The sequence below is a fragment of the Engystomops pustulosus genome, chromosome 10, assembly GCF_040894005.1.
Source record: "Engystomops pustulosus chromosome 10, aEngPut4.maternal, whole genome shotgun sequence".
Taxonomy (NCBI): Eukaryota; Metazoa; Chordata; class Amphibia; order Anura; family Leptodactylidae; genus Engystomops; species Engystomops pustulosus.
In genome coordinates, this window is record NC_092420.1 from 7,091,404 (window position 1) to 7,379,761 (window position 288,358).

A 288,358-nucleotide genomic window follows, 5' to 3' on the forward strand; every position below is an offset into this window, starting at 1 on the left:
GAGAGAAGCTGCTCGTCTTTTATTCATTCTACTCCTGGTTTGGAAATTCGAAAACTGCATCTGAAAAACTGCCCGTGTGAACGCGCCCTTATACGTGTGACAGCGCGTCCCCCCCCCCCCCCCCCCCGCACTTGTGGATCTGTCCGCTGTCTAATTTATTTATTAATTAATTGCAAGTGAATTATCCCCCGCGCTCCGGCTGCCATTGTTCTCATCCGGGGAGGCGATTAATTGATTCATTATCTTTTTCCTCGCGTCTATAATTGGCGCTCGCACTCGTCTCTCTGTAACTTGTCCTGATACATTCAGTGGCGCAGAGGATTTAAGCTCCGTAACAACTCCCCATAATCTGACAACATTATAAACCGCGCTACACCCCCCATTATTCACCGCGAGGTGTCAGGACAGCGACAGAATCCAAGTAACGCAACGTGAAGGCGACACAAGGAAAAGCCGCTAATTTATTGGGAAAGATTCTGAAGATTCACTGAATTGTTAAAGACGCTGAATGCACGAAACTTGTGAAGAGGAAGGAGACATTAACCCCCTTCATTGCTGACAAATCAAGTTGTCCAACTCCAAGAGGGTGAAATTGTTCTGTATTATACCCCAGAGCTACACTCACTATTCTGCTGCTGGTGCAGTCACTGTGTACATACATGACATTACTTATCCTGTACTGATCCTGAGTTACATCCTGTATTATACTCCAGAGCTGCACTCACTATTCTGCTGCTGGTGCAGTCACGGTGTACATACATGACATTACTTATCCTGTACTGATCCTGAGTTACATCCTGTATTATACCCCAGAGCTGCACTCACTATTCTGCTGCTGGTGCAGTCACTGTGTACATACATGACATTACTTATCCTGTACTGATCCTGAGTTACATCCTGTATTATACTCCAGAGCTGCACTCACTATTCTGCTGCTGGTGCAGTCACTGTGTACATACATGACATTACTTATCCTGTACTGATCCTGAGTTACATCCTGTATTATACCCCAGAGCTGCACTCACTATTCTGCTGCTGGTGCAGTCACTGTGTACATACATGACATTACTTATCCTGTACTGATCCTGAGTTACATCCTGTATTATACTCCAGAGCTGCACTCACTATTCTGCTGCTGGTGCAGTCACTGTGTACATACATGACATTACTTATCCTGTACTGATCCTGAGTTACATCCTGTATTATACTCCAGGGCTGCACTCAGTATTCTGCTGCTGGTGCAGTCACTGTGTACATACATGACATTACTTATCCTGTACTGATCCTGAGTTACATCCTGTATTATACTCCAGAGCTGCACTCACTATTCTGCTGCTGCTGGTGCAGTCACTGTGTACATACATGACATTACTTATCCTGTACTGATCCTGAGTTACATCCTGTATTATACTCCAGAGCTGCACTCACTATTCTGCTGCTGGTGCAGTCACTGTGTACATACATGACATTACTTATCCTGTACTGATCCTGAGTTACATCCTGTATTATACCCCAGAGCTGCACTCACTATTCTGCTGCTGGTGCAGTCACTGTGTGCATACATGACATTACTTATCCTGTACTGATCCTGAGTTACATCCTGTATTATACCCCAGAGCTGCACTCACTATTCTGCTGCTGGTGCAGTCACTGTGTACATGCATGACATTACTTATCCTGTACTGATCCTGAGTTACATCCTGTATTATACCCCAGATCTGCACTCACTATTCTGCTGCTGGTGCAGTCACTGTGTACATACATGACATTACTTATCCTGTACTGATCCTGAGTTACATCCTGTATTATACCCCAGAGCTGCACTCACTATTCTGCTGCTGGTGCAGTCACTGTGCACATACATGACATTACTTATCCTGTACTGATCCTGAGTTACATCCTGTATTATACTCCAGAGCTGCACTCACTATTCTGCTGCTGGTGCAGTCACTGTGTACATACATGACATTCCTTATCCTGTACTGATCCTGAGTTACATCCTGTATTATACCCCAGAGCTGCACTCACTATTCTGCTGCTGGGGCAGTCACTGTGTACATACATGACATTACTTATCCTGTACTGATCCTGAGGTACATCCTGTATTATACTCCAGAGCTGCACTCACTATTCTGCTGCTGGTGCAGTCACTGTGTACATACATGACATTACTTATCCTGTACTGATCCTGAGTTACATCCTGTATTATACTCCAGAGCTGCACTCACTATTCTGCTGCTGGTGCAGTCACTGTGTACATACATGACATTACTTATCCTGTACTGATCCTGAGTTACATCCTGTATTATACTCCAGAGCTGCACTCACTATTCTGCTGGTGCAGTCATTGTGTACACACATGACATTACTTATCCTGTACTGATCCTGAGTTACATCCTGTATTATACCCCAGAGCTGCACTCACTATTCTGCTGCTGGTGCAGTCACTGTGTACATACATGACATTACTTATCCTGTACTGATCCTGAGTTACATCCTGTATTATACCCCAGAGCTGCACTCACTATTCTGCTGCTGGTGCAGTCACTGTGTACATACATGACATTACTTATCCTGTACTGATCCTGAGTTACATCCTGTATTATACCCCAGAGCTGCACTCACTATTCTGCTGCTGGTGCAGTCACTGTGTACATACATGACATTACTTATCCTGTACTGATCCTGAGTTACATCCTGTATTATACTCCAGAGCTGCACTCACTATCTGCTGCTGGTGCAGTCACTGTGTACATACATGACATTACTTATCCTGTACTGATCCTGAGTTACATCCTGTATTATACCCCAGAGCTGCACTCACTATTCTGCTGCTGGTGCAGTCACTGTGTACATACATGACATTACTTATCCTGTACTGATCCTGAGTTACATCCTGTATTATACCCCAGAGCTGCACTCACTATGCTGCTGCTGGTGCAGTCACTGTGTACATACATGACATTCCTTATCCTGTACTGATCCTGAGTTACATCCTGTATTATACCCCAGAGCTGCACTCACTATTCTGCTGCTGGGGCAGTCACTGTGTACATACATGACATTACTTATCCTGTACTGATCCTGAGTTACATCCTGTATTATACTCCAGAGCTGCACTCAGTATTCTGCTGCTGGTGCAGTCACTGTGTACATACATGACATTCCTTATCCTGTACTGATCCTGAGTTACATCCTGTATTATACCCCAGAGCTGCACTCACTATTCTGCTGCTGGGGCAGTCACTGTGTACATACATGACCTTACTTATCCTGTACTGATCCTGAGGTACATCCTGTATTATACTCCAGAGCTGCACTCACTATTCTGCTGCTGGTGCAGTCACTGTGTACATACATGACATTACTTATCCTGTACTGATCCTGAGTTACATCCTGTATTATACTCCAGAGCTGCACTCACTATTCTGCTGCTGGTGCAGTCACTGTGTACATACATGACATTACTTATCCTGTACTGATCCTGAGTTACATCCTGTATTATACTCCAGAGCTGCACTCACTATTCTGCTGGTGCAGTCATTGTGTACACACATGACATTACTTATCCTGTACTGATCCTGAGTTACATCCTGTATTATACCCCAGAGCGGCACTCACTATTCTGCTGCTGGTGCAGTCACTGTGTACATACATGACATTACTTATCCTGTACTGATCCTGAGTTACATCCTGTATTATACCCCAGAGCTGCACTCACTATTCTGCTGCTGGTGCAGTCACTGTGTACATACATGACATTACTTATCCTGTACTGATCCTGAGTTACATCCTGTATTATACTCCAGAGCTGCACTCACTATTCTGCTGCTGGTGCAGTCACTGTGTACATACATGACATTACTTATCCTGTACTGATCCTGAGTTACATCCTGTATTATACTCCAGAGCTGCACTCACTATTCTGCTGCTGGTGCAGTCACTGTGTACATACATGACATTACTTATCCTGTACTGATCCTGAGTTACATCCTGTATTATACTCCAGAGCTGCACTCACTATTCTGCTGGTGCAGTCATTGTGTACACACATGACATTACTTATCCTGTACTGATCCTGAGTTACATCCTGTATTATACCCCAGAGCGGCACTCACTATTCTGCTGCTGGTGCAGTCACTGTGTACATACATGACATTACTTATCCTGTACTGATCCTGAGTTACATCCTGTATTATACCCCAGAGCTGCACTCACTATTCTGCTGCTGGTGCAGTCACTGTGTACATACATGACATTACTTATCCTGTACTGATCCTGAGTTACATCCTGTATTATACTCCAGAGCTGCACTCACTATTCTGCTGCTGGTGCAGTCACTGTGTACATACATGACATTACTTATCCTGTACTGATCCTGAGTTACATCCTGTATTATACTCCAGAGCTGCACTCACTATTCTGCTGCTGGTGCAGTCACTGTGTACATACATGACATTACTTATCCTGTACTGATCCTGAGTTACATCCTGTATTATACTCCAGAGCTGCACTCACTATGCTGCTGCTGGTGCAGTCACTGTGTACATACATGACATTACTTATCCTGTACTGATCCTGAGTTACATCCTGTATCATACCCCAGAGCTGCACTCACTATTCTGCTGCTGGTGCAGTCACTGTGTACATACATGACATTACTTATCCTGTACTGATCCTGAGTTACATCCTGTATTATACCCCAGAGCTGCACTCACTATGCTGCTGCTGGTGCAGTCACTGTGTACAGTGGCAGTGACTTATCCCCTTGCACTGTCGTTATTGATACTCCTGTTATTTCTCCTCTGTTCTCTCATTGTCAGGTACAATCAATTCTTCTCTTAAGAAATGTGAAATAAACCCGTGACACGGTGACGGTATAATTAGTGGGTATTAATTAGCGTTCTGAACAGAATCCACTTTGAAGATTAGATGCCGGTGATTAACGATCCTGCGGAGAATGTCATACAGATTAATATTCATTAAGTGTCTCCAGCACCGGAGTGCAGATTATTATTAACCCTTCAGCTGTCAGAGTAAATAGTGTAAGATAATAATCAGCGAGTCCTGAGATTCTGACCAATCAGCCTTTAGCCTGCAGAACCACAAACACTTAGTAACTAAACATTCGCAAAGCTGAGTGTTTGTTACAATTGTATCTAGGCTAAACACATTGGATTCTAGGCTGATACAATGTATCTTTGCAGGTAAGGTTTAAAAGGAACCTGTCAGCAGGTGTGACCATACGGCAGCCAATGTGATATATAGATATAGATACACATAGGTCTGATTTTATATGTCGTTAGTAGCAGCAGGACTGTGATATATGGATTTGGATTGTACTTGGGTTGTGTCCTTACACTGCTGTGCTCTGTGCAGCCAGTGTTATGTTCTGGCCCTGGAGAGATGTGTAATCATACTAATGTTTATGTTTTTAGTAGCAGCAGGACTGTGATATAAAGATTTATACTCAAGGATTGTAGCTTCTTCCAAGAGCCCTCACAATGCTGTGGGCATTCCCTTCACTTTAAATGACCGATATAGATTACACGATTGATGTGGAGCAATTCTGTACAGAGCACAGCAGTGTGAGGACACGCCCCCAGTGCACTTGGAGAAAACACAATCCTGGAATATAAATCCATTTTTCACAGTCCTGCTGCTACTAACAACATACATAGAGGTCTGATTACACATCTCCCCAGAAACAATACAGAACACTGGCTGCAGAGAGCACAGAGCACAGCAGTGTGAGGACACGCCCCCAGTGCACTTGGAGAAAACATAATCCTGGAATATAAGTCCATATATCACAGTCCTGCTGCTACTAACACCGTACATAAAAGATCAGGTTACACATCTCTCCATGGACAATACATAACACTGGCTGCAAAAGGAAAAGTGCACAGCAGTGTGAGGATACTTAGGAAAAGCTACAATCCTGGAATATAAATGCATATATCACAGTCCTGCTGCTACTAATAACAACTAAGGTCAGGTTACACATCCCTCCGGTTTCAATACATAACACTGGCTGCAGTTTGTGTGGTCTCCTACATACAGATCTCGTCAAGAGACAACGGTAACAAACCCTCAGCTGTGACAATGATTATGTCCCATTTGCTTGTGGTAAGAGATTGATGAGATAAAGTAAATCAGAAAGTCGGGAACTTTATGTTATTGTGACCTGTAACCACACGTTGGTTGTGATATGAGATGTGTAGGGGAAGCTATAGGTACCTCTAGGGTCTCCTCCTGGTCTTTGATCCCGACTGTTGTTTTGGAAAATCCGGAAGCTGGGAAAGGATCATGTCATGGATTTATCCTGTTGTTTGCAGCTATTGTTCTCGTGCATTGTTCCCGGCCGCGCTCTCAGCTCTGCTACATCACAGACCCAGATGGTGGACGTTTCACCCCAAAAGATTTCCTTCCTTTATCTCTGGAGAGTCGGATCATAAATAACTATAGGAGGCGCAGAAAAACAGGAAAATAAGGGAGAGAGGGTGCGGGGCAGGAGGATACAGCGGATTCAGCATCACATGGGGGGGGGGCACCATATTTTGGGGGTTACATGGGGTAACAGAGTTCAGCGCCCCCAATCTACTATGAGGACATTGTATCAGTGATTCGGATGGAGCTCTGCCTCCCCCTAGTGGTGATGAGAGGATACACAGTGTAAGTATCACAGTACCGGGGGCTGCTGGAGTTCTGGGGGGCGAAGGAGGCAGATGCTATTATGGGCACGGTCCTTGGCATTGGTACCATTGGATGGGCACCTTGCGGATTCCTTTTATATGATGGCACAGATGTAGATGCCATTAACAGGAATGGGCAACACAGTGACTCAGTGGTTAGCATTACAGCCTTGCAGCGCTGGGGACCTGGGGTCAACATCTGCAAAGAGTTTGTATGTTCTCTCTGTGTTTGCGTGGGTTTCCTTCACGTCCTCCGGTTTCCTCCCACACTCCAAAACATACTGGTAGGTGTTTAGATTGTGAGCCCCATTGGGGACAGGGACTGATTGGGCAAATAAATAAAGAATTATTATTACTTGTGGCCTGGCTGGGGTCACCCTCCCCCAAAATATCACGTTACCAATAGCATGACTCCTATTACACTGTGACAGCCCCTCAGCACTGTGCAGCGGCAGCTTTTGCGCTGTGGAACCAGTTAGTCTGAAACATCGGAGAATCCTGATCTGAAAAAGTGAGACAGGAATGAAGAATGGGCCAATTACCCCCCTGCACCACCGCACATGGCGGCCCCATGAAAGGTCTTCCGGGTAATAACATATTCTAATTGATAGGATTCAGCTCAGGCAAAACTGCACGGATCGGATAAATATTTGGATGGAAGCTCCGCACGTTCATAACCGGGAAAAGGGTAATGGAGCCTCTGGGATGACTGGGAAAGGTCTCGGTGGAGGGACCAGGCTGGGGGGGGGGGGGGGGGCAGGGCGAGCGCGAGCTCCGGGGAGCTATAGAGGCGCAAACATCACAATTACTGCAGATTTTACGCCAATTAATGTTTAATGTTTCCTATAAAAGAGCAAAGGCTGCAAATAATGAGGAATATTCCTGAGTTGATCGCACTGTGTCATGGTGTTTCCGATTGTTGTATTGTCATTGTATTTTATTCCTGAACCAGGAGGATCAGGATGAGTAGAGCTTTATATCTTTACCAGAAGTGGGTGTAGATCAGAGATGAAAACCCATTGGAACCACCTCAATGTTTAACATCAAACCTGTCTGCATTGAGTATCTGTAGCTCCCTCTAGTGGCAGGTGCGGACAATCAGAATTTTCCTTTACCTATATGACCGGAGGGAGGGGCTCATACAGATAATTCAGTATAACACTAGAGATTCATAAAACAAGGTTTTAGATGCAAATCAGATAAGAACAGCAACTTTTATGTAAATACAGTAATTGAAGGTATTCTCCAGTCCCTCAGTACATGGATGATGGTCCGGCCTCCACCATACAATCAGGTCACCTTTTTATAGTAGGCCAACATCTCATCTAAGCTCTTCTCATCCAGGGGCCCTGACTGGTGGGGGCCCGGCTCCTCTGGGGGCTGATGGACATATGTAGCACCAGTCTCTGCAAATGAGGGGCCCGGCGGTTCTGGTGGCCGATAGTTGTACGTGTCTGCATATGAGGGGCCCAGGTGAGCTGCGGACTGATAGTTGTACATCTCTGGATATGAGGGGCTTGGATTCTCTGGGGACTTATAATTGTATGTCTCTGCATATGAAGGTCCCGGGCCCCCCGGTGGCTGATAGTTGTATGTGGCACCAGTATTTGTCTGTGGATATGAAGGTCCCGGGCCCCCCGGTGGCTGATAGTTGTATGTGGCACCAGTATTTGTCTGTGGATATGAGGGTCCCGGGCCCCCCGGTGGCTGATAGTTGTATGTGGCACCAGTATTTGTCTGTGGATATGAGGGTCCCGGGCCCCCTGGTGGCTGATAGTTGTATGTGGCACCAGTATTTGTCTCTGGACATGAGGGTCCCGGGCCCCCTGGTGGCTCATAGTTGTATGTGGCACCAGTATTTGTCTCTGGACATGAGGGTCCCGGGCCCCCTGGTGGCTCATAGTTGTATGTAGCACCAGTATTTGTCTCTGGATAGGAGGTGCCTGGGTCCACGGGTGGCTGATGGTTGTATTTCTCAGTATAAGAGGGCCCCGCTTGCTTCCACTTTGGCTTTTGCCACTTCTCTGATTTCCTTTGATCTGAAGCATAGAAGGACGGAGGGGCAAATTCGGGGTCTCGCTCGTTTCTTAGATTATCACAGACTTTTGACCATCGTCCAAATGTAAATTCTGCAACAAAGAACCAAACGTTATTATAGTAAAAGGAGAGAGCAGAAAGGTCCATATTCAGGCAGGAGGAGCACCTTTCTATAGGGTGTCATGGCGAATGACCGAAGCAGCACCACAGTAGAATCACGGCTCCCAATTGAAGCACTTAGTTAAGGGGGTGTTCTAGCACTTCAGTGATCGATATCAAGTAGCTGCGTTACTTCCATCACTCAATTAGCCTGTTTGCAGATCAGTCCTATTTTATTAAAGCTGCAATACCAAGCACAGCCACTAAGAGCACTGAGCTTGGAAAGAAGCAAAGAGACCAGAGTCATGGAGGGAAAAGCCCTTTAAGTTTGCTCCGATATTCTACTACTGCTCCATAGCCATTTCCTACCTTTGCCTCTGTCCCATTCTCGGACGTGCGGAGCTCCGGGTTTGGTGTCTCTTCGCTCCTGGACCACTACCTCCACTTTCTTGTCATGTTGCACAGGAACCGCCGGTTCTGGTCCAATCACTTCATTTTCCTCTTCTTCATCTAACAACATATCATAGACGGTCAGTGCTTGGGATACAGGAGTGAAGCAATACAGGGAGGTATAAGGACTTGGCACCTGCTCTGGTGCAGCGCATGGACAGGCTGTGTTACACTTATTACCTTGGTGACAGATCACCGAGGGTCTGAAAAATGGGACCCCAGGGATCAAGACAGGAGGGAACCCAAAGTCTCCCAGAATGAATCCATTTACTTCTATGGGGTTGCACGCAATCAACATCACAAAAGCCCCAAGGACAGTGGACCCAAGCCCAAGGGACCCAAGCCCAAGGGACCCAAGCACAAGGGACCCAAGCACAAGGGACCCAAGCCCAAGGGACCCAAGCACAAGGGACCCAAGCACAAGGGAGCATCAGTCATAAACCAGAACTTCATTTACAGGGGAGATCCGGAAGACACAGTGTCAGAACCATTCTATGGATCCCCTTCCAACCCATATCCTTCCATACTTGATGACAGACGTGGCCTGTGTTCTTCTATACTCACCCTGAGCCGCCTCCAGTTCTGCTCCTTCCCCTTTCACATGCTTGTTCTTCTTCTGCCGCAGTTTGGCGAGCCGGGCATCCAGAGCCGCCTTACGTTTAGCTTTTAATTTCTCGCGCTTCACTCTCTGATCCTCAGTCTGAAAATCATTAAAATGTTACATGAGAACAAAGTACAAGCAACGTCACCACCGACACACAGGGGGCAGCACTGTGCACAAACCTGATCTCGCAGCATATTCAGCGTGTCCATCTGCTTCCGACGAGCCTGCTCATCCCGCGCAAAAGAGAAGTAGCCCACACCAAGTTCTCTGGCCTCTGCAATACATATATAAGATAAGTATATAGAGAATTATACATTGTATACATATAGAATATCATAAGTGACTGAACAGCCGCTGCAGATATTACATCATATGTGACTGATCTCTTCCTCTTATAACACTCCAGTACTGATATAACCTGCAGATATTACATCATATGTGACTAATAACCTCTTATAATGCTCCAGCACTGATATGATGTAATATCTGGGGGTTATATCAGTGCTGGAGCGTTATAATAGGTAGATATCAGTCACATATGATGTAATATCTGGAGGTTATATGCTATCAGCCGCTCCTCTTATAACGCTCCAGTACTGATATAAACCCCAGATATTACATCATATGTGACTGATATCCTCCTCTTATAATGCTCCAGCACTGATATAACCTGCAGATATTACATCATATGTGACTAATAACCTCTTATAATGCTCCAGCACTGATATGATGTAATATCTGGGGGTTATATCAGTGCTGGAGGGTTATAATAGGAAGATATCAGTCACATATGATGTAATATCTGGAGGTTATATGCTATCAGCCGCTCCTGGATCTACAGGCCTCATACCATTGTTCCTTATGTCTTCATAATGCATGGGTCCTATGGGTCTCTTCATGGCTTCCTCCTCCTCCTGCTCCCACTGCTGTCTCTGCATCTCCCTCCTCATGTCTTCTGACAGTAACGTCTTCTCCTGCGTCACTGGTCTGGAGAAAACAATTACAAAATTATATTTAAAAAACAAAAACTGATCATCTGTTCTGAACGGACTCCGGCTCCAGAACCTTATATACAGCGGATGCCCCATAAGCAGAGGGCTTAATCCCCTATATAATGGTAGTGATGGGGGCTGCAGCGCTCCCACTATACAGAGGACGGGGCCTCCATCCACTGCAGAGGTCAGAGGTCAGCTCCTCCGATACTAATATGTCACTTATGTGAACAACAGGCAACATTCCCCGTTAACTTATTCTAAAATTCATCTTAATAATAAAACTCACTTTTTCCCTTGAAGATTTTTATCCATTTTCAGGAGATCGGGTAAATCTTTTTTCATGCATCTTCTGGAGCGGCCGAGAGAGTCCACGTAATCCACCCTGCAAGGAGAATAGGGAACAATAAGAGCGAGAGCCCTGATCACAAGAGCTTACAGTCTATGAGGATGATTGGGAGACACAAGAGCTTACAGTCTATGAGGATGAGGGAGTGACACAAGAGCTTACAGTCTATGAGGATGAGGGGGTGACACAAGAGCTTACAGTCTATGAGGATGATTGGGAGACACAAGAGCTTACAGTCTATGAGGATGAGGGGGTGACACAGGAGCTTACAGTCTATGAGGATGAGGGGGTGACACAAGAGCTTACAGTCTATGAGGATGAGGGGGTGACACAAGAGCTTACAGTCCATGAGGATGAGGGGGGGACACAAGAGCTTACAGTCTATGAGGATGAGGGGGTGACACAAGAGCTTACAGTCTATGAGGATGAGGGGAAGACACAAGAGCTTACAGTCTATGAGGATGAGGGGGTGGCACAAGAGCTTACAGTCTGAGGATGAGGGGGTGATACAAGAGCTTACAGTCTATGAGGAGGTGACACAAGAGCTTACAGTCTATGAGGATGAGGGGGAGACACAAGAGCTTACAGTCTATAAGGATGTGGGGGTGACACAAGAGCTTACAGTCTATAAGGATGTGGGGGGGACACAAGAGCTTACAGTCTATGAGGATGAGGGGGGGGACACAAGAGCTTACAGTCTGAGGATGAGGGGGTGATACAAGAGCTTACAGTCTATGAGGATGAGGGGGGACACAAGAGCTTACAGTCTATGAGGATGAGGGGGTGACACAAGAGCTTACAGTCTATGAGGATGAGGGGGTGACACAAGAGCTTACAGTCTATGAGGATGAGGGGGTGACACAAGAGCTTACAGTCTATGAGGATGAGGGGGCGACACAAGAGCTTACAGTCTATGAGGATGAGGGGGTGACACAAGAGCTTACAGTCTATGAGGATGAGGGGTGACACAAGAGCTTACAGTCTATGAGGATGAGGGGGTGATACAAGAGCTTACAGTCTATGAGGATGAGGGGGTGATACAAGAGCTTACAGTCTATGACAGTGATGGCGAACCTTTTAGAGACAGAGTGCCCTAACCGCAACGAAAATCCACTTATTTACTGTGAAGTGCCAACGTGGCAGTAACTTATTGCTACCTGTCCTTCGACATCTTTCAATTGTATCGGCTGCCAATACAATTGAAAGAAAGAGGGCAAATTCAAACTCTCATTGTAGGTTCTCTCCAGGGTCTCTCTGTACAGGAAGAACGGTGAGTCCAGCAGGAGGACCCCCAAAGATAATGCACTTCTTTCAAAACCTTCTCACTTTTCCTGCAGTTCCAAACAGTCAATGAAGTATCACTGTAAAATAGCGCTCAGAGCAGCATCTAAGTTGCCTGGGACTGCAGAAAGAATTGATGGATTTGTTCCTGTTTGGTGAACTCTGTCCTGGGGCGATGGCCTGAGTGCCCACAGAAAAGGCTCTGAGTGCCACCTCTGGCACCCGTGCGATAGGTTCGCCACCACTGGTCTATGAGGATGAGGGGGGGGGGGGGACACAAGAGCTTACAGTCTATGAGGATGAGGGGGTGACACAAGAGCTTACAGTCTATGAGGATGAGGGGGTGACACAAGAGCTTACAGTCTATGAGGATGAGGGGGTGACACAAGAGCTTACAGTCTATGAGGATGAGGGGGTGACACAAGAGCTTACAGTCTATGAGGATGAGGGGGTGACACAAGAGCTTACAGTCTATGAGGATGAGGGGGTGACACAAGAGCTTACAGTCTATGAGGATGAGGGGGGACACAAGAGCTTACAGTCTATGAGGATGAGGGGGCGACACAAGAGCTTACAGTCTATGAGGATGAGGGGGCGACACAAGAGCTTACAGTCTATGAGGATGAGGGGGTGACACAAGAGCTTACAGTCTATGAGGATGAGGGGGTGACACAAGAGCTTACAGTCTATGAGGATGAAGAGGAGGACACAAGAGCTTACAGTCTATGAGGATGAGGGGGTGACACAAGAGCTTACAGTCTATAAGGATGATTGGGAGACACAATAGCTTACAGTCTATGAGGATGAGGGGGTGACACAAGAGCTTACAGTCTATGAGGATGAGGGGGTGACACAAGAGCTTACAGTCTATGAGGATGATTGGGAGACACAAGAGCTTACAGTCTATGAGGATGAGGGGGTGACACAAGAGCTTACAGTCTATGAGGATGAGGAGGTGACACAAGAGCTTACAGTCTATGAGGATGAGGGAGGACACAAGAGCTTACAGTCTATAAGGATGATTGGGTGACACAAGAGCTTACAGTCTATGAGGATGAGGGGGTGACACAAGAGCTTACAGTCTATGAGGATGAGGGGGTGACACAAGAGCTTACAGTCTATGAGGATGAGCGGGTGACACAAGAGCTTACAGTCTATGAGGATGAGGGGGTGACACAAGAGCTTACAGTCTATGAGGATGAGGGGTGACACAAGAGCTTACAGTCTATGAGGATGAGGTGGTGACACAAGAGCTTACAGTCTATGAGGATGAGGGGGTGACACAAGAGCTTACAGTCTATGAGGATGAGGGAGGACACAAGAGCTTACAGTCTATAAGGATGAGGGGGTGACACAAGAGCTTACAGTCTATGAGGATGAGGGGGTGACACAAGAGCTTACAGTCTATGAGGATGAGGGGGTGACACAAGAGCTTACAGTCTATGAGGATGAGGGGGTGACACAAGAGCTTACAGTCTATGAGGATGAAGAGGAGGACACAAGAGCTTACAGTCTATGAGGATGAGGGGGTGACACAAGAGCTTACAGTCTATAAGGATGATTGGGAGACACAAGAGCTTACAGTCTATGAGGATGAGGGGGTGACACAAGAGCTTACAGTCTATGAGGATGAGGGGGTGACACAAGAGCTTACAGTCTATGAGGATGAGGGGGTGACACAAGAGCTTACAGTCTATGAGGATGAGGGGGTGACACAAGAGCTTACAGTCTATGAGGATGAGGGGGTGACACAAGAGCTTACAGTCTATGGGGATGAGGAGGTGTCACAAGAGCTTACAGTCTATGAGGATGAGGGGGCGACACAAGAGCTTACAGTCTATGAGGATGAGGGGGTGACACAAGAGCTTACAGTCTATGAGGATGAGGGGGTGACACAAGAGCTTACAGTCTATGAGGATGAGGGGGTGACACAAGAGCTTACAGTCTATGAGGATGAGGGGGCGACACAAGAGCTTACAGTCTATGAGGATGAGGGGGTGACACAAGAGCTTACAGTCTATGAGGATGAGGGGGTGACACAAGAGCTTACAGTCTATGAGGATGAAGAGGAGGACACAAGAGCTTACAGTCTATGAGGATGAGGGGGTGACACAAGAGCTTACAGTCTATAAGGATGATTGGGAGACACAATAGCTTACAGTCTATGAGGATGAGGGGGTGACACAAGAGCTTACAGTCTATGAGGATGAGGGGGTGACACAAGAGCTTACAGTCTATGAGGATGATTGGGAGACACAAGAGCTTACAGTCTATGAGGATGAGGGGGTGACACAAGAGCTTACAGTCTATGAGGATGAGGGGGTGACACAAGAGCTTACAGTCTATGAGGATGAGGGAGGACACAAGAGCTTACAGTCTATAAGGATGAGGGGGTGACACAAGAGCTTACAGTCTATGAGGATGAGGGGGTGACACAAGAGCTTACAGTCTATGAGGATGAGGGGGTGACACAAGAGCTTACAGTCTATGAGGATGAGGGGGTGACACAAGAGCTTACAGTCTATGAGGATGAAGAGGAGGACACAAGAGCTTACAGTCTATGAGGATGAGGGGGTGACACAAGAGCTTACAGTCTATAAGGATGATTGGGAGACACAAGAGCTTACAGTCTATGAGGATGAGGGGGTGACACAAGAGCTTACAGTCTATGAGGATGAGGGGGTGACACAAGAGCTTACAGTCTATGAGGATGAGGGGGTGACACAAGAGCTTACAGTCTATGAGGATGAGGGGGTGACACAAGAGCTTACAGTCTATGAGGATGAGGGGGTGACACAAGAGCTTACAGTCTATGGGGATGAGGAGGTGTCACAAGAGCTTACAGTCTATGAGGATGAGGGGGCGACACAAGAGCTTACAGTCTATGAGGATGAGGGGGTGACACAAGAGCTTACAGTCTATGAGGATGAGGGGGTGACACAAGAGCTTACAGTCTATGAGGATGAGGGGGTGACACAAGAGCTTACAGTCTATGAGGATGAGGGGGTGACACAAGAGCTTACAGTCTATGAGGATGAGGGGGCGACACAAGAGCTTACAGTCTATGAGGATGAGGGGGTGACACAAGAGCTTACAGTCTATGAGGATGAGGGGGTGACACAAGAGCTTACAGTCTATGAGGATGAGGGGGTGACACAAGAGCTTACAGTCTATGAGGATGAGGGGGTGACACAAGAGCTTACAGTCTATGGGGATGAGGAGGTGTCACAAGAGCTTACAGTCTATGAGGATGAGGGGGTGACACAAGAGCTTACAGTCTATGAGGATGAGGGGGTGACACAAGAGCTTACAGTCTATGAGGATGAGGGGGCGACACAAGAGCTTACAGTCTATGAGGATGAGGGGGTGACACAAGAGCTTACAGTCTATGAGGATGAGGGGGTGACACAAGAGCTTACAGTCTATGAGGATGAGGGGGTGACACAAGAGCTTACAGTCTATGATACTTTGTGTGACCGTGTGTGGACAACTGGACTTCACTGCCGACCACAAAATATCATCCACATCACCTCCTGAACTAATGTCACATGGGGTCATTTGGTTTGGGTATGAGGCAGAGGACCACCACAGTTTTCCATTTTTCCCTCTTTTCAAAGTTTCTTGTTGCTGTCAGTGAATAGGAACATCTGTTAAACTAAGGAGCAAATATTCCCTACAGACCCACAGCCTGGACAAAGGCTTCACCGATTAATGAAATCCATCAAACGTCACGTCTGTCCATCCACATAAAGAAAATCTTACACATAATGTGGACAAATACTAAAATGTCTCACAGTTGAGGGTTTGTGACACTCGCATCAAATACAGACAATCCTCAACAAACATCGGCAACACAAATCCGTCTGCTATTTTAATCATTTGCTACAGTGTAACAGCGCAGGTCGGATGCAGCACCTTGGGGTCCAACTTATAAAGAATTTATATAATTGTAGCAAACCCTCAGCTGTGAGAATCATATCAGCCTCTGGATTAAATTCACTGACAGCAAGGAGAAACAATAAGGAGAAGAGTCATAATAAGGGACATTATAAAGTTACGATACAGAGAAAAATCGGAGGACCCCTTTCTGTAAAAAGCAAACCAGACACGGAGGCTCCTGTACTGACCATTCCTCGCCGGGGTCCTGCGGAGCTGGGATGGGTACATGAGGCGTCTTCTCCTCCTCCTCCTCAGGCTCCACTTTCCTTCTTTCCCTCTGACACAAGTTCTGGATTTCTTTCTTCTTATCTATGATCTTCTGCGCAAAGTCCACCAGGTAGAGCTCCTCCGTCTCCTCGTCTGTCAGGAGAGATAACAATGTATCAGCGGAGGGAACGGTAACAGAAATGTTTCTATTAACGGCCTCAGAAGTCGCGGCTTTGATGCTGCTCTTCACGACGGCACAAGAGGAACTTAATGATGGAGTGTGAAGAGCGGCACATGAGAGGCTCCCGCTCAGACATGAAAGGACTCGGCAATCACTCACTGACAGGACACAAGAGGCACCAAGGAGGCGGCGCAGTCATCCGGGCGCCTCCAGGACACTCACCTGTACCGCTACTAGGCTGCCGGCTTATGATTCTGCAACATTACAGACCCCCAATATATCAATATCTATGTATTCTGTGACATCCACTGGATCCGCTTTACCACCCATTGCATCATGAATTACTAGATGCCCCTACAAGAGCTCCCTGGCAGGGGTATTGTCATCAGATATAGCGCCATCATATTACACAGCACATTAGACACTCACGGGATACTAATAAAATACATTATTCAGCCGAATCGTCTAAAACATCTGCGCTCCTTAACCGGTTAAGGACCGGGCCCTATCCCGTTTTTTCATTTCCATTTTTCACTCCCCACCTTCAAAAATCTATAACTTTTTTATTTTTACACGTAAAAAGCTATGCGACGGCTCGTTTTTTGCGTAACAAATTGCACTTCATAGTGATCGCATTGAATATTCCATGCCATGTACTGGGAAGTGGGAAAAAAATTCCAAATGCAGTGAAAAAGGTGAAAAAACGCATGTGTCATATTCTTGTGGGCTTGGATATTACGGCTTTCACTTCACGCCACAAATGATGAATCTAATTTATTCTTTGGGTCAGTACGATTACAGGGATACCAAATTTGTATAGGTTTTATAATGTTTTCATACATTTACAAAAATTAAAACCTCATGAACAAAATTTTTTTTTTTATTTTGCCGTCTTCTTGTGCTTATAACTTTTCCATACTTCGTTGTATGGAGTTGAGGGTGGTGTCATCTTTTGCGGCTTTTGATGATGTTTTCAATGATATTATTTTTATGACTGTATGACCTTTTGATCACTTTTTATAGAATTTTTAATTTTTTTTTAAATGGCAAAAAAGTGCCAGTTTTGACTTTGGACGCGATTTTCCGTTACGGGGTTAAACGCAGTGAAAAACCATTTTTATATTTTGATAGATCAGGCATTTTCGGACGCGGCGATACCTAATGTGTTTATGATTTTTACTGTTTATTTATATTTATATCAGTTCTAGGGAAAGGGGGGTGATTTGAATTTTTAGGTTTTTTTATTATAATTTTTTTTTTATTTTTATTTTTACTATTTTTCAGACTCCCTAGGGTACTTTAACCCTAGGTTGTCTGATCGATCCTACCATATACTGCCATACTACAGTATGGCAGTATATGGGGATTTTACTCCTCATACATTACAATGTGCTGATAGCACATTGTAATGCATGGGTTAACCCGAAGTAGCTTCGGGTCTTCGTGAGACCCGAAGCTACCATGGCGACGGATCGCCGCTCCCCGATGACGTCACGGGGAGCAGCGATCCTCGGAAAGATGGCGGCGCCCATCGCGGGTGTCACCGGTAAGCCTTTGCTGCAATATGCAGCAGAGACTTACCGGCTATGGAGAGGGCTCGGCCCGCGAGCCCTCTCCATGCATCGGAACGCGACCGCCGCCGTGAATACACGGCAGGCGGTCGCGAACCGGTTGAAGGGAACCTGTCAGCAAGCAAAGCCAGGGAGGCTACAGTGTTAGGGCTAAACCGGACGACTGTGGTCAATCTAAGAATCAGAGACCAACCAAAGTGCAGAGACCTGCGATCCGAAAATCCTAGTGATATACAGCTGGAACCAGAAGTTTGCATATACTATATAAATAGACACTTACAGTGGGTACGGACAGTTTTCAGACCCCTTTATTTTTCCAAATCTTTGCTTCATTGCAGCCAATTGGTAAGATCAAAAAAGTGCTTTTTTTGCTCATTATTCTACACTCTGCCTCCATTGTCTTCAAACACACCCTAAGCACACAGAGCAGAGATTTCAGAACATCTCTGTGCCCATTCCTGACCGGCCCAGCCAGAGCCCAAGACCTAAGCCCAATGGAGCATCTCTGGAGAGACCGGAAAATGTCTCCACCAGCGTTCACCATCCAACCTGAGGGACCTGGAGAGGATCTGCCAGGAGGAGGCAGAGGATCCCCAAATCCAGGGGGAGGAACTTGTAGCATCTTCCCAAGAAGACTCCGGGCTGCACCCGCTCCAAAGCTTCTACTAAACACTGAGCAAAGGGGTCAGACACTCATTTTATCAGAATTAGCAAAAATATCTACATTTCTGTAAAGATGGGGACAGAGGGCACAATGAGCAAAAAAACTTTTATGATCTTTCCAATTGACTGCAGTGAAATAAAGAGTGAAAAATTTCAAGGGGTCTGGATACTTTCCATACTCAATGGGGCAGATTTACTTACCCGGTCCATTCGCGATTCAGCGGCGCGTTCTCTGCGCTGGATTCGGGTCCAGCCGGGATTTATTAAGGTAGTTCCTCCGTCGTCCACCAGGTGGCGCTGAAGAGCATTGGAACGCTCTGGAATACACCGAGCCGGGCTGAGTGAAGGTAAGTGCAATTTTCGCGACAAATCCGTCGGGTTTTTGTTCGGCCACGCCTCCCTATTTCCGTCACGTGCATGCCAGCCACAATCCGATCGCGTGTGCCAAAATCCAGGGGCAATTCAGGGGAAGTCGGAAATATTCGGGTAACACATCGGGAAACCGCGAATCGGGCCCTTAGTAAATGACCCCCAATATGTCATGTTTTTCATGTGATATAAAATCAGAAAAAAGCTTTCCCTTTTTAGGTCAATTAGGAACCAAAATTATTTGCCAAAAGGAATTTTTATAACTTTCTGCAAAGTGAAAAGATTGCAAACATTTCATTTGGTACCATTGCCCCCACACTGTATGACTTTAGATCTGCGATTGGGCTGATGCACCTGAATGTGTGCAGCCCATGGAAACGGGGCGTATGTTGGCCTGATCCCATGGACCATACCCTGTGCAGAGGACGGGAGTCCCTGCATTATATAGAAATACAAAACACGGACGTCCTTTCTGCCCCCGGAACACCCGCGTGTTCTGCATTGTAATAGATAGTACATTGCACATGCGGCTGACAAGACTGCCTTGAATTATTTCTATCTACATAATGCAGGGACTACAGCCTATGGCATCAGGACTCCCACACGGCCGTTTCAACAGGCTACACGCATTCATGTGCATGAGCGCTTAGGATGACAATCAGGTCAGACGAGTCCTGGCCAAGGTGACGAATGGGACCAATACATGAACTCTGATTCCTGGCCCAGGTACAACTATTAATATTGAATGGAGCAGCAGGGAGAATTCAAGACCACTGTAATAGGGCATCTACCACCAGCATGAAGGACTGTATACAAATGGGCCTGAGGGTCTCCAAGTTCCATTAACACCTATGGAGCCTGGAGCCCCTCAGGTTCATTTGCATACAGTCCTTCATCCTGGTGGTAGATGCCTTTTAATATGGTGTCATTTCCCCTTTGCAGGTAAGTCACACACAAGCACTTACCAGGGAAATCTCCTTTAGTCATCTTCTCATACAACTGCGCCTTCTCCTCCAACCTCTTCCTGGAATACAGAACAGGTTCATGTCAGTGCTTTATCATCCATCCAATAGGGTTACAGAATGCAACAATTTAAGAAAACCACACATCAGAATCCACCCTGATAAACCAGTGACATGACTCATAGATCCAGGTATTGTGACTGTGGTATCTTCCTACATTTCTTATCCATGGCCTCCTTCCTGATAAAAAAAACCCCAACTTTTACATTTATACAAATTATTGCAAAATTTTTAAAATCATGCTAATGAGCCACAAGGTTCTATTGCTTCACAGGCTGTTACACTGTGCAGTAGCACTTCCCCCTACCACCGTGTGAGATTACATCAGGCAGAGGGAGCAGGTGGATGTAACCGCCTGTGAAGCTGCAGCATGCAGGGGCTTGTGGCTTATTAACATGATTTAAACATTTTAGAAGGCAGGAGGCCGTGGGTAACAAATATAAGAAGATCCCACAGTCCCGGGGCCTGGATCTATGAGTAATGTCCCTGGTTTATCAGGATGGATTCTGATGGTAAATTTCCTGTAGTACTTATAACAACAAAAGTTCAAACCAGACTTTGGATTCTGCGTAGGAGACCCTGTGCTGCGGTAGAGAATTCCTGGCATAGATCAGAGCAGATTTCGGGTTGCTGGGGATTCCCTAAGCAGAGCAGAATCCAGCCGCAAGCACGTGACATCAAGGGAGGGATCCCCCCTCACACTAATTTGTTCAGATTTTATTTTGCATTTTACAATAAGAAATTGCAGGTGTACTTCTGGGGTAGATGAGCGGACCTGATGAGCGAGTTTTGCTACCTGACCCAGACATATTGCCAGATTGGCAGCCAATACAGCAAAAGGATGCCCCTAGCAACTACCCTTGGTTATGATTGGCCAGGGGGTGCCCATCTGGTTCGGTGTCCCTCTGACCAATCATAGCCATAACTAGTTGCTAGGGGGCATCCATTTGACGGATTGGCTGTTCGGGCCGGAAATACGTCCGGGTCAGGGAGCAGAACCCGACCATCGGGTCCGGGCCAATCATAAGACCTTAACTAGCGGCCCCATAGAAGGGAACCGAGCTCAGGTACAGGACGCCCCCTACACTCCAGCCTGTATGGGGCGATTCATAGGAATCACAGTTCTCCAATCACTATAAACCAGGAGAACTGGAAACTTAAAGTTTCAAGTCGTCCCCCATAAGGAACAGAGCGCAGGCGTGATCCGGGTACATGTAGGGTTCGGCACTGCATCACCTGGACTTCTCCAGCGAGTCGTCCTCTTCATCCTTCTCCTGCACGTCTCTCTGGGCCCGGGCGCTGACCCCCGCGTTCTGCTTCACAAAGATGTTGGGTTTCTAGAGAAGAGACACGGGGACAATCCTCATCTCACCTCATTAGAAGACTCATTAGGCTGCGCCGTGTGTAGGGACTTACCTTAGGGGCAGCTCTAGGTTTCGGGGCTCCGCCGGACGCTTTGTTGAGCTTCTCGTGCTTAAATTCTTCTTGTTTTCGGAAAAGTTCGGCTTTCAAGTCGACCAGCTGCAAAAAAAACACAAAATATATAAAAATATGAAGGATCCTGTGACATACAGAAAACTTCCCTCAGATGTTCCTGCACGTGTCTGAGGGCACCCGGAGGAGTGGCGAGGGGGGCGGCGAGGGCACCCGCAGGAGTGGCGAGGGCCCGGCGAGGGCACCCGCAGGAGTGGCGAGGGCCCGGCGAGGGCACCCGCAGGAGTGGCGAGGGCCCGGCGAGGGCACCCGCAGGAGTGGCGAGGGCCCGGCGAGGGCACCCGCAGGAGTGGCGAGGGCCCGGCGAGGGCACCCGCAGGAGTGGCGAGGGCCCGGCGAGGGCACCCGCAGGAGTGGCGAGGGGCCGGCGAGGGCACCCGCAGGAGTGGCGAGGGCCCGGCGAGGGCACCCGCAGGAGTGGCGAGGGCCCGGCGAGGGCACCCGCAGGAGTGGCGAGGGGCCGGCGAGGGCACCCGGAGGAGTGGCGAGGGGCCGGCGAGGGCACCCGGAGGAGTGGCGAGGGGCCGGCGAGGGCACCCGGAGGAGTGGCGAGGGCACCCGGAGGAGTGGCGAGGGGCCGGCGAGGGCACCCGGAGGAGTGGCGAGGGGCCGGCGAGGGCACCCGGAGGAGTGGCGAGGGGCCGGCGAGGGCACCCGGAGAAGTGGCGAGGGGCCGGTGAGACTCTACTGTCACATGTGTCACTTTTTAGGCACAAATAATGCAATAAATCTGCTCCTAATAGGCCAACATTACTGAGACGCCGAGTACAGCGATGGAAGAGACTACTTTTAGCAAAAATAATGCAGTGTGCACGGTAAAGCGTTCCCCATAACATAAAGGGCGTCCATAGTCGTATGACCTCTGACCCACGTCCAGCGCCTGGGACCCCTCACATACAGGAAATATCATCACACAATACTTATATCACACTACACTGTGCAGGACTACAAGTCCCAGCAAGTTTCTCAACAGAGGCTAAAACAAGTCTCATAACATAGTGTTAGTACATAGCGAGCAATGCATGCTGGGACACTCACCGAGGCCGCGGTCACATCCAGCAGCTTCTTCTTCTTATCCATTTCTCTCCGCTTCTTCCTCAGTCCGCCATCTACGACACTATCACATGCCGTAAAGCGGCACCACCATGCTCGCGAGATTCCCGGGCGCCATGTTGTGGAGGGCAGATGAAGGCGCCATGTTGCGAAGGTCAACTATGAGAGAAGTGATTATACGGGCGCCATGTTGTGGAGGTCACCTGAGAGAGAATTGATTCCTCGGACGCCATGTTGTGGAGGTCACCTGAGAGAGAATTGATTCCTCGGGCGCCATGTTGTGGAGGGCAGCATCCGGACGTGCAGCGCCGTGTTGTGGAGGTCACCTGAGAGAGAATTGATTCCTCGGGCGCCATGTTGTGGAGGGCAGCATCCGGGCGTGCTGCGCCATGATGTGGAGGTCAGCTTGTAAGGCGGAGGAATAAAGCGCCATGTTGGGAAGGTCAAAGTGAGAAGGTGACTGATTCTGATGATTTTTATTGTTCTCTGAGGAAAAATGGTGACAATTTATGTGAGGAAACTCTAGGTGTAAAGTGAATGTGTAGCTCATAGCAGCCTGCTGGGTCACAGCTTCCATTGTCCTGTGATACATGAGCGCGGGGGCTTTCTATAGTTACTATGGGCAACGCTCCACTTTTTGGGCAAGTTTATCAGTGTATTTCATGTATTTCCTCTCAGAGCCAGGAAACATTTTGAAACTGAATTCAAGCGCCAAATATAACCAGAAAAATCTGTGGAGCCGGACCAAACACCCCAAAACCCTGCCGGGCGCTGCCGGGTTTCTGGAGCTTTTGACATTTTATATGTATTAGCCCCTTTGTGCTGCAGAGCGAGGCTGTTGGAGGGGGAAGTGCTCCTGCACAGTGTAACAGCCTGGGAATCTACAGTACAGAGGTGCTCAAGTAACCCCCCCCCCCCCTTTCCAGAAGCCCGTCCGCCTTATTAGCATAATTTCAAAACTTGATTTTAGAAGGAAGGACGCCAAGGATAACAAATATAAGAAGATACCACAGTCCCGGTGCCTGGATCTATGAGTAATGTCCCTGGTTTATCAGGATGGATTCTGATGGGAGATTTTCTTTAAAGGGATGGTTCACAGTGAGTATTTTTTTATGTAGGTTTTGGAGTATTTTCCATTCACGATGAAAGCCTTTGACCCTCAGTTCTCATAATTGCATATACATCACTGGAAATCACCTCATATTCCTGTAAATTATGATGTTATGTGCAGATTATCCCATTGTTTCCCCGAGGTGGATCTACAGTTGGCACGGAAAATATTCAGACCTTTAAATTTTTGACTCTTTCTTTTATTTCAGACAATTGGTAAGATCAATTAATTAATTCATTGTAGTTAATAGTTTAGTTAATTCATTAAACTAGAAAAACTGAAATATCACCTGGTGATAAGTATTCATCCCCTTTGCTGTGACTTTTATATGTCACTCACGTGCTGTCCGTTTCCTTCTGATCCTTGAGATGGTTCTACTCCCTCATTGGAGTCCAGATGTGTATAATTAAACTGATTAGAGTTGATTAGGAAAGGCACATACCTGTCTATATAAGACCTTACAGATCACTGCACATCAGAATCATGAGGTCTAAGGAACTGCCCAAGGAGCTCAGAGACAGTATTGTGACAGGGCACAGATCTGGCCAAGGTTACAAAACAATTTCTCCAGCACTCAAGGTTCCTAAGAGCACAGTGGCCTCCGTAATCCTTACATGGAAGAAGTTTGGGATGACTACAACTCTTCCTGTACTTGGCCATCCAGCCATGGGATGAAGAGCCTTGGTGAGAGGTAAACAAGATCGCTGCCTCCGAAAATGCCCGATCTATCAAAATATAATAATGGTTTTTCTCTGCGTTTAACCCCGTAACGGAAAATAGCGCCCCAAAGTAAAAAATGGCGCTTTTTTGCCATTTTGAAAAATAGAAAAAATTCTACAAAAAGCAATAAAAAGGTCGTACAGTCCTTAAAATGGTAGCATTTAAAAGGTCATCAAAAGTCGCACAAAATGACACCACCCACAGCTCCGTACACCCTAGTATGAAAAAGTTATTGGCGCCAGAAGATGGCAAAAATTTAAAAAACCGAAACAAATTTGGTCTCCCTGTAATTGTATAGACCCAAAGAATAAAGAAGACCTGTAAAGCTGTAAAAGCTGTAAAATCCAGTCCCACAAAAGAACGGCACAAATACAGTTTTTCACCATTTTCACTGCATTTGGCATTTTTTTCCCGCTTCTCAGTACACGGCATGGAATAATTAATACCGTCACTATGACGTGCAATTTGTTACGCAGAAAAAAAGCCGTCACACAGCTCTTTACATGTAAAAATAAAAAAAGTTAAAGATTTTTGAAGGTGGGGAGTGAAAAATGGAAATGAAAAAAACAAAAAAGGGCCAGGGCGTTAAGGGGTTAAATTGGCAAAAATATCTACATTTCAGTTCAAGATGATGTTACCAATTGGCTGCAATGAATCAAAGAGTGAAACATGTAATGGGGTATGAATACTTATGGGGTGTGTACAGTGACAGCTCTGACCACCCTGTGCACCTCTCACACCGGCACCCGCCCCCCGGTAGTCCCCGCCATGGCCACCCTGTGCACCTCTCACATCGGCACCCGCCCCCCGGTAGTCCCCGCCATGGCCACCCTGTGCACCTCTCACACCGGCACCCGCCCCCCGGTAGTCCCCGCCATGGCCACCCTGTGCACCTCTCACATCGGCACCCGCCCCCCGGTAGTCCCCGCCATGGCCACCCTGTGCACCTCTCACACCGGCACCCGCCCCCCGGTAGTCCCCGCCATGGCCACCCTGTGCACCTCTCACACCGGCACCCGCCCCCCGGTAGTCTCCACCATGGCCACCCTGTGCACCTCTCACACTGGCACCCGCCCCCCGGTAGTCCCCGCCATGGCCACCCTGTGCACCTCTCACACTGGCACCCACCCCCCGGTAGTCCCCACCATGGCCACCCTGTGCACCTCTCAAACCAGCACCCGCCCCCGGTAGTCCCCGCCATGGGGTTATTGATTGCTCCCCCTGAAGGCGGTGCCGGGGATATGATTATTCTGGTGATTTCTCATCTCTCCTGCTCATCTCATGTCACTGACTCCTAATACCTGGGAAATTATAGAGAAGGGACCGAGGAGAAGTCATTATTACAGACGCACATTGGGGCAGATTTATCAAGCAGTCTGAAAGTCAGAATATTTCCAGTTGCCCATGGCAACCAATCACAGCTCAGCTTTCATTTTACCAGTGCTCATGAATATTTTAAAGGGGAGCTGTGATTGGTTGCCATGGGCAACTAGAAATATTCTGACTTTCAGACAGCTTGATAAATCTGCCCCATTATGTTTTATTTCATCAGTGCTAAAAATGGGAATATTACTCCCTGTTACTGGCCCAGTCAGATTCGATAAGATGATAAACTTCTCAACCTTCCATAATCATCACTATATATCATTTATCTCTAGAGACATGACATTATATGTGACTGATCTCCTCTTATAACGCTCCAGCACTGATATAACCCCCAGATATTACATCATATGTGACTGATCTCCTCCTCTTATAACGCTCCAGCACTGATATAACCCCCAGATATTACATCATATGTGACTGATCTCCTCTTATAACACTCCAGCACTGATATAAACCCCAGATATTACATCATATGTGACTGATCTCCTCCTCTTATAACGCTCCAGCACTGATATAACCCCCAGATATTACATCATATGTGACTGATATCCTCTTATAACGCTCCAGCACTGATATAACACCCAGATATTACATCATATGTGACTGATCTCCTCTTATAATGCTCCAGTACTGATATAAACCCCAGATATTACATCATATGTGACTGATCTCCTCTTATAACGCTCCAGTACTGATATAAACCCCAGATATTACATCATATGTGACTGATCTCCTCTTATAACGCTCCAGTACTGATATAAACCCCAGATATTACATCATATGTGACTGATCTCCTCTTATAACGCTCCAGTACTGATATAAACCCCAGATATTACATCATATGTGACTGATCTCCTCTTATAACGCTCCAGTACTGATATAAACCCCAGATATTACATCATATGTGACTGATCTCCTCCTCTTATAACGCTCCAGCACTGATATAAACCCCAGATATTACATCATATGTGACTGATCTCCTCTTATAACGCTCCAGTAATGATATAACCTCCAGATATTACATCATATGTGACTGATCTCCTCTTATAACGCTCCAGTACTGATATAACCCCCAGATATTACATCATATGTGACTGATCTCCTCTTATAACGCTCCAGCACTGATATAAACCCCAGATATTACATCATATATGACTGATCTCCTCCTCTTATAACGCTCCAGCACTGATATAACCCCCAGATATTACATCATATGTGACTGATCTCCTCTTATAACGCTCCAGTACTGATATAAACCCCAGATATTACATCATATGTGACTGATCTCCTCCTCTTATAACGCTCCAGCACTGATATAAACCCCAGATATTACATCATATGTGACTGATCTCCTCCTCTTATAACGCTCCAGTAATGATATAACCTCCAGATATTACATCATATGTGACTGATCTCCTCTTATAACGCTCCAGCACTGATATAACCCCCAGATATTACATCATATGTGACTGATCTCCTCTTATAACGCTCCAGTACTGATATAAACCCCAGATATTACATCATATGTGACTGATCTCCTCCTCTTATAACGCTCCAGCACTGATATAAACCCCAGATATTACATCATATGTGACTGATCTCCTCCTCTTATAACGCTCCAGTAATGATATAACCTCCAGATATTACATCATATGTGACTGATCTCCTCTTATAACGCTCCAGCACTGATATAAACCCCAGATATTACATCATATATGACTGATATCTTCCTCTTATAACGCTCCAGCACTGATATAACCCCCAGATATTACATCATATGTGACTGATCTCCTCCTCTTATAACGCTCCAGTAATGATATAACCTCCAGATATTACATCATATGTGACTGATCTCCTCTTATAACGCTCCAGTACTGATATAAACCCCAGATATTACATCATATATGACTGATATCTTCCTCTTATAACGCTCCAGCACTGATATAACCCCCAGATGTTACATCATATGTGACTGATCTCCTCTTATAACGCTCCAGTACTGATATAAACCCCAGATATTACATCATATGTGACTGATCTCCTCTTATAATGCTCCAGCACTGATATAACCCCCAGATATTACATCATATGTGACTGATCTCCTCCTCTTATAACGCTCCAGTACTGATATAAACCCCAGATATTACATCATATGTGACTGATCTCCTCTTATAACGCTCCAGCACTGATATAACCCCCAGATATTACATCATATGTGACTGATATCAGCCAATCCAGGATTGGTCGACTTATCCGTGATAACCTCACATATGGGGATGATTTCCCCGCTTATCCCACATACTTGTTTTCCTTACCCCCCCCATTATAATTGAGCAGTGATGTTATTAAGAGACTATTACACGCCGCCCGCTGCCCACACTTCTGGGGGTTAATAGTCGCTGCACTTTGCTGTTTCAGCCGCAGTTATAATTGCATCTGAGAAGCCGAACTCATCTCTGCAGCCATTTCCTCTGCAAATAATATTCCCAACACAACCTCCGAGTGCAGGACTCTTTCCAATACCCAATGTCATTAAGTGAATCATGTTATCAGATGTCTGCAGGCGGAGCGCAGCTCTGGATATTGTTATGCAGCACTCACCGCTATTGGGTCATTCTGCAGCTACATACACAGACCGGAGACACAACCATCATCTGCAGCTACTGCTCATAATACAGAGACGGGAATAGATATAATTGTGGTCAGAGATAAAATAACTTACCGTACTGAAAGATGCGTGCATCTGTAGTACTGCCCCTATGTACAAGTCTATACCTACTATAATACTGCCCCCTATGTACAGGAATATAACTACTATAATACTGCCCCCTATGTACAAGAATATAACTACTATAATACTGCCCCCTATGTACAGGAATATAACTACTATAATACTGCCCCCTATGTACAAGAATATAACTACTATAATACTGCCCCCTATGTACAAGAATATAACTACTATAATACCACCCCCTATGTACAGGAATATAACTACTATAATACTGCCCCCTATGTACAGGAATATAACTAATATAATACTGCCCCCTATGTACAAGGATATAACTACTGTAATACTGCCCCCTATGTACAGGAATATAACTACTATAATACTGCCCCCCATGTACAGGAATATAACTACTATAATACTGCCCCCTATGTACAAGAATATAACTACTATAATACTGCCCCCTATGTACAGGAATATAACTACTATAATACTGCCCCTTATGTACAAGAATATAACTACTATAATACTGCCCCCTATGTACAAGAATATAACTACTATAATACTGCCCCCTATGTACAGGAATATAACTACTATAATACTGCCCCCTATGTACAGGAATATAACTACTATAATACTGCCCCCTATGTACAAGAATATAACTACTATAATACTGCCCACTATGTACAGGAATATAACTACTATAATACTGCCCCCTATGTACAAGAATATAACTACTATAATACTGCCCCCTATGTACAAGAATATAACTACTATAATACTGCCCCCTATGTACAGGAATATAACTACTATAATACTGCCCCCTATGTACAAGAATATAACTACTATAATACTGCCCCCTATGTACAGGAATATAACTACTATAATACTGCCCCCTATGTACAGGAATATAACTACTATAATACTGCCCCCTATGTACAAGAATATAACTACTATAATACTGCCCCCTATGTACAGGAATATAACTACTATAATACTGCCCCCTATGTACAAGAATATAACTACTATAATACTGCCCCCTATGTACAAGAATATAACTACTATAATACTGCCTCCTATGTACAGGAATATAACTACTATAATACTGCCCCCTATGTACAGGAATATAACTAATATAATACTGCCCCCTATGTACAAGGATATAACTACTGTAATACTGCCCCCTATGTACAGGAATATAACTACTATAATACTGCCCCCTATGTACAAGAATATAACTACTATAATACTGCCCCTGTGTACAGGAATATAACTACTATAATACTGCCCCTATGTACAAGAATATAACTACTATAATACTGCCCTCTATGTACAGGAATATAACTACTATAATACTGCCCCCTATGTACAGGAATATAACTACTATAATACTGCTCCCTATGTACAGGAATATAACTACTATAATACTGCCCTCTATGTACAAGAATATAACTACTATAATACTGCCTCCTATGTACAAGAATATAACTACTATAATACTGCCCTCTATGTACAAGAATATAACTACTATAATACTGCCCCCTATGTACAAGAATGTAACTACTATAATACTGCCCCCTATGTACAAGAATATAATTACTATAATACTGCCCCCTATGTACAAGAATATAACTACTATAATACTGCCCCTATGTACAGGAATATAACTACTTTAATACTGCCCCCTTTGTACAAGAATATAACTACTATAACACTGCCCCCTATATACAAGAATATAACTACTATAATACTGCCCCCTATGTACAGGAATATAACTTCTATAATACTGTTCCCTATGTACAAGAATATAACTACTATAATACTGCCCCCTATGTACAAGAATATAACTACTATAATACTGCCCCCTATGTACAAGAATATAACTACTATAATACTGCCCCCTATGTACAGGAATATAACTTCTATAATACTGTCCCCTATGTACAAGAATATAACTACTATAATACTGCCCCCTATGTACAAGAATATAACTACTTTAATACTGCCCCCTATGTACAGGAATATAACTACTATAATACTGCCTTCTATGTACAGGAATATAACTACTATAATACTGCCCCCTATGTACAGGAATATAGCTACTATAATACTGCCCCCTATGTACAAGAATATAACTACTATAATACTGCCCCTATGTACAGGAATATAATTACTATAATACTGCCCTCTATGTACAAGAATATAACTACTATAATACTGCCCCCTATGTACAAGAATATAACTAGTATAATACTGCCCCCTATGTACAGGAATATAACTACTTTAATACTGCCCCCTATGTACAGGAATATAACTACTATAATACTGCCCTCTATGTACAAGAATATAACTACTATAATACTGCCCCCTATGTACAGGTATATAACTACTATAATACTGCCCCCTATGTACAAGAATATAACTACTATAATACTGCCCCCTATGTACAGGAATATAATTACTATAACACTGCCCCCTATGTACAAGAATATAACTACTATAATACTGCCCCCTATGTACAAGAATATAACTACTATAATACTGCCCCCTATGTACAGGAATATAACTTCTATAATACTGTCCCCTATGTACAAGAATATAACTACTATAATACTGCCCCCTATGTACAAGAATATAACTACTTTAATACTGCCCCCTATGTACAGGAATATAACTACTATAATACTGCCTTCTATGTACAGGAATATAACTACTATAATACTGCCCCCTATGTACAGGAATATAGCTACTATAATACTGCCCCCTATGTACAAGAATATAACTACTATAATACTGCCCCTATGTACAGGAATATAATTACTATAATACTGCCCTCTATGTACAAGAATATAACTACTATAATACTGCCCCCTATGTACAAGAATATAACTAGTATAATACTGCCCCCTATGTACAAGAATATAATAACTACTATAATACTGCCCCCTATGTACAGGAATATAACTACTATAATACTGCCCGCTTTGTACAGGAATATAACTACTATAATACTGCCCCTATGTACAAGAATATAACTACTATAATACTGCCCCGTATGTACAGGAATATAACTACTATAATACTGCTCCCTATGTACAAGAATATAACTACTATAATACTGCCCCGTATGTACAGGAATATAACTACTATAATACTGCTCCCTATGTACAAGAATATAACTACTATAATACTGCCTCCTATGTGCAGGAATATAAGTACTATAATACTGCCCCCTATGTACAAGAATATAACTACTATAATACTGCCCCCTATGTACAAGAATATAACTACTATAATACTGCCCCCTATGTACAGGAATATAACTACTATAATACTGCCCCCTATGTACAGGAATATAACTACTATAATACTGCCCCCTATGTACAAGAATATAACTACTATAATACTGCCCCCTATGTACAGGAATATAACTACTATAATACTGCCCCCTATGTACAGGAATATAACTACTATAATACTGCCCCCTATGTACAAGAATAGAACTACTATAATACTGCCCCCTATGTACAGGAATATAACTACTATAATACTGCCCCCTATGTACAAGAATATAACTACTATAATACTGCCCCCTATGTACAGGAATATAACTACTATAATACTGCCCCCTATGTACAGGAATATAACTACTATAATACTGCCTTCTATGTACAGGAATATAACTACTATAATACTGCCCCCTATGTACAGGAATATAACTACTATAATACTGCCCCCTATGTACAGGAATATAACTACTATAATACTGCCCCCTATGTGCAAGAATATAACTACTATAATACTGCCCCCTATGTACAAGAATATAACTACTATAATACTGCCCCCTATGTACAGGAATATAGCTACTATAATACTGCCCCCTATGTACAAGAATATAACTACTATAATACTGCCCCTATGTACAGGAATATAATTACTATAATACTGCCCTCTATGTACAAGAATATAACTACTATAATACTGCCCCCTATGTACAAGAATATAACTAGTATAATACTGCCCCCTATGTACAGGAATATAACTACTTTAATACTGCCCCCTATGTACAGGAATATAACTACTATAATACTGCCCTCTATGTACAAGAATATAACTACTATAATACTGCCCCCTATGTACAAGAATATAACTACTATAATACTGCCCCCTATGCACAGGTATATAACTACTATAATACTGCCCCCTATGTACAAGAATATAACTACTATAATACTGCCCCCTATGTACAGGAATATAATTACTATAACACTGCCCCCTATGTACAAGAATATAACTACTATAATACTGCCCCCTATGTACAAGAATATAACTACTATAATACTGCCCCCTATGTACAAGAATATAACTACTATAATACTGCCCCCTATGTACAGGAATATAACTACTATAATACTGCCCCCTATGTACAAGAATATAACTACTATAATACTGCCCCCTATGTACAAGAATATAACTACTGTAATACTGCCCCCTATGTACAAGAATATAATAACTACTATAATACTGCCCCCTATGTACAGGAATATAACTACTATAATACTGCCCCCTATGTACAGGAATATAACTACTATAATACTGCCCCCTATGTACAAGAATATAACTACTATAATACTGCCCCCTATGTACAGGAATATAACTACTATAATACTGCCCCCTATGTACAGGAATATAACTACTATAATACTGCACCCTATGTACAGGAATATAACTACTATAATACTGCACCCTATGTACAGGAATATAACTACTATAATACTGCCCCCTATGTACAGGAATATAACTACTATAATACTGCCCCCTATGTACAAGAATATAACTACTATAATACTGCCCTCTATGTACAGGAATATAACTACTATAATACTGCCTCCTATGTACAGGAATATAACTACTATAATACTGCCCCCTATGTACAGGAATATAACTACTATAATACTGCCCCCTATGTACAGGAATATAACTACTATAATACTGCCCCCTATGTACAAGAATATAACTACTATAATACTGCCCCCTATGTACAGGAATATAACTACTATAATACTGCCCCCTATGTACAAGAATATAACTACTATAATACTGCCCCCTATGTACAGGAATATAACTACTATAATACTGCCCCCTATGTACAGGAATATAACTACTATAATACTGCCCCCTATGTACAAGAATATAACTACTATAATACTGCCCCCTATGTACAAGAATATAACTACTATAATACTGCCCCCTATGTACAGGAATATAAGTACTATAATACCGCCCCCTATGTACAGGAATATAACTACTATAATACTGCCCCCTATGTACAGGAATATAACTACTATAATACTGCCCCCTATGTACAAGAATATAACTACTATAATACTGCCCCCTATGTACAAGAATATAACTACTATAATACTGCCCCCTATGTACAAGAATATAACTACTATAATACTGCCCCCTATGTACAAGAATATAACTACTATAATACTGCCCCCTATGTACAAGAATATAACTACTGTAATACTGCCCCCTATGTACAAGAATATAATAACTACTATAATACTGCCCCCTATGTACAGGAATATAACTACTATAATACTGCCCCCTATGTACAGGAATATAACTACTATAATACTGCCCCCTATGTACAAGAATATAACTACTATAATACTGCCCCCTATGTACAGGAATATAACTACTATAATACTGCCCCCTATGTACAGGAATATAACTACTATAATACTGCACCCTATGTACAGGAATATAACTACTATAATACTGCACCCTATGTACAGGAATATAACTACTATAATACTGCCCCCTATGTACAGGAATATAACTACTATAATACTGCCCCCTATGTACAAGAATATAACTACTATAATACTGCCCTCTATGTACAGGAATATAACTACTATAATACTGCCTCCTATGTACAGGAATATAACTACTATAATACTGCCCCCTATGTACAGGAATATAACTACTATAATACTGCCCCCTATGTACAGGAATATAACTACTATAATACTGCCCCCTATGTACAAGAATATAACTACTATAATACTGCCCCCTATGTACAGGAATATAACTACTATAATACTGCCCCCTATGTACAAGAATATAACTACTATAATACTGCCCCCTATGTACAGGAATATAACTACTATAATACTGCCCCCTATGTACAGGAATATAACTACTATAATACTGCCCCCTATGTACAAGAATATAACTACTATAATACTGCCCCCTATGTACAAGAATATAACTACTATAATACTGCCCCCTATGTACAGGAATATAAGTACTATAATACCGCCCCCTATGTACAGGAATATAACTACTATAATACTGCCCCCTATGTACAGGAATATAACTACTATAATACTGCCCCCTATGTACAAGAATATAACTACTATAATACTGCCCCCTATGTACAAGAATATAACTACTATAATACTGCCCCCTATGTACAGGAATATAACTACTATAATACTGCCCTCTATGTACAAGAATATAACTACTATAATACTGCACCCTATGTACAGGAATATAACTACTATAATACTGCCCCCTATGTACAGGAATATAACTACTATAATACTGCCCCCTATGTACAAGAATATAACTACTATAATACTGCCCTCTATGTACAGGAATATAACTACTATAATACTGCCTCCTATGTACAGGAATATAACTACTATAATACTGCCCCCTATGTACAGGAATATAACTACTATAATACTGCCCCCTATGTACAGGAATATAACTACTATAATACTGCCCCCTATGTACAAGAATATAACTACTATAATACTGCCCCCTATGTACAGGAATATAACTACTATAATACTGCCCCCTATGTACAAGAATATAACTACTATAATACTGCCCCCTATGTACAGGAATATAACTACTATAATACTGCCCCCTATGTACAGGAATATAACTACTATAATACTGCCCCCTATGTACAAGAATATAACTACTATAATACTGCCCCCTATGTACAAGAATATAACTACTATAATACTGCCCCCTATGTACAGGAATATAAGTACTATAATACCGCCCCCTATGTACAGGAATATAACTACTATAATACTGCCCCCTATGTACAGGAATATAACTACTATAATACTGCCCCCTATGTACAAGAATATAACTACTATAATACTGCCCCCTATGTACAAGAATATAACTACTATAATACTGCCCCCTATGTACAAGAATATAACTACTATAATACTGCCCCCTATGTACAAGAATATAACTACTATAATACTGCCCCCTATGTACAGGAATATAACTACTATAATACTGCCCCCTATGTACAGGAATATAACTACTATAATACTGCCCCCTATGTACAAGAATATAACTACTATAATACTGCCCCCTATGTACAAGAATATAACTACTATAATACTGCCCCCTATGTACAGGAATATAAGTACTATAATACCGCCCCCTATGTACAGGAATATAACTACTATAATACTGCCCCCTATGTACAGGAATATAACTACTATAATACTGCCCCCTATGTACAAGAATATAACTACTATAATACTGCCCCCTATGTACAAGAATATAACTACTATAATACTGCCCCCTATGTACAAGAATATAACTACTATAATACTGCCCCCTATGTACAAGAATATAACTACTATAATACTGCCCCCTATGTACAAGAATATAACTACTATAATACTGCCCCCTATGTGTCTCCTGGTGGTCTCTGTGTTACAGCTTCTGTGAGCTGAGAATGTAATGTGACTACAAAGCTCTGAGCAGACGCTAATATCAGCCATTTGTTCCCGCGTTCTCTGTGGTGTAAGGAGAAGATTCATTGTTATTCTGTTCATTACAGCGGAAAAGATCAAATCACATTTGATTCCAGTGAGTCGGAGAAGCACAAGTAGCGGCTCCGTCATTTGCCTTTTGTAGCTTTGCTGTTTTTAAGGAGTTGATATTAATGAAAAAGAGAGGAAAAAACCCAAAACACACAGGAGCTGCCTCTGCTCCGAGCGATATGTAATATAAAGAGACTGTGAATTAATAAAGGAAGGTCAGTGACTGCGATCCGGCAAACAACACGCGGCGAGGCGGCGCATACACAAGTGCCTTGTTATATCCTTATATATATGACTCACTGTGTACTGAGAGCGGGGGTCATCCACTACTTCACATGTCCACACCTAAAGGATTGCAGAGCACACAATTGGAAGACATTGCTGGTTTATAGCTTCAATTATACTCACTATTCTGCTGCTGGTGCAGTCACTGTGTACATACATGACATTACTTATCCTGTACTGATCCTGAGTTACATCCTGTATTATACTCCAGAGCTGCACTCACTATTCTGCTGCTGGTGCAGTCACTGTGTACATACATGACATTACTTATCCTGTACTGATCCTGAGTTACATCCTGTATTATACTCCAGAGCTGCACTCACTATTCTGCTGCTGGTGCAGTCACTGTGTACATACATGACATTACTTATCCTGTACTGATCCTGAGTTACATCCTGTATTATACTCCAGAGCTGCACTCAATATTCTGCTGCTGGCGCAGTCACTGTGTACATACATGACATTACTTATCCTGTACTGATCCTGAGTTACATCCTGTATTATACCCCAGAGCTGTACTCACTATTCTGCTGCTGGTGCAGTCACTGTGTACATACATGACATTACTTATCCTGTACTGATCCTGAGTTACATCCTGTATTATACTCCAGAGCTGTACTCACTATTCTGCTGCTGGTGCAGTCACTGTGTACATACATGACATTACTTATCCTGTACTGATCCTGAGTTACATCCTGTATTATACTCCAGAGCTGCACTCACTATTCTGCTGCTGGTGCAGTCACTGTGTACATACATGACATTACTTATCCTGTACTGATACATCCTGTATTATACTCCAGAGCTGCACTCACTATTCTGCTGCTGGTGCAGTCACTGTGTACATACATGACATTACTTATCCTGTACTGATCCTGAGTTACATCCTGTAGATCTTTTATTTTATATAAAAGTAAAAAAACATAACAATACAAACCAAACATAATATACAATATATACAATCTTACCTGCTGGTCCAGCCACATTCACTCCTAGCAAAACATTAACTTACAATACACCGAAATGAATGAACACCAAATACTACAACCCCCACCCAACCGATTGTCACATCCTCAACCAAACCAATAAACAATAAGACAAGCCACACCCACAAATAAACAAAAATGACCATAAATATACATAAACCCACCCCACACCCGTTTTTTTTTTTTTTTTTTTTAAATAATATATAATACACACATCACTACACTAAACTAAATCCCTCGCCCGCACCCTCCCCTTCCCCCCAGACACTGGTCTAACGTCCAAAGTTTGCGTTAAGTAGTCCAGACCAGTGCCCAGGGTCGTTCATAAGTCCCACCACCATCACCCCCCTCCCAACCTAACACTATGTCCCAAACCCCACTATATACAATATATACAATATATACAGTATTTACAACACAACATAAAGAAAACAGAATACAAATAAAATCTCAACAACTTCAATCAAAATCACATAAAGCCCAGGTTCGGCGCCTGCAAGTCCTACATCACTACATGCCCAGAACACAAAACAAAAATCTACAGTGCAGCATCAGCCCCACACCAGGAGAGGAGACGACAGACTAAGGGACACTAAAGGAGAACCCCCTCCAAAGGAGAGAGGCCCTCCCCGTGCCCAGCCTCTCATACTCCAGAGAGCGCACCTTCACCAGGTCACCCAGAATGTGCCTAAGCACCTCATCCACCGGGAGGATTTTACGCTGCGTCGATACTAAACACCGTGCGTTCCACGTGTGGTACCTGACCACTAGACTAACTAGGAATAACGTGCAGCGGTCCCGGCCACCCAGGCCTCTGAATGCTCCATAGGCCCCCTCCGCATAGGAGAGACCGGCCAACCCGGGCCAATGGATGGAAGCGCCCACCCGGTTGTACACCTCTGTGTTATAGGGGCACTGAAGCAGGAAGTGGTCCATGCTCTCCAGCAGGCCACCGCACTCCTCCCGGGGACAACCCCTTTCCTCAGAGCTCCTACACTTCAGATTGTCCCTCACACACAGCTTTCCATGGAAGCAGCGCCAAGCCAAGTCCCAAAACTTCAAGGGGATCCGGATAGAATTCAATAAACTCAAACCCACCCCCAGATCCCGACTTGGGCAATCCCTGAGGGCCAGAGGCTTCTGGAAATGGGTCAACAGAACCCTCTTGTCAAGGACTTTCCTCGACATGGTCCTGATCTCCCACATTCCCAGACCCCACCGGCGAATCACCTTCAGAACCGGGGTAGCGTAAGCCGGAAGATGCCCATGCGGTGTACGGAGATCCTTCACTTGCCCTCCTGTCTCCCATTCCTGGAAGAAAGGCCTAAACCATCCCCTACAGGAGTATACCCACGGAGGAGCCCTCTCTTTCCAGAGGTTTGCTACATTGATCTTAAGAAAGGTATTCACTAGGAACACCACAGGGTTGACCATACACAACCCTCCTTGTCTCCTCGTGCGGTAAGTAACCTCCCTCTTGATAAGGTTCAGCCTATTCCCCCATAACAGCTGGAAGAACAGACTGTAGACCCGAGTCCAGAGGGGTTCTGGCAACATGCACACACTGCCCAGATATATCAGCAATGGGAGCAGGTAAGTTTTGATCAGGTGAACCCTTTCTCTGAGGGTCAAAGACCAACCCTTCCACTGGTCCACCTTCTGGGCGGCGATCTTAAGCCTGCCGTCCCAGTTTTGCATGGGGTAATCCCCCTGGCCGAATTCGATGCCGAGAACTTTGGCGGAGTCCTGGGGCCCTGGAAGAGTGTCCGGGAGATCAAAGCCTGGATCCCCCTCTCCCAGCCAGAGACTCTCACACTTATCCCGGTTGATCTTGGACCCAGAAACCTCTGAGTAGCGGTCAACCTCTGACATCACCCATTGCGCCTCCCCTCCCGAGGACACGAAAACAGTGACATCATCAGCATACGCTACCACCCTTAGAGTGGCTTCCGGTGCTGCCCGATCCATCCCGACTCCCACCAACGGCCCACGATCAACCCTCCTAAGGAATGGGTCAATCGCGAACACGTATAAAAGTGGGCTCAGAGGACAACCCTGGCGAACACCAGACCCGACCTCAAAAGAGCGGCCAATCCAACCGTTCACAAGCGGGAAACTCTCTGCCCCTGCGTACAAAACCTTAAGCCAATTGACAAACTCCCCCGGCAGGCCATACCTCAGAAGGACAGACCAGAGGTACTCGTGGTTAACCCGATCAAACGCTTTTGCCTGATCCAAGGACAGCAAGTACCCCTTCCAGTTACCAGCCCTGCCCTGCTCCACTGCCTCCCGAACACAAAGCACAGCACTAAATGTACTGCGGCCTGGAACAGAGCAGTGCTGGGTCCCCGAAAGGAGCCGGGGCGCAAACTGCACCAGCCGATTAAACAGCACCTTTGCCAAAACCTTTCTGTCCGTATTGAGAAGCGCTATGGGACGCCAGTTCTCAACACGAGATCGGTCCTTACCCTTTGACAGGATGATCAGGGCAGACCTCCTCATTGACTTCGGCAGAGCGCCCGAGGAAAGACACTCATTGAATACCTCAGTCAAGAGGGGAACCAAGGCGTCCTTAAAGGTCTTATAAAACTCAGATGTTAAGCCATCCGGGCCTGGCGATTTCTTGAGGGCGAGCCCTTCAATCGCCCGGCTGACTTCCTCTTCCCTGATCATCTCTGTCAAAACATCAAGAGAGGGGTCTACTCCTGGCTCAGGGACAGTTTCAGCCAGGAAACCCGACATCACATCCCGATCTAGATCCTTCCTGCCCAAGAGGTGCGAGTAGAAGGATCTGACGACCTCCAGGATCCCTGATCTGGACCTTTTCAGGGATCCCGTACTGTCAACCAGTCCCGTGACAACTTTACCATTCACTGACATCTTGCAGTTTCTGTAAGGGTCGGGCGAGCGGTATTTCCCGTAATCCCTCTCAAAAACCAAAGATGCGTGTCTATCGTACTGACACCTCTTCAGCAAGGATTTCACTCTGGAGATGTCCTCACGACTACCCCCAGTCGAGACGAGATGCTCGAGTTTCCTCCTCAGGCCCTGATACAGGCGGTACCTGTCCAGGCTCCTGAGGCTCGAGAGCTGGCGGAAGAATCTCGCCACCCTTTTCTTGAGCATCTCCCACCACTCTGACTTACTGCTACAAAGGCCCAGCAATGGTACCTGGCTCTGAAGAAAGTCCTCAAAGGATTGTCTGATCTCCGCTTCCTCCAGGAGAGACGAATTGAGCTTCCAGTAGCCTCTTCCCATCCGGGGGGTCTCTGTAACATTCAGAGAAAACAAAATTAAACAGTGGTCGGAGAACTCCACCTCAACAACGGACACTGCTGAAGAGATGGCTTCCTCCTTTAAATAAAACCTGTCTATTCTAGACCTGCAGCTACCCCTATAATAGGTGAACCCCGCGTGGCCTGGGGTGTGCCGGATGTGGACATCCACCAGGCGAGCCTCACTAGCTATGCTATTAAGAGCGACGCTATCATAAGTCAGCTTGTCTCTGGAACCTCCCCTATCCTGGGACCTCGTGACAGCATTGAAGTCCCCTCCAAAGACCACCTGCCGACTTGTAAAAAGGTAGGGCTTGATCCTCATAAAGAGACACTTCCTGTCCCACTTGGACTGGGGACCATAGATGTTAATTAGGCGAAGTTCTTGTCCCTTCATGAGGACATCCAGGATCAGGCACCTCCCCATTTCTAACTCAATAACTCGTCGGCATTCTACCGGTGCGGTAAAAAGTACCGCCACTCCGCTATACGGCTCGGCCGCAAGAGACCAATAGGAAGGCCCGTGTCTCCATTCCCTCTTAGCTTTAAACACGGCCGCCAAATCTGGCAGCCTGGTCTCCTGCAAAAATAAAATGTCGGCTTCAACACGGCCAAGAAAATCAAAGGCCGCAAATCTAGCCGCATCAGACTTAATGCTGGCGACATTAATGGACGCCAGCGTCAACGGAGTGGGTGCCGCCATCATGAGTGATTGAGTTAGACGGCTTTCTTTTTACCCATCTTACCACCACCCTCGGGAAATGAACACCCCCTTTTTAGACATATTGTGGTGTCCATCTCCCTCACCTCTGATGCTTCAGGGGCAGATCCAGGACCTGCCCCCTCATCCTCGTCTCCAGACTCTGGGCCAGTCTCCCCTCCTGAGGACCCTGACTCCCCAGGGGGAGACTCGGCACCCCCTGCAGGCTCCGCCACCTCTGGCCCTTCACCCTCAGCCCCTCCATCGGCAGGAGAGGCTCCATCCAGGGCCAGGAATCGATTTGAAAGTTCGACCAGCGGGGGGTCGGTTGCACCTTCCTTGGGTACCTTAGTCAGGGAGGGAGAAGATCTTACACCTCCCTTCTTTTTACCCTTTTTCTTCTTTTTGGCGCCACGCTTACGCTTTTCCTCTAGCCACGCCCTATTATCCTCGTCCATACTCTCATAATGGGAGGAGTCTGAGGACGTGGCACCTTCCTCTCTCTCGATCCTCCTGACCTCCTCATCCAGTACATCATCCCCTGGGGCCTCAGCGACAGGTGTGGTCTCCAGGATAGCGCCAGAGGTTGTCCCAGCAGCCCGAGACTCCCCCCGCTCTCTCTCCTGTTGACGCTTCTCTAGACGCCTTAGCTGGGCAGGCGTCTTTTTCCTGTCTTTCTTCCCTGGCCCCTCCATTCCTCCGCCTCTGCTAGTCCCCTCCCCAGCAGATTCAGCCTCATGGCTTTCATCCGCTGAGGTTGAGCCCGCATTAGCGAAGGAAAGAGGACAACGACTGTACGGGTGACCGAGATCACCACACAGGTTACACCTAATCTGCCCTGTACAGGATGCAGCGAGATGGCCGACACCCCCACACAACGCACACTTCTGCACGGTGCAGTTTGCGCTGAAATGTGTGGGGTCACCGCACCTGTGACACAGCTTAGGCTGCCCCCGGTAGAAGATCAGGATACGATCCCTCCCCAGGAAGGCTGATGAAGGGATGTGGGCGACTGAGTTACCTGAACGCCTCAACTTTACCATGAAGGTCCAGGCCCCTGACCAGATACCAAACTCGTCTCGATTTTTCTCGGGTACTCCCAGTACCTCTCCATAACGATTCATCCAGGTCATGATGTCAAAGCAAGATAGTGATTCGTTACGGGTAAGAACGGTCACTTTCTTGACCTCGCTCTGGCGGGACACTGCTTGCACAGCAAAGTCCCGCCACTCGGGCTCGTTGTATCTCAGCTCATAGTTGGACCAGAAGAGCTCAAGCCCCTCCGGCCGAACAAAGCTGATATCAAACTCAGATGTACCATAGGGATGGATCAAGGCAAAGATGTCAGCCGCCTTGAAGTCCATCTTCAGCAGCAGCTCAACTACCCGTGCCCGAGGGGGACACACATCACTGCCACGCCACCGAAGACGGACCACATTCCTACGGTTAGCACCCGGCCCGGTTGTCGGGAGCGACCATGATGTCTCCCTGCCTCTTTGCTCTCGGAAGGCAGACAGGCCGTGCCTCTCTATCCAAAACGACAAATCAACCTCCTGCCCCGCTACATTGATCGTCCTTTCACCCTTCTGTAAGGCCTGCAGGAGGCGCCGTTGCAAAAAGCCGTCCCCAGAGCCCAGAGACGAGGATGATGGAACCCTACTTCCCCCAGCAGCGACACTGGCATAGCTCTTAATAGGGGCCGCCACTGGGGGAGCAACCGGACCAACCCCTGCACCCACCACATTAACACTACCCACCTGCATGTTACACTCAGCCGCGCCACTCACACCACCAGTCACTCCATCACCCACCCCCAAAGCTGGCAAAGATTCAGCACCACTCACACCATTCACATTATCCACCACAACATTACTGACACCATTCACACTGGCTGGACCAGCAACAACATTAGGGGACATGACCACCTCCGCATCTTCAGGCACAAGGGACGGGGGTCCCCTCGCAGAGCATCGCCCAGAGGGGACCCCGACTTGTGTCACACTTGTGCCCTCCGCATCATCGGTAGCAGATGTTATTTTACTTTTCTTAGGGGAAGGTAAGAGTCGCCGCTGATCTTTGGCCGGTGTGAGGCGCCGCTGATCCCCACCTTCCTCAGCACTCGTCTGCAGACTATCTCCAACACCGACACAAAACAGGACTTTAGGTTTAGGTTTGGGAGGTTCGGAGCCCTCAGCCTCAGCGACCCCTCCACGCTGCCGCCGCCCCATAACCAAGTGATCAGCGGCAACAGAATGAAGAGGCGCCAAGGCACCGGAAGCTGCCACCAGTGCCGGGCTATCCCCCCCTCCCACCGGGGGACGCACCACAGCACTGGATTTGGATGGTATCGCCACTGCCGAGCCGCCCTTACTGTCCGGCCTTGCGGCCGATGCCTCCCCTGCTCCCCCACTGTTACCACAAACAGAGACGGAGCCCATCGCCACATCAGATGTCACACCTGTAATCTCCCCGCTCCCTGGCACTGAGTCCACTGCAGGACCCGTGCTGGGCTGGGTAACGGGGCTCGCACAATGAGCTGACCCTGCGGCCGACTCGGGTTTTACGGGGAGGGGGCTGTAGACTAGACTCACCACTTCCACGGATTTGGTCTTCTTCTTTCGTGGTTTGCTGCCCCCCGGTGCATCCTCCGGCAGATCGTATCCAAAAGTAAAGTCCTGGAGGTGCACAGGGGACTCGAGCCGTCTGATCTCCTCCATCAGCGCCCCTCCCTGGTGGCTGTCACTATCCTCACCCGGGCCGGCAGAACCGCAGCCAGATGACATAGCCGCTTGTCCTGCAGGGGGCCCACTGTACGGCACCGGGCTTTCCTCCTCCGTCTGACTCTCAGGCTGAAGCCCCATCAGCCGCCTCTGCTTCTCCTCCTCCATCTCCCGGAATCGCTCATCATTAAGAATTTTTTCTTTAAACGGACCGCTCCTCTCCAGCAGGTAAGCCTTCCTCTCCTCCAAGGCCTGGATGTTAGTCTGGAGCCTGGAAATCTCTGCCAGAATCTGCTCCTTCTTCCTCTTTGGGGCAGAGCTTGCCCTGGCATGGGCGCACCTGAGCTCCTCCCGCAGCCTCCTCACCGTCTTGCTGGCTTCTTCGTACTCAGAGAGGTGGCCCAGAGCCCGGGAGGCATAGCTGGAAATAGACTCCCGGGTCCTCAGCATTCCCCAGCCCTCTTCACTGAGGTCAGCCTCACCTCCCTGAGCACTCAGCTTTCCCGCAGTATCCAGCTTTTCCTTGGTACCCAGCTTTCCCGAGGTATCCCGCTTTCCTGGGGTTTTGGTGCTTTTTGATGCCTTAGCTGGCCTGGGGGTACTTGGAGCAGCATTGCTGCTGTTCCTTGCAGATCTTCTTACCCCCAAGGCTTCCGCAGCGCTGGCCGGTTCCTGGCTACCCCTGCCCCCCGCCGGCCTAGACCGGGAAGCAGGAGCCTGGGACTTGCTGCCCTGGCTCATGCCTGAAAACCCACTCCCTCCCTGGGAGAGGAGAGAGCAGGCCCCAGGTGGAGGTGGTTTTCCCTGGAGCTCAGGAGCAGCAGCAGCAGCACACAGCCTCTCACAGCAACAGACAGAGATAACGAGCTGATGAGCAACACCAGAGCTGCTCTCGCTATTCTGCTGATGGTGCAGTCACTGTCTACATACATGACATTACTTATCCTGTACTGATCCTGAGTTACATCCTGTATTATACCCCAGAGCTGCACTCACTATTCTGCTGCTGGTGCAGTCACTGTGTACATACATGACATTACTTATCCTGTACTGATCCTGAGTTACATCCTGTATTATACTCCAGAGCTGCACTCACTATCCTGCTGCTGGTGCAGTCACTGTGTACATACATGACATTACTTATCCTGTACTGATCCTGAGTTACATCCTGTATTATACTCCAGAGCTGTACTCACTATTCTGCTGCTGGTGTAGTCACTGTGTACATACATGACATTACTTATCCTGTACTGATCCTGAGTTACATCCTGTATTATACTCCAGAGCTGCACTCACTATTCTGCTGCTGGTGCAGTCACTGTGTACATACATGACATTTCTTATCCGGTACTGATCCTGAGTTCCATCCTGTATTATACCCCAGAGCTGCACTCACTATTCTGCTGCTGGTGCAGTCACTGTGTACATACATGACATTACTTATCCTGTACTGATCCTGAGTTCCATCCTGTATTATACCCCAGAGCTGCACTCACTATTCTGCTGCTGGTGCAGTCACTGTGTACATACATGACATTACTTATCCTGTACTGATCCTGAGTTACATCCTGTATTATACCCCAGAGCTGCACTCACTATTCTGCTGGTGGATCTGAGTGTATTTTTTTCCAGACTTTTACATATATGATGGGCTGTGAAGCGGTTCAGTATGTAGAGCTGCACTATAGATTGTGACACCTAGGCAGGGCAGGTAGCGGAGAGGAGGTGTATTTGCACAAGGTTCCTCTCCTATGTGAGGGTGCGTTCACATGTTGCAGTTAAAACTGCATCACAATCAGCTTTGAGGTTGTTTTAGCTGCAGTTTTGTCAATTGAACAGGTGAAAGACATGAACTGAACGAGTGAAACCTGCTCCACAAATGTCATTCACTTGTTCAGTTCATGTCTTTCACCTGTTCACTTGACAAAACTGCACCTAAAACCACCTCAAAGCTGAATGCAATGCAGTTTTAACTGCAACATGTGAACGCACCCAGAGGTGCTGCCTGATTAATTAAGTGATCAGAAGGAAGCTACTTAATTAATTGTCTCTCTACCTGGAGACAGCCACATACAAGTGAGGTGCTACAAGCTGTTTGTTAGCGGCAGGGAGAAGCCTCCGGCTGTACTCTGTATAGTCCGTGTGGGAGTGGCCAGGATTTATCTTTTGTTAATGTTTTTTGTCTATTTTGTTGCAACATTCTACAATAAACTTGACCGTGAGTCGGCTTATACCTACCTGCTGCTGTTATCCTGGTATTGATGGAAAAGATGCATGACCTTTGACTCTAGCAAAGGCTAACCAATCTCCTGCAAAATCCATTTATCACAGTCCTGCTGCTACTAACAACATACACAAAAGTCTGATTACACTTCTCTCCAGGGACAATACCTAACACTGTGGGGGTCATTTACTAAGAGCCCGATTCGCGTTTTCCCGACGTGTTACCCGAATATTTCCGATTTGCGCCGCTTGTACATGAATTGCCCCGGGTTTTTGGCGCACACGATCGGATTGTGGCGCATCGGGGCCGGCATGCGCGCGACAGAAATCGGGGGGGGGCGTGGCCGAACGAAAACCCGACGTATTCGGAAAAACCGCCGCATTTAAAAACCGAAATGTGTCGCTTGGGGAGCGCTCACCTTCACCTTCTATGGGATGGTGCATTCCGGGGCGTTAAGATTATTTTCGGCGCTGCAGCGCCACCTGGTGGACGGCGGAGGAACTACCATCTTAAATCCCAGCCGGACCCGAATCCTGTGCAGAGAACGCGCCGCTGGATCGCGAATGGGCCGGGTAAGTAAATGTGCCCCTGTGTGTAGGGAGCTCAGAGCACAGCAGTGTAAGGACATGCCTCCAGTGCACTGGGAGAGGCTACTATCCTGGAATATAAATTCATATTTCACAGTCCTGCTGCTACTAACAACATCTGCTTTTGGTCTGTCTGAGATTAGAGATGAGCAAACCTGCCGTTCGACTATGGGTTCGGCTGCGCGAACCCGGACAGTGATGCTGGCACCCATAGCAACTAGCCATGGCTATGATTAGCCAGGCGAATGTCGGATCCGCTCATCTCTGTCTAAGGCTGGATTCAGACGCCCGTTGCCCACCGTACCATAACACGGCAGGCACACGGAGGCGCGTGGGGAGAGGAGGAGGAGGTGAGCGCTGCTCACCCCCGAAACCCTTCTATATATGGATATATGGTGCACGACGTACAGAGCGGTACTGTGCCGCTCGTGTGGGTGTCGTGCGCCCATTACCGTCTATGGGGGGTGTATATTGGCCATATATACGTCTGCCGTATATACGTCCCCCATACTGCTGTCTGAATGTAGATTTACGAAAAAAAACTAAATCATTGCTTAATTTTTTTACATAAACATCCCACCCCCCCAGTCCTTATTACATCTTGGATCCATTCATTTCGGTAGAGCTGCAATACCAGAGACAACCCCTGGCTAGGAGTGGCGCTGGTTATGGATGAAAGCTGCCCCTTTAAACAGTCAGCAGTGTATGGGGCCGAGCCTCTGCACTATGACAGGTAATGGGATAGAGATGAGTCACAAACCGCCATTAGTGCACATTATCTAGAGTATCGCATCTCAAAATATGTACGCAGGAGGAGTAATACACCCATCATCTCCCTCATCACTATGAGGCTGGAGGCAGCTGAGAGGTTAATTCTTTCTTTTCTTGCAAAAAAATGAGTGTAAATGGCGCTCCCGTCATCCAGCATTAAGTCAGCGGGCGGCGAGGCCTGAGCATAGCCATCTGTGTGCTGCCCCCTCTGTGCACTGGCACTGCAGGGGAACATGTGGAGGGGCTGCGTGCTTCAGATGTCAGTGCGGAGCGATGCTCTGCACACTCAACGCTTAGCTCCGTCTCTTCTGTATTCCAGCTGCAGATCGTCTTCACGCCTGTGCTCCTGGACGCTGCCATGCCCAGCTGGTGGAGGAGTCTGATGCTTTGTCTGCGCAGAATAGAGGATGCAGGTATGGGCGCTGTTCACATTGCGTTATGTGCTGGGTTACTACACATGACTGCTGGAGCATGGGAATCCCCAGCCTGCAGATCTAATGTGTGGAAGGCAAGACAAACCGGGGGTCTCCAGGGGGGCCGCACCTAGACCCGGGCTCCCAGCAGTCACAATCACTAGGGGCCACGTACTGGTACTCAATGTATCCAGCAGCCGGGGGCTGCACCTTATTTATGAATGGAAGACGCCATATTTTCATCTAACTTTTCTTTCTATGGGAGGGGCCGAGCTGTTACATTGTATCGTGTTTGTCAGATCCTGATTGTTATTTGTAACAGATCTTGTAATGAATGATGGAGGGGCTTATAGGTGTTTTACAGTTTTACAAAAGATTCAATTAGTCCCCAGTGAATGACTTTATTAATTACTGATCCCCAGTTTTATAGCGTCATACACAAAATACTGCCTGGTTTTATTGAGGATTAGAAGAAATCAATAGTGTTTTTGAATTTGGCGATTATTATTTTACAAGAATTCAGAGTTAGATGTTATATAGTAGTGATCACAGCTGTGGGGTATAATACTGGATGTAACTCAGGATCAGTACAGGATAAGTAATGTCATGTATGTACACAGTGACTGCACCAGCAGCAGAATAGTGAGTGCAGCTCTGGGGTATAATACAGGATGTAACTCAGGATCAGTACAGGATAAGTAATGTCATGTATGTACACAGTGACTGCACCAGCAGCAGAATAGTGAGTGCAGCTGTGGGGTATAATACTGGATGTAACTCAGGATCAGTACAGGATAAGTAATGTCATGTATGTACACAGTGACTGCACCAGCAGCAGAATAGTGAGTGCAGCTCTGGGGTATAATACAGGATGTAACTCAGGATCAGTACAGGATAAGTAATGTCATGTATGTACAGTGACTGCACCAGCAGCAGAATAGTGAGTGCAGCTCTGGAGTATAATACAGGATGTAACTCGGGGTCAGTACAGGATAAGTAATGTCATGTATGTACAGTGACTGCACCAGCAGCAGAATAGTGAGTGCAGCTCTGGGGTATAATACAGGATGTAACTCAGGATCAGTACAGGATAAGTAATGTCATGTATGTACACAGTGACTGCACCAGCAGCAGAATAGTGAGTGCAGCTGTGGGGTATAATACTGGATGTAACTCAGGATCAGTACAGGATAAGTAATGTCATGTATGTACACAGTGACTGCACCAGCAGCAGAATAGTGAGTGCAGCTCTGGGGTATAATACAGGATGTAACTCAGGATCAGTACAGGATAAGTAATGTCATGTATGTACAGTGACTGCACCAGCAGCAGAATAGTGAGTGCAGCTCTGGAGTATAATACAGGATGTAACTCGGGGTCAGTACAGGATAAGTAATGTCATGTATGTACAGTGACTGCACCAGCAGCAGAATAGTGAGTGCAGCTCTGGGGTATAATACTGGATGTAACTCAGGATCAGTACAGGATAAGTAATGTCATGTATGTACACAGTGACTGCACCAGCAGCAGAATAGTGAGTGCAGCTCTGGAGTATAATACAGGATGTAACTCAGGATCAGTACAGGATAAGTAATGTCATGTATGTACACAGTGACTGCACCAGCAGCCGAATAGTGAGTGCAGCTCTGGGGTATAATACAGGATGTAACTCAGGATCAGTACAGGATAAGTAATGGCATGTATGTACACAGTGACTGCACCAGCAGCAGAATAGTGAGTGCAGCTCTTAAGTATAATACAGGATGTAACTCAGGATCAGTACAGGATAAGTAATGTCATGTATGTACACAGTGACTGCACCAGCAGCAGAATAGTGAGTGCAGCTCTGGGGTATAATGCAGGATATAACTCAGGATAAGTAATGTCATGTATGTACACAGTGACTGCACCAGCAGCAGAATAGTGAGTGCAGCTCTGGGGTATAATACAGGATGTAACTCAGGATCAGTACAGGATAAGTAATGTCATGTATGTACACAGTGACTGCACCAGCAGCAGAATAGTGAGTGCAGCTCTGGGGTATAATGCAGGATATAACTCAGGATAAGTAATGTCATGTATGTACACAGTGACTGCACCAGCAGCAGAATAGTGAGTGCAGCTCTGGGGTATAATACAGGATGTAACTCAGGATCAGTACAGGATAAGTAATGTCATGTATGTACACAGTGACTGCACCAGCAGCAGAATAGTGAGTGCAGCTCTGGGGTATAATACAGGATGTAACTCAGGATCAGTACAGGATAAGTAATGTCATGTATGTACACAGTGACTGCACCAGCAGCAGAATAGTGAGTGCAGCTCTGGAGTATAATACAGGATGTAACTCAGGATCAGTACAGGATAAGTAATGTCATGTATGTACACAGTGACTGCACCAGCAGCAGAATAGTGAGTGCAGCTCTGGGGTATAATACAGGATGTAACTCAGGATCAGTACAGGATAAGTAATGTCATGTATGTACACAGTGACTGCACCAGCAGCAGAATAGTGAGTGCAGCTCTGGGGTATAATACAGGATGTAACTCAGGATCAGTACAGGATAAGTAATGTCATGTATGTACACAGTGACTGCACCAGCAGCAGAATAGTGAGTGCAGCTCTGGAGTATAATACAGGATGTAACTCAGGATCAGTACAGGATAAGTAATGTCATGTATATACACAGTGACTGCACCAGCAGCAGAATAGTGAGTGCAGCTCTGGGGTATAATACAGGATGTAACTCAGGAGCAGTACAGGATAAGTAATGTCATGTATGTACACAGTGACTGCACCAGCAGCAGAATAGTTAGTGCAGCTCTGGAGTATAATACAGGGTGTAACTGTATTGTCCCTGGAGAGATGTGTAACCAGACCTTTGTGTATATTGTTATTAGCAGCAGGACTGTGATATATGGATAAGTGATTTAAGCTTCTCCAGATGCACACGAGGCATATACTCACACTGCTTTGCTATGTGCAGAGCCCCTCAGTGCTGCAGATTCACAGGCTGTTACAATGAGCAGAAAATATCTTCCCCTGCTCTCTCTCTTTCTCTCTTCCCTCTGCCTGTGTAATCTAGTAGCAGCGGCAAGTGCAGGGGGGGGGGGGGGGGAGAGGAGACCTGCTCTGCTAATTTTAACAGCCTGTGAAGTTCAAACATAGAAGTGCTCTGGGAAAAGCCGACCTGAGCCCTCAGGCTCATTAGCATAATTGTAAAAGTAGATTTTAGAAGGGCGGAGGCCATGGATAACAGATATAAGAAGATACCACAGTCCCGGTGCCTGGATCTATGAGTAATGTCCCTGGTTTATCAGGATGGATTTTGATAGTAGATTTAATTTAAAGTCTTGCAGGGGGCGGGCGGAGGCTGATTGCATATGCGTCTCCAGTGAGGCTGGCACCCGGTGTTTTGTAATTTTTGAAATATACGAGACACCAGGCGCTGGTTACCTATCATGTGCATCATCTGGAAACGTTTTTGCGATCAGGCCGTGTCCTGTCCCTCGTGCTCCTCGTGCCCCTCGTGCCCCTCGTGCTCCTCGTGCCCCTCGTGCCCCTCGTGCCCCTCGTGCTCCTCGTGCTCCTCGTGCCCCTCGTGCTCCTCGTGCCCCTCGTGCTCCTCGTGCCCCTCGTGCTCCTCGTGCCCCTCGTGCCCCTCGTGCCCCTCGTGCCCCTCGTGCTGAACATGTCACTGTCGCCATAAGGATTTAATTCAAGCACAATATAAAAATTAAAGGTTACCTCTTGTCACATCAGTCATGTGTCCCTATCCCTTTAAGACATCTTGGGCTCTGAGTCACAGGCAGTGAGAGTGAACATTAATAGGATTATACTTTCAGACAAAATAATCGCCCAATCCCCCGACGCCTCTCGTACAAAATCCTGAAACCTGTTAGCCAAAAGCAATCACCAATCCACCCGGCATCTAATCAATGCCGCTCCTCTTCGGGGTCCTGTGATGTATAATAAGTGGGGGGGGCCCTACACTGCCGGGGGGAGCCCTCTGATAACTCCGTGGCTAAGTGGCTCCGAGGAAGTGACTTTTAAGATGAAATAGGGAAAAGAGACGTAGAGATGACTGAAATGGAGCAGCCATCATCATCAGGGGCGTAAATTGAGGTTGCAACTGGGCCCAAGAGGCTTAGGGGGCCCATAAGTTGTCACTTTCATATATATAAGAAGTCTAGTACTGTAAACCAGACATTATCGTCTAGGGCCCGGCACAGACTTAGCACTGGGGCCATCATTATACATGGAGGTAACATCCCGCATGTCATCCAATGTCCACATATGGAAGGTTTTCATTGGAATTGAAAAACCCGGCACTTTCCCTTTAATGAATATTCATAGGGCATGGCAGCCTGGACCCTATCACTATAAAAGCAGATGGAGAGTTTGTGATGAGCTCTTCATAGATTGTTCATTTCTTTGCTATAATTGTCTTTTACTGGTTATATCTGACATCGTTTATCTACTCTAGTCACATCCAAAGCTGATTCACACTCATGTTGTGGGACATGCTGCAAAATGTGACGTTGCTTCTTATAAGTTCAGTTTATTGGATATTGGGTGATGGGGTCGGAGGTGCACTGTAAAGCTCCTGCAGAATCTGTACCAGGACCCCTCCATTGGTCAGGAAAATGTGACTCATCTCATCCTGTTTAGTGGTTGCAGGGACAGTGTCCCTTCAGAAGTCCCTGTGTTCTGTTCTATAGCATCTATACACATACTGCTCATGTCATATTAAAGATAAGGAACTCATCTTTCAGATCACTTCAAAATTTAACAGGAATCTGATCATTATTTGCAGCTCACTATGTCTTTAGCTGCCTGCATCTGTGGTTTTGTAGTCAACAAAGCCATAAGACTGGTGCGGTCTGAAAGATGAGATCCTTATCTTTAATATGACACCAGCACCATGTTTCTAGGTGCTATAGAACAGAAGATAGCGGCTTGTGAAATGCCACTACCCCTGCAACCACTAAAATTGACTCATCTCATATGAAAATGGTGAGAAGAGTCATATTTGTCCTGGAAAATATGTTTTTATAGGTAAACGGGTGAGATTTCTTATAAAAGAGGGAAATCTAGAAAGGACACTTCATTTCTGACCTGAGGGCGCTGGTAGTTTAGTTCATTCCTATTATACCACATGACTGTCTGTAATGTAGTATGTTATTTGTATCTTTCAGCCCCCAAGGAAGAGGGGTGAAAAAACCAACATAAACAGCAGAACAACGTAATCAGTAGTACAAGATGTACTGGGTCAAATAACATTGCTTGTGTCCCCTCTCATAGTGGGTTCACTTTTAAACCACTTTTGTTGTTATTTGACCCAATAAAATTTACATCTTGTACTACTGATTACGTTGTTCTGCTGTTTATGTTGGTTTTTTCACCCCTCTTCCTTGGGGGCTGAGGGCGCGTTCACATGTTGCGTTTTGACCTGCGTTTTCAATGCGTTTGAAACGCATATACAACAGCTGAGGAGGGGTGATTTGCCTAATTACATCACTGTTAACGTTTCCGCTTACAAAACGCATCGTAAACGCGATGTTAACGCATGCGTTAACAAAGCGTTAACACATGCGTTTTGTTAACGCATGCGTTAACATTGCGTTTGCAAACGTAAACGGTAATGTAATTAGGCAAATCACCTCTCCTCAGCTGTTGTATATGCGTTTCAAACGCAATGAAAACGCAACCAAAACGCAACGTGTGAACGCGCCCTGAAAGATAGGTTCTGATTTATGTTTTCCAACAAGCCCCATGAGTATAAACACAGGGAAGGCTAATTATATTATCACAGATATTCTGCACTTGTAATCATTATTATTTTCTTCCCCTTCCCTATAGTGTGTGTTCAATTTTAGTTAATATTTGTATCTGTCCCCTATGATTTGTAAAGCTGCGGAATATGATGGTGCTATATATACATAAATTATCATTATTAGTTATGTAAAACCTGCTGACAGGTTCCCTTTAAGGCAGACCCCCTGGATGTAGCGTTTACATTGTATCCAGTAGCAGTATCAAGAATAAGACATTTCATCTCCTGTTTTCAATTGCTGTAATTTTGTTTCTTGAAGCTTTTGGGAATTTTAAATGCAGCTTTGGCTGTGACTTGTGCATAGCACATTCTAGTTGTTATGATGTAAGTAAGACATAGCAGCTGCAAAGTGAATGTGGATCCATAACCTTCATGTCCTACACCCCGGATCTGAGATATTAGTGAGGGTGGGTGCTCCCAGCCGTGGTCCGTGTTTGTACTGCGCGGATTAAATTGGATCTGTCATTCTTATCTCGCATTCTCAAGAGGCCGACACAAAGCGGAGAAATGAGGGGGGGGGGGGGCGCAATTTTTTATTAATTTACAGAAATCTTGACAATGGCATTTGGTCCTTTAATGAACTGAACAAGCAAACAAAGTGTCTCCAATCTGGACTAATTGCCTTAACCCTCTCATCACCAGCTCCTCAGGAACCTGTCAGCAGGTGTGAGCCTACTAACTGCAGCCAGTGCTATGTATTGTCCCTGAAGAGATGTGTAATCAGACCTTTGTGTATGTTGTTAGTAGCAGCAGGACTGTGAAATATGGGTTTATATTCTAGGGTTGTAGCTTAAGAGCACTGGGGCATTGGACTCACTGCTGTGTCTGCTGCAGTTAGCTGCACCACAACCCCTCACCCTCTGATTTTATCAACTGGTCTACCTTTAAAAAAAATTTTTTTAATGCGTGGTTCAAGTTAGGAGTTGTGCAGCGGCTCAATGCAGAGAGCACAGAAGTGTGAGGATACACCTCTATTGCACTTGGAGAAGTTACAGTTATCAAATTAATAACCATATATCACAGTCCTGCTTCTACTAACATAATGAATGGAGCACTCACCCACAGGGGCGCAACACTCCGCTATCTCCAGCGGTGCCAATGAGAAGCAATGTAGTGTCGGGGCGCCAGATTCTGCTCCCCTGATTGGTGGGGGTCCCATTGTATAACACACACTACACTACACTACATCAGAAGTAAAATGATCAGTCACCAGGACTCGCTCAGCAAGTGCCACTACCTTAAACCTCCACTAGGGGGCAGCATGACTCCACTGCAGATGTTACAGAACCTCATCCTGCTGCCTGATGGATACATGAATGATCCAGAGTCCGTGCACTTCACTAACTGCTGGACAGATTCCTAAAATAAGACAGAATACAGAACTCTGCGTCCCTGAATGGAAAATCACTATTATTAGTGGAAAGAAACTTTAACCATTGACTGTTGTGTTATACAACATCCCTGCTACTCATAGATTCCTTATATGTTTATCCTTTTTAATGATATCTACTTGCTGTCAGTGAATAGAACCATCACTTTCCACACAGAGACTCCTTCCAGATATAATAATTGTGTAGTTTTGCTACAATTGTATCCAGCAGCAGCACAAGCCCCTGGAGGTTACATTTTACCTGCATTGATACAATGGGGCTCATTTACTAAGGGCTCCGCGGCCGCACTTTCATCGGGTTTCCCGAATTTTTCAGTTTTGCGCCGGAAATTTTGGCGCACGCGATCGGATTTCGTCGCAATCGTACCAGCTTTCACGTGACAGAAATGGGGGGCGTGGCCGTCGGAAAACCCGACAGATTAGGAAAAACCGCAGAATTTAAAAAACAAAGTGTGTCGCAAAATCAAGCACTTACATGCACCGAGGAGAAGATGGTGGAATCTGGCGGACTTCGCTGGAAGACCCAAATCCGGAGAACGCGCATCTGGATCGTGACTGGACCAGGTAAGTAAATGAGCCCCAATGGGTCCGCCGGAGTTCACCTTCTTCTTCCCGGTGCTTGTAAGTGCGTGTCTTGCGACACAATTTTATATGTTAATTCTTGTGCGTTGTCCGAATCCATAGGGTTTTCCGTCAGCTTGCCCCCCCCCCACGATTTTTGTCGTGTGCAAACCGGCAGCGATGCCCCAAAATCCGATCACACAATCCCCGGCGCGATGCGGTGCAAAACGGAAATCATCGGGAAACCCGCCGAAAATGTGCTCCGCGGACTCCATTGTATGAGTCTGGAGTCTCAGAGAATTGTCTTTACTGACTATAATTGTAACAAACCCTCTGCTGTGAAAAGTATCAGGTCAGGATGTTATAATAGTGTTTAGAGTCACAAGCTCATCCTCTCTTCATCCCTTTGTAGTGCACTAGTTGCAAAGAATTTGGGGATGACTGGCATCTGTGTCGTGCCCCTTCTCTTGGAGGTGGGAAATCCATTTCACAGTGGGGGGTAGGGGTACTCTAGATGAGCAATAAGGGGGACCCCCTTATTAACATACACCCACCCAAGTCTGATGCCTGGGGTGAATGTGCCCAGCTTTGCACTGATTCCCATCTGTGATTGCGCCCCACACAGGCGATAATCCGGCACAACAGGCGTCAGATAAAGGAGTCAATATTTCTTTAACCTCTCGCTCTCCAGGACGACTTCATTGATATCCCTGCTGCTAAACCATCTGTCGAATGAGAAATCTCTTGTCTTCTGCAGACACGTCTTACGCTCAGATCAATGGCGCTTTGTCCGTTTTTTCCTCTTTGCTGTAATCAGAAAGCGCAATGGCGAGTGATGGGGCGAGAGGCATCGATTATTGATTGCGGCGACTCTGACTGCGCCTCTTCTGTGCAGCCGCTGCCGATCCCATTTATCTGCTCCTGTAATTGGCTTTTCCTTCTGCTCTTCAAGACGTTTTATCGGATTGTCATTTTCTTTTTTGTGGTTTTATGGCGGCTTTATGGGTGTAAATAACAGTCAGAGAGTCTCAAGTGCCGAACCTTCACTTCTGTGGAGTTTTTCCCCTGAAAGAGGAAGCTTAGATGCAGCAGTACTTAAAGGGATCCTGTCATAAGGATACAGACTGCAGCCAGTGTTATGCATTGTCCCTGGAGAGATGTGTAATCAGACCTCACACTGCTGTGCTCTGTGCTCTCTGCAGCCAGTGTTATGTACTGTCCCTGGAGAGATGTGTAATCAGACCTCACACTGTTGTGCTCTGTGCTCCCTGCAGCCAGTGTTATATACTGTCCCTGGAGAGATGTGTAATCAGACCTCACACTGCTGTGCTCTGTGCTCTCTGCAGTCAGTGTTATGTATTATCCCTGGAGAGATGTGTAATCAGACCTCACACTGCTGTGCTCTGTGATCTCTGCAGCCAGTGTTATGTATTGTCCCTGGAGAGATGTGTAATCAGACCTCACACTGCTGTGCTCTGTGCTCTCTGCAGCCAGTGTTATGTATTGTCCCTGGAGATATGTGTAACCAGACCTCACACTGCTGTGCTCTGTGCTCTCTGCAGCCAGTGTTATGTATTGTCCCTGGAGATATGTGTAACCAGACCTCACACTGCTGTGCTCTGTGCTCTCTGCAGCCAGTGTTATGTATTGTCCCTGGAGATATGTGTAACCAGACCTCACACTGCTGTGCTCTGTGCTCTCTGCAGCCAGTGTTATGTATTGTCCCTGGAGAGATGTGTAATCAGACCTCACACTGCTGTGCTCTGTGCTCTGTGCAGTCAGTGTTATGTATTGTCCCTGGAGAGATGTGTAATCAGACCTTTGAGTATGTATATAGCAGCAGGACTTTGAAATATGGATTTATATTCCAGGATTGTAGCTTCTCCAAGTTTACTGGGGATGTTTCCTCACACTGCTGTGCTCTGTATTCACTGCAGCAAGTGTTAGATACTGTGAGATATGAAATCATACCTTTGTGTATGTTGTTAGTAGCAGCAGGACTGTCATATAGGATTCCAGGATTGTGGCTTCTCCAAGAGCACTGAGGCTGTGTCCTCACCCTGCTGTGCTCTGTGCAGCCAGTGCTATGTATTGTCCCTGGAGAGATGTGTAATCATATCTTTCTGTATGTTGTTAGTAGCAGCAGGACTGTGAAATATGGGTTGTTCTGAGTAAAAAGCTTTGTAAGGCTTCTGGTAACATACTAAAGATTTTACTTTGTGCAGAGGGAAGGAACTGGTGGGCAGCTTAAGGCTGCGTTCAATTGAACCTTTTTTTCAGATGCAGTTTTCAAAGACAAAAGCAGATGTGGATCATATTGAGTGAGGACTTATCATTGATAGATGGTTTGGACACTGAAAACTGCATCTGAGAAACTGAATGTGTGAACGCATCCCAAAAGCACAGCAGTGTGAGGAGGAGAAGAAATGAACTAGTATAGGAAATTGTACTACCAGCTACCTTGCAAGGATAGAGAGGAATACATCTAGTTCCGAAACCAGTGAACAGGATAGAGCTGACTCTATTATAGTCATTAGGATCTGTAGGGGCGTCATAGGTCCCCACTGTGCAGTCACACGGCAGATGTGTTATCCTGCAAAATAGATCAAATCCACAATTACATCCCCTTACAATGACTCCAAATCATGTGTGAAATCAAGAGAAGCCCATTGTGCCGCCCGGTCAGTGCTCATCATCTACTATATACCTCGAGGAGCAGCTCCAGTATCTGTCGCCCACAAAGTTAATGTCCTTGAAAATCTGGGACGTTGGTCTCAATGCAACACTAATACAATAAGACTCCTAGGAGGACTCTTACCTCTTAAAGGAGCCCCCTGCCTGCCCACGCACCCGCAGAGGCTCCATGGTGTATGACATCAGCTTATCATTGCCGTGTAGGAGGCTCAGGGAAGCAGTTGCTGCAGATATAAGGTCCTGCTGCACAATAGGGATACAATGAGGTATATAATCCAAGATGTCTCCATTTCTACTGCTAAAGGCTAAAGGCCAGAACTTGTCTCCCTGCAATGACATCTGGGCACAGTCCCATAGAATCTGAACTGCTGGCGACAACTACCGCCAAGAAAAAGGTCACCTAAAATCCCAATGAGGGGGAAATCCCACCCTCCAGACTCCTTAGAAACAGGAGTCCATCCTAAAGGAGTGTGGAAAGATTGCCACATGATTACATGACTTCATCATACCAGCCGGGTCTAGAGGGGGCCCAGAGTTGCAGCACTGGAATGGAAAATCCTACCACTCACAATGGTCTCCTTGTATTCACTCTATATGGGAATCCGGACTTTGCTGTAGGAAACATGGATGGGTCCAGAAATCCTAGATTTTGGCACAAGAAGGACAGGCAGAGATGAGGTCAGTGCACCTCATCAGGAGTTAGGGAAGCCGGAAGATGTGCATTGTAGTAATCAGTACAGAGGTCAGATTCAGAGTAGGGAAGGTCAAACATGGAAATTACAGACAATCTATGGAGAACTCCTTTGCAAGAATTGGATACCTTGTTACTAAGGCACCGTCCTATGGAGGACGATGTGTAGCTATTGGTGCAATGGTACCCAAGGCATGAAGTGGGGTTCCCGGCTTCTTAAAGAGCTGATGTGGGACTAGTACTGGCATTGGAACTGGCATTGTGCCACAGCTGCACCACGCCCCTCACCGCTGCCCGGGGACCCCCGCCATCTTCCTTACCTTGCTGCATTCCAGCGCCTCCCCACATTCTAGGTGGGCGCGTGCCGGCTTCTGTTAAGTGTCCGGCCCCTTGCTGTGTTCCCTGCCGGATATATGTGTTTCTATGCCTAAGAGAAAACTGTGTTCCATGTCCTTTGCCATTATCCTGATTTCCTGTTGTGACTTCGATTCCATTCCTGACTCCGATCCCGTGCTGCCTGTCCTGACCTACCACCATGCCCCCAACTCTGATCCTGTGGTGCATGTCTTGACCTCCTGTCTGTCCCTGACCATGCTTTTGCCTTACGACTCTGCACCTCGCCTTGGCCGCCACCGCGGACAGAGTTGCGCCTGCGGAGCGACCTGGTGGTACCAAGCTGCAGCAAGTCCAACTCGCTGTGCGGCGGGCTCTGGTGAAAACCGGGTGCCACTTTAACGCCGGTCCCAGGTGTCAGCTTACGTCATTGTCCCGCGGTCCAGTGGGTTCACTACCCCTGGTGCATGATACATTGGCTCCTATGGTAGGGAGAAGCGTCTGAGACTACAAATAATGAAGGATTTTTCAAAATGTAAAAAAAGCATATTCTGTGTGGACAGTGCAGTAGGAGATGATGTGGTGACACTAATCCATATTGCAGATTTAGTTTGTATGTTAATGGGCATTTATTGTCCTTGGTGATTTTTGGTGAATCCCTGTTAGTGGAGACAAGATAACGGTGCTGAGGAGCAGACGATGCCCCTAGGACTCTGCCGCCTGCGGTCACGTCTTCTCTTCCCTCTGCTACATTTGTTCCTAGAGCCGGGCATCTGTCATGTAGAGAAGCCTCCTTAGAAAATTGTATTGAATTATTACTTTTTTTCCTTTGGAGTCAATGTAAAGCCTCTCTATTGTCCTCTCGCCTTTTCCCTTCCCTTTGAGGTGACAATATTACATTCAATTGGGTTTAAACATCGGCTATTGAGAAGAGTCCCTTCCGATGGTATCAGCCTGTCCTTGAACAATAATAGCGCCATTTACTCCTGACCTTTGCTGAACATGACAATGTATCCAGCAGAACAATGCAGGCGGCGATACATTGTATACCGGGGCTGCACACGGACCAGGAGCCAGGTAGCCAGGGACAAGCCTCTACAGCCTGACGCTCTCCATGGGGAGAATAAAGAGTTACAAAGCCATAGACAGGAGAATTTTCCCAAATGTCACCCCAAAAGGGAAAGTCTTAAGAAACAAAAGCCCTATTACTTATTCTCCTTGTCATTCCAGTGCTGCGGCTCCAGTCCCCCCCGCAAGGTGAGGTAATGACATCATTGGACCAGCGGAAAGGAACTGCAGCACTGGAATGGAAAGGGAGTTTGTAATTTTTTTTTATGTTGAAGCTTCACCCAGAAAGCAGAATATTGACCCTACACTTAGTCAATGCCTTCCATTTAGCGTCATGTTCCTCTGTTACTTTATTTATATCCTCACAATTGCCCATTGACTCCTTCAGGATCGTTCCCCGTATGTCACAGACCAGTGCAGATCTATCTGATGGGCTGGTAGCATGATGATATCTAGCTGTGACTTGTAGTTCCACTCCGCTGGAGAGGCCCCAGTTACTGTCAGACATAATATAATTAGGATATCAGCAGCTATCAGTCAGCTGGTGACAGGCAGTGGTGACAGGCAGATGGCAGCCTTAGCCTTGGGACATCCCCAATATAGAAGCAGAGGTCCAAAGGTCTCATGGTCACAACCTGCTGTGAGAAATATGAGCGACGATCCAGCCTGATAACTGCTTACACATCAGCCTCCATTTTTAGGATATTTGTTGGCTGCTACATAGTCTTCATGTCTAACCTATACATTGTAACAAATGTATCAGAGCTGCAGACATGATTCTATACAATGGATACTACAACCTGTGAGAAGTGTTAGATTTTAGATTCTAGATGCAAACAAGTAGGTGACAGTAAGGAGAGATTTTGAGAATTTGGGGGTTGAAACATAAATGAGTTAAGGCCGGTGTAATTCCTTTTCATTCAAACTAAAGATCCCATTGAAGTGACTAGGGTCAGCTGCAGATGTATACACCAATGCTGCGACCCCATACCCAGGACCATTGGTGTTAAGGGTTAATGATCAGATGTATACACCAATGCTGCGGCCCCATACCCAGGACCATAGGTGTTAAGGGTTAATGATCAGATGTATACACCAATGCTGCGGCCCCATACCCAGGACCATAGGTGTTAAGGGTTAATGATCAGATGTATACAACAATGCTGCGGCCCCATACCCAGGATCATAGGTGTTAAGGGTTAATGATCAGATGTATACAACAATGCTGCGGCCCCATACCCAGGATCATAGGTGTTAAGGGTTAATGATCAGATGTATACACAGATGCTGCGGCCCCATACCCAGGACCACAAGGGTTAAGGATGAGATGTATACACCAATGCTGCGGCCCCATACCCAGGACCACAAGGGTTAAGGATGAGATGTATACACCAATGCTGTGGCCCCATACCCAGGACCATAAGGGTTAATGATGAGATGTATACACAATGCTGCGGCCCCATACCCAGGACCATAGGTGTTAAGGGTTAATGATGAGATGTATACACCAATGCTGCGGCCCCATACCCAGGACCATAAGGGTTAATGATGAGCTGTATACACCAATGCTGCGGCCCCATACCCAGGACCATAAGGGTTAATGATGAGATGTATGCACCAATGCTGCGGCCCCATAGTCAGGACCCTAAGGGTTAATGATGAGCTGTATACACCAATGCTGCGGCCCCATACCCAGGACTATAAGGGTTAATGATGAGCTGTATACACCAATGCTGCGGCCCCATAGCCAGGACCATAAGGGTTAATAATGAGCTGTATACACCAATGCTGCGACCCCATACCCAGGGCCATAAGGGTTAATGATGAGCTGTATACACCAATGCTGCGGCTCCATAGCCAGGACCATAAGGGTTAATGCTGAGCTGTATACACCAATGCTGCGGCCCCATAGCCAGGACCATAAGGGTTAATGCTGAGCTGTATACACCAGTGCTGCGGCCCCATACCCAGGACCATAAGGGTTAATGATGAGCTGTATACACCAATGCTGCGGCCCCATAGCCAGGACCATAAGGGTTAATGATGAGATGTATACACCAATGCTGCGGCCCCATACCCAGGACCATAAGGGTTAATGATGAGCTGTATACACCAATGCTGCGGCCCCATACCCAGGACCATAAGGGTTAATGATGAGATGTATACACCAATGCTGCGGCCCCATACCCAGGACCATTAGGGTTAATGATGAGCTGTATACACTGATGCTGCGGCCCCATACCCAGGACCATATGGGTTAATGATGAGCTGTATACACCAATGCTGCGGCCCCATGCCCAGAACTATAAGGGTTAATGATGAGCTGTATACACCAATGCTGCGGCCCCATGCCCAGAACTATAAGGGTTAATGATGAGCTGTATACACCAATGCTGCGGCCCCATAGCCAGGACCATAAGGGTTAATGATGAGCTGTATACACCAATGCTGCGGCCCCATAGCCAGGACCATAAGGGTTAATGATGAGATGTATACACCAATGCTGCGGCCCCATACCCAGGACCATAAGGGTTAATGATGAGCTGTATACACCAATGCTGCGGCCCCATACCCAGGACCATTAGGGTTAATGATGAGCTGTATACACCGATGCTGCGGCCCCATACCCAGGACCATAAGGGTTAATGATGAGCTGTATACACCAATGCTGCGGCCCCATGCCCAGGACTATAAGGGTTAATGATGAGCTGTATACACCAATGCTGCGGCCCCATAGCCAGGACCATAGGGGTTAATGCTGAGCTGTATACACCAATGCTGCGGCCCCATAGCCAGGACCATAAGGGTTAATGCTGAGCTGTATACACCAATGCTGCGGCCCCATACCCAGGACCATAAGGGTTAATGATGAGATGTATACACCAATGCTGCGGCCCCATAGTCAGGACCCTAAGGGTTAATGATGAGATGTATACACCAATGCTGCGGCCCCATACCCAGGACCATAAGGGTTAATGATGAGATGTATACACCAATGCTGTGGCCCCATAGCCAGGACCATAAGGGTTAATGCTGAGCTGTATACACCAATGCTGTGGCCCCATAGCCAGGACCATAAGGGTTAATGATGAGCTGTATACACCAATGCTGCGGCCCCATAGCCAGGACCATAAGGGTTAATGATGAGCTGTATACACCAATGCTGCGGCCCCATAGCCAGGACCATAAGGGTTAATAATGAGATGTATACACCAATGCTGCGGCCCCATACCCAGGACCATAAGGGTTAATACTGAGCTGTATACACCAATGCTGCGGCCCCATAGCCAGGACCATAAGGGTTAATGCTGAGCTGTATACACCAATGCTGCGGCCCCATACCCAGGACCATAAGGGTTAATGCTGAGCTGTATACACCAATGCTGCGGCCCCATAGCCTGGACCATAGGGGTTAATGCTGAGCTGTATACACCGATGCTGCGGCCCCATACCCAGGACCATAAGGGTTAATGCTGAGCTGTATACACTGATGCTGCGGCCCCATACCCAGGACCATAAGGGTTAATGCTGAGCTGTATACACTGATGCTGCGGCCCCATACCCAGGACCATAAGGGTTAATGCTGAGCTGTATACACCGATGCTGCGGCCCCATAGCCAGGACCATAAGGGTTAATGATGAGATGTATGCACCAATGCTGCGGCCCCATGCCCAGGACTATAAGGGTTAATGATGAGATGTATACACCAATGCTGCGGCCCCATACCCAGGACCATAAGGGTTAATGATGAGCTGTATACACCAATGCTGCGGCCCCATACCCAGGACCATAAGGGTTAATGATGAGATGTATGCACCAATGCTGCGGCCCCATAGTCAGGACCCTAAGGGTTAATGATGAGCTGTATACACCAATGCTGCGGCCCCATAGCCAGGACCATAAGGGTTAATAATGAGCTGTATACACCAATGCTGCGACCCCATACCCAGGGCCATAAGGGTTAATGCTGAGCTGTATACACCGATGCTGCGGCCCCATACCCAGGACCATAAGGGTTAATGATGAGATGTATACACCAATGCTGCGGCCCCATACCCAGGACCATAAGGGTTAATGATGAGCTGTATACACCAATGCTGCGGCCCCATACCCAGGACCATAAGGGTTAATGATGAGATGTATGCACCAATGCTGCGGCCCCATAGTCAGGACCCTAAGGGTTAATGATGAGCTGTATACACCAATGCTGCGGCCCCATAGCCAGGACCATAAGGGTTAATGCTGAGCTGTATACACTGATGCTGCGGCCCCATACCCAGGACCATAAGGGTTAATGCTGAGCTGTATACACTGATGCTGCGGCCCCATACCCAGGACCATAAGGGTTAATGCTGAGCTGTATACACCAATGCTGCGGCCCCATAGCCAGGACCATAAGGGTTAATGCTGAGCTGTATACACCAATGCTGCGGCCCCATACCCAGGACCATAAGGGTTAATGCTGAGCTGTATACACCAATGCTGCGGCCCCATAGCCAGGACCATAGGGGTTAATGCTGAGCTGTATACACCAGTGCTGCGGCCCCATACCCAGGACCATAAGGGTTAATGCTGAGCTGTATACACTGATGCTGCGGCCCCATACCCAGGACCATAAGGGTTAATGCTGAGCTGTATACACCAATGCTGCGGCCCCCATACCCAGGACCATAAGGGTTAATGATGAGCTGTATACACCAATGCTGCGGCCCCATACCCAGGACCATAAGGGTTAATGCTGAGCTGTATACACCGATGCTGTGGCCCCATACCCAGGACCATAAGGGTTAATGATGAGATGTATGCACCAATGCTGCGGCCCCATGCCCAGGACTATAAGGGTTAATGATGAGATGTATGCACCAATGCTGCGGCCCCATACCCAGGACCATAAGGGTTAATGCTGAGCTGTATACACCAATGCTGCGGCCCCATAGCCAGGACCATAAGGGTTAATGCTGAGCTGTATACACCAATGCTGCGGCCCCATACCCAGGACCATAAGGGTTAATGCTGAGCTGTATACACCAATGCTGCGGCCCCATAGCCAGGACCATAGGGGTTAATGCTGAGCTGTATACACCAATGCTGCGGCCCCCATACTCAGGACCATAAGGGTTAATGCTGAGCTGTATACACCAATGCTGCGGCCCCATACCCAGGACCATAAGGGTTAATGCTGAGCTGTATACACCAATGCTGCGGCCCCATAGCCAGGACCATAAGGGTTAATGCTGAGCTGTATACACCAATGCTGCGGCCCCATAGCCAGGACCATAGGGGTTAATGCTGAGCTGTATACACCAATGCTGCGGCCCCCATACCCAGGACCATAAGGGTTAATGATGAGCTGTATACACCAATGCTGCGGCCCCATACCCAGGACCATAAGGGTTAATGCTGAGCTGTATACACTGATGCTGCGGCCCCATACCCAGGACCATAAGGGTTAATGCTGAGCTGTATACACCAATGCTGCGGCCCCATAGCCAGGACCATAAGGGTTAATGCTGAGCTGTATACACCAATGCTGCGGCCCCATAGCCAGGACCATAAGGGTTAATGCTGAGCTGTATACACCAATGCTGCGGCCCCATAGCCAGGACCATAGGGGTTAATGCTGAGCTGTATACACCAGTGCTGCGGCCCCATAGCCAGGACCATAAGGGTTAATGATGAGCTGTATACACCAATGCTGCGGCCCCATAGCCAGGACCATAGGGGTTAATGCTGAGCTGTATACACCGATGCTGCGGCCCCATACCCAGGACCATAAGGGTTAATGCTGAGCTGTATACACTGATGCTGCGGCCCCATACCCAGGACCATAGGGGTTAATGCTGAGCTGTATGCACCAATGCTGCGGCCCCATAGCCAGGACCATAGGGGTTAATGCTGAGCTGTATACACCAATGCTGCGGCCCCATAGCCAGGACCATAAGGGTTAATGCTGAGCTGTATACACCAATGCTGCGGCCCCATACCCAGGACCATAAGGGTTAATGCTGAGCTGTATACACCAATGCTGCGGCCCCATAGCCAGGACCATAGGGGTTAATGCTGAGCTGTATACACCAGTGCTGCGGCCCCATACCCAGGACCATAAGGGTTAATGCTGAGCTGTATACACTGATGCTGCGGCCCCATACCCAGGACCATAAGGGTTAATGCTGAGCTGTATACACTGATGCTGCGGCCCCATACCCAGGACCATAAGGGTTAATGCTGAGCTGTATACACCGATGCTGTGGCCCCATACCCAGGACCATAAGGGTTAATGATGAGCTGTATGCACCAATGCTGCGGCCCCATGCCCAGGACTATAAGGGTTAATGATGAGATGTATGCACCAATGCTGCGGCCCCATACCCAGGACCATAAGGGTTAATGCTGAGCTGTATACACCAATGCTGCGGCCCCATAGCCAGGACCATAAGGGTTAATGCTGAGCTGTATACACCAATGCTGCGGCCCCATACCCAGGACCATAAGGGTTAATGCTGAGCTGTATACACCAATGCTGCGGCCCCATAGCCAGGACCATAGGGGTTAATGCTGAGCTGTATACACCAATGCTGCGGCCCCCATACTCAGGACCATAAGGGTTAATGCTGAGCTGTATACACCAATGCTGCGGCCCCATACCCAGGACCATAAGGGTTAATGCTGAGCTGTATACACCAATGCTGCGGCCCCATAGCCAGGACCATAAGGGTTAATGCTGAGCTGTATACACCAATGCTGCGGCCCCATAGCCAGGACCATAGGGGTTAATGCTGAGCTGTATACACCAATGCTGCGGCCCCCATACCCAGGACCATAAGGGTTAATGATGAGCTGTATACACCAATGCTGCGGCCCCATACCCAGGACCATAAGGGTTAATGCTGAGCTGTATACACTGATGCTGCGGCCCCATACCCAGGACCATAAGGGTTAATGCTGAGCTGTATACACCAATGCTGCGGCCCCATAGCCAGGACCATAAGGGTTAATGCTGAGCTGTATACACCAATGCTGCGGCCCCATAGCCAGGACCATAAGGGTTAATGCTGAGCTGTATACACCAATGCTGCGGCCCCATAGCCAGGACCATAGGGGTTAATGCTGAGCTGTATACACCAGTGCTGCGGCCCCATAGCCAGGACCATAAGGGTTAATGATGAGCTGTATACACCAATGCTGCGGCCCCATAGCCAGGACCATAGGGGTTAATGCTGAGCTGTATACACCGATGCTGCGGCCCCATACCCAGGACCATAAGGGTTAATGCTGAGCTGTATACACTGATGCTGCGGCCCCATACCCAGGACCATAGGGGTTAATGCTGAGCTGTATACACCAATGCTGCGGCCCCATAGCCAGGACCATAGGGGTTAATGCTGAGCTGTATACACCAATGCTGCGGCCCCATACCCAGGACCCTAAGGGTTAATGCTGAGCTGTATACACCAATGCTGCGGCCCCATACCCAGGACCATAAGGGTTAATGCTGAGCTGTATACACCAATGCTGCGGCCCCATACCCAGGACCATAAGGGTTAATGCTGAGCTGTATACACCAATGCTGCGGCCCCATACCCAGGACCATAAGGGTTAATGCTGAGCTGTATACTGTACAGTGGGGCTCATGGTAGCACAGCAGAAGGATGAGCAGAGGCGTTGCATCCCACTGGGGTTGATGTAGTGTCACTGCCCTCAGCCACAATGTCACAGCCGGGCCCCGGGCCCTCGGGGGAGCTCTTAACGAGTCGAGGACATGTCTTTTCTGTGCAACAATCGTAACGAGACAGCTCCAGTCATTAGACTCTGTATCAGCGCACACTGATACCATGCGCAGCAACGCCACAAGCCTCTGTATAAAGAGCACCCCCCGGTATACAGAACCCCCCCCCCCTGCACATGCAGATTCATCACCATCAGCCATTTCTTAGATATGTCACATCCTGGAAAAGCTGGGTAGCGGGTCTCATGACTATTATTTACCATCCTATTTACCAAGCCCCCAGTTCATAAGTTTTTAATGCCATTTTTACAATCAAAACCAGGAATGGATGAAGCCATGGCCATCGTCATGTAGATCTCTTGATACACCTCACAAAATCGATATTTAGTGGTTGGGTTGGGGCTGGTCATGTAGATATCACTATGAGATTATTCAATTATTAGGATAGGTTTGGAGATGCTCATTAGGATTCATTAACATATTCAGGACAGCACCCCTTGTGGTGACATGGTGGATGTACATGTGAGGCTACCAGTGCACCCAGTACTGGAGTACAGGGAAGGCGAGTGACTATGATTCACATGGGGCCCCTTAGTGCAAACTCCAGTCACTAGGAAGGAAAATCTGCTGAATGTGCAAGGAAAGTGACCCCAAGGGGCGAGGGATCGGCTGCAACCACATGAAGACACCTAGAAGGCGACAAAGACCAAATGAGCTCCGATATATTCACATCAGTACACATTTACTGGAAGAATGCACTTGTTCCAAATTTTTTGATTAATTATTTTTATATGAAATTTCACCCATTTACCTATAGAAAATGCCCCAAAGGCTTAGAGAAAGAGCAGAGAAGAGTCAGATTTGCCTGAGATGAGTCAATTTTACAGGTTGCAGGTGGGAGGGTCTGTTCAGACTCCGCTATTTTTGGTTCTTTAGTATATAGAATTTGCTGCTGGTGTTACATTAATGATAGGAATTTCATCTTTCAGATCATCAGGCTTGTGGTTCTGCGATCTACAGAACTGGAGATACAAAATGCAAATACTAACTATGGTCAAACTATGTCAATAACTGTGTTAACAAGTCTGATGGGATCTGAAAGAGGAGACTCTTATCTTTAATATGGCACCAGCAGGAGGTTTCTAGGTACTATAGAACAAAAGATAAAAGTTGCGCTCCCCCAGCCTCTAAACTTGACTCATCTCAGGTAAATATGACATTTTGGACTTTGGGGGAGATTTTTTAAAGTTAAACATGTGAGATTTCATATAAAAGAAGAAATTCTAGAAAGAACATTTCATCCCCGACCCAAGGTTGAATGGGGTAAAATCTGGAGACAGGTTCCCTTTTAAAGGCCCATCTTGCAGTTGCCACAATCCAGATCCCCAATTTTTCCTATATTACACACATTTTTTGACCCACTTTAAAAAAGGACGGTTGGGAAAAAAATTTCCTACAGTTTTCAGACTACAAGTGGGCCCAGTGTAGTCAGACCCTGCAGTCATGTGACTCTGCTCCCTCACTGTACTAGAAGGCATTGCTTTATCTGGATGGTTACTGGTGAAGGATGTGATGGTCTGGAGAAGCATCGGGCCTTCCCAGTGTCTGACATCCTAATTACTGGCTAATTAAAGACAAGCGGCTAATGAGCACTGGGCAGGACTGGCCATTACCTACTGAGGGGGCCTCTGGATAAGGGGGAGCAGCCAGGGATTGTGACTATAGGAACTAGGGAGGGTGTCATGAGCACTGACCGCTCAATCACATTGTGCCAGAATTTCACATCTAATCCTGGGGACCACTGATGTATAAATGGCTGCAGCATTTAAAGGGTTAAAGCGGTTGTCCAGTGCTAGAGGAGTCTGCTGGTGATCTGGAAACAGCGCCCCTCCTGGCCATAGGCTGTGTCTGGTATTACAGTTCAGCTCTACTTTCTCCCTGGGACCATTGATGTATAAATGGCTGCAGCATTTAAAGGGTTAAAGCGGTTGTCCAGTGCTAGAGGAGTCTGCTGGTGATCTGGAAACAGCGCCCCTCCTGGCCATAGGCTGTGTCTGGTATTACAGTTCAGCTCTACTTTCTCCCTGGGACCATTGATGTATAAATGGCTGCAGCATTTAAAGGGTTAAAGCGGTTGTCCAGTGCTAGAGGAGTCTGCTGGTGATCTGGAAACAGCGCCCCTCCTGGCCATAGGCTGTGTCTGGTATTACAGTCCAGCTCTACTCTCTCCTATAGCAAATATATGAAATTATAATGTTTTATTTTATTAATAAATATTTTTAAAACGACATTTAAAAATAAAAAATATTTGCAATCCCAGACCCAACCCATGAGCAGTGGTGACACTCATCTGATTCTAGAGCTGTTTTCTAGCCTCTTTTACACCTGAGGTGCCGCCTCTGTGAAGGCTCCAGACGCTGTGATATTTCTGATGCTTGGTGTGTACACACCCCTACTCCCCCGCCACTTGGACCGGCCCCCACATCTAGTAATAGCAGCACAGGGCTGAATCAGGAGCTGAGTGTAAGCCTCGCTCTCAGCTCTGCCATACTGACACCTCGCACGACCATCAGGACGTCTTGTGCCATGGCTGCTCCACTTGTTGTGGTTTCGTTCACATTTTGCAGCAATTTACCAATTTATTGTGTGTATTTGTGACCAGAGCACTCAGAATGCCCCTCACCTCGTGATCCACCTATGGCTCCTATACTAACCTATCTAACTGTATTAATAATAATAATTCCTTTATTTATATAGCGCACACATATTCCGCAGCGCTGCACAGATCTTGCCAAATCAATCCCTGTCCCCATCGGGCTCACAATCTAATCAGCCTACCAGTATTTGGAGTGTGGGAGGAAACCGGGGGACCCGGAGGAAACCCACGCAAACACATAGAGAACATACAAACTCTTTGCAGATGTTGACCCTGTTACTTGAACCTAGAACCCCAGCGCTGCAAGGCTGTAATGCTAACCACTGAGCCACCGTGCTGCCCCTGCCCTTTTATGCATCACACCTTTCATCTCATGGTGTCATATGGTGGTATTTTTCCCTAGAAGCATAGGGCGGCACATTAAGTGTATGTAGGCAGGGGCGTACCTTGAGGGGGTTCAGAGGATGCGGCTGCAAACGGGTCCTAAAGGTTTAAGGGGCCCTTCTGCTGTTACTTTCCCATATGAGAAGACTAGTACTATGAACCATACATTATAGTCGGGGGGGGGCTGGCACAGACTTTGCACTGGTAACCAACAGTGTCAAGTTATGCCACTATATATAGGTCACTAATATAGTACTATAGGTATTCCAGGTTCTAATGCATGATGTCGATTGTCAGCTCTGCAGCTCAGTACAGATGCAGTTTGATGGGTTTCAGAAACCAGAAAAGATTAAAAAGAAAGACGCATAAGGAAGCAGATTGAGAGTCTATGGGGGTCATTTACTAAGGGCCCGATTCACGTTTTCCCGACGTGTTACTCGAACATTTCCGATTTGCGACGATTTCCCCTGAATTGCCCCGGGATTTTGGCGCATGCGATCGGATTTTGGCGCATCGGCACTGGCATGCACGCGACGGAAATGGGGGGGCGTGGCCGAACGAAAACCCGACGGATTCGGAAAAACCGCCGCATTTGAAACAAAAAATGTTTCGTGGAGCTTGCACTTACCTTCACTAGGAATAGGCCGGTGAACTTGAGTGCGTTCTGATGCTCTTCAGCGCAGCAGCACCACCTGGTGGACGTCGGAGGAACTGCCTTAATGAATCCCGGTCAGACCCGAATCCAGCGCAGAGAACGCGCCGCTGGATCGCGAACGGACCGGGTAAGTAAATCTGCCCCAATGTATCTGTAATATGTCCCCTATAGGGACTCCTTTTTCCGTGTGCATAAGATTGTCAGCTCTGTTGCCCAGTATCTTGTCACTTACACATTATAGTAAAAAAATAAATAAATAAATTGCATGAAATAAATTCAATTTTTCATGTGATTTTTGATTTCACATTGTAAGTAAATTTGTATCAAAACCTGTGCAGTTACTTCTCAGGGTGTTATTACTGCACCATGTGAATGCAGTCTTATCGGATAAGAAGGAATTCCCTGTGTCCTCTATTTGCTACATGTTATCGTCTTACCCTTTCTATATTAGTCTTTGCACTAATTACACCATGTCATAAGTTCTGCCTGAATGTGCCATTATACCCATCTTTCATAATATTTATATTGCTAGTAGTATATACAGCACACATACAATATATTAGCAACATTTTAACTTGTGCAATATGTATCAATTATATTACACTGTGTTATCTTTCTTATGATTGCAGTGGGAATAGCGCTGTAGAGTGTCAGCTCTGCAGCCAATAACCCTTATGTGTAATAGGACACAGATGACATTCCTGCATCAGGTATCACAATGCTACGTAATACTATGATTACTCGCATTAGCCGCCCCCTGGAAGTGACTATCCACATAATAGACAGCAAACCTATCTGTTCCTGGGAATCGGGTCGTACTATTGTATTACAGGGGGCACGGAGCCCCCTCCCTCTATTATATTTAGACTTGTCTCTTCCCCCGGCTCAGTTGTTGCCATAGATTTACATGGAGAGGGAATGCCTGCCCTCCCTGGCATGTATCAGTATGTAGCCCTTGGGAAATGCCAGAGGGCACTCATCAGCTGCTCCTGTCAGACTCCCCTCAGATCCCAGCCCGTTTAGTATGCTCCTTACTGTCTGGGATGCGTTGTTCAGGTGGCTATTGAAGGAGGCAGGGGGAGGATGCTAGCCGAGCCCGGGTCCAGTGGGAAGCAGTGGCTGTCCGCTGTATATAGATGCACTGGTCATCTCTGATGTGGGCAATGCCAGTATTTCTGCAGCAAGCCTAAGCTCTGAGCCCTCACTACACCCAGTGCCACCCAGCACAAAGGAGAACGGGTGATGAGAGCGAGTGCCCCTACTTCATAGAAAGCGGAAGACACCAGGAATCACCAGACCGCACCACCGTGCATTGCTCATGCCAACCTGTGCATTAATGGGGCACACCACAGCCCAATGTTAAGCCATACAATAAGACACCTCTTCTGCAAATACACACCCTTGAGTCTCGGAGACCGTGGACAGGCTGCCCGTACCCCTCACATGTGCCAGCATGCCAGGCTGGAGGAGGAACCTCACTCTCTGTTTGCAGAGGATGCAAGATGATGGTAAGACAATGGTCGGGGTGATCCGTGCTCGTCCTCTCAGGTGTGCAGGGGGTTAACTGTGTCATTGCTGGTGAAAAAGCACAGGAAGGCCTGTAAGCATTAACCCTTCTATGGCTGGGCCTGCTTTCCGCTATGCTGGGAGGTGTCGCTAGCGATTATGTATTGGATTGGAGCTGGTTAATTATGAATGGGCAGAAGGAGAATCTGCAGCTTATATGGATGTATGCGTGGGGGAGGCAATTAGATTTCTTGTAGGCGCTGAACGCAGCGATAGACGACCCGGGCTGACCTCATAAGCGTTGCTGTTTGGGTTAAATTGTCAGTCAATTGACCTGTGTTAGTAATAAGCGCAGAATAGTGGCCTGGCGTCTGCGGGGGAATCACTCATTACTCTGCGGAGTACGTCCTGGAATGGCTCCTCATACATGTGATACATTGTAAGGATTCATGCACATTGGGCCACATTTATTAAAGCTTTTGCGACAGTTTTGTGTCTGACTTTGCACAGAAGGAAGGCACTGGCTGCTCCGTGTCTGACAAGACAGAAAAAATATGCTCCAAAAGTGGCTGTTGCTGCTTAATCCGACCGCGCACCACAATTCTGTCTTCACCTTAATTTTGCACCATGAACAAAGTGCACAAAAAAATATTGCAGGGGGCGGCGGATTAATGCAAGTTTTGATGAATCTGGCTCCCCCTGTACACTCCACAGGCGACTGCACATAGTACAGTCCGCACTAGTTTTGATAAATGTGGCGAATGTATGCGACGCACTGATACATTGTAAGAATGCATATACACGTTGAGACACATTTATCAAAACCAGTGCAGTCTGTACTATGTGCAGTTGCCTGTGTAGCGTACAGGGGGCGCCAGATTAATGAATTGTGGCACCAAGTCTTCATGAATCCGTCGCCTCCTGTGCTTCTCGGGAACCATTTTATTTTAGTGCAATTCGTTCATGCTGCAGAATTGTGGCGCAGTCAGTAATAAATGTGGCTAAACTCGGGCTAAGCAGTAACAGCCCCTTTAGATGTACATTTTTTCTGGCTTTTCAGACACACAGCAGCCGCGTCACAAAACTGGTGCAGACACTTTATAAATACAGAAAACTGGCGCAAACACATTGACGTGTTTAGTTGTCAGTCTGATTTGCACTATAAAGAACGTGCAAACTGCTTGCAATGTATTTTTTAAAGTTTCTGCGCCAGTTTTGTGTCACGGCTGCTCTGCACCAAAAGGGGTGTTCTCGTGCAGAGCCAGACCGTGTGCCACATTTATTACTGCGGTATGACATAATTGTGTCATGCTCTGGCCCACATTTACTAAGCGCCGTGCGCCAATTTTCTGTCGGACTTTGCTCGTTCTTTTCAGTGCAAACACAGGTGCATGCACAGGTATTTAAGAAGTGTCTGAGACACATTTTTGGCGCACGTGACTCTTTGTGCCGCACACTGCACTTACACCCGACACCCGATGCAACACAAAATTCTACACTGAATTAGGCGTTCCAGTGCACAGTTGGACCACGCACCACATTTATCATACAGAGTCCGACAGAAGTGTGTCACATGCTCCATGTTAAGGATGCACCAAAAAAGCGGGAGACACCAGTATTCAATCTGTCGCACCCTCCACATTAGTGACTGCACATAGTACAGATAGCACTACTACTGATACATGTGGCCCATCCTATTCTACACATTGTAAGAATTCATTCACACATTGTATGCTATACACTGTAACGAGTAATAAATTGTAATACCGTACATTGTAATAATATAGATATGGTGAAATACAGGTATTAACATGGAACATTGGAGCATATTATATGTATGATGTATTGTACCTTTTTATACATGCAAATCTATAATTTGTATACTGTTACGTTGTATGATCCATATTAACCTCCACAGCTCAGTATACGCTAAAACTACAACTCCCAGCATGCACAGCTGGTTCTCATAGACCTGAATGGAGCAGGCTGGGTGTGCCGAAGGTTAACGACGCCACCTGTAACATTTCTTACACATGATACATTGTAAAAGTTCCTACATGTATTACTTTGTAACCTCTTCTACTAGTATCACCTATGGAGCCTGGAGCCACTTAGGCTCATTTGCATAACTCTTAAAGCCTTTGTTTGTAAAAACACAGACATAAGAAGCTAAAAGAAGAGCAGATCCTGCCAGAGGGGGCGCGTATCAGTATGTCAGTACTTGGTTTACAATCCTTCATCCTGGTGGTAGATGTCCTTTAAAGGAAACCTACCACTTAGAATGGCAGGGGTAAGCTGTAAGTACCGAGCACCAGCTCAGGGTGAGCTGGTGCCGGTATTTACTTTCGTTAGTGTTATAAACCGCGGTATCGCTGGTGCCGGTACTTACTTTCGTTAGTGTTATAAACCGCGGTATCGCGGTTTTAACACTTTTTAAACTTTAGAGCAGAAGACGCTTCGGCGCTGCGGTTTATAACACTAACGAAAGTAAGTACCGGCACCAGCTCACCCTGAGCTGGTGCTCGGTACTTACAGCTTACCCCTGCCATTCTAAATGGTAGGTTTCCTTTAAAGAAATTTCTCTGACTTTCCCATTCAAATGAATGGTCCATGCGCTCGCTCCATTCAGCTGCATGTGAGCATATCCTAAATGTCACATAAGACGTGGAGAAATCAGTAACCCCTTAAAGCCATGTCTCCTTTAACATGCTGTTCACATGTGTGGAGGGAGGTTTTTCCATAGGGTGTGAAGTGGGAAACAGTAACGATAATGGATGTAAGTCCCTTCCTGTCTGTATTCCTGGCACGTTGGGGCGCGTTTACTATGGACCTTGCGCCAGTTTTCTGTCTTACATTGCACGTTCTTTTCAGTGCAAACTGTTTAAGAAGTTTCCCCAACACATTTGGGTCGCGGCTGCACTTTTCTAAAAAGTTGCGTTCAGGTGCACAGTCGGACCGCGCGCCACATTTATCAAGCAGAGTCCGACCGAATTGTGTTGCACGCTCCATGTTAAAGATGCACAAAAAAAGTTGTTGAATTCTGTCTGAGCACTGCAGGGGGCGCCAGATTCCTGAAGAAGGTGCCGTTTGCACCATTTTTGATAAATGTGGGCGATTATAAGGCTGTGTACTCTCCTCCTCTGCTCCAGGATAAAAGGTGGGAGGCGGCTGTGACTTTCTTGTGTGATTCCTTGTAAATGTGTGTTCACATTGCTGAATCATCCGCAACCAGTCACCTTCTAGGAATCTTATTTTACTACATGTTTTGAGAATCCACAGCAACTAAACTATAGGGTAATTATAGGAGCTATAAATAATCTGGAACCTGCAACTGTCTAGAGAGCAGGGGTCTCCTAACTGCTGAGCTGCATGGTACAAGACCCAGCAAGGCTTGAAGTACACCCACATATGTGAGCCCCAAATTCATCTTCCAACCGTATGTGTCTGGCAAGAGAGTTGGCGTTACTATAATGCCTAGTGATGCCATGTCTGTACACAGTGGCCACATTTACCAAACGTGTAGATTGCCTCACTATCGTGCAGGGTACACCCGATTTATGAATACCAGAGTTCGGTCCTCATTAATCTGGCGCACCCTGCAGGCACCCAAAGTGCATGAACCTAGTGCACCAGTATTGTGTGCAGCCGCGACCCAATACTAGAGCAAACAATTCATAAATACTTGTGCAACCAGTTTACACCTGTATTTATGTGCGATCTACACCTGAAAACAGGCGCATGTTGCTTTATCAATGTGGCCCAGTGACTGCACCAGCAGCAGAATAGTGAGTGCCGCTCTGGGGTATAATACAGGATGTAACTCAGGATCAGTACAGGATAAGTAATGTCATGTATGTGCACAGTGACTGCACCAGCAGCAGAATAGTGAGTGCAGCTCTGGGGGTATAATACAGGATGTAACTCAGGATCAGTACAGGATAAGTAATGTCATGTATGTACACAGTGGCTGCACCAGCAGAATAGTGAGTGCAGCTCTGGTGTATAATACAGGATGTAACTCAGGATCAGTACAGGATAAGTAATGTCATGTATGTACACAGTGACTGCACCAGCAGCAGAATAGTGAGTGCAGCTCTGGGGTATAATACAGGATGTAACTCAAGATCAGTACAGGATAAGTAATGTCATGTATGTACACAGTGACTGCACCAGCAGCAGAATAGTGAGTGCAGCTCTGGGGTATAATACAGGATGTAACTCAGGATCAGTACAGGATAAGTAATGTCATGTATGTACACAGTGACTGCACCAGCAGCAGAATAGTGAGTGCAGCTCTGGAGTATAATACAGGATGTAACTCAGGATCAGTACAGGATAAGTAATGTCATGTATGTACACAGTGACTGCACCAGCAGCAGAATAGTGAGTGCAGCTCTGGGGTATAATACAGGATGTAACTCAGGATCAGTACAGGATAAGTAATGTCATGTATGTACACAGTGACTGCACCAGCAGCAGAATAGTGAGTGCAGCTCTGGAGTATAATACAGGATGTAACTCAGGATCAGTACAGGATAAGTAATGTCATGTATGTACACAGTGACTGCACCAGCAGCAGAATAGTGAGTGCAGCTCTGGGGTATAATACAGGATGTAACTCAGGATCAGTACAGGATAAGTAATGTCATGTATGTACACAGTGACTGCACCAGCAGCAGAATAGTGAGTGCAGCTCTGGAGTATAATACAGGATGTAACTCGGGATCAGTACAGGATAAGTAATGTCATGTATGTACACAGTGACTGCACCAGCAGCAGAATAGTGAGTGCAGCTCTGGGGTATAATACAGGATGTAACTGAGGATCAGTACAGGATAAGTAATGTCATGTATGTACACAGTGGCTGCACCAGCAGAATAGTGAGTGCAGCTCTGGGGTATAATACAGGATGTAACTCAGGATCAGTACAGGATAAGTAATGTCATGTATGTACACAGTGACTGCACCAGCAGCAGAATAGTGAGTGCAGCTCTGGGGTTTTAGTGTACCCTAAAATACATACTTATTCCCATGATGCCCCTTTTCTCTGATTTATTTGCAGATTTAGCCACAATTGTCGTATCTACATTTTCAGGTTTGCATTATGACACATTAAAAAACCTGAAGTATACATAACTGACAGGGTTTATCACGGAGCAGGAATATGAGTGACATCCAGAGCATCCTCTTCACATATCAGTGATTGCTATGATTTACAATTGTGGAGAAAAGGAGCAACCAAGACACTAACATTTTTATATGTGACATACAGTCTATTGCCTTTACTGAAGAACATGGATGGCAAATTACATTGTCTTATCAAGTGTCACCAAGAATGTAGAGATTCAGAACAGAGGGGTCTACACAATACAGCTGTGATGGCCAGACACCGAGCAGCAATGCATGTACATACAATATGTAACTGCATAGGAAATATTTATGCTCATGTATACAAGAATATAACTACTATAATACTGCTCCCTATGTACAGGAATATAACTACTATAATACTGCCCCCTATGTACAAGAATATAACTACTATAATACTGCCCCCTATGTACAAGAATATAACTACTATAATACTGCCCCCTATGTACAGGAATATAACTACTATAATACTGCCCCCTATGTACAAGAATATAACTACTATAATACTGCCCCCTATGTACAGGAATATAACTACTATAATACTGCCCCCTATGTACAGGAATATAACTACTATAATACTGCCCGCTATGTACAGGAATATAACTACTATAATACTGCTCCCTATGTACAGGAATATAACTACTATAATACTGCCCCCTATGTACAGGAATATAACTACTATAATACTGCCCCCTATGTACAGGAATATAACTACTATAATACTGCCCCCTATGTACAAGAATATAACTACTATAATACTGCCCCCTATGTACAGGAATATAACTACTATAATACTGCCCCCTATGTACAGGAATATAACTACTATAATACTGCCCCCTATGTACAAGAATATAACTACTATAATACTGCCCCCTATGTACAGGAATATAACTACTATAATACTGCCCCTATGTACAAGAATATAACTACTATAATACTGCCCCCTATGTACAAGAATATAACTACTATAATACTGCCCCCTATGTACAGGAATATAACTACTATAATACTGCCCCCTATGTACAGGAATATAACTACTATAATACTGCCCCCTATGTACAAGAATATAACTACTATAATACTGCCCCCTATGTACAAGAATATAACTACTATAATACTGCCCCCTATGTACAGGAATATAACTACTATAATACTGCCCCCTATGTACAGGAATATAACTACTATAATACTGCCCCCTATGTACAAGAATATAACTACTATAATACTGCCCCCTATGTACAGGAATATAACTACTATAATACTGCCCCTATGTACAAGAATATAACTACTATAATACTGCCCCCTATGTACAAGAATATAACTACTATAATACTGCCCCCTATGTACAGGAATATAACTACTATAATACTGCCCCCTATGTACAGGAATATAACTACTATAATACTGCCCCCTATGTACAAGAATATAACTACTATAATACTGCCCCCTATGTACAAGAATATAACTACTATAATACTGCCCCCTATGTACAGGAATATAACTACTATAATACTGCCCCCTATGTACAGGAATATAACTACTATAATACTGCCCCCTATGTACAGGAATATAACTACTATAATACTGCCCCCTATGTACAGGAATATAACTACTATAATACTGCCCCCTATGTACAGGAATATAACTACTATAATACTGCCCCCTATGTACAGGAATATAACTACTATAATACTGCCCCTATGTACAAGAATAAAACTAGATAGAGATATAATAGAGATAGATATGAGACTATTACATGGATAGAATTTTTACCCGCAGTCGCTCCTGCGCCCCTCCAATATTCGGGGGTCTCCTTGTCCCTCTTCCTATCATCTCTTTCAATTCTTCATTCGTGTCCTGTCAGAAATGTCTGGATCTCTACAGGGAGATGTTTTGGGATCAGGGAAGGTCTTACATCTGCCTGAACTTTAGCACTTGGGTTTGTTGCCCGCTATGTGCCCGCTCCTGTGTCACCCTCTATGTGTTTGGAAGTGATGGGGTTAATATTTTGTGATGCCCTGAAACCCTGCGCCCTTTTAAGATTCACTCGTTTATCTGAGAAATCCCAAACTGGCCCTGGGGGATTGTATGATGGATGTTGCTGCGGGGGCAGTGAAGCGCTTGTCCCAGTTTTGCAGGTAGGTGTCGGATAAAGGAGTCTCCCGCTGTGGTATCAGCTCCTGGCGGACAGCGGCCTCGGGGTGTCCCCACATGCCCGGCCTCAGATCACCCTGAAACATCATGTGACCTGGATATCATATGGAGTCCAGCACTGCCAGGAGATCCCACAGCTGCTCCGGTCACATGTCACAGGGGGATAAATGTCATCAGGGGCCACAGCCATGTGCGGACCCCCTGGAGAGTCACACACCAGCATGGCCCCCGCTAATGGGCTGTCCCAGATATTCAGGATTGTATCATGAAGCAAATATCACCCACACATTATCCAAATTGTAACAAATCCCTAACATTAGTCAATATAGTTACAGTGCCCCCACACAGTAGCTCATAGTCATTCTGCCCCCCACACAGTAGCTCATAGTCATTCTGCCCCCCACACAGTAGCTTATAGTCATATTGCCCCCCACACAGTAGCTCATAGTCATTCTGCCCCCCACACAGTAGCTTATAGTCATATTGCCCCCCACACAGTAGCTTATAGTCATATTGCCCCCCACACAGTAGCTTATAGTCATTCTGCCCCCCACACAGTAGCTCATAGTCATTCTGCCCCCCACACAGTAGCTCATAGTCATTCTGCCCGCCACACAGTAGCTCATAGTCATTCTGCCCGCCACACAGTAGCTTATAGTCATTCTGCCCCCCACACAGTAGCTCATAGTCATTCTGCCCCCCACACAGTAGCTTATAGTCATATTGCCCCCCACACAGTAGCTCATAGTCATTCTGCCCCCCACACAGTAGCTTATAGTCATATTGCCCCCCACACAGTAGCTTATAGTCATATTGCCCCCCACACAGTAGCTTATAGTCATTCTGCCCCCCACACAGTAGCTCATAGTCATTCTGCCCCCCACACAGTAGCTTATAGTCATATTGCCCCCCACACAGTAGCTTATAGTCATTCTGCCCGCCACACAGTAGCTCATAGTCATATTGCCCCCACACAGTAGCTTATAGTCATTCTGCCCCCCACACAGTAGCTCATAGTCATTCTGCCCGCCACACAGTAGCTCATAGTCATATTGCCCCCCACACAGTAGCTTATAGTCATTCTGCCCCCCACACAGTAGCTTATAGTCATTCTGCCCCCCACACAGTAGCTTATAGTCATATTGCCCCCCACACAGTAGCTTATAGTCATTCTGCCCCCCACACAGTAGCTTATAGTCATATTGCCCCCACACAGTAGCTTATAGTCATATTGCCCCCCACACAGTAGCTTATAGTCATATTGCCCCCCACACAGTAGCTTATAGTCATATTGCCCCCCACACGGTAGCTTATAGTCATATTGCCCCCCACACGGTAGCTTATAGTCATATTGCCCCCCACACGGTAGCTTATAGTCATATTGCCCCCCACACAGTAGCTTATAGTCATATTGCCCCCCACACAGTAGCTTATAGTCATATTGCCCCCACACAGTAGCTTATAGTCATATTGCCCCCCACACAGTAGCTTATAGTCATATTGCCCCCCACACAGTAGCTTATAGTCATATTGCCCCCACACAGTAGCTTATAGTCATATTGCCCCCACACAGTAGCTTATAGTCATATTGCCCCCCACACAGTAGCTTATAGTCATTTTGCCCCCCACACAGTAGCTTATTGTCATATTGCCCCCCACACAGTAGCTTTTAGTCATATTGCCCCCCACACAGTAGCTTATAGTCATATTGCCCCCACACAGTAGCTCATAGTCATATTGCCCCCCACACAGTAGCTTATAGTCATATTGCCCCCACACAGTAGCTTATAGTCATATTGCCCCCCACACAGTAGCTTATAGTCATATTGCCCCCACACAGTAGCTTATAGTCATATTGCCCCCACACAGTAGCTTATAGTCATATTGCCCCCACACAGTAGCTTATAGTCATATTGCCCCCCACACAGTAGCTTATAGTTATATTGCCCCCACACAGTAGCTTATAGTCATATTGCCCCCCACACAGTAGCTTATAGTCATATTGCCCCCACACAGTAGCTTATAGTCATATTGCCCCCACACAGTAGCTTATAGTCATATTGCCCCCCACACAGTAGCTTATAGTCATATTGCCCCCACACAGTAGCTTATAGTCATATTGCCCCCACACAGTAGCTTATAGTCATATTGCCCCCCACACAGTAGCTTATAGTCATATTGCCCCCACACAGTAGCTTATAGTCATATTGCCCCCACACAGTAGCTTATAGTCATATTGCCCCCCACACAGTAGCTTATAGTCATATTGCCCCCACACAGTAGCTTATAGTCATATTGCCCCCACACAGTAGCTTATAGTCATATTGCCCCCACACAGTAGCTTATAGTCATATTGCCCCCACACAGTAGCTTATAGTCATATTGCCCCCCATACAGTAGCTTATAGTCATATTGCCCCCACACAGTAGCTCATAGTCATTCTGCCCGCCACACAGTAGCTTATAGTCATATTGCCCCCCACACAGTAGCTTATAGTCATATTGCCCCCCACACAGTGGCTTATAGTCATATTGCCCCCCACACAGTAGCTTATAGTCATATTGCCCCCCACACAGTAGCTTATAGTCATATTGCCCCCACACAGTATTCAATAATCACAGTGCCAGCCTCAGTAGCTTATAGCATACCTCCCAACATTTGTGAAAGGGAAAGACGGACAAAATGGCGGCACGCGTAGCCTCTGTGATCATCTAGGTGTAGAATTTTGGTAACTAAGAACTATGACTATTGTTACACTGTGACACAGATTTACTGCCTTGGTATATAGGGAGGGATCTTCTCAGAAATTATTGTAATTATTGAGACTATTATTATTATTATTGAGATGATTATTATTATTTATGCTATTATTAATAATCGTCTCCATAATAATAAAAATAATAACATTTATAATAATAATAGTTTCAATAATTAACATAAATAACCTCTGAGAAGGTCCCTCTCTATATATCAGTGCATTAGTCTGTGTCACAGTGTAACACTGTGGAGGAAGAGCATCTGAGCATGTAAGAGTGTCTCGCCGTCCTGCTTCTCATCCCACCCCTGTGTATATGGATTTATGATTCTGCACTCAACTTCAATTCCTGTTAGAAGCCCCGGAGAATTAAACATAGCTCCAGTGCTCTAGGAGAAGCTACAATCCTGGAATATAAATCCACATTTCACAGTCCTGCTTCTACTAACAACATTCACAAAGGTCTGATTACACATCTCTGCAGAGACAGTACATAGCACTGGCTGCAGAGAGCACAGAGCACAGCAGTGTGAGGACTGATTACACATCTCTCCAGGGACAATACATAACACTGGCTGCAGAGAGCACAGAGCACAGCAGTGTGAGGTCTGATTACACATCTCTCCAGAGACAGTACATAGCACTGGCTGCAGAGAGCACAGAGCACAACAGTGTGAGGTCTGATTACACATCTCTGCAGAGACAATACATAACACTGGCTGCAGGGAGCACAGATCACAGCAGTGTGAGGTCTGATTACACATCTCTCCAGGGACAGTACATAACACTGGCTGCAGGGAGCACAGAGCACAACAGTGTGAGGTCTGATTACACATCTCTCCAGGGACAATACATAGCACTGGCTGCAGAGAGCACAGCAGTGTGAGGTCTGATTACACATATCTCCAGGGACAATACATAGCACTGGCTGCAGAGAGCACAGAGCACAGCAGTGTGAGGTCTGATTACACATCTCTCCAGAGACAGTTCATAACACTGTCTGCAGAAAGCACAGAGCAGAGCAGTGTGAGGTCTGATTACACATCTCTCCAGGGACAATACATAACACTGGCTGCAAAGAGCACAGAGCACAGCAGTGTGAGGTCTGATTACACATCTCTCCAGGGACAATACATAACACTGGCTGCAGGGAGCACAGATCACAGCAGTGTGAGGTCTGATTACACATGTCTCCAGGGACAGTACATAACACTGGTTGCAGAGAGCACAGAGCACAGCAGTGTGAGGTCTGATTACACATCTCTCCTTGGACAATACATAACAGTGGCTGCAGAGAGCACAGAGCACAGCAGTGTGAGGTCTGATTACACATCTCTCCAGGGACAATACATAACACTGGCTGCAGAGAGCACAGATCACAGCAGTGTGAGGTCTGATTACACATGTCTCCAGGGACAGTACATAACACTGGCTGCAGAGAGCACAGAGCACAGCAGTGTGAGGTATGATTACACATCTCTCCAGGGACAATACATAACACTGGCTGCAGAGAGCACAGAGCACAGCAGTGTGAGGTCTGATTACACATCTCTCCAGGGACAGTACATAACACTGGCTGCAGAGAGCACAGAGCACAGCAGTGTGAGGTCTGATTACACATCTCTCCTTGGACAATACATAACAGTGGCTGCAGAGAGCACAGAGCACAGCAGTGTGAGGTCTGATTACACATCTCTCCAGGGACAATACATAACACTGGCTGCAGAGAGCACAGAGCACAGCAGTGTGAGGTCTGATTACACATGTCTCCAGGGACAGTACATAACACTGGCTGCAGAGAGCACAGAGCACAGCAGTGTGAGGTATGATTACACATCTTCCCAGAGACAGTACATAACACTGTCCCTTTTAAAGAGGTATTCTGGCCCAATACTACAAGTGACCTATTGATACACTATGGGCAGAGCCGTGTCCCTCTGGCTATGGGTTATAATAGTGCATACCCCCACCCATTGACTGTGTTGTTATAGGTTGTTAAAAGTGGAGGAATTTGTAGTTGTCACAGCTCCTCCTCTTTTTGAAGAAGAAAATTTGGACAGTCTCAAAAATCAACATTTCACTATGACAAAATTACGCAGGAGATAAGTTCCAGATTCCTGGTGCTTGTGGTGCAGTCCTGTAGATGGCGGCTCCTCCCCGGGCAGGACGTAAGGCTGTGAATAAGAGAGGATGAGACAATCTGTGAAGACGTATGCGTGATGGAAGGCGTTTGGACACAACGCTTGGCGAACATGCGGCAGGCAGCGCCCCCTCCTCCTGCTCGCCCACCAGTGCGCTGACCCATATAGACCGGCGCTGTAAGAAGCATTATTCATTCGGAGATGGAGAATGGTCGGCTGCTCTCTTTTGCATATTCATGAGGCTGATTTGCATGTAATTAGCATGGGCTCAGGACGTCTTTCCTTAGACTCATTACGATAATTATTATTATTTATCCAGATCTGGCTACATATGTCGCACGTCACAGAGCGCAGCGGGGCCAGACCCCATACTTACCGCGCTATTTATAGGGAGGGTCTCACCCACGGAGGCAGAGCTCCACTTTTTTGCAGTTTATTGCACTTTAATAGAAGATATTTTATACTTTAAATTTGTTGAGTTGAAAGAAAATGTACTTTTACTGCTTATTTTAATCTTAAAAAGAACACACAACCTAATGGATGAGTTTCCAGAATGAGCTGCTGTGTACATGCGGAGTGACTCTATGGGGGTCATTAACTGAGGGCACGATTCGCGTTTTCCCGACGTGTTACCCGAATATTTCTGATTTGCGCCTACTTTCCCTGCATTGCCCCGGGATTTTGGCGCATGCGATTGGATTGTGGCGCATCGGCGCCGGCATGCATGCGACGGAAATCGAGGGGCGTGGCCGAGCGAAAACCCGACGGATTTGGAAAAACCGCCGCATTTAAAACAAAAAAAGGGTCGCTTGGGACGCGCTTACCTTCACTTGGTTCGGCCCGGTGAATTCCAGTGCGTTCAGATGCTTTTCAGCGCAGCAGCGCCACCTGGTGGAACTACCTTAGTGAATCCCGGCCAGACCTGAATCCACCGCAGAGAATGCGCCGCTGGATCGCGAACGGACCGGGTAAGTAAATGTGCCCCTATGTGTGACCATTATGTGACTTCCACTCTGCAGTCTCTGTCTCTAATCCTCAGTTGTCTCAGAGCTGGTGGGTGGAGACTGGAGACTGGCTGCCATGTGGGTGGAGACTGGCTGCCATGTGGGTGGAGACTGGCTGCCATGTGGGTGGAGACTAGCTGCCATATGGGTGGAGACTGGCTGCCATGTTGTTTCCCATACACTGCACAAAGAATCTGCTCCATTACTCTCGCTCTCTCACTAAGAAGCACCAGCAGGATCATACAGGACATTATAGAGAAGTACCCACCTGTTCTGATGAGAATTATGCACTTGGGGTTGGATTGTAACTTACTATAATCTCCAGAATCCATTGTTTCCCTCCTGTATTATTCAGAGGTTCCAGAAGGATTATATAGGACACTATTTGGGTGAGATAGAAACTAATATAATCTGTAGCGGCCTTTTTATGTGCCCGTGTCTCATCTCTACATCATTCAGAAGCATCAGCAGGGTCATATAGGACATTATAGAGCAGAACTGACCTGTATTGATGGGGATAAAGCACTTGGGGTGAGATAGAAACTTCCTATCTCTGGAAGCCTCTTCCCATGTCTTTGTCTCTCCTCTATCACTCAGAAGCTTTAGTAGGATCATATAGGACATTATAGAACAATACTGACCTACACTGTTGGGAATAAAGCACTTGTGGTGAGATAGAAACTTATTATTCTCTCCAGCAGCCTCGGCCTGTACCTATGTTTCTCCTCACACTCAGAAGCATCAGAAGGATTATATAGAGTTGTTGGTCATCTATAGAATAGCCCTTGTCGAGTCTTTAATATACAGCGACTTGCGAAAGTATTCGGCCCCCTTGAACTTTTCTACCTTTTGCTACATTTCAGGCTTCAAACCGAAAGATATAAAATTGTAATTTTTTGGTGAATGTAGCGCCCCCCTATTGCTGAGATAACAGCTGCAGGCGCTTGGGGTATCTGGTCTCTATCAGCTCTATCTCTAAACAGTTTTCATGTTTCCAAAACTTAACATGGACAAAACAGAACTCATAGGGGTTAATTTACTATGGGTCCGCGGGACCACGATTCCGTCGGGTTTTGCAAATATTTCCGATGTGCGGCGAATTGCCCCAGGTCTTTGGCGCACGTGATCGGATTGTGGCGCATCGGCGCGGGCATGCATGCGACACAAATCGGGGTGTTGCAAGATCAAGCACTTACATGCACCGGGAAGAAAAAGGTGAACTCTGGCGGACCTCGGCGCAGGAGTGACGGATGCAGGAACTCTGGTGCACGAGGTTAGTGAATCGCGGCAGACCCTACTCCTCATCGGAAAACGCACTGCAGGATCGCAACGGGACCGGGTAAGTAAATCTGCCCCATAATCTTTCCTCCATCTCCACCCTCCCACCTGACCTCACCATCACAATTCATGGCTCCACCCTCTCCCCGGTAGCTGTATCCCGCTGTCTTGGAGCCGCCTTTGACTCTGCCTTTGACTCTGCCTTACCCTTTAAGCCTCACATCCAGGATTTGTTACAGTATAAATACATAGATTTTCCGCTGATATCTATATACAATGTTGCACAATTAACAGAAACGTGAAGTATGAATGGTAATTTCCTGTTCCTTTCATGAAATCCTTTGTTTTTTGGAGCAGAACTCGTTAATTGAGTGATTAAAGCCCCTGGAGGGACATCGATGACTTCACGTTTCTGTAATTGAGTCTCTCTACCTGTCCTTATAGGAACGATTTATCTTAATGAAAAGCCAGTACAGTGTCATTAGGCTGATTTATAACTTTGTTATTATAAGAAGTGACGAGCGAATCCCCATTCCTGCGACCCCATAACGTCCTGCTGCGGAGCGTCTGTGGAGCGTCTGCGGCCGCGCTGTTGCATCTTCATGTTCCTGTCACTGTCTCCCTCCTGTTGCTTCCTCTCCATTCAGTTTTCTCAAGATCAGAACACGAGAACGCACCAGACTTCGCTGACAGAGGGTTGTTTATAGTGTAAGCCACTGTAACAGACCCCCAGCTGTGAGAAGTATAAGGATGAGTGGAGCTAGGTGCAGGGATGTTTAGGTATATAGTGCAGTCTAAGTTGAATTTCTTCAAAATGCTGCGCTGATTTATTTTATGACACATCTGTATAGGGGATTACTTTTTGTACTATCTGCAGGATTCAAATTTATAGCGAATATCATTAAAGGAAATCTACCATCAAAATCAAGACTGATAATCCAGGGACACTTACAGATCCAGGCACCATGAAATCATCTTTTATAATTATGCTAATGAGCTGGTTCTTGGGGGAGGGGGGGGGGGGCTAGGCTACAGTGCTGTTGCTTCACAGGCTGTTACACTATGCAGGATCACTTCCCCACGGTGTGCTGAAACGTTATCTGCTGTGGTGAGATAACATCAGGCAGAGAGAAGGGGAAGTTCTGGGAAAGCAGGGGAAGACAGTGTAACAACCTGTGATGCTGCAGCACGGAGAGACTCTGGTAACATAATTATGCAGTTGATTTTAGAAGGAAGGAGGCCATGGATAAAAATATAAGAAGATACCACAGACCCGGTGCCTGGATCTATGAGTAATGTCCCGGATTTATAAGGATGGATTCTGTAGGTAGATTTCTTTTAATGGTAAATGTTGGTTTCCTGCAGCCACCAGTAGGGGGAGCATATCCCATTAAGAACTCTCAGTGTGCAGATTTACTTACTATTAATTTTGGCTGAATTTGTCCCATATAACAAAAATTCTAAAGTGCCTTGTGCCACATTTATCCAGTGTCTCAGACACAGCTTGACTCAAGAGGGGTGTGGGTTATTATGAAATTAGGTGTGGCCTAAATTGTGACAACATGCACCCCCCACCCAAAGTGCTAATTTACCAAAATTGTGGCATGCTGTAATACATAATTTATTTTGGCTTAGGTTGGTAGAAAAATGCACCAAATGATGAGGGTTTTTGGTTGATATGTGATTCATGGGTCTGACCTATAGGTTCTGAATGCATCTGTATCTTGTCTGAGGTCTGATTATGGGTCTGGGGTCTAAATTGCCTGAGGTGGGATCTTATCTACTGTTAGTTAGTTTATGCTTTTAATTTAGGATTCTGGTGTAAAATTGAGGGATGTGATTTAGGGATCTGAGATCTCAGTTACTTCAGGGGTCTGATCTTCATTATGGGGTCAGGTCTGGGGTGTGAATTATATTAAGAGTCTGGTCCGAGGTCTGATTTATGAGTCTGGTGTCAGTTTTGTGAGCCCAAATTACTTATGGAGCCTGGTTTGGGGTCTGTCTCAGTGGTTTGGTCTGGGGTCTGATTTATCTGCAGCCTGGATATATGTGGGGATCTGGTCTGGGGTCTACATTTCGGGTCTGTCGTCTGATTCCGAGGTTTGGTCTGCGGTGGGATTTTAGGGGTCTGGTGTCAGTTTTGGGAGCCTGGTTTGGGGTCTGTCTCAGTGGTTTGGTCTGGGGTCTGATTTATCTGTAGTGTGGCTATATGTGGGGATCTGGTCTGGGGTCTACATTTCGGGTCTGTCGTCTGATTCCGAGGTTTGGTCTGCGGTGGGATTTTAGGGGTCTGGTGTCAGTTTTGGGAGCCTGGTTTGGGGTCTGTCTCAGTGGTTTGGTCTGGGGTCTGATTTATCTGTAGTGTGGCTATATGTGGGGACCTGGTCTGGGGTCTACATTTTGGGTCTGTCGTCTGATTCTGAGGTTTGGTCTGCGGTGGGATTTAGGGGTCTGGTGTCAGTTTTGGGAGCCTGGTTTGGGGTCTGTCTCAGTGGTTTGGTCTGGGGTCTGAGGCTTAGATTGCTGTGGGGTCTAGTCCCGGTTTGATGCTTCTTGTGCTGCCATCCTATAATCTATCACGGCTTGGCAGGTGCCCCCTCACCCCTGACGGAGCGGGTATAATTTTGGAGGAAGGGGCATGGAAAGTGCTAGGAATAAACACAATAAGATATTGACATTTGGTCGAAAGAGAATTTAATAAGTAAAAATATGTATAAAACATGAAACATTGTGTGATTATGATGTGTTTGTAGCTCAGGCGTCAGCGGCCATTGTTAGCAGCGGATTCATCTGCGCTCGGGCCCCTGAATGCACGGACGCGTAAGCCCCGGAAAATCCAATATGTGGTTTTATCTACGGAAACGATTCCTCGCATCCGCAGCCCGCCGCCATCCACAATGGTCCTTCGCCCATTCACAGCCCGCACCATGTGACCATCTATTGTGTTACCAGCTTAATATGTAGGGACTGGTCCCGAGGACCCGCGCCCCCGCCTCGCCCCATCCTTTATCTTTATCAGGTTCCTGCCATCATTCAGTCACTTTCATTAAGGTCCATACGAAGTGGCGGAGTCAGGACACAGCGGCCGCCATCTTCACCACCTTTGTGTCTGGGAAATATTAAAAAGGAAAAAGTTATTACCGCGTCCTCCTGCAACCCGGACATTTAACCTTCAAGTCTGCAAATGTTCTACAGTGACGGATGTGGCCGCGGCCAGCGCTCTCCCAGGAGGTCCAACATTATACTGCGCCATAGTGTAAGTGGTGTCAGGAGGCCCAGGATTAGACAAACACCCAGATCTATCATCCAGCCAGATAATGGCCACAGAGGAGGAAGAAGAGGGGGGGAACAAAAATCTCCTCTAATCCAATATTACTGTAAGGAGTTTAATACATCCATAAAACAATACAGGAATCAGAGAATATCACAGGATAATCTGCTTATTACATATACCTGGAGCAGAGCATTATATTACTATGATAGCAGTTATATCCCTGTACATATGGGGCAGTATTATAATAGTTATATTCCTGTACATAGGGGGCAGTATTATAGTAGTTATATTCTTGTACATAGGGGGAAGTATTATAGTAGTTATATTCCTGTACATAGGGGGCAGTATTATAGTAGTTATATTCCTGTACATAGGGGGCAGTATTATAGTAGTTATATTCCTGTACATAGGGGGCAGTATTATAGTAGTTATATCCCTGTACATAGGGGGCAGTATTATAGTAGTTATATTCTTGTACATAGGAGGCAGTATTATAGTAGTTATATTCCTGTACATAGGGGGCAGTATTATAGTAGTTATATTCCTGTACATAGGGGGCAGTATTATAGTAGTTATATTCCTGTGCATAGGGGGCAGTATTATAGTAGTTATATTCTTGTACATAGGGGGAAGTATTATAGTAGTTATATTCTTGTACATAGGGGGCAGTATTATAGTAGTTATATTCCTGTACATAGGGGGCAGTATTATAGTAGTTATATTCTTGTACATAGGGGGCAGTGTTATAGTAGTTATATTCTTGTACATAGGGGGCAGTATTATAGTAGTTATATTCTTGTACATAGGGGGCAGTATTATAATAGTTATATTCCTGTACATAGGGGGCAGTATTATAGTAGTTATATTCTTGTACATAGGAGGCAGTATTATAGTAGTTATATTCTTGTACATAGGGGGCAGTATTATAGTAGTTATATTCTTGTACATAGGGGGGGCAGTATTATAGTAGTTATATTCGTGTACATAGGAGGCAGTATTATAGTAGTTATATTCTTGTACATAGGAGGCAGTATTATAGTAGTTATATTCTTGTACATAGGGGGCAGTATTATAGTAGTTATATTCTTGTACATAGGGGGCAGTATTATAGTAGTTATATTCCTGTACATAGGGGGCAGTATTATAGTAGTTATATTCTTGTACATAGGGGGCAGTATTATAGTAGTTACTGTATATTCTTGTACATAGGGGGCAGTATTATAGTAGTTATATTCTTGTACATAGGGGGCAGTATTATAGTAGTTATATTCTTGTACATAGGGGGGCAGTATTATAGTAGTTATATTCTTGTACATAGGGGGCAGTATTATAGTAGTTATATTCTTGTACATAGGGGGCAGTATTATAGTAGTTATATTCCTGTACATAGGGGGCAGTATTATAGTAGTTATATTCTTGTACATAGGGGGCAGTATTATAGTAGTTATATTCCTGTACATAGGGGGCAGTATTATAGTAGTTATATTCCTGTACATAGGGGGCAGTATTATAGTAGTTATATTCTTGTACATAGGGGGCAGTATTATAGTAGTTATATTCTTGTACATAGGGGGGCAGTATTATAGTAGTTATATTCCTGTACATAGGGGGCAGTATTATAGTAGTTATATTCTTGTACATAGGGGCAGTATTATAGTAGTTATATTCTTGTACATAGGGGGCAGTATTATAGTAGTTATATTCCTGTACATAGGGGGCAGTATTATAGTAGTTATATTCTTGTACATAGGGGGCAGTATTATAGTAGTTATATTCCTGTACATAGGGGGCAGTATTATAGTAGTTATATTCCTGTACATAGGGGGTAGTATTATAGTAGTTATATTCTTGTACATAGGGGGCAGTATTATAGTAGTTATATTCTTGTACATAGAGGGCAGTATTATAGTAGTTATATTCTTGTACATATGGGGCAGTATTATAGTAGTTATATTCTTGTACATAGGGGCAGTATTATAGTAGTTATATTCTTGTACATAGGGGGCAGTATTATAGTAGTTATATTCTTGTACATAGGGGGCAGTATTATAGTAGTTATATTCTTGTACATAGGGGGCAGTATTATAGTAGTTATATTCTTGTACATAGGGGGGCAGTATTATAGTAGTTATATTCTTGTATATAGGGAGCAGTATTATAGTAGTTATATTCTTGTACATAGGGGGCAGTATTATAGTAGTTATATTCCTGTACATAGGGGGCAGTATTATAGTAGTTATATTCCTGTACATAGGGGGCAGTATTATAGTAGTTATATTCTTGTACATAGGGGGCAGTATTATAGTAGTTATATTCCTGTACATAGGGGGCAGTATTATAGTAGTTATATTCCTGTACATAGGGGGCAGTATTATAGTAGTTATATTCCTGTACATAGGGGGAAGTATTATAGTAGTTATATTCTTGTACATAGGGGGCAGTATTATAGTAGTTATATTCCTGTACATAGGGGGCAGTATTATAGTAGTTATATTCTTGTACATAGGGGCAGTATTATAGTAGTTATATTCTTGTACATAGGGGGCAGTATTATAGTAGTTATATTCCTGTACATAGGGGGCAGTATTATAGTAGTTATATTCTTGTACATAGGGGGCAGTATTATAGTAGTTATATTCCTGTACATAGGGGGCAGTATTATAGTAGTTATATTCCTGTACATAGGGGGTAGTATTATAGTAGTTATATTCTTGTACATAGGGGGCAGTATTATAGTAGTTATATTCTTGTACATAGAGGGCAGTATTATAGTAGTTATATTCTTGTACATATGGGGCAGTATTATAGTAGTTATATTCTTGTACATAGGGGCAGTATTATAGTAGTTATATTCTTGTACATAGGGGGCAGTATTATAGTAGTTATATTCTTGTACATAGGGGGCAGTATTATAGTAGTTATATTCTTGTACATAGGGGGCAGTATTATAGTAGTTATATTCTTGTACATAGGGGGCAGTATTATAGTAGTTATATTCCTGTACATAGGGGGCAGTATTATAGTAGTTATATTCTTGTACATAGGGGGCAGTATTATAGTAGTTATATTACTGTACATAGGGGGCAGTATTATAGTAGTTATATTCTTGTACATAGGGGGCAGTATTATAGTAGTTATATTCCTGTACATAGGGGGCAGTATTATAGTAGTTATATTCCTGTACATAGGGGGCAGTATTATAGTAGTTATATTCTTGTACATAGGGGGCAGTATTATAGTAGTTATATTCTTGTACATAGGGGGCAGTATTATAGTAGTTATATTCTTGTACATAGAGGGCAGTGTTATAGTAGTTATATTCTTGTACATATGGGGCAGTATTATAGTAGTTATATTCTTGTACATAGGGGGCAGTATTATAGTAGTTATATTCTTGTACATAGGGGCAGTATTATAGTAGTTATATTCTTGTACATAGGGGGCAGTATTATAGTAGTTATATTCTTGTACACAGGGGGCAGTATTATAGTAGTTATATTCTTGTACATAGGGGGCAGTATTATAGTAGTTATATTCTTGTACATAGGGGGCAGTATTATAGTAGTTATATTCCTGTACATAGGGGGCAGTATTATAGTAGTTATATTCTTGTACATATTGGGGCAGTATTATAGTAGTTATATTCTTGTACATAGGGGGCAGTATTATAGTAGTTATATTCCTGTACATAGGGGCAGTATTATAGTAGTTATATTCCTGTACATAGGGACAGTATTATAGTAGTTATATTCTTGTACATAGGGGGCAGTATTATAGTAGTTATATTCTTGTACATAGAGGGCAGTATTATAGTAGTTCTATTCCTGTACATAGGGGGCAGTATTATAGTAGTTATATTCTTGTACATAGAGGGCAGTATTATAGTAGTTCTATTCCTGTACATAGGGGGCAGTATTATAGTAGTTATATTCTTGTACATAGAGGGCAGTATTATAGTAGTTATATTCCTGTACATAGGGGGCAGTATTATAGTAGTTATATTCTTGTACATAGGAGGCAGTATTATAGTAGTTATATTCCTGTACATAGGGGGCAGTATTATAGTAGTTATATTCCTGTACATAGGGGGCAGTATTATAGTAGTTATATTCTTGTACATAGGGGGCAGTATTATAGTAGTTATATTCCTGTACATAGGGGGCAGTATTATAGTAGTTATATTCCTGTACATAGGGGGCAGTATTATAGCAGTTATTCTTGTCATTATATATTATAGACCATGGTGAGTGATATAATTGTTCCTATTTCAGGTCTCAGAATATTTTACAGATCTTGTGTTTCAGGTTACAGGTTGCGGTGCCATCTAGAGGCCATGTCCTGCACTGCTCCAGTTTTGATATTTGTGAGGGGGAGCAAGACAATAATAGCCTGAAACGCATAGATTATCTCATAATAAACATAAACTGCAAATGTCACATCTCATGATTTTGCTTTAAAAGTAAGAGCCCTAAGTGCTCATCGTGCTCATGTCCGTGCCCGCAGCGAGGTGTCTCCTGTTCGTGCTGACATTTGCTATAGGGAGATTTATGCGTTTTAAGATTTTACATAATATTCATCTCTCCAGTGGGGATTTTTTTTATAATGAATGCACATTTATACAGGAAGGGTAAAACAAGATGCAAATGAATGAAAAAAATGCAATATTCATACAAAAAACAGAATGTGCATTATCTGAGGACAGGCATCATTTATGTGATAGAACTACTACTCCCAGCAGGAATCCTGAAACTTGTAGAAATAGGTAAACAGGACTTACAATATTATATATATCCACTTTATGGTAAATTCATGACTTTGCCCTCAGAAACTATATCCTGTATTTGGAAACTGTATGTGGAGTTGTGATCCATTCAGGGGATCAGGAGGTTGATAGGAGTCAGTAACTCCAGGTCACCTGCAGCCAGTCTGAATATGCAGGTAGTTCCATGTATCTGAGATCTGCAGAGAAGGTCTACTATGTCTTACTAAGCCTTCATTAGGCATGCAGCTTTGCTATACATCTTGGTCCATCACTGCTTCATCACTACAAGTGTGCAATCTTCTTCATCACTACAAGTACACAGCTCTGCTTCATCACTTCAAGTACACACCTCTGCTTTATCACTACAAGTACACAGCTCTGCTTTATCACTACAAGTGCACAGCTCTGCTTCATCACTACAAGTACACAGCTCTGCTTTATCACTACAAGTACACAGCTCTGCTTTATCACTACAAGTGCACAGCTCTGCTTCATCACTACAAGTACACAGCTCTGCTTTATCACTACAAGTACACAGCTCTGCTTTATCACTACAAGTGCACAGCTCTGCATTATCACTACAAGTACACAGCTCTGCTTTATCACAAGTGCACAGCTCTGGTTTATCACTACAATTGCAGAGCTCTGCTTTATCACTACAAGTACAGAGCTCTGGTTTATCACTACAAGTGCACAGCTCTGCTTTATCACTTCAAGTGCAAAGCTCTGCTTTATCACTACAAGTGCACAGCTCTGCTTTATCACTACAAGTACAGAGCTCTGCTTTATCACTACAAGTGCACAGCTCTGCTTTATCACTACAAGTGCACAGCTCTGCTTTATCACTACAAGTGCACAGCTCTGCTTTATCACTCCAAGTGCACAGCTCTGCTTCATTACTACAAGTACAGAGCTCTGCTTTATCACTACAAGTACACAGCTCTGCTTCATCACTACAAATGCACAGCTCTGCTTTATCACTACAAGTGCACAGCTCTGCTTCATTACTACAAGTACAGAGCTCTGCTTTATCACTACAAGTACACAGCTCTGCTTCATCACTACAAGTGCACAGCTCTGCATTATCACTACAAGTACACAGCTCTGCTTTATCACTACAAGTACACAGCTCTGCATTATCACTACAAATACACAGCTCTGCATTATCACTACAAGTACACAGCTCTGCATTATCACTACAAGTACACAGCTCTGCTTTATCACTACAAGTACACACCTCTGCTTTATCACTACAAGTACACACCTCTGCTTTATCACTACAAGTACACAGCTCTGCTTTATCACTACAAGTGCACACCTCTGCTTTATCACTACAAGTACACAGCTCTGCTTTATCACAAGTGCACAGCTCTGGTTTATCACTACAATTGCAGAGCTCTGCTTTATCACTACAAGTACAGAGCTCTGGTTTATCACTACAAGTGCACAGCTCTGCTTTATCACTTCAAGTGCAAAGCTCTGCTTTATCACTACAAGTGCAGAGCTCTGCTTTATCACTACAAGTACAGAGCTCTGCTTTATCACTCCAAGTGCACAGCTCTGCTTTATCACTCCAAGTGCACAGCTCTGCTTTATCACTCCAAGTGCACAGCTCTGCTTCATTACTACAAGTACAGAGCTCTGCTTTATCACTACAAGTACACAGCTCTGCTTCATCACTACAAATGCACAGCTCTGCTTTATCACTACAAGTGCACAGCTCTGCTTCATTACTACAAGTACAGAGCTCTGCTTTATCACTACAAGTACACAGCTCTGCTTCATCACTACAAATGCACAGCTCTGCTTTATCACTACAAGTGCACAGCTCTGCTTCATCACAAGTGCACAGCTCTGCATTATCACTACAAGTACACAGCTCTGCATTATCACTACAAGTACACAGCTCTGCATTATCACTACAAGTACACAGCTCTGCATTATCACTACAAGTACACAGCTCTGCATTATCACTACAAGTACACAGCTCTGCATTATCACTACAAGTACACAGCTCTGCTTTATCACTACAAGTGCACAGCTCTGCTTTATCACTACAAGTGCACAGCTCTGCTTTATCACTACAAGTGCACAGCTATGCTTCATCACTACAAGTGCACAGCTCTGCTTTATCACTACAAGTACACAGCTCTGCTTTATCACTACAAGTGCACAGCTCTGCTTCATCACTACAAGTGCACAGCTCTGCTTTATCACTACAAGTGCACAGCTCTGCTTTATCACTACAAGTGCACAGCTCTGCTTTATCACTACAAGTGCACAGCTCTGCTTTATCACTACAAGTGCACAGCTCTGCTTTATCACTACAAGTGGAGAGCTCTGCTTTATCACTACAAGTGCACAGCTCTGCATTATCACTACAAGTACACAGCTCTGCTTTATCACTACAAGTACACAGCTCTGCTTTATCACTACAAGTACACAGCTCCGCTTCATCACTAAAAATCCACAGCTCCTCTTCATCACTACAAGTACACAGCTCCTCTTCATCACTACAAGTACACAGCTCCTCTTCATCACTACAAGTACACAGCTCCTCTTCATCACTACAAGTACACAGCTCTGCTTCATCACTACAAGTCTACGACTGTTTCCATCTATTCTTCATCTCTATAAGTCTACTACTCTGATTTTCACTCTGCTTCATTGCCAGCAAGACCACAGCCTGTACATCGCTTGTGGCCTGCTATAAGCTTACGTATATCCATATTGTCAACACAGCTACATCGTCCCATTAACAAAATTATTGGATTGCGGCAGGTGCTTTCTTGCCGTACTGTACGTGGCTGTACGTGTTATTGTATCTCAACCCTATTAACTTCAAGCTGCAGAACCAGACAGAACCTGAACACAAGAGTGGCGCCCATTTCAGAGGAAAGCGGTCAAGTTCTGCTGGGCACAATCCCAAAGCAAATCAGTCCATCACATGGCTAAGTTATTATATAGAAGGTAAAACCACCATAAGCTGCTAATTCCCATTCACAGTCAGATGTAACGTCCTCCTTTCAGCCTCTGCATTGCCCTATAAATTAGTAATGCTGCCATAGATTTCCCTGCATACATTTTCCCCTATATGGTCCCTGTGGTGTGGTCCCACTTCCTGTGTTCTTAATTATTTATACGTGCTGATAATACAGGAATATGTCATATAGAGTGATGGCAATTAAAGGGATGCTACACTTTAATATTCAGCAAATTCCTTTAAGGGGGCAAAAAAAAATCAGTTTTAAAAAAACCTATGTTATAAGGTGATGAATAAGACGGGCCATCACTTTATGGTTGGTGGAAGCTTAACAACCCCCAACGCTAAGGGGCTTCACATCCCCTTGCAGTAGAGAAGAAGAGGGTCACAGATATCAGATTACATGAGTCTCCGGCTACCAAATTGGATCCCTTCGTGTCCTAAATGGGTCACTCCCATTTCACTCTCTCTTTATATACAGGCGTTCTCCGGGTTACATACAAGATAGGTTCTATAGGTTTGTTCTTGAGTTGAATTTGTATGTAAATCGGAACTGTATACTTTATCATTATTATCCCAGCCAAATTTTTTTTACATAATTACAGTAAATTACCAACATCCAGAGGTCCATTTGTAACTAGGGGTCGTCTGTAAGTCGGGTGTTCTTAAGTAGGGGACCGCTTGTATATATATACATGTGTCCCCTTTAATTTCAGTTTCACAGTAATTGGCTGTAAGCTGTGGTCATGGATGTGGAGCAGGGGCAGTGTGAGCGCCCCCTGCAGCACCAGCCGCAGTAATGACATGCTATGCGATGCTATCTGCGGCTCGGCTTTCCTGCGTCCCTGTCCTTATACAGGGGACATGAGATAAAGTAAATAGTGAACCAACACTGAGAGCAGCTCTGATAAACAGGAGGAAGTTTTAGTAGAAGATCAGAACATGGTGGAAGGAACCTATCAGCAGGTGTGACCAGACAGACTGCAGCCAGTGCTATGTATAATCCCTGGAGAGATGTGTAATCAGACCTTTGTGTATGTTGTTAGTAGCAGCAGGACTGTGAGATATGGATTTATATTCCAAGATTGTAGCTTCTCCAAGTGCACTGGGGGCGTGTCCTCACACTGCTGTGCTCATATTTTTTTTTCACATTGAACTGCTCCACTGCCCCATCCCTCTGTGCAAAAGCTTGTAGTAGGTCTCTCGTTTAATTTTAAAGCACTCAAAGCAGTGATAAGGGGCTGTTGAGCAGTTCATTGCAAAGAGCACAGCAGTGTGAGAACATACCCAAGTGCACTTGGAAATGCTACAATCCTGGAATATAAATATATCCATATATCACAGTCCTGCTGCTACTAACAACATGCACAGGGGTCTGATTACACATCTCTGTACGGACAATGGGGCAGATTTACTTACCCGGACCATTCGCGATCCAGCGGCGGGTTCTCCGACGCTGATTCAGGTCTTCACTAAGGTAGTGCGACCGATGTCCACTAGGTGTCGCTGCTGCGCTGAAGTCCGTTGGAGTTCACCATCCGTTGCTGGGTGCAGGTAAGTGCGCGTCGAGCGACACATTTTTAAAAAAAAAAATTTTGCGGTTTTTCCGAATGCATCGGGTTTTCCGACGGCCACTTGCCCCAATTTCCGTTGCGTGCGCCAAAAACCCGGGGCAGTTCGGTGCAAATCGTTAAATTTTAGGGAAACCCTGCGAAAAACCGCAATTCGGGCCCTTAGTAAATGACCCCAAAACCTAACACTGGATGCACAGAGCACAGAGCACAGCAGTGTGGGGACACTTTCCCCCTCAGAGCACGTGGAGAAGCTACAATCCTTGTTGGAGATCTTCTTTTCAGACTTGGTTTTGATCCAGCATATTACTTTTTACAAGGAGGTGTTCTGTAATGTATGTATCAGTTTTTGTAGTTATCAGACAGGCCCTGTGTTTCTTGGTAGTGCACATAAACCAGGAGGCTCTGGATGAGCAGTGATATAAAGCCATCTCATGCCTGGGAATTCCAGACTGCCACAAAGTGAACAATTAGTTGCGCTGAGATGAATCTATTGCTCTTGTCATCCACATCACGCGGGGTCAGGCAGTCACATGGCAATTACCCAGCTCTACCTGCAGGGGGTGCAGAGGATGTGATCGGATAATTAGTGAGGACACTGCCACCTGCAGCGGTGACATGAGACACGTGGCCGGGTCACCAGGGGGTGGGGGCACAGGAGACCTCAGGGTACACTGGCTAAGATGAGTTCAATTCCGGAATTTACCCATAATTCTATTACATTGCAACATTGTATCCTTTCCATGACTATAATTGTTTTTGTTAACCCCTTAGTGGACCGTGCCATATATATATGTTGTAGTGCTTGCCCAGTTGGGGTCCCGTCCTCTGCCCATTGCTCCTTCTTATTTATGGGGCACTGCAAGGTTGCAAAAAGGTTAAAAAGTTGGTTTAATATAAATTATAAAGACTTTCCAATAAAGCCATTTTTCCAAATTTTCCCCCAAACCACTAGTAGTGTCATGGAGGGGTATTCATACCTGGCAGTCAGCAACTGGTGAAGCAATGCAGAGATAATCACCTTTTTTCTGAATATGCAAATCAGCTTTCAAGTGCAAAGTGGGCGGGACCCAATTTGCCAGATTTCCCTATTGAAACCATGAACCAGATAGAGGCTGAAAATACGACCTCAGCTAAACAGGTAATGATTCCTCGGTAGGGCCAGAGGCAAATCTGCATGTGCAGGGTAATTAGCATATTTATAAAAAGATGATTATCTCTGCCCGGCATCATCCGCTTCTCACTGTTACTGGTTTGGGAAGCATTTTTGATCTGGCAGATTCCATTTAAAGGGAAACTATCAGGAGACTTAAGTAATGTCCCTGGAGAGATGTGTTATCAGTCCTTTGTGTATGTTGCTAGTAGCAGCAGGACTGTGAAATATATATATTCCAGGATTGTAGCTTCTCCGAGTGCATTGGGGTGTGTCCTCACACTGCTGTACTATGTGTTCTCTGCAGCCAGTGTTAGGTATTTTCCCTGGAGAGATTTGTAGTCATACCTTTGTGTATATAGTAGCAGCAGGACTGTGATATATGGATTTATATTCCAGGATTGTAACCTCTTAAAGTGCACTGGGGTGTGTCCTCACACTGCTGTGCTCTGTGCTCCCTAAAGCCAGTGTTATGTATTGTCCCTAGATAGATATGTAATCATACCTTTGTTTATGTTGTTAGTAGCAGCAGGACTGTGATATATGGATTTATATTCCAGGATTGTATCTTCTGGGGTTCACTGGGGGGTGTCTCTTCACACTGCAGTACTATGTGTTCTCTGCAGTCTGTGTTAGGTACTGTCCCTAGGTATTTGTAGTCAGATCTTTGTCTATCATGTTAGTAGCAGCAGGACTGTGACATATGGATTTATATTCCAGGATTTCAGCTTCTCCAAGTGCACTGGAAGGATTTGCTTAGACTTCTGTCCTTTGTGCTCTTTCCATTGAGTGGCTCTTTACAGAAATCTCACAGTGCAGCAGTGTGAGGACCCCCCTGGAATATTCTGGAATATCCCCCCCCCCCCAAGTCCAGCTACTATCCTGGAATATGATTCCTATACGCAAAGATTGATCTATAGGGCTGCTAACAGATTCCCTTTAGTGCTAAAAGACTAAGAAGAAGGGATCATGCCCAGCAGAGTGCCCCTTTAAGGAGTAAATCTTTTTCTAATCCTGTCTTAGGCCCGATTAAGGTTTGGGCCGGCGATCCTCCTGCCTCAAGACAAGTAAACAGCCGTTTTCCATGGGTAAATAGTGGAGTAATTAGCGGATCGGCGGCTCATGCATTGTTAATTATGGCGCCATAATCTACACGTTGGGGGCGGCTCGGCATATGTTATCGCTCTGTTTCTCTATCACTTATCACAAAATATGCAGATTGTATTTCTTTCTTTCTTTGTGCAGCTGCCAGTAATGTTCCCTCATTAAATCCGTAGGAAGATCCGGCGACGGGTTACACCAGAAAACCGACCGCGTTCCTGACAGCGAGAGGGTGAAGGGACACATTCTTTATACAATACATTTCCTTTCACAGAATATCTCTTAAAGGGGCATCAGATTCTTAGTTACACATTGCAGTTCTGTGATGTACATGGAACCAGGATGGAGCTTTAAGAACAGTTCAGTCTTTGCAGCAGTTGTCACTTTACTTGCCACATGGTTCTTCTTATGGAGAGTAAAATGAGCCAGTGCACCATGGGAAAGATATGCAAATGACCTCTATTGCAGGAGGAAGAAGACTATCTCACTAATACCACCAATAGGTAGATACCATGTCAGTCAATGGCAAGCCTCCTTAAAGGGGGTTTACTTTACCTTTTATTTAGCTGCCTAAATAATAATAATAGTTCTTTATGCAGCGCTGCACAGAGTATGCCAAATCAGTCCCTGTCCCCAGTGGGGCTCACAATCTAATCAACCTACCAGTATGTTTTGGAGTGTGGGAGGAAACCGGAGGACCCGGAGGAAACCCACGCAAACATGGAGAGAACATACAAACTCTTTGCAGATGTTGACCCAGGGACTTGAACCCAGGTCCCCAGCGCTGCAAGGCTGTAATGCTCACCACTATGCCACCCTAGCGCCCCATATGTGACCCCTATCTTTAATATGACACCAGCAGCATGTTTCTAGGCGCTATAGAACAGAAGATAGGGGCTTCTGAGTGACACTTGTCCTGCAACCACTAAACTTGACTCATCTCATGTGAAAATCTGGAGAGAAGAGTCATATTTAATTCATGATATGAAAACCCTTTCAAAATGGCTTTTTTGGGGGGAATATGATTGGACTGGCCCTTTAATTCCCACCGTCATGGATGCAGATTATTGGATTTAGAGGGGAGTGTGATCTCTTCTCTGAATTTCTTGTATAAATGGCTTTGATTTTGATGTTTCAGGTCAAGTTGTTTGTTTACTCTCAGGTGACGGCCGGTGGAACGGAAATTGCTCTTTTTGACTATGAAACTATGTCGCCAGGCAACCAGAGTCTATTAAAGATACAAAGTATTAAGTCATTTTCCTGTATCTCACCACAGCCCTGATTAAAGGGTGGACAATAAATATGGCCACCACCTCAGTACATTGTAATATAGAGGATAAATCATGAGTATTCACTCAATGGATGTAACATTTTTTAAAAAAAATCTATTGTTTGTGTCTCCATGGTAACAGACTACAAATTAATCTTATGTAGTCTGATCCGGGAGTCACGCTTATTTCCATCAATCCTATGATTCTTTCCATTATACTTGAGGTAGCAGGGATAAGTGGGAATGAGAATAGCAAGGAAAATCAGACTACACTGGGTTTATTTGTAGTCTGTTACCATGGAGACACAAACAATACATTTATGAAAAATTTTTATAGTTCGTATTTATTGAGGCAGAAGTTTTTTTTAAAGCTGAGCTTAAATTCTTCAGCAACCATTAAATCTAAAACAATGAAAATGTATTGTTTCATATCTACAGATCCCATGCAGCCCTATGTGTCTCCGTGGTAACAGACTACTAATAAAACCTATGTAGTCTGATCTTGCAACTATTTTGTCTATTATGAATTGGTTGGAAAATTGTTTGTCGAGAAGCAGGGGACATATACAGGGAGAATAGTGGGAGGATCAGACTACACAGGGTCTAATTTGTAGTCTGTTACTATGGAAACAAATAGTTTATATTTCTTTAGTGCCCAGTTATGGGTTCAAGGAGCTGCTTGGATATTTTGTATTAATTGACCTGGTGCTGTTCCTTTGTTGCACCACAATGGGGCATTACCGTTCCTTCATTATAGGATGTTCTAGAGCAGTGATGGCAAACCTTTTAGATGCCGAGTGCCCAAACCACAACCGAAACCCACATATTTTTCGCAAAGTGCTGATTCAACAATTTAAGCAGGAACTTATTACTCCCTGCTCTGTTACATGTTTAAATTGTATACGCACCTGAGGACACCAATACAATAGAAAGAAGGAGAAGAAGTTTGGATCATCATTGTAGCTTCCTTCTAGGGTCCTGAGCTGCCTGGGACTGCAGGAGGCCTTGAGTCCTGTCTGGGGAACTCTGCATTGGGGTGATGGCAAGGGTGCCCATGGAGAGGGCTCTGAGTGCCACCTCTGGCACCCGTGCCATAGGTTCGCCACCACTGTTCTAGCACAATGGGGCACATTTATTTACCCGTCTGAGTCGCGATTCCCTATCCAGACTGTCCGACGATGCTCTATGCCGCGATCCATGTAGATCGTGCGCCCGATATCCTGCATGTGTCGCTTCCCCGCTCAGGTCCCCGGAATTCACCTTCTTCTTCTTCCTGGTGCATGTAAGTGCTTGGCTTGCGACACAATTTTAAAGGTAAATCCCACGGTTTTTCAGAATCTATCGGATCGTCCGATGGCCTGAATAACCCCCCCCCCCCATTTGTGTCGCATGAAAGCCGGAGCAATTGCGTCAAAATCCGACCACGTGCGACACAATCCCCTTCTAAATAATCCCTGGCAGCGCGATCTCCGAAAAGTTGGAAAACCTGACGGAAATGCTTCTGCGCGACCCTTAGTCAATAAGCCCCAATGTGGTTAAAGTGTTTATGCAGGGCCACAGCAGCTGGTGACATCCTGTTGTCATCTTACTCACAGACTTCCAGGAGGAGTAACAGAGTAACGTCACAGGGCAGGATTTCAGATGCTTCGCTATTCGACCAATCAAATCAGATGGAGCTGATGGGTTCTCTGCAGGGAGCCTCTGACACTAGTGTGAACACGGCTATAACCCCGTGTACAGAAACATATTATATTTCCACGCCTCAGGGGCTGACACCATCGGGAACACAGGACGCAGAGCAATTAGTCATGAGCGGTGATGAGGCCGACACCTGGAGGTCAGGTGCCCACAGGGGGCGCTATAAGCGGGGTCCTGTCTACAGGTTTTGTCGCTCCCCTGGTCTCCTGCAGCCCTGTCCTGGCTCTGAGTGTGAACTGCGAGGAATAAAAGCCTGGTAATAAAACCTCCAGCAGCTCCTGGGGATCGATACTCCGCGTCCCCCCTGCGCCCGCCACAAATTCACCGGCTTTTATTCTAACCACTTCCAATTCATGTACATTTGTCAATCAATAAAACAATAGCGGTAACACGTATAACGGCGCCGCTCTCCGCATTTTACGTATTTTAGTTTTCTTGGATATTAACAACTTTTTGCTTCTAATTAACTCTGTCATGGCCAGAGGTCTGCAGTAGGGTTGGGGGGGGGGGGGGAGGGGCTTTTCAGACATTTGGGATGGGTTTGGGGGATTGATTTGTCAGATTTCAGATTTGTACTGAGAGAATGAAGAGCGTCTCCTTCTTAAAGGGGCATTCTACACTGGAGGATCGCATTTTATAATGTGTTATGGTAATAAGTTGTAGACTGGGGTCTCCCTTACAGCACCCCCACAGGACAGAGGAGGTATGACATGGTCTCCATAGATGTTACTGGATATGCAGCAGAGATAGAGACAATGGGGGAATGACATACTATTGTGTTGGAGTAAGAGGGGCCTCATCTATTACTATTCCACTGATGTTCCCTGTTACTTGTCCCATCAGTGCTACACACTTTTGCTTATCCATTGCTTCTACCTGTTACTTGTTCATTGTTACTCCCTGTTACTTCTCCGTTGATGCTCCTTGTTATTCCTGCAATGATTTTTTATGTTACTGTTTCATTGATACTTCTTATTACCCTGCAGTGTTTTTACCTGTTACTTCTCCAATTATACTTCGTGTTACATGTTGTTTTTTGTTCTGGTTACATTGTTACTCCCTGTTACTTCTTCATTGATACCCGTTGTTACTCCTGCCGTGATTCTCACTGTTACTTCACCAATAATACTCATTGTTATTCTTGCAATGATTCTCTGTTACTTCTCCATTGATACTCCTTGTTATTCCTGCAGTTATTCCCCCTGTTACTTCTCCATTGATATTCCTTGTTCCATGTCTATTGTTATTATTTATTACTTCTCCATTGATATTCCTTGTTCCATGTCTATTGTTATTATTTATTACTTCTCCATTGATGCTCCTTGTTACTCCTGCAGTGTACCTCCCTGTTACTTCTCCATTGATGCTCCTTGTTACTCCTGCAGTGTACCTCCCTGTTACTTCTCCATTGATGCTCCTTGTTACTCCTGCAGTGTATCTCCCTGTTACTTCTCCATTGATACTCCTTGTTACTCCTGCAGTTATTCTCCCTGTTACTTCTCCATTGATGCGCCTTGTTACTCCTGCAGTGTACCTCCCTGTTACTTCTCCATTGATGTTCCTTGTTACTCCTGCAGTGTATCTCCCTGTTACTTCTCCATTGATGCTCCTTGTTACTCCTGCAGTGTATCTCCCTGTTACTTCTCCATTGATGCTCCTTGTTACTCCTGCAGTGTACCTCCCTGTTACTTCTCCATTGATGCTCCTTGTTACTCCTGCAGTGTATCTCCCTGTTACTTCTCCATTGATGCTCCTTGTTACTCCTGCAGTTATTCTCCCTGTTACTTCTCCATTGATGCGCCTTGTTACTCCTGCAGTGTACCTCCCTGTTACTTCTCCATTGATGTTCCTTGTTACTCCTGCAGTGTATCTCCCTGTTACTTCTCCATTGATGCTCCTTGTTACTCCTGCAGTGTATCTCCCTGTTACTTCTCCATTGATACTCCTTGTTCCATGTCCATTGTTATTATTTATTACTTCTCCATTGATGCTCCTTGTTACTCCTGGAGTGTATCTCCCTGTTACTTCTCCATTGATACTCCTTGTTACTCCTGCAGTGTATCTCCCTGTTACTTCTCCATTGATGCTCCTTGTTACTCCTGCAGTTATTCTCCCTGTTACTTCTCCATTGATGCGCCTTGTTACTCCTGCAGTGTACCTCCCTGTTACTTCTCCATTGATGTTCCTTGTTACTCCTGCAGTGTATCTCCCTGTTACTTCTCCATTGATGCTCCTTGTTACTCCTGCAGTGTATCTCCCTGTTACTTCTCCATTGATACTCCTTGTTCCATGTCCATTGTTATTATTTATTACTTCTCCATTGATGCTCCTTGTTACTCCTGGAGTGTATCTCCCTGTTACTTCTCCATTGATACTCCTTGTTACTCCTGCAGTGTATCTCCCTGTTACTTCTCCATTGATGCTCCTTGTTACTCCTGCAGTTATTCTCCCTGTTACTTCTCCATTGATACTCCTTGTTGCATATCCATTGTTACTCCCTGTTTCTAGTTCTCCTTTGTGTCACCTCTTCTCTGTGATAAACTCTTCTGTTCTCTTTTGACATTAAAAGTCTAAATGTTCATATTTTTTTCTTTCATTTGACCTTTGATTACATTTTCGGCATAAAATTAAATTCTTTGACCTTTGAAGTTAATTTCGCCTGAAAAAACCCCCCATAATTTAGATATTAAATGGCTCCTTATATCATCTTACGTTGCTCCTGGGCTCTCAGCAGAATATTTCCAGCTTAGTCCTGTTTGTAGAGCAAAAAAAACATAGCAGGGAAATTACATCTACACCAGCGATTATCAGGGGTCAGGAAAAGCTGAGTGACAGCCTCTGAGGGAGAGAGGGTGTAACCCGGCGGCTTCATTGATTGTCACTAAGATTCATATAATCATAACATCATATAGGGTAAATCTTATTCTCTATTAGAATTAAGGTCCAGCTTCAGAGAGCGCCCCATAGTGGTGGCAGGAAGCATCCAAAATTTATCATCAAGCTGTAAAGGTTCATGATAAGGATAGTAGCTTTGTATTTGTATTCTATTGCTCTGTGTATGTTATCTGCTGTAGGATGCAGGGCCAACATTGTCCTGCAGAGGGCGCTCTTCTCTTCAATGACTTTTCGGATTAATCGTTGCTCGGCTGCAGTTCACATTCCCTTGCCCCTGGGCTCGCAGTGTCAGGTCACGGTACGCGGTTGGGGCGATGGATTTTATCGTAGAGTCACACAGTATCTAGATCAGGGAGGAGATCTCCGCTTCCCATACACCTAGCAGACTGCCATCACCGCGCACAGACCGCCAAATAAACAGACGCTAATTAAGTCACCAATAGAAATGGACGAGGCCTTTAAATTCATCCGCCTCACTGCTCTGATATATCACAGCCAGGGAGAGGACAAAGCTGGAGCCGGACTGTGAGAATACAGGGGGGATTGTAAGAGGCACAATACTGTACATCCCTCTATACCAGTGATTTTCAACCTTTTTTGAGCCGCGGCACACTTTTTATACTTAGAAAATCCTGGGGCACACCACCAACCAAAATAGCACAAAATGACACTAAAACAGTCATAAAAGGCCTCCCTTTACTAATAAAAAGCCCCTGGCTGCCTCCCTTTACTAATAAAAAGCCCCTGGCGGCCTCCCTTTACTAATAAAAAGCCCCTAGATGCCTCCCTTTACTAATAAAAAGCCCCTGGCGGCCTCCCTATACTAATAAAAAGTCCCTAGCTGCCTCCCTTTACTAATAAAAAGGCCCTAGCTGCCTCCCTTTACTAATAAAAAGCCCCTAGCTGCCTCCCTTTACTAATAAAAAGGCCCTAGCTGCCTCCCTTTACTAATAAAAAGGCCCTAGCTGCCTCCCTTTACTAATAAAAAGCCCCTAGCTGCCTCCCTTTACTAATAAAAAGCCCCTGGTGGCCTCCCTTTACTAATAAAAAGGCCCTAGCTGCCTCCCTTTACTAATAAAAAGCCCCTAGCGGCCTCCCTTTACTAATAAAAAGGCCCTAGATGCCTCCCTTTACTAATAAAAAGCCCCTAGCTGCCTCCCTTTACTAATAAAAAGGCCCTAGCTGCCTCCCTTTACTAATAAAAAGCCCCTAGCTGCCTCCCTTTACTAATAAAAAGCCCCTAGATGCCTCCCTTTACTAATAAAAAGGCCCTAGCGGCCTCCATTTACTAATAAAAAGCCCCTGGCTGCCTCCCTTTACTAATAAAAAGGCCCTAGCTGCCTCCCTTTACTAATAAAAAGCCCCTGGCGGCCTCCCTTTACTAATAAAAAGCCCCTAGATGCCTCCCTTTACTAATAAAAAGCCCCTGGCGGCCTCCCTATACTAATAAAAAACCCCTAGATGCCTCCCTTTACTAATAAAAAGCCCCTAGATGCCTCCCTTTACTAATAAAAAGGCCCTAGCGGCCTCCATTTACTAATAAAAAGCCCCTGGCTGCCTCCCTTTACTAATAAAAAGGCCCTAGCTGCCTCCCTTTACTAATAAAAAGCCCCTGGCTGACTCCCTTTACTAATAAAAAGCCCCTGGCTGCCTCCCTTTACTAATAAAAAGCCCCTAGCTGCCTCCCTTTACTAATAAAAAGCCCCTGGTGGCCTCCCTTTACTAATAAAAAGGCCCTAGCTGCCTCCCTTTACTAATAAAAAGCCCCTAGCGGCCTCCCTTTACTAATAAAAAGGCCCTAGATGCCTCCCTTTACTAATAAAAAGCCCCTAGCTGCCTCCCTTTACTAATAAAAAGCCCCTGGCTGACTCCCTTTACTAATAAAAAGCCCCTGGCTGCCTCCCTTTACTAATAAAAAGCCCCTAGCTGCCTCCCTTTACTAATAAAAAGGCCCTAGATGCCTCCCTTTACTAATAAAAAGCCCCTGGCTGACTCCCTTTACTAATAAAAAGCCCCTAGCTGCCTCCCTTTACTAATACAAAGTCCCTAGCTGCCTCCCTTTACTAATACAAAGGCCCTAGATGCCTCCCTTTACTAATAAAAAGGCCCTAGCTGCCTCCCTTTACTAATAAAAAGCCCCTAGATGCCTCCCTTTACTAATAAAAAAGCCCCTGGCGGCCTCCCTTTACTAATAAAAAAGCCCCTGGCGGCCTCCATTTACTAATAAAAAGCCCCTGGCTGCCTCCCTTTACTAATAAAAAGCCCCTAGATGCCTCCCTTTACTAATAAAAAGCCCCTGGTGGCCTCCCTTTACTAATAAAAAGCCCCTGGCTGCCTCCCTTTACTAATAAAAAGCCCCTGGCGGCCTCCCTTTACTAATAAAAAGCCCCTGGCGGCCTCCCTTTACTAATAAAAAGCCCCTAGCTGCCTCCCTTTACTAATAAAAAGCCCCTAGCTGCCTCCCTTTACTAATAAAAAGCCCCTGGCGGCCTCCCTTTACTAATAAAAAGCCCCTGGCGGCCTCCCTTTACTAATAAAAAGCCCCTAGCGGCCTCCCTTTACTAATAAAAAGCCCCTGGCGGCCTCCCTTTACTAATAAAAAGCCCCTGGCGGCCTCCCTTTACTAATAAAAAGCCCCTGGCGGCCTCCCTTTACTAATAAAAAGGCCCTAGCTGCCTCCCTTTACTAATAAAAAGCCCCTAGCAGCCTCCCTTTACTAATAAAAAGGCCCTAGCTGCCTCCCTTTACTAATAAAAAGCCCCTAGATGCCTCCCTTTACTAATAAAAAGCCCCTAGCTGCCTCCCTTTACTAATAAAAAGCCCCTGGTGGCCTCCCTTTACTAATAAAAAGCCCCTGGCTGCCTCCCTTTACTAATAAAAAGCCCCTAGCGGCCTCCCTTTACTAATAAAAAGCCCCTAGCTGCCTCCCTTTACTAATAAAAAGCCCCTGGTGGCCTCCCTTTACTAATAAAAAGCCCCTGGCTGCCTCCCTTTACTAATAAAAAGCCCCTAGCGGCCTCCCTTTACTAATAAAAAGCCCCTGGCGGCCTCCCTTTACTAATAAAAAGGCCCTAGCTGCCTCCCTTTACTAATAAAAAGCCCCTGGCGGCCTCCCTTTACTAATAAAAAGCCCCTGGCGGCCTCCCTTTACTAATAAAAAGCCCCTAGCTGCCTCCCTTTACTAATAAAAAGCCCCTGGCGGCCTCCCTTTACTAATAAAAAGCCCCTGGCGGCCTCCCTTTACTAATAAAAAGGCCCTAGCGGCCTCCCTTTACAAATTAAGAGCCCGTAGCGGCCTCTCTTTACTAATTAATAGGCCCTAGAGGCCCCCCTTTACTATTTAAAAGGCCCTAGAGCCCCCCCTTTACTAATTAAAAGGCCCTAGAGCCCCCCCCCCTTTACTAATTAAAAGGCCCTAGAGCCCCCCCTTTACTAATTAAAAGGCCCTAGAGGCCCCCCTTTACTAATTAAAAGGCCCTAGAGGCCCCCCTTTACTAATTAAAAGGCCCTAGAGGCCCCCCTTTACTAATTAAAAGGCCCTAGAGGCCCCCCTTTACTAATTAAAAGGCCCTAGAGGCCCCCTTTACTAATTAAAAGGCCCTAGAGGCCCCCCTTTACTAATTAAAAGGCCCTAGAGGCCCCCCTTTACTAATTAAAAGGCCCTAGAGGCCCCCCTTTACTAATTAAAAGGCCCTAGAGGCCCCCCTTTACTAATTAAAAGGCCCTAGAGGCCCCCCTTTACTAATTAAAAGGCCCTAGAGGCCTCCCTTTACTAATTAAAAGGCCCTAGAGGCCTCCCTTTACTAATAAAAAGCCCCTGGCGGCCTCCCTTTACTAATAAAAAGGCCCTAGCGGCCTCCCTTTACAAATTAAGAGCCCGTAGCGGCCTCCCTTTACTAATTAATAGGCCCTAGAGGCCCCCCTTTACTATTTAAAAGGCCCTAGAGCCCCCCCTTTACTAATTAAAAGGCCCTAGAGCCCCCCCTTTACTAATTAAAAGGCCCTAGAGCCCCCCCTTTACTAATTAAAAGGCCCTAGAGGCCCCCCTTTACTAATTAAAAGGCCCTAGAGGCCCCCCTTTACTAATTAAAAGGCCCTAGAGGCCCCCCTTTACTAATTAAAAGGCCCTAGAGGCCCCCCTTTACTAATTAAAAGGCCCTAGAGGCCCCCTTTACTAATTAAAAGGCCCTAGAGGCCCCCCTTTACTAATTAAAAGGCCCTAGAGGCCCCCCTTTACTAATTAAAAGGCCCTAGAGGCCCCCCTTTACTAATTAAAAGGCCCTAGAGGCCCCCCTTTACTAATTAAAAGGCCCTAGAGGCCCCCCTTTACTAATTAAAAGGCCCTAGAGGCCCCCCTTTACTAATTAAAAGGCCCTAGAGGCCCCCTTTACTAATTAAAAGGCCCTAGAGGCCCCCCTTTACTAATTAAAAGGCCCTAGAGGCCCCCCTTTACTAATTAAAAGGCCCTAGAGGCCCCCTTTACTAATTAAAAGGCCCTAGAGGCCCCCCTTTACTAATTAAAAGGCCCTAGAGGCCCCCCTTTACTAATTAAAAGGCCCTAGAGGCCCCCCTTTACTAATTAAAAGGCCCTAGAGGCCCCCCTTTACTAATTAAAAGGCCCTAGAGGCCCCCCTTTACTAATTAAAAGGCCCTAGAGGCCCCCCTTTACTAATTAAAAGGCCCTAGAGGCCCCCTTTACTAATTAAAAGGCCCTAGAGGCCCCCCTTAACAAATAAAAAGCCCCAGCCTACCTTTACTAATAAAAAAAAAAAGACCCTAGCTGCCTTCCCTATACAAATAATAACCTTATATACTTACCCTTGATGTCTTCTTCCGCGTACCTTCACTCCTAATGGCGATCCGCTCACCTTCTGTAGCTCCTGCACCGCGCGCCTCTGGTCACGTGACTTACGCGACCTGACGTCAGGTCGCGTCAGTCACGTGACATGGGCCGCGCGGTACAGGAGCTACAGAAGACGGGCGGATCGCCAACGCGGGACTTGGAGGTAAGTATGGGCGCAGAAATACGGGGGCGCGGCGGCAGCTCGACATCGGGGCAGCCTAGTTCGGGCAACTTTCCCCCGCGGCACACTCAACCTTGTGTCGCGGCACACTAGTGTGCCGCGGCACACAGGTTGAAAATCACTGCTCTATACATCTGTCAATCACTAGATAATAAAGGGGTTCTATGAAAAATACAGACTTAAAGGAGCACTCCATCCCTTTACCCCTCTCCTGATGCTCTCTTACACTGTGCTCTTTAGTTTTGTATGTTGCACAAATATTACCCTCCTGCATGTTCAGGTTCCATCTAGATTTCCCCTTCTCTGTGTTCTGCTATCAATCCCATGATGCTTCAGCATCCCATTTCCCATTTTCAAAATAAACGATACATTTATTACAGATTATATTAACATTATACAGGCAGTCCCCGGGTTACATACAAGATAGGGTCTGTAGGTTTGTTCTTAAGTTGAATTTGTATGTAAGTCGGAACTGTATATTTTATCATTGTAATCCCAGACAGAACTTTTTTGGTCTCTGTGACAATTGAATTTTAAAATTGTTGGGTTGTCATAAGAATCAGTATTAACACTAAAGCTTCATTACAGACGCCTGTGATAACTGTTACAGCTGATCATTGTAGCCTAGGACTAAAGGACAATAAATTACCAATATCCAGAGGTCCGTTTGTAACTAGGGGTCGTATGTAAGTCGAGTGTAGGGGACGGCCTGTACTGCCTATTTGATGAAAAATTATGAAGGAAAATTCTGCTTTTTGAACCAAAGTTAGCCATAAATATCAACCTATAACTCAGTAACTCAGCCTTTGAAATATCACATTTCTAATAGGTTGCTACAATGTATCAATGTACATAAGTAAAATCATTCCATAATGCAGGATGTTTAGCTCACAGAGCACTGTCTAGACTGGATACAATTGTTACTGATTATACATTGGTTTTAATGACACCACCTGAAGCTCCCCCTAGTGGTGACAGCAGGCATCCAATAACTGATCATGTAAAGTTATACCAATGCAGGGGATTTGGAGCGTGATATAAGTGGGGGAAAAAGGAGCTCTGATCCCTATAAGGATATATGAAGAAATTAGTGCTAAAAGATGGGCAATCCCTTTAAATGTCTCCTTCTTCCAGAATGATTGGTTACTTGCAGGGATTGTAATGGATATCAGCATTTACATCGTGTAGGGAATAATGTGGGCGACCCTGGCACCTGCGATCCGTTCTGCCCACTGCGTTCTGTACGCAGAGTAGTCCGGACAGGATCTGCTTCCCCCCACGTAGTCTGATTACTGATGAGTGATTCAAGCCGTCGCCCTTCACCTTTCTGGGGATCCCCGGGAGCAGACTGTATCCCCGCACCTACAAACAAACAGCGGAGGGAGCCGAGCATCTCCCTGATACAGTGTGACGTGCCCTCACCGAGGAGGAGAACACACATGGAATAAACCTCATATGAAGAGCCAATTACTATGAAGATCATGAGTGGAGATGACTGTAGCCAACTCTTGGGGCTTAGATACAGTGTCCCGAATCTTCAACCTCATAGATTTGCTGTCAGTCCACCTTAAAGGTGAATGTGCCCCGTAGGGGAGACTATTTATAGGTCTTACAATCCCAGAGAATACAACATCCTGCAATCGAAACTGACGCCAAAACGAAAGAGAAAAATACTCAGAAACAAAGTCAGAAAATTCTGGGTTTTTTTTGTAATTTTAAATTAAAGCGGAGTCAATTAATAGAAACAACTGTCTCCCTCATCAGTAACATTGTATTCATAATACATGCGGTGATGCTGTGGCCATAGCTTCAAGGGTCGCTACATACACATGAGTGCTGAGACTTCCCGCTAAGGGAGATGCAGAAAGAGCTGATTCATTCATAATCGGGAGCTCATTAAAGGGATTTTCCAGGATTGACATATCGGGGGTCATTTACCAAGGGCCCGATTCGCGTTTTCCCGACGCGTTACCCGAATATTTCCGATTTGCGCCTATTCTCCCTGAATTGCCCCGGGATTTTGGCGCACGTGATCGGATTGTGGTGCATCAGCGCTGGTATGCATGCGACGGAAAACGGGGGGCGTGGCCAAACGAAAACCCGACGGATTCGGAAAAACCGCCACATTTAAAACAAAAATCTGTCGCGGAGCTTGCACTTACCTTCACTCAGCCCGAGCCGGTGAACTCCAGCGCGTTCCGATGCTTTTCAGCGCAGCAGCTCCACCTGGTGGACGGCGGAGGAACTACCTTAATAAATCCCGGCCGGACCCGAATCCACCGCAGAGAACGCGCCACTGGATCGCGAATGGACCGGGTAAGTAAATCTGCCCCATCGTCTTATTATTAGGATAGATCATTAATATTCCTGTTCTACTCCTCAGACCCATTGCTACTGAGCTTTCATAGAGGTCATGTGACTGATAACAGGAGGTGGAGCCTGTGTACGATCCTCCAGATCACTGGGTGCTCCCAGTCTAGGGACCAGCACCGATCTGGTCCTGTATATCAGCATGTGACCTGCTAACCATATGGCGCCATGTAGTAATGTGCAGTCAGCAGTATAATATATTACCGCCATCAGCTCTCTGGTAAGGAGCCGTCTCTCTCTGATATGAATTTCCTGTCCGGTCTAGATGTATGATAAATCCCATGATGCCGAGCCTCCGGATCAATCTCCATATTTCCCATTGTAAAGGAAACAAGGTATCAGCATTTATTAATGAACATCCGTCTCCTCGCCGCGAGCCGTAAGATTTTGGAATTTGCAGTCTAAAGCCATTAATTTTACCGCAGGCACGGGGAGAGAGCGCAGACATATTTATACACCGGATTTCTACAAACTTGTTCTGTATCGTCACTATATATAAAGAAGGATTCCGGATAAATGATGTGGATGGAAGCGGAGCAGAAAGGAGAGACGCTTTATACTGAGCATCAAAGGGAAACCATCAGCAGGAGTGACCAGATAGACTGCAGCCAGGGTTATGTATTGTCCCTGGAGAGATGTGTAATCAGATCTATCTGTATGTTGTTAGTAGCAGCAGGACTGTCATATGGATTTATATTTCAGGTTTGTAGCTTCTTCAAGTGCACTTAGGGGTCCTCACACTGCTGTGCTCTGTGTTCTCTGCAGCTAGTGTTATATATTGTCCCTGGAGTAAAGTGTAATCAGACCTTTGGGTGTGTTGTTAGTAGCAGCAGGACTGTGATATTGATTTATATTTCATGTTTGTAGCTTCTTCAAGGTACTTAGGGATCTTCACACTGCTGTGCTCTGCGTTCTCTGCAGCTACTTTTATATATTGTCCCTGGAGTAAAGTGTAATCAGACCTTTGGGTATGTTGTTAGTAGCAGCAGGACTGTGATATATGGATTTATATTTCAGGTTTCTAGTTTCTCGACTGGTGGAGTGTCCACACACTGCTGTGCTCTCTTCAGCCAGTGTTATGTATTGTCCCTGGAGAGATGTGTAATCAGACCTCACACTGCTGTGCTCTGTGCTCTCTGCAGCCAGTGTTATGTATTGTCCCTGGAGAGATGTGTAATCACACCTCACACTGCTGTGCTCTGCGCTCTCTGCAGCCAGTGTTATGTATTGTCCCTGGAGAGATGTGTAATCAGACCTCACACTGCTGTGCTCTGTGCTCTGTGCAGCCAGTGTTATGTATTGTCCCTGGAGAGATGTGTAATCAGACCTCACACTGCTGTGCTCTGTGCAGCCAGTGTTATGTATTGTCCCTGGAGAGATGTGTAATCAGACCTCACACTGCTGTGCTCTGAGCTCTCTGCAGCCAGTGTTATGTATTGTCCCTAAAGAGATGTGTAATCAGACCTCACACTGCTGTGCTCTGTGCTCTCTGCAGCCAGTGTTATGTATTGTCCCTAAAGAGATGTGTAATCAGACCTTTGTGTATGTTGTTAGAAGCAGCAGGACTGTGATATGGATTAATATTCCAGGTTTGTAGCTTCTCTAAGGTTCCTCACACTGCTGAGCTCTGTGAGCTGTTCCCCAGCTCCTCTCCTCTGCTTTTAGTAACTACTGTAATATTCAAGTCTATGACCGTTTTCAAGCCTTGAGCAGAGGGGAGTGGCTTAATGCAGTGAGCACAGACCACAGCAGTGTGAGTACGCATGTATGTTTGGCCACCTATTATACTGTCTACATTATAGGATTCATGACAGCGCCCCTCCTGTGCACAGGTTGTATGTGGTAGTGCAGCGCAATGTTCTTCAAGAGCAGCCAGGCTGTAGTACCAGACTCCACCTGTAGAGAGGGGTGGCGCTAAATGTGTTTTTAGTAATATTAGACTTTGTCGTGGCTGAGGAAATAGAGAAGTTTCTATTGTTGGAGGTAGCAGAGCGCTGCGTGTAATGAGCAGGGAAGTTCTAGATACGCGGCCAAGGTCAGCGCGCAGCGGGCGTCTAATCATCCTGGCAGCGAGCGCTGAAGCCGCGCAGGAGCTGGAGGATCTCCGCACCATGAATCTTTTCACACCTGACATCTCTGCTCCAAGTAAAATGCTGATGAATGTGTTCTGAGCACCGGAGCGGGGGAGGGGTCAGGAAGATTGGCGTGATGGAGGGAATACATTATACTATGGGGCGGTATTACTGTGGTGTATAGTGTGGCATATGGTAGTATTATATGACTGTGGAAAGTAGGCGGTACTATGCGGTGATGTCATATACGTGTGGGGCGGCAGTATTACATGTGTTGTATATAACGGTATAAAGTAGGTGTATATGGCAGGATTTCATATGTAATAATAATGGTATATTGTGCTATCATGTAAGAGCAGTATCTAGTACTATATCACTGTATGTATCCTGATATTTGGTACTATATGGCACAGAACTTGCCAAATCAGTCCCTGTCCCCAATGGGGCTCACAATCTAATCAACGTACCTGTATGTATTGGAGTGTTGGAGGAAACAGGAGGACCCGGTGGAAACCTGCGCAAACACCGAGAGAACATACAAACTCTTTGCAGATATTGATCCTTGGACTTGAACCCAGGTCCCCAGCGCTGCAAGGCTGTAATGCTAACCACTAATGGACATGACAGCACCGATAGCTTGGTTCTGTATGGTCATATCATATATGAAGCATAAGGCAATCTTGCTTTGGTTCTGTATAGCGGTATTATATAGGTATTGCCTTGGTCTGTATGGCAGTATTTTGTATCCTTTGATTGGCTTTGTCACTTTTTTAGGGCTGGGTATTTGTTGTGCAGTTAGGAATTCGATGATGGGTTCATAGGGACAGTTTTGGTCCAAGAAGAGGATAGTTGGGGTTCCTGGCAGTAAGACCCCCACTTATCACATCATGTAAGGATGGTGGAGAGGGTGGGAATGTGGACTATACAATGACTCCGGATCACTCCAGTCCATCGCCCCGCGGTTTATAAATATAATTTGGGTCCCCACCACAGACCTGGCGGGGGGGACGCACCTGACGCACCGATTTATCCTCTATTCTGCGGATCATCATCTCTGATTTATTGTCTTTGCTTTGTCACAATGTGTCGCCCTCCATGTGTCACATTGTATCGCCTGCCGCTCGCAGCTTGTTACAAGTTGTCTTCTCCCGCTTTGCCTCGACGCTCTCACAATGGCCGCCTCTGATGCTGCGGCTGATCCTCGGAGCGGAGCATCTCGTGTACTTATCGAAGTAAAGCTGTATAACACATGGAGAATTATGAGGTGAGACTGTGGACAGCAAGCACCAGCGCTTCTTTATGGGACTTTATAGGAATTTCAAGCATCTTCTATTAAGCTCCTCATGTCACAATGGTTTGGGGAAAACCAAAAGTTCCTCATCTTAATGGGGTTAACAGAGAAATGTAAGATCCCTTAATGGACTGAGGATTTGAGCGATTGCTACAGTGGTCAGAGCGTAATAAATAGTCCATACATTTATTAATGGGGACTTGGGTGTAGTAACTAGTTCAGAGGGTGTTTATCAATCGTACATAACTGTTACTAGTGGGGTACCACAGGGGGCAGTATTAGAGGGGATCATCATTACTAGTGGGGTACCACAGGGGGCAGTATTAGAGGGGATCATCATTACTAGTGGGGTACCACAGGGGGCAGTATTAGAGGGGATCATCATTACTAGTGGGGTACCACAGGGGGCAGTATTAGAGGGGATCATCATTACTAGTGGGGTACCACCGGGGGAAGTATTAGAGGAGATCATCATCATGTGTACTGTGCCGTGCATGTACTGTGCGGTGTGTGTATTGCTAAGCTTCAGTGGTTCTCTGCACCACCCACGTGTCAGGCAGGTATGGCACCCATCAGGCAGGTATGACACCCATCAGTCAGGTATGACACCCATCAGGCAGGTATGACACCCATCAGGGAGGTATGGCATCCATCAGGCAGGTATGGCACCCATCAGGCAGGTATGGCACCCATCAGGCAGGTATGGCATCCATCAGGCAGGTATGGCACCCATCAGGCAGGTATGGGACACATCAGGCAGGTATGGAACCCATCAGGCAGGTATGGCACCCACCAGGCAGGTATGGCACCCATCAGGCAGGTATGACACCCATCAGGCAGGTATGGCATCCATCAGGCAGGTATGGCACCCATCAGGCAGGTATGGGACACATCAGGCAGGTATGGCACCCATCAGGCAGGTATGGCACCCACCAGGCAGGTATGGCACCCATCAGGCAGGTATGGCATCCAACAGGCAGGTATGGCATCCAACAGGCAGGTATGGCACCCATCAGGCAGGTATGGCACCCATCAGGCAGGTATGGCATCCATCAGGCAGGTATGGCACCCATCAGGCAGGTATGGCATCCATCAGGCAGGTATGGCATCCATCAGGCAGGTATGGCATCCATCAGGCAGGTATGGCATCCATCAGGCAGGTATGGCACTCATCAGGCAGGTATGGCATCCATCAGGCAGGTATGGCATCCATCAGGCAGGTATGGCATCCATCAGGCAGGTATGGAACCCACCAGGCAGGTATGGCACCCATCAGGCAGGTATGGCACCCATCAGGCAGGTATGGCACCCATCAGGCAGGTATGGCACCCATCAGGCAGGTATGACACCCATCAGGCAGCGCTGGGCTCCCCGGCAGTCACTGGGTTGTGTAACAGTCTGTATTGAAGGATGAGTGACAGCTCTGCACTCCACGGTGACAGGTGACATACAGTGCCGCATTTTCAGGGTACAGGACCACCAGGGACAGAAAAACCTTCTTCTTATTTCTAGCAGAAAACAAAATCCTTCTTATAATGTTTTTCCAAAATAATTTTTGTACAAATGTGAAATAATCCGTGCACTGCCAGACACAAGGAGTCAGCGACTGGTCCGCGGCTCCTATCATCAGGCGGACCCCTCTTATCCTACACTCAGGGGTCTAGATGCTGAAAGTTGCAGTAATGCTGGACGTGCGATGGCTCTCATCACTTTGGGTCCAGCTTTCCCCTCAGCTCTGACCCCGTCATCTGAAACCAATGACCTATCAAAATGACAGGTCATCAATATATATGGGCCGGAACACCCCTCTAATGGACTATATCTCTGGCTCCATTCAGACTAATGAGAAGTTAGGATCTTGTCTTTATCCTTTCATGGCATCGGCTCCAGACCCTGCAGGGAGGTGACTGTGGGGGCAAAGTGTTACCCCCTGCACAGCGGAAGAGACAAACAGGACAGGAACATGGTCATAGGTTCAGTGCGTTCCATGAAAATCCTAATTCCAGGCGGCAGTCACGGAGCAGCTTTTCTGCTGTAATAGGAGCCGCTGCTGCGTCCTCCCCTCCTGCTTCTGGGCAGCTCATAAATAGACTCCCTAATGGGTAATCAGCCAGTAATTACCTACAAGCTGGAATCTATATACTGGCCAGGAAACAAAGAGGAACTCCGACATCCACAGTACTAGAGCTCCGTCTGATGGCTTTATTAGTACCAGACCAAAGCCAAGCCACAACATGATGGAAGAACCATAGTCACATGACGTATCATAGAGACAGTCACATCACAGGACAGTATATAATCCATAGGAGAAAGCTTATTATAAACTAGGACTAAACATTCTGTATTATACCGCAGATCTGCACTCACTATTCTGTCACTGTGTACATACATGACATTACTTATCCTGTACTGATCCTGAGTTACATCCTGTGTTATATCCCAGAGCTGCACTCACTATTCTGCTGCTGGTGCAGTCACTGTGTACATACATGACATTACTTATCCTGTACTGATCCTGAGTTACATCCTGTATTATACTCCAGAGCTGCACTCACTATTCTGCTGCTGGTGCAGTCACTGTGTACATACATGACATTACTTATCCTGTACTGATCCTGAGTTACATCCTGTATTATACCCCAGAGCTGCACTCACTATTCTGCTGCTGGTGCAGTCACTGTGTACATACATGACATTACTTATCCTGTACTGATCCTGAGTTACATCCTGTATTATACCCCAGAGCTGCACTCACTGTTCTGCTGCTGGTGCAGTCACTGTGTACATACATGACATTACTTATCCTGTACTGATCCTGAGTTACATCCTGTGTTATACCCCAGAGCTGCACTTACTATTCTGCTGCTGGTGCAGTCACTGTGTACATACATGACATTACTTATCCTGTACTGATCCTGAGTTACATCCTGTATTATACTCCAGAGCTGCACTCACTATTCTGCTGCTGGTGCAGTCACTGTGTACATACAGGACATTACTTATCCTGTACTGATCCTGAGTTACATCCTGTATTATACCCCAGAGCTGCACTCACTATTCTGCTGCTGGTGCAGTCACGGTGTACATACATGACATTACTTATCCTGTACTGATCCTGAGTTACATCCTGTGTTATACCCCAGAGCTGCACTTACTATTCTGCTGCTGGTGCAGTCACTGTGTACATACATGACATTACTTATCCTGTACTGATCCTGAGTTACATCCTGTATTATACTCCAGAGCTGCACTCACTATTCTGCTGCTGGTGCAGTCACTGTGTACATACATGACATTACTGTAGTGTTCCTCTCTAGTGACACGGTTTCTCTGATATTATTCCGGTTTGTGTAACCTCTGTTCTTACAATTAGTCTATACTCACTTGCTGCAGATTGGTTTGGGATCTGCCTGCACTTGTCCCTTTCACCTAGTTGAAGCTTGTAGAATTCCCTGCTCGCTCTGCAGTGACAACCCAATTCCCATGTATGCAAATTTCTGCAACAAATCTGCCATGTGTGACTATACCCTTGTGCGTGGCCCATAAAGAGTTAAGAGTGAGCGCAGCCCCTTCCCCAGCCCCAGGGAGCGGCAGCAGAATCTTATTTCTTCATTTGGCTCCTGCGGAGTGTGGCTCAGGAGTTGGCAGCGCGCAGGAGATGAGGCTGGCAGTGCACACAGGCCCCTGGCAGAGCGCCACGGGATTGTGCAGACTTCAGTATGAGATGATGAATTGCTGCCTACTCACCCCTGACCTTGGCTGAAGCCGAGCGGTCCTAGTGCCGCAGCCTCATCGCTCTGGATTCCAAGATTATTCTGGTTTACAACATGAAAGAGCCATAATGAGATTATGGGCATTGTCTCCGCTCTCGTGTGTCATGTCACCTCCGCTGACTGAGAGCGCCAATTTCATGTAATGCGATACTTGGGGTTGGCATGTGCAAATTTGGTTAAATAAATTACATCATCACAGATGTAACATTAAAATATCAGAACCCAGAGCCCCGTATATCGCTATAGCACTACATCCTAATTGCCAAGAGAGGCGTACTCAGACCTTTCTGTATGTAGTTAGTAGCAGCAGGACTGTGATATATAGATATATTCCAAAACTAAAGCTTCTCCACTGGGGGCGTGTCCTCACACTGCTTTGCTCTGTGCTCTCTGCAGCCAGTGTTGGGTATTGTCCCTGGAGAGATACATAATCATCTTTGTGTATGTTGTTAGCAGCGGCAGGACTGTGATATATGGATTTATATTCTAGGATTGTAGATTCTCCAAGTGTACTGGCGGCGTGTCCTCACACTGCTGTGCTCTGTGCTCTCTGCAGAAAGGGTTAGGTATTGTCCCTGGAGAGATGTATAATCATTTTTGTGTATGTTGTTAGCGGCGGCCGACTGTGAGATATGGATCTATATTTCAGCATTGTAGATTCTCCAAGTGCAGTAAGGGAGTGTCCTCACACTGCTGAGCTCTGTGCAGCTAGTCTTAGGTGTAAGATTTGGATAGATGTGCAATTTTACCTTTGTGTATGTTGTTAGTGGCAGCAGGACTATGAAATATGGATTGATATTCTAAGATTGTAGATTCTCCAAGTGCACTGGGGCATGTCCTCACACTGCTGTGCTCTGTGCTCTCTGCACAAAGGGTTAGTTATTGTCCCTGGAGAGATGTATAATCATCTTTGTGTAAATTGTTAGCACTGGCCGACTGTGAGATATGGATTTATATTTCGGGATGGTAGATTCTCCAAGTGCACTGGGGGAGTGTCCTCACACTGCTGAGCTCTGTGCAGCTAGTCGTAGGTGTTAGATTTGGATAGATGTGCAATTTTACCTTTGTGTATGTTGTTAGTAGCAGCAGGACTATGAAATGTGGGTTTATATTACAAGATTCTTATTTCTTCAAGTGCACTTGAGATGTGTCCTCACACCACTTTGCTCTGTTCTCTCTGCACTTCCCTTCTTCTCTGTGTAGAGATGTAACCAGTAAGTCACTGATATTGTGTGTTTCATAGAGCGGCCTGGACTCTTCTCAGATCCCATCATTGATTCCCCCATAAATCGGGCAGCAGTGTGTAAGCCTGAGCTATAAAGCACGGAGTAAGTGCACAGAGCAGGAGTCGCGCTCTTTATTGTCTCATCCCCTGCTGGATCAGGGTGATTTATCTTCCTGCTAAAGAAATTGAAACAATAAATGAAGGGAGTAAATTGTCGTTTTGTAGCACATTGTGCCGGAGACTCCTCTCTGCCTCCTCCACGAGACGACAGGACATAATCTATAGAGGAAGGACAGGGGCACAAATCCGAAATGTCTGAGACCGAACCTTCTGCGTTGTGTTCCCCCAGCGCCTTTCCTCAAAGACTGACATACAGGAGATAAGCCCCTGTATTCACACTGCAGAAGATGTCAGTGCTGAAATCCTAATTACTACTAACCAGAGAACAAAGCCCAGGACTGGAGCACTTAAAGGGGTTGTACGAGGTTAAAACATAGCTCCACTTCTATCCACAGGTTGTATATGGTATTGCACCCATATAGGATAAGAGAGCCAACATTCACATGAGGATATTACATGAGCTGGTCCATGCGCTCGGTGCTGAAATCCTCAGTTCTACTCTCCAGAGACCAAAGCTCAGGAGCAAATTACTTAAAGGGGTTTGTGAGGGCAGAACACAGCGCCACACCTGTCCTCAGGTTGTATATGATATTACAGCTATTTGCGGGTGTATGACCAAATATTCACATCAGGAGCTTCCCATGGCTTCAGTGCTGAAACCTATTACTATTATCCAAAGCTCAGGACTGAATCACTTAAATGGGTTAAATGAAGTTAAAATACACCTGTCCATAGGTTGTATATGGTATTACCTCCATACTACAGGAGCTGTCCGTGCCTGCAGTGCTGAATCCTATTACTATTATCCAAAGCTCAGGACTGAATCACTTAAATGGGTTAAATGAAGTTAAAATACACCTGTCCATAGTCAGCTGTCCATACTACAGGAGCTGTCCGTGCTGAAATCCTGGTTATCACTGTTCAGAAACCAAAGCTCAGGGCTGAGGTACTTAAAGGAGTTTCCAAAGGTTGAAAAACATGTCTGCCTTCTTCAAAAAACTGTGCCACACCTGCCCATGGTTTGTGCCGGTATTGCAAATGGTATTACATCCAGAGAAGAGATAAGATTATGAGGCACATTTACTTACCCGTTCACAGAAAGTGCATTGTCCGTGTATAATGCGCTGTGCCGCGATTCACTAAGATCATCCGGAGTTCACCTTCTTCTTCCTGGTGCTTGTAAGTGCATTATCTTGCGACACAATTTGAAAGTTAAATCCCGCGCTCAGTCCGAATCCGTCAGATCTTCCCCCGGACGTTCCCCAATTTGTGTCGCATGAAAGCAGTGTAGCTCCGCCAAAATCCAATCGTGTGCGACACAATCCCCAGTGAAATACCTGTTACAGACGTGCAAAATCCAAAAAACGGCGGATAGTCCAATAAAACTGTGTCCACACACCCTTAGTAAATGGCCCCTATGTAATCATACTGCAGGAGCTGTCCATACCTCCAGTGCTGAAATCCTTGTTACAATTTGGGAAAGAAAATGGGGCTCATTTACTAAGGGTCATGCTGCTCACTTTCGTCGGACTGTGCGCCTTTTTCAGGGTTGCACGGCTTGAACAGGTATTTAACAGGTATCTGCGCTGGGATTGTGTCACATGCAATCCTTTTGTGGCACAGCTGCGCTGCTTTCATGTGACACCAATAAGGGGGTGGGCTATCGGACGATCCAACTGATTCGGACTGAGTGCGGGATTTAAATTTTTCAAAATCTTTCAAATTGTGTCGCAAGACAATGCACTTACATGCACCAGGAAGAAGAAGGTGAACTCCGGGGACCTGAGCGGGGAAGTGACACATGCAGGATATCGGGTGCAGGATCTTAGTGACTCCCTGCACAGCGCATTATACACGGACAATGCACTTACATGCACCGGGAAGAAGAAGGTGAACTCCGGGGACCTGAGCGGGGAAGCGACACATGCAGGATATCGGGCGCAGGATCTTAGTGACTCCCCGCACAGCGCATTATACACGGACAATGCACTTACATGCACCAGGAAGAAGAAGGTGAACTCCGGGGACCTGAGCGGGGAAGCGACACATGCAGGATATCGGGAGCACGATCTTAGTGACTCCCCGCACAGCGCATTATACACGGACAATGCACTTACATGCACCAGGAAGAAGAAGGTGAACTCCGGGGACCTGAGCGGGGAAGCGACACATGCAGGATATCGGGTGCAGGATCTTAGTGACTCCCCGCACAGCGCATTATACACGGACAATGCACTTACATGCACCAGGAAGAAGAAGGTGAACTCCAGGGACCTGAGCGGGGAAGTGACACATGCAGGATATCAGGTGCAGGATCTTAGTGACTCCCTGCACAGCGCATTATACACGGACAATGCACTTATATGCACCAGGAAGAAGAAGGTGAACTCTGTTGGACCTGATCAGGGAGGCGACACATGCAGGATATCGGGCACACGATCTTAGTGAATCGCGGCCCAGTGCATTATCGTCAGATGATGCACTTTCAGTGAACTCCACAGACGGGTGCGTAAATGAGCCCCACATCTGACTACTGGTTGGTTGAGGTATTGCATGCATAGAGGAGATAAGAGCTGCATTCATACTGCAGGAGCTGTCCTTGCCTCCGGTGCTGAAATCCTGGTCGCTACTAGTCAGACACCAAAACTCGGCTCTTAAAGGCTCTCCTGTCCACATATAAGTCTTAGATTCTGATCTCGGGGCTGTACATTGTGCTCCTCATCTGTTATTCCTCCTGGAAATGTATAAATTACCTCTCTGTACAGACTGACCCTGTGAGGGCAAATTTTGTAGGGAAAGGGGGAATGATACCCCCCAGCTGCCACTTGCTTCCAGGAGGAATAAGAAGATATCCTAATATATAGGGGTATGTCACAGGTGTAACAGGTCAACTGTCTGCATCTTTTATTTTAAGTATCAATGTTTGCTGTCATTCTACTGTGAATGAATCCAGCATACTCCTCGGAATGATACATTTTACCATCATCATAGATTGTATCAGAATATCTAGAAGAGAGTGTAGATAAGTTTTCAGTCTATCGACACTAAAAAGAATTATCCTTGCTCACTGACAGCAAGCGGAGATCTAAATGTAGTTCCAGTGTTCTATAATAAATCCCCTCTAATCCCATCAGCTTCCGTCAGTCAGTAAAGGACAGAGTTAATAGCGCAGACGTGTTCCGTGTTCCCTCACTTGTGACAGTCATCTTACACGGATCCCGTGTTTTATGGCGCCCTATAAATCTCTCACTCGTTAGTCCCCCCCCAGCACTGCGAGGAGATGAGACATCAGTTCTTCCTTCCCTAAAAGTAGGAAAGTCTTTACAAACCCTGAAAACACTGCCAGGGTGAGAGGGCGAGGCTGCGCGCCCCTAATGATCGTCACATGTAACATGTCTGCGCAGGGTTGTATTAGGGAAACATGGCTGCTTGTTTCCACAGTATGTCTGTAGCCTGCGGGCTGATACCAGCAGGCAATAGCTCCTGTCCCCCCCATGCTTCACAGTAGGTCCGGTGTTCTGTCAGAGGCGTATCTAGGGGTTCAGCATAGGGGGAAGGGGTCCCAACCCAGGTGTACCAGTCTTCTTCTCTACATGGGTATGTTTTGTTTAATGGTTTTCTTTTGTCTATATTGTTTGCCTCTGCTTGTACCCCCAACCCCCCTCCTCTGCCTGTACCTCTTGTGTCCTCCTCTGCCTCCACCTGTACCCCCACCCTCTGCCTCCGCCTGTACCTCCACCGTCCTCCTCTGCCTCCACCTGTACCCCCACTGTCCTCCTCTGCCTCCACCTCTACACCCACCCTCCTCCTCTGCCTCCACCTCTACACCCACCCTCCTCCTCTGCCTCCGCCTGTACCCCCACCCTCCTCCTCTGCCTCCACCTCTACACCCACCCTCCTCCTCTGCCTCCGCCTGTACCCCCACCCTCCTCCTCCGCCTGTACCCCCACCCTCCTCCTCTGCCTGTACACCCACCCTCCTCCTCTGCCTCCGCCTGTACCCCCACCCTCCTCCTCTGCCTGTACCCCCACCCTCCTCCTCTGCCTCCGCCTGCACCCCCACCCTCCTCCTCTGCCTCCGCCTGCACCCCCACCCTCCTCCTCTGCCTCCACCTGTACCCCCACCCTCCTCCTCTGCCTGTACCCCCACCCTCCTCCTCTGCCTCCGCCTGTACCCTTAGGGTGAAGACACACATGGCGTTTTAGGGCCGTTTTTGGGCCGTTTTTACTAAGTGCGTTTTCAGATCGTTAAAAAACGCATCCGTTTTTTAAAAACGCATGCGGTTTTTGAAAACGCATGCGTTTTTGTCCGTTTTTCATTGCGCAATTTCGGAAAAACGGACAAAAACGGATGCGTTTTCAAAAAACGCATGCGTTTTTAAAAAACGGATGCGTTTTTTAACGCATGCGTTTTTAACGATCTGAAAACGCACTTAGTAAAAACGGCCCAAAAACGGCCCAAAAACGCCATGTGTGTCTTCACCCTTACCCTCTGCCTCCGCCTGTACCTCTTGTGTCCTCCTCTGCCTCCACCTGTACCCCCACCCTCTGCCTCCGCCTGTACCTCCACCGTCCTCCTCTGCCTCCACCTGTACCCCCACTGTCCTCCTCTGCCTCCACCTCTACACCCACCCTCCTCCTCTGCCTCCGCCTGTACCCCCACCCTCCTCCTCCGCCTGTACCCCCACCCTCCTCCTCTGCCTGTACCCCCACCCTCCTCCTCTGCCTCCGCCTGTACCCCCACCCTCCTCCTCTGCCTGTATCCCCACCCTCCTCCTCTGCCTCCGCCTGTACCCCCACCCTCCTCCTCTGCCTCCGCCTGCACCCTCACCCTCCTCCTCTGCCTCCACCTGTACCCCCACCCTCCTCCTCTGCCTGTAACCCCACCCTCCTCCTCTGCCTCCGCCTGTACCCCCACCCTCCTCCTCTGCCTGTAACCCCACCCTCCTCCTCTGCCTCCGCCTGTACCCCCACCCTCCTCCTCTGCCTCCGCCTGCACCCCCACCCTCCTCCTCTGCCTCCGCCTGCACCCCCACCGTCCTCCTCTGCCTCCGCCTGTACCCCCACCCTCCTCCTCTGCCTCCGCCTGTACCCCCACCCTCCTCCTCTGCCTCCGCCTGTACCCCCACCCTCCTCCTCTGCCTCCTCCTGCACCCCCACCGTCCTCCTCTGCCTCCGCCTGTACCCCCACCCTCCTCCTCTGCCTCCGCCTGTACCCCCACCCCCCTCCCGTCTCCTCCTGTACCCCCACCCTCCTCCTCTGCCTCCGCCTGTACCCCCACCCCCCTCCCCTGTCTCCTCCTGTACCCCCACCTTCCTCCTCTGCCTCCGCCTGTACCCCCACCCCCCTCCCCTGTCTCCTCCTGTACCCCCACCCTCCTCCTCTGCCTCCGCCTGTACCCCCACCCCCCTCCCCTGTCTCCTCCTGTACCCCCACCCCCCTCCCCTGTCTCCGCCTGTACCCCCACCCTCCTCCTCTGCCTCCGCCTGTACCCCCACCCTCCTCCTCTGCCTCCGCCTGTACCCCCACCCCCCTCCCCTGTCTCCTCCTGTACCCCCACCCCCCTCCCCTGTCTCCTCCTGTACCCCCACCCTCCTCCTCTGCCTCCGCCATGCTCCTCAGTAACATATGTAGATTTCCAGCAAAGCTTCAGAAATCTCACGTCTGCAGCAATGAATAAAACTTCACATACGAGGTGTTACAACGGGATCTATTTATATCCGAAAGGAAAATTACCGGGTATACTCCGTCATCATGTCACAATGTATAGTGGCAAGGGAGCACTGCACCGCCAGGTTAACCCCTCATATAACTTCCCTTTTATTTTAAAGAAAATTCCATTATTTTTTCTTGGAGTCACCTCCTGGAACCTACATGACTTCACACGTGTCATATGGCACAAATAACCATAACCATAATGCAATAGGAGAAAATAAACACCATATTGATTTATAGCCCATTCTGGGTCTTTGGAAAGTTGAGCGATAAACACTAAGTGCATTATAACTGGTGAAGTTCTGAGTATAATTCTGAAAGATTATAACAAGAGGCCAAATAATATTACAGGTTTGTGATGTATAGACCTTCCTGTGAGTGCTGGGCCCTATAATACAAGGTATATAGTATGGGGAAGAGACATCTCGTTGGCCATAAGGCTCCTTGGCCAGGTTCTGATCACACCCAAAGGCTACACTTTAGACCGGGTAAGGAGAATTTATACCTCGTGATGGAGTGGAGGGTTTGTGGCAAGTCCACCTGGAGCTATGATGGAGGAGCTATGGGACCCTCTCCCCATAAGTCAGTGGTCCTGTGATACCGCCATGTTTTATCTTACTCAGGACCACCCCCAGGGTCACATATTTACTCTGCCTGTCAGTGCACGGCCATAAACATCTCCATTGTCTGGTCATAAGTCATAAAGCGAGTCCCCCAGAGCCGTGACCGCCATACAGGATGCCATAAAGAAATGGGGGCTGTGCCTGGTGCGGAGCAGGGGGACCCCTGACTCATTTGTCTTGTCCCAGCTGTAATGTCAGTTAGTGAAATGTGTGGCTAGCCGGAAAGCGGATGGACCGCCAAGTCTGTGACAGGCAGAGACGCTGTAATAATCTAGAATATAGGGCTGGGTCAGACGGGCAGCGGCAGTAATAATTCCTTGGCATCCGGAGGGGGGGGGGATGATAGAAAGTAGGAAGATGCCAGAAGTAAATAACAGGACTGACAGCCCAGAGGCACCGAGAGGAAAATCTAAGCATCTCTGAAGTTATTGGAATAATGAAACTTTCAGAGATACAATGTATTGGCGGGAGGACCATGGGGGCACAGCAGTGGTACATTATGGGTATATCCAGAATCATTGATGCACTGTATGGCGGTATTATTGGAAAACATTTTGTGAGGGAGGTATAGGGCGGTGGTATGTGGATACCTAGCAGAATTATTTGCATATTGTATAGAGGCATTACTTATTCACCATATGGATGTTTTTTTTAGGCATTATGGCATCATTATTTAGGTATTGTATGGAGATAATATTAGGCATTATACAGCAGAGTTATTCCAACAGATGTAGGGTTAGGAGATATAAGAGGTGAGGGATATAGGTGGAGGCTAAACTCCATGATAGGGAAGATTATCCATGTAGTGACTGATCTGCTTAAATTTCCCCGAAATTACTAGAAGTAAATAAAGCTGAGAATGATGGGGTCTACATAAGAATGTGCATGCAGACTTGTCAGAGGAGTTACGGGGGTCGGATGAGGGTCTCTGCAGTGCAGGGACGGTGAGACATTCATTGGGGGTCATTTACTAAGGGCCTGATTCGCATTTTCCCGACGTGTTACCCGAATATTTCCGATTTGCGCTGATATCCCCGGGATTTTGGCGCACGCGATCGGTATGTGGCGCATCGGCGCTGGCATGCACGCGACGGAAATCGGGGGACGTGGCCGAACGAAAACCCGATGGATTCGGAAAAACCGCCACATTTTTATAAAAAATGTGTCGCAGAGCTTGCACTTACTTCACTTTTTTTAAAAAATGTGTCGCATAGCTTGCACTTCCTTCACTCAGCCCGGCTCGGTGTATTCCAGTGCGTTTCAGGGAACTTCAGCGCAGCAGCGCCACCTGGTGGACGTCGGAGGAACTGTCCGGACCCGAATCCAGCGCAGAGAACACGCTGCTGGATCGAGAATGGACCGGGTAAGTAAATCTGCCCCATTATCTTACATTAGAGTTAGAGCCTCTCCATCAGCACCTCGTAAGGATGATCAGCACCATGCTCAATTGGACAGCGCCAGGCTGACTCAGAGGAGGACTGGGGGGGAGGGCAGAGGGTTGGGGATGATGTGTCTGGAGGAGGAGGACAGAGGAGTCTAGAGGAGGACAGAGAGGTATGGAGTAGGACAGAGGAGTCTGTAGAAGGGGGACAGAGGAGTCTGGAGGGAGGAGGACAAAAGAGTCTAGAGGAAGAAAGAGGGGTACAGAGTAGGACAGAGGAGTCTGGAGGACGAGGAAGACCGAGGAGTCTGGAGGAGGACAGAGGAGTTTGGAAGGAGGAGGACAGAAGAGTCTGGAGGGAGGAGGAGGACAGAAGAGTCTGGAGGGAGGAGGAGGACAGAAGAGTCTGGAGGGAGGAGGAGGACAGAAGAGTCTGGAGGGAGGAGGAGGACAGAAGAGTCTGGAGGGAGGAGGAGGACAGAAGAGTCTGGAGGGAGGAGGAGGACAGAAGAGTCTGGAGGGAGGAGGAGGACAGAAGAGTCTGGAGGGAGGAGGAGGACAGAAGAGTCTGGAGGGAGGAGGAGGACAGAAGAGTCTGGAGGGAGGAGGAGGACAGAAGAGTCTGGAGGGAGGAGGAGGAAAGAGGAGTCTGGAGGGAGGAGGAGGAAAGAGGAGTCTGAAGGTGAAGGACAGAGGAGTCTGGAGGAAGAGGAGGACAGAGGAGTTTGGAGGAGGAGGATAGAGGGGACAATGAGGTCTCGAAGAGGCAATGTGATTGTAAGGGAACACAGAGGAGTGACCAGCCTCTGGCCATGTACTAACACTAATAGTTTTTTGTGGGCAGTATTATATCATTATTATTATCAGTATTATATTCTCTAGATCGGTGTAGGAGGAAGCCGCTCGCCCACCTATTCCGTGCACAATGCAGCCCCCCGGGCCCCCTGGATCATGTGTCCTTGGGCTTTGTGTGTAGAGCTGCTGCAGCACAGACCTGTGTCTTCCCTATGGCTGCTGCTGCGGAGGTCTGTGTAGAGCGCATGTTACTATGTGACGGTGATGGAGATACAAGTATTACAGCTCATTAATATTCCTGGAGAGCGGCTTCACCAGTATAAGAGTCTCTTGAAGCATTGCATCATGGGTAGCGGCTCTAATCCATATCTGTTATCTCACCCGACTCCGTGTCCTTTGTCATTGCTCCAATGTAACACAAAAAGTTACATTTTGTATCATCTTTACTAAACGTTTACTACTGTATTGTATGTAGGTCTCCTAAACAGACTGCGTGTCTCCATGGTAACAGACTACAAACACACCTTGTGTAGTCTGATCCTACAGTTGTGTATCACAGGTCAGAGGTCTCTAGCAGCCACTTACCTTTGCTTAATTTTAACCACTTAAAGCACAGGGACTATACAATGACCTTTTCCATTAGCCCAGGCCACCAGTGACATAACTATGAGCCTTGGACTACCCCTGACCACCAGGGTCTTCATTATTTATCCTGTGCTACCCCTGACCAAGAGGGTCTTCATTATTAATCCTGTACTACTCCTGACCACCAGGGCTTCATTATTAATCCTGTACTACTCCTGACCACCAGGGCTTCATTATTAATCCTGTACTACCCCTGACCACCAGGGTCTTCATTATTAATCCTGTACTACCCCTGACCACCAGGGTCTTCATTATTAATCCTGTACTACCCCTGACCACCAGGGCTTCATTATTAATCCTGTACTACCCCTGACCACCAGGGTCTTCATTATTAATCCTGTACTACCCCTGACCACCAGGGTCTTCATTATTAATCCTGTACTACCCCTGACCACCAGGGTCTTCATTATTCATCCTATACTACCCCTGACCACCAGGGTCTTCATTATTAGTCCTGTACTACCCCTGACCACCAGGGTCTTCATTATTAATCCTGTGCTACCCCTGACCACCAGGGCTTCACCTTAATTGGCCTTCTACAATCCTCATCCACATAGCGGAGCCGTCCAGATAGGGGGGATCACAGGACGAGGGCCACTCAGATAGCAGCAATGTGATAAGAAGTGACTGTGGAGGAGCTGACACTCGCCCAGTGCTCCCCCCCTAATAGCACAAAGCCCTTCAGGTAGAGGGAAATGTCAACAAAGCCCTTCAGGTAGAGGGGTCGAGCGCAGCCAACATGTCACTTACATTATTCACCAGCTGCCTCCCGGCCACAAGATCTCCCCAATACTACATCACACCACGTCCTAGAGGACACCACCCAATCATAGTCTGTACACAACCGGATCCTACAGTGACCCGGGGATCTCCTGTATATAATGATATATGTACAGCCGCTATAACCTGGGGATCTCCTGTATATAATGATATATGTACAGCCGGTATAACCTGGGGATCTCCAGTATATAGTGATATATGTACAGCCGCTATAACCTGGGGATCTCCTGTATATAATGATATATGTACAGCCGGTATAACCTGGGGATCTCCTGTATATAATGATATATGTACAGCCGGTATAACCTGGGGATCTCCTGTATATAATGATATATGTACAGCCGGTATAACCTGGGGATCTCCTGTATATAATGATATATGTACAGCCGGTATAACCTGGGGATCTCCTGTATATAATGATATATGTACAGCCGGTATAACCTGGGGATCTCCTGTATATAATGATATATGTACAGCCGGTATAACCTGGGGATCTCCTGTATATGATGATATATGTACAGCCGGTATAACCTGGGGATCTCCTGTATATAATGATATATGTACAGCCGGTATAACCTGGGGATCTCCTGTATATAATGATATATGTACAGCCGGTATAACCTGGGGATCTCCTGTATATAATGATATATGTACAGCCGGTATAACCTGGGGATCTCCTGTATATAATGATATATGTACAGCCGGTATAACCTGGGGATCTCCTGTATATAATGATATATGTACAGCTGGTATAACCTGGAGATCTCCTGTATATAATGATATATGTACAGCCGGTATAACCTGGGGATCTCCTGTATATAATGATATATGTACAGCCGGTATAACCTGGGGATCTCCTGTATATAATGATATATGTACAGCCGGTATAACCTGGGGATCTCCTGTATATAATGATATATGTACAGCTGGTATAACCTGGAGATCTCCTGTATATAATGATATATGTACAGCCGGTATAACCTGGGGATCTCCTGTATATAATGATATATGTACAGCTGGTATAACCTGGGGATCTCTTGTATATAATGATATATGTACAGCCGGTATATCCTGGGGATCTCCTGTATATAATGATATATGTACAGCCGGTATAACCTGGGGATCTCCTGTATATAATGATATATGTACAGCCGCTATAACCTGGGGATCTCCTGTATATAATGATATATGTACAGCCGGTATAACCTGGGGATCTCCTGTATATAATGATATATGTACAGCTGGTATAACCTGGGGATCTCCTGTATATAATGATATATGTACAGCCGGTATAACCTGGGGATCTCCTGTATATAATGATATATGTACAGCCGGTATAACCTGGGGATCTCCTGTATATAGTGATATATGTACAGCCGGTATAACCTGGGGATCTCCTGTATATAATGATATATGTACAGCCGCTATAACCTGGGGATCTCCTGTATATAATGATATATGTACAGCCGGTATAACCTGGGGATCTCCTGTATATAATGATATATGTACAGCTGGTATAACCTGGGGATCTCCTGTATATAATGATATATGTACAGCCGGTATAACCTGGGGATCTCCTGTATATAATGATATATGTACAGCCGGTATAACCTGGGGATCTCCTGTATATAATGATATATGTACAGCCGGTATAACCTGGGGATCTCCTGTATATAATGATATATGTACAGCTGGTATAACCTGGAGATCTCCTGTATATAATGATATATGTACAGCCGGTATAACCTGGGGATCTCCTGTATATAATGATATATGTACAGCTGGTATAACCTGGGGATCTCTTGTATATAATGATATATGTACAGCCGGTATATCCTGGGGATCTCCTGTATATAATGATATATGTACAGCCGGTATAACCTGGGGATCTCCTGTATATAATGATATATGTACAGCCGCTATAACCTGGGGATCTCCTGTATATAATGATATATGTACAGCCGGTATAACCTGGGGATCTCCTGTATATAATGATATATGTACAGCTGGTATAACCTGGGGATCTCCTGTATATAATGATATATGTACAGCCGGTATAACCTGGGGATCTCCTGTATATAATGATATATGTACAGCCGGTATAACCTGGGGATCTCCTGTATATAGTGATATATGTACAGCTGGTATAACCTGGAGATCTCCTGTATATAATGATATATGTACAGCCGGTATAACCTGGAGATCTCCTGTATATAATGATATATGTACAGCCGGTATAACCTGGGGATCTTCTGTATATAATGATATATGTACAGCCGGTATAACCTGGGGATCTCCTGTATATAATGGTATATGTACAGCCGGTATAACCTGGGGATCTCCTGTATATAATGATATATGTACAGCTGGTATAACCTGGGGATCTCCTGTATATAATGATATATGTACAGCCGGTATAACCTGGGGATCTCCTGTATATAATGATATATGTACAGCCGGTATAACCTGGGGATCTCCTGTATATAATGATATATGTACAGCCGGTATAACCTGGGGATCTCCTGTATATAATGATATGTGTACAGCCAGTATAACCTGGGGATCTCCTGTATATAATGATATATGTACAGCCGGTATAACCTGGGGATCTCCTGTATATAATGATATATGTACAGCCGGTATAACCTGGGGATCTCCTGTATATAATGGTATATGTACAGCCGGTATAACCTGGGGATCTCCTATATATAATGATATATGTACAGCTGGTATAACCTGGGGATCTCCTGTATATAATGATATATGTACAGCTGGTATAACCTGGGGATCTCCTGTATATAATGATATATGTACAGCCGGTATAACCTGGGGATCTCCTGTATATAATGGTATATGTACAGCCGGTATAACCTGGGGATCTCCTGTATATAATGATATATGTACAGCCGGTATAACCTGGGGATCTCCTGTATATAATGATATATGTACAGCCGGTATAACCTGGGGATCTCCTGTATATAATGGTATATGTACAGCCGGTATAACCTGGGGATCTCCTATATATAATGATATATGTACAGCTGGTATAACCTGGGGATCTCCTGTATATAATGATATATGTACAGCTGGTATAACCTGGGGATCTCCTGTATATAATGATATATGTACAGCTGGTATAACCTGGAGATCTCCTGTATATAATGATATATGTACAGCCGGTATAACCTGGGGATCTCCTGTATATAATGATACATGTACAGCCGGTATAACCTGGGGATCTCCTGTATATAATGATATATGTACAGCCGGTATAACCTGGGGATCTCCTGTATATAATGATATATGTACAGCCGGTATAACCTGGGGATCTCCTGTATATAATGATATATGTACAGCCGTTATAACCTGGGGATCTCCTGTTTATAATGATATATGTACAGCTGGTATAACCTGGGTATCCCCTGTATATAGTGATACATGTACAGCTGGTATAAGTCATGCATCTCCTGTGTATATGATATACTCCTTCTCCTGTGGCTCCTCCTGGCACTTAGTTGTGTATATTGGGGGGTAATTATGGGGATGGCAGGGGCCATTACTCGCAGCAGGGGTCTTCATGTCTCGGCCGGTGAGTCAGCGCTCAGTCCCCTCTCGTGGAGTTGTACAATCGCAGACGTTATTGTGTTCCTGACGTGTAATTGCTCTCTCCTTTCATGCTGCGGCGGGGTTACATATGGGGGGGGGGGTTATACATGTATGTGGGGGGGGGGGGGGATATTGGTCGTCTATTAATGGCCTCCCATTTAGTTAATGATCAGAAGCTGTAGGAAGCGACAATCAGGCAGAGTTAATGTCCCTCGGCCCGCGGCTGCCTGGAGGGGCTTTGTGCAGTGAAATTACCCTCTAACATAAAGAATCTGACATTGTGTATGTGGGGTGGGGGCTACACGACTCCGAGACCCCCCCAGTACACACAGATAAGAGGAGGCTCATAGCATTACATTCCTTTCCAAAGACCCCTGGCATGTACACAGCAGACCCCAGACCCCTGGCGTGTACACAGCAGACCCCAGACCCCTGGCGTGTACACAGCAGACCCCAGACCCCTGGCGTGTGCACAGCAGACCCCAGACCCCTGGCGTGTACACAGCAGACCCCAGACCCCTGGCGTGTACACAGCAGACCCCAGACCCCTGGCGTGTACACAGCAGACCCCAGACCCCTGGCGTGTGCACAGCAGACCCCAGACCCCTGGCAACTATATAGAGCACAGACCAGAGCCCCCAGACCCCACCATCAATATAGACCCCATTTGATCCAACTCAGACCTATACAGACCCCAGATATGTATTTACAATCCCGGCAGAACTCCTCCTTCTACAGACCCCAGACCTTTGGCATCGCCATCTATATAGATCCCAGGCTGAACCTTTACTGTGGACTTATAGCACAGCAGTGTGAGGACACGCCCCCAGTGCACTTGTAGAAGATACAATCCTGGAATATTTATCCATATATCACAGTCCTGCTGCTACTAACAACATACATATAGGTCTGATTACACATCTCTCCTGGGACTATACCCAACACTGGCTGCAGAGGGCACAGAGCACAGCAGTGTGAGGACACAACCCCAGTGCACTTGTAGAAGATACAGTCCTGGAATATACATACATATATCACAGTCCTGCTGCCACTAACAACATACACAGAGGTCTGATTACACATCTCTCCAGGGACAATACATAGCACTGGCTGCAGAGAGCACAGAGCACAGCAGAGTGAGGTCTGATTACACATCTCTCCAGGGACAATACATAACACTGGCTGCAGAGAGCACAGAGCACAGCAGTGTGAGGTCTGATTATACATCTCTCCAGGGACAATACATAACACTGGCTGCAGGGAGCACAGAGCACAGCAGTGTGAGGTCTGATTACACATCTCTCCAGGGACGATACATAACACTGACTGCAGAGAGCACAGGGCACAGCAGTGTGAGGTCTGATTACACTTCTCTCCAGGGACAATACATAACACTGGCTGCAGAGAGCACAGAGCACAGCAGTGTGAGGTCTGATTACACATCTCTCCAGGGACAATACATAACACTGGCTGCAGATAGCAGAGAGCACAGCAGTGTGAGGTCTGATTACACATCTCTCCAGGGACAGTACATAACACTGGCTGCAGAGAGCACAGAGCACAGCAGTGTGAGGTCTGATTATACATCTCTCCAGGGACAATACATAACACTGGCTGCAGGGAGCACAGAGCACAGCAGTGTGAGGTCTGATTACACATCTCTCCAGGGACGATACATAACACTGACTGCAGAGAGCACAGGGCACAGCAGTGTGAGGTCTGATTACACATCTCTCCAGGGACAATACATAACACTGGCTGCAGAGAGCACAGAGCACAGCAGTGTGAGGTCTGATTACACACCTCTCCGGGGACAATACATAACACTGGCTGCAGGGAGCACAGAGCACAGCAGTGTGAGGACACTGGGGGTCATTTACTAAGGGCCCGATTCGCGTTTTTCCAATGTGTTACCCGAATATTTCCGATTTGCACCGATTTTTCCTGAATTGCCCCGGGATTTTGCCACACGCTATCGAATTGTGGCGCATCGGCGCCGTCATACACACGACGGAAATCGGGGGGCGTGGCCATAAAAAAACCCGATGGATTAGGAATTACCTTCACTCACGATAGGCCGGTGATCTTCAGTGCACTCCGATGAACTTCAGCGCAGCAGCGACACCTGGTGGACGTCGGAGGAACTACCTTAGTGAGTCTCGGCCGGACCCGAATCCACCGCAGAGAACGCACCGCTGGATCTCGAATGGACCGGGTAAGTAAATCTGCCTCAGTGACTACAGTCTGCAGCGTTATACCTGCTGACCAATCCCTTTAATATGACTTGTGACCAGAGCTGACCTTTATTTACATCTAATCAGATCTCTATGTAAGATTAGAAATCTCTCGTATTTGTATCGGAGGAGCAGAGGGAAGGTTCTCTGTATTCCGGGATCTCTCCATCTCCGGATTCTTGATAAGTTTCCTCTTTGTAGTTAGTCCTCGCTCCAGTCTGGAGGTGACTGTCACTTTTATGGTAATTTTTCCTAAATTCTGCAAAATGTAAAGTGCTGCTTTAAAATGACTGATGTCCTTGGGGGAATTTCCCATTTTCTGCCGCGTTCTCAGTTATCAGTTACAGTAATCGCCCGGGGCCGTCCCTCGGCTGCGCTTTGTACCCGCCGCCAACAGGAAAATGTGTAAAATCCAATCAGACAAATGGTCCGGCCCGCTGCGCGATAATCATCGTGTAAAATACGGCTGATCACATGACCCAGACTGGTTCCATCAAAGGGTTTATTCTGCACCCTACATAGAGAATGAGCCCCCTCACATACAGGGTTATCAGTGAAAGCGTTAAGTCTCCCCGTTGGCGCCGCTCTCCTCGTTGCATGAGTGACTCTGCCGCTCCTCAGGAGAAATTATTACAATTTGTTTTATAATTGAATTAGCCAACGCTGTGTACACAGTGACAGAGAGCGACGCTGCCACATCACCCGCCAGAACGCAGTGTTTATACAGCAGCAAGTCATACACCACGGCTACTGTATCAGGAAGACACCCGCAATGTCCAAACAGGAGGAAGACAATCTTACCATTTATACAGGATAATAACTTGTATTATACTCCAGAGCTGCACTCACTATTCTGCTGCTGGTGCAGTCACTGGGGCAGATTTACTTACCCGGTCCATTCGCGATCCAGCGGTGCGTTCTCTGCGGTGGATTCGGGTCCGGGCGGGATTCACTAAGGTAGTTCCTCCGACGTCCACCAGGTGTTGCTGCTGCGCTGAAGTTCCCCGGAATGCACTCAAATTCACCGGCCTATTCCTAGTGAAGGTAAGTGCAATTTTCGCGACACATTTTTTTTTTTTTAAATGTGGCGATTTTTCTGAATCCGTCGGTTTTCGTTCGGCCACGCCCCTCGATTTCCGTCGTGTGCATGCCAGCGCCGATGCGCCACAATCAGATCGCGTGCGCCAAAATCCCGGGGCAATTCAGGGGAAAACAGCGCAAATCGGAAATATTCGGGTAACACGTTGGGAAAACGCAAATCGGGCCCTTAGTAAATGACCCCCATTGTTTCCTTTCTCTGCCATACACTGATTCAGGGCACATCACGGAATTTGGCCAGGGGAGCCTGGAGCCAAACACACTATCAGCGATTCGGGCGGTCATGCGACATTTGGTGGCGGCCCCCTTTAAGGGCAAAGTGGAGGGAGCCCCGGAACTCGTGCCCTCCCTATTATCCGGCCCTGTGTGTATATAATTGCTGATCCTGTAGCCTCTATAGTTATTGATCATTCCTATACACCATTATCTGAGGGTTATATGGCGGTATTATGTGTGATCTCACACTGTCAGCTCCTGAGATCTGCAGCAGCGCAGTCTCCATATAATTAACAACAGATTAAGTCACTTGTTAGATGTGACTAATGCTATGGGTGCGAGTGACTAATGGATGGTCAATCAGAGAGCTGGACGCTGATTGTATCGCATTTATAGAGTCTCTAAATGATTTCAAACCCCAGAGCGGACCTTCTTTATATATTAAGACCACAGACCAACACCCTAATTATTTTCAGACCCTGGATCACCACCCTAAATATGTTCAGACCCCAGACCAACACCCTAAATATTTTCAAACCTCATAACAGACCCTCTTAATAAATTTAGTCCTCAGACCAGTCCTTTTTAATATACACTCACCGGCCACTTTATTAGGTCCACCATGCTAGTAACGGGTTGGACCCCCTTTTGCCTTCAGAACTGCCTCAATTCTTCGTGGCAAAGATACAACAAGGTGCTGGAAGCTCCTCAGAGATTTTGCTCCATAGTGACATGATGGCATCACACAGTTGCCGCAGATTTGTCGGCTGCACATCCATGATGCGAATCTCCCGTTCCACCACATCCCAAAGATGCTCTATTGGATTGAGATCTGGTGACTGTGGAGCCATTTGTGTCCAGTGACCTCATTGTCATGTTCAAGAAACCAGTCTGAGATGATTCCAGCTTTATGACCTGGCGCATTATCCTGCTGAAAGTAGCCATCAGATGTTACAGGGTACATTGTGCTCATAAAGGGATGGACATGGTCAGCAACAATACTCAGGTAGGCTGTGGCGTTGTACCAAGGGGCCCAAAGACACCATGACACCACCACCACCAGCCTGACCCGCTGATACAAGGCAGGATGGATCCATGACACCACCACCACCAGCCTGAGCCGCTGATACAAGGCAGGATGGATCCATGACACCACCACCACCAGCCTGACCCGCTGATACAAGGCAGGATGAATCCATGACACCACCACCACCAGCCTGAGCCGCTGATACAAGGCAGGATGGATCCATGACACCACCACCACCAGCCTGACCCGCTGATACAAGGCAGGATGGATCCATGACACCACCACCACCAGCCTGAGCCGCTGATACAAGGCAGGATGGATCCATGACACCACCACCACCAGCCTGACCCGCTGATACAAGGCAGGATGGATCCATGACACCACCACCACCAGCCTGACCCGCTGATACAAGGCAGGATGGATCCATGACACCACCACCACCAGCCTGAGCCGCTGATACAAGGCAGGATGGATCCATGACACCACCACCACCAGCCTGAGCCGCTGATACAAGGCAGGATGGATCCATGACACCACCACCACCAGCCTGACCCGCTGATACAAGGTCGGATGGATCCATGACACCACCACCACCAGCCTGAGCCGCTGATACAAGGCAGGATGGATCCATGACACCACCACCACCAGCCTGACCCGCTGATACAAGGCAGGATGGATCCATGACACCAGCATCACCAGCCTGACCCGCTGATACAAGGCAGGATGGATCCATGACACCACCAGCACCAGCCTGAGCCGCTGATACAAGGCAGGATGGATCCATGACACCACCACCACCAGCCTGACCCGCTGATACAAGGCAGGATGGATCCATGACACCACCACCACCAGCCTGAGCCGCTGATACAAGGCAGGATGGATCCGTGACACCACCACCACCAGCCTGAGCCGCTGATACAAGGCAGGATGGATCCATGACACCACCACCACCAGCCTGACCCGCTGATACAAGGCAGGATGGATCCATGACACCACCACCAGCCTGACCCGCTGATACAAGGCAGGATGGATCCATGACACCACCACCACCAGCCTGAGCCGCTGATACAAGGCAGGATGGATCCATGACACCACCACCACCAGCCTGACCCGCTGATACAAGGCAGGATGGATCCATGACACCACCACCACCAGCCTGAGCCGCTGATACAAGGCAGGATGGATCCATGACACCACCACCACCAGCCTGAGCCGCTGATACAAGGCAGGATGGATCCATGACACCACCACCACCAGCCTGACCCGCTGATACAAGGTCGGATGGATCCATGACACCACCACCACCAGCCTGAGCCGCTGATACAAGGCAGGATGGATCCATGACACCAGCATCACCAGCCTGAGCCGCTGATACAAGGCAGGATGGATCCATGACACCACCACCACCAGCCTGACCCGCTGATACAAGGTCGGATGGATCCATGACACCACCACCACCAGCCTGACCCGCTGATACAAGGCAGGATGGATCCATGACACCAGCATCACCAGCCTGACCCGCTGATACAAGGCAGGATGGATCCATGACACCACCAGCACCAGCCTGAGCCGCTGATACAAGGCAGGATGGATCCATGACACCACCACCACCAGCCTGACCCGCTGATACAAGGCAGGATGGATCCATGACACCACCACCACCAGCCTGAGCCGCTGATACAAGGCAGGATGGATCCGTGACACCACCACCACCAGCCTGAGCCGCTGATACAAGGCAGGATGGATCCATGACACCACCACCACCAGCCTGACCCGCTGATACAAGGCAGGATGGATCCATGACACCACCACCAGCCTGACCCGCTGATACAAGGCAGGATGGATCCATGACACCACCACCACCAGCCTGAGCCGCTGATACAAGGCAGGATGGATCCATGACACCACCACCACCAGCCTGAGCCGCTGATACAAGGCAGGATGGATCCATGACACCACCACCACCAGCCTGACCCGCTGATACAAGGCAGGATGGATCCATGACACCACCAGCACCAGCCTGAGCCGCTGATACAAGGCAGGATGGATCCATGACACCACCACCACCAGCCTGAGCCGCTGATACAAGGCAGGATGGATCCATGACACCACCACCACCAGCCTGACCCGCTGATACAAGGCAGGATGGATCCATGACACCACCACCACCAGCCTGACCCGCTGATACAAGGCAGGATGGATCCATGACACCACCACCACCAGCCTGAGCCGCTGATACAAGGCAGGATGGATCCATGACACCACCACCACCAGCCTGACCCGCTGATACAAGGCAGGATGGATCCATGACACCACCACCACCAGCCTGAGCCGCTGATACAAGGCAGGATGGATCCATGACACCACCACCACCAGCCTGAGCCGCTGATACAAGGCAGGATGGATCCATGACACCACCACCACCAGCCTGACCCGCTGATACAAGGCAGGATGGATCCATGACACCACCACCACCAGCCTGAGCCGCTGATACAAGGCAGGATGGATCCATGACACCACCACCACCAGCCTGACCCGCTGATACAAGGCAGGATGGATCCATGACACCACCACCACCAGCCTGACCCGCTGATACAAGGCAGGATGGATCCATGACACCACCACCACCAGCCTGAGCCGCTGATACAAGGCAGGATGGATCCATGACACCACCACCACCAGCCTGAGCCGCTGATACAAGGCAGGATGGATCCATGACACCACCACCACCAGCCTGACCCGCTGATACAAGGTCGGATGGATCCATGACACCACCACCAGCCTGAGCCGCTGATACAAGGCAGGATGGATCCATGACACCACCACCACCAGCCTGACCCGCTGATACAAGGCAGGATGGATCCATGACACCAGCATCACCAGCCTGACCCGCTGATACAAGGCAGGATGGATCCATGACACCACCAGCACCAGCCTGAGCCGCTGATACAAGGCAGGATGGATCCATGACACCACCACCACCAGCCTGACCCGCTGATACAAGGCAGGATGGATCCATGACACCACCACCACCAGCCTGAGCCGCTGATACAAGGCAGGATGGATCCATGACACCACCACCACCAGCCTGACCCGCTGATACAAGGCAGGATGGATCCATGACACCACCACCAGCCTGACCCGCTGATACAAGGCAGGATGGATCCATGACACCACCACCACCAGCCTGAGCCGCTGATACAAGGCAGGATGGATCCATGACACCACCACCACCAGCCTGAGCCGCTGATACAAGGCAGGATGGATCCATGACACCACCACCACCAGCCTGAGCCGCTGATACAAGGCAGGATGGATCCATGACACCACCACCACCAGCCTGACCCGCTGATACAAGGCAGGATGGATCCATGACACCACCAGCACCAGCCTGAGCCGCTGATACAAGGCAGGATGGATCCATGACACCACCACCACCAGCCTGAGCCGCTGATACAAGGCAGGATGGATCCATGACACCACCACCACCAGCCTGACCCGCTGATACAAGGCAGGATGGATCCATGACACCACCACCACCAGCCTGACCCGCTGATACAAGGCAGGATGGATCCATGACACCACCACCACCAGCCTGACCCGCTGATACAAGGCAGGATGGATCCATGACACCACCACCACCAGCCTGACCCGCTGATACAAGGCAGGATGGATCCATGACACCAGCACCACCAGCCTGAGCCGCTGATACAAGGCAGGATGGATCCATGCTTTCATGTTGTTGACGCCAAATTCTGACCCTACCATCCGAATGTCGCAGCAGAAATCGAGACTCATCAGACCAGGCAACGTTTTTCCAATCTTCTACTGTCCAATTTCGATGAGCTTGTGCAAATTGTAGCCTCAGTTTCCTGTTCTTAGCTGAAAGGAGTGGCACCCGGTGTGGTCTTCTGCTGCTGTAGCCCATCTGCCTCAAAGTTGGACGTACTGTGCGTTCAGAGATGCTCTTCTGCCTACCTTGGTTGTAACGGGTGGTGATTTGAGTCACTGTTGCCTTTCTATCAGCTCGAACCAGTCTGCCCATTCTCCTCTGACCTCTGGCATCAACAAGGCATTTCCGCCCACGGAACTGCCGCTCACTGGATGTTTTTTCTTTTTCGGACCATTCTCTGTAAACCCTAGAGATGGTTGTGCGTGAAAATCCCAGTAGATCAGCAGTTTCTGAAATACTCAGACCAGCCCTTCTGGCACCAACAACCATGCCACGTTCATAGGCCACAAATCACCTTTCTTCCCCATACTGATGCTCGGGAGAACTGCAGGAGATTGTCTTGACCATGTCTACATGCCTAAATGCACTGAGTTGCCGCCATGTGATTGGCTGATTAGAAATTAAGTGTTAACGAGCAGTTGGACAGGTGTACCTAATAAAGTGGCCGGTGAGTGTATACATATACCCTTAATAAAGCCAGCCTGCATACCAGACCCCTCAGCAATCTGGGATGGAGGGATGATGCATCATGGCACATAACATACAAGGTTTTTGGCGTTGCCCTTGTTCCCATGTCCTGAGCTGTGCCAGCGCTGAGCCCCCCCCCTATTATTCTGCAGGCAGGTGACAGGTGCGCCTTACACATCCCTTTAATTCCCCCGGCATCGCTGCCACAATACTTCATCATCGCTTCGCCCTTATCTGAAAGGAAATCTCAGCGAGCAGATGCCTCATTGTGTCGTCTTCCATCTTCCTCTGCCCCCCGAGAAAGTTCTCTCGCCGTCAGATGGATTAACCCTCTGCTGCCGGGGCTCCTGGTTGCGGGTGCTCGGAGCAGGTGCCGCTGAGTGATGAAGGAGCTAATCAGCGCTCTAATTGGTGCCAATTCTCGCCGCCTCCCTCCAGGTGCAGGGGGCCAGCACTACATGGATAGAGAAGAATACCCTGATCACGGGTAATTACCCCAACACCACCCAGAATAGAGACAATCACATTGTATCAAGGGGCGGATGACGTGATAATGGCTAGCTCCTCTGCCAAGTGTCACCGCAGTGATTCATATATACTCTGAAATACTCTGCACTGCTGTTGTATCCTTCTACTCTAGTCCTAGGAGTCTCTGTGATACCGCTGGACCCTGCTGCCTCCATCATCACCTCCCTTACCCAGACCTTGCCTGCTGAACCCTGTCCTAAAATACTGCTGAACTCTTATGTAGCCCCACCTACCTTAGGGTCATTGCCTCCCAACAAACACTCCTGAAATACTCTGTGCTGCAGACTAACCCTGCTGCTAACATCCTTAGCCCCATCCTCCTCCCCTACATTGGTTGTAACCTCTTCCCAGTTAGAATGATCACAGGTCAGCGCTGAAATACTCTGTGCTGCGGTGATATTCTGCTCCATCCATCCTTTTCGTTATTCCAGTATGTTATATATTTTCTCTCTATGAGGAATGAATGCGGCTTCTATAGAAGAATTAAAGGAGCCCCCCCACCCCCCTGTGATTGGCAGTGCCCGGTGCCGCACGCTATGGAAATGGGCAGATACTGATCGGGTCCTGGGTCTGTGCAGCGGAGGTGGAATTATCAGAGTTGTGACAATGTAGCGGCGCTTGTATAGACAGGGGATGGCGGTTTTATGTCGGGGTAGTGGCTTGGTGCTATGGCTGCCGCGCCGCCTCTATAAGCCTATTGAGGAAGCGGAATAGGAATGAGGAATGCTGAGTGCGATAAGAGCCCGCGGGCGGCCGCCGCTGCGCCAGCCGCTCAGATAAGCCCCCGGCCTGGAGTGTTTGTCCCCAATGTCGACTTATTAATCGCTACAAGAAAAGTCACCACAGATTTATTAAATCTCTTTATCAGGGAGCCCCAGGAGTGCGCGGGATGGCGACCTGGGTGCCGCGCCGCCAGGGACGGCCTTAACCTTTACATTACCGCTATAGGCTGCGGCACCATGACACATGCAGAGAGGGGAAGACAGGACCACCACCTCATATTACTGGACAGACCACCATGATAGCTTCTCCCAGCCTCTACTCATTGCACTAGAGCAGTGATGGCGAACCTTTTAGCAGCCGAGTGCCCAAAAAGCAACCCAAAATCGCCCTTATTTATCACGAGGTGCCAACCAAAAGTTAAAGCAGTAACTTATTGCTCCCTGTTCTTCAACAACTTTCAATCATATTGGCCTCCTCAGGACACAGTAGAAAGATGGAAAATTTGCATCATTTTAGCTGCTTTCCAGTGTCCCTTGGAACTCCAGGAAGATTCTTTGAGTCTTGTCTGGTGTGCTGGGGCCCGGGTGCCCACAAAAAGAGCTTGGAGTGCCGCCTCTGGCACCAGCCACCACTGCACTAGAGTGTGCAGTGCCTCTGTGTGACCTACTGCCCCTGGAGCGTAATCAGACCATCGTGTATTATACTGGGGTGGGGGTGGGAGGGTGTTCTAACACTGCTGCGCTCTATGCTGCTTGTAGCCAGTGTTATGTATTGTCCCTGGAGAGATGTGTAATCAGACCTCACACTGCTGTGCTCTGTCCTCACTGCAGCCAGTGTTATGTATTGTCCCTGGAGAGATGTGTAATCATACCTCACACTGCTGTGCTCTGTGCTCTCTGCAGCCAGTGTTATGTACTGTCCCTGGAGAGATGTGTAATCAGACCTCACACTGCTGTGTTCTGTGCTCTCTGCAGCCAGTGTTATGTATTGTCCCTGGAGAGATGTGTAATCAGACCTCACACTGCTGTGCTCTGTGCTCTCTGCAGCCAGTGTTATGTATTGTCCCTGGAGAGATGTGTAATCAGACCTCACACTGCTGTGATCTGTGCTCTCTGCAGCCAGTGTTATGTATTGTCCCTGGAGAGATGTGTAATCATACCTCACACTGCTGTGCTCTGTTCTCTCTGCAGCCAGTGTTATGTATTGTCCCTGGAGAGATGTGTAATCAGACCTCACACTGCTGTGCTCTGTGCTCTCTGCAGCCCGTGTTATGTATTGTCCCTGGAGAGATGTGTAGTCATACCTCACACTGCTGTGCTCTGTACTCTCTGAAGCCAGTGTTATGTATTGTCCCTGGAGAGATTTGTAATCAGACCTCACACTGCTGTGCTCTGTGCTCTCTGCAGCCAGTGTTATGTAATGTCCCTTGAGAGATTTGTAATCAGACCTCACACTGCTGTGCTCTGTGCTCTCTGCAGCCAGTGTTATGTTTTGTCCCTGGAGAGATGTGTAATCAGACCTCACACTGCTGTGCTCTGTGCTCTCTGCAGCCAGTGTTATGTATTGTCCCTGGAGAGATTTGTAATCAGACAGTTGTGTATTTTGTTAGTAGCAGCAGGACAGTGAAATAGGATGTAAATTCCAGGATTGTAGCTTTTCCAAGTACACTGGGCGGTGTTTCCTCACACTGCTGTGCTCTGTGCTCCTTGCAGCCTGTGTTATGTAATGTCCCCGGAGAGATGTGTAATCAGACCGTTGTGTATTTTGTTAGTAGCAGCAGGACAGTGAAATAGGATGTAGATTCCAGGATTGTAGCTTTTCCAAGTACACTGGGGATGTGTCCTCACACTGCTGTGCTCTGTGCTCTCTGCAGCTAGTGTTATGTAATGTCCCTGGAGAGATATGTAATCAGACCGTTGTGTATTTTGTTAGTAGCAGCAGGACTGTGAAATATGGATGGAGATTCCAAGATTGTAGCTTTTCCAAGTACACTGGATGGTGTGTCCTCACACTTCTGTGTTCTGTGCTCCCTGCAGCCAGTGTTATGTATTGTCTTTGGAGAGATGTGTTATCAGACCTTTATGTTAGTAGCACTATGAATGGATTTATATTCCAGGAGTGTATCACTGCAGACGTGTCCTCACACTGCTTAGGTTTTGGCTCTGCGCTGATGCTCCATGGCCCCTCTACTTGCCCTGAGTAACTTCTGTAGCTTTCAACCAGATTCCGGCTATAGCTTTTACTCAGAGCATAGGGGAGGAGCTCTTGAGCAGCCCTTTGCACAGAAAAGAGCAGTGTAATGAAACACTGGAGCGCAGTCTCCCCCATCAGGTCTCTCCTAGCAGTGCAATCTCTCCCATCGGGGGTCTCTCCTAGCAGTGCAGTCTCTGCCATCGGGGTCTCTCCTTGGAGCGCAGTCTCCCCCATCAGGGTCTCTTTTAGGAGCGCAGTCTCCCCCATCGGGGTCTCTCCTAGGAGCGCAGTCCCTCCCATCCGGTTCTCTCCTAGGAGCGCAGTCTCCCCCATCTGAGTCTCTCCTAGGAGAGCAGTTTCCCCCATTAGGGTCTCTCCTAGTAGCGCAGTCTCTCCCATCCGGTTCTCTCCTAGGAGCGCAGTCTCCCCCATCTGGGTCTCTCCTAGGAGCGCAGTCTCTCCCATCAGGGTCTCTCCTAGGAGCGCAGTCTCTCCCATCAGGGTCTCTCCTAGGAGCGCAGTCTCTCCCATCAGGGTCTCTCCTAGGAGCGCAGTCTCTCCCATCAGAGTCTCTCCTAGGAGCGCAGTCTCTCCCATCAGGGTCTCTCCTAGGAGCGCAGTCTCCCTCATCAGGGTCTCTCCTAGGAGCGCAGTCTCTCCCATCGGGGTCTCTCCTAGAAGCGCAGTCCCCCCCATCCGGTTCTCTCCTAGGAGCGCAGTCTCCCCCATCGGGGTCTCTCCTAGGAGCGCAGTCTCCCCCATCGGGGTCTCTCCTAGGAGCGCAGTCTCCCCCATTGGGATCTCTGCTAGGAGCGCAGTCTCTGAAGTCTCCTCTCATCTCCTTCCCTCAGATCCCACCATTTCTAATTACAGATCCTTCTATCTGCTCTTATAATTAATTGCCGCTTGTTATCGCAGGATTTGCACGTTTCCTGCAGACCCGAGCCGCAGCAGGACCCGAACAGCCCAGGACTGGCCTTCAAGGGGCAGCACCAGGTTCACCAGCCTGATCCCTGGGACTGAGGCTGGACACAGGGGAGCCCCCTCCCCAGGGGATATTTCTCAAAAAATTGGGGAAAGGTCTCGCATATATAAAGCATGTGATAGGATTAGATACACAGCTCAGGAAACAGTATCACACATGATGGGATTAGATACACAGCTCAGGAAACAGTATCACACATGATGGGATTAGATACACAGCTCAGGAAACAGTATCACACATGATGGGATTAGATACAGAGCTCAGTAGGCAGTATCACACATGATGGGATTAGATACAGATCTCAGTAAGCAGCTTCACATGTGATAGGATTAGATACACAGATCAGTAGGCAGTATCATACATGATGGGATTAGATACACAGCTCAGTAGGCAGTATCACACAAATATTCGGATTAGATACAGAGCTCAGTAGGTAGTATCACACATGAAAGGATTAGATACACAACTCAGCAGTCTGTATCACACATGATGGGATTAGATACACAGCTCAGCAGACAGTATCGCACATGATGGGATTAGATACACAGCTCAGCAGACTGTATCACACATGATGGGATTAGATACACAGCTCAGCAGACAGTATCACACATGATGGGATTAGATACACAGCTCAGCAGACAGTATCACACATGATGGAATTAGATACACAGCTCAGCAGACAGTATCACACAGGATAGGATTAGATACACAGCTCAGCAGTCAGTATCACACAGGATAGGATTAGATACACAGCTCAGCAGACAGAATCACACAGGATGGGATTAGATATACAGCTCAGCAGACAGTATCACACATGATAGGATTAGATACACAGCTCAGCAGACAGTATCACACATGATGGAATTAGATACACACACTTCAGCAGACAGTATCGCACATGATGGGATTAGATACACAGCTCAGCAGACTGTATCGCACATGATGGGATTAGATACACAGCTAAGCAGACAGTATCACACAGGAGAGGATTAGATACACAGCTCAGCAGACAGTATCACAAATGATGGGATTAGATACACAGCTCAGCAGATAGTATCACACAGGAGAGGATTAGATACACAGCTCAGTAGGCAGTATCACACAGGATAGGATTAGATACACAGCTCAGCAGACAGTATCACACAGGATAGGATTAGATACACAGCTCAGCAGACAGTATCACACACTATAGGATTAGATACACAGCTCAGCAGACAGTATCACACACTGTAGGATTAGATACACAGCTCAGCAGAGAGTATCACACACTATAGGATTAGATACACAGCTCAGCAGGCAGTATCACAAGGAGAGGATTAGGTACACAGCTCAGCAGAGAGTATCACACACTATAGGATTAGATACACAGCTCAGCAGACAGTATCACACAGGATAGGATTAGATACACAGCTCAGCACACAGCATTACCCAGATGGTCCTCTCCAGTAAACTGTCTGTAATGACACCAGAGAACAACAGCTTGCAGTATCAGCCTTATCATTATGTCAGGGCTGCGGATAAATCACATAAAGAGGTCACAGAGGATCCATGATGGCGCCGCCGCTGTCACCTGATGTCATAAACACCACCCGGGCATTTCTATATAGCGCCTCATTCTTCCTCATCATCGCAGGGTAATTATTCCAAGTGGCGAACTATGGCCAGCCACATGGGGGCGCTGTAATTCCTATTTTTAGTGTGAAGTTTTATCTAATGGTTGCATATAGGTTTTTTTTAGTTTTTTTCCAATAATGGGTATTTAATAAAGGCAGGAGGAAACATCTTAACATGGCATAAAGTGAAGTAGACAGATTTATCAACATATGTTCTATAAAACTCAGTGCTACATCGCTGATCTATGAGAAAATAAGTTACAAAACTTTGAAGCAGTTCTTGGAATTTAGGTCCGTCTTCGAAATCCTCCATGTCTGTTCCCACCACGTCTGTCTCCTCCTCTCCGGAAAGAACCTCTGTTGCCACCACCAAAAGAGTTTCCTCGGCCTCCAAAACCTCTTCCTCCTCTGCCCCCGCTGTCCCTCCTCGATTCTACCAGCTCAGGTAATTCTTTTACGACCGAAAGCGTCCAACATCTAGAATATAGGTTTTATAGGTATTACATATAGCAAATGGTGCAGCTGCATCAAGCTCCTATACTCCCTAATGACACAGTACTACTACTCCTATCCTGTATAAATGGACAGCACAGTTCTACTACTCCTATCCTGTATATATGGACAGCACAGTACTACTACTCCTATCCTGTATATATAGACAGCACAGTACTACTACTCCTATCCTGTATATATGGGCACAGCACAGTACTACTACTCCTATCCTGTATATATGGACAGCACAGTACTACTACTCCTATCCTGTATATATGGGCACAGCACAGTACTACTACTCCTATCCTGTATATATGGGCACAGCACAGTACTACTACTCCTATCCTGTATATATGGACAGCACAGTACTACTACTCCTATCCTGTATATATGGACAGCACAGTACTACTACTCCTATCCTGTATATATGGGTACAGCACAGTACTACTCCTATCCTGTATATATAGACAGCACAGTTCTACTACTCCTATCCTGTATATATGGACAGCACAGTACTACTACTCCTATCCTGTATATATAGACAGCACAGTACTACTACTCCTATCCTGTATATATGGACAGCACAGTACTACTACTCCTATCCTGTATATATAGACAGCACAGTACTACTACTCCTATCCTGTATATATGGGCACAGCACAGCACTACTACCCCTATCCTGTATATATGGGCACAGCACAGTACTACTACTCCTATCCTGTATATATGGGCACAGCACAGTACTACTACTACTACTATCCTGTATATATGGGCATAGCACAGTACTACTACTCCTATCCTGTATATATAGGCACAGCACAGTACTACTACTCCTATCCTGTATATATAGGCACAGAACAGCACTACTACTCCTATCCTGTATATATAGGCACAGCACAGTACTACTACTCCTATCCTGTATATATGGGCACAGCACAGTACTACTACTCCTATCCTGTATATATGGGCACAGCACAGTACTACTACTCCTATCCTGTATATATGGGCACAGCACAGTACTACTACTCCTATCCTGTATATATGGGCACAGCACAGTACTACTACTCCTATCCTGTATATATGGGCACAGCACAGTACTACTACTCCTATCCTGTATATATGGGCACAGCACAGTACTACTACTCCTATCCTGTATATATGGGCACAGCACAGTACTACTACTCCTATCCTGTATATATGGGCACAGCACAGTACTACTACTCCTATCCTGTATATATGGGCACAGCACAGTACTACTACTCCTATCCTGTATATATGGGCACAGCACAGTACTACTACTCCTATCCTGTATATATGGGCACAGCACAGTACTACTACTCCTATCCTGTATATATGGGCACAGCACAGTACTACTACTCCTATCCTGTATATATGGGCACAGCACAGTACTACTACTCTTATCCTGTATATATTGGCACAGTACAGTACTACTACTCCTATCCTGTATATATTGGCACAGTACAGTACTACTACTCCTATCCTGTATATATTGGCACAGCACAGTACTACTACTCCTATCCTGTATATATGGGCACAGCACAGTACTACTACTCCTATCCTGTATATATGGGCACAGCACAGTACTACTACTCCTATCCTGTATATATGGGCACAGCACAGTACTACTACTCCTATCCTGTATATATGGGCACAGTACAGTACTACTACTCCTATCCTGTATATATTGGCACAGCACAGTACTACTACTCCTATCCTGTATATATGGGCACAGCACAGTACTACTACTCCTATCCTGTATATATGGGCACAGCACAGTACTACTACTCCTATCCTGTATATATGGGCACAGCACAGTACTACTACTCCTATCCTGTATTGCGGCTTTGGGACATGTGCCTCTTTAGATGCCCCCGGAGGGGGGGGGGCTTTATTTTATCTCCTGGAGTCACTAGTCTCCAGACTCCTCCATCATCCTTACATTTCCTTCCCTTGGGATTATAACCTGAAAGCTTAGCCCCGGGCACAGCGTTTATCCGGTGCACAGGAATAGGAATCCTTTCTGCTGTCATGCGGTCGGTGCAGGACGGGGAAGTGATGAAAATCTGTGATTTGTGCTAAAAATCTGATCCCAGAAGCCAAGTATGTCGCCAGGTGTAAGCGGTGGAGGAGATAACACCCTCATCCCTGTGCAGACGATCCGCATTGTCCTGATGTGCCCTGTGCAGGGAGCAGTGCCACCATTCAGCCACTAGATGGCGCTGCTGTACCACAAGTGGCCACTACAGGAAGAGGAGGAGGAGGAGGTGCGCCTTGGCAGGTGCGCAGCAAGGAGGTCAGGCCCAGGTGCCTACAGGACCATCATCCGCTGATGTGTCCAGAAGAAAACTTGATCTTCTAACTTTCATGTATATTGAGTTCTGGTAATTCATTACTAGGTATGGTGCCACCTGTTGGTGACTTTATATAGTAGTGTGCATGTCCACTGAATGAGCTGAGTGCTGGTGGACGCACATGCTCAGTCAATAAACTAGTGATCTTACTGAAAATTATATTTACAGCTTCCAGAAGGGGAAGAAGACTGACTGTACTTTTACAGCCGTCAAAGGGGAAAAGGGGCTGACTGAGGAAGCTAAAGAATGCTTAGAAGAAGACTGAGGGAGACATTTAGGATACTGTATTTACAGCTGCCAGAGGAGAAGGAGACTTACTGCATGACCCAGTGGATTCTAGTGCAAGTGGGTAAAAGACACCGAGAAGGGATCTTACTGGGGACTAAATTTATAGCTGCCTGAGGGGGAAGGACACTGACTGGAAAACTTACTGAATACTATAATTATAACTGTAAGTGGGGAAGTAGACTCGCTGAATAACCTTCTGGGCGACTGAATAATGAGCCGTGCACCTGTGTGACATCACATGACCAGGGATATAATGAGCCGTGCACCTGTGTGACATCACATGACCAGGGATATAACGAGCCGTGCACCTGTGTGACATCAAATGACCAGGGATATAACGAGCCGTGCACCTGTGTGACATCAAATGACCAGGGATATAACGAGCCGTGCACCTGTGTGACATCACATGACCAGGGATATAACGAGCCGTGCACCTGTGTGACATCACATGACCAGGGATATAACGAGCCGTGCACCTGTGTGACATCACATGACCAGGGATATAACGAGCCGTGCACCTGTGTGACATCACATGACCAGGGATATAACGAGCCGTGCCCCTGTGTGACATCAAATGACCAGGGATATAACAAGCCGTACACCTGTGTGACATCACATGACCAGAAATATAAGGAGTTGTCCACCTGTGTGACATCACATGACCAGAGACAGATTTCTTTACACTGGACAACAAACTGAGATCTAAGACCTAACTGAGAAATTGATTCAGAATAGATATAGGAAAACTAAATAACTTTTCATTATGCAAACTACATCAAGAGGGGGAAGTAGACTGGAGGGCAGAGTGGTAAGGAGACGGTCATGAGGATATGCAGTGTAGGGTGAAAAGGAGACACACAAGTGCTCATAGAGCAACCTCACTAACTACTTAGTAATATATCGATGGCTGCCAGAGGGGGAAGGAGACCGACTTCAGAACTTGATGAGTCATCAGACAATTCCTGTCCCAGAAACTGCAGGCAGGTGAAGTCTTTATGAGATGTAGAGAGCACAGCTAGAGGCAGCGGGGATTTATTCCTGGATATTATGTGATTAACCCTTCACCTCCCTCTCATCGTAGCGTTATATGTGGTTTATATATTCTCGTCATATGACTCTGCCGTTAGTCCGCCTCCGCCCCCCTTTGCTTTCAGATTTGAGGATTTTGCAGGTCAGTCCGAGAATCTCTTTGTCATAGTAGAGAAGATGCGTCTTTAAGAGCGGAGCAGCTGCGAGACATCAGATAAGTGAAGATTAGCAGCTTCCAAAACTTCAAAAGAATTCATCTCCCTCCAGAAAGTTTGACATTTCTAAAAAGAACTTCATAAAAAAATAAAAGTTCTCAGCTTCTTAAGAACATAATGGCTATGGCTAATGGCAGCCATTCAGATGTAAGTGTCAGTCCTCACTGTAGTGCTGGCATTGTATTCATATAGATAAGGTATAGATACACCCGGGGCCCCTGCAGCACCTCCGCTCTCCTCCAGGATTTCCCGGCCGCTCCGAGCTGACACATCCGATTGTTTGAAGTTTCTAACCTTCCGCTAATTACAGTATCTGGAGGATTAATAGATACATGAGGGAATGTCTGTATTCTGATGACTATAAATCATGGATATATGAGCACTGGTATGTGATACTTACCAGAGGGGGGAGGTAGGTGATATGAGGTAGGTACATTATAGATAAGAGATACATAGATTAGATATGAGAGAGATAAATAGATGTTCACTGATGAGAAGATATGGGAGGGGGAGCACCAGAGTGTGACCCCCATCCCCGGCGCCCCCTGGGATTGCTTAGCCTGCACCAAAAACTGGGAAGTGCGCAGGAGAGGGCAGGAACGTAGCATGCTGGCCCCCTGAACTGCTGGCTGTGCCCCCCTTCATACACACCCAACTTGGTGAGGAGGTGCTATTAGGGGGGAAATAGGCGCAATCTCTGGGCGCACACAGGGAACTACACCTGTGTCAGAGCATGTGCACCAGAATTCTAGATAGATAGAGATCGATAGGAGATAGATGGATAGATAGATAGATAGATAGATAGATAGATAGATAGATAGATAGATAGATAGATAGATAGATAGGAGATAGATAGATAGGAGATAGATAGATAGATAGATAGGAGATAGATAGATAGGAGATAGATAGATAGATAGGAGATAGATAGATAGATAGATAGATAGATAGATAGGAGATAGATAGGAGATAGATAGATAGGAGATAGATAGATAGATAGGAGATAGATAGATAGATAGGAGATAGATAGGAGATAGATAGATAGATAGGAGATAGATAGATAGATAGATAGGAGATAGATAGATAGATAGATAGATAGGAGATAGATAGATAGATAGATAGATAGATAGATAGATAGGAGATAGATAGATAGATAGATAGATAGATAGATAGGAGATAGATAGATAGATAGATAGGAGATAGATAGATAGATAGATAGATAGATAGATAGATAGATAGGAGATAGATAGATAGATAGATAGATAGATAGATAGGAGATAGATAGATAGATAGATAGATAGATAGATAGATAGGAGATAGATAGATAGAGATATAGATAGGAGAGAGATAGGAGATAGATAGATAGATAGATAGATAGATAGATAGATAGATAGATAGATAGATAGATAGATAGGAGATAGATAGAAGATAGATAGAAGATAGACAGATATGAGATAGATGGATGAGTTACAGACAGATAGATATTAGAGAGATGATTGATAGATGGATATGAGATGATAGATGAGTTATAGCGAGATATGACTGATACATAGACAGTGGAGAAGTATATTGATAGATGATTGATGGATATTAGATACATACATAGATATGAGATGGATATATGAGTTTTATATAGATATGATAAATATATAAAGGAGATGGATAGATAGATACAAGATAGATAATTGAACTACAGTAGAGATAGATAGATATAGATGGATATATGAGTTGTATATAGATATGATTGATATACACAGGAGATGGTTTGATGATACGTATATATATATATATATAGGAGATAACTGATGGACATTCTCTGATTTTGGGATTACATAATATCCCGATTATTGTCTTGTTCCTCTTCAGAGGAGCTGACAGTTCGCTCATCTTTGGGCTGCTCTCCTCCTGCCCTGCGCCTTCCCCCCTCTTTTTATCTCTGTAGCTCGGAGGAAGCTGCCAATGAAGTTTATTGCTGTATGAACATTACCGCCGTGATGTATTTGTTCCACATGTCGCCCTGCCATCCCGGCTGACAGGAGCGCAGCGCTGACGCCTCTCTGATCGGGGCAGCTCCAGAGCGCTAATCACAGGCTGCCGGGAGAGAGGGAAGGAGAGAAAGAAGGAGAGGAAGCTCCTCACCAGCTCTTATACCGAGAAGAAGGGGGAGAAGTATCTGCCCCCACAGCCCCCAGAGACCCTGCACTCCTCGCCTCCTGCACTCAGACCTCCGCACAGCAGGAACCTGCACCCCACACACCTGACAACCAGGACACCGGCCAACAACACCTGACACCCACCGCCCATGAACAGGGTCAACAAGGTCCTGCGGAGCGTCAGGAGACCCTCCAGGAGGAAGAGGAGGGAGAATATCCGAGCAGGAGACGATGAGGAAGATGAGGGAGACCAGGAGAGCCCGGAGGACACCTGTGAGGAAGGATTGTGTAGCCTAAGCCTGTGTGTGAGTGGTAAGTACTCAACTTGTATCCACCTGAGGCTTATATCAGTGCTGGAGCGTTATAAGAGGATATCAGTCACATATGATGTAATATCTGGAGATTATATCAGTACTGGAGCGTTATAAGAAGATATCAGTCACATATGATGTAATATCTGCAGGTTATATCAGTGCTGGAGCGTTATAAGAGGATATCAGTCACATATGATGTAATATCTGGAGGTTATATCAGTGCTGGAGCGTTATAAGAGGAGATCAGTCACATATGATGTAATATCTAGAAGTTATATCCGTGCTGGAGCGTTATAAGAGGGGGATATGTCATATATGATGTAATACCTGGAGGTTATATCAGTGCTGGAGCGTTATAAGAGGATATCAGTCACATATGATGTAATATCTGGAGGTTATATCAGTGCTGGAGCGTTATAAGAGGGGGATATGTCATATATGATGTAATACCTGGAGGTTATATCAGTGCTGGAGCGTTATAAGAGGATATCAGTCACATATGATGTAATATCTAGAAGTTATATCAGTGCTGGAGCGTTATAAGAGGGGGATATGTCATATATGATGTAATACCTGGAGGTTATATCAGTGCTGGAGCGTTATAAGAGGAGATCAGTCACATATGGTGTAATATCTGGGGGTTATATCAGTACTGGAGTGTTATAAGAGGAGGAGATCAGTCACATATGATGTAATATCTGGTGGTTATATCAGTGCTGGAGCGTTATAAGAGGAGATCAGTCACATATGATGTTATATCTGGGGGTTATATCAGTGCTGGAGCGTTATAAGAGGGGGATATGTCATATATGATGTAATACCTGGAGGTTATATCAGTGCTGGAGCGTTATAAGAGGATATCAGTCACATATGATGTAATATCTGTAGGTTATATCAGTGCTGGAGCGTTATAAGAGGAGATCAGTCACATATGATGTAATATCTAGAAGTTATATCAGTGCTGGAGCGTTATAAGAGGGGGATATGTCATATATGATGTAATACCTGGAGGTTATATCAGTGCTGGAGCGTTATAAGAGGATATCAGTCACATATAATGTAATATCTGGGGGTTATATCAGGGCTGGAGCGTTATAAGAGGAAGATATCAGTCATATATGATGTAATATCTGGAGGTTATATCAGTGCTGGAGCGTTATAAGAGGAGATCAGTCACATATGATGTAATATCTGGAGGTTATATCAGTGCTGGAGCGTTATAAGAGGAGGAGATCCGTCACATATGATGTAATATCTGGGGGTTATATCAGTGCTGGATCATTATAAGAGGAGGATATGTCACATATGGTGTAATACCTGGTGGTTATATCAGTACTGGAGCGTTATAAGAGGAGATCAGTCACATATGGTGTAATACCTGGTGGTTATATCAGTGCTGGAGCGTTATAAGAGGAGATCAGTCACATATGAAGTAATATCTGCAGGTTATATCAATGCTGGAACGTTATAAGAGGAGATCAGTCACATATGATGTAATATCTAGAAGTTATATCAGTGCTGGAGCGTTATAAGATGGGGATATGTCATATATGATGTAATACCTGGTGGTTATATCAGTGCTGGAGCGTTATAAGAGGATATCAGTCACATATAATGTAATATCTGGGGGTTATATCAGGGCTGGAGCGTTATAAGAGGAAGATATCAGTCATATATGATGTAATATCTGGAGGTTATATCAGTGCTGGAGCGTTATAAGAGGAGGAGATCCGTCACATATGATGTAATATCTGGGGGTTATATCAGTGCTGGATCATTATAAGAGGAGGATATGTCACATATGGTGTAATACCTGGTGGTTATATCAGTGCTGGAGCGTTATAAGAGGAGGATATCAGTCATATATGATGTAATATCTGGAGGTTATATCAGTGCTGGAGCGTTATAATCAGTCACATATGATGTAATATCTGGGGGTTATATCAGTGCTGGAGCGTTATAATCAGTCACATATGATGTAATATCTGGGGGTTATATCAGTGCTGGAGCGTTATAATCAGTCACATATGATGTATACATTGGAGATTTCTGGGTGTCACTTTCTCTCCCCACTACCGTTATGGCTGGTAACAGGGAAAAGCCTTTCTCTCCTGTGCCTGAGATGTATGTAAAGTAAATTATAGCTGAGTTGTGTTATGTGAATGATCCCTCCAGTGGGGATTTGCAGGAAGTGTGATGATGTGGGATTTCCGTGCTGCTCCTGTGTCTTCCCGCTGCTTCGGTTCATGGAACCTACAAGTGACAGTGTGAACTGTGTCACAGGGGAGAAGCGCGTTTCACAGCCTCCATCCCATCAGATCCTCGGCCTGCTATGGCCGCCGTGGTGTACAGTGGGGTCTCAGAAGGCGTCCTGCTAAATAACGTATAGCACTGAGAACTATGGATGCAGGATATGGCGGTATATTGTCAGGTGACATTGTGCTGTATTATTAGTTCTCTGTCTTCTATGTGTCCTGCTTCCCGTTGTCTTTTTTGTAGGATTACCAAATGCTGCTATATACAGCACAGCGCACGTAGTACCACTATATAATAGTAAGAAATACTAAGTACTTCCATATAGAATGATCCTATATAGGGCAAATCTTATTAATACCACTATTCACCTGTAAAGAAATCCTTCCTGGGGTTGGGGTTATTGCCTGGGTGGGCTCCGTAAGGATTGCTGGACAGGTCAAATAAAACGGTTAAGGTGATACATGACTGAAAGATCAGACTACACTACACATATTGGGGGTCATTTACTAAGGGCCTGATTCGTGTTTTCCCGACGTGTTACCCGAATATTTCCGATTTGCGCCGATTTTCCCTGTATTGCCCCGGGATTTTGGCGCACGCAACGGAAATCGGGGGGCGTGGCCGAGTGAAAACCTGACGGATTCGGAAAAACCGCTGCATTTAAAACAAAAAAAGGGTCGCTTGGGACGCGCTTACCTTCACTTGGTCCGACCCGGTGAATTCCAGTGCGTTCCAGTGCGTTCTGCCCCATTGGGGCTCATTTACTAAGGTGCTTGCACCACTTTTACGTCAGACTTTGCACGTTCTTTTATGTGCAAACTAATTGCACATGTATTTAAGAAGTGTCAGCTCCACATGTGCGACAATTTCGTCACTGAAATGGGCGTTCGGTACACATTCAGACCGTGCACCACATGTTAAAGGTGCACCAAAAAAAAGTTGGTGCACTCTGTCGGGGCAGTGTGTGTGTGGGGGGGGGGGGGCAGATTCAGGAAGAACGTGCACCAGAAATCATGCAGTTTGCACTGTTTTTAGTTAATGTGCACCAATGCGCCACATTTATCAGGACTAGTGCAGTCTGTACTATATGCAGTGACCTGTGTAGTGCGTAGGGGGCGCCAGATTCATCAAAACTGCTGCTCGTTCTCCATGAATCTGGCGCCCCCTACGCTGCTCGGGAAGTGGGCACTATTTTTTTGGGGGTGCACTTTGTTCATGGTGCAGAAATGTGGCTCAAGCTCGGACTAAGCAGTAACAGCCCTTTAGCTGCACATTTTTCTGTCTTGTCGGACACAGAGCGGCCGCGATGCAAAACTGGCACAGACACTTTATAAATACTTGGACAAGCAGTTTGCACATTGATCAAACCCATTATCAAATCTGCTACCTTTTTAGATATATTGTAGAACATTACTGTAGCGCACAGCAGGGGGCTCCCCTCCTGGGGTCTCATGGGGTGGAGGTCTTCAGCGGTTACATTCTATCACATCCAGTCTAATCCGTTACAATGTGTCTCAATTTTGCAGTTTGTAGCAGATATGTTAAACCTGAGGCTCAGTGATCCGTACAGCCCGGATTTTAGGAGAACGCCTTTCATCTCTATTATTTTAAGCCGGCGTTTTCCCCTCTCTCATAAATTTTAATGAGGGTCTTTTTCTCTTTATTGCATCCGCGGTTATTCCTTCTTGCTGTATCTCCCCCTCCCGCGGCCTTAAAAAGGGAGACGGTAATTACTGCGCCGCGTTCTCCAAGCTGAAAGAGCAAATTCTATGAAAGGAAAGTACAGACCTGGAGCACCTGTCACCATTAAAGGGCACGTCCACCCCCTACATACTGCACTCAACTGTGCCGGAGGCTGGCAGTAGCCTCGACTTCTCCCCTGCTAACTGGCTGATAACAGCGGACAACGGATTAAATTGTACTCCTAACAAGTGGCAAAATACCAAAAATCCAATGCTAGAGAATTTATCTTTTCACAAACTTTCCATAAATCACTGCCGCATTGTGTGTGTCCAGAAGTTTTCCCTGCTGCAATCTCTGGCCCAGATTTATCAAACTGGCGGCGCCAATTTTCTGGGGCACTTTGCACATAAATACATGTGCCAACTGCTCACTCGCATATTTATAAGGTGTCTCTGCCTATTGGCGCGTGCACGGGGCTCCAGATTATTGAAACCTCTGCACATTTTGCCTCAGTTGTCTCTGAGCTGGTGACTAGCTGCTATCATGTTTCCCAAGGAGAATCTGCTCCATAACTCTCCTCAATCACCCAGAAGCTCCAGCAGGATCATACAGGACATTATAGAGAAATAGTTACTAGATCTGATGGAAATAAAACACTTGGGGTGAGATAGAAACTTCCTTTAACTCCAGTAGTCTCTTTCTGTACCTCGGTCTCTCCTCTATCACTCAGAAGCTCCAGCAGGAACATATAGGACATTCTAGAGAAGTATCCACCTGTATAGGAATAAAACACTTGGGGTGAGATAGAAACTTCCTATAACTCCAGTAGTCTCTTTCTGTACCTCTGTCTCTCCTCTATCACTCAGAAGCTCCAGCAGGAACATATAGGACATTCTAGAGAAGTATCCACCTGTATAGGAATAAAACACTTGGGGTGAGATAGAAACTTTCTATAACTCCAGTAGTCTCTTTCTGTACCTCTGTCTCTCCTCTATCACTCAGAAGCATCAGTAGGATCAGATAGGACATGAGAAGAGAAGTACTGACCTGTATAGGAATAAAGTACTTGGGGTGAGATAGAAGCCTACTGTCTGTGTCTATCACTCGGCTCACTTCTCCCCCTCCTCCATAGACTTCCATGGCGATGCAGTTTGTGTTTCTCTAGCATGAGAGATTATACAGTATGGGGTTAGTAAGTGGGAGTAAGTGGGATGGAGCCTTATTATTATTTGGGTTCAACAAAGTGTCAGAATGGGTGGAGGAAAAGATAGTGGGCGGGGCTTAACATATACATAGGTGGGCAGCATGGTGGCTGAGTGGGTAGCACTTCTGCCTTGCAGAGCTGGAGTCCTAGGTTCAAGTCACAACAAGGTCAACATCTGCAAAGAGTTTGTATGTTCTCTCCGTGTTTCCGTGGGTTTCTTCCAAGTCCTCCGGTTTCCTCCCACACTCCAAAGCATACTGGTAGGTGATTAGATTGTGAGCCCCATTGGGGACAGGGAGTGATTTGGCAAAGCTTTGTGCAGCGCTGCGGAATCTGTGTGCGCTATATAAATAAATAATTATTATTATTTTGCACAGCAAACTCTCTGTGCCCTCTACTAGTTGGTAGGTGCTGGGATACTGCCGCTTAACTGTTGTGGTTCCTAGTATATATATATACTGCTGTATTAGGATCCTTTTCACCCTGCATCTATGAGATGGAAGAGCACCCGGCAGCATCTTATTATCCATCCAGAGGAAATAATCACTTTGTATAAATCACAGCGCTGCACGTTATAATGGACGGTAATTATTATCGCTATCGAATTACAAAGAACGATTTGGCAGAGAGGGAATGTACAAGGCCACAGCGCAGCATCACGTGTACAAGGAGCGGGACTGAGGAGATGAGGGATGGAAGCACTTACCCCAAACATAACAATAATAACACACAGCATTCTTCAGGTGGAATGTTACCCGAGGGACGGCGATATAATACCGCAACATTTATAGAAGGAAATTCGGGCCGCATATCTGATGGCAAAGTGTATGACTTATTATCAATGATTACTGAGCAACTATACAGCAGTACATAGGGGGCAGTATTATAGTAGTTATATTCCTGTACATAGGGGGCAGTATTATAGTAGTTATATTCTTGTACATAGGGGGCAGTATTATAGTAGTTATATTCCTGTACATAGGGGGCAGTATTATAGTAGTTATATTCCTGTACATAGGGGGCAGTATTATAGTAGTTATATTCCTGTACATAGGGGGCAGTATTATAGTAGTTATATTCCTGTACATAGGGGGCAGTATTATAGTAGTTATATTCCTGTACATAGGGGGCAGTATTATAGTAGTTATATTCTTGTACATAGGGGGCACTATTATAGTAGTTATATTCCTGTACATAGGGGGCAGTATTATAGTAGTTATATTCCTGTACATAGGGGCAGTATTATAGTAGTTATATTCTTGTACATAGGGGGCACTATTATAGTAGTTATATTCCTGTACATAGGGGGCAGTATTATAGTAGTTATATTCCTGTACATAGGGAGCAGTATTATAGTAGTTATATTCCTGTACATAGGGGGCACTATTATAGTAGTTATATTCCTGTACATAGGGGGCAGTATTATAGTAGTTATATTCTTGTACATAGGGGGGCACTATTATAGTAGTTATATTCCTGTACATAGCGGGTAGTATTATAGTAGTTATATTCCTGTACATAGGGGGCAGTATTATAGTAGTTATATTCCTGTACATAGGGGGCAGTATTATAGTAGTTATATTCCTGTACATAGGGGGCAGTATTATAGTAGTTATATTCCTGTACATAGGGGGCAGTATTATAGTAGTTATATTCCTGTACATAGGGGGCAGTATTATAGTAGTTATATTCTTGTACATAGGGGGCACTATTATAGTAGTTATATTCCTGTACATAGGGGGCAGTATTATAGTAGTTATATTCTTGTACATAGGGGGCAGTATTATAGTAGTTATATTCCTGTACATAGGGGGCAGTATTATAGTAGTTATATTCCTGTACATAGGGGACAGTATTATAGTAGTTATATTCTTGTACATAGGGGGGCACTATTATAGTAGTTATATTCCTGTACATAGGGGGCAGTATTATAGTAGTTATATTCTTGTACATAGGGGGCAGTATTATAGTAGTTATATTCCTGTACATAGGGGGCAGTATTATAGTAGTTATATTCCTGTACATAGGAGGCAGTATTATAGTAGTTATATTCCTGTACATAGGAGGCAGTATTATAGTAGTTATATTCCTGTACATAGGGGGCAGTATTATAGTAGTTATATTCCTGTACATAGGAGGCAGTATTATAGTAGTTATATTCCTGTACATAGGGGGCAGTATTATAGTAGTTATAGTCTTGTACATAGGGGGCAGTATTATAGTAGTTAAATTCTTGTATATAGGGGGCAGTATTATAGTAGTTATATTCTTGTACATAGGGGGCAGTATTATAGTAGTTATATTCCTGTACATAGGGGGCAGTATTATAGTAGTTATATTCTTGTACATAGGGGGCAGTATTATAGTAGTTATATTCCTGTACATAGGGGGCAGTATTATAGTAGTTATATTCTTGTACATAGGGGTCAGTATAATAGTATTTATATTCCTGTACATAGGGGGCAGTATTATAGTAGTTACATTCTTGTACATAGAGGGCAGTATTATAGTAGTTATATTCTTGTACATAGGGGCAGTATTATAGTAGTTATATCCTTGTACATAGGGGGCAGTAGTATAGTAGTTATATTCTTGTACATAGGGGCAGTATTATAGTAGTTATATTCTTGTACATAGGGGGCAGTATTATAGTAGTTATATTCTTGTACATTGGGGGTAGTATTATAGTAGTTATATTCTTGTACATAGGGGGCAGTATTATAGTAGTTATATTCTTGTACATAGGGGGCAGTATTATAGTAGTTATATTCCTGTACATAGGGGGCAGTATTATAGTAGTTATATTCCTGTACATAGGGGGCAGTATTATAGTAGTTATATTCTTGTACATAGGGGCAGTATTATAGTAGTTATATTCTTGTACATAGGGAGCAGTATTATAGTAGTTATATTCTTGTACATAGGGGGCAGTATTATAGTAGTTATATTCTTGTACATAGGGGGCAGTATTATAGTAGTTATATTCTTGTACATAGGGGGCAGTATTATAGTAGTTATATTCTTGTACATAGGGGTCAGTATAATAGTATTTTTATTCCTGTACATAGGGGGCAGTATTATAGTAGTTACATTCTTGTACATAGAGGGCAGTATTATAGTAGTTATATTCTTGTACATAGGGGCAGTATTATAGTAGTTATATCCTTGTACATAGGGGGCAGTAGTATAGTAGTTATATTCTTGTACATAGGGGCAGTATTATAGTAGTTATATTCTTGTACATAGGGAGCAGTATTATAGTAGTTATATTCTTGTACATAGGGGGTAGTATTATAGTAGTTATATTCTTGTACATAGGGGGCAGTATTATAGTAGTTATATTCTTGTTCATGGGGGGCAGTATTATAGTAGTTATATTCCTATACATAGGGGGCAGTATTTTAGTAGTTACATCATCTATAACTCAGGGTCTGGGCGGGGGAGGGGTGGGTATGACTTGTGATGACTTTTAGGTAATAGGTTCTTGTTCTGGTACCTGGACACTTGTCCTCCGGTGATACACAGCCGCACGTTCTTTCTTTATTCTTCTTTCTTCCCTCATCTTCTTTTATGTTCTCGGATCAATGTTGCGCTTCATCCCCGGCGGATATACAACTTGTGTTCATGTTTCCCTAACACCAAAATCAATGCTGCAAAGAAGCAACTGCCCAAAAATCAGGAGAACAAATCTGTAATCTTCTCCCTGACCACAGCAACGTCTTACAAATAACATCCATTAGTCCTGTAGTTCACGGCTTTTGGGAGCGTTGGGTGACAACCAATGTGGCCTCCATTACAGACCTTACAGTGACCGCTCTGTAGTAGTAATGGACTCCCCATAGACTGTGTGACCTCACTGGAGGTCATGGTAGGAGCAGGGTAAGGGCTATGGACACCACAACGTTCCTCATTCCTTCTCTCCAGCTTTGCCCATAAATTCTCCTTCAGTCTGGCAGTAACTTTGGGTCATTGTCCATTTGGAAGCCCCATTTGCCCCCAAGCTTCCTGGTGATGTCTGGAGATGGTTCTCAGTATTTGCCAATGCCCTTTCCTCATGATGAGCCCCAGTCCCTCCATATCACAGTTCTGATGATGATCTCCGGCTTTTCCCTTTTTCCTCCAAACGTAACAATAGTCATTTGCAACCATTAATCTTTTTCCTGCTCCTGGCTTCTTCCTAGCAGATTGACCTTTCAGCCCATGTGGCTACAGATCATGTGTCACTGCTGATAATGACACCCTCTTACCAGCTTCAGCGTCTTCACAAGGTCTTTGGCTTTTGGTCTTGGGTTGCACATCCATCTCTGGGACACAGAACCAGTTTTCCTGAGCGATAGATTGGCTGGACATCCCATCCTATTTGTGTATAATTATTTTTTTACAATAAAACAAGGCACTTTCTGGTTTCTGGAAATTGCACCCAGGGATGAACCAGACTTGTGCAAGCCCACAATTCTCTTTCTGATATCTTTAGACTGATTTCTTCAGACTTTCCCATCATGTTATACAAAGAAGCAGTGTGTTTCAGGTGCGCCTTTAAATACAACCACAGCGGTGTCTCTAATTAACTCAGATGTTGCCAATAAACCGATCAGAAGCTTCCAGAGACATGAGAAGATCCTATAGGCCGCCCCAAATTGTTTAAGGCTGCGGCTAGCACACAGGGGGTGGTTTTCGGTTCCTTGCGCCATGAACGCAACGCTAGTGGAACGTTTGACCGTGGCCTTGGGGTGCAGTCACACATTGTTTTTCAGATGCAGTTTTTAATGCCCAAACCAGGAATGGAGTAAAAGTAGGAGGAGGAGCCGCACCTTTCAATTATTTGTCTCAACCCATCATGATAAAACACAAAGCATGTATTATTATGGCCCAAAATCAAGGACGTTTTTGCCTCTGGTTCACTCAATATTCAAAATTTATCAGCATGGCTGTGAACTAAAACTTATATTTTTATTAGATATACCTTAAAATATACAAAGGTCACAGGTTGTGAATTCTAAAAACAACAACAACAATCCGTACTATAGACGCCGACCTAGGCGACTATACTGATCACGACAACCCCCAACGGTTGTGGATCAAACAATGGGGATACCACGTACCTGCAAATCACGGTGCCATGCACCATACCATCCAAAAAATACCTTGCAAAGAGGAAATAAAAGATGGTTCTTACCACAACTGGTAATGGTCTGTAGTTGTGTCCAGTGGTCAGCTGTGCTGTTTCCAAAGTACGTGTATTGACGGGAGCATTAAGATGGTAAAGGACATACCTGTATATGTTAGATCCAAAAACGTCACGAACTGTAACAAGGCTACAACTGTCCCTGTCCCCAGGTGTGATTAGCTCCCGCCCTGACAAGGGCAGTCCCAATAACTTGCCCTAGTTTAGAAAAAAAAAAAAAAACACCCTGCATTCCCCTTCCCTGACGCGTTTCTTCCTGCTGTAGGTTCTTCAGAGGGATTGCGGTGGAATCAATAAAACATGGGGTCTCCAATGTAGAGGAGCATCCCTTGGGGTGTAGTAAATAGTCTGATAAACCCAAGTGTAGGGTCATCTACTGGGTCCCTGGTGTGGAGCCCCAGGCGTTGATCCCATCAGATAGGAATCAACGCCTGGGGCTCCACACCAGGGACCCAGTAGATGACCCTACACTTGGGTTTATCAGACTATTTACTACACCCCAAGGGATGCTCCTCTACATTGGAGACCCCATGTTTTATTGATTCCACCGCAATCCCTCTGAAGAACCTACAGCAGGAAGAAACGCGTCAGGGAAGGGGAATGCAGGGTGTTTTTTTTTTTTTTTTTTTTTTTCTAAACTAGGGCAAGTTATTGGGACTGCCCTTGTCAGGGCGGGAGCTAATCACACCTGGGGACAGGGACAGTTGTAGCCTTGTTACAGTTCGTGACGTTTTTGGATCTAACATATACAGGTATGTCCTTTACCATCTTAATGCTCCCGTCAATACACGTACTTTGGAAACAGCACAGCTGACCACTGGACACAACTACAGACCAATACCAGTTGTGGTAAGAACCATCTTTTATTTCCTCTTTGCAAGGTATTTTTTGGATGGTATGGTGCATGGCACCGTGATTTGCAGGTACGTGGTATCCCCATTGTTTGATCCACAACCGTTGGGGGTTGTGGTGATCAGTATAGTCGCCTAGGTCAACCCATCATGATCCACACCTGCTCCTGGCTTCAAAAGCTGCATCTGAAAAACTGAACGTGTGGACGCACCGAAAAGGAACAGTCATTTTAGTGATGTAAACTTTTGCATAAAAGTTTCTTAAAATTTCTGGCGTTTGGTAAATACAAATAATTTTGGTTCCCAATTCACATAAAACGAGAAAGGTTTATTCCGATTTCCTGTTGGATCCAGTTTGTAGGAATTTCTCCGCTTTGTGCTGGGAGTGGGAGGTTTTTCTCCGCTTCGTGTGGGAGAGGATTCTGAAACTACCTATTGCTGAGTAACCTGCATGAGAGGGCGACAATCAGCTGTCAGCGGGTGACAGCTTCATAATGCTGAAAGATGGCAGCTCCCTCATCCTACGGGGGATGGGGCGGATCCCACCACTCCCAGGGTAACCGTGGGCAGGTGGTTACACACTGATGTTTCTGGGATCTTTCGAATTTTTCACAATCCTTTTTAGAAATACGTACAGTTTTGAGGTGCTGAGCAGAGCTATGTGTCTCCATGGTAACAGACTGCAAGTGCACTGTGTGTAGTCTGATCTTACGTGTGACTAAACAGATGACAGACAGCAGACACGGGGACTACGTTCCTGGAGCTCTTAAGCGGTAAAGTCATGTCAAAGCAGAAGCTTCTGAAAGGGATGGTGTTGGACTATAACATTCATTATTACTTAGGGTCCGGGTCACAACTGCAGAATCAGAACAACTTGCTCAATTCATTCAAAGTGGGATTACAACTAACGTTCATCCTGCGCCGCCTGTTTCACGATTATTCATTCGAAGGGCTGTGTGGCAAGTCACTCGGGATCCTGCTGATGGTGCACCCGGTGGTAGATGATACCCATTCAAATTAATGGGTGACTTCAAGACTTTGTCCATCAGATCCACACTTTTCAATTGATCTCCAAGCATTCTACATCCCCCTATTTCATTCTAACATGGAACTTAGGATAACCTAGAAATGTATAGCATAACCTAGTAACACAGTGATATACCTGGGAGATGACATGTCTTTCTAATTGTGGACCATTCCTTTAAGAAGCCAATACATTCTGCATGTTTGTTAATTGCAACAATGTATTCAAATTTGGAAAAGAAAACAACTTTGTGATCTGTATTGGTTCAAAATATCCAACTGTTATGTGTACACAGCTGCTACATATCTTCATGATAACAGACTGCAAACTTACTGGGGCTTATTTACTAAGCGTCCGCGGACGCACTTTTGTCGGACTTTTTTGGGTTTTGCACGTCTGTGACAGATATTTAACAGGGGATTGTGTCGCACGCTGGCTTTATGTGACACAAATTAGGACAATCCCAATGATTCGGAATGAGCGCAGGATTTAACTTTCAAATTGTGTCGCAAAACAATGTACTTACATGCACCAGGAAGAAGAAGGTGAACTTGGACCTGAGCAGGGAAGCGACACATGCAGGATATCGGGCGCAGGATCTTAGTGACTCCCCGCACAGCGCATTATACACGGACAATGCACTTACATGCACCAGGAAGAAGAAGGTGAATTCCAGGGACCTGAGCGGGGAAGCGACACATGCAGGATATCGGGCGCACAATCTCAGTGACTCCCCGCACATTATACACGGACAATGCACTTACATGCACCAGGAAGAAGAAGGTGAACTCCGGGGACCTGAGCAGGGAAGTGACACATGCAGGATATCGGGCGCAGGATCTTAGTGACTCCCCGCACAGCACATTATACACGGACAATGCACTTACATGCACCAGGAAGAAGAAGGTGAACTCCAGGGACCTGAGCGGGGAAGTGACACATGCAGGATATCGGACGCACGATCCTAGTGACTCCCCGCACAGCGTATTATATACGGACAATGCACTTACATGCACCAGGAAGAAGAAGGAGAACTCCGGGGACCTGAGCGGGGAAGCGACACATGCAGGATATCGGGGCACGATCTTAGTGACTCCCCGCACAGCACATTATACACGGACAATGCACTTACATGCACCAGGAAGAAGAAGGTGAACTCCGGGGCCCTGAGCGGGGAAGTGACACATGCAGGATATCGGGCGCACGTTCTTAGTGACTCCCCGCACAGCGCATTATACACGGACAATGCACTTACATGCACCAGGAAGAAGGTGAACTCCGGGGACCTGAGCGGGGAAGCGACACATGCAGGATATCGGGCGCACGATCTTAGTGACTCCCCACACAACACATTATACATGGACAATGCACTTACATGCACCAGGAAGAAGAAGGTGAACTCCGGGGACCTGAGCGGGGAAGCGACACATGCAGGATATCGGGCGCAGGATCTTAGTGACTCCTCGCACAGCGCATTATACACAGACAAAGCACTCTCTGTGAACTCCTCTGGATGGGTAAGTAAATGAGCCCCAACATGTGTAGCGGCTGCCATTGTCTTCACAGAATATATAATTGACTTCCTATACATCTGAGCTGCAGCAGAGCTGGGTGTTTGCTCCAATAGAATCGGCGGAGTGTTCTGGATTTACAGCGCGGCCCCCATACAGGAGCACAAAGATAAATATGTATGCAAGAAGCCAGTGTGCAAATCCCTTTAATTTACAGCCCACATTAGACTCGGCTACTGTACAGCGTGTAATGCCCTGTGTGTGCGCTCAGAAGCGCGGAGATAATTGAGGCGTCTGGATATTTACGGCCTATTTGGGGAAGACTTTAAAAGGAAAACATTGTCAGCTTTTAAAGGGCTTTAGATTGTATTAAATATTGCTGAGGTGTGTATAACTCTGCTGCGGGGAAACTGCTGCGTACATTGCCGGCATATACCGGGGGCTATAACAAATTATAACATGAGGTCCATCCCGAAACCAATGACTTCTGCTGATTATTATTGGAATAATAATTTTATGCTGCGCTTATACGAACGTATGCCGCCAGGTGATCTGTGCTGGATAGGAGGAGGGGTAATCCGTCCTCTCGCTATTGGAAATAATGCAGCTTTGCCATAAAACAGACGAAGATAGAGCATGCTCTGTCCTTTTGCGGCTACAGAACTGTACATTGAGCAAGCAAATGTGCTCACTGGACCGGTCCATATGGATATTGTCATCTATGCCGAGCAAATGTACAGCCTAACACCTTACCCAAGATCTAATTATACAGTGTGCACTAGCTGCAAAGTGCTCACTGTAGGATGCTGGGAGATTTTAGCTCTGAAGCTCTGAGAATAGTGAGTGCAGCTCTGGAGTACTAAGATCACTAAGTTCGTGCACCCGATATCCTGCATGTGTCGCTTCCCCGCTCAGGTCCCTGGAGTTCACCTTCTTCTTCCTGGTGCATGTAAGTGCATTGTGCGTGTATAATGCGCTGTGCGGGGAGTCACTAAGATCCTGCACCCGATATCCTGCATGTGTCACTTCCCCGCTCAGGTCCCCGGAGTTCACCTTCTTCTTCCTGGTGCATGTAAGTGCATTGTCCGTGTATAATGCGCTGTGCGGGGAGTCACTAAGATCGTGCGCCCGATATCCTGCATGTGTTGCTCCCCGCTCAGGTCCCCGGAGTTCACCTTCTTCCTGGTGCATGTAAGTGCATTGTCTGTGTATAATGCGCTGTGCGGGGAGTCACTAAGATCCTGCGCCCGATATCCTGCATGTGTCGCTTCCCCGCTCAGGTCCCCAGAGTTCACCTTCTTCTTCCTGGGGCATGTAAGTGCATTGTCCGTGTATAATGCGCTGTGCAGGGAGTCACTAAGATCCTGCACCTGATATCCTGCATGTGTCACTTCCCCGCTCAGGTCTCCGGAGTTCACCTTCTTCCTGGTGCATGTAAGTGCATTGTCTGTGTATAATGCGCTGTGCGGGGAGTCACTAAGATCCTGCGCCCGATATCCTGCATGTGTCGCTTCCCCGCTCAGGTCCCCGGAGTTCACCTTCTTCCTGGTGCATGTAAGTGCATTGTCTGTGTATAATGCGCTGTGCGGGGAGTCACTAAGATCCTGCGCCCGATATCCTGCATGTGTCGCTTCCCCGCTCAGGTCCCCGGAGTTCTCCTTCTTCTTCCTGGTGCATGTAAGTGCATTGTCCGTGTATAATGCGCTGTGCGGGGAGTCATTAAGATTGTGCGCCCGATATCCTGCATGTGTCGCTTCCCCGCTCAGGTCCCCGGAGTTCACCTTCTTCTTCCTGGTGCATGTAAGTGCATTGTCCGTGTATAATGCGCTGTGCGGAGAGTCACTAAGATCCTGTGCCCGATATCCTGCATGTGTCACTTCCCCGCTCAGGTCCCCGGAGTTCACCTTCTTCTTCCTGGTGCATGTAAGTGCATTGTCTTGCGACGCAATTTGAAAGTTAAATCCTGCGCTCAGTCCGAATCAGTCGGATCGTCCCCAATTTGCGTCACATAGAAGCATCGCAGCTGTACCAAAAATCGATTGTGTGCATCAAAATCCCAGCGCAGACACCTGTTAAATACCTGTCCAAGTCATGTCATCCCCGAAAATGGCGCACAGTCCGACGAAAGTGAGCAGCACGACCTTTAGTAACTGTGACTCCACCAGCAGAATAGTGAGTGCAGCTCTGGAGTATAGACTGGGTAAGTATTTTATTTACACATTTAGTCATCCAGGTTCTACATGTAGTCTGTTACCATGGAGAGACAGGAGCAGTATGCAGGGTAGGGGATGTACAAAGCTTCTCCAGCTGGTATTAGAACAATACACTTGATGTAGTCTTATGCATTTATATGGAGGGAGGAGAATATATTTGGTCCATGACACATTTGTTACAGTTATGAGAATATATATATCAGGAATACATTATATACTTCAGGTGTCAGCTTCCTACAGGGCATGCTGGTACTTGTAGTACCACAGCAGTCATCTGCATGTGCAGGCTAAGTCCTTCTCTGTGTTTTCTTTCCATCATTGTGTAAGGAAGGCGGCAGTGGAAGAGTTAATGGCCCTTTGCTATTATTAGGAAGAATTCCAATAAGGAGGCAAGGAGCAAATAAACATCTTATTAATATTAATGGAAATTTCATTATCCGCCGGACAGAGAGGGAAGAATCAGACAGATGCAGAGAGCGAGGATTTCTCCCCTGAGCTGTCTCTCTCCACATCCCTGTCCTCTTTTTCTTTCATACACTCTACTGCTGTCTCTCCTGTCTCATCTCTCTCACTCTCTCTTGTACCCTGCTACTGTCTCTGCTGTCTCTATTCTCTTCCTCTCTCTTGTACCCTGCTACTGTCTCTGCTGCCTCTATTCTCTTCCTCTCTCTTGTACCCTGCTACTGTCTCTGCTGTGTCTATTCTCTTCCTCTCTCTTGTACCCTGCTGCTGTCTCTGCTGTCTCTTTTCTCTTCCTCTCTCTTGTACCCTGCTACTGTCTCTGCTGTGTCTATTTTCTTCCTCTCTCTTGTACCCTGCTGCTGTCTCTGCTGTCTCTATTCTCTTCCTCTCTCTTGTACCCTGCTACTGTCTCTGCTGTCTCTATTCTCTTCCTCTCTCTTGTACCCTGCTACTGTCTCTGCTGTCTCTATTCTCTTCCTCTCTCTTGTACCTTGCTCCTGTCTCTGCTCCCTCTATTCTCTTCCTCTCTCTTGTACCCTGCTACTGTCTCTGCTGCCTCTATTCTCTTCCTCTCTCTTGTACCCTGCTACTGTCTCTCCTGCCTCTATTCTCTTCCTCTCTCTTGTACCCTGCTACTGTCTCTGCTGTCTCTATTCTCTTCCTCTCTCTTGTACCCTGCTACTGTCTCTGCTGCCTCTATTCTCTTCCTCTCTCTTGTACCCTGCTACTGTCTCTGCTGCCTCTATTCTCTTCCTCTCTCTTGTACCCTGCTACTGTCTCTGCTGCCTCTATTCTCTTCCTCTCTCTTGTACCCTGCTACTGTCTCTGCTGCCTCTATTCTCTTCCTCTCTCTTGTACCCTGCTACTGTCTCTATTCTCTTCCTCTCTCTTGTACCCTGCTACTGTCTCTGCTGCCTCTATTCTCTTCCTATCTCTTGTACCCTGCTACTGTCTCTCCTGCCTCTATTCTCTTCCTCTCTCTTGTACCCTGCTACTGTCTATGCTGCCTCTATTCTCTTCCTCTCTCTTGTACCCTGCTACTGTCTCTCCTGCCTCTATTCTCTTCCTCTCTCTTGTACCCTGCTACTGTCTATGCTGCCTCTATTCTCTTCCTCTCTCTTGTACCCTGCTACTGTCTCTCCTGCCTCTATTCTCTTCCTCTCTCTTGTACCCTGCTACTGTTTATTCTCTCACTTAATCTTGTACCCTGCTCCTGTCTCCCCTGTCTCTTCTCTCTCTTGTTCCCTGCTGCTGTTTCTTCTCTTCTCTCTCTTGTTCCCTGCTGCTGTTTCTTCTCTTTTCTCTCTTGTTCCCTGCTGCTGTCTCTCCTGTCTCTTCTTTCCTCTGACTTTTGATTTTCTTCTCTTCTACCCCCTGGTTCCCCTTCCCTTTGCTTTTCCCACCTCCTGCCTTCTCTTTCCTTTTCCTGTTATTGTAACCTTTCCTCTACCACCCACTCTCTTCCCCCATTTTCCCCTTCTTCCTATCCTTCATCCCTTGCTTCCATCCTTTCCTCTGTACCTTTCCTCTGTATGATCCCATCTCCTTTTCTTATCTCCTTTCTTTCTGTTTTTTGCTCGGTCTCCTCTGACTGTCCATTGATCTCTTCCTTCCTCTGCCTGTTCTGTCTTTCTTTTTATCTTTTCTTCCATAGCTTTTACTATTTCTTACTTTCTTCCTTCTTTTCTTTTACCTATTTTATTCTTCCCCTCCAGCTGCATCTCATCACTCTTACGGTCTGTCATTTTTCTTCCTTTCTATTTTCTTCCTCTTTTTTCTTCCTCTCTTCTTGCTTTATCCTTCCTTCCTCTTCTTTTTTCTATACTCTCTATCTCCTTCTCTTCCCCCCCTTATCTGTGCTCTTTTCTATTTCCTTCTGTTCTTACTTTTATTTTCTTCCTCTTCCTTCGTTTCTTCTTCTCTTCTTGTTCCTTTCCTTCTCTCTGCCTTCTTTTTTCCCTTCCTTAATCATTCTATTCCGCCTCATATTTTCCTCTTTTTCATCCTTCTTTTCTTTTTACTCTGCCTCTCTTTCCTCTTTTCTTTCTCCACCTTTCCCTCTCTTTCTGTCTTCCTGCTCTTTCTCCTCCTTCTCTTGTTCTTCTTTTTCTCTCCCTCTTTGCTGCCTTTTTCTCTTTCTTTCACTCTATCCCTCTATCTTTTAGATTTTCCCTCTTTTTCTCTGCCTTTCTTTCTCTTTTCTGCACCACCTCCTCTCTTCCTTCTCTACATCTCTTTCTCCATCCTTCCCACTCTCCTGCTTTCCCTCACTCCAGTCCCTGTTCTCTTACCTTCTCCATCTCTCCGCTCTCCCTCCTGTACCTCTATTTTTTTCCTCCGTCTCTCTTACATTCTTTCTCCCGGTCTCTCTCCTCTCTTTCCATTCTCTATCATTTCTCTTCTCACATTTTCTACTATTTGATCTATGAGAACTCCCCGGCTCCTGCAGACTTGTCCTCCGCGGTTACCGTTCTCACCCTCTCCCCCATCCACCTTACTATGATCCGTGAGTGACGGCGCTGTGTACCGTGACTGACGTGCCCGGGCAGAGCACACCTGGACAGGGCGAGGGAGCCGTCAGCCCGGGGCACCTATGTTCTCCGTGTCACTAAAGTGTCGTCTGGGGATTATAAAGCGACGAGTGAAAGGTACGACAACCCTGTGACGAGACCCGCAGTGTAGTCAGCAAAAGACATTGAGATATTAACTGTTCTGCTACCTGACCGACTTACCTTTAAAGAGATATTAAACCTGCAGTGCGTGCAATTGTTCCCTGGTATCAGCCAGTTCAGACTGATGAGTGTCTGCCTGTAGTGTTCTTCAAGGGGATGATTGACAGGAGTGCATTACGCTCTTGCCCCCATTGTTCGTACTGTAAGTCCTGCACTTATAGCAGTGCTCCCTATTATAAGCTCCGCTGGAGTGGCCCTTTAAGACACTTGAGTGGCACTTAGTGAATGTTTTGCAGACTTCAAGTTCCTTTTTCAAGTAGGACAGGATGATGATTAAAATAGCCGGGTGCTCCCTAATGCTGAAATCTAGCAACATACCTGGAATAGTTCATGACAAAGGCGACTGCAATGCAGCAGCGGGATCCCAGGCACAAATAATCTGCTATTTGCTGGATGCACTTAGTAAAAGCTTGTGATGCAAGGAAAGGGATGGAGCAGGTCTGCGGCATTGGCTGTACTGCTGCAATCTGTACTGGAAACCCCTCAACCCAGAGGAATCTGTATAGATGTCTAGTGACAAAGTATATTATGCTCCACTCACATCCAGAGCTGCAGTCACAATTGCTGTCCCTCTTCATTATCTTTTGGGGTTTATTATGTCTAGTATAGCAATTAGATCATTTCCTACTAGCAAACTTAGGGATTTGGCTCTGGATATGAGAAAGGTCACAGGGGGTATCCTTATCACCTACATGAATAGTGATACCCAGATCTGGTGTGAGTGCGTGTAGGGGTGTCATGGGACTTTATAAGAATACACACAACAGAAAATCTTTCCAGCGTCTACACAGAGGTGGGATATAATGGAAAGACTTCCATCTGTTCTGTGTGTTCAAACTATCCTGGCTCAAAACAGCTGATGGAAATAACTGAACACCTAACAGAGATGTGAACTGGTCCTTAACCTACGTATACAACAAAAAGCCAATGAGTTGTGCAAGCAGAGAACAACCACTGAGCTCTTAACCAACAGCTCCTCAAGCAAGGAGCACCCAACAAGTGCTCTGAGCCTGCAGGGATATAGGCAGCATGCCAGAGGATACGGAAATCTCATAATGCAAAGAACGCCCTCTGAGCTCTGAACCTGCAGTTTAATAAGCAGGAAACACCAATTGAGCTCTGAACCTACTTCTCCACAAGCAGAAACACGAAAAAATTCCAGAACAGAAAGAGTTGACTAACAAAATGACTTTTATAACATTGTTGTAAGAGAGGGAAGGGAGGAGGAGAGAGGCTAGAATAAGCGATATAGGGGCACATTTGCTAAGACCCCTGCTCCAGTTTCTGCTTGCACATGTATTTAAGAAGCATCCAAGACTCATTTGTGTCACAGCTGCACAATACCCGACACAACACAAATTTCTGTACATACAGGAGCGTTTCGGTGTCGTACCGTGTATCACATTTATCATGCAGAGTCTGACAGAAGGGTTTTGCACGCCCCATGTTTAAGGTGCCCCAAAAATAAGTTGGTGCGCACTGTTGGAGCAATACAGGGGCGCCAGATACATGAAGAACGTGCACCAGAAATCCTGAATCTGGTGCCCCCTGCAAACTACACAGGCAACTGCATATAGTATAGGTGAAAAACACCCACTGAGCTCTGAACCTGCAGCTGTGCCTGCAAAGAACAACCACTGGGCTCTGAGCCCTCAGTTTTATAAGCAGGAAACACCCATTGAGCTCTGAACCTACAGCTCCATGACATGGGAACACCCACTGAGCTCTGAACCTACAGCTCCATGACATGGGAACACCCACTGAGCTCTGAATCTACAGCTCCATTACATGGGAACACCCACTGAGCTCTGAACCTACAGCTCCATGACAAGGGAACACCCACTGAGCTCTGAACCTAAAGCTCCATGGCATGGGAACACCCACTGAGCTCTGAACCTCCAGCTCCATTACATGGGAACACCCACTGAGCTCTGAACCCACAGCTCCATGACATGGGAACACCCACTGAGCTCTGAACCTACAGCTCCATGACATGGGAACACCCACTGAGCTCTGAACCTACAGCTCCATGACAAGGGAACACCCACTGAGCTCTGAACCTACAGCTCCATGACATGGGAACACCCACTGAGCTCTGAACCTACAGCTCCATGACAAGGGAACACCCACTGAGCTCTGAACCTAAAGCTCCATGACATGGGAACACCCACTGAGCTCTGAACCTACAGCTCCATGACATGGGAACACCCACTGAGCTCTGAACCTACAGCTCCATGACATGGGAACACCCACTGAGCTCTGAACCTACAGCTCCATGACATGGGAACACCCACTGAGCTCTGAACCTAAAGCTCCATGACATGGGAACACCCACTGAGCTCTGAACCTACAGCTCCATGACATGGGAACACCCACTGAGCTTTGAACCTAAAGCTCCATGACATGGGAACACCCACTGAGCTCTGAACCCACAGCTCCATGACATGGGAACACCCACTGAGCTCTGAACCTACAGCTCCATGACATGGGAACACCCACTGAGCTCTGAACCTACAGCTCCATGACATGGGAACACCCACTGAGCTCTGAACCTACAGCTCCATTACATGGGAACACCCACTGAGCTCTGAACCTACAGCTCCATGACATGGGAACACCCACTGAGCTCTGAACCCACAGCTCCATGACATGGGAACACCCACTGAGCTCTGAACCCACAGCTCCATGACATGGGAACACCCACTGAGCTCTGAACCTACAGCTCCATGACAAGGGAACACCCACTGAGCTCTGAACCTAAAGCTCCATGACATGGGAATGTCCACTGAGCTCTGAACCTACAGCTCCATGACATGGGAACACCAACTGAGCTCTGAACCTACAGCTCCATGACACGGGAACACCCACTGAGCTCTGAACCTACAGCTCCATGACATGGGAACACCCACTGAGCTCTGAACCTACAGCTCCATGACAAGGGAACACCCACTGAGCTCTGAACCTACAGCTCCATGACATGGGAACACCCACTGAGCTCTGAACCTACAGCTCCATTACATGGGAACACCCACTGAGCTCTGAACCTTCAGCTCCATGACATGGGAACACCCACTGAGCTCTGAACCTACGGCTCCATTACATGGGAACACCCACTGAGCTCTGAACCTACGGCTCCATGACATGGGAACACCCACTGAGCTCTGAACCTACAGCTCCATGACATGGGAACACCAACTGAGCTCTGAACCTACAGCTCCATGACATGGGAACACCCACTGAGCTCTGAACCTACAGCTCCATGACAAGGGAACACCCACTGAGCTCTGAACCTACAGCTCCATGACATGGGAACACCCACTGAGCTCTGAACCTACAGCTCCATTACATGGGAACACCCACTGAGCTCTGAACCTTCAGCTCCATGACATGGGAACACCCACTGAGCTCTGAACCTACAGCTCCATTACATGGGAACACCCACTGAGCTCTGAACCTACAGCTCCATGACATGGGAACACCCACTGAGCTCTGAACCTACAGCTCCATGACATGGGAACACCCACTGAGCTCTGAACCTAAAACTCCATGACATGAGAACACCCACTGAGCTCTGAACCTACAGCTCCATGACATGGGAACACCCACTGAGCTCTGAACCTAAAGCTCCATGACATGGGAACACCCACTGAGCTCTGAACCCACAGCTCCATGACATGGGAACACCCACTGAGCTCTGAATCTACAGCTCCATGACATGGGAACACCCACTGAGCTCTGAACCTACAGCTCCATGACATGAGAACACCCACTGAGCTCTGAACCTACAGCTCCATGACATGGGAACACCCACTGAGCTCTGAACCTACAGCTCCATAAGCATCAGGATAGAAAAAACAGAATTTTTGGCTGTACTTCATGTGATCTGTTTCTGATCAAGGTCCTGAGCTATTTCCTAATATGAGATTGTATTTACTGTATCTCCTTATAAAGCTGACTGAGGCGAGGACAGTGGCCGTCCTGTATCCCCTCCCCTACAGTCTAAATCTGAGGAGCATCAGGGTTTTCTCTACAGAAAAACAGGGCCAGCACATGTGCAACAAATAGATTGGGGGAGATTTACCACTGATTCTACGCCAGTTTTATTTAGAGGCGGCGTATGATACATTTTTCCCATTGTGTCAGAAGGGAATCCCTAGATTACTCCAGAGTCTCAGGTGACTTAGTCTCTAGTGGGAGTCCAGCAAGACACCTGATAGAATCGCTGGCATGTTATATAACAAACCACCCACAGCATAACCAGGGAATACTTGACAACACTGAACATATACATAGGGGCAGTATTATAGTAGTTATATACTTGTACATAGGGGGCAGTATTATAGTAGTTATATTCCTGTACATAGGGGGCAGTATTATAGTAGTTATATTCTTGTACATAGGGGCAGTATTATAGTAGTTATATTCTTGTACATAGGGGCAGTATTATAGTAGTTATATTCTTATACATAGGGGGCAGTATTATAGTAGTTATATTCCTGTACATAGGGGGCAGTATTATAGTAGTTATATTCTTGTACATAGGGGTAGTATTATAGTAGTTATATTCTTGTACATAGGGGCAGTATTATAGTAGTTATATTCCTGTACTTAGGGGGCAGTATTATAGTAGTTATATTCCTGTACATAGGGGGCAGTATTATAGTAGTTATATTCTTGTACATAGGGGGCAGTATTATAGTAGTTATATTCTTGTACATAGGGGGCAGTATTATAGTAGTTATATTCCTGTACATAGGGGGGGCAGTATTATAGTAGTTATATTCCTGTACATAGGGGGCAGTATTATAGTAGTTATATTCTTGTACATAGGGGGCAGTATTATAGTAGTTATATTCTTGTACATAGGGGGCAGTATTATAGTAGTTATATTCCTGTACATAGGGGGCAGTATTATAGTAGTTATATTCTTGTACATAGGGGACAGTATTATAGTAGTTATATTCCTGTACATAGGGGACAGTATTATAGTAGTTATATTCCTGTACATAGGGGGCAGTATTATAGTAGTTATATTCTTGTACATAGGGGGCAGTATTATAGTAGTTATATTCCTGTACATAGGGGGCAGTATTATAGTAGTTATATTCTTGTACATAGGGGGAAGTATTATAGTAGTTATATTCTTGTACATAGGGGGCAGTATTATAGTAGTTATATTCCTGTACATAGGGGGTAGTATTATAGCAGTTATATTCCTGTACATAGGGGGCAGTATTATAGTAGTTATATTCTTGTACATAGGGGGCAGTATTATAGTAGTTATATTCCTGTACATGGGGGGCAGTATTATAGTAGTTATATTCTTGTACATAGGGGACAGTATTATAGTAGTTATATTCGTGTACATAGGGGGCAGTATTATAGTAGTTATATTCCTGTACATAGGGGGTAGTATTATAGCAGTTATATTCCTGTACATAGGGGGCAGTATTGAACGTTCTCCAAAGCCGGGTGCACGGTAACCCCTTGAGCGCTGGTCCGGTATTCCAGGGCAAGTCAGGCTTGAAATTGAGGAACAGGAGAGAGGGCAGGGAAACCAGCACAATGGAACTCCACAACTTCAGTTAAAACTTCATCCAAAAATGTATTCTTTGTTTAAAAAACACGCATATCCAAGGGGGAATACATAGATACAAAAAAAGACAAAAATAATAAGACAAAAGACAGCAGCGGTAACGCGTCTCGGACTTCTACATATCAGTCCTTAGTCATGACTAAGGACTGATATGTAGAAGTCCGAAACAATGTACTACTATGATCTTTCCCTCTATGATGGGTGAGATGAGTTCACGCTCCGATCTGTGGTGTCTTCTCTCATGAGATTGTTGCTGGAGAGGTGTCACTTCTTATAAACTATTTCCAAAATGCTCCATAACTTCATAGACGAGCAGATAAATTAATAAGAAGAATGAATAGAAGACATTATTTCTGGGGATGTGCTGTCAGACCGGGGTTTATCCAGGAGATGGGATCTGCTCGGAATACACGTCGTGGCTGTCAAACTTCAAATATGAGCCCAAATCATCCCCCATAGTCTGAGCCTGTGCGATTGCTCCTACCTATACTCTCCCCATGTGTTAACGGGAAACTGCAGTATACATCTGCCATCAATACAACTCCATCAGTTAAGGGGAACTGGATCCCCCTGTTCTCATGATCAGTGAGGGTCCCTGTAGTCAGACCCCCCAGCATTCAGACCATCATCCGCCCTCTTGTGGGCAGTTGTTCTTGGTACAACCCTTTAAGGATGGTGGAGGGACTCGGAAGGCCACAAATGTAAACTGGAGAACCTTACACTATGAGACTGGTGGTTACAATGTTTCTAGAAGTTGCAAAGACAACAATTGACTGAACTTGTAACATGATGAAACTTTGCTCTTCTGGGTTAGTAACTCTGCAGCATGTCAGTAGTAGCACCATCTCTGCTGCAGCTCAGCACGTAGTCCTCATCACTCCTCCACCTGACGCATCACCCGGCAGACAGGGCGATGCAAGGACTCCCATCCACTGCAATGTGCTCAGTCTGTGGGAGCACAAGGACCAAGCACATTCGTGTGCAGCCGGCCTCATAGCGAGTACTACTCCCCCCACTTTCCATCTTACTATGGCTCTGGTGGCTCCCCCTTTGCCTGTGGGCAGAGGACACACAGTTATGGAAACGGGTCCATGTGCATAACGGTAGTGGGTTCATATAGGACTCACTACTTTTATGGGGGCGACTGCTTTGAGACACCCTTACAGTGTCACTGTTTCTGGCCCCTCCATAGTGGTTGCCAAAGAGACTGGTACAGAGCAGTCTGGTACTGCTGGACCTCATAGGTTCTGAACTGTCCATGGTGTGGGGTAGAGATAATTTTGGGAATCTGAGGATTTGCCTCCTTTACTTGGACATCCATGGTGGGGGTTGTAGTGCTGTCCCTGTATACAGGTGGTTGTGGCTGGGATGCGTTCTGCAGGACTCCCTTATATCCAGATCTGTATTGTATGTACAGTACCTGCCCCCGCCCCCCCCCCTCAATTGTCAGGTCACATGTAGCCGTAACGATGATCTGATTGGGCGGATTACTGACCTGTACATATTACTTACAATAAACTGAACAGACTCGAGCATCAAATCCGCAGCGCCTGCGAGACGTGTCACATTGTATAAGTGTTACAGGAAATGTTACACAATGTATCAAAACAACCGAGACATAAACACAAGAGACAGAGCAGCCCTACACTATATCATCACATACACTATATCATCACATGCACTATATCATCACATGCACTATATAATCACATGCACTATATAATCACATACACTATATCATCACATGCACTATATCATCACATGCATTATATCATCACATACACTACATCATCACATACATTATATCATCACATACACTATATCATCACATACACTATATAATCACATACACTATATCATCACATACACTATATAATCACATGCACTATATCATCACATGCACTATATAATCACATGCACTATATAATCACATGCACTATATCATCACATGCACTATATCATCACATGCATTATATCATCACATACACTACATCATCACATACATTATATCATCACATGCACTATATCATCACATACACTATATAATCACATACACTATATCATCACATACACTATATAACCACATACACTATATAATCACATACACTATATCATCACATACACTATATAATCACATACACTATATCATCACATACACTATATAATCACATACACTATATCATCACATACACTATATAATCACATGCACTATATCATCACATGCACTATATAATCACATACACTATATCATCACATACACTATATAATCACATACATTATATCATCACATACACTATATAATCACATACACTATATCATCACATACACTATATAATCACATACACTATATCATCACATACACTATATAATCACATACACTATATCATCACATACACTATATCATCACATACACTATATCATCACATGCACTATATCATCACATGCACTATATCATCACATGCACTATATCATCACATACACTATATCATCACATACACTATATCATCACATACACTATATAATCACATACACTATATCATCACATACACTATATCATCACATACACTATATCATCACATACACTATATAATCACATACACTATATCATCACATACACTATATCATCACATACACTATATCATCACATACACTATATAATCACATACACTATATCATCACATACACTATATCATCACATGCACTATATCATCACATACACTATATCATCACATGCATTATATCATCACATACACTATATCATCACATACACTATATCATCACATGCACTATATCATCACATACACTATATCATCACATGCACTATATCATCACATACACTATATCATCACATGCACTATATCATCACATACACTATATAATCACATACACTATATCATCACATGCACTATATCATCACATGCACTATATCATCACATGCACTATATCATCACATACACTATATCATCACATACACTATATAATCACATGCACTATATCATCACATACACTATATAATCACATACACTATATCATCACATACACTATATAATCACATACACTATATCATCACATACACTATATCATCACATGCACTATATCATCACATGCACTATATCATCACATGCACTATATCATCACATGCACTATATCATCACATACACTATATCATCACATACACTATATCATCACATGCACTATATCATCACATACACTATATCATCACATACACTATATAATCACATACACTATATCATCACATACACTATATCATCACATACACTATATCATCACATACACTATATAATCACATACACTATATCATCACATACACTATATCATCACATGCACTATATCATCACATACACTATATAATCACATACACTATATCATCACATGCACTATATCATCACATACACTACATCATCACATACACTATATCATCACATGCACTATATCATCACATGCACTATATCATCACATACACTATATCATCACATGCACTATATCATCACATGCACTATATCATCACATACACTATATCATCACATACACTATATCATCACATACACTATATAATCACATGCACTATATCATCACATGCACTATATCATCACATACACTATATCATCACATACACTATATCATCACATACACTATATAATCACATACACTATATCATCACATACACTATATCATCACATGCACTATATAATCACATGCACTATATAATCACATGCACTATATCATCACATGCACTATATCATCACATGCATTATATCATCACATGCACTATATCATCACATACACTATATCATCACATGCACTATATCATCACATACACTACATCATCACATACACTATATCATCACATGCACTATATCATCACATGCACTATATCATCACATACACTATATCATCACATGCACTATATCATCACATGCACTATATCATCACATACACTATATCATCACATGCATTATATCATCACATGCACTATATCATCACATACACTATATCATCACATACACTATATCATCACATGCACTATATCATCACATACACTATATAATCACATACACTATATCATCACATACACTATATACTACTATATCTACTTATATATAGTAATAGGAGCATGGTATAACCTGGGGATCTCCTGTATATAATGATATATGTACAGCTGGTATAACCTGGGGATCTCCTGTATATAATGATATATGTACAGCCGGTATAACCTGGGGATCTCCTGTATATAATGATATATGTACAGCCGGTATAACCTGGGGATCTCCTGTATATAATGATATATGTACAGCTGGTATAACCTGGGGATCTCCTGTATATAATGATATATGTACAGCCGGTATAACCTGGGGATCTCCTGTATATAATGATATATGTACAGCCGGTATAACCTGGGTATCTCCTGTATATAATGATATATGTACAGCTGGTATAACCTGGGGATCTCCTGTATATAATGATATATGTACTGCCGGTATAACCTGGGGATCTCCTGTATATAATGATATATGTACAGCCGGTATAACCTGGGGATCTCCTGTATATAATGATATATGTACAGCCGCTATAACCTGGGGATCTCCTGTATATAGTGATATATGTACAGCCGGTATAACCTGGGGATCTCCTGTATATAATGATATATGTACAGCCGGTATAACCTGGGGATCTCCTGTATATAATGATATATGTACAGCCGGTATAACCTGGGGATCTCCTGTATATAATGATATATGTACAGCCGGTATAACCTGGGGATCTCCTGTATATAATGATATATGTACAGCCGGTATAACCTGGGGATCTCCTGTATATAGTGATATATGCACAGCTGCTATAACCTGGAGATCTCCTGTATATAATGATATATGTACAGCCGGTATAACCTGGGGATCTCCTGTATATAATGATATATGTACAGCCGGTATAACCTGGGGATCTCCTGTATATAATGATATATGTACAGCCGGTATAACCTGGGGATCTCCTGTATATAATGATATATATACAGCCGGTATAACCTGGGGATCTCCTGTATATAATGATATATGTACAGTCGCTATAACCTGGGGATCTCCCGTATATAATGATATATGTACAGCCGCTATAACCTGGGGATCTCCTGTATATAATGATATATGTACAGCGGCTATAACCTGGGGATCTCCTGTATATAATGATATATGTACAGCCGGTATAACCTGGGGATCTCCTGTATATAATGATATATGTACAGCCGGTATAACCTGGGGATCTCCTGTATATAATGATATATGTACAGCTGGTATAACCTGGGGATCTCCTGTATATAATGATATATGTACAGCCGGTATATCCTGGGGATCTCCTGTATATAATGATATATGTGCAGCTGGTATAACCTGGGGATCTCCTGTATATAATGATATATGTACAGCTGGTATAACCTGGGGATCTCCTGTATATAATGATATATGTACAGCCGGTATAACCTGGGGATCTCCTGTATATAATGATACATGTACAGCCGGTATAACCTGGGGATCTCCTGTATATAATGATATATGTACAGCCGGTATAACCTGGGGATCTCCTGTATATAATGATATATGTACAGCCGGTATAACCTGGGGATCTCCTGTATATAATGATATATGTACAGCTGGTATAACCTGGGGATCTCCTGTATATAATGATATATGTACAGCCGCTATATCCTGGGGATCTCCTGTATATAATGATATATGTACAGCCGGTATAACCTGGGGATCTCCTGTATATATTGATATATGTACAGCCGCTATAACCTGGGGATCTCCTGTATATAATGATATATGTACAGCCGGTATAACCTGGGGATCTCCTGTATATAATGATATATGTACAGCCGGTATAACCTGGGGATCTCCTGTATATAATGATATATGTACAGCCGGTATAACCTGGGGATCTCCTGTATATAATGATATATGTACAGCCGGTATAACCTGGGGATCTCCTGTATATAATGATATATGTACAGCCGGTATAACCTGGGGATCTCCTGTATATAATGATATATATGTACAAGTGGCCTTTTTTCTAAATTGATTCTTGACTTAAAGGGTTAATGACTTATTTCTGTGGATTGTGGCTCCTCTCCGGGGATTCGGTTCTGTATAATCTTCTCCGCTCGTTCTGTGTGGTTTCGGAATGCTTCAAAGGAACAGCTTAATTAGCAGAGAAATCCGGAGGTTTTTTATGTTGACATTAATAATAAAAAAAAATTATCGTTGCCTTCTTGTGTGTGTTTTAATTGCTGCACACGAGGCCCTCAGCGCATCCGATGAGATCTTGAAAAGAAAATTTGGAATTTGCTTTTTGCATATAAATGCATAAGAGCCGGGATGGGATTTACCCCCAGAGACCCCCGAGCCGGCTGCAGGGTTCCCGGGATAAACGCCCCCTCCAGCAGAAAACATCAGGAAGTTACAAACATTCACATCTGAAACTTTATTGTACAAACTTTTTTTTTCTTTTTGTCTAACCCATATTTATATCCTTAGAGGAAGTAACGAGTCACAGGCAACGTATTCTATTATATAACCCAAAACACGTCCTTAACCAGAGTTAGGATGACTTCCCCCGAACTTAAATCAAACACCCTACAAAAAGGGGAACTCATAAATCATATATGAAAAGGATTTCTTTTTATTGCATTGATATTAAAACAAAGAACATACATTGACAGAAACTTAAAATGATCCCAAGAAAAGGTGGAGCCGGGCACCCAGTTGTAGCAGACCGGTATTACATGTTGCTAATATCCTTATATGCCAGTACTCATATCAACATGGCTATGCTATGGCTGCCGTCCGCCCCTCGCCCCGACGCACGTTTCGCCAATTGCTTCCTCTGGGGGCGTGTTTAACTAAGGGAAATGTCCAGTTATTTATGGCCATGGGAGTAGAGCATGTGATTGGTGAGTGTGTGTGTCAATATTCTACTCTGACACTGTAGAATTGATTCACCTGTTAGGCCACGGTCACACGTACTGCTAGGCGTCCGTCATAACGCAACGCTAGCGCAAAGGGGGAGGTCCTGGGCCCGAACGCACATGCGTTCATTGTTCATTGTTAAGCCGATCACATGCGTTTCTCTTGAAACGCATGTGCGTTCGGGCCGAGGACCTCCCCTTGTGCACTAGCGGCGCGTTATGAACGGATGTCTAGCGGTACGTGTGACCGCGGCCTTAGATGGCGCATGCACCAATATGGCGACGTCCCTCTTCCGGCTACCACCGTGCCTGCACAGCCCGGACGGGGAGAAACAAGTCTCAATCCCTCATTCGGGTGTGCGCATGTGCACAGGCATTTGCCAGAGGAAGCCGTCGCCAGTGGAGTTCACAGCTGGGATGCGCACATAGGTGAGTTTTGGATCTCGGCAGTGTGATAGGTTAAATACTTTTTTTACTTATTTATTTCTTATTTTTTATCACCATTTCTGTCCTATTGAATTAGCCGGGCACTTTCATCCAGCAGTTATTCCACATGTCAGTGTCCCTAACCTATGGTGCAGACATCTGGTGATGGGTTCCCCCATTGCAAAGTGTCTATCATAAAGTGCTCACCTCTCCTAACAAAACACTGGTAAAAAAGTGCTGAAAGTGCTGAATAAAGTGCATATTGTTATGAGACTCCTATTGATAAATCTTAGCGGATGTGTTATCATATACTACGCTAAGTGCGTGGGAATGCTGATCTCCCTATAGTGTTCCATTACAGCAAGGGAAGAATATAATATATTAGAGATCGGGAACTACTTTTCCTATATTTATGTTGTACTACAAATTTGTGTCGCTTTCGTGCTGGCTAGTTCACAGTAAGGATAGCGAGGGAATCAAAGTGCTGGGTGCTAATGTATTCTATTATGTCTAGTGCAGGGATGGAGGGCGGAGCATGGCCCATGTCTTGCTCCTCCCCTTTGACTCTGTCATAGAATAACAGATTTTTCGGTAGTGTTCCTTTAATAAGCATTAATAGTGACACTTAAAGGGGTTGTGTGGGATCATTTCAGTTTAGAGGCCGTAACACTACAGTCTCTTCTTTCCTTACAGAGCACAGCGCCATACATTTTATAGTGGTTGTGTTTGGTATTGCAGCTCAGCTTCTTTCACCAAAGGGAACAGAGCTACAGCCAGACCTTGGAATGAATGGAAAGAAGCTTTACCCCAGGGGTACAAGGTGTCGGACCCCCAGCAATCTGGAGTCGGTCAGTTTTAAAACCTGGAATATCCCTTTAGGGCGATGCCACGCATGGCGTTTTGAATCCGTTTTTGGTCCGTTTTTAAGCAGTCGCATGTGTTTTTTTTACAGGTTTCACCAATTATCTTGATTGGAAAGGGTCAAAAAACTGATGCCTTTTCAAAAAACGCATGCGTTTTTAAAAAACTGATGTGTTTTTTAACGGACTGCTTAAAAATGGACCAAAAACGGGTTCAAAACGCCACGTGTGGCATCACCCTTACAGGAGACAACTTCTTTTTCAAGGTGTTTGAAAGGCAGTGTTAACTTTGAAATTGCTGTAATGTCACAGTTTAACCACAACATAGGAGTGGCGCTCTCAGCATTTGTTCTATGTAATCCGCAGGGCCCCCCTATGTAATTACATTAATGGGCCTTACGCCCCCCCCTGTGTGATCCGATAACCTGATACCTCCTTATGGGGCAGCACCATCGTCAGACAGGCGCCGGCCCAGGTTTTGTAGGAGACCACAAGGCCTCATAGTCCAGGTGCAGGTGATCAGAGGAGCAGTTACGGATCTCGGTCAATGTGAGCTGCAGGACGGGACCCGGGAAATGCATTTCCTTACGACATTTATGAGATGGAAGTCAAGGAAAGGTCAGAGTTCCCCTTTATTGTGGTTTCCTATGTAGATAATGGGGCTCTAGAGATGATCATACAACTGGTGCAATCCGGGACGGATCTGCTGCGGAGTGAAAGAGCAAAAAACACGGAACTGCAAAAATAAACCCCAGATGCAAATTTTTATGTTGAAGGGTTAAACTGCAGCTCAAACTGATATAACGCACATGTAAAATCCAAACCAGATTTATTTGTAGCATTCAGATGAGGCAAACGTGGCGTTTTTGGTCCGTTTAATTTTACCGTTTACAATGCGTTTGGCTGCTTAACGTAATAGCCAAACAGGTTCAAAGCAGTCAAACGCATGGTAAACAGTAAAAAAAAATGCATGCGGACTGAAAAATGGACCAGATTTTCCACCAGAACATTTTGTATCAGGGCGCGGTCACACGGTGCGTTTTGGTTGCGATTTCATTGCATTTTGCAATGCATTACAAACGGCTGAGGAGGTGATTTGCCTAATTACATTACTGTTAACATTTGCATTTACAAAACGCAGTGTAAAAGAGAAGTTAACACGTGTGTTAATGCGTTTACATTTGCGTTTTGTTAACGCCACATTTACATGGTGTTTTGTAAATGCAAGGTTAATAGTAATGTAATTAGGCAAATCACCTCCTCAGCTGCAGTAATGCGTTTCAAAACGCAATGAAAACGCTTAAAAGAACAGCAGAATATCCTTCAGTGTGAATATACTCCTACCATATGTATACAGTGTACAGGTACACGCGCAGTATACAGGTACACGCACAGCATACAGGTATATACATACACAGGTATGTACATACAGTAGACAGGTACGTGCACAGTTAGATACAGATACATCATTATGTGACAATGGGCCCAAAATCCAAACCAGCAAGTTCTTAGGGCGAGTTCACACGTTGCGCTTTTTTTCATTGTGTTTTAAAACGCATTACAACAGCTGAGATGAGGTGATTTGCCTAATTACATTACTGTTAACGTTTGCGTTTACAAAAAGCATGTGTTAACAATGCGTGCGTTTTGTTAACACATGCGTTAACAAAGTGATAACAAATGTAAATAGTAATGTAATTAGGCAAATCTCCTCTCCTCAGCTGTTGTAATGCGGTTTAAAACGCCATGAAAACGCAACCAAAGCGCAACGTGTGATCGCGGCCTTACACTACAATCATCTCCAAACTTTGTCTCTACAATTCCGAGCGCTGGGCTGTTAGGACCTGCTAATAGTTGGAGATTTGCAGGATCTTCTCTATAGGTGTATTCTTAGTGTATGGATGGTGGAGCTGCACACATTGCACTTACCTCGTCCTCTCCTTGTATGTATTTCTGACTGGTGCAGCCTTTCAGTCCTTATGGACATCCCCTTTAAGTTGGGCTCCATGTTTGGATTATCTTTCAAGGTCTTTGTACAGCCAGACCCTGTCCACAGGATAGAGGATAAGTGTCCTATTGTCTTAGAGACCCCCCATTGATTACAATAACAGGGGGGCACGTGTCTACCCAGCGCCTCATTCTGCACGTCCCATACAAGTGCATGGGGTCCAGCTTGTACCTCAGTCCTTTCATATATAGTGGGGGTCCCAGGAATCAGATACTTATCAGAGTGTTTATAGTATGAGAAACTTAAGATAGTTGTCACAACATTATATTCCTCCTCTATGAGGCTGCTATCGGTGGTCTTACAGACTGTGCCCCACCTCTTGGGGTAACAGGTGTCACCATATTATGATCAGTTGGGGGGTCTCCTCCCTGGGGTCTGGATATAGGGGGCTCCATATGTACTTGGGGGAAGGCACAACTTTCCCATGTTCCTATGACTTGTGTCCATCCATTCCTCCATCTCTGGGGGGCTGGCCCTTAACCCTTTCCTCTCCTGTGATGTGCTGCTGCCTCCACAGTCTGAAAGTCATCACTTTCCATCATTGTAGTAAATAATTCTTTCCACTTCGTCTTGATAAAACTTGACGTTACATTAGAAACTTTTCCTGCGGTCGATGTTTAGTTTCTGTCACTTGTGATTGTTCGAGATCGAAAAAGCGAAGACATAATTTCCAGCAGATTTTTTTCTGCCTTTCTGCCAAATTTCATTACCCGCAGAGTGGAGCGGGACGTGTGTCTGACAGCGCGCGCACCCGCAACTCATGCAGATTTTCTGCCGTTCAAAGACATTGGGCCGACAGATACTCAGGAAAGGGAAACCCAAGAGGTGATGGGGCTCTGGAGTCAGGGGCAATGGGGAGCATGGGAGACCCTACAGAGACCTAACATGCAAAACCTGTCCCCCACTATAATACATGTCTATAGTGCTAGTCTCATTGTATGGAGGGGGTGCAATCTTATCGACCCCTAAAGGTAAAGACACACATGACATTTTTGGTCCGTGTTAAATTGCGTGCATTTTGAAAACACATCCGTTTTTGACCGTTTACCGAGCATTTGGCTGCTTACAACCTGTTTATCTATTAAGACAATTGGGAAAAATGCAAGCATCTATGATGATCTCCCTTCAGAGTTTGCCAATTGTCTAGTTTTCTGCAGTGTTACCGGAGTTTTCGCTCTATTACAGATGTGACTTTTTGAATGAAAGACCTAAACTCCGATATATAGTATAAAAGAAAAATGCCCAATGGTTCGGTCACACGTACCGCTTTGATTCGGTATAGAAACGGATTCAATGTGCACGTGGGTTGTGCCACGGCCCGATCACATATGTGATTCTGTGGAAATGTGTGTGATCGCTAACCAGCACCCGATGTCTTGCGGTTAATAATGTTGTTACTAATCGCAGAAACGCGTATGGGCCTTTTAGTAGCTGATTCTAAACAATACGTGTGACCTCGGACCAGATTCAGAAAAAAACTGAAGCATGAAGCCAAAACTAGAATACAAGGGCCACGTTTTCACGTTAAAGTCTCATCCACTTTGCCGCCGCTGTAAAATGATGCTAATTATCTTGGTGGTCTATTGGGGGAGACGCCAGTAGTAACTGCAGTGCAGGCTTTACTCCCACAGAGGCAAATGGGCTTGATGGTTACAGGCAATCTCCCGCCTGCTGGATGGTTACAATTCTATGTTGCAGGACAGAACTAGGAAGTGGCAAAGTCTTCTGCAGTTTACCGCTTTGATCCCGTGTCACTTCACCTGCTGCTTGCATCCAATTCACACGGACACATTAAGGCCATTTCCGCCTTGACAGATGGGTGTTGTAGTCCGTGTCGGACTGGCCCACCAGAGTGCCAGAGGATCCTCCGATGGGCCCTGTCTCAACTCAATACCAAACCCTAGAGCTCCATCAGAAAACAACACAATTTGAAGGCTGCATATTTCCTGGGGGATAATGAAGAGTGGATCCCCAGATTGATTTTCTCTGGTGGGCCTAAGGAAACCCAGTCCGACACTGGTTGTAGTACCTGCCCTGTGATGGCAGCGGGTGCCAGGATGTCTCCGAGTCAGATGCAGTAATGATGGTGGTTCCGATGCTACTACTCTCATGCTGCACAGCCTGGTATATATTAGTAGGTCTTACATCTGGGGTGTGAAGGACGGTAACCGCTCTATGGAGGGCTACCGCTACTGGGGCAAACCAAGCCAGAGGGGGCACCAATGGGTAAGTGCCACTACTTCTTTCTACTGCTCCTTCTCTCTTTTTTTGCCAGCATCTAGGTCAGGTGCCACTCACCTCTAACACTTACGGGGCAGTGGGCATTAGGTGACCCCTACATTGACCCCATGATTCTCCCCTGAAACCTACACACAATGATCACCCCTGTGATTCTGCACACTGAGGCTGTATACACCTATAGAGAAGTGCCTTCGCTGCCAGGGATGAGCCCCCTCCTGACGCCGCTCCGTCTTCTGAACCCAGTGATACAGATAATGTAGTAACGACTCCCCCGCGTCTCATCTCGATTATGGAGATATTAAAGCGCTCGGTTCAGCGGCAGTCGCTTTAATTTCCTGGAAGCCGCGTTCTGCCCGTTATTTGTGGATATAAATTGTATCGGGCAGTTCTGCATCGGATTCTGCACAGATGAACTAAGCAAAGTGATTATAAAGGGGGTCACTGGGATCATTGCTACACAAGTGCTGATGGTGGGGAGGATTGTGCTGCCCCCTAGTGGTGGGGCCCGGGTATAGCACCACAAATATTATCAAATATATCTCCAATATATTCTGCAGTGCTGTACAGAACAGAGATTCCCCCTTCATACCTCGTCCTAAACTACTTGTACTCTCACTCATTTCCGGAGTGTTACAATGTATCCGTGTAGTTGTATCACCGTGGAGATCAGCACAGGAGAGAACTGACTGTGACAAACTGCAGCTACATCTGAACAGGTTTAAAGGAAATCTATCATCAGAATCATCCTGATAAACCAGGGACATTACTCATAGATCCAGGTGCCAGGACTGTGGTATCTTCTTATATTTGTGATCCATGGCCTCCCTCCTTCTAAACTTAACTTTGAGCATAAGGGGCTAATCTAACCCCTCTGTGATCTGGCTTTAGAGGCTGTTACATTGTCTCTCCCTCCCTCTGCCTAATGTAATTTCACACAGTGGGAGGGGAAAGTGCTACTGCACAGTGTAACAGCCTTTGAATCTGCAGCATGGAGGGGCTCCAGTAACCCCCCCCCCACCCCCCCCTGTTTTACATTGTATTTGCGACAATATATTTAATTAAATATTCTAGGTTTTCCAAGTACATTGGGAGTGTGTCCTCACACTGCTCTGCCCTTTGCTCTTTGCACTGAGATGCCCTGCAGCCCCTTCCCTCTGAGCAACTAGTGTAGCAGGAGTCTAGTTGAAGCAGTTACTCAGAGCATTGGAGGGGAGTTTTGAAGCATCTTAAAGAACTACAATCCTGGAATATAAATCCATATATCACAGTCCTGCTGCTACTAACAACTTACATCTCTCCAGGGACAATACATAACACTGGCTGCAGCCTCAGGGTCACGTTTGCTACATTTGCTGACAGGTTCCCTTTTACATAAAACGTGTAAGTTCCTTTTAATGTCTTATGGCTTGCAGATCCTCCTGACCCCCTGTTATTCAGGAGAACCACAAGGCTCAGCATGTCTCTGTAGAATACTAGGGTAACAAGCCACAAGGGTGAATCTTTGTTCCTTTCTCATCTTTTGGGCCGTTGCTGGTGACTGCGCTGCTGTATTAGTTGCCTGTGTTAACCCTCTGTGTGCCGGCTGGTTCTGAAGAGAGCGGGTCTTGGAGGGTTAATTGTCGCTTGTCTTATTGTTCTCGGCTGTTATGCCTCCGCAGCTCGTGACGGGAACATGTCAGCCTTCTGCATGTGCAATTAAGAAATCCTTTCTGATTAACGTGACAGGCCTGTTATTAAACTGTCTCCAGGATTTCTCTCTAAATTGTGAGATGGATTAAGTGAGCAGCTTCTAAAAATCACAGCCCCCCCCTTCCCTCGCCCCCCTGTATCCCTGCACAGCTGCTTATAGGGATGTGTGTGAATATATAGCTACATCCTAAAAATGGACTCCCGCTGCCAGTCATCATTGTAGGAAGACCCCCATCATCCACTCCTCCAGCATAAAGTGTATAAGAAGTTAGCTCCTCCCTCTGTGATGTCATCATTAAACTACCTTTACATTTCCCAGGATTCCTTGCTTATTAGGCTATTCAGTCCCCTCTTATCCCCCCTGGGTGACCACTATCAGCATGTAGGAACGATATGGCTCACAATGGCGTCTATCTAAAGTTAAAGGGTTAACCCACCTTTAAATTTCATATATTTGGAAAAGATTATAAATAATATACAAAATTTTGAACAATTTCCTGCTTGATGATCGAGTGAAGCGTTACATGGGATGGCGCCACCTGGTGTTCAGTATATGGCAATATGCACGTCCACCTCCTGAGTTGAGTCTTGTGGTCGCACATGCTCAGTCACTCCCCCCACAGACCGATCTCTGCATAGTGATCTCTGTACACTGCAGGGTAGCCAATAGGAATAGCTTCTTGCCCTGCTTGCCAGGAGAGGAGCAGAGCATCTACAGTACATGCTGGTGTAGCTGTGAAGACTCCTCCTGCTTGGGAGGTGCTATTGTCAGCTGCCAGAAGGGGGAAGGAGACTGATTCTGGCATTGAAACTAATTGTCAGGCAGTATAACCTAGACCAGTCTGAAAATGTACCAGATCTATCACAGCAGACCAGGTTGTATGATAAATATAATATCTCTGCTTCATGTCAGTGGATTGTAACCTTCCTCCTTACGTCCTAGGCCGGCCACTTTCTCATTACCTAGTCCTGCTTTCACATAGCTGAGGACTTGTTACAAAGTATCGGTGAAGGCAGAGCTCATAACACACATCTAAATAATGATTATTCTTAACTGCCCTGATACATTGTTACAACCCCTCAGCTGTGTGAGCAGGATCAGGCGGGGAGGAGGGGTTTCTACACACTTCTCATTGATGAAGGACTGAAATGAATTCACGTCTGACTATGGCAATATCCGCTCTGGCTACCTGCTGCGTGTATATGATTAACCCTGTACTCCCCTGCCGCCTCTCAGCCGCTCACATAATAGACAGATTTGGAGGCGCGGAGCGTTTTCCTTGTCGCTCAGAGTCTATTTTTCATGTTTGTATCAAAGTCTGGTAATTGTTTTACACAAAAGAAACTCTGTCTCCCGGGGTCGGAGTCATTTCTCCCGGTATGAATCCTGATATTCCTCTGGGGAGGGGAATAAATGGAATAGATTTAATTGTTTTCTGCTCCTTTCTGAGAAGTTGACGCTGCAGAAGTTGTGCTCTCCTGAATGAGGAAGTACCAGAAGGTCTCCAATGAGTGTATAGGACTACAAGTCCCAGCATGCCTTATTAAAGGGTTGTGGCTATCAATAGTAGTGATGTCCAGGGCTCTGGAGCCACCTATGTATTAGGTAGTCGGCTGGAGGAGGATGCGCACAATTACAATGAATAATATTCATTTGTAATTCCTTCCATTCCTAATTTTATATAACGCCAACAGATTCCGCAGCGCTGCACAAAACTTGCCATATCAGCCCCTGTCCGGGGGCTCACAAACTCCTAGTAAATGTTGGCCTGGATGGAACTTGGACCCAGGACCCCAGGCTTCAATATACAGTAGAACCCCAAAAATGGAGGGCTCACATTATGCTCCTGTTAGGAAATGTGCAACCATGTTGCAACTTTTCTAAAATACAAAACGTATTTCGGTGACTTGTCATCCAAGATTCCACTGTACCTGGTACATAGATAATATACATCCATAATACTGTGGCCTCTTCTGTGACACTACTGCTCTCTCTGCATTTAAAAAAAAAAAAAAGTTTTCTGTATTTTCGGATATTGAGGGCACAGAGCGCCATCTGCTGGCAGTGTTCATAAATGGCTGGAAATTTTGTGCAGTTACATACACTCCTCCGCTAGGTGGCGACCTTTCCTTGCTGAGCGCCCAGCGCTGTGATAGATGGAATAGATCTGTCTCAAAGGTTCTACAAGTAACTAATAACATGGAAGGGCTGGAGCCTATAAGTGATGTGTGTTTGCTTTTTTCGACTTAATTGATATAGTGCACATTATCTCTGTGCTGTGACATCACTGTGTGTATTATCCCTGTACTGTGACATCACTGTGTGTATTATCCCTGTGCTGTGACATCACTGTGTGTATTATCCCTGTGCTGTGACATCACTGTGTGTATTATCCCTGTGCTGTGACATCACTGTGTGTATTATCCCTGTGCTGTGACATCACTGTGTGTATTATCCCTGTGCTGTGACATCACTGTGTGTATTATCTCTGTACTGTGACATCACTGTGTGTATTATCTCTGTACTGTGACATCACTGTGTGTATTATCCCTGTACTGTGACATCACTGTGTGTAGTATCCCTGTACTGTGACATCACTGTGTGTAGTATCCCTGTGCTGTGACATCACTGTGTGTATTATCTCTGTACTGTGACATCACTGTGTGTATTATCCTGTACTGTGACCTCACTGTGTGTATTACCCCTGTACTGTGACATCACTGTGTATTATCCCTGTGCTGTGACATCACTGTGTGTATTATCCCTGTGCTGTGACATCACTGTATGTATTATGACCTGCGTTTAGCACTTGGGGGGCATCTCTGGATCCTTTCTGGAAACTTGTTCTTGCTAAACTAATACCCTGGTTCCCCCTGGTGTGAGATGTTTTTGGTTTTCATGTATTTTTTTTTTTGCATTTTTAAAATTCAATACGAGACAAATTAATGAGTTTTGTAAATGGCGCAGGGCGGCGGGAGGTGCGGTCGATGCTGATTAATTGACTCTTCTAATGCAATAGCAGGTAACGTAATGTTCAGGGAACTTGTACTGCACCGAGCGGCTGCCGCTCAGGACCATTTGATCTGACATCACCCCAGAGACCGTACCAAACACTGGCTGCACAGAGCACAGCAGTGTGAGGATACAACCCTGTGTAATCCTGGAATTCAAGCCCATATATCACAGTCCTGCTGCTACTAACAACATACACAAAGGTCTGATTACACCTCTCTGCAGGGACAATAGATAACACTGGCTGCAGAGAGCACAGAGCACAGCAGTGTGAGGTCTGATCACCCATCTCTGCAGGGACAATACATAACACTGGCTGCAGAGAGCACAGAGCACAGCAGTGTGAGGTCTGATTACACATCTCTCCAGGACAATACATAACACTGGCTGCAGAGAGCACAGAGCACAGCAGTGTGAGGTCTGATTACACCTCTCTCCAGGGACAATACATAACACTGGCTGCAGAGAGCACAGAGCACAGCAGTGTGAGGTCTGATTACACATCTCTCCAGGAACAATACATAACACTGGCTGCAGAGAGCGCAGAGCACAGCAGTGTGAGGACACACTCCCTGTGCACTTGGAGAAGCTGCGATCCCTGTTTCACAGTCCTGCTGCTACAAACACATTCAGATGTCTCATAACACATAACTCCAGTGATGATAGCAGTCCTTCCATGGTCACACTTGCTGATGGTTTCCTTTTAGTTACCCAGTGCAGAGAATATTTCGTGTCCTTAACCCCACGTGAACCGGACCTGCCCCTTCTCTGCGCTTAAGATCTCAGTTACATGAAACAACTGTCTATATCTGTCCGGCCGCAGCAGCTGCCGCCATGTGACTGACACCAGCAGGCGCCCGCCCAAGCCAGTGCCACCTACTATTATATCATCTCATTATAAGGTCGTGTTCACATGTGGCAGGCGGATGCAGATTATCTAACTATCCGTTATCCATAGAATTCACCGTAAATCGGGGACCTATTCCGTAACCTTCTAACTATTCAATGAAGTCACTTAAGCCCCTCCCACTTCAGGGTGGGGGTTGCACATAGTCATCCCCTTTAAGAGTCCAAAAGCAGTTACTCAATTCCTCTCCATAACCAAGAAGTGTTCGATCCAATGGAGTCCACTGACACTGATAAAAGGGTTAAGGGGTTAAAGCCACCTTTGTGACCTCTGGATTAAGGACTCCTTCGTTGTGTCTGCTTGTTAGCCTTAAAGGGGTTGTCCAGAATTTGATAAACATGTCTGTATTTTTTTTTTTTTTTTTAAGACAGCGCCTCTCCTGCACACTGGTTATGTGTGGTATTGCAGCTCATTCCTCTTCACTATTACTGCAGCCCTAGACACAATCCGTGGACAGGTGCGACAATGTGCAGTCATGGGGGATGTTACATGATTAGAGTAACAGACTTTGCTGCATTGTAGAACAGCGCCACCCCTGTGCCCAGGTCGTGTGTGGTATGGCATTTTATCTTCATGTCCCTTGTCAGACCCTGCCATAATCCTAATTCTGTGCCATGTAGGATTCTATTATACGCAATATCATGTTAAGTGATATCATAAGTGGCGCTCTAGCGCGGCATGGTGCCAGTGCATTAATATCTGAAACGGCGCCCCCCTTGCCCATAGGCTGTGCCTTGTACTGCAGCTCTAACTACCCGAAATAATGGAAAATGTTCTATCTAGTTAAAAAAAATTAACTTTTTTTTTCCCAAATCTTTCTTAATTTTTCTCAAAATGTTTGTCATTTTCTCTTCAGTTTGGTTGTGCCCCCCCCCCCCTACATATTATTAGGATTTAGTAGATTCCTTGGTCTAGTTTTGGTGCCCTGTGCCACCCAATCAGTGCAGTGTGGGCTGTGCCAGGGGGAGCGGAGCTGCAGGCAGAGCGGGCGGCACAGGAGTGTGCGGGGTGCAGCTCTCCAGCAGACATGCTCTGTGGGCTCAGGAAGGATCTGCACTCGGATTTTGGTGAGTGGACCTCCCTTCTGGACTGTTTATGCAGTATATACGGGTACTGGGTGCCCCGGTATATGTGTGTGTGGGTGCCCATCTGTGCCAACTGACTAGCATTGAAACTTTGCAAACATTGCCTTATGTGCACTTGTGGATTGTCTGCCGGGACTTGTGGTTGTGCCGCCTCTGTGTGTGGATGTAGCAGAGCTGAGTTTCTTTGGTAGGGGATATAGGGATATTCACAGGACTGCGGGCAAGTGCCGGGTGCAACAGGGAGCCCCCAATATGCCGGTGTGCCATGGTGACCATGGAAGGACCTGATTGAAGAAAACTTGTGCTGTGACTTTGCTGATCCAAAAAAAATGTTCACAAACGCCCTCTGCTCTGCTACATCTGTATAAATGGTCAATAAGTCGTTTTTAGTGTGAGGCAAGCAGCTGGCAAATGTGATAGATACTACTGGACACTGCACCGTATAGCTGAGCTCTGCTACATGTAAGAAGTGCCAATGTATGGAAGAGTTGTCACTCTGCGGGTGGTGTAGCTGAGCTCTGCTACATCTCTCTGTGTGTAGTGACGTGTATACAGGTTTCTAGTGTGGAGCCGGGATGAGGCTGGAGTCTGCAGCTCTTTGCACGGTGTAGCTGAGCTCTGCTGCATCAGCGCCGGGTTTGTTTGGACAGTCGGGATACATTGTGCAGATGGTATTTTGGGAATGTGCGCGGTTCACATGTTCAGGAATTCTCTGCTCACCGTGAGATGAAAGTTTAGAAAAATAATTATAAATATAGTGAAAAATCTCCTTCTGGCGCCCAACACTAATGGGGTCATCCTAGTGGCAAGTGGAATTAAAGAGCAGGTCACTTCAAGGGCTATTCCATTAAGAATTAGCAACTTATAATGTGCTGGAGGAGGATATCAGTCACATATGATGTAATATCTGTACTGGAGCCTCCAATCATTGTCTGGGTGCTATCTGGGGTATACTAAGTGGCACCCATGTGGGCACCCGCCCAGCAGAACTTCTCCTGAAATTCTCTTGCATCTGCCTAAATAAATTATTTTGTGAGATTATTCTTGGTTGGAGAACCCCCTGGGCTGAAGAGCTGACTCTCTGCTGATATACCTGTTGCCCGGGAGCTTGTTGAGCTTCCTCACCCATGAATACAATGTAAAAGAAATGTGCACCGCAAGAGATCCGTAGGCGCAGGGTGCGGCTGTCCATCACTGGGGGCTCGCTCAGGTGGGCGACCACCACATTATCGGAGAGGGAACCTAGAAAATCCTAACGGGGCCACAACTGGGGGTCGTGGTCTGATTCCTGATTAGGAAGAAGAGAATGAATGTAGCCTAAGCTGGAGATACAGGCGACCCCTGACTTACAGGCGACCCGCGGGTACACCCTGACCTCTGTGCCCTCTGGATGCCAGTAATGTTGGCTCCAGGCTGCAGTGATGTGCTGCTGTAAGGTGTTTGCAGTTCCGTTTTATTGTTAAAAATTTTCAACATTTCTAAATCTAGTCTCACAGGAACCAAAAAATACTTTGTCTGGAGTTACACTTACCAAATATACTTGTTCCAACATACAAATTAAGGGGCTGCCTGTGCTCTGCCCCGTCCACCATGCTTTCCCTTCCCACATCTCTCCCCAGTCAATGTAATAGAAGATACAGAAGACTGTATAGAGAGGGGGTGACTGGAGTCCTGTACATCTATATACCCCCCCCCCCCATATGTTTACATATGAGCGCCCTCCCCTCCCCCACATTGCGCTCCCCCCTTCCCGGCTCTCGGACGCATGGAAAGTTATTGAATACATTAGTTCTGCTCGGCCGCTCCTCCGTCTATCCTGTAAATCCATAATAATTATAAACCGGACCCGTCCAGGATTTCAGGATGTGTCACGTCCCAGATCATCAGATAGGGACATAGGATGTGGGAATGTGACTGCAGAGGTCAGAGGTCTCACTAAACAATGAGGTATAAGATATTTTTGTTTGTGTCCTATATCAATGGGTGACACCCACCCATCGGGTGCTGCATGGTGCCCCCTCTCGCGTTATGGCGGGTGTCGTGCACCAATCTGTAGGATTTCTCGCCACCCCCATCCTGCCTGCCCAGCGCAAGAGGCCGGAGGGTTAATGGTCCATTAGTCGGGATTTTCTATATGATTACCCATCACACGCACACAGGTCACCGGCCCCGGGCCGAGCCCCTGTCACTTACAGCCTGAAATAGTCAGATCCAAAGCCATAATTACAGAAACTGAGCGACGTGGGAACATGAGAGACGAGGAGCGGGGAACCTGAGCGAAATGAGCTGATCCAGGGGGAAAAGGACCAGAACCGGGTAAAAATGGCACAAATACAACGTTATTAAGTGTGGAACAGGTTATGGCAGGTGGGTATTCATGCCCTCTCCGGTATGGCGGCCGGGGCTTCACCTCCTTTTGTTTGGGCAGATTTCGGTGCAGAGGAACCTGGGTGCTTCCTACATCTGAATACAGGCGGTCCCATACTTAAGGACACCTGACTTACAGGCGACCCCTAGTTACAGACGGACCCCTCTGCCCCCTGTGACCTCTGGTGACCTCTGTGGATGTTACTATAGTCCCAGATTGCAATGATCAGCTGTAAGGCGTCTGTACTGAAGCTTTATTGATAATTCTTGGTCCCATTACAGCAAAAAAATTTTAAACTCCAATCGTCACCGCAGCCAAAATTTTATTTTTCTACAATTATAAAATATATATTTCCAACTTACATACATATTCAACTTATGAAGAAACCTATGGAACCGATCTTATACGTAACCCGGGGACTACCTGTAATTTCATTGTTGTGCTGCTAATTACAGGAATTGGGAACCTGAAGAAGTCGTCGTCCCGACCCCTCAGTGCCCCCCCTCGGTCTATGGTGGCGCGTTGCTCTGGGTTACCGCTCACTTACAGGCAGATAATAAACCTGATGTGTTTGCTCTCACTCCGAGCCGCCTCCTAATACAGAGCAGGTATCAAGATAATCCGGGTCTAAGAGCAGAATTTTAAGATTTGCATAATTCAAGCAAAAATATATAATGTCCTAGATTTACTGAACTGCAATGTATTAACTCCTCACCAGCCGGAGCCAAGTCATCCATGTGTTATATGGGAAAGAGGCAAATGAATCCTGAGAGCCGGAAAATCTTGACCAAAGATCCCCAGGTTATACCGGCTGTACATATATCATTATATACAGGAGATCTCCAGGTTATACCAGCTGTACATATATCATTATATACAGGAGATCCCCAGGTTATACCGGCTGTACATATATCATTATATACAGGAGATCCCCAGGTTATACCGGCTGTACATATATCATTATATACAGGAGATCCCCAGGTTATACCAGCTGTACATATATCATAATATACAGGAGATCCCCAGGTTATACCAGCTGTACATATATCATAATATACAGGAGATCCCCAGGTTATAGCGGCTGTACATATATCATTATATACAGGAGATCCCCAGGTTATACCGGCTGTACATATATCATTATATACAGGAGATCCCCAGGTTATACCGGCTGTACATATATCACTATATACAGGAGATCCCCAGGTTATACCGGCTGTACATATATCATTATATACAGGAGATCCCCAGGTTGTACCGGCTATACATATATCATTATATACAGGTGATCCCCAGGTTATACCGGCTGTACATATATCATTATATACAGGAGATCCCCAGGTTATACCAGCTGTACATATATCATTATATACAGGAGATCCCCAGGTTATACCAGCTGTACATATATCATTATATACAGGGAGATGTACATATATCATTATATACAGGAGATCCCCAGGTTATACCGGCTGTACATATATCATTATATACAGGAGATCCCCAGGTTATACCGGCTGTACATATATCATTATATACAGGAGATCCCCAGGTTATACCGGCTGTACATATATCATTATATACAGGAGATCCCCAGGTTATACCGGCTGTACATATATCATTATATACAGGAGATCCCCAGGTTATACCGGCTGTACATATATCATTATATACAGGAGATCCCCAGGTTATACCGGCTGTACATATATCATTATATACAGGAGATCCCCAGGTTATACCGGCTGTACATATATCATTATATACAGGAGATCCCCAGGTTATACCGGCTGTATATATATCATTATATACAGGAGATCCCCAGGTTATACCAGCTGTACATATATCATTATATACAGGAGATCCCCAGGTTATACCGGCTGTACATATATCATTATATACAGGAGATCCCCAGGTTATATCATGTTCCATACAGATACAATGTATCATTCTCCTCCTGATGATTCCGGGATGAATAGAAACCTCTTCCCTCTGCACATTTTTAGTAAATTAGAATCTCTCTGTGGGGTCTCTACTTCTTCCTATAAACCAATTATATTACACAGATGATTGGCAGAGCGTCTGCAGAGCGTCTGCAGAGCGTCCGGGATCTGAGACGAGAGGAGATAAGACGCTGCGTCTTAATTCCCAATATTTAACGAACGTCCCTCCTGTATCAGATTGTACGTGTTTTGCATATAGGAAACTTTTCTTAGATCTAAATTGAGGAGAAAAAGTAGTCAAATAAATAACATAATATATAAAGATATCACCATGATGCCCCCTATAGGGCTGAAAATAATCCTCTTGGACTATAAAGGCACCTGTCAGTAGCAGTGATCATACAGACTGCAGCCAGTGCTATGTATTGTCCCTGGAGAGATGTGTCATTAGTCCTTTTTTGTATGTTTTTAGTAGCAGAAGAACTGTGATATATGGGGACAGATGTATCACATGTTTTTTAAATTAAAAACAAGAATAGATGTAGATGACAAGTAGTGGGTTAAATTCTTCACGTGATTTGCAGAGGCTCAGGGTGTGGGGTCTCGGAATGGCAGCAATGCCGGTCCTGTCATAGCTCTGCCCCTCCAGGTTATTTAAAGCGGAGCCCAGTGCCCGTGACGGGTTGGGGTCCGCTCCCTCTATAGACGATTTACATGACACTGATCCTTTCTTCCCCTGTCACAGGTTCTGCAATGATCATGAGAAGGGGCGGAGCTGTGACTACCTCCTGGTGTGGGGTCACCTCCGGCCCTCCTGTCCTCCCAGATCTGATGGCCGCAGCCTTCCAGAATTCATCTAAAAGTTCTTTTGGAATTTTAATAGAATTCTAACTTTTTTCTGTATAGGTGCACCCCCCCTCTATGACCTGCCGGGTAGGCAGTGACTCCCTGTACCCCGGTGTAGCAGGTGCACCCCCCCTCTATGACCTGCCGGGTAGGCAGTGACTCCCTGTACCCTGGTGAAGCAGGTGCATCCCCCTCTATGACCTGCCTGGTAGGCAGTGACTCCCTGTACCCTGGTGAAGCAGGTGCATCCCCCTCTATGACCTGCCTGGTAGGCAGTGACTCCCTGTACCCTGGTGAAGCAGGTGCATCCCCCTCTATGACCTGCCTGGTAGGCAGTGACTCCCTGTACCCTGGTGAAGCAGGTGCATCCCCCTCTATGACCTGCCTGGTAGGCAGTGACTCCCTGTACCCTGGTGAAGCAGGTGCATCCCCCTCTATGTCCTGCCAGGTAGGCAGTGACTCCCTGTACCCCAATGTAGCGGGTGCACCCCCCTGTGTGACCTGCCGGGTAGGCAGTGACTCCCTGTACCCCGGTGTAGCAGGTGCACCCCCCTCTATGACCTGCCAGGTAGGCAGTGACTCCCTGTACCCCGGTGTAGCAGGTGCATCCCCCTCTATGACCTGCCAGGTAGGCAGTGACTCCCTGTACCCTGGTGAAGCAGGTGCATCCCCCTCTATGTCCTGCCAGGTAGGCAGTGACTCCCTGTACCCCGTTGTAGCAGGTGCACCCCCCTCTATGACCTGCCAGGTAGGCAGTGACTCCCTGTACCCCAATGTAGCGGGTGCACCCCCCTGTGTGACCTGCCGGGTAGGCAGTGACTCCCTGTACCCCAGTTTAGCAGGTGCACCCCCCTCTATGACCTGCCAGGTAGGCAGTGACTCCCTGTACCCCGGTGTAGCAGGTGCACCCCCCTCTATAACCTGCCAGGTAGGCAGTGACTCCCTGTACCCCGGTGTAGCAGGTGCACCCCCCTCTATGACCTGCCGGGTAGGCAGTGACTCCCTGTACCCAGATGTAGCAGGTGCACCCCCCTATATGACCTGCCTGGTAGACAGGTGCACCCTCGGTTTTCCGCCATCTTTCGGTTACTCCTTGTCTCATTGAATGGTTGTGCTATTTATCGCCGCGTCACTCTCGTGCAGCGGCTGATTTACTTTGCAGAACTTGCCGTGTTTTGCCTCGGCCTCGCGCGGTCCTTGAAATCTTTCTTATCTGAGGCCGATAAAATATAAAAGAAAAGTATAAAATAATCATAAGATCCGAGACGGGAAGTTACCGAGGGCATAAACCATGTCAGACTGCGATATTGATATTCTATACTTGTGTTACTTTTCATGCAATTCTTGGTGGTTCTCTTGGATTTGGGAGGTTTTGGTGCAGAGCGGGGGGGGGGGGGGGTGTGGCGCTGGTATAACATAAAGCAGCAGTGGCGGTAACTGATTGTACATCAGGGAGATTCCAGGACCAGACACTCCCCTGCTGGGCCCACATATAGTTCTGTAGGGTCCATAGTGGGGTCTCTGGTGTCCCTACAGGCACTCGGAGATCTGGTCTGGATCGGCTGGGACATACAGTATCCAATAGCTGGAGACCACTGCCTTAAAGGGGTTGTCACAAGATTCATTGTTCTCATGACTGGGGGGGTAACTGTTGACATAGGGGGGTAAAATGGTTGGTTGCTTTATTCATTCGGGGTGATGGTGTGTCCTCACACTGCTGTGCTCTTATTGCAATGCTCTTGCTGCGGCCTGACCCTTATCCCCTGTGAGATTTGTGTGTGTGGTTTGTACATTAAAGTGCAGTTTCCTTCTGTACTTTAAGGTTCTGTCTATCTTCTTCTTCTAGATGATGGACCGTACTCCAAAGGAAGCAAAGATTTGTCGGGGAACGATGTTGCGTTGGTCTCCAGACGTCAGAGCATTCCCGGTAAGTGTTCCCCCAGTGCTACTAATGCAGTTACTTATTACTTAGAAACCAATCGCTCTCTTAACACAAAGTAAGTCCCTTTCACTTCCTTGTGGGAGGGGTTATCTTGGCCAAGTTGGAAGCCCCGCCCATGAGGAGCCAGATCTTGATAACTTGCTTCAAAGCAAGCTCTAAGAGCTAAAGTGTGCTCCAATTGAATTTAATACATATATAAGAATATGTCAACAGTAATTATCATGTAGACTCCAACCAATGTGAGGTAGCAGTCATTTGGATAGCTGTTTAGTCATACCTTGTGTATGTTGTGGTTAGTAGCAGCAGGACTGTGAAATATAGATTTATATTGTAGCTTGCAGCCTTGCTGTGCTCTTGACTCTCTGAGCTGCCAATGTTATGTATTGTCCCTGGAGAGATGTGTAATCAGACCTCTGTGTGTTTTTAGTAGCAGCAGGACTGTGATATATGGATTTATATTGCAGGATTGTAGCTTCAAGTGCACTGGAGGCGTGTCCTCACACTGTTCTGCTCTCTGCAACCAGTCTTACGAGAGCTGTGTTGAACACTCTAAGACTGGTTGCAGAGAGCAGAACAGTGTGAGGACACACCCCCAGTGCACTTGAAGAAGCTACAATCCTGGAATATAACTCCATATATCACAGTCCTGCTGCTACTAACAACATGCACAAAGGTCTGATTACACATCTCTGCAGGGACAATACATAGCACTGGCTGCTGTCTGCATGGTCACTCCTGCTGATGGTTTGCTATTCGATCAGACCTCTCCCATTAGATGTATCTACCCATCGCACACATCTTTTGTATCTTTTGTATCAGTTTCCATTCTGTATTCCGCTGCAGAGACTTTAGAGACTTTTTGACGATTGTTTTCTTAACTCCCCTGAATAATCCTGACTTCGTGCGAGTCGCCTCGAAGCAGCGGGGCCCCCGAAACTACAATTTAAATTTTTGTCAGGGCAGAAATTAAACCCCAGCAAGGAAGCATTAATATCCCCGCAAGGTGCCGTGTGCAGTCATATTAAGCCGTGTGCGCGGGGCATGCACCGGGCGGCCTGGGCAGCTGATAATTCCAGCAGCAGCAGGTGAGACTGATAGGACGAGGGCTCCCGCCGAGCAGCCAGACGTCCACGAGCCATCGGATCAGCACCGTGTGCCAGATTAACCCTTCCAGTGCCCTTTCTCTGTGAGCGCTAATGCACCGCACCATCGATACCTGACGCGTTTCACTGCTTTTTCGGGTCAATGAATATTTATATACTTTAAATTGAGTGAAATGCTCTTAGTCGCCGTCTCCTGAGGCTCAAGTATTTTGGATATTGACTTCCTTTCCCAGCTCATTTTCTGAATGTGGGAAAGCTGGGTGACAATGATCCAGAACAGAACCTATGGCACTGTGTTGGGTCGGTAATATCTGTGACCTGGTATGTTATTCTGTGGAATATTAGTATACGATTTACTTGTATGGGGGATGTCCTATAGGTGCCAGTAGATCCGGCAGGGTGAGGGGTGTGGAAGTCTTGGGCTGAACCTGGGGGAACTGTAAGACCCATCATTGTCCTCGTAGTCTATAACCCGCTGTGTGCCGATTATTATAGACCGGGCAATGGCACTGTGTGCAGGATGAGACTGGCACCCCAGCAGCGGGCATCTGTGCCAGTGCTGATAACCTCGTCTTCTTGTCCCTTGTCAGAGGAGTTTCGTGGCGTCACCATTGTGGAGCTCATCAAGAAGGAAGGCAGCACCCTGGGACTGACCATCTCTGGGGGCACAGACAAGGATGGCAAACCCCGAGTGTCCAACCTCCGGCCGGGGGGCCTGGCAGCCAGGTGAGCGCTGGGCACCGCTTCCCTATTACTGCCGGGAAGTGACCGTCACTATTGTAATCTTTATCTTGTATCACCGCAGGAGCGACCAGCTGAATATCGGAGATTATATCAAATCTGTGAACGGCATTAATCTGACCAAACTGCGGCACGAAGAGATTATCAGCCTCCTGAAGAATGTGGGCGAGCGGGTGGTGCTGGAGGTGGAGTACGAGCTGCCCCCGGTCTGTAAGTGAACGGACTGCAATAGAATATAATTATCAGAGTATAATAATACAGGAACCGCAGAGTGAAACATTCACAGAAGCAAAAAAGGAGCTTCTCCTATACTCAAAGGGCTCATACACCCTCCTTATTACTCCTGTCTTCAGACCCCAGACCGCGCCCCTCCATATAATCACGCACATGGACCGCGCCCCTCCATATAATCACGCACAAGGACCGCGCCCCTCCATATAATCACGCACCCGGACCGCGCCCCTCCATATAATCCTGCACCCGGACCGCGCCCCTCCATATAATCCTGCACCCGGACCGCGCCCCTCCATATAATCCTGCACCCGGACCGCGCCCCTCCATATAATCCTGCACCCGGACCGCGCCCCTCCATATAATCCTGCACCCGGACCGCGCCCCTCCATATAATCCTGCACCCGGACCGCGCCCCTCCATATAATCCTGCACCCGGACCGCGCCCCTCCATATAATCCTGCACCCGGACCGCGCCCCTCCATATAATCACGCACATGGACCGCGCCCCTCCATATAATCACGCACCCGGACCGCGCCCCTCCATATAATCACGCACCCGGACCGCGCCCCTCCATATAATCACGCACCCGGACCGCGCCCCTCCATATAATCACGCACCCGGACCGCGCCCCTCCATATAATCACGCACCCGGACCGCGCCCCTCCATATAATCACGCACCCGGACCATGAAATGTCTTCAGACCCCAATCTGGATCATTATATACAATCATAATTTAGGACAGACCCCTAAGAATACTCACACCGCTGACCCCAGACCAGCTGCCAAAATATACCCAGAACCCTACACATATTGGGACCCCAGTCTAAACCTGTAAATATATTGAGACCCCAGACCCTGCTGGGGTACCGTATACTCACAGATCTCCGATATTGATGGATTGGGATAATTCTTGTGTTATCCGGTTCTCATTGTGTTTTGTCTTTGCAGCTCCGGACAACGCGGCCATCATCCCAAAGACACTGGAGATCTCCCTGTGCAAAGAGGGCAACAGCTTTGGGTTTGTAATGAGAGGTGAGTCCTGCAGCGCCCCCTTCACTACATCTATAGCGCAGCAGCCTCTGCTCCGGGGGAGGAGACGTCCTGAGCGCAGGCGACCACTGGGGGCAGCGCAGGACCATCGTCGCTCATGTGTACATGCAGCTTGCAGGGTTTTTCCATTTGCGCACGGCTGAGCTTTCTCCCCTTGTTATCCTCAGTGGTGAAATGCCCTTGTTATTCCCAGAGGGAACAGCGATCCATATCCTTCGCTCTGTAGCTCCAAAACATGTAGTGTACACGGTCCCTTTAAGAATGGGGTCTATCTATCTTTGAGAAAAATGAATGTGTTCCTGTACTTTGCTTTTCAGGAGGGGCGCAGGATGACTGGCACAAATCCCGGCCTCTGGTGGTGACCTACGTGAGACCAGGCGGACCTGCAGATAGGTAGGAGGCAGCAAACAACGGGTTAAATGTAGCACTGGCGCTGACAGCAGCGGGATCCACAGACTGGCACTTCCATAAATCCTTCCCTCATATCACTGACAACACGCAAAGAGCGCAGGCATATTGCAAACGACTGCTAATGTCTCTCTAATTCCACAGCAGACGAGGATGAGCGACTCCGGGAAATAAAACTCCTGTCTTATAGGAAAGATTTACTGAGGAAACCGCGAGCGGGAGGGAGGGCGGAGACCGGGAGAAATTACCATAAACCTTACGTAAAAGACAATATCATATTTTATGCTTTAATGCAGAATAGTGAGTGCAGCTCTGGAGTATAATACAGGATGTAACTCAGGATCAGTACAGGATAAGTAATGTCATGTATGTACACGGTGACTGCACCAGCAGCAGAATAGTGAGTGCAGCTCTGGAGTATAATACAGGATGTAACTCAGGATCAGTACAAGATAAGTAATGTCATGTATGTACACAGTGACTGCACCAGCAGCAGAATAGTGAGTGCAGCTCTGGAGTATAATACAGGATGTAACTCAGGATCAGTACAGGATAAGTAATGTCATGTATGTACACAGTGACTGCACCAGCAGCAGAATAGTGAGTGCAGCTCTGGAGTATAATACAGGATGTAACTCAGGATCAGTACAGGATAAGTAATGTCATGTATGTACACAGTGACTGCACCAGCAGCAGAATAGTGAGTGCAGCTCTGGGGTATAATACAGGATGTAACTCAGGATCAGTACAGGATAAGTAATGTCATGTATGTACACAGTGACTGCACCAGCAGCAGAATAAGGAGTGCAGCTCTGGAGTATAATACAGGATGTAACTCAGGATCAGTACAGGATAAGTAATGTCATGTATGTACACAGTGACTGCACCAGCAGCAGAATAGTGAGTGCAGCTCTGGAGTATAATACAGGATGTAACTCAGGATCAGTACAGGATAAGTAATGTCATGTATGTACACAGTGACTGCACCAGCAGCAGAATAGTGAGTGCAGCTCTGGAGTATAATACAGGATGTAACTCAGGATCAGTACAGGATAAGTAATGTCATGTATGTACACAGTGACTGTCTGCACCACCAGCAGCAGAATAGTGAGTGCAGCTCTGGGGTATAATACAGGATGTAACTCAGGATCAGTACAGGATAAGTAATGTCATGTATGTACACAGTGACTGCACCAGCAGCAGAATAGTGAGTGCAGCTCTGGTGTGCCTCGTCAGCTCGTTATCTCTGTCTGTTGCTGTGAGAGGCTGTGTGCTGCTGCTGCTCCTGAGCTCCAGGGAAAACCACCTCCACCTGGGGCCTGCTCTCTCCTCTCCCAGGGAGGGAGTGGGTTTTCAGGCATGAGCCAGGGCAGCAAGTCCCAGGCTCCTGCTTCCCGGTCTAGGCCGGCGGGAGGCAGGGGTAGCCAGGAACCGGCCAGCGCTGCGGAAGCCTTGGGGGTAAGAAGATCTGCAAGGAACAGCAGCAATGCTGCTCCAAGTACCCCCAGGCCAGCTAAGGCTTCAAAAAGCACCAAAACCCCAGGAAAGCTGGATACCTCGGGAAAGCTGGATACCTCGGGAAAGCTGGGTACCAAGGAAAAGCTGGATACTGCGGGAAAGCTGAGTGCTCAGGGAGGTGAGGCTGACCTCAGTGAAGAGGGCTGGGGAATGCTGAGGACCCGGGAGTCTATTTCCAGCTATGCCTCCCGGGCTCTGGGCCACCTCTCTGAGTACGAAGAAGCCAGCAAGACGGTGAGGAGACTGCGGGAGGAGCTCAGGTGCGCCCATGCCAGGGCAAGCTCTGCCCAGAAGAGGAAGAAGGAGCAGATTCTGGCAGAGATATCCAGGCTCCAGACTGACATCCAGGCCTTGGAGGAGAGGAAGGCTTACCTGCTGGAGAGGAGCGGTCCGTTTAAAGAAAAAATTCTTAATGATGAGCGGTTCCGGGAGATGGAGGAGGAAAAGCAGAGGCGGCTGATGGGGCTTCAGCCTGAGAGTCAGATGGAGGAGGAAAGTTCGGTACCGTGCAGTGGGCCCCCTGCAGGACAAGCGGCTATGTCATCTGCCTGCGGTTCTGCCGGCCCGGGTGAAGATAGTGACAGCCACCAGGGAGGGGCGCTGATGGAGGAGATCCGACGGCTCGAGTCCCCTGTGCACCTCCAGGACTTTACTTTTGGAGACGATCTGCCGGAGGATGCACCGGGGGGCAGCAAACCACGAAAGAAGAAGACCAAATCCGTGGAAGTGGTGAGTCTAGTCTACAGCCCCCTCCCCGTAAAACCCGAGTCGGCCGCAGGGTCAGCTCACTGTGCGAGCCCCGTTACCCAGCCCAGCGCGGGTCCTGCAGTGGACTCAGTGCCAGGGAGCGGGGAGATTACAGGTGTGACATCTGATGTGGCGATGGGCTCCGTCTCTGTTTGTGGTAACAGTGGGGGAGCAGGGGAGGCATCGGCCGCAAGGCCGGACAGTAAGGGCGGCTCGGCAGTGGCGATACCATCCAAATCCAGTGCTGTGGTGCGTCCCCCAGTGGGAGGGGGGGATAGCCCGGCACTGGTGGCAGCTTCCGGTGCCTCGGCGCCTCTTCATGCTGTTGCCGCTGATCACTTGGTTATGGGGCGGCGGCAGCGTGGAGGGGTCGCTGAGGCTGAGGGCTCCGAACCTCCCAAACCTAAACCTAAAGTCCTGTTTTGTGTCGGTATTGGAGATAGTCTGCAGAGGAGTGCTGAGGAAGGTGGGGATCAGCGGCGCCTCACACCGGCCAAAGATCAGCGGCGACTCTTACCTTCCCCTAAGAAAAGTAAAATAACATCTGCTACCGATGATGCGGAGGGCACAAGTGTGACACAAGTCGGGGTCCCCTCTGGGCGATGCTCTGCGAGGGGACCCCCGTCCCTTGTGCCTGAAGATGCGGAGGTGGTCTTGTCTGCTAATGTTGTTGCTGGTCCAGCCAGTGTGAGTGGAGTAAGTAATGTTGTGGTGGATAATGTGAATGGTGTGAGTGGTGGAGAATCTTTTCCAGCTTTGGGGGTGGGTGATGGAGTGACTGGTGGTGTGAGTGGCGCGGCTGAGTGTAACATGCAGGTGGGTAGTGTTAATGTGGTGGGTGCAGGGGTTGGTCCGGTTGCTCCCCCAGTCGCGGCCCCTATTAAGAGCTATGCCAGTGTCGCTGCTGGGGGAAGTGGGGTTCCATCATCCTCGTCTCTGGGCTCTGGGGACGGCTTTTTGCAACGGCGCCTCCTGCAGGCCTTACAGAAGGGTGAAAGGACGATCAATGTAGCGGGGCAGGAGGTTGATTTGTCGTTTTGGATAGAGAGGCACGGCCTGTCTGCCTTCCGAGAGCAAAGAGGCAGGGAGACATCATGGTCGCTCCCGACAACCGGGCCGGGTGCTAACCGTAGGAATGTGGTCCGTCTTCGGTGGCGTGGCAGTGATGTGTGTCCCCCTCGGGCACGGGTAGTTGAGCTGCTGCTGAAGATGGACTTCAAGGCGGCTGACATCTTTGCCTTGATCCATCCCTATGGTACATCTGAGTTTGATATCAGCTTTGTTCGGCCGGAGGGGCTTGAGCTCTTCTGGTCCAACTATGAGCTGAGATACAACGAGCCCGAGTGGCGGGACTTTGCTGTGCAAGCAGTGTCCCGCCAGAGCGAAGTCAAGAAAGTGACCGTTCTTACCCGTAATCATTATCTTGCTTTGACATCATGACCTGGATGAATCGTTATGGAGAGGTACTGGGAGTACCCGAGAAAAATCGAGACGAGTATGGTATCTGGTCAGGGGCCTGGACCTTCATGGTAAAGTTGAGGCGTTCAGGTAACTCAGTCGCCCACATCCCTTCATCAGCCTTCCTGGGGAGGGATCGGATCCTGATCTTCTACCGGGGGCAGCCTAAGCTGTGTCACAGGTGCGGTGACCCCACACATTTCAGCGCAAACTGCACCGTGCAGAAGTGTGCGTTGTGTGGGGGTGTCGGCCATCTCGCTGCATCCTGTACGGGACAGATTAGGTGTAACCTGTGTGGTGATCTCGGTCACCCGTACAGTCGTTGTCCTCTTTCCTTCGCTAATGCGGGCTCAACCTCAGCGGATGAAAGCCATGAGGCTGAATCTGCTGGGGAGGGGACTAGCCGAGGCGGAGGAGTGGAGGGGCCAGGGAAGAAAGACAGGAAAAAGACGCCTGCCCAGCTAAGGCGTCTAGAGAAGCGTCAACAGGAGAGAGAGCGGGGGGAGTCTCGGGCTGCTGGGACAACCTCTGGCGCTGTCCTGGAGACCTCACCTGTCGCTGAGGCCCCAGGGGATGATGTACTGGATGAGGAGGTCAGGAGGATCGAGAGAGAGGAGGGTGCCACGTCCTCAGACTCCTCCCATTATGAGAGTATGGACGAGGATAATAGGGCGTGGCTAGAGGAAAAGCGTAAGCGTGGCGCCAAAAAGAAGAAAAAGGGTAAAAAGAAGGGAGGTGTAAGATCTTCTCCCTCCCTGACTAAGGTACCCAAGGAAGGTGCAACCGACCCCCCGCTGGTCGAACTTTCAAATCGATTCCTGGCCCTGGATGGAGCCTCTCCTGCCGATGGAGGGGCTGAGAGTGAAGGGCCAGAGGTGGCGGAGCCTGCAGGGGGTGCCGAGTCTCCCCCTGGGGAGTCAGGGTCCTCAGGAGGGGAGACTGGCCCAGAGTCTGGAGACGAGGATGAGGGGGCAGGTCCTGGATCTGCCCCTGAAGCATCAGAGGTGCGGGAGATGGACACCACAATATGTCTAAAAAGGGGGTGTTCATTTCCCGAGGGTGGTGGTAAGATGGGTAAAAAGAAAGCCGTCCAACTCAATCACTCATGATGGCGGCACCCACTCCGTTGACGCTGGCGTCCATTAATGTCGCCAGCATTAAGTCTGATGCGGCTAGATTTGCGGCCTTTGATTTTCTCGGCCGCGTTGAAGCCGACATTTTATTTTTGCAGGAGACCAGGCTGCCAGATTTGGCGGCCGTGTTTAAAGCTAAGAGGGAATGGAGACACGGGCCTTCCTATTGGTCTCTTGCGGCCGAGCCGTATAGCGGAGTGGCGGTCCTTTTCACCGCACCGGTAGAATGCCGACGAGTTATTGAGTTAGAAATGGGGAGGTGCCTGATCCTGGATGTCCTCATGAAGGGACAAGAACTTCGCCTAATTAACATCTATGGTCCCCAGTCCAAGTGGGACAGGAAGTGTCTCTTTATGAGGATCAAGCCCTACCTTTTTACAAGTCGGCAGGTGGTCTTTGGAGGGGACTTCAATGCTGTCACGAGGTCCCAGGATAGGGGAGGTTCCAGAGACAAGCTGACTTATGATAGCGTCGCTCTTAATAGCATAGCCAGTGAGGCTCGCCTGGTGGATGTCCACATCCGGCACACCCCAGGCCACGCGGGGTTCACCTATTATAGGGGTAGCTGCAGGTCTAGAATAGACAGGTTTTATTTAAAGGAGGAAGCCATCTCTTCAGCAGTGTCCGTTGTTGAGGTGGAGTTCTCCGACCACTGTTTAATTTTGTTTTCTCTGAATGTTACAGAGACCCCCCGGATGGGAAGAGGCTACTGGAAGCTCAATTCGTCTCTCCTGGAAGAAGCAGAGATAAGACAATCCTTTGAGGACTTTCTTCAGAGCCAGGTACCATTGCTGGGCCTTTGTAGCAGTAAGTCAGAGTGGTGGGAGATGCTCAAGAAAAGGGTGGCGAGATTCTTCCGCCAGCTCTCGAGCCTCAGGAGCCTGGACAGGTACCGCCTGTATCAGGGCCTGAGGAGGAAACTCGAGCATCTCGTCTCGACTGGAGGTAGTCGTGAGGACATCTCCAGAGTGAAATCCTTGCTGAAGAGGTGTCAGTACGATAGACACGCATCTTTGGTTTTTGAGAGGGATTACGGGAAATACCGCTCGCCCGACCCTTACAGAAACTGCAAGATGTCAGTGAATGGTAAAGTTGTCACAGGACTGGTTGACAGTACGGGATCCCTGAAAAGGTCCAGATCAGGGATTCTGGAGGTCGTCAGATCCTTCTACTCACACCTCTTGGGCAGGAAGGATCTAGATCGGGATGTGATGTCGGCTTTCCTGGCTGAAACTGTCCCTGAGCCAGGAGTAGACCCCTCTCTTGATGTTTTGACAGAGATGATCAGGGAAGAGGAAGTCAGCCGGGCGATTGAAGGGCTCGCCCTCAAGAAATCGCCAGGCCCGGATGGCTTAACATCTGAGTTTTATAAGACCTTTAAGGACGCCTTGGTTCCCCTCTTGACTGAGGTATTCAATGAGTGTCTTTCCTCGGGCGCTCTGCCGAAGTCAATGAGGAGGTCAGCCCTGATCATCCTGTCAAAGGGTAAGGACCGATCTCGTATTGAGAACTGGCGTCCCATAGCGCTTCTCAATACGGACAGAAAGGTTTTGGCAAAGGTGCTGTTTAATCGGCTGGTGCAGTTTGCGCCCCGGCTCCTTTCGGGGACCCAGCACTGCTCTGTTCCAGGCCGCAGTACATTTAGTGCTGTGCTTTGTGTCCGGGAGGCAGTGGAGCAGGGCAGGGCTGGTAACTGGAAGGGGTACTTGCTGTCCTTGGATCAGGCAAAAGCGTTTGATCGGGTTAACCACGAGTACCTCTGGTCTGTCCTTCTGAGGTATGGCCTGCCGGGGGAGTTTGTCAATTGGCTGAAAGTTTTGTACGCAGGGGCAGAGAGTTTCCCGCTTGTGAACGGTTGGATTGGCCGCTCTTTTGAGGTCGGGTCTGGTGTTCGCCAGGGTTGTCCTCTGAGCCCACTTTTATACGTGTTCGCGATTGACCCATTCCTTAGGAGGGTTGATCGTGGGCCGTTGGTGGGAGTCGGGATGGATCGGGCAGCACCGGAAGCCACTCTAAGGGTGGTAGCGTATGCCGATGATGTCACCATTTTCGTGTCCTCGGGAGGGGAGGCGCAATGGGTGATGTCAGAGGTTGACCGCTACTCAGAGGTTTCTGGGTCCAAGATCAACCGGGATAAGTGTGAGAGTCTCTGGCTGGGAGAGGGGGATCCAGGCTTTGATCTCCCGGACACTCTTCCAGGGCCCCAAGACTCTGCCAAAGTTCTCGGCATCGAATTTGGCCAGGGGGATTACCCCATGCAAAACTGGGACGGCAGGCTTAAGATCGCCGCTCAGAGGGTGGACCAGTGGAAGGGTTGGTCTTTGACCCTCAGAGAAAGGGTTAATCTGATCAAAACTTACCTGCTCCCGTTACTGATTTATCTTGGCAGTGTGTGCATGTTGCCAGAACCCCTCTGGACTCGGGTCTACAGTCTGTTCTTCCAGCTGTTATGGGGGAATAGGCTGAACCTTATCAAGAGGGAGGTTACTTACCGCACGAGGAGACAAGGAGGGTTGTGTATGGTCAACCCTGTGGTGTTCCTAGTGAATACCTTTCTTAAGATCAATGTAGCAAACCTCTGGAAAGAGAGGGCTCCTCCGTGGGTATACTCCTGCAGGGGATGGTTTTGGCCTTTCTTCCAGGAATGGGAGACAGGAGGGCGAGTGAAGGATCTCCGTACACCACATGGGCATCTTCCGGCTTACGCTACCCCGGTTCTGAAGGTGATTCGCCGGTGGGGTCTGGGAATGTGGGAGATCAGGACCATGTCGAGGAAAATCCTTGACAAAAGGGTTCTGTTTGCCCGTTTCCAGAAGCCTCTGGCCCTCAGGGATTGCCCAAGTCGGGATCTTGGGGTGGGTTTAGGTCTTTTGAATTCCATCAGGATCCCCTTGAAGTTTTGGGACTTGACTTGGCGCTGCTTCCATGGAAAGCTGTGTGTGAGGGACAATCTGAAGTGTAGGAGCTCTGAGGAAAGGGGTTGTCCCCGGGAGGAGTGCGGTGGTCTGCTGGAGAGCATGGACCACTTCCTGCTTCAGTGCCCCTTTAACACAGAGGTGTACAACCGGGTGGGCGCTTCCATCCATTGGCCCGGGTTGGCCGGTCTCTCCTATGCGGAGTGGGCCTATGGAGCATTCAGAGGCCTGGGTGGCCGGGACCGCTGCACGTTATTCCTAGTCAGTCTAGTGGTCAGGTACCACACGTGGAACGCACGGTGTTTAGTATCGACGCAGCGTAAAATCCTCCCGGTGGATGAGGTGGTTAGGAACATTGTGGGTGACCTGGTGAAGGTGCGCTCTCTGGAGTATGAGAGGCGGGGCACGGGGAGGGCCTCTCTCCTTTGGAGGGGGTTCTCCTTTAGTGTCCCTTAGTCTGTCATCTCCTCTCCTGGTGTGGGGCTGATGCTGCACTGTAGATTTTTGTTTTGTATCTGAGCATGTAGTGATGTTGGGCTTGCAGGCGCCGAACCTGGGCTTTATGTGGTTTTGATTGATGTTGTTTAGACTTTATTTGTATTCTGTTTTCTTTATGTTGTGTTGTAATTACTGTATATATTGTATATAGTTGGGTTTGGGACATAGTGTTAGGTTGGGAGGGGGGTGATGGTGGTGGGATTTACGAACTGACCTTGGGCACTGGTCTGGACTACTTAACGCAAACTTTGGACGTTAGACCAGTGTCTGGGGGGAAGGGGAGGGTGCGGGCGAGGGATTTAGTTTAGTGTAGTGTTATGTGTATTCTGTGTTTGTTATTATATATATTAAAAAAAAAAAAAAAAAAAAAAAAGGGTGTGGGGTGGGTTTATGTTTATTTGTGGGTGTGGCTTGTGTTTGTTATTGGTTTGGTTTAGGATGTAATAATCGGTTGGGTGGGGGTTGTGGTATTTGGTGTTTATTCATTTTGGTGTATTGTAAGTTATTATTTTTGCTAGGTATGAATGGGGCTGGACCAGCAGGTAAGATATTGTATATATTGTATATTATGTTTTGTTTGTATTGTTATGTTTTTTTTTACTTTTATATAAAATAAAAGATCTACAGGATGTAACTCAGGATCAGTACAGGATAAGTAATGTCATGTATGTACACTGTGACTGCACCAGCAGCAGAATAGTGAGTGCAGCTCTGGGGTATAATACAGGATGTAACTCAGGATCAGTACAGGATAAGTAATGTCATGTATGTACACAGTGACTGCACCAGCAGCAGAATAGTGAGTGCAGCTCTGGGGTATAATACAGGATGTAACTCAGGATCAGTACAGGATAAGTAATGTCATGTATGTACACAGTGACTGCACCAGCAGCAGAATAGTGAGTGCAGCTCTGGGGTATAATACAGGATGTAACTCAGGATCAGTACAGGATAAGTAATGTCATGTATGTACACAGTGACTGCACCAGCAGCAGAATAGTGAGTGCAGCTCTGTAGTATAATACAGGATATACAGGATATTGGGGTATAATACAGGATGTAACTCAGGATCAGTACAGGATAAGTAATGTCATGTATGTACACAGTGACTGCACCAGCAGCAGAATAGTGAGTGCAGCTCTGGAGTGTAATACAGGATAAGTAATGTGTCGGTTTTGCTTGGATTGCATTAGTCTGATATACTGGAACATTCCACGTCTAGCAGCAGGGGGTGCACATACATTTTACTATTCTTTTCTAGTTATTATAGATGTAACTGGGACAGGATTAAAGATCTGAATGTCACATTTAAAAATGTCTTTAATCCAGAAGCAGCAGAACACTAGATACTGTAATAGGGTATCTATACTATTCCAGAATCTATTACTTTAGAGGGGTGACAGTTTTGATGCCAAAATCCCTTGAATGATTTTGAATCTTAACATTACAGGGGCATGCTGGGAGTTGTAGTTTTGCACAGCATTTTAATGTGATCTGTACATGTATAATGTATCAGCACTATATGCAACATATCAATGGACAACATGGGGGGGTACAAGGGTTGATTGCAATTCTGATGTGTGGAGTCACTATGTCCAAGAATATAACTACTATAAAACTGCCCCCTATGCACAGGAATATAACTACTATAATACTGCCCCCTATGTACAGGAATATAACTACTATAATACTGCCCCCTATGTACAGGAATATAACTACTATAATACTGCCACCTATGTACAAGAATATAACTACTATAATACTGCCCCCTATGTACAAGAATATAACTACTATAATACTGCCTCCTATGTACAGGAATATAACTACTATAATACCGCCCCCTATGTACAGGAATATAACTACTATAATACTGCCCCCTATGTACAGGAATATAACTACTATAATACTGCCCCCTATGTACAGGGATATAACTACTATAATACTGCCCCCTATGTACAAGAATATCACTACTATAATACTGCCCCCTATGTACAGGAATATAACTACTATAATACTGCCCCCTATGTACAGGGATATAACTACTATAATACTGCCTCCTATGTACAGGAATATCACTACTATAATACTGCCCCCTATGTGTAGTGTGTGGTGCTGTTGTGCTCATCTTGTCTTTGCTCTTGCAGGGAGGGGACCATGAAGTTGGGGGACCGGATCCTGTGTGTGGATGGTATTGCTCTGCACAATGTCCCCCTGTGTGATGCGCTGAACATCCTGCGGCAGTGCAGTCAGGACGCGATCTTCCAGATTGAGTACGATGTGGCTCTTATGGGTGAGTCGTGTTCTAGTAAATGCACCTATGTGACGTGTACAGAGGGTATCGGTGAGATATTGTAGGTTATAGTGCTGGAGGTGCCGGCTCCGGGGCACTGCTGTGCATGGATGCTGTAGGCTCAGCAGTGTCCTGCCGGGTGGTGTGTGCACAGCAGTGTTAGGATGGCTGACCCGCCGTTCTCCTCACCCCAGTAGACTGGGAGGCGGGTGACTGATGCGTCTTGCTAGGAGCCATTTAACAAGTCGGAGCCCTCCGAGGCGCAGTCACCCCAATTATCATCTGATGCAGGAAATTAATTGATTGGACCAGATCCAACTTCCTCTCCACGGATCTGAGTAACTCCTGGAGGAGCCACGTGTCTGTACATAACTCCTGCCCCAGAACACCGAATAAACCTCTCTCCATCTCTGCACCAGACACTGTGACCAACGCATCCGGACCCCTGCTGGTGGAAATAGCCAAGACCCCCGGATCCACCCTGGGAATATCCCTGAGCACCGGAGCCCACCGCAACAAGCAAGTCATCATCATCGACAAGGTCAAACCTGCAAGTGTGGTCGACCGGTGAGTAATATCCAAAGTCATTTACCATGTATGTGACAGAACATACAGTATATAGAGTTACATCCTGTATTATACCCCAGAGCTGCACTCACTATTCTGCTGCTGGTGCAGTCACTGTGTACATACATGACATTACTTATCCTGTACTGATCCTGAGTTACATCCTGTATTATACCCCAGAGCTGCACTCACTATTCTGCTGCTGGTGCAGTCACTGTGTACATACAGGACATTACTTATCCTGTACTGATCCTGAGTTACATTCTGTATTATACCCCAGAGCTGCACTCACTATTCTGCTGCTGGTGCAGTCACTGTGTACATACATGACATTACTTATCCTGTACTGATCCTGAGTTACATCCTGTATTATACCCCAGAGCTGCACTCACTATTCTGCTGCTGGTGCAGTCACTGTGTACATACAGGACATTACTTATCCTGTACTGATCCTGAGTTACATTCTGTATTATACCCCAGAGCTGCACTCACTATTCTGCTGCTGGTGCAGTCACTGTGTACATACATGACATTACTTATCCTGTACTGATCCTGAGTTACATCCTGTATTATACCCCAGAGCTGCACTCACTATACTGCTGCTGGTGCAGTCACTGTGTACATACATGACATTACTTATCCTGTACTGATCCTGAGTTACATCCTGTATTATACTCCAGAGCTGCAATCACTATTCTGCTGCTGGTGCAGTCACTGTGTACATACATGAGATTACTTATCCTGTACTGATCCTGAGTTACATCCTGTATTATACCCCAGAGCTGCACTCACTATTCTGCTGCTGGTGCAGTCACTGTGTACATACATGACATTACTTATCCTGTACTGATCCTGAGTTACACCCTGTATTATACCCCAGAGCTGCACTCACTATTCTGCTGCTGGTGCAGTCACTGTGTACATACATGACATTACTTATCCTGTACGGATCCTGAGTTACATCCTGTATTATACCCCAGAGCTGCACTCACTATTCTGCTGCTGGTGCAGTCACTGTACATACATGACATTACTTATCCTGTACTGATCCTGAGTTACACCCTGTATTATACCCCAGAGCTGCACTCACTATTCTGCTGCTGGTGCAGTCACTGTGTACATACATGACATTACTTATCCTGTACTGATCCTGTGTTACATCCTGTATTATACCCCAGAGCTGCACTCACTATTCTGCTGCTGGTGCAGTCACTGTGCACATACATGACATTACTTATCCTGTACTGATCCTGTGTTACATCCTGTATTATACCCCAGAGCTGCACTCACTATTCTGCTGCTGGTGCAGTCACATAGATGACATTTAACCATCAGATGATTTTGGATGATTTCAGCTCTGAAGCTAATTACCCCTACCATCTGTCCCTGCCCCCCTTGTTTTGCAGGTGTGGGGCGCTGCACCCCGGTGACCACATCCTGTCCATAGACGGCACTAGTACGGAGCACTGCACTGTGATGGAGGCTACGCAGCTGCTGGCGAGCACCACAGAAAATGTGAAGCTGGAGATCCTCCCGGCACATCACAGCCGCCTCTCCCTGCGGCCCCCGGAGACTGGTCAGTCCGTGCTGCAGGTGCCCCGGGTGGGTGGTGATAGTGAAGGTCGGAGCCGCTGCCTGCAGTCAGTCTTCTCATCCATGAAGGGCTGTTATGTGATAGGGCAAGGTTGGAGCAATGTGCTGCAGCGGCTATAGGCTGCAGGCCCCTGTGAGCTCAGAGCTGTCAGTGACTAAATGCAGCTCCAGCAGCTGCGGGGGAGACCGGCCGCCATTGATTACCATAAGAACACCCGCTCTGTAGTGCAGGGTAACATACAGGTAAGAAGGCGGCACCGGAAAGTCATTCCATATTGATCTAGGAGATCAAACGGGCGAGGAACTGTCAGCATGGGGGATCAATCCGGGCGAGGAACTGTCAGGCATGGGGGATCACTCCGGGCGAGGAACTGTCAGGCATGGGGGATCACTCTGGGCGAGGAACTGTCAGCATGGGGGATCACTCTGGGCGAGGAACTGTCAGCATGGGGGATCAATCCGGGCGAGGAACTGTCGGGCATGGGGGATCAATCCGGGCGAGGAACTGTCGGGCATGGGGGATCAATCCGGGCGAGGAACTGTCGGGCATGGGGGATCAATCCGGGCGAGGAACTGTCGGGCATGGGGGATCAATCGGGGCGAGGAACTGTCGGGCATGGGGGATCAATCGGGGCGAGGAACTGTCGGGCATGGGGGATCAATCGGGGCGAGGAACTGTCGGGCATGGGGGATCAATCGGGGCGAGGAACTGTCGGGCATGGGGGATCAATCGGGGCGAGGAACTGTCGGGCATGGGGGATCAATCGGGGCGAGGAACTGTCGGGCATGGGGGATCAATCGGGGCGAGGAACTGTCAGGCATGGGGGATCAATCGGGGCGAGGAACTGTCGGGCATGGGGGATCAATCGGGGCGAGGAACTGTCGGGCATGGGGGATCAATCGGGGCGAGGAACTGTCTTTTCAGGTTTGCTTTACTGCAGCCACATCCAGAGCTGTATTCATAGTTCTGCTCCCAGTATGAAGCTCTTTATACTTCTGCTGGTTTACACATCTCCCACAATGCAGCAGAATTTTGAGTTCAGCTCCGGGTGTTTTCAGAATGATTTCTTGCAGTTTTGGGGCAGATTTATGTAGCGCTGCCTGTTGCCGTCCTTCTCATCGCTCGTCTCCTTGTTTTTCTTTTTCAGTTAAAGTACAAAAAAGTGACCACCACCACTGCTGGGACCCCTGCATCAACTACTGTCACAGCCAGCACCCCGGGCACTGCAAGACCCCCACCTGGAACCCCACCTCCAACCAAGACTACTGCAAATGTATGTGTAGTGCCTGCAGAGCTGCGCTCATAACTCTGCTAGTCAGAGCTTCCATAATACAGGGGCAGCTTTGGGGTAAAAGTAAAACCGTATAGAATGCAAATCACAAATCCAGACACTGAACAAGCAGGAGGTGCAGAGAATTGTAAACATTTGAAAAAAAAAGTTTTTGTACTGAATGTTCTCTTTTTTATTTGTTTTTAGCTTTGGTCGCCACAAACTTTTCTTCCTCTTCCTCAGCGGGAACCCCAGGGTTTAGTAGCAGCCAGAATTCCAACACCCTCCCCCGCTCGGCACATCAGATGAGCCCCAGGACCACCATGACCCGGCGGCGCCAGCGGAGGAAGGACCATAAGAGCTCAAGTAAGGGGGCACCGGGGTAACTGCTGTGCCCCGCCCCGTGGCCTCTGTATCTCATGTGCCCCCTGTCCCCGCAGTATCTCTGGCCTCCAGCACGGTGGGCCCCGGCGGGCAGATCATCCACACAGAGACCACCGAGATCGTCCTACGCGGGGACCCCCTCAATGGATTCGGTATTCAGCTGCAGGGAGGAATATTTGCCACAGAGACCCTCTCCTCTCCTCCTCTTATACGATTCATCGAGCCGGACAGTCCTGCCGAGAGGTGAGACCTGAGACCCCCACCGTGTAATGTATGAACCGAGGCTTCTGCTCCCACATATCGCCCCGCTCCCAGGCTTCTGCTCCCACATATCGCCCCCGCTCCCAGGCTTCTGCTCCCACATATCGCCCCCGCTCCCAGGCTTGTGCTCCCACATATCGCCCCGCTCCCAGGCTTGTGCTCCCACATATCGCCCCGCTCCCAGGCTTCTGCACCCACATATCGCCCCCTGCTCCCAGGCTTGTGCCCCCACATATCGCCCCCTGCTCCCAGGCTTGTGCTCCCACATATCGCCCCGCTCCCAGGCTTGTGCTCCCACATATCGCCCCGCTCCCAGGCTTCTGCCCCCACATATCGCCCCCTGCTCCCAGGCTTGTGCTCCCACATATCGCCCCCTGCTCCCAGGCTTGTGCCCCCACATATCGCCCCCTGCTCCCAGGCTTGTGCCCCCACATATCGCCCCCTGCTCCCAGGCTTGTGCCCCCACATATCGCCCCCTGCTCCCAGGCTTGTGCCCCCACATATCGCCCCCGCTCCCAGGCTTCTGCTCCCTCATATCGCCCCCTGCTCCCAGGCTTGTGCCCCCACATATCGCCCCCGCTCCCAGGCTTCTGCTCCCACATATCGCCCCCTGCTCCCAGGCTTGTGCCCCCAAATATCGCCCCCTGCTCCCAGGCTTGTGCCCCCACATATCGCCCCCTGCTCCCAGGCTTGTGCCCCCACATATCGCCCCCTGCTCCCAGGCTTGTGCCCCCACATATCGCCCCCGCTCCCAGGCTTCTGCTCCCTCATATCGCCCCCTGCTCCCAGGCTTGTGCCCCCACATATCGCCCCCTGCTCCCAGGCTTGTGCCCCCACATATCGCCCCCTGCTCCCAGGCTTGTGCCCCCACATATCGCCCCCTGCTCCCAGGCTTGTGCCCCCACATATCGCCCCCTGCTCCCAGGCTTGTGCCCCCACATATCGCCCCCTGCTCCCAGGCTTGTGCCCCCACATATCGCCCCCTGCTCCCAGGCTTGTGCCCCCACATATCGCCCCCTGCTCCCAGGCTTGTGCCCCCACATATCGCCCCCTGCTCCCAGGCTTGTGCCCCCACATATCGCCCCCTGCTCCCAGGCTTGTGCCCCCACATATCGCCCCCTGCTCCCAGGCTTGTGCCCCCACATATCGCCCCCTGCTCCCAGGCTTGTGCCCCCACATATCGCCCCCTGCTCCCAGGCTTGTGCCCCCACATATCGCCCCCTGCTCCCAGGCTTGTGCCCCCACATATCGCCCCCTGCTCCCAGGCTTGTGCCCCCACATATCGCCCCCTGCTCCCAGGCTTGTGCCCCCACATATCGCCCCCTGCTCCCAGGCTTGTGCCCCCACATATCGCCCCCTGCTCCCAGGCTTGTGCCCCCACATATCGCCCCCTGCTCCCAGGCTTGTGCCCCCACATATCGCCCCCTGCTCCCAGGCTTGTGCCCCCACATATCGCCCCCTGCTCCCAGGCTTGTGCCCCCACATATCGCCCCCTGCTCCCAGGCTTGTGCCCCCACATATCGCCCCCTGCTCCCAGGCTTGTGCCCCCACATATCGCCCCCTGCTCCCAGGCTTGTGCCCCCACATATCGCCCCCTGCTCCCAGGCTTGTGCCCCCACATATCGCCCCCTGCTCCCAGGCTTGTGCCCCCACATATCGCCCCCTGCTCCCAGGCTTGTGCCCCCACATATCGCCCCCTGCTCCCAGGCTTGTGCCCCCACATATCGCCCCCTGCTCCCAGGCTTGTGCCCCCACATATCGCCCCCTGCTCCCAGGCTTGTGCCCCCACATATCGCCCCCTGCTCCCAGGCTTGTGCCCCCACATATCGCCCCCTGCTCCCAGGCTTGTGCCCCCACATATCGCCCCCTGCTCCCAGGCTTGTGCCCCCACATATCGCCCCCTGCTCCCAGGCTTGTGCCCCCACATATCGCCCCCTGCTCCCAGGCTTGTGCCCCCACATATCGCCCCCTGCTCCCAGGCTTCTGCTCCCAACTAATTGCCTGCAAATTTTAATTATCTTCTTTATCGACACCCATGAAGGCGCCGCTCGCCCTCGTCTGTTCCTGTGTCTGGCTGCGTTGCCTCCAGATAACTACATTACAGAGATTGTTGATGCTCCGTCCTCGGTAATGGGGTCAGGGCTCGGCCTGAGGGGCGGCTGCCATATTGTATCTCTGCCGGGGTGACCCTCATTACTCCTCTGCCCGGCCCCCTCCTCTCATACCTGCCGGGCTCCAATGTGTCCAGGACTTGTCTCATCTCCCCTTGAAAATGGAAATTCGCTCATTTAAAGGGAACCTGTCAGCAGGTGCAGACAGCAGCCAGTGTTATGTATTGTCCCTGGAGAGATGTGTAATCAGACCTTTGTGTATGTTTTTAGTAGCAGCAGGACTGTGAAATATGGATTTATATTCCGGGAATGTAGTTTCTCCAAGTGAACAGAGTGCATGTCCTCACACTGCTGTTCCCTGTGCTCTTTGGTTTGTATTACTCCACAGGTGCTTTCATCTGTTCTGAGTGACCAGAAAAGGGCATCTTCCACCAGAATGAAGGACTGTATGCAAATGAGCCTTAGGGGCTCCAGGCTCTATAGGTGTTAATGGAGCCTAGAGCCCCTAAGGCTCATTTGCATACAGTCTTGCATCCTGGTGGTAGATGCCCTTTAAGCTCATGCCTGCTACAGCTTTTACTCAGTGTAGAAAGAAGGGCTGTAGAACAGCTCAGTTCAGGCAAGACAGTACACAGCAGTGTTAGATGTCCCTGGATTGTAGTGAATCCACTTATACTAACACTGCTGTGTTCTGTCTTGCCTGAACTCCGCACAGCTCAGTTCCACAGCTGTCTACTCTGAGTAAAAGCTGTAGCAGGCATGGTTTTAAATACTATGGTCACTCATAACAGATGTGGGTAGCTGTGGAGTAGTACGAAGCAAAGAACACAGAGCACAGCAGTGTGAGGACACGCCCTCTGTACAGCCCTGACACACAAATCCATATATCACAGTACTGCAGCTACTAACAACATACACAAAGGTCTGATTACACGTCTCACTGGCTGCAGTCTGTATGGTCACACCTGCTGACAGGTTCCCTTTAAGTTCCTGTAAGGGATTGATGGCGGAGATTTTTGCACAACTTTGCGGAATATGTTGGAGATGTATAAGGAATACAATGGGGGTCATTTACTAAGGGCCCGATTCGCGTTTTCCCCACGTGTTACCCGAATATTTCCGATTCGCGCCGATTTTCCCTGTATTGCCCTGGGATCTTGGCGCGCGCGATCGGATTGTGGCGCATCGGCGCCGGCATGCACGCGACGGAAATCTGGGGGCGTGGACGAGCGAAAACCCGACGGATTCGGAAAAACCGCTGCATTTAAAACAATAAAAGTGTCGCTTGGGACGCGCTTACCTTCACTTGGTCCGGCTCGGTGAACTCCAGCGCGTTCAGATGCTTTTCAGCGCAGCAGCGCCACCTGGTGGACGGTGGAGGAACTACCTTAATGAATCCCGGCCGGACCCGAATCCACCGCAGAGAACGTGCCGCTGGATCTCGAATGGACCGGGTAAGTAAATCTGCCCCAATGTGACATGAAGCTGTGAGGCTGCTGCTATTTCCAGTACTACAGTGACATCTGGTGGACAGTCTGTGATATTGCAGGTCAATGTTTAGACAGTGACATCTAGTGGATTTCTATTGTTACTACATGAGTATACTGGGAATATACTGTGTATACTATGTATGTGGCTGCAGCAGCCGTAGCGCAGTACAGATGACGTGATCTTTGTCCCCCAGGTGCGGCCTCCTGCAGGTGGGGGACAGACTCCTCTCCATTAATGGTATACTGACAGAAGACGGGACCCTGGAGGAAGCCAATCAGCTCCTGCGAGACGCCGCGCTCGCCAACAAGGTCGTCCTGGAAATCGAATACGACGTGGCTGGTGAGTTGTGACGAGGAGATTCGCATCTCCACTCGCCCACAGATAACGTAGCGATAGTCTGCAAACAGCCAGAGAGTGACAGCCTGCGCGTGGGACTGTGTGCACACACATATAGCGCTGCCCGTGTATCACCCACAATGCAATGCAACATTACACGGCCTTAAAGGGGCGCGCTGCAAAGTACATACATAGTGGGTATAATGCACATTGTGGGTCGGATCCGTCCATCATTACAGGACCTTAAAGGGGCGCTCCGGATATAGAGTATAGATGGGGTGTTGGGGGGGGGGGGTATAATACATGTTATGGGGTCAGATCCATCCATCATTACAGGACCTTAAAGGGGCGCTCCGGATATACTGTATAGATGGTCGGGGTATAATGCATGTTATGGGGTCAGATCCATCATTACAGGACCTTAAAGGGGCGCTCCGGATATAGAGTATAGATGGGCGGGGGTATAATGCATGTTATGGGGTCAGTTCCATCCATTATGTCGTCCTTACTGATTCACTTTTTTTCTGGTTCCTCCAAGAGTCCGTGGTCCCGAGCAGTGGTACGTTCCACGTGAAGCTGCCAAAAAAGAGGGGCGTAGAGCTGGGCATCACCATCAGCTGTGAGTACAGGGGGGACTTAACCCTTTATGTGAATACGCTGAATGACGGCCCCTATACATTCTTCCTATAGGGCAGGGTCTATGGTCCCGCATTGAATGTCCCCCCCCCCCCCCCCCCCCTGTAGATGTCCTAATATTTCCCCTCCCCCTAATGACTGGACACGGTGACGATCGTTAAGCCTCTTGTCTATAGGAAATCATTAGGTCCCCCCCCCCCTATATATCACCGGGATGGGGGATCCTATATCACAGAGGTTTATATCCCCCGGGCGCCCGTCATGTGTCGCACGCAGCCTCTGCCGCAGCTTCCCGTCACGTCTTCTCCTCGTTAATCATCTCCAAAGCGACGGCCCCAGCGGAGAGGACGAGGAATTAATGAGACGTTTATTATCCGTGCGGAATCGATCCCATCCGGTGATTTTCTTCCCGCTCTTCCTGTCCTGGAGATTTATTATCTGCACTTCCCAGAACTTCCAGGAGCCGCAGAGATGCGCCATGGGCTATATGTGTTATATAGGGGACGAGGTGTCTGCTGTATATGTGTTATATAGGGGACGAGGTGTCTGCTGTATATGTGTTATATAGGGGACGAGGTGTCTGCTGTATATGTGTTATATAGGGGGCGAGGTGTCTGCTGTATGTGTGTTATATAGGGGACGAGGCCTCTGCTGTATGTGTGTTATATAGGGGGCGAGGTGTCTGCTGTATATGTGTTATATAGGGGACAAGACCTCTGCGGTACATGTGTTATATAGGGGACGAGGTGTCTGCTGTATATGTGTTATATAGGGGACGAGGCGTCTGCTGTATATGTGTTATATAGGGGACGAGGCATCTGCTATATATGTGTTATATAGGGGACAAGACCTCTGCGGTACATGTGTTATATAGGGGACAAGACCTCTGCGGTACATGTGTTATATAGGGGACAAGACCTCTGCGGTACATGTGTTATATAGGGGACAAGATGTCTGCTGTACATGTGTTATATAGGGGACAAGACCTCTGCGGTACATGTGTTATATAGGGGACGAGGCATCTGCTGTACATGTTTTATATAGGGGACAAGATGTCTGCTGTACATGTGTTATATAGGGGACGAGGCATCTGCTGCATATATGTTATATAGGGGACGAGGCGTCTGCTGTACATGTTTTATATAGGGGACAAGGCGTCTGCTGTATATGTGCTAAATAAAAGGATGAAACCACAATATTTTCTGTATCTTTGCAGCGAGTAGAAAACCTGGAGAACCTCTAATTATATCCGACATCAAGAAGGGAAGTGTCGCCCATAGGTGAGAGAATGTCACCCAGTGTCTGTATACTCACTATTCTGTACATACATGACATTACTTATCCTGTACTGATCCTGAGTTACATCCTGTATTATACCCCAGAGCTGCACTCACTATTCTGCTGCAGGTGCAGTCACTGTGTACATACATGACATTACTTATCCTGTACTGATCCTGAGTTACATCCTGTATTATACTCCAGAGCTGCACTCACTATTCTGCTGCTGGTGCAGTCACTGTGTACATACATGACATTACTTATCCTGTACTGATCCTGAGTTACATCCTGTATTATACTCCAGAGCTGCACTCACTATTCTGCTGCTGGTGCAGTCACTGTGTACATACATGACATTACTTATCCTGTACTGATCCCCAGTTACATCCTGTATTATACCCCAAAGCTGCACTCACTATTCTGCTGCTGGTGCAGTCACTGTGTACATACATGACATTACTTATCCTGTACTGATCCTGAGTTACATCCAGTATTATACTCCAGAGCTGCACTCACTATTCTGCTGCTGGTGCAGTCACTGTGTACATACATGACATTACTTATCCTGTACTGATCCTGAGTTACATCCTGTATTATACCCCAGAGCTGCACTCACTATTCTGCTGCTGGTGCAGTCACTGTGTACATACATGACATTACTTATCCTGTACTGATCCTGAGTTACATCCTGTATTATACTCCAGAGCTGCTCTCACTATTCTGCTGCTGGTGCAGTCACTGTGTACATACATGACATTACTTACCCTGTACTGATCCTGAGTTACATCCTGTATTATACTCCAGAGCTGCACTCACTATTCTGCTGCTGGTGCAGTCACTGTGTACATACATGACACTACTTATCCTGTACTGATCCTGAGTTACATCCTGTATTATACTCCAGAGCTGCACTCACTATTCTGCTGCTGGTGCAGTCACTGTGTACATACATGACATTACTTATCCTGTACTGATCCTGAGTTACATCCTGTATTATACCCCAGAGCTGCACTCACTATTCTGCTGCTGGTGCAGTCACTGTGTACATACATATAATACTCTGCATTACTCTTCCTCACTACAGGACTGGCACGTTGGAGCCCGGGGACAAGTTATTAGCAATAGATAACATCCGCCTTGATAATTGTTCTATGGAAGATGCTGTGCAGATCCTGCGTCAGTGTGAGGAACTTGTTAAACTGAAGATCAGGAAAGATGAAGATAATTCAGGTATAATAAGACGCAGCTGAGACTATTACCCTCCTTCTCATCCAGTAATTAATACAATGTATCCAGGAAAATGGTAAATATTGATGTTACATAAGAATCTTAACAATAGTCCTGGTGTGTAGTATTGCAGTACGGCGCCCCCTGGTGGTCACGGTGTATAGCAGGAGGCACGTCCACCATCATGTAATAAACATTCAGATAATTGTATAGAAGTAATTTGTAGGATTCATAGTAATTGGCTCTTATCCTGTATAAATCTCGCTGATAATCTACATTTTTCCTCTTTGGTTGTTTTGCAGATGAGCAGGAAACGACTGGCGCCATCATATACACGGTGGAGCTGAAGCGATACGGCGGGCCGCTGGGTATTACGATATCGGGGACAGAAGAACCCTTTGACCCCATTGTTATTTCTGGCCTCACAAAGAGGGGACTCGCAGAAAGGTGGGATATGGGGGAGACTAATCTCACAGGGCCCCAAGGTCAAAAGTACCTGCAGTACTTCTCCTGACCTCCGGAGGTGGCAGAGGGCCCTAAAACAACCCTGTGTATGGCAGGCAAGAAGGTCCCCACGCTGCAGCTGATATTGTAGCTGGTACCTGCAGCATTACTGATCGTCATAAGTGGGATTCATTTATTTTTTCATTTTTCTTACAGAACTGGAGCAATTCACATCGGAGATCGGATCTTGGCCATCAACAACATGAGTCTAAAGGGGAAACCGCTGAGCGAGGCCATTCACCTGCTGCAGATGGCGGGCGAGACCGTAACCCTCAAGATCAAGAAGCAAGCGGAGAGTGAGTGTCCTGCAGGGGGTGCAGCTATGGGGGGAAGGAGGGGTGCAACTATGGGGGGGGGGTTGGTGCAGCTATGGGGGTGCATTTATGGGCGGAGTTGGGTGCAGCTTTGGGGTTGGGGCGATCGTCCTGATCAGAGTCCTATACATTGAGTCTCTGTCTCCCAGGACCTCCGTCCCAGAAGCTCTCGGATGGAGTAAATGAAGGGAGTGACCCCGAAGACGACCTCACTGACTCCCAGAAGACCAGCAAGTTATCAGAGATCTACTCTACCACCATCCCCAGTGTGGACAGCGCTCTGGAGTCATGGGATGGGTCTGGTATTGATGCAGGATATGGCAGCCATGGTAAGAAGACAATTACTCATAACTGAGCAGAGTTATCCACCGATACACCAAGATGTTCCAGACTTTCCCTTTAAGTGACGTGGACTGTGAAATAGTCAGCAGACCACGTGAATGTGACCATACAGACTACAGTGTTATGTATTGTCCCTGGTGAGATGAGTAATCACACTTGTGTATATGTGGTTAGTAGCAGCAGGACTGTGAAATATGTATTTATATTTCAGGCCAAAGTATATGGGGAGGTGTCCTCACACTGCTGTGCTCTGTGCTCTTTGTAGCCAGTGTTTGGTATTGTACCTGGAGAGATGTGTAATCAGACCTTTATGTATGTTATTAGTAGCAGCAGGATTGTGATATATGGATTTATATTCCAGGATTGTGGCTTCTCCAAGTGCACTTGGGGGTGTTTCCTCACACTGCTGTGCATTCAGCAGCTCCACAGCCCACCTCTAGGCTTTTAGTGGGAGTAGTAGCTTGGTTCTGGTTCTGGATTCCTTCTAGGAGGTGGGAGAGGCTGAGATACTGTAGCCCCTTCGTTGCTGTTCACACCTGCCCCCCTCCAGGACCCCTCCTCTATACTTTGCACTGTCCTGGGCTCCTGGCTGACTCTGTGCACTTTGCCCCCTGCAGGTAACTACATGCATCAGGCTGTGGGACTCTCGTTACATCCTCACGAGTGGAGGCAGAGCCGCCAGAAGATGAACACCCCCCCTGCAGAACACCGGAAGAGTTACCCCTTCCTGGACGGCAGCTTCAATGAGGAGGAGTGGGACAAGCCAGCTCGGTATGTGTCTGCAAGAGCCCGGGACTCAAATAACGGACATAGGACCCGGCACCCAGCTTTCCACACACCCTGAATAGCAGGTCACCCTGTACCCTCTTACTGATCTGTATGTTCTCCTGAATACAAAAATAAAGAACATAATCATTGTGCAAAGATCTCTGCTTGCTGACAGTGAATCAGGCCATTATTGTTTAATCCTGGAGCTGAGGGTTTGTTACAATTGTATCATTTCTAGACATTCCTTCTACAGATTTCAGTAGCAAAACTACTTCTCCCTTCCTGATATTTGTTACAATGTATCAGTGCAGGGAATAAAAAAACGGTTACAATGTATCTGTGATGATCTTGATAGTTTTGCTAACCCTGATTTCAGGCGCTTGATGTCGCCATTCACTGATCACAGCAAGCAGAGATTTGTAATGTTGCAGGATGTTTCATTACAATGTTCATTGTATACGTGGAGTTAGGGTCCCACTAAACCCCTCCTTCCATCCACCATTACACGTGGTTTGATGATTGCCCCCCATAGATACCTGGAGGTTCTTCTCCATCATGACTTTCTCACCTCGTCTCTGTTCTCCTCTCTGTGTTTCTCTCTCTCCCCAGGTGTTCTATGTCTCTGCTCTGAACCCATCACCCCTCCTCCTGTGTCCTAACCACCCAAGGGGCCTCCTGTTTTGCTAATTTTATTTGTGTCACCCCCTCCTCACCCCATCTTGTGTGTTCTCACCTGCATGTCCTCCTCACCTCCAGCCTCCTGCCCCCTCTGGTGAGTGCATACAGTTTTCGGGATAAGTGGGGCCCCGCAGTGAGCGCTCATGATTTGTGACCTTGTATCGGAAGACCTGAGAGTGTGAGCCGCAATGGCGCTGGGAAGACGCTCCTGAAGACTCACCATGTTTGGTTCAACAGATACCCCAGCCAACCCAACGGCCTGGAGAGCGAGCACGATGATGGTTTTTGGAGAGTATTCGGAGAAGCTCTGGAAGACCTGGAAACGTGTGGACAGTCAGAGCTCCTCAGGGAGATAGAGGTAAGTTCTGAGGGATTGTAATAGAAGGAACACAAAGGAATACAGAGTCGTGCTGCTCCACTGTCTGCACAGAGGATGTTCTACTATGGTGCCTTACAGGAGACGTAATCTCTGCCATAGACACGTACTAAGGGAACCTGTCAGCAGGTGTGACCTTGCAGACTTCATCTCTCCAAGGGATACCACCATTTCCCCCCAGAGAAACTTCAATTATGGAGTATAAATTCATATTTCACAGTCCTGCTGCTACTAACACCACACACAGCAGTATGATTACACATCTTTCTAGGGGCAATAAATAACACGACTGCCATCGTACCTTTGTGTATGGTGTTAGTAGCAGCAGGACTGTAGCTTCTCTAAGTGCACTGGGGGCTCATCCCCACACTTTTGGGGTGTTGCCCACTGATTTATATACTTTTCTCACCTCTTAGGCTTCCATCATGACTGGCAGCGTGCAAAGCATTGGTCTTGATGGCAGCAAACTGCTCCTAGAAAACTGTAATCCCAGTAGCCGCTTCCTGTATCGGAAAGGAGGTTCCCATCACTCCAAAAACAGCCCCAAAAAAGAGAACAAGCTCAACCAGGACCCCAAAATCCTGAAAGATGACGGCCAAGATGTACCCACTGCTGCAGAACTGCTGAAGGTGATGCAACAAACAGCTACTTCATATGTAACAATCCTGTGGGTATCACCCTAATGGTGGGGGTAGGTGTCGGGGGGTCTCCCATCACACCTGCGTGGTCTGTGACCATATCTGATTGGTACCACCGTGCCCCGATGCCATGACTCTACTGATTGAGTGTAACCTCTGTCTGTCCCTGCAGGTGACCGTGATGAAGGATTTGGAGACGGATGATTTTGGGTTCAGTGTCTCGGATGGGCTTCTAGACAAAGGTGTTTATGTCAATATGATCCGTCCTGGGGGTCCAGCAGACAGGAGTGGTCTTCAGCCTTACGACAGGATTCTGCAGGTCAGTGTAGGAGACATGACTCCTCAGGCTGAGGACTCGGGACCCTCTAGTTATTGTGGGGACGTGTGGACTGGTGATATTAGGGGGTGACCTGTTCCCGCTTGTGTCTCCCATTCCAGGTGAACCACGTGCGCACACGGGATTTTGACTGTTGCCTGGCAGTGCCTCTCTTGTCCGACGCTGGGGACAGGTTAGACCTGGTCATCAGCCGGAAGCCTCTGCCCAGCGGGGTGCGGGAGGAGACCCTCAAACACCCCACTAGTTTAGAATCCAAGACAAGCACAAAGACCCTCTGAGAAGCCTGAAATGTGACCCCCCCCCCCCCCCATACTCACCTGGAAGACGCAGCCAGTCAGTACAAATGGAGACTCCTTCCTTCCTCCTTGGCGCACGTTGGCGACGCTCTCATTGCTCAGCACCTTTCCTTTACCCCCTTATTCTGGCGCCGGTCCTGGTGTTGGAGATCCATCCCTCTCTCATGGTGCTATGGGTTCTATACCTCATGTTAGTAATAGGACAACTCTTCCCGATCCGGATAACCCTGTGCTTTGTGCAATGTGTGTGTCATGCGGTTGCTGATTTATAAGTTGAATCCCCCCGACTCCCACCCCTGCCCCCCACATTATAGTGTAAACACTGACGCACTTTACGCCCCTCACCTTCCTAGTATTTATTGATTTGTAAGATTTCACCCCCACCACAACACAAAAAATAGATCCTCTAAATATGGCCGCCACCACAATACCAAAATGTCCCTCCTATCTCCTCACATCATTCACCGGACGGCGACCTGCCAAGAACTACAACTTCCAGCACAAATATATCCCAAAAACACTACTTTTACCCACAATGCACTTCAAGGGCCACAACTCGGCGCCGTAGATGGTGCCAGGACCACACGTTTCTTCCATGTGCACAGTATTATACTATTATAGTGCCCCCACAACACGCTCTTCACTCTTGTACCACACACACCGCCATTTTGTGTTTTGTGAGATTTGTCCAATAATGGGAATAGAAACCAGTGAGAGATGGCACTGACACTGACTGCTATGGCGTCCACAGGTCATAAGCGTAAATGTTGTTATTGTTACTGAAGACCCCATGTTCAGGGACAAAAGCTGTGTACCCGGGGACAGGAGTGATTAGTGATGTAGCATGCCGCCATTTCATGATGAGGGGACCACAACTAATATGGCTGCCGGCTTTCCAGTAAGTTCGTCTGGCACCAAGAATATGAGCATAAAAAGAGCACAAATTTAGGTCAGACGGGCGACAACCAGCGCATGCTGACCGTAGCAACCAATCAGAATCCATCCTTCAATGCTGGTGAGGTGTTAGAAGCTGAGATCTTACTGGTTGCTATGGGCACTTCTATCTCCTCCACTTGTTGCTAAGTGAGGCCTAGTCTCTGGAGAAGCCTTTTTAACAACTTCTGACAATATTTTCAGCCACCAGTGAAGATTTCTGAGGTAATTTGGCAGCCTTTTATAAGCTGATGACTAATGCAGTCATATTTTTATCAAATTAAGTATTTTAAATAATTAGAAGGCACTGAAAAATGTGACGTTCTATGTAATATTTGATCTCAAGTGACATTGTCATGGCAGCCATTTTAATCTCCAGATGTCTTGTAGCTACTGGTAATGCTGGGAGTTGTAGTTACACAACTGCCGGCAGTCACTAATATAAAAGATACTTCACCTAGCAAGATGGCTGCCAGAGTACCTACCTAGCTTATTACTCTCTACCCAGGTAAGTGACTGAAGGTCAAGGTTACGGGCTAATATGGCCGCCTCTTTCAGTATGGCCAGTATTACTGCACTGTGCGTTCCCTATAGCCCCCCCACACCGTCGTCATTCTGCCATACGTCATGTGCCATAGCAGGGACCGAAGGTATTTTTATATGCAATATTTGTGGGTACAGAGCTCCCCCAGTCCTGGGTTTTTAGCTATGGTCTCCCTGTACTCTTTCCTATGCATTTCCAATGATCTCGTCCCGTTTCCCGCATTACCAGAGGAGTATTTTTATCCGTATGAGTAAAACTTAACTTGTAAAGTATTTTTCTACAGATTTAGGTTTTCTTATGTATTCAGGAAAGCACAATGCGACGAGATGACAGGAGCTGGAGAACTTTTATTTTATTCCTGTTATGGGCACATTTGTAAATATTTTTTTCTGTATTTAAAAAAAAAAAATGAAAAGAAAATGGGAATATTGTGGAAAAATGGGGTTTTATTAATAAAATATGGAATTTTACACGCGTGGGGCGATTTTCTTTACTCGAAACAGAAGGTAAATGTTACTGTATAGTAATGTGACTGCAGAACCTCTAGTCCCTGGAGGTCACGCCATTATGGAAGTTTTTATCCGCTTATATCTAGAGATGCGCAGTTCCGAACTTTAAGTTTTGGTCCGGGGTTTGGTTGCGTCCTGCACGACTCAGACATATTAGAGCCTGTGCAGCAAACTGACACCCCTAACTACTAGTCACCAATATTCGGATCCTCTCATCATAATTGTATCCATGGTATAGGGTATAACATGCAGGGATGCCCACTACTCCCCATTCAAGCATACACAGTGCTCCGCTACCTGCCGCAGATGGTGAACAGAGTGGCAGTATGGATACTCGACTTGTCACTCATTTCAAACAATAGGGGTTAATAATATTCCTTCAAATGTGACGTCCACCTTTTGGGTTAAATTTTCCTCCATACTACTATCTATTGTGAGGCCATTACACATTCAGCTTGGATTGCCTCCTGCAGATGCTTCTTCCCTCTCCGCAGGCTTGTTTGTTCTCTTTTGTAGTGAAGTCAGTCGGAGGAGCAGCCGCCATCTACACCTCATCTGTGTTCTCCAATGGGGTTGATACTTATTTATGGACAATTTGCTTAAAAGAGTGTTTCTAACCATCTACAATCCATCTGCACTGTTAATGAAAGCTACTATTTAAAGGGATGAGTCCAAGTTTTAATGTTCTCCCCTATCCACAGGATGTGCTCCCTAGGACCCCCACCAGTGATGAGAATAGTTGTCCTATTGCTCGGCTGGTTGAGCAGGTCTCGCTGATGGGTGGCGGTAAGATAATTAGCTCTTATACACAGGAGACAATTAAACTTGAGACAACTCCTCTAGAATAGCAGGGACCCCCATGTCCTCTTTGATCCCCCCCGCACAGTAATGACGCCACAGATCACATCATTTTCATGATTTAAACCTGTTTTATTATTGAAGTTAATTACAAAAGCCGCTAACATTACAGGATATTACAGTGAAATCAGTGACCCTCCCCCACTGCCGGTGAGTGTGGAAAGGGTTAATGCCGCACCTCGGAGGGTTCGTACTGACGTGAGGATTGTGACCACGTGTGTGTGTGTGTTGTAAGATTATAGCTTTTTTTTTTTTTTAAATATAATTTATACATTTTTAGAAACATTTTATCCAAAAAAAAAAAAAACTTTCCACATTCAGTTTTCACAATGTGTGACGCATTTGCTTTACAGAGCAGTGAGCGGGGCCCTAGATATCCAGACAGCTAGAGGGCCACACCTCACATCGGTACCGCCCCTTCCCATGTGTGTAACAGCAGAGCTCCGCCTCTCAGTGCTGGGAGGGCGGGGCTCAGGGAGGAATCGTAGCACCTTCTTCTCTCTTACAAGGGATGGGGTCTTCATGTGGGGCCCCCCCAGCTGTACTGGCTGCAGGATTATCGCCATTACATAACAATATCTCCACTATAGGAAATGGAAAACCACTAGAGATCAGAGGCTGCCGACAACCAAAGATGGAGGAATGACATCGCAAAGTGGAAGACAAAGCTTCAGAAGGTGCTAAAGGGAACCTGTCAGTAGGTGTGACCAGACAGACTGCAGCCAGTATTGTCCCCGGAGAGATGTGTAATCAGACCTTTGTATATGTTGTTAGTAGCAGCAGGACTGTGATATATGGATTTATATTCCAGGATTGTAGTAGTGGGGGAGCATGTCCTCACACTGCTGTGTTCTGTGCTTCTGTCTGGGATCTGTCTAGTCCCCGGAAAGATGTGTAATCATATATAGTATATGTTGCTAGGATCCGCATATTCCAACAATGTTACAGCTGGGCTCTGTGAATTGAAGTCTGATACACAAAGGTCTGATTACACATTCCTCCAGGGATAATACCCAACACTGACTACAGAGAACACAATAGTGTGAGGACACATCCCAATGCACTTAGTAGCAGCAGGACTGTGATATTAATTTATATTCCAGGATTGTAGCTTCTCTAGGTGCACTGGGGTGTGTCCTTACACTGCTGTGCTCTCTGCAGCCAGTGTTAGGTAATGTTCCTGGGCCTTTATGTATGTTGTTAGTAGGAGCAGGACTGTGATATATATGGATTTGTATTCCAACATACATTATCACAGTCCTGCGGCTACTAGGTGCACTGGGATGTGTTGGGTATTGTTGAGAGATGTGTAAGAATTACACATTCCTCCAGGGATAATACCAAACACTGGCTGCAGTCTGTATGGTTAATATTCTCCACATTACTGAGACTGAACACTGCAAATCAAATAGCACTGGGACTATGTGAGGGCTATGGCACTTTGGGAGGAGCTAAACTAGACAGTTGGCGTTTTCGGATCTCTGATGGGCAAATGACGTGACTTTGTCCTCCAGATCTCGTTTGAGATACAATTACATGTTTCCTTCATACAATTGGGAATTTTAATAGCTGCAAGATAAAATGGTGAGAGTATGTGGGGGAAAACGGCACCTAAAATGTGCAAATCTTATCCCCATCCCCCTCTGAAATACCCCAGACAGTGACACTATTGGGTCATCTATGGTCAGGACATGTACAGGCTGAGGCGCTCCATATCTCCTGACTGTGGGGGCCACAGATCTATGAAGGGAAGAGAATTTCAATCTCGCCACAAGATGGCAGCAGAGACGTCTGCATCTCCTCTGCTTTACGTCTCAGAGGTTTTGTTGCAATGTGCTTGCGTTTGGCAGTGGAGAAAAAAATGCAATAAAAAAAAATCTAAAATAATAAAAATTATGTAAAATATCTACTGGGAAAACGAAACCTCTCTCCTTCTCCAGGACACGGTAAGAAGGATCTAAAGTGAACCGGTCCAATACAGAAGATGGAGACAAGAGAAACCGAGCTCCAGGATGTATGGGATCAAGTTATGTAAATCCTGGCCAGACTCATAAGGATGAGGTCACACTGTGCATTCTTGGTGCGTTTTTAACCCCTTATCGCCAATCGCTCCTAAGACAGCCCTGAGGTCTGATCAGGACAGTCAGTACCTGTAAGATGCCGTCTGCGACATCATCTCAAAGACAGTGTCAGTCTATGCATGTATATAGGCTGACACTGCTAATACCCTGCAATACTGGCATTATCATGAATCAGATGATTGCTTGTTCATGTCCCATGGTGGAACTAGCAAAAAAAGTAATAAGAAAAATGTTATTCATTAAAAAAGAAATTAATAAAAATGCCCATAAGCCCCATAACATATAAAGAGACACATAGGGGCACATTTACTATGGGTCCGAACGGCGCATTTTTGGCGGGTTTCACGTTTTTTTCCCCCCTTTTTTTACTGAATTGTCCCGGGTTTTTGGCGCACGCGACCGGATTGTGCCGCATCGGCGCCGGGGGCAAATCCGGGGCGTGGCCGTCGGACAACCCGCGTAATTTAAAAAGCAAATTGCGTCACAAGATCAGCACTTACATGCACCGGGAAGAAGAAGGTGAACTCCAGCGGGGGAAGAAACACATGCAGGAAATTGGACGCACGATCTTAGTGAATCGCAGCAGACCCAAATCCTCGCCAAACAACGCACGGCAGGGATCGGGACGGGTAAGTAAATGTGCAAAAAATGTGTCAAAATCATAACACAAACCCCACACATAGTATCACCGTGTCCGTATCAACCCGCACAATAAAAGTAAATAATTATTGAACCCGCACAATGAATGCCGTAACAAAATTAAGGTTAAAAACCCATCAAAAATTATGATTTTTATGTATTTAATCCCACAAAAAAATTCAATTAAAAAAACATATGTACTCCAGAATGATACTGTTGCAAAGTACTACACGTCCCGAAAAAAAACAAGCCATCAAGCAGCTTCGTAGCCAAAAAGTAAAAATGTTATGCCACTCGGAAGGCGGCGATGCAAAAATAATAGGTTTTTCTCCATATTAAGTTTTATCTTGAGAAATTTAGTGAAATGTATCTATGTATGGTATCCCATGTAATCGTATTTATTAGGCTTTATGGTGAACACCAAAAAAAAATGTCAAATCAATTACATAATTGATGCTTTTCTACTCCTCCACACCCAAAAAAAAGTTTTCAAAAATAGGAGATACCAACCCCAAAATGGTATCGCTGGAAAATACATCTCATCCAGCAAAACAAATTGCCCACACGTGGTCCGACCAACGGAAAAACTGAAATTTTACATCCTACAAAAGGGCTCGATGTCTACAGGACAAAACTGGCAGCTGCAGGTCCCTCCTTCACCTTGCTGTGCACCCACATGTGTCTCCGTGCTCAGGAGAAATCGCAGAAAAAAAAAATGTTATGATGGGTTGTCACTTTTTATATTTTGGAAATTATGGTTAAAAATATATCTCTAATATATAATCAACAAAATTGGACCATTCTAAATTTCATCGCCACTTTGTTTTAGTCTCCATGGAGATCTCGAGGGGTTAACAACTTTCTTAAAAAGCAGTTTCTACTAGTTTGAGGGCTGCAGATATGAAAATGGGTTGATATATAGGCTGGAGGGGGAAGGGTTCTAATATTAGTTTCATTAAAAATAATAATGATCCTTAAAAAAAAAGTCAATTCTAAAAATCTTGAAAATATGGAAAACCGACGTTCCGTTTGTAAGCCGCGTGACATCAAAATGAATGAAATGGACACGTAAAGAAGACATATGGGAAATGCAACATATTTAGGCAGTAAATCGATCTGCCCAAAAAACGCGATGATTTCGAATTTTGAAAATGGAAAATTTTTCAAAAAAAATCCATCAGTTTTTACATTTTTAAAAAATAAATAAGCGCAAAAAAAAAAAATCAGAAAAAATTTACCACTACAATGAAGGACGTGTGGCGAAAAAAATTATCAAAATTTGAGATAAGTGAAATTGTTCAAAAGTTATAACCACATATAGTGATGCAAATTAGAATATTTAAAAACTGGCGCTGAGCCTTAAGCTATAACCTGGCTGCATACTTAAGGGGTTAAATGCATAGAAAGCGCATACGGTTTTGTACGTTTACCCTGCGTTTGGCTGGTATGAACCTGTTTTTTCTTCATTTCTGGAAGTGTAGGCAGCTGTGAAACAGATTCAAACCGGCCAATCGCAGGGTAACCACACAAAACTCCTGCGCTGTCAGTCCGAGAACGCACCGTGTGACCGCGGCCTGAGACAGAGTCATCCGGACTCTCTCTGACTCTCCCAGGAGTCCTGTCCGCAGCGATGACACAACTTCTCTCCCTTCATGTCACCTCCTGGAGGGCCACATCCTCACAAACTGCTGCGTGGAAGCGAATACGTCACAGTTCTCAGCCACAAATGAAACATTTTTTCCAAAATACAAAAAAAATAAATTGTTACCAAATTATAAAATCCTTTTAAACATTTTGCAAAACTTAAAAAAATATAAGATAAACGCTTATTATAAGATCACATGACCTGTTTTAGGTGCGCAGGGATGAATGTGTCCAATAGGTGCGGAGAATAGGACAGAAATCCTCGCCAGGTGAAGGTATAATAAGCCTTTACCGCGCAGGATCACGCATGAGCAGCATTTCTCATGTTACAGAGGGATTTATTTGAGGATCATCTACCCTTAGGGTTGTGTTAACATGATCGTGGTGCAGCTGCAATACCAAGTATATCCACTATACAACGTATGGCGCTGTTCTTGGTAAAGTGTACAAGACTTCATCATATGAGCACTGCCCTCTCTTCATAATCAGAATCCGACCCCCGCTAATCTTATATTGATCCTCTAGGGACTGGATCCAGAAATAATAATTGAGTTTTCAGCGCTTTTACGTTTGTATCAATCTTGTATGACATCAATTCAGATTTTTAAATCCCATCCAGAGCTAATTCTGCTACTTGCTGTCAGGATTTGTTAGATGCAATACCATGAGTAAACCAGCAGGGGATGTAGTGAGGTGTGAAATCAGAGCACAGTATAAACGCAGCTCTGGTAGTGACTAGAGAGGATCATTATGAGAGAAGTGAAGTCTCCATGTAAGATGCTGATCACTCCTGATCCTGCTGTTACATGATTTGGGGGGGTGTGTGGGGCCAGTACTGGGGATCAGCTCGGGAGGAAGCGTTGTGTGTATATGGGCCGGAGGTAGATACAAGAGATAAAAGATCAGTAAAATATATAAAAAGGTAAAATCTCCTGGTGATGAGTCCGTCTCTGCACAGAGAGATCAGGGGCTCACTACAAAGTCATACAAAATACGCACGTGCGCACACATATTATACAAGTTCTCTACGAGAGCAACAAATCAGAAATCTAGTGCAAATAGAGATCTCCAAAAACCTGAATCTAAGGAGAGGGTTAGTAAACCTCCGCACGGAGTCACATCATGGTCTCCACTATGACGTGTGTGGGCTTCATGTGGCCGCCATTGGGGCAGATGGGTGCAGACCCCTCCGAGGCCTTGGCCCAGCGATTGACGTCTCTCGGGGCCGTGACCGACTTTATCCTCTGGAAACAAACAAAAAGACATCAAAGTATTAGAAAAGGCGAAGTGATAGATGGTGCAGGACAGTGACCCGGGGGTTAGATCAGCTTAGATACCTCTATCAGTGATCCTTCAGCGCGCACAATCTTATACACCACAACCAGTGGGATACACATCATGGAGGACAGCGCCAGGGCCCAGCCCAGTCCGATGGCCCAGTCTGGATACGTGTAATACTTGTTGTACGTCAGAGGGGTGTATTTGGCTAAAGAGAAGATGAAGCAGCCCTGCAAATACAATGCAATGCGGCATTAATGAGGTTATCCTGACACCAATGCCCTGCAGTGACCTGAATCACCCTGCAGGAGGCGCACTCACCACACAGAGCAGAGGAGTGATGACGCACCAGCTCCACTTCATCCATGGTCCTGGCCGGTACCCGATCATGTCCTCAATGTTGTCATATAATTTATCAGCGCCTGTGGGGGTGAAGAGCAGGGTGACATAGAGGCACCAGGATGGGTGTCAGGGTGCAGTCACCTTACATGGCAGGAGCTTACCATAAACCCAGGCTACAGCAATACATTCAAAGAATGCAACCCACAGGAGGCAGACACCGCTCGCTGCATAGTAGTCAAAAAGCTGGAAAACGTACATGCCGCCCTGTGAGGGACGAGAGAGAGGGGTCACCAGAATACATCAGAGCCTTACATGTCAGACCACCCCTTTAAGAAGCGCACAGATATATGGGTTCCTACAAATGGTGGGTGTCATCAACTGGAATCACTTTAACGAGAGAGGAAAATGCTAGCAAACAAGTCAAAGATGTCGCCTCGGGCCGCCTGGTACCGGGATGGTAAATTAGGAGACGGAGACCCATATGGACGCTGCCAGGGACTCCTTTAAATATTAAGATTCTGGGCTTTATCCGTTTCCCCCCATTCTGATTCCTCTCCCCCAACTCCTGAATGGGGGAGGGAAAAGGACCCCTAAATATATGACTAATAGCACCCATCCAGGGCTGAGCTCATGACTATGGGGGTCCTGGCGACTTACCTCTGTGACCATAGTTAACCCCAGAAGATAGCTGAGGAAACACATGATAGCGATGAAGATCTCTCGCCTGTAACCCTTCCGTAGGAAGGACGGGTACAGATCAACTAATGATGTGATCTGTCCTTCAACTTCAACAAACTGCACGAGAGAAGAGGAGAAGAGACTGAGGGTCATCACCACATTACATGGCCCCAGGGTGTATCTAAGCCCACTCTGCTTAACTGCTGTATCTAAGTCTACCATGTGTGATAGGCCGTCTTAGCAGAAAGTATCAAAGCCTATCATGTGTGCCGCGTGCAGTGTGCTCTAGGTGTAGTGTCCTGTGTAGTGTGCAGGGGGCGCCAGATTCAGGATTTTTGGCGCACGTTCTTCATGAATCTGGTGCCCCCTGCACTGCTCTAATAAAGGGCACCACTTTTTTTGGTGCATCTTTAACATGGGGCGTGCGACACACTTCTTTCGGACCCCCTTCAGTGCAGAAATTTGTGCCGTGTGAAGAATAGCGCAGCAGCACCACAAAAGGGTCACGTGCGACACATATGTGGACACTTCTTAAATACCTGTGCAGGCAGTTTACACCTAAAAGAACGTGGAAAGTCCTTAGTAAATGAGCCCCAATGTGTAAGAGGCCACTTACCTGGCTATCCAGTCCAAGCAGCAGAAGCATTATAAAGAAGAGGATGGCCCAGAAGGTGGGCAGAGGCATCATGGAGACGGCTTTGGGGTACGCGATGAACGCCAAGCCAGGACCTAAAAGAATAAGAGAAGGGGAAGGGGTGGGAGAGAAGACACTCAATGTAAGTCTGTACAAGATGGCGGACGCGGCGCTCTGCCTGTATCATGACCGAGCCAGGCAGGACTACAAATCCCAGCATGCACTGGGGCTATTCCTGCCTGATGTGACATTTCCTCTCACCCCTAACTCTTCAGGCTGTGTCCCACCTCCAGCAATTCTAGGACGACTCTCCCAGAGCCGCTTCCATGACAATACCAGACCATGTGTCGCCCCCCTGTGGTGACTGGGAGGCAATGAAAGGCTATGCTGTCACACTATCTGCTGCTATGACCAACATGCAAATTATGTGATACATGTGAACAATACAGCAAGGACCCGGAAGCGGCTGCTCTGGATGTGATTGGAGTAGAAGATACAATGTAACAATAAAAGGACACAACATTGTACGTATCACACATCACAATATCAGGTGCCAGGAGTACAAACCATCCATGAAGACGTTACACTCTATGCAGTTGACTTTTGGCAACTTTTGGGGGTCACGTCTCCTCCCTTAGAAGTTTAAGAACCTGGTGGCACATACAGGGAGGGGGTGGCCACCCCTCGCACCCCTGCTCTGGTATATATGAAGGCTCATGCTGGATGCAGCGATATCCGCACCGTCCTCCATCCGCAGGATCCCAAATATTAATGAATGGCACCAAGATGTCTCCAGGGGGTGGTGGCGGCACTGCACCATTACAGATGGTTAGCTCTTGGGTCCAGACAAAGCTGGGGGGACCCGGAGTATTGTGGCGTTAGGTATCCGTCAGTGCAGAGGAAGAAGAGTCGGCACAAGATCAGGTCCCGCTTCCTTCCTCTGTGCTGCAGGGAGGGCTACAGCGCTCCCCCAGAGTACTATAAACCCCCCGAGAGCTGTATAGGGGTCTTCTCTCCTGTACCAGGGGTGTTTATCTGTACCCCAATAACAGATGCGATACCGATACTCGTCCTGGGATCGGTGCAGTATATAAGTGGACGCGCGCAAATTTGGGGAATGATTTGTGTTTTGCTTCGCATGAATGGTAGGGAAGGGGTTCGGTCACTCTCCAGCTGTCGGTGACAGCCCTCACCGTGTCGTGGTCATACAGTACCTGACTCCGCCACATCTGCAATGTCCACCCCTTGCTCTTGTGCCATGAAGCCCAGGACGGAAAAAATTGCGAAGCCAGACACAAAACTGGTACCGCTGTTGAGGCATCCCAGCAGCAAACAGTCCCTATGTCACACACATGTCACGGAGCAGTGTTAATGACCAACAGCAAATCCCGCAGCCCCCCTCCCCCTCGCAGCCCTGACTTGCCTATAACAGTTGTACTTGTACTTGTTGTAACTCCCCAGGGACGTCATGGCTCCCAGACAGATGGCGTAAGAAAAGAAGATCTGGGTGCCAGCATCAATCCACACCTTATGGGGAGAGAAGACGGACAGTCACAGGCAAGTCACTGCCGGCGCCCCCATGACTTGTACCCCCCCTCGAGTTCCAGCAGCGGCTCCGAGACCAGGGATGAACTGAATGTATGTGACATCCTCAAGAGCAGAGAGTCGCTGCTGGAGCCCAGAGGGGCCAATACAAGAGACCTAGAGGATCAAGGTTTTTTTTTTTAACCTGAACCATGGGCAGTGCCAGTATCACCACTTCCCGTATGGCTGCATTATCTTCATGGGGATCATACTAACAGATACCCGGTGCACTCACCTGAGGGTCGGCTAGGCGCTCAATGTCTGGGTAAAGATAAAATTTGATCCCTTCAGCAGCTCCTGGAAGGGTGACCCCACGGATCAGTAACACAAGAAGCATGATGAACGGGAACGTAGCCGTGAAATACACCACCTGTGGGGGCACAAAACATGGTCAGGGGGTGACTGCGGATAGCCGTGCCACGTGGTCGGGGAGTGACTGTGGGATAGCTGTGCCACGTGGTCAGGGGGTGACTGCGGATAGCCGTGCCACGTGGTCAGGGGGTGACTGCGGATAGCCGTGCCACGTGGTCGGGGGGTGACTGTGGGATAGCCGTGCCACGTGGTCGGGGGGTGACTGTGGGATAGCCGTGCCACGTGGTCAGGGGGTGACTGTGGGATAGCCGTGCCACGTGGTCAGGGGGTGACTGTGGATAGCCGTGCCACGTGGTCGGGGAGTGACTGTGGGATAGCTGTGCCACGTGGTCAGGGGGTGACTGCGGATAGCCGTGCCACGTGGTCAGGGGGTGACTGCGGATAGCCGTGCCACGTGGTCGGGGGGTGACTGTGGGATAGCTGTGCCACGTGGTCGGGGGGTGACTGTGGGATAGCTGTGCCACGTGGTCAGGGGGTGACTGCGGATAGCCGTGCCACGTGGTCGGGGAGTGACTGTGGGATAGCTGTGCCATGTGGTCGGGGAGTGACTGTGGGATAGCTGTGCCATGTGGTCGGGGAGTGACTGTGGGATAGCTGTGCCACGTGGTCAGGGGGTGACTGCGGGATAGCTGTGACATGTGGTCAGGGGGTGACTGCGGATAGCTGTGACATGTGGTCAGGGGGTGACTGCGGGATAGCTGTGACATGTGGTCAGGGTGTGACTGCGGATAGCTGTGACATGTGGTCAGGGTGTGACTGCGGATAGCTGTGACATGTGGTCAGGGTGTGACTGCGGATAGCTGTGACATGTGGTCAGGGTGTGACTGTGGGATAGCTGTGCCACGTGGTCAGGGGGTGACTGCGGGATAGCTGTGACATGTGGTCGGGGTGGGGGGGTTGACTGCGGCTAGCTACAGCACCTGGGGTGGCGTCAGTCTCTGTGGGTTAATAGCGATACGTCTGACATGTCACACATGCAACGTTCAGTTAGTGAGACCCCAATGACCCCGGCGCCATCTTCTTTCTTACCTTCCCCGTGGAGCGAACACCTTTCCAAATACAGAAAAAACAGATGACCCAAGTGAGCAGGAGGCACAGCGCCAGGTCCCACTTCACTACACCCACATCATCAATTCCCTTTGATAAGCTAAGAACTTTATACCTACAGAAGGAGAGACAAGAACATACAAAAATACATTATAGAACCTCCTGTGCGGGACGTTACCCCCTTCCATGAGCCCAGACTGGACCCTCTATGACCCCGATATCAGACAGGTCCCTAGCGATGGTATCCTGCACGTGCAGTACCCGGAGTGGACAGCAGGGGTCAGCGCAGGATTGTCAGGCGGCCATGATACCGAAGCCTAATGCTGACACTCGTCGCCCTCATTACCGCTCCGGCCATTAATCAGATTTTGGATTTACTTTTGCAGCTTCCCTTTTGGCAGGACGCCCCCAGTAATCTCCTGGAATGTCTGGCAGAGACCCCCACAAGTCACCCATCAAGCGATGATGACCCCTTTCACCAGAGAGACTACAGATCTCGCAGAGCTGGGTGCCCATTGTTAGATTGTCATAACAACGGGCACCCAGCTCTGCCACATCTGTAGTCTCTCTGGTGATTGGGGTCATCACCGTCTTTCCCCAAAATTCTGATAGCAAGACATAACAAGAGAGATGTGCATACTCCGGAGTCTGGGAAAGCTGGGTGCGACCTGTGGCAGCCATATTGGTCCTACCCAGCTTTCCCAACTGCATCCAGCTTATCCTCCCTTCATCCTGCTGTTAGCCCGGAGGACAGATGCTGCGGTGACGTCAGGGGCGGCCATAACCTCGTCTCTTCTGACCCCCATTTCCTGAACATCTGCGGGTCCTGAGAGAGTTCTGTCTGTGCGACCGCAGAGTAAACACAGCGGAAAGAAACCGAACGTCTCGTACAAGTAACGCGGCGTCTGTCCGATATCTATTCTGTATCAATATGGAAACCATCAGCAAGCAGATTAACCGCTGTTAGTAGCTGCAGAGCTATGAATATATGGAATTGTAGCTTCTCGAAGTGTACTGGGGGCGTGTCCTCACACTGCTGTGCTCTCTGCACTTATCCTTCCCGCTACTCCCAGTTACAGCTGCAGTATTCGACAAAAAGCCCAATTACCAAGATCAGAGGAGCTGTGGAAAAGTTCAATGCAAACGGCACAGAGCACAGCAGTGTGAGGACACATCCCCAGTAGGATCCTGGACTATAAATCCATATATCACAGTCCTGCTGCTCCTTACACCATACACAGAGGTCTGATTACACATCTCTGCAGGGACAATACTCAACGCTGGCTGCAGACAGCACAGAGCACAGCAGTGTGAGGACACGCCCCTAGTACAATCCTGGAATATAAATCCATATTTCACAGTCCTGCTGCTACTAACACTATTCCAGATCCACATCACATTAGAGCACAGGGATCCTGGAATGTGATTGGTTGCTCCGGGTAACACGTTTCCCCCAGATGACTCTCCCATCACGTTCCTCAGTCACTTTCAAAGTTGCAGCAAAACAATAGGGATTAGAACATGAAAGGTTCCAGGATCTATTTTGGATGTAGAGAATTTGTCTCGTGGGGCCCCGGGCAGAGCGACGCCACCGGTTATAAATACCCATATACAAGGAACGGTCGACGCCAGAGGAGAGAGGGGAAAGAAATTTCAGGTGCCTTTCCTAGACTTATGAACGGTCTGGAGGCATCGGTCACCCAGCTTTCCCAGGATAAGATGTAATTACAGGAAGGGTCACCAGCCTCCGGAATCCGATTATACAGCCACATGTTCTTATTAGGTCTGTTCCTAAGAAAGCTGGGTGACACCCTATATGGTATTTAATTGGTTTCCAATGGAGTTTAAGGGTAATTTACTCTGTGCTGGAGCACAAGTGAGATTACATCAAGCAGATGGAGGGAGGAAGTGCTAAGGGAGTGGGGGAGACAGTGTAACAGTCTATGAAGCTGAAGCACAGAGGAGCCCTTCTGGTTTGTTAGCATAATTATAAACTTTGATTTTAGAAGGGAGGAGGACATGGATAACGAATATAAGAAGATACCACAGTCCCGGTGCCCGGATCTATGAGTAATGTCCCTGGTTTATCAGGATGGGTCTTGAGGTAGATTTCCTTTAAAGGGGTTTTCCAGGCTCCTTTACTACCGTTGACCTACTGTTAGCACCCGTACAGTGGGGATAGTACGACGCTGTCACGGCTGCACTGAGCCGGTCCGAGGGGTTTCCAGGTGTCGCACCCCCACAGATCAACTCAATCAACAATCCTATAGACCTTACTCTTGGAAAGCTGGGTGACAACTGCAGACACCAAAGTACTAGTCACAAAGCTTTCCCAGGATTCTGAGCAGCAAATCTTCTAACACCCACGTTACTAGTCATTTCCCAATTGTCTCTGCATGTAGGAAAGCTGGGTGACCGCTCATCATTAGGATACAATTGTATCTGCTGAAAGTTTCCTGGGAGTATCTGGGAGTCCACTCTGACTCCACTGGGCACCGGACACGTCCTACGCAGGCGCCAAGCTGGCACGTAGTCTGTTTGCCAAAGCCAAGATGGTCGAGCGCCAAAGTCTGCAGTCAATGATTAACGGTGAGGACAAATAGCGCTGTCACTACATGGATACACGGGGGGTGGGGGAAAGTCCCAGGGGGGTAGGACACCTCTTATCAGATTTACTGTAAATGAACGTGTTATGGGGAGCGGCCGGAGCTTTACTGGATACTGACCAAAAAATACGGAAAACTTCTCAGAATTGGACGACTGCTGAAAGACGTAAACATAAGGGGCAGACAACCTCACGGGGGACCAGAATTATCTCCAAATTATCTCCGTCACCAATATTTCCCAGACTTGTCATCACAGCTGCCACATTATTATATATAACTTAGCGGATCTGCCATTCAGGGGTGTAGAAAAGCTGCATCCGTGAGCCCAGCTCCTGCTTACCAAAGAGGTCTGTGACTCTGGGGGTTTAGAGGGGCTATTCCCAAGTTTGCACAGTATTCTGGAGGTCTGACCCCTGTGACCCCCATCAGTCATGAAAACGAGGGTCCTGTTCCTATTATTTGGGGGGATAGGAGGGTGGAGCACATGTCCTGCCCCTCTATGTAATGTCTATGCAGATGCCCAATCAACAAGAGAGAATGAGACCCTCCATTGTCACGATCAGTCCCAGGGGCCAGACCCCCACCTAAGAGATGGTTATCCCCTTCCCTGCCGATAGGAGATAGCCACCAAACCTGGGGCCACACCTTTACCTTCTTGGAGGGCTACAAGAAGGCACCCACCTGCAACATGATCACCGGGTGCTGCTGGTTTACAGCACCCACATCAAACTGACCTGATACCTACCCAAAGGATTGATAAGAAAAAATTAAAATTCCCATAATACCCCAGAAGGTAGCCATTGTTTTTTACTTTTTTGAATCCCCCATAGTTGTATGAGGGCTTGTTTTTTGCAGGACGTGTTGTGTCTTCTAATGTCTCCGTTTAATATTCTAGATAACATATTTGTGGAGTACAAAAAGTAAACTGCAGCGAGTCATGTGACCAGGATTACACAGCCCCCTCTACAGGCAGCGCTTGTACTTACTCCCAGAACTCGGTCACCGGGGAGGTGAAGTTGGTGGAGTTGAGGGACATCCACATGGTCCAGTTCTTCCGCATTGTGTCCTCCACACAGTTTGGGGTGTTCCACGCCTGGTGGCACAGGGCCCACGGCAGCTGACTCTGGAAAGACTGGAACAAGTAGTAGACCCCCCAAGCCAGGATAACAATGTAATAGACATTGAGGAGAGACACGATGACGATGGAGGCATAGCCGATCCCTGCAGCAGGAGACACAAAGAGATGTCTATAATGTGACTGGCGACAAACAGCGAGATTACCCTGCGATACATTGTATACAGCGGCCAGAGCCCCCCTCCCCCCTCCCCCCACCCCACAGGATCGCTGGGCACACAGTAACCACACGTACCCTGCCACATAATAGACTATTGTTACCCTACAGAATAGCGGGACCTAACCAGACACCCACATGGTTACAGCGCAAGTGACACCCAACAGTGACTGTGCAAGAAGAAGTGTCACAGGGAAGGAATGCTGGGCACAAGCCAAAATATTAACCCTTAATATACATGAACACACCGGTATACACACACACACACACATATGTGTATACATTCACCGGTATACACACACACACGTGTATACATTCACCGGTATACACACACACACACACACACACACACACACACGTATACATTCACCGGTATACACACATATACACACACCAGTATACACGCCTATACACATTCACCGGTATACACACACCAGTATACACGCCTATACACATTCACCGGTATACACACATATACACACACCAGTATACACGCCTATACACATTCACCGGTATACACACATATACACACACCAGTATACACATTCACCGGTATACACACATATACAAATGGGATACATGTGGAAATCCTATACAAATATGCAAAGATACAAGTACATCCTCATATGCAGCACAGTTTAGTATGTATCTGTAGATGGAAGTGTCTACTAAATCTTCTTCAATTCTGCGGGGTACCGCTTTGACTCCAAAAAAATGCATATGTGATCGGGCCATGGTGCTCCCTGTGCACTTTAAGTCAACGTGGTATGTGTGACCGCACCCTTACCCAGAACCATCAGAAGGGGATGCAAATCCCTTATTCTCAGGTTCAAGTACCGTTACCCTATAAAAAAAAAAACCTCTTTCTCCTATTACCCTGATTGAGACCTCCTGCGGACGCGGGATGAGCTCAGAATAACTCCTGGCACAGACCCTGGAGCTGTAATATTACTGCATTTATAGGCCCAGTGCTCCCTGCCAGGCACATCACCGAGATAATGACTGCCGAACCCCAATATCCTGGAGGCTTCTCATAACTCAACGGAGAAGAGTCTCTGCCTCCCCCAAGGGTCCCTGTACCCACCCCCAAGTGTCAGAATATCACTGCCCTGCCTCCCCCCCCCCCCCCCCCAAGTGTCAGCATGTCCCTGTCCTGTCCCCCAAAGTGTCAGCATGTCCCTGTCCTGTCCCCCAAAGTGTCAGCATGTCCCTGTCCTGTCCCCCAAAGTGTCAGCGTGTCCCTTTCCTGCCCCCAAAGTGTCAGCGTGTCCCTTTCCTGCCCCCAAAGTGTCAGCGTGTCCCTGTCCTGCCCCCAAGTGTCAGCGTGTCCCTGTCCTGTCCCCCTCAAGTGTCAGCGTGTCCCTGTCCTGTCCCCCTCAAGTGTCAGCGTGTCCCTGTCCTGTCCCCCTCAAGTGTCAGCCTGTCCCTGTCCTGTCCCCCCAAGTGTCAGCCTGTCCCTGTACTGTCCCCCCAAGTGTCAGCGTGTCCCTGTCCTGTCCCCCCATATGTCAGCGTGTCCCTGTCCTGTCCCCCCATATGTCAGCGTGTCCCCGTCCTGTCCCCCCAAGTGTCAGCGTGTCCCCGTCCTGTCCCCCCAAGTGTCAGCGTGTCCATGTACCGGCCCCCAACCCCCAAGCGTCGGCATATCACTGAGTTGCAATGTCATGTCCCCTGAAATGTCATTTTGTCACTGCCAGGGAGTGAGGCTCAGGTGTTACCTGTAAAGATTGGGCAGATTTTCTCCCAGCAGGTGATCCCACCTTCCGATGTAAACTGTCCCAAAACGACCTCCAGGAAAAACACAGGTAAACCTCCCCCAAACAAGAAGATGAAATACGGGATTAAAAAGGCACCTGGAAAATGGGTAAAAAGAAGTAAAAATTAGACACCTTTAACTCCTTTTGCACTGGAAGGCAATAAATACGAAAAATACAAAATATCTGAGATTTCCTATGTAACAGATTCTATGCTATGAAAGTTATGATAATGCAGGCAGTGTTGACATGGGGACGCAGGCAAAAATCTCTTATGAACGCAGGTGCAGGTGCAGAGCTCCTTACAGCAGCATCACAGGCTATCTGCCTTTGGTTCCCAAGATTTATGCTTGCTGTCAATGAATAGGAACATACATGTGATAAAAACCTATTGATTGTGATGCAGTCTTGCCCTGCCCTGATACACTGTAACAAAAGGCCTAGTCTCTCTCTGAGAAGCGATGTGCGCCGCTCACCTCCGCCGTTCTTATAGCAGAGGTACGGGAAGCGCCAGACGTTGCCGAGACCAATGAAGCCACCGGCCACCGACAGCAGGAAGTCGATCTTACTGGCCCACTTCTCCCGCTGCGGGGGCTTCCCGTCCGCCTCATCCTCAGGACGTGTCCCTGGACTCTTGCCTGGAAACGGCTTCATGATATCTTTGTGAAAGTCCTTCAAATACTGTAGCTTTTCCTTGTTGGACATCTTTGTACCTGAGGGAGAGGAGAAGGGACAGGACTGAGATACAAGCGAAGCACAAACCCTAAATGTGTGACCCGAACTGTGCAACCTGACAAATGTCTCAGGAAACCAACTAAATTTTCATTGCAGCTCTGGATGTGACTGGAGTATAAGATATAATATATTACTTTAAACTGAATTCTAAAAAACTATTCACACCTGAATAGTGATGATCGCATGGACAGATCGAGAGGATGGAGACACATGGGTGGGTGCTTACGGGTGCTATTCATTGCACATGTGCTGCCGGAGACGTGTAATGGTGGGCACAACACTAATACTTACCCTTTTACCGCAGAAGTTGCATGGCAGATCCATGTAAACTGAATGTGAAGATAAAGTAACCGTCATTAGTACAGAGGATGCGACCTGGTATCTTCTCATGCCCCAACATCCCCCTCACATCGGATTTTGGACACGTCTGCAAAAATACGTCCCATCGTTTGGGAACTTTTTTCTATCGCAGTGTAAAAGCCCCTGGCGAGGGGACATCTGCTCCTGTGTGAGTCACCCCCAGTGTGTGACATGGTAACCCAAGGAGTACGTGCCCTCAGTGCCCAGATAATGCCACAGGGAACAGAATGCAGAGAATTTTCCAAGCAACTTTAACTCTTTCTCTGCCTTCATCTATCAAAGTTTTTCACTTGTTTTATCCTCATTGGGCTTAGAAAGAAATGTGTCAGAACAGGTGTCAGGTCCATTCCTTCACTTATCTTGGAAGCTAAATATCCTGGACCCCAGATGGATTTGTTACCTGCACCGATACACGACAGGGGGAGGATTGCATGAAAATACATATGGATGGTAATACAGGTCACCCGTCAGACCCTCCAGCAACAGCCTGCTGCAGCCCCAGCCCTGAGGTGTAACACAGTATATGTCACACGTTTCCTGCAGCGTTCCCCTTTAATGGCGGAGTATTCCGTGCGGCGGTTTCGCACCTGTATCTTCCCATCCCACGAGATACAATTATCCTTTATTGATGTTGCTACAGCACGCAAATAATCAGACAGCAAAAGAAATGTTCCTTAATTATAATTACAAGCGGCAATAAGGGAAGCGCTAGCAGATCAGCCTCCGACCTTAACCCTTCCACAGCCAGAGGGAATAGACTGAGGCCTGGTATCAGAGCAGGTGTCGCAATATGTATAAGGCCGCGGTCACACGTTCCGCTAGCAGTCCGTTAATAACGCGACACTAGCGCACAGGGGGCGGTCCTCAGCCCGGACACAAGTGCGTTCGGGCCGAGGACTGCCCCCTGTGCGCTAGCGTCACGTTATGAACGGACTGCTAGCGGAACGTGTGACCCCGGCCTAACAGAACACAACAGTAGATGATCTGCAGACTTTAACTCTTTAACGCTCACTGACGGAGCTATTGAGGATGTATGAAGAGGACACCCATCGCTAACACCTGAGGTCAGTGCTTAGTTGCTGCTGGCAAAGAAATGCCGCCGGCGCTTGGGCGCCACTATCTTGGTTGAGATCGCCACTCCCCGTGATGATAAGGGAGCAGCAATTGGCTGCAATGACAACCTCTTCGCCAGAGAGGTTGCATGGTTTCTGAAGATTCGTTACAATGAGCCAGTGGGGGTCTACCTACTGATATGTCTGCCAACACCTCTGGATACAGGTTAGGTGGCTCAGAGAGAATTAAGGTTTATGTCGCCAGTGGTGGGTGGTTACATGAAGGACCAAAAGCGGCTACAAGATCCTGGTCCCTCTAAATGACAGCAGGTGACAGGGCGATCAGATAAAACATAAAAATTTACAACTTCCTCTATATCTACATGTCATCATCTGTCTGTAATAAGGAAGAAGTCCATGAGGGTGCGGCCACGCGCTGCGCTTTAAGATGCGTTTTTAAGCTTGAATCTGTTTTTATTCATTCCTGGAAACGTAAGCAGTTGTGTTAACAATTTTCACAGCTACTTACACTTCCAGAAATTTAGAAAATGGATTCAAAAAGCCAAAACGCATGATAATAGCCAAAATGCATGCGCTTTGCAATGCATTTAAAAACGCATCAAAACGCACCACGTGACCGCACCCTGAGACAGTGAAATCTGCCGCATCTGAGTATTTCATGTGGACATGACCTTAAAGATTAAACCCAGAGACCTCTGATGTGGTCACTGACACCATTGACAGGTGGGATGTCATAGAGCAGAGCTGCAGTATAAATCATGGAGGGGCACAGCTTGGACAGAGTCACTTTCTATTCCCCACATGCCTCTATTCACACTAGCAAGCGTACGACCAAAATGTGCTGCCATAGCAAGAAGCAGGACAGCTTTCTGTCAAATTATCATTCAATTCCATGGTACTATAACAAGTATAAAACCACCAGGTATAAACCAATCAGCCCACTGCTTGCAATTATTATCCTGCTCTGAAATAATAAAGGCTTCATCCTGATTGGTTGCTTTGACCTTCACATGTTTCGTTATCATCACTCTGGCGAATATAAAATGGACCTCGTATCAACCAATGAGATCATTCCTCTCATTCCTACACAGGGCAAATGAAAATGAAAGCTGGAATCTAATAGGTTGCCATGGGTGACAGACTTTTCAGGCCTGAGGCCTAGTCTGCCTAATAGACAGCAATGGCCACAGCTTTATTTATAATAAATGTCATCACATACAAAAGGCCTGAACATGTTCCCAAAAAGTCCCTGGCAACCTCACAGTCTGGTCCCTATCGTCTCCTAAAGTCACATATAATCACTGTTAACGATTTATTTAAATAATCATATAATTGTAACCTCTCATGGAAATTTCCAGCCCGCACGTAGACAGGCGACACAATAACCACTTCCCCTTTCAGTATAAATTACATGAGATTTTCTATTTTTTATTTTGACAGAAACAAAACTCCTTGTTGGAGGAAGTAACCTCTGAGGTGAAACAGGAGAGCACGGCCGTCCATGGCGGCAACTGCACTTAAAGGAGCCGACTATTAAAGACTACTCATCACCTTTAAGATTTTAAAGACTTTGGCAATTTTCTAATAGACCTTGAATTTCAATTATTCACTTTTTTCACAATCTCTGCTTGCTTGCAGTGAATGGCACTGACTATTCTTGTTCATATCTACAGTAGAAAAGCTTTGAACTGTAGCATGTTTTTATTTACTGACAGCAAGCAGAGATCCTACAACCGGTATATCATAATATCTTTCCATTTCACAATGATGAAGCAGGATACAGCATGAACAGAGATGATGATGCTGCTGCGGCGGCTGTGGCGATGGAATGAGCTATTTCTGTGTGGGAGCCATGATTCAAAATGGCATAAATGAGTGGGAGCGCACACTGGTTTCCATGACAACAGATGCTGTGGTCGCACCCATCGTCACAATATATAGAGATATAAAACGTAACGCTAAAAACTGAGAAGAAAATGACGAGCGAGGATAAATGATGGGATGAGGAGCGGCCATTACAGCACTTCCTTATGTCAGGAGGGAAACATCTCTTATTTTATCACACGTTTGGACTGTATAGGCCTTGACCGAAATCAAGACACTAGAAACACGTATCGAAGCATCTCAACTTTTTAATGACCAATTATGATGCACCTCCAACCGTGGAGGAAGGTGGGGGGGACACGTACAAAATGGCATCCAGACACCATTTTCCACTGGATGCAAACACCTGGTGGTGCAAATCTATAACGGCGGCCATGTATCCTGGCGGATCAATAAGGGGATCTCATGACTGTCAACTTTTTTATACATGGTGGGGCAAAGCAGAACAGAGCGTAGGGTTAAACTGTGCAGAAGACTGCGACCAAATGGCGAGCGCGGAGATACAGGATCCAGTGTGTGGCACTACAGGCTCGCTATGAGGAGCAGACACTATGCCCACTGAGTACAAGAGATGTGATACTGGTACAATGCTGGGGACAAAGTACAACACATTCCTTGTATGTGGGGGACCATGACACTCCTCTAATGATGAGTGCAGCTACAACTACTCTGGAAACTTCCACTACAGAGAGATGTAGCAGAGCTCTGCGCGTTTCGCGATGCACTGGTCTTAATTGAATTGATGGGATGTTATTGAAACACCTACAGGAATTTTGTGCACCACTCCAGCTGTATCTATACAAGCATCTGCTAAAATTATCTACAACAACCAAATCAAGACCTCAGCCGTGCAGCAACATGTAAAATAAAATGGCCATGTACTGTGCCATCATTCATGGGCAGAGACAATTATCCACCCAGATACGAAACTACAAATCTCACCACAAACAAACAATCTAGTAGTCCCTCAGCTACTGGGACACACGGCTGCCCCCTTGTTATCTTTAGGTTGTGCCCGTCCTGGGTGCTGGATAGGTAAGATGGGCATCTGTGCCAGGAGTGCAGGGGGTCGCCATGGTTTGCGTTATCTAGGAATGAGGGCAGCAGGTTATCCCCGGTTACTAGAACATTTACATTGTGGAGGATGAAGGAACATGTTATACATATACATAACACTGAGACACAGAGAGTATTTACAGGAATGAGGGTATTCTGGTAATTCTCTATAGTCAGTCTGTATGAAAAGTACTATAGAATTACGGTTTCTCCTGTCTGTGGCTTGATGTGTACAGTAGGTTCCACATGTGGGGTGATGGGTGCAGTATGTACCACATGTGGGGTGATGGGTGCAGTAGGTACCACATGTGGGGTGATGGGTGCAGTAGGTACCACATGTCAAGTGATGGGCGCAGTAGGTACCACATGTCGGGTGATGGCTGCAGTAGGTACCACATGTGGGGTGATGGGTACAGTAGGTTCCACATGTGGAGTGATGGGTACAGTAGGTACCACCCCTGGGGGTGATGGGTGCAGTAGGTACCACCCCTGGGGGTGATGGGTGCAATAGGTACCACATGTGGGGTGATGGGTGCAGTAGGTACCACATGTGGGGTGATGGGTGCAGTAGGTACCACATGTGGGGTGATGGGTGCAGTAGGTACCACATGTGGGGTGATGAGCGCCGTGGCTCCTGTATATATTGGATGCTGGGCGCAGTAGCTCCTGTATATATTGGATGTTGGGTACAGTAGCTCCTGTATATATTGGATGTTGGGCGCAGTAGCTCCTGTATATATTGGATGTTGGGTGCAGTAGCTCCTGTATATATTGGATGTTGGGCGCAGTAGCTCCTGTATATATTGGATGTTGGGCGCAGTAGCTCCTGTATATATTGGATGTTGGGTGCAGTAGCTCCTGTATATATTGGATGTTGGGTGCAGTAGCTCCTGTATATATTGGATGTTGGATGCTGTAGCTCCTGTATATACTGGATGTTGGGTGCTGTAGCTCCTGTATATATTGGATGTTGGATGCTGTAGCTCCTGTATATACTGGATGTTGGGTGCTGTAGCTCCTGTATATACTGGATGTTGGGTGCTGTAGCTCCTGTATATACTGGATGTTGGGCGCAGTAGCTCCTGTATATATTGGATGTTGGGTGCAGTAGCTCCTGTATATATTGGATGTTGGATGCTGTAGCTCCTGTATATACTGGATGTTGGGTGCTGTAGCTCCTGTATATACTGGATGTTGGGTGCAGTAGCTCCTGTATATACTGGATGTTGGGTGCAGTAGCTCCTGTATATATTGGATGTTGGGCGCAGTAGCTCCTGTATATACTGGATGTTGTGCGCAGTAGCTCCTGTATATACTGGATGTTGGGTGCTGTAGCTCCTGTATATAATGGATGTTGGGTGCTGTAGCTCCTGTATATACTGGATGTTGGGTGCTGTAGCTCCTGTATATATTGGATGTTGGGTGCAGTAGCTCCTGTATATACTGGATGTTGGGTGCAGTAGCTCCTGTATATATTGGATGTTGGGTGCAGTAGCTCCTGTATATATTGGATGTTGGGTGCAGTAGCTCCTGTATATATTGGATGTTGGGCGCAGTAGCTCCTGTATATACTGGATGTTGGGTGCAGTAGCTCCTGTATATATTGGATGTTGGGTGTTGTAGCTCCTGTATGCATGTCTATGGGGATACACAGGCTCAGCATCCCCCTCTCCTCTCACCTGGGGTTCCCGTGCTCCGGCTCCAGGCTCGCGGCTCGCTGCTCTCTGCTCAGTGCTCAGTGCTCAGTGCTCGCTGCTCGGAGGCTCCGGGTTCCCGGGGACTGGTGACAGCATCAGCCTCATGGTGGAAAATCACCGGCTCCTCCGCTTACACGGCTAGGGAGGGGGCGGAGCATGTCTGTGGTGGGCGGGGTTAAGCTGTAAAAAGGGGAGTGGCGAGATGGAGAGAAACAGAGGAGGAACCACGTGCGGAGGAAAACAAAAACCATTCAGAATATGGACAGATACAGAGATGTAACCTACAGGTACATAGATATAAGACACACAGGGGCATAGATATAACATACAGATACAGAGATAACACAAATACACATAGATATAACATACAGATACATAGATATAACATACAGATACATAGATATAAGACACACAGGGGCATAGATATAACATACAGATACAGAGATGTAACCTACAGGTACAGATATAAGACACACAGGTACATAGATATAACATACAGATACAGAGATGTAACCTACAGAGATACATAGAGATAACACAAATACACATAGATATAACATACAATTACATAGATATAAGACACAGGTACATGAATATAACACACAGAGACACATTGATATAACATACATAGAGACTTTGAGTGGGGTACATATCTGTACACACACATTAATATACATATATATACACATACATTCTACACTCACACTTATGTATACATGTGTAAAGTTTTACCACACCTTAAATACACATCTACAGCATATGCACCCATACATATACATTATAAAGTATCACTGGGAGAAGTCTAAAAAATTTGTAAAACATGTTTAAAAGAGTTTTTTTAAATAAATAAAAACTATAATGCTCAAATCATCCCCCCTCCCCCTAGAACTAACATAAAAATAAACAAAAAAAATCATAAGCATGTTAGGTATCCCCATATTAAAAAATGCCCGATCTATCAAAGTACTAAAATGGTTATTCCCAGCATTGAGCCCCGTAATAGAAAATAGCGCCCAAATGTCTGATCTGCCATTTCGAAACTCATAAAAATTTCATCCCCGGTGATAAGTATTCGGCCCCCGGTGATGAGTATTCGGCCCCCGGTGATGAGTATTCAGCCCCTGGTGATGAGTGTTCGGCCCCCGGTGATGAGTATTCGGCCCCCGGTGATGAGTATTCGGCCCCCGGTGATGAGTGTTCGGCCCCCCGGTGATGAGTGTTCGCCCCCGGTGATGAGTATTTGGCCCCCGGTGATGAGTGTTCGGCCCCCGGTGATGAGTATTCGGCCCCCCGGTGATGAGTATTCGGCCCCCCGGTGATGAGTATTCGGCCCCCGGTGATGAGTATTCGGCCCCCGGTGATGAGTGTTCGGCCCCCGGTGATGAGTGTTCGGCCCCCCGGTGATGAGTGTTCGGCCCCCCGGTGATGAGTGTTCGGCCCCCCCGGTGATGAGTGTTCGGCCCCCCGGTGATGAGTGTTCGGCCCCCCGGTGATGAGTGTTCGGCCCCCCGGTGATGAGTATTCGGCCCCCGGTGATGAGTATTCGCCCCCCCGGTGATGGGTATTCGGCCCCCGGTGATGAGTATTCGGCCCCCGGTGATGAGTATTCGGCCCCCGGTGATGAGTATTCGGCCCCCGGTGATGAGTGTTCGGCCCCCCGGTGATGAGTATTCGGCCCCCCGGTGATGAGTATTCGGCCCCCCGGTGATGAGTATTCGGCCCCCCGGTGATGAGTATTTGGCCCCCGTTGATGAGTATTCGGCCCCTTTGCTCAGTGATGAGTAGAAGCTTTGGAGCTGGTGCAGCCCGGAGTCTTCTTGGGAAGATGCTACAAGTTCCTCCCCCTGGATTTGGGGATCCCCGGCCTCTTCATTGCAGATCCTCTCCAGGGCCCTCAGGTTGGATGGTGAATGTTGGTGGAGACATTTTCCGGTCTCTCCATAGATGCTCCATTGGGTTTGGGTCCGGGTTCTGGCTGGGCCGGTCAGGAATGGTCACAGAGATGTTCTGGAGCCTCTGCTGTGGTATTTTAGCTCTGGGCTTCGGGTCATTGTCTTGTTGGAAGGTTCGGCCCAGTCTGAGGTCCAGAGTATCAGGAAGAGGTTCTCATCCAGGATCTCTCTGTACTTGGCCGCATTCATCTTTCCCTCCATTACACCAGCGGTCCTGTCCCCCCCATAGCCTGATGCTGCCCCCCCCCCCATAGCCTGATGCTGCCCCCCCCCATATCCTGATGCTGCCCCCCCCCCCATAGCCTAATGCTGCCCCCCCCCATATCCTGATGCTGCCCCCCCCCCCCCCCATAGCCTGATGCTGCCCCCCATGTGTCACTGCTGGGATTGTATTTGGCAGGTGATTAGCGGCTCCTGGTTTTCTCCACCGCTTGGAATTATCACCAAAAAGTCCAATCTTATCTCATCAGAGCAGAGAATCTTATCCCTCATAGTCCGGGTCCTCCATGTGTTTTGCACCCTGTAGGCGGCTTTCATGTGTCTTACACTGAGGAGAAGCTTCCAGACTCTGCCATAAAGCCCCGACTGCTGTAGGCTGCAGTGATAGGTGACTCCCACCTACCTACCTACTGCAGTGATAGGTGACTCCCACCTACCTACCTACCTACTGCAGTGATAGGTGACTCCCACCTACCTACCGCAGTGATAGGTGACTCCCACCTACCTACCTACCTACTGCAGTGATAGGTGACTCCCACCTACCTACCGCAGTGATAGGTGACTCCCACCTACCTACCTACTGCAGTGATAGGTGACTCCCACCTACCTACCGCAGTGATAGGAGACCCCCACCTCCCTGCTGCATCTCTGGGGCTCAGACACAGGGATCATGGGGTTCTTCTTTACCTGTCACCAAGGCTCTTCTCCCATTATTGCTTAGTTTGGCTGGACGGCCAGGGCGGGGAAGAGTTGTGGTCGTTCCAAACTTCTTCCATGTAAGGATTATCGAGGCCACTGTGCTCTAAGGAACCTTAAATGCTACAGAAATTCTATTGTAACCTTGGCCAGATCTGTGCCTTGCCACAATTTTGTCTCTGGGCTCCATGGGCAGTTCCTTAGACCTCATGAGAATAGCTCTCTGCACCATCGTATTATTGAACTCTATCTGTGTCCTCTCCTCCCCTAGCTACTGGCCCCCAGTAACAGTAAGTAACTCCTGCTCGTGTTGCCTCCATGTTACTTTCTTCCTGATCTGAATAGTTTTATAGCAAAAGTTTTATGATGAATTTTGGGTGCATGTAAACTAGTTTTATGAAATGAGGGGTGATCTCATCTGGAAAAGGAACCTCAAATAAGAAGGTTTATTAGTGAACCACATAAAATACGCTCATCAGTCTCTATTTCTCTCTGTTTCAGGGAAAGCTGAGTGACAACCATTATGGACCCAACAGATGCTCCTGAAGTGTTCCGCACTCGCAGTCCTGTAAGCTGATCACTTTGCAGCTTTAGGAGTGTTTGGAGCTGAAGTGGCGTACCTGTACCAGGGAGGGGGCTCGGGGAGGCACACAGGGGCATACTGTACGCTGGGTAGTCTGAGTGTAATCTGTGTATTTGGCAGGAGATGAGGGTCAGATGTTTAAGCCTCACATGCGAGCTGAGTCCCTGCGTTATAGGATTACTGTATCTGATCCCCACGTACACGCTCAGAGCTGCAGATGTAATATTCTCCCTTGCCCCTCCGCTGGCACCTTACAGATGTGCCCAGACCAGTAGTAACACCCAGACTACAATCCTCATCATGTATACCCCACGGGTACAGTGTGTAGATACCATAAATGATGAGATCCGTCTCTGTGCCACTGCCTTTCATGTATGACTACAGCTGCTGTATTGTGTATCTAAGCCAGTCATGTATCATTACAGCTGCTGTATTATGTGTATCTAAGCCAGTCATGTATCATTACAGCTGCTGTATTATGTGTAACTTGTAGGATACTATGTGCTCAGCTATTGTGTCACCCTCCGTCATGTATGATTACAGCTTCAGGATTATGTGCTAAGATTATTATTTGTTATACTATTTGCTTTTGTATGTTTTCCTTCAGGTGTTCTTACTGCCACTGTATTGTGTATCTAAGCCCGTCATGTGTGATACTATCTGCTGAGCCATTTAACTGTTCTCCTTCATGTGATCTTAAAGCTGCTGTATTGTGTATCTAATCTTATGTGTGATACTATCTTCACAGCCATTGTGCTGCTCTCCTTCATGTATGATTACAGCTACTTTATTGTGTATCTAAGCTTATCAATTGTATTGCTATCTGCTATCAGCAGTGTTGTGTAACCTTACATGTGCACATCCTTCATGTTACCCTTCATCTAAGAACCAGGAGTAGTTAGTATCACACAGAAACCTGTTTTCTACAAGTAATTGTGTATCTAAATTTTGTGTGTGATACAATGTTCTCAGCTATTGTGCTGTTATTAATCCTTTCTGGTTATAATTCTCAAATGGTGTATCTAAGCCTATCTCACACGATTCTGTCTGCAGGGCTGCCATCGCTAATCCTATCATTTACTATTCAGGGCATCATAATTCATAAAGTGTCAGACTATTTGCTGAGCTGTGTATCTAATCTCATCATGTGTGATACTGTCTGCTGAGCTGTGTATCTAATCCCATTATGTGTAATTCTGTCTGCTAAGATGTGTATCTAATCCTATCCTGTGTGATACTGTCTGCTGAGCTGTGTATCTAATCCCATCATGTGTGATACTGTCTGCTGAGCTGTGTATCTAATCCTATCCTGTGTGATACTCTCTGCTGAGCTGTGTATCTAATCCTATCCTGGGTGATACTGCCTACTGAGCTGTGTATCTAATCCCATCATGTGTGATACTGCCTACTGAGCTGTGTATCTAATCTTATCCTGTGTGATACTGTCTGCTGAGCTGTGTATCTAATCCTATCCTGGGTGATACTGCCTGCTGAGCTGTGTATCTAATCTCATCCTGTGTGATACAGTCTGCTTAGCTGTGTATCTAATCCTATCCTGTGTGATACTGTCTGCTGAGCTGTGTATCTAATCCTATCCTGGGTGATACTGCCTGCTGAGCTGTGTATCTAATCTCATCCTGTGTGATACAGTCTGCTGAGCTGTGTATCTAATCCTATCCTGGGTGATACTGCCTGCTGAGCTGTGTATCTAATCTTATCCTGTGTGATACTGTCTGCTGAGCTGTGTATCTAATCCTATCCTGGGTGATACTGTCTGCTGAGCTGTGTATCTAATCCCATCATGTGTGATACAGTCTGCTGAGCTGTGTATCTAATCCTATTCTGTGTGATACTGTCTGCTGAGCTGTGTATCTAATCCTATCCTGTGTGATACTGTCTGCTGAGCTGTGTATCTAATCCCATCATGTGTGATACTGCCTACTGAGCTGTGTATCTAATCCCATCATGTGTGATACTGACTGCTGAGCTGTATATCTAATCCTATCCTGTGTGATACTGTCTGCTGAGCTGTGTATCTAATCCCATCATGTGTGATACTGTCTGCTGAGCTGTATATCTAATCCTATCCTGTGTGATACTGTCTGCTGAGCTATGTATCTAATCCCATCATGTGTGATACTGTCTGCTGAGCTGTGTATCTAATCCTACCCTGTGTGATACTGTCTGCTGAGCTGTATATCTAATCCTATCCTGTGTGATACTGTATGCTGAGCTGTGTATCTAATCCCATCATGTGTGATACTGTCTGCTGAGCTGTATATCTAATCCTATCCTGTGTGATACTGTCTGCTGAGCTGTGTATCTAATCCTATCCTGTGTGATACAGTCTGCTGAGCTGTGTATCTAATCCTATCCTGTGTGATACAGTCTGCTGAGCTGTATATCTAATCCTATCCTGTGTGATACTGTCTGCTGAGCTGTGTATCTAATCCTATCCTGTGTGATACAGTCTGCTAAGCTGTGTATCTAATCCTATGCTTTAGTTTCTTCCTCTTTTCACCTTAAAACTTTAGTTAAAAAAGTAGATTTTTCCTTTATGACGGAGTGTATAAATGCCACCAGGATTGGAGCCAGAAGCCCCGATGTCAGTCCTGAGCTGTATACACAGCAGTGGGGGGGCAGCAGGGATACGGAGCGTCCCCGTCGCGGCTCCGGAGTCCTGAAACATTCATAGAATTTAAATATTAACATTAAATTTACTGAAATAAATAAACGCAGCGCAGAAACACGACTGCCCCCGCAACTGTTTACTCAGAGGCCGGCAAGGAATACAGAATACAGAACCGCTGGTTATAGATTGTTTTTTGTTTTCAAAACCAACTTTCTTAAAGGCGTATTCCACATCAGTGAGAACTAGAGAGGAGATAGGAACTGAATACTGCCCCGCACTGTGACATCACTGTGTGTATTACCCCTGTACTGTGACATCACTGTGTGTATTACCCCTGTACTGTGACATCACTGTGTGTATTATCCCCTGTACTGTGACATCACTGTGTGCATTATCCCTGTGCTGTGACATCACTGTGTGCATTATCCCTGTACTGTGACATCACTGTGTGTATTATCTCTGTACTGTGACATCCCTGTGTGTATTATCCCTGTACTGTGACATCACTGTGTGCATTATCCCTGTACTGTGACATCACTGTGTGTATTATCCCTGTACTGTGACATCCCTGTGTGTATTATCCCTGTACTGTGACATCGCTGTGTGTATTATCCCCTGTACTGTGACATCACTGTGTGTATTATCTCTGTACTGTGACATCGCTGTGTGCATTATCCCTGTACTGTGACATCACTGTGTGTATTATCCCTGTACTGTGACATCGCTGTGTGCATTATCCCTGTACTGTGACATCACTGTGTGTATTATCTCTGTACTGTGACATCACTGTGTGTATTATCTCTGTACTGTGACATCACTGTGTGTATTATCCTGTACTGTGACATCACTGTGTGTATTATCCCTGTACTGTGACATCACTGTGTGTATTATCCCTGTACTGTGACATCGCTGTGTGTATTATGCCTGTACTGTGACATCAGTGTGTGTATTATCCCTGTACTGTGACATCACTGTGTGTATTATCCCTGTACTGTGACATCACTGTGTGTATTATCCCTGTACTGTGACATCACTGTGTGTATTATCCCTGTACTGTGACATCACTGTGTGTATTATCCCTGTACTGTGACATCGCTGTGTGCATTATCTCTGTACTGTGACATCACTGTGTGTATTATCTCTGTACTGTGACATCGCTGTGCGTATTATCCCTGTACTGTGACATCGCTGTGTGTATTATCCCTGTACTGTGACATCGCTGTGTGTATTATCCCTGTACTGTGACATCGCTGTGTGTATTATCCCTGTACTGTGACATCACTGTGTGTATTACCCCTGTACTGTGACATCACTGTGTGTATTATCCCTGTACTGTGACATCACTGTGTGTATTATGCCTGTACTGTGACATCACTGTGTGTATTATCTCTGTACTGTGACATCACTGTGTGTATTATCCCTGTACTGTGACATCACTGTGTGTATTATGCCTGTATTGTGACATCACTGTGTGTATTATCTCTGTACTGTGACATCGCTGTGTGTATTATCCCTGTACTGTGACATCACTGTGTGTATTATACCTGTACTGTGACATCACTGTGTGTATTATCCCTGTACTGTGACATCGCTGTGTGTATTATCCCTGTACTGTGACATCGCTGTGTGTATTATCCCTGTACTGTGACATCACTGTGTGTATTATCCCTGTAATGTGACATCACTGTGTGTATTATCTCTGTACTGTGACATCGCTGTGTGTATTATCCCTGTACTGTGACATCACTGTGTGTATTATCTCTGTACTGTGACATCACTGTGTGTATTATCCCTGTACTGTGACATCGCTGTGTGTATTATCGCTGTACTGTGACATCACTGTGTGTATTATCCCTGTACTGTGACATCGCTGTGTGTATTATCCCTGTACTGTGACATCGCTGTGTGTATTATCCCTGTACTGTGACATCGCTGTGTGTATTATCCCTGTACTGTGACATCGCTGTGTGTATTATCCCTGTACTGTGACATCGCTGTGTGTATTACCCCTGTACTGTGACATCGCTGTGTGTATTATCCCTGTACTGTGACATCACTGTGTGTATTACCCCTGTACTGTGACATCACTGTGTGTATTATCCCTGTACTGTGACATCACTGTGTGCATTATCCCTGTGCTGTGACATCACTGTGTGCATTATCCCTGTACTGTGACATCGCTGTGTGTATTATCCCCTGTACTGTGACATCACTGTGTGTATTATCTCTGTACTGTGACATCGCTGTGTGCATTATCCCTGTACTGTGACATCACTGTGTGCATTATCCCTGTACTGTGACATCGCTGTGTGCATTATCCCTGTACTGTGACATCGCTGTGTGCATTATCTCTGTACTGTGACATCACTGTGTGTATTATCTCTGTACTGTGACATCGCTGTGTGTATTATCCCTGTACTGTGACATCGCTGTGTGTATTATCCCTGTACTGTGATATCACTGTGTGTATTATCCCTGTACTGGGACATCACTGTGTGTATTATCTCTGTACTGTGACATCATTGTGTGTATTATCCCTGTACTGTGACATCACTGTGTGTATAATCCCTGTACTGTGACATCACTGTGTGTATTATCCCCTGTACTGTGACATCACTGTGTGTATTACCCCTGTACTGTGACATCACTGTGTGTATTATCCCTGTACTGTGACATCGCTGTGTGTATTATCCCTGTACTGTGACATCGCTGTGTGTATTATCCCTGTACTGTGACATCGCTGTGTGTATTATCCCTGTACTGTGACATCACTGTGTGTATTATCCCTGTACTGTGACATCGCTGTGTGTATTATCCCTGTACTGTGACATCGCTGTGTGTATTATCCCTGTACTGTGACATCGCTGTGTGTATTATCCCTGTACTGTGACATCACTGTGTGTATTATCCCTGTACTGTGACATCACTGTGTGTATTATGCCTGTACTGTGACATCACTGTGTGTATTATCTCTGTACTGTGACATCACTGTGTGTATTATCCCTGTACTGTGACATCACTGTGTGTATTATGCCTGTATTATGACATCACTGTGTGTATTATCTCTGTACTGTGACATCGCTGTGTGTATTATCCCTGTACTGTGACATCGCTGTGTGTATTATACCTGTACTGTGATATCACTGTGTGTATTATGCCTGTACTGTGACATCACTGTGTGTATTATCTCTGTACTGTGACATCACTGTGTGTATTACCCCTGTACTGTGACATCACTGTGTGTATTATCCCTGTACTGTGACATCGCTGTGTGTATTATCCCTGTACTGTGACATCGCTGTGTGTATTATCCCTGTACTGTGACATCACTGTGTGTATTATCCCTGTACTGTGACATCACTGTGTGTATTATCCCTGTACTGTGACATCACTGTGTGTATTATGCCTGTACTGTGACATCACTGTGTGTATTATCTCTGTACTGTGACATCACTGTGTGTATTATCCCTGTACTGTGACATCACTGTGTGTATTATGCCTGTATTATGACATCACTGTGTGTATTATCTCTGTACTGTGACATCGCTGTGTGTATTATCCCTGTACTGTGACATCGCTGTGTGTATTATACCTGTACTGTGATATCACTGTGTGTATTATTCCTGTACTGTGACATCACTGTGTGTATTATCTCTGTACTGTGACATCACTGTGTGTATTATCCCTGTACTGTGACATCACTGTGTGTATTATGCCTGTATTATGACATCACTGTGTGTATTATCTCTGTACTGTGACATCGCTGTGTGTATTATCCCTGTACTGTGACATCGCTGTGTGTATTATACCTGTACTGTGACATCACTGTGTGTATTATCCCTGCACTGTGACATCGCTGTGTGTATTATCCCTGTACTGTGACATCACTGTGTGTATTATCCCTGTAATGTGACATCACTGTGTGTATTATCTCTGTACTGTGACATCGCTGTGTGTATTATCCCTGTACTGTGACATCACTGTGTGTATTATCTCTGTACTGTGACATCGCTGTGTGTATTATCCCTGTACTGTGACATCGCTGTGTGTATTATCGCTGTACTGTGACATCACTGTGTGTATTATCCCTGTACTGTGACATCACTGTGTGTATTATCCCTGTACTGTGACATCACTGTGTGTATTATCTCTGTACTGTGACATCACTGTGTGTATTACCCCTGTACTGTGACATCACTGTGTGTATTACCCCTGTACTGTGACATCACTGTGTGTATTACCCCTGTACTGTGACATCACTGTGTGTATTACCCCTGTACTGTGACATCACTGTGTGTATTATCCCCTGTACTGTGACATCACTGCGTGTATTATCCCCTGTACTGTGACATCACTGTGTGTATTATCCCTGTACTGTGACATCACTGTGTGTATTATCCCTGTACTGTGACATCACTGTGTGTACTATCCTCTTAGTTGTGGCTGATATATTCTTCTATACGTCGCTGTAGGAGACAGATGCCGGTCATATAGATCTCTGGTGGTCATTATAGCCTCTATGATGAATCACCCATTCCTGGCGGCACCTTCCCCTTTACACGAGTACCCGGTGTTCTGTTCTGGGAGATGTTCTCTGATAAGGCTGTTATGGCTTTTGGATGTAATAAAGATTGTTCTCTCTCACAAACAACTAGTAAATCTGGACGGGGCGCAGGATGTCACCGCCATCGCTCCGGCTATGGACACAAGGAATTATTGCCTGAAATAAGAATGGATTAACTGTCTGTAACCGGGGCAGGGATGGCGCGGTGTATGGCACCCGCAGAGCTGCACTCACCATTCTGCCCGCCATCTTATTACTCTATATCAGTGATGGCTAACCTATGGCACTGGTGCCAGAGGTGGCACTCAGAGCCCTTTCTGTGGGCACTCAGGCCATCACCAGAGAGGACTCCAGGTATCTTCCTACAGTCCCAGACAGCCCAGGACTTGCTGTGCACAGAGCTATTTTAAAGTGACAGCTCTACCTGGGACTATTTTCTGCTATATTGGTGTCCTCAGAGTGCTGGTATCAATGAAAGCTGTGACAGAGAAGGGAGTATAAATCACAAATTAAATTCCTGGGTTGGCACTTTGCGATAAAGAAGCGGGTCTTTGTTGTAGTTTGGGCACTCGGCCTCTAAAAGGTTTGCCATCACTGCTCTATATGTTACTTTATATTTGGACTAGAACTTACAGTATATATTTTATTGTAACAATGTAGTGAATGCAGCTCTAGAGGCGACCGGAGCAGGAGATACAAATCAGTTCATGGATAAAGGGGGACGTGGGACCCCTGTGCCGGAGCAGCTGCCCCTCGTGGTCTCTCACCTTGATAGTGACATGTCTCGCTCGCACAATGGGATTAATGCCCCTGCTGACAAGAACGTTCTGTTTCCATCTGACTGACGTCTCATACCATTCTCAAGTGTAAGCTGGCAGCACATGATACATGCCACCGGCCCGGGCACTCTGACCTTACATGGGATCCCATTGTCACATCACCTCGCCGGGTCACACATGGCCGCCTGCAGGACACCAGCGCCACACAAAGGTCTAGATCCATCAGATGGTATCACACAGGACAAGCTTAGATACACCCCGTCCTTACAATGACCGATCTCTGGAGATGTTCCAGACACACATCCCGAGATGTTTTATTGACTGCAGCAATGACAGCGAGATATTTCCATTCACCATTATATTTATAGCATTGACGTCCAGCCAGACGTCGGGAAACAACACGAATCTAGAAATGTTCTATCACCGAACAGACCCACATCTACTTACATACACTCACCGGCCACTTTATTAGGTCCACCATGCTAGTAACGGGTTGGACCCCCTTTTGCCTTCAGAACTGCCTCAATTCTTCGTGGCATAGATACAACAAGGTGCTGGAAGCTCCTCAGAGATTTTGCTCCATAGTGACATGATGGCATCACACAGTTGCCGCAGATTTGTCGGCTGCACATCCATGATGCGAATCTCCCGTTCCACCACATCCCAAAGATGCTCTATTGGATTGAGATCTGGTGACTGTGGAGCCATTTGTGTCCAGTGACCTCATTGTCATGTTCAAGAAACCAGTCTGAGATGATTCCAGCTTTATGACATGGCGCATTATCCTGCTGAAAGTAGCCATCAGATGTTACAGGGTACATTGTGCTCATAAAGGGATGGACATGGGCAGCAACAATACTCAGGTAGGCTGTGGCGTTGTACCAAGGGGCCCAAAGACACCATGACACCACCACCACCAGCCTGAGCCGCTGATACAAGGCAGGATGGATCCATGACACCACCACCACCAGCCTGACCCGCTGATACAAGGCAGGATGGATCCATGACACCACCACCACCAGCCTGAGCCGCTTATACAAGGCAGGATGGATCCATGACACCACCACCACCAGCCTGACCCGCTGATACAAGGCAGGATGGATCCATGACACCACCACCACCAGCCTGAACCGCTGATACAAGGCAGGATGGATCCATGACACCACCACCAGCCTGAGCCGCTGATACAAGGCAGGATGGATCCATGACACCACCACCACCAGCCTGAGCCGCTGATACAAGGCAGGATGGATCCATGACACCACCACCACCAGCCTGACCCGCTGATACAAGGCAGGATGGATCCATGACACCACCACCACCAGCCTGACCCGCTGATACAAGGCAGGATGGATCCATGACACCCCCACCACCAGCCTGACCCGCTGATACAAGGCAGGATGGATCCATGACACCCCCACCACCAGCCTGACCCGCTGATACAAGGCAGGATGGATCCATGACACCACCACCACCAGCCTGACCCGCTGATACAAGGCAGGATGGATCCATGACACCCCCACCACCAGCCTGACCCGCTGATACAAGGCAGGATGGATCCATGACACCACCACCACCAGCCTGACCCGCTGATACAAGGCAGGATGGATCCATGCTTTCATGTTGTTGACACCAAATTCTGACCCTACCATCCGAATGTCGCAGCAGAAATCGAGACTCATCAGACCAGGCAACGTTTTTCCAATCTTCTACTGTCCAATTTCGATGAGCTTGTGCAAATTGTAGCCTCAGTTTCCTGTTCTTAGCTGAAAGGAGTGGCACCCGGTGTGGTCTTCTGCTGCTGTAGCCCATCTGCCTCAAAGTTGGACGTACTGTGCGTTCAGAGATGCTCTTCTGCCTACCTTGGTTGTAACGGGTGGCGATTTGAGTCACTGTTGCCTTTCTATCAGCTCGAACCAGTCTGCCCATTCTCCTCTGACCTCTGGCATCAACAAGGCATTTCCGCCCACAGAACTGCCGCTCACTGGATGTTTTTTTCTTCTTCGGACCATTCTCTGTAAACCCTAGAGATGGTTGTGCGTGAAAATCCCAGTAGATCAGCAGTTTCTGAAATACTCAGACCAACCCTTCTGGCACCAACAACCATGCCACGTTCAAAGGCCACAAATCACCTTTCTTCCCCATACTGATGCTCGGGAGAACTGCAGGAGATTGTCTTGACCATGTCTACATGCCTAAATGCACTGAGCTGCCGCCATGTGATTGGCTGATTAGAAATTAAGTGTTAACGAGCAGTTGGACAGGTGTACCTAATAAAATGGCCGGTGAGTGTACATGACATTACTTATCCTGTACTGATCCTGAGTTACATCCTGTATTATACTCCAGAGCTGCACTCACTATTCTGCTGCTGGTGCAGTCACTGTGTACATACATGACATTACTTATCCTGTACTGATCCTGAGTTACATCCTGTATTATACCCCAGAGCTGCACTCACTATTCTGCTGCTGGTGCAGTCACTGTGTACATACATGACATTACTTATCCTGTACTGATCCTGAGTTACATCCTGTATTATACTCCAGAGCTGCACTCACTATTCTGCTGCTGGTGCAGTCACTGTGTACATACATGACATTACTTATCCTGTACTGATCCTGAGTTACATCCTGTATTATACTCCAGAGCTGCACTCACTATTCTGCTGCTGGAGCAGTCACTGTGTACATACATGACATTACTTATCCTGTACTGATCCTGAGTTACATCCTGTATTATACTCCAGAGCTGCACTCACTATTCTGCTGCTGGTGCAGTCACTGTGTACATACATGACATTACTTATCCTGTACTGATCCTGAGTTACATCCTGTATTATACTCCAGAGCTGCACTCACTATTCTGCTGCAGTCACTATGTACAAATCTCCTTTGATTGCGATCTCATGTACTGGAGGGTCACCTTGACCTTCTGGTGCATCTTCATTCTGTTGGGTGCAGCTTGCAGACCGGCGCAGTAGGGCACCATGTCACTCACCTGATGGCGCCTGACTTCTGTTCCTTATTATAGATCTGGATCAGCTTGGAGGTTATGACATCTTATCAAAGAAAAGGAGGGAGTCGTTATGCTGGGTTGTGGTTGGTCTGGGAAGTGCAGCACAGATGACCCACACCATCCTCATGATCACTATAAACCCAATGACACTGAGTGACCCCACGATGTGAGGCCGCAGGAGTGACAGCCACAACTTTATTGAGAAACCTTCCAATATTCCACACTACAAAACCTTTCATCGATGCCCGGTTTTAGTTTCTGTTCATAGTTACATACACAGATGTAGCAGATGCCTGAAGCAATCACATGTTCACCTTAATAATGGGCAATCAAGACTTTATAGCCCGGGGTGTGTTTACACGTTGTATTTGTTAACACAGAGTAAACGCATTGGGGGAGATTTATCTAGAGTGTCACAATCTCCGCTGGCTCGCCTTGTGACTTGTAAAGACGTATATATTTATCTTTGTGTTCCTCGGCAGATACATTTCTGGCGCCAAGACTATTTATTTGTCCCTGGGAGCACCAAAAAAGTGTGCACTAGTCGGAGAAGGGGCTGAGCGGCTGGCCTGGGTGGGTTTCAGGCTGCACATTTCACTATGAAGACATTTTGTCCGAGTGGCTGATTGGATTAGTCTGGTCTTCATTAGGTCTTACACCATGGAAAGTTCACATCCAGGAATCCATAAGGTAGAGACGCTTCTCAGCAGTGGTGGGTGTGTAACCACAACATTACCCACTGGATGATGCTGCTACACACCCACCATTGCTGAATGTTACTTGCAGTGATACATAAGGGGAGATTTACTTACCCGTCTGACTGAGTTCACCTAAAGTGCATTGTCCGTGTATAATGCGCTGTCACTAAGATCGTGCACCCGATATCCTGCATGTGTCGCTTCCCCGCTCAGGTCCCCGGAGTTCACCTTCTTCCTGGTGCATGTAAGTGCATTGTCCGTGTATAATGCACTGTGCGGGGAGTCACTAAGATCCTGCCCCCGATATCCTGCATGTGTCGCTTTCCTGCTCAGGTCCCCGGAGTTCACCTTCTTCTTCCTGGTGCATGTAAGTGCATTGTCTGTGTATAATGCGCTGTGCGGGGAGTCACTAAGATCGTGCCCCCGATATCCTGCATGTGTCACTTCCCCGCTCAGGTCCCTGGAGTTCACCTTCTTCCTGGTGCATGTAAGTGCATTGTCTGTGTATAATGCGCTGTGCGGGGAGTCACTAAGATCCTGCGCCCGATATCCTGCATGTGTCACTTCCCCGCTCAGGTCCCCGGAGTTCACCTTCTGCCTGGTGCATGTAAGTGCATTGTCCGTGTATAATGCGCTGTGCGGGGAGTCACTAAGATCCTGCGCCCGATATCCTGCATGTGTCGCTTCCCCGCTCAGGTCCCTGGAGTTCACCTTCTTCTTCCTGGTGCATGTAAGTGCATTGTCTGTGTATAATGCGCTGTGCGGGGAGTCACTAAGATCCTGCGCCCGATATCCTGCATGTGTCGCTTCCCCGCTCAGGTCCCTGGAGTTCACCTTCTTCTTCCTGGTGCATGTAAGTGCATTGTCCGTGTATAATGCGCTGTGCGGGGAGTCACTAAGATCCTGCGCCCGATATCCTGCATGTGTCACTTCCCCGCTCAGGTCCCCGGAGTTCACCTTCTTCCTGGTGCATGTAAGTGCATTGTCCGTGTATAATGCGCTGTGCGGGGAGTCACTAAGATCCTGCGCCCGATATCCTGCATGTGTCGCTTCCCCGCTCAGGTCCCTGGAGTTCACCTTCTTCTTCCTGGTGCATGTAAGTGCATTGTCCGTGTATAATGCGCTGTGCGGGGAGTCACTAAGATCCTGCACCTGATATCCTGCATGTGTCACTTCCCCGCTCAGGTCCCCGGAGTTCACCTTCTTCTTCCTGGTGCATGTAAGTGCATTGTCCGTGTATAATACGCTGTGCGGGGAGTCACTAAGATCCTGCCCCCGATATCCTGCATGTGTCGCTTCCCCGCTCAGGTCCCCGGAGTTCACCTTCTTCTTCCTGGTGCATGTAAGTGCATTGTCCGTGTATAATGTGCTGTGCGGGGAGTCACTAAGATCGTGCACCCGATATCCTGCATGTGTCGCTTCCCCGCTCATGTCCCCGGAGTTCACCTTCTTCTTCCTGGTGCATGTAAGTGCATTGTCCGTGTATAATGCGCTGTGCGGGGAGTCACTAAGATTGTGCGCCTGATATCCTGCATGTGTCGCTTCCCCGCTCAGGTCCCCGGAGTTCACCTTCTTCTTCCTGGTGCATGTAAGTGCATTGTCCGTGTATAATGCGCTGTGCGGGGAGTCACTAAGATCGTGCGCCCGATATCCTGCATGTGTCGCTTTCCTGCTCAGGTCCCCGGAGTTCACCTTCTTCTTCCTGGTGCATGTAAGTGCATTGTCTGTGTATAATGCGCTGTGCGGGGAGTCACTAAGATCGTGCCCCGATATCCTGCATGTGTTGCTTTCCTGCTCAGGTCCCCGGAGTTCACCTTCTTCTTCCTGGTGCATGTAAGTGCTTTGTCTTGCGACACATTTTGAAACTTAAAGGGGTATTCCGGGAATATGAACGTCTGACACAAAAACCCATGATGATATAAATAAATGAATACAACAATACTCAATGTCATTAGTCACAAAACGGAGCTTAAAAAATTAGATTTTATGATTTACAAAATTTATGGCCTCTCTAAAGTAGGTGGAGTTATCACTAAGATGGCCGCCACTGGAAACTACAAGTCCCATGATCCTTTAGTACTCAGTAACTCCTCCTACCACTTATGCTCTGCTCCCAGTGATGATGTAACAGGTTTTCTTGCACTGTTACCATAGTAATGATGTGTAACTGCCATCACCACAACACTGACCATACTGGATGCACTGCAACCAACCGACTACAGCCAAACGTAGTGGTGATCACATGACCCTGCCCAGGCAGGTACAGGACATGTGATGTGGACATGTGACCAGCAGCCATCTTCTGTCCTGCAACGGACCGCGCGGAGGAAATTAACGGACTGATTAAAGGGCCAGTAGCATTTTATTTCTTCATTACAGTCTATGACACCAGCATTTTCTGCTAAGGGGAGCAAAATTTTAAATAACAACTAATTACACATTAGCTTATATTTTGAATGCCCACTTGTATATGAATTATGCTGATTCCTGGAATACCCCTTTAAATCCTGTGCTCAGTCCGAATCAGTCGGCTAGCCAAGGCACGCACCCTATTTTGTGTTGCATAAAAGCAGCGCATCCAATCCGATCACGTGCGACACAAGCGCAGACCCCTTAAAAACCTGTCAAAGCTGCGCAAATCCCAAAACCGTCAGAAAGTCCGACGAAAGTTCGATCCTTGACCCTTAGTAAATAAGCCCCATTGTATCAGTATGGAGGATTTTACACAATTATAAAATGATGTCTAAAGGGTATGTCCTAATTATCTACAGTATAAGGGTATGAATGCTGGGGGTCTGATCACTGGGACCTCCTTAGATGTAGATATAAGCAGCCCTCAAGTGGTTCAGGTGGGACTAAACATTCAGTTCACTGTTGTCACCCAGCACCCACTGCACAGGCCCTGGTTTCCCACCAGTTATCATATGGTTCACCACTGGTCATGTCAATTGACATACTCAGCCTGAAATCTATTGCTACTATGGGGGCTGTGTATGATTGCCAACCCAGAAGACCCATAGAAATGAATGGAGCACATGTGGACTTTTGGCCACAGTGATGTAGTTGGGGTGAAGGCACAGGGTGCTGGTTATCAGGGGAGCCACTTCTAAGTAATTAGATGCTAAGTAAGAGCACAGACTGAACCTTCGTTTTGGATGAAGAAAAAGAAACATCCTCGAGGACCCCTAATCTCTAGAGCAATAAGAGTACCAGTGATCAGACACCCATCCCCTACCCTGTCCGTGCCATTAGTGCGAAAACTCCTTAAAATACTGTTACAATGTCCCAGCCTGATAAATATATCAGAACAAGAAACTTGGCAAACAAGAAGGAAGCGTCTGGATTGGAGAAATGGACCAGTTCTGTAAGGGTTTTTAGTCTCTGAGTGAAGCACAAGACAATAGTCTCCTGATAACACTACGTGGTTTTCCGACTTTTCGGGGATCATGCCGGTGTAACAGCAGCATTGTCTCGCATGCGATCAGATTTTGGCGGCCACCGAACGATCCGACGGATCCAGACAAACCGCAGGATTTCACTTTAAAATTGTGTCGCAAGCCAAGCACTTACATGCACCGGGAAGAAGAAGGTGAACTCCGGGGACCTGAGTGGGGAAGTGACACATGCAGGATATCGGGCGCAGGATCTCGGGTGCACAATGTAAGTGAATCGCGGCACAGTGCATTCTCGTCAGACACTCCGGATCAGGGAACGTGCAGGACCGGGTAAGTAAATGAGCCCCAACGTATCCACATCATTTTCACTCTTGTCGGGATACATGGTGGCCTGTGGTCGGGGACAGAAGAACAATCTACAGTATCTAAATTACATCATTAGGAGCCTCTGGGTGCATTCAAACGTTCAGTTTTTGATGTCCAAACCAGGAGTGGAGTTAAAAAAGAAGAGGAGCAGCTTCTCTCCATGATATGTTCTCACCTATTATGATCCACACCTGCTTTTGGCTTCAAAAACTGCATCTGAAAAACTGAACGTGTGAATGCTCCCTGAGGGATATTACTGAATGTCTCAAGCACTCATCTTCCTACTGGTGCCGACCTATTGTCCCCTATTACAGTTCCCATTAAAACCCCATGAGGATGCAGACTTGTAGGAACCAGACATGATGGGTCCTCCACATATAAGGAGAAGCCCTGACCACCCCTTGTGCTCCGCAGTATCAGCTGCCAAAATCTCACTAAAAACAGTCTGAAGAGCCGGGAATTGTCATCTTTCCACAGAGCATTAAAAGTTCACCGCCTAAAAAAAACTCTCCTTCCATTAACATGCCATCACAAAAACAGAAGGAAAAAGGACCTATTAAAGGGAAACTCCGGAGAAATATAAAAATCACAGTGCACCCCTGCAAGCAGGTTATAATCAGGAGTACTAGAGAAACTCTTAACGGGGTATAAAATATGTATCACCTATTGCTTATTGATGGGGGTCTTACCCCACTTGATGCAGCAGCTACCTGCAGTTGATTTATGTGGGACCCTCGTACAATGTAACATAAGACTAATGATTATCAGCATCAGCAGGATCATACAGGAGATTATAGAGAGTCACTGACCTGCTATGATGGGAATAAAGCACTTGTGGCGAGATAGAAACTTACTATTATCTCCAGCAGCCTTACTCCTCCCTCTTCCCTCTCCATAGACTTCTAAATGAACCGATAACACTGTGAGCTGCACTTTGTCTTGCAATTGGTAAAAATGTCAGAGATAAAGTCAATTATAGGAGGAAGAGATACTGATAATAGGAGAAGGAATCAATATTCTCTGATGTAGTAGATGACTGTGTGATGCAGAGCTCCAGTGCTCTGTGCCATCCTGTGCCATTCCTACCTTGCTCTTGCACTAGATCTCTGTACAAGCAGTAACTAGTGATGGGTCATTCGCGGCACAAAGAACTGATCCAATGAGCCGTTTCCGTCAGATTATAGTAAAGAGGGTGTCACGGGTGTCCCCGCAATCCACGTTCCGGGTCGTGGGCACAATACATTACCTGTCCGCGTTCCTGCTTTGGCAGCTGGTTGCGCGCGTCCCCGCTTCCTAGGGCACGAGCCAGCACGCTGGGATTTAGACCACTGATTGGTGCTGTCCATTCCAGGGAAACTGATTTAAGTCTTCCTCTCCCAGCATCCCCCATCGGATCTTCGTGCGTTAGAGAAAACTTTGTCTGATGCCCTGCGCTGTTATTGTGATTGACCCTGGTTCCGTTTATGACTACGCTTCTCCGCTGCCTGCCCTGACCTATTGCTATGTCCCCGACTCTGATCCTGTGCTGCCCATCCTGACCTCCTGCATGTCCCCGACCACGAGATTGCCCGCCGTTCCTGTACCTTGACCTTGGCAGCCACTGTGGACAAGTCACGCCTGCAGAATGACCTAGTGGTACCACGCCGCAGCAAGATCAACCTGCTTTGCACCGGGCTCTGGTGAAGACTCGGTGCCACTTAGACTCCGGGTCCCAGGTGTTGGCTTGTGTCATCGTCCACAGTGGTTCAGAGGATCCACTACCTCTGATCCTGAGGGTCGGGCCAGGCAGGAGGATGGGACATCTGATGTTTATTGGGTCTCTCCTCCCTCTGAACTGTCTATTTCTAATAAAATAACCCTGCACTAATCAGCTCTGGGCAGGGAGCCTGTCGCTTTGTAAACTCCACCCCGTACAGGCTGACTCCGCCTCTGAATAGAGACTCTCTCTATTAAATTAAACAGGGAGCCGTTCAGGAGCCAGATGAGCCGGCTCTTTTCAGTGAGCGGAGCCTAATGATCCAGCTCACTGAAAAGAGCCGGAATGCCCATCACTAACACTGATTCTGTGTCCTGATTGGCTCAGCTGTTTGTGCACGTTCATGTGGATGCCCTGAGTGCTATAAGCTGAGTGATCTTATAGACAGCCTCACATGCCACATTTTTGGTATTCGACCATGCGTTTTGGATGCTTAAAACCGGTTTATCTATTAAGATAATTGGGGAAAACCGGTCAAAAACTGATGCGTTTTAAAAACGCACCAAAACCGTATATTTATATGAGCCATGTATATTTAAGGATAGGAAGAAGCCAGCAGCGTGATACAGGTTCTCTCCAGCTGTACTAACACTACTTTTTGTCAGTAACTTTACAGTTACGCTTTTTGCTACTGATTTACTGAAGGTTTCTTGAAACATGATGGATAGATGACCATATAGCGCCAAACTATAGCCCTCACAGTTCTCACAGCTGAGGGTTTGCCACAACGACATCTTGTCTAAACCATCCTCTATCAGCGAAACACTTCAGCATTTCTTATGTGCTGA

General features: G+C 46.7%; 3 protein-coding genes across 11 annotated transcripts; 1 reads left to right on the forward strand and 2 right to left on the reverse strand.

Moving 5' to 3' along the window:
- Nucleotides 1–7,510: 7,510 nt before the first annotated feature.
- CCDC174 (coiled-coil domain containing 174) lies at nt 7,511–23,154 on the reverse strand. Its single transcript, XM_072128343.1, has 11 exons — nt 22,992–23,154; nt 21,876–21,980; nt 21,696–21,796; nt 20,403–20,461; nt 16,635–16,806; nt 11,167–11,262; nt 10,736–10,872; nt 10,065–10,159; nt 9,846–9,981; nt 9,201–9,341; nt 7,511–8,824 (listed from the first exon to the last, which is right to left on the reverse strand). The coding sequence occupies exons 1-11, from the start codon at nt 23,031–23,033 to the stop codon at nt 7,986–7,988; spliced, it is 1,923 nt and encodes a 640-aa protein (XP_071984444.1). The 5' UTR covers nt 23,034–23,154; the 3' UTR covers nt 7,511–7,985.
- Nucleotides 23,155–23,341: 187 nt separating this feature from the next.
- On the forward strand, nt 23,342–243,259 carry GRIP2 (glutamate receptor interacting protein 2). 9 transcript variants are annotated; one of them, XM_072128337.1, is made up of 25 exons: nt 23,342–23,462; nt 48,690–48,783; nt 211,712–211,792; nt 213,501–213,636; nt 213,716–213,861; nt 214,836–214,919; nt 215,255–215,330; nt 225,759–225,904; nt 226,324–226,471; nt 227,878–228,047; nt 229,213–229,338; nt 229,543–229,701; nt 229,776–229,962; nt 233,776–233,921; nt 234,457–234,537; nt 235,771–235,834; nt 236,917–237,062; nt 237,362–237,506; nt 237,720–237,859; nt 238,027–238,206; nt 238,837–238,990; nt 239,903–240,023; nt 240,458–240,670; nt 240,852–240,998; nt 241,118–243,259. In XM_072128337.1, exons 2-25 carry the CDS (start codon nt 48,729–48,731, stop codon nt 241,292–241,294), a joined length of 3,228 nt encoding a protein of 1,075 aa, XP_071984438.1. In that variant the 5' UTR covers nt 23,342–23,462; nt 48,690–48,728; the 3' UTR covers nt 241,295–243,259. The 9 variants fall into 9 exon arrangements, with proteins under 9 accessions (XP_071984438.1, XP_071984437.1, XP_071984436.1 ...); XM_072128336.1 differs by lacking the exon at nt 23,342–23,462 and adding an exon at nt 48,382–48,467; XM_072128335.1 differs by lacking the exon at nt 23,342–23,462 and having other exon boundaries at nt 48,620–48,783.
- A 948-nt stretch (nt 243,260–244,207) lies between these two features.
- SLC6A6 (solute carrier family 6 member 6) lies at nt 244,208–267,064 on the reverse strand. Its single transcript, XM_072127449.1, has 14 exons — nt 266,895–267,064; nt 260,584–260,820; nt 260,072–260,206; nt 258,048–258,282; nt 254,438–254,570; nt 253,272–253,406; nt 252,876–252,979; nt 252,667–252,791; nt 251,435–251,547; nt 250,798–250,935; nt 250,302–250,404; nt 250,120–250,220; nt 249,858–250,028; nt 244,208–249,764 (listed from the first exon to the last, which is right to left on the reverse strand). The coding sequence occupies exons 2-14, from the start codon at nt 260,810–260,812 to the stop codon at nt 249,636–249,638; spliced, it is 1,851 nt and encodes a 616-aa protein (XP_071983550.1). The 5' UTR covers nt 260,813–260,820; nt 266,895–267,064; the 3' UTR covers nt 244,208–249,635.
- Between the last annotated feature and the right edge of the window lie 21,294 nt (nt 267,065–288,358).

Excerpts from the sequence above, each read along its gene's own strand:
- SLC6A6 (XM_072127449.1), bottom strand. The coding sequence starts at position 260,812 with ATGTCCAACAAGGAAAAGCTACAGTATTTGAAGGACTTTCACAAAGAT. Across the intron at positions 252,980-253,271 it reads AGCGCCTAGCCGACCCTCAG|GTGTGGATTGATGCTGGCAC; the intron begins GTGAGTGCACCG and ends TCTCCCCATAAG. Across the intron at positions 252,792-252,875 it reads TACAAGTACAACTGTTATAG|GGACTGTTTGCTGCTGGGAT; the intron begins GCAAGTCAGGGC and ends TGTGTGACATAG.
- GRIP2 (XM_072128334.1), top strand. The coding sequence starts at position 160,625 with ATGAACAGGGTCAACAAGGTCCTGCGGAGCGTCAGGAGACCCTCCAGG. Across the intron at positions 229,339-229,542 it reads CAACCAAGACTACTGCAAAT|CTTTGGTCGCCACAAACTTT; the intron begins GTATGTGTAGTG and ends ATTTGTTTTTAG. Across the intron at positions 237,860-238,026 it reads GATCAAGAAGCAAGCGGAGA|GACCTCCGTCCCAGAAGCTC; the intron begins GTGAGTGTCCTG and ends TCTGTCTCCCAG.
- CCDC174 (XM_072128343.1), bottom strand. The coding sequence starts at position 23,033 with ATGGATAAGAAGAAGAAGCTGCTGGATGTGACCGCGGCCTCG. Across the intron at positions 9,982-10,064 it reads TGAATATGCTGCGAGATCAG|ACTGAGGATCAGAGAGTGAA; the intron begins GTTTGTGCACAG and ends AATGATTTTCAG. Across the intron at positions 8,825-9,200 it reads AGAATGGGACAGAGGCAAAG|AATTTACATTTGGACGATGG; the intron begins GTAGGAAATGGC and ends TCTTTGTTGCAG.